The 203,395-nt window shown below is 43.9% G+C and overlaps 1 protein-coding gene and 1 long non-coding RNA gene across 2 annotated transcripts; both read right to left on the reverse strand.

Annotated features, from left to right (window-relative positions):
* Positions 1-24,221: 24,221 nt before the first annotated feature.
* cep120 (centrosomal protein 120) lies at positions 24,222-134,756 on the reverse strand. The gene is made up of 20 exons (XM_033017511.1): positions 134,588-134,756; positions 132,429-132,585; positions 122,807-122,921; positions 121,248-121,389; positions 116,119-116,279; positions 111,887-112,084; positions 107,840-108,064; positions 103,143-103,383; positions 99,678-99,846; positions 90,876-91,025; positions 86,033-86,215; positions 80,148-80,244; positions 76,631-76,792; positions 76,101-76,190; positions 72,994-73,086; positions 70,005-70,166; positions 59,772-59,894; positions 43,865-43,963; positions 27,306-27,451; positions 24,222-24,889 (listed from the first exon to the last, which is right to left on the reverse strand). The coding sequence occupies exons 1-20, from the start codon at positions 134,634-134,636 to the stop codon at positions 24,652-24,654; spliced, it is 3,000 nt and encodes a 999-aa protein (XP_032873402.1). The 5' UTR covers positions 134,637-134,756; the 3' UTR covers positions 24,222-24,651.
* On the reverse strand, positions 27,469-41,192 carry LOC116970885. Its single transcript, XR_004411343.1, has 3 exons — positions 41,180-41,192; positions 31,352-31,354; positions 27,469-27,867 (listed from the first exon to the last, which is right to left on the reverse strand). It is a non-coding gene; the product is annotated as an uncharacterized LOC116970885 (long non-coding RNA).
* Positions 134,757-203,395: the final 68,639 nt, after the last annotated feature.

A 203,395-nucleotide genomic window follows, 5' to 3' on the forward strand; every position in this document is an offset into this window, starting at 1 on the left:
CCCTCACGGTCCCTCAGATCCACATCAGCCGGTCTCCTCTCCATCCACAAGTCCAATCTCCGCAGTTTTGGGGACAGAGCCTTCTCCAGGGCAGCTCCCAGGCTCTGGAACTCCCTCCCCGAACTGATCCGCAATTCCGTGTCCCTCACCATCTTCCAGTCCCGCCTCAAGACCCATCTCTTCACCTCTGCCTATCCTTAGCCCCACGTCCTCCTCCCTTTTCATCTGTGCATTAATTGCCTCATATTGTGTTTTGTATTGAATTCTGTCTTTGTGTACTAGTCATGTCTTTATTATTTATTTCATTCCCCTTACATGTTTTTCCTCTACCTGCTAAATTTTTGTAAGGTGTCCTTGAGACTCTTGAAAGGCGCATATAAATAAAATTTATTATTATTATTATTAGAATGGAGGAGATTCTTGATTATAGATGATGCCTTCTTGAAGCAGTGATTCATGTAGATGATTTTGATAGTGGGGAGTGCTATGCCTGGGATGGACGGGATGGAGTCCAAGACTCTTTGCAGCCTCTTGCGTTGCTGTGCATTGGAATTGCTATGCCCTTCCATGATGCAACCAGTCAGGATACTTTCTACAGTACATCAGTCGCAGTTTGTAAGAGTATTCTGCAACATAATGAATCTCTTTCAACTTTAAGAAAACAGAGGAGCTGGTGCATCTTTTTCCTACTTACTTCTACGTACTGGACCCAGGACAGGTCATCCAAGATTTCAACCCCCAGGAATTTAAAGCTGATAACTCTCTCCACCATCTGGCACATTGTCTCCTCAGTTCCCCCACAGAAGTCAATAATTAGTTCCTATTTTTAGAAAATAGGAGATAGAACAATACAACGCAGGATAGACACACAAAGCTGGGGTAACTCAGCGGGACAGGCAGAATCTCTGGAGAGACGGAACGCCATGCAGGAGCTGCCCTTTGGTCCACAATGTCTGTGCCGAACATGCTGCTAAGACAAACACTTATCTGCCAACACGTGATCCACATTTCTCCATTCCCTGCATATCCCTGCACCTATCCAAGAGCCTCTTATACACCACTATCAAATATGTCTCCACCACCACCCATGGCAGTATGTTTCAGGCACCCACCGCACTCTAAGTAAAAAAAACGTACCCTGCTCATCTCTTTGCCCCTCTCACCTTAGAGCTATGTGTTCTCGTATTTGATATTTCCATCCTTGGAAAATGTTCTAATTGGCTATCTATTGCTCTCATCATTTCATGTACTTTTTATCAGGTCTCCCTTCAAACTTCAGCCCCCCATTAAGTCTATGCAAACTCTCCTCATAGCTAATACCCTCTAATCCAGGCATCGTTCTGGTAAACCTCTTCTGTATCCTTTCTAAGACCTCCACATCCTTTCTGCAATGGAATGACCGGAACTGCATGCAATTATCCAAATGTGGCCTAAACAAAGTATTTTAAAGCTACATGACTTCCTGACTCTTATCCTCCTTGACCATTGAAGGCAAGCATGCCATATGCTGCCTTTATCATTCTTTTTGTTGATGTTGAGCAAGAGGTTGGGGCATCACAGTGGCACAGTGGTAGAGTTGCCGCCTTACAGCGCCAGAGACCCGGCTTAACCCTGACTGGGGGTGCTGTCTGTCCGCAGTTTGGATGTTCTCCTTGTGATCACGTGGGTTTTCTCCGGGTGCTCAGATTTCCTCTCGCACTCCAAATACATACAGGTCTGTAGGTTAATTGGCTTAGGTAAAATTGTCCTTGGCGTGTGGGATGGTGTTAATGTACAGCACAGACTCGTTGGGCTGAAGGGCCTGTTTTCACGCGGTATAATGCTAAAGTCTAAAGGTTGTTGTTGTTGTTGTGGTGCTACCACTGAATCAGGTGTTCCAGCTCTTTCTGGTATTCTGGTTTATCATCATTCAGCAGATTCAACTCCTGTCACTGCACCTCCTTTCTCACCTCCATTCACGGACCCCAACAGCTCTTCCAAGTGAGACAGAGATTGACATGCAACTTCCCTAATCTCATATGTTGCATTCAGTGCTCTCAACGTGTCCTCCCCTATGTTGATGAGACTAAGCATAGACTTGGCAACTGCTTTACCGAAAGCTTGCGTTCGGTTTGCTGGGACCAATGGTGAGCTCCCATAAGTCTTTTTGACTTCCATTCCTACACCGATCTGTCTGACCTCAGCCTCCTTCACTGCCCTGGTAAGACCACTCACAAACTGGAAAAACAGTACCTCATTTCCCACTTGGGTGGCCTACAAACCGACGACACGGATATTGAATAGTCCAATTTCAATTGAGCCTCCCCTTTCTTGTCATCTAACCAGTTTCCCCCTCTTACGCACTCCTCTCTTTCCACTCCCCCCACCAGCTTTCTTTCTCCACCTCCACCTCTACCATTCACTAATCTCCCATCCCTTCCTACTCCAGGTCCCCCCTTTTTCTTCCCCCATTCCCTTCTTCCCACTATCCCTTCCTCTGGTTCTACATTTCACTCCCCACCATTTCTTCCTTTTCACATTACACATCTGCACCCTTTTGTCTTCTCCATCGTCGGTTACTATCTCCAACCTTCTTTCCGCCACTAGACTGATCTGCTAATTGTCCCCTCCTTACCTGGATCAACCTATCACTCGCTAGCTTGGCGTACAACTTTCCACCAGCAATCTCCTCTCCACTCCATCAATCTGAGGAAGGAACCCAACCTGAGGCATGATCTGCCAATTTCCCTCCGCAAGTGCTGCCTGACTAGCTGAGTTCCTCTAGCAATCTGTATTTTGCTTTTATAGCATATCCAGTAAATTAAGTTCCAATCTCATATGATGTCCAAACACACACATGTACACACATTTGAACTTAAAAACTGTAAATGTTTACAGTTACCTCACAATAAGATTCTTCATGCTGAAATAATCATAATTTTTAAATCATGGGTTTTTTAAATTATGCAAACTTGTCCATTTACTCTACATCATTGCTAGGAACCGTATTACCACATGTAGTATTGGTCGTTAACATAAAGCTCCATACTTACGCGCAGAAAAAGTGAAAATATTGTTACAACACCTTGGCACTCTTCTCAAACCAACAATTCCATGGTTGACACCAGCAGCAATGCTTCATGTATTGAATTTGCTCCTAAGAAATCAGAAAACTTTAAATGATTATCCATCACATGTTGAACTAAGATTAATGGAAGAGGGATTAAATAGTATGGAATATCTATGACCTGTCAATTGACACCAGAAGTTTTTCTGATCTTTTCTTGATGCGGAAATGGTGGAACAGATGGGCTCTCAAAATTAGATTATATTCATTCACCAAATGAGGAACAATATGCAGACCATTTGTGCTTCAATAAAGGGTTTTGCACAGAAACTGGTGAAGGAACACACACAGCGGCATTGACAACCTGAAGACCATGCTCCAGAAGCACTGAGAAACCCTGTATAAGCATCAGAAGGACACATCTTCTCACAGACTACCAGTGTCATCAACCATCTCCTGCCCCATTGATGGGAGAGTCTGTGGCTCCAACAATGCCTCATCAGTCACTTCAGATTCTAGAATATCAGAATGGAAGCAAGTCATCGCCAATCCATCACAACTGCCTCGTCAATAATCAGCATACTCTGATGGCATACATGTGTGTGTGCATCTTTAATGATGACAGCAGTGTGAAACATGAAAGAATGTCATGGTGCATGATTAAAAAACAGGGACATATTATGGAGGAAAAATATAATGGGCTTAAAGGAATTTTGAAAACTGTAGAATGGTGAAAATCTCCAACCCACTGCCTGCAAGGCTGATCTGGAAATCAAACACATTTCAAATAGGCTGTTACAAACTAATTAGTCAGTGATCTTTACAAAAAACTAGTGGACATGGTTTCAATTAGTTTTAGTTTTAGCAATACAGCGTATTTTTACACTGACCAACAATCACCCATATACTAGTTCTACCCTACACAGTAGGAATAATCTACAGAAGCCATTTAATCTGTAAACCTGCATGTTTTTGGAACATGGGAGGAAACCAGAGCACCCAGAGGAAACCCACTCGGTTACAAGGAGAACATATAAACTCCATACAGACAGCACCCGAGGTTAGGTCTATGGCGCTATAAGATTGCAACTCTACCACTGCGCCGCTGTGCCACCCAAAGCAATTGCCAAGATCACCATTTGGGTCCTGATTCAAAACGCCGCCTGTCCATTCTCTCCACAGATCCTGACCGACCATCTGAGTTCCTCCAGCACTGTGTGTTTTAGCCACCAAACGTAATAGATTGCAATAGTAGGATTAAGTTGGCATAGATGCTTAATCCCGAGTCTGATTCAAGGACTGTTAAACCACTCTAATTCGCAGCAACATATTCCTTCATCAGCAAATTATAGAATGTGATAGCACAGTCAGATGCCTCACTGAATCTCTGCCTTGTGCAACTCATGTGTTAAAGCAACAGTTGAATCTGCCTCAACTCCACCCTTGTCAAATCATATCCACTTGCTACAAAAAACAGTTTATCCTCAAATCACTTTGTTCTTTTGCCAATCACTTTCATTTTGTGTCATTCAATTCCTGACCCTCTGTCAATGGGAAGAGTTTCACTATCTGTCCATAACCCGCCTCGATTGTAAATATCTCTGGCATAACTAAACCTTGCAACTCTTCCTTTCTTATAATTTGTTTTTGGTCTCTTCCTTCGGGGGAATGCGACTTTTTCTTGTCGTATCCCCCTTCTCTGTCTCCGTCTGCGCTGAGGCCTAATGGCGGAGCTGGCGGCCTCCAACTGTGACCGACCTCGAGGCTCCGGAGGCAGAGTCTTACCAGATGGCCGGCTTCGGGCTGTGGTGGCATTCGGTGGCGGCGGGAGCTCGCAGGTCACAGGTTGGTGACCTGTTTTTCCGGAGCTCCCGCAACTACAGCTGCGTCCGCTGGACTGGAGAGCGGCAACTTCGGCAGCTTCGACCACCCCGGGCCACGGAGTTTGAACCGGCCCGTTCGCGGAGCACGGTTGAGCCGCGGGACTGACTTACCATCACCCAACGGAGGCCTGGATCGCCTCAGCGCAGAGGGAGAACAAGGAGGGAAGAGACAGAGACTTTAAGACTTTTGCCTCCATCACAGTGAGGAGGTGCCTGGTGAACTCACTGTGGTGGATGTTAATTTGTGTTTATTGTGTGTTTTTGTTATTTATTATTATATGTATGACTGCAAGGCACGAAATTTCGTTCAGACCGAAAGGTCTGAATGACAATAAAGGAAATCAATTTCAAATTCAAATTCAAATTTGGAAGTGTTACCACACTTCGAGTACACCAATGAATGATTGCAGATACTGGGGGGGGGAAACGTTCTGCTGGATTCAAAACTCATTAATTTAATCTGTCATATAAAATTCCTGCAAATCTGCTAAGAACCAAAATTGCCTATTCTTAAAATTAAGGTTAAGTGAGAACAAAAGCTTATTTGCCGCATGCAATAGATTTGCCAATAAAATATCACCAACCCAATAAATTCCATCCTTGTAAAAGAGTCTTCAGAATAATAAACAGTGCCTACATTTTATTTTCACTCTGAAAGCCAAGGTTCAGTCACTCCACTCACAGAGTCTTCATATCTTGTAAGCAAACATCTGTGAAAATATTTCCAAAGAAAATAGTTCAGATCTGGCCACACGGGGAAATTAAAGCTTTTTAATATAAATCCAAGACCAATCCTTCATTCCATACACAGTTATTGTACCACAAAAGTATTTCATCGGGTTAAACGAATGATAAATAAACCTATAAATTTAATTTCCTATCTACATGCCTGAAGGGAGGGTGAAAGAAAGAAACAGAACTGGAAGGCAGCAATTCCCTGTGGAGCATTGGTCCTAATATTTATTTATTTATGGTACCACATATCACAGACAAAATGAGAGGCCAGATGGTTGGCGATGTCAAAATTAAACTGCTATTTTTTGAGCATTTGCTTTATTTGTTGCATTTTATGTCATTGTTTTACATTTTCATGAACTAAAGTTTTTATGCATTTCATTTTATGCATTTCGGCATTTTATGCATTTCGGCACGGACTAGAAGGGCTGAGATGGCCTGTTTCCGTGCTGTAATTGTTATACGGTTATTTCAAATTGCAGAAGTGGCATAAAATAATTATAACCACTGTTGAGCCTTCCCGAGGAGTCCATGAAGGGAGGTGCCCACTTGATAACCCCAATGATATACTTGCATCTACGGGGCTGACTATTTTTTTTTAAAGAGCTAATTAATATGTTGGTAGCTGGGTTGTTTTGCATATGGATTCATTTATTGTAAGTTAGTGTGTTTAGTTAGATAATACTTTGGTTTTGGGCTTGATTTTCTTAGTTGAGTACTTATCCTGGAGTTATAGCACAAGTACTTTGTGTTTTAATTGTAATTTTTATTTTAGATATAATAAAATACATCTCATTGATACACAAAAAATAAGCTGGTGCACAGGTTTCACAGCTCAAAATGTTGTCTTGTTATATAAATAGCAGAGCAGCAAGAATATGCTACACCAACAAATGACAGAGAAATCAACAGATTTTAATACATGAGTGACTGTACAGATAATCAGAAATGCATGATATGTTTTTTAAAAGGCTTTGAAACACCAAATCCATTTTACTTGGAGGAAACAAAAATTATGCTTCTGCCAAGTTAGAATTATCCATTCTCATTAAAAGTACAAGAACCCACCAACAACATGCAACATTTCTAGACTAACCTACTCAGAATTCCTCTATAATTTCTGTTTGCCTCAGGTGGACTGTATTGCGATAATATTTAATAACAGTCTTTGTGAAACGTGGAAAGTGTTGGTGATGACAAGATGTGACTGGTGGTGCGATTATGCTGAAGGTGGCAGTAATGGCACAGAGGATATGTTGGACGCAGAGATCCTTATTCCATCCAGGGGAAAGCGGAATGAGAGCTGAACTACGTGATACAGAAAAGACACAAGTGAGGGATCCATCTACAACAGCAGGGAGGAAATCCATGTTATCGGAAGGAAGAGGATGTCCTAGAGTAGAAAGCCTCTTCTTCGGAGTGGATAAGATAGAGAAATTGAGATTGAGAATGACCATGAAGTAAAAAGTGTTTGCAAGAGGCAGGGTGGGAAGAGGTTTAGTCCAGATAACTGTGGGAATCAGTAGGTTAATAACAGATATCAGTAGATAGTCTGTCCCCTATGATGGAATCAGAGCGATCCAAAGATGAGGCTTTCCACTCTAGGACATCTGAGATGTCTCTCTCTGTAGTAAATGTGGTTTACCTCCCTGTGGTCGTGGATGGATCCCTTGCTCATGTCACCCCTGTATTCCATAGTTCAGCTCTCGCTACCCGTCATTTGTATCTGCCCGTCACTTGCCAGGCTTTGTCCAACCCCCTCCTCAAAATAATCCATTTGGACATGCTGAAACTTCTCAGATTTCTTGATCACTGCATCATTAACAATAACAATAATAACACGTTAGTGTGTGGGGACCAGATTACGTTTCTGATGATATGGATGGCGAGGAACTTGAAGCTGTCAAAAAGTGTACAGAAGTGTAAAGAAAAAATCACGAGAGGAATAGATCGTGTAAATTTTGCCCAGTGGTGGAATCGAGAACCAGGGGACATAGCATTATGTTGAGGGGGGAAAAGACCCAATGGGAACCTGAGGGGTAACTTTTTTTTTACTCAAAGCGTGGTGAATGTATGGAACAAGCTGCCAGAGGAGGTAGTTGAGGCAAGTACTATCACAATGTTTAAGAAACATTTAGACAGGTACGTGGATATGATAGGTTTAGAGGGATATGGGTCAAAAGCAGACAGGTGGGACTAGTGTATGTTGGGGCATGTTGGTCAGCATGGGCAGGTTGGGCCAAAGGGCCTGTTTGCATGCTCTATGACTATCATTTCAACAGCATCTTTGTTAATGTGGACAGGGTTCTGTTTAGCCGCCTTCACTCCCTTAAGCCTACAATCAACTCTTTTTACCTTACTGACTTTAAGGGCTGGGTTGTTGATCTGACACCATGACACAAGGTACCCAACCTCTTTCCTGTACTCTGCTTCATCATTATTGTTGATCTGTCTGACCTACAATATCATCAGCAAAATGGAAAACAAAGTTGGCGCTGTACTTGTCCACACAGTCATGGGTGTGCAGGTAGTAGAGCAGGAGACTGAGCACACCACCATGAGGACATCCACTGTTGAGGGTCAGAATGGATGAAATGGTCTGACCAGTTCTAACTGATTGAAATCCGCTGGTCAGGAATTCGAGAAGCCAGTTGCACATGGAGGCCCCAAAGACAAGGTCCGGGCATTAAGAGATGATATAATTTTGCTGTTGAAAGTGAAGTCAATGAATAGCATCCTGAAATAGGTGCTCTAGGGCTGTACATAGTGTAATGAAGATGGCGTCTTCTGTAGACCTTTTTTTTGCAAGAGGTCTGGATTGTCTGGAAGATTGGTGCAGTTGTCAGCCATTAATAATCTTTTGAAGCATATAGTGCAGCACAGTGGCACAGCGGAAGAGTTGCTACCTTACAGTGCCAGAGAGCTGGATTCAATCCTGTCTACAGGTACTGTATGTATGGAGTTTGTACGTTCTCCCTGTGACCGCGTGGCTTTTCTCCGGGTGCACCGGTTTCCTCCCACATTGCAAAGGCCGTGCAAGTTTGTAGGTTAATTGGCTTCTGTAAATTACCCCCTACTATGTAGAATATAGGGAGGTCACATTGCAGTTGTATAAATCGCTGGTGAGGCCGCGTTTAGAGTATTGTGTTCAGTTCTGGACACCATGGAAAGATGCTGTCAAGCTGGAAAGGGTAGAGAAGATTTACAAGGATGTTGCCAGGGCTAGCAGGTCTGTGCTGTAGGGAGAGGTTGAGTAGGCTGGGATTCTATTCCTTGGAGCGCAGAAGGATGAGGGGTGATCTTAATGAGTGTATAAAATAATGAGAGGAATCGATCAGGTAGATGCACAGAGACTCTTGCCCAGAGTAGGTGAATCGAGGACCAGAGGACATAGGTTTAAGGTGAAGGGGTAAAGATTTAATAGGAATCTGAGAGGTAATTATTTCACACAAAGGGTGGTGGATGTATGGAACAAACTGCCAGAGGAGGTAGTTGTGTAATTCTGCTCCTGTTCTCACCCCGTTAGTCCGGTTCAGTAAAACACTGAGTCAAGCACTGGATTCAACTAACTTTATTTCCAATCACAAAATACACTGCCCTATACGATACCTAATCAACACCGCGGGTCCGGTCCTTGCCTCTACTCGTCCAAGCCCTTCAGCCTTGTGAGAATAGACACCTCCAGCAGGTCAGCACGGTCCCAAGTGATCCCCAGAAGATCAACACAGACTCATGTGCTATCCCCTCTTATATACCATATCAGACCCGTGGTGCAAAATACAACCCCTACAAACCAAGCCTAATCTGAGGAAAGACATTCTTGCCATAGAGGGAGTACAGAGAAGGTTCACCAGACTGATTCCTGGGATGGCAGGACTTTCATATGAAGAAAGACTGGATAGACTCGGCTTGTACACGCTAGAATTTAGAAGATTGAGGGGGGATTTGTAGAAACTATCAAATTCTTAAGGGGTTGGACAGGGTAGATGCAGGAAGATTATTCCCGATGTTGAGGAAGTCCAGAACATGGGGTCACAGTTTAAGGATAAGAGGGAAGTCTTGTAGGACCGAGATGAGAAAATCATTTTTTACACAGAGAGTGGTGAATCTGTGGAATTCTCTGCCACAGAAGGTAGTTGAGGCCAGTTCATTGGCTAGATTTAAGAGGGAGTTAGATGTGGCCCTTGTGGCTAAAGGGATCGAAGGCAGGTATGGGATATTGGATTTGGATGATCAGCCATGGTCATATTGAATGGCGGTGCAGGCTCGAAGGGCCGAATGCCCTACTTCTGCACCTATTTTCTATGTTTCTATAAGCAAAGATCATACAATACATTAATTGACAGTTCCTTAACCCAATCACAAAATATCCAATTACATTGTTTCTACATAGTGTTCCTCATGGAAGACAGCTCCCCTAAGTAAAGAAACATTTTACCAGGTAATATAAACAATTCGGGCAAGGCCCCTTGCCTTGACCAATCATAAGATAACAGTGCAAAGACCATGCAACATAGTTAACAGTGGTATTATAGCATACCTTTCCCCAACCAACCCTGATCTTTCATTTGCAGCAGAGCTCAGCTCCTTCTGCAAAACCCTCATACATATTAACAATTGAGGGGACATCTGGACATCATCCTGTACTTAACTTCCTCCCAGGACCCAGACATTCTGGAGCCATGAACCTCATGGTCTTTGCAGCCTTTGCAAAAAGATGCCAAGCAGGTTTTGCAAAAGCAGAAATCCTCCATTTTGTCAGACACTAAAATGGCCAATATTATCAGTTGAGGTAGGTAATATCCGTACATTTAAGAAGCAGTTAGACAGGTACATGGATAGGACAGGTTTGGAGGGATTTGGACCGAATACGGGCAGGAGGGACGCTTTTGGCCAGTGTGGGCAAGCTGGGCCTAAGGGCCTGTTTCCACACTATCACTCTGACTCTCTACGACTATAATAACATAGAATTAGTGTAAAGCTCGGTGAGCCGAAGGGCCTGTTTCCATGCTGTATATCTAAACTAAGTTTCATCATGGTCCACGTTAGAGCAACTGGGTGATAGTCATTGAGAGAAGTTATTTTACTTTTCATGAGGACTAAAATGATGAAGATTTCCTTGATGTAGCTGAAAGGGGTAAATTAAAGGATGAAGAATGCTGAACATTTCCAGCATTTTCTGTTTTTATTGAGGAACAATTAAGTGCCCTCAGATATAGTCTTGGGGTTAAAACATCAATTTACAAAAGATGATGATGAAGGTAAATGTCCTGTTTATCAAACAACTTGGGTTCACTGCAGCTATAACCACTTTTGTTTGCAGAACATTCAGCAGTCAAATGAAAAACATTATGTGCAGATCTATTGTTCCAGGTTTCATCTGAATCATTCACAGCACCTCAACAATTGCGTTGCTCAGGTATTAAACATAGAAAATAGGTGCAGGAGGAGGCCATTTGGCTCTTCGAACCAGCACCGCCATTCATTGTGATCATGGCTGATCGTCCCCAATCAATAACCCGTGCCTGCCTTCTCCCCATATCCCTTGATTCCACTAGCCTCTAGAGCTCTATCTAACTCTCTCTTAAATCCATCCAGTGATTTGGCATCCACTGCCCTCTGTGGCAGGGAATTCCACAAATTCACAACTCTCTGGGTGGTAAAGTTTTTTCTCACCTCATTCTAGTGTGATGAAGACACAATGCATCAGCTTGCATCCAAGTTTCTAGCATTAGATAGACCCAACACCACGTTAACCTTACTTCACCTTTAATTAGATTTACTAATGAGACGCTTAAAGTTTATAAGGCTTGTAGCTTTAATAAGTGGAGAAATATCAGGAAATTAATCATAGCAAAGAGCGTGATACAATTCACCACTAACTATGCCATCATATTGTCAGCAAATATCCACACTACAGTGAGGCTCAATCCATATCTTAATCCTATGAAATGCTGATTCTAATTGTTGGCTTTCACCAATATGAAAATAAACTGATATAAAAGGGTCACATAACATCTTTCCTTGCACCCCAGAAGTTTTTTATGTATTTGGTAACATTCAGCTTTAAGTTACAAGCATCAAGAATCAGTGTTTTGTTAACACTCATTTCCGCATTCTAATTAAAATTTCCCATTTATACGTTTTCTCATTTTCTCCACCTTTCTAAGTGGGAGCTTTTGCACTAATTGTTGCAGTTTTTCTATGGATTTCGCTTTGATCTTTTTTTATTGAAATATTGCCACTTTTCCCCGCATGTTTAATGCGCGTTCAAATTGCACAGATGCAGCTCCGACAATTGTCAAAGTGCACAAACAAGACAAGGAACAAGGAAAGCCATTCAATTCATCTAGCTATCATTACAATAAATAAATAATCTCTAAATATATCCAAATCACTGAAGGGCGATGAGTAATCAAAGAAAAAAATAACTACAAGATATTTGGTTATTTACCAGAGAAAATACCATTTATTTTTCAAAGCCCTGCAAAAGGTTACCTCCAATTCACTGCAGTTTCACAGAAAGGACACAATTTAATTAAACAGTAGAGCCCACTGGAGGGACTGAACTGCCCATTCTTGTTGCTCAAAACAAATTATAACCACTGCAACCTTGCTTTTCAATTGCTAAAACACTGACACTAATTATAATAGAAAATAAATTATAAATGGTCAATTAATCCTTGCAATTTGAATTCCACAAGCATTCTCATGGCCCTTTGACTTCTCTGCACTAATTCAAATTCACCATTGAAAATACATTTCTCTAAAGTGCATAACATAAACACATGCTTCTGCAGGTCATTTAATCCATTCTAAAGTATTCAAGTAATGTTATAATAAATCAGTGTTGTTGACTAACTTGATTTTAGCTTCATCACGATGTCAATTAGGATTTGATTAAAGTGCAAATGAAGTTGTGTGTATTTAGGGTATAAGGCTTTTGATGATGTATCGTATTACAGACAAGAGCATATTTGAAGTCACTGGGACTAAAAGAGGTGACAACATGGATATAAAATTATTATTGAACAGTAAATGTTTGTCCAGTATGAAGTAAATGGCAACATTGTCCCAGAAATTGATGTCAGGAGCACACTATGACCTTGACTTGCATAACATAATAGATTTTCAAAATATGTAGATGACATTAAACTCAAATAGAGAAAACAAGGAAATAAATGACAGCACCAGACTGGGTAGAAATATCAAAATTAACATGGAAGTACGAAGCAATTCTTGTTGAGAAGTTGAATAGGTGTGACAATATAAACCAATTTTTGATGTAAGTGAAGGACATAAGAAACCTGAGAGATGTTTACAAATCTTTGAATGTGACAATGAATTGAATCTAAAGAGACATTTTACCTTTGATTTAATCAATAACAAAAAGCAAAGATGCAAAACAGATTTGTGATTTAAATGTAAATGCACAGATGTTTAAGCCAAAGGGTGGAAGATAATCGTCAGATTTTGAGAATAAAATACATGGTATGTTGGGATTGTATATTATTAATGGAAATGCGCAGATTGTGGACAGTTAACATGGTTCTTATACTTAAAAATAAAGATAGTACAAGTAATTTGGCGTTAGTGGTTGAAAAGATGGCATCCAAACTCAAAGATTAAATTTAAATGTTCTGAAATGTAAAAAATAACGAATATCAAAGATGCATTTCAAAATGGGAGAACATAATTACCAACCTCATTTAATTCTTTGAGGAAATAGAAAGATAAGAAAATTAAATTACTACATTTTGATTTCAAAAAGGCATAAGATGATAAAACATTATACAGAGTAAATGCTTACGGTCAAAGCAGGTGGAGTCAGCGATCATGAAGCAGAATGGAGAGCAGACCGACTGCAGAGGAGGAAGAAACGTTAAAAGTAGTAGGTACCCACCCCAACAAAAGCCAAGCATTGGTTTTAGAATCACAGAAAATGTACAATACAGATCATTCATCCATTGTTTCCATGCCAGTTGAGAAATAATTCACCAGCTAATCTCAAGTCCATCACCTGGTTCATGAGCACACCCAGGCATTGGATAAATGTGATGAGGGTTCTGCCTCTCCCACCTTCACAGGCAACATGTTCCACCATTGACATCCGCCATTTAATCCTTCCACCAAGAATTTATGCTTTTTGTTTTTTTTATCTCCTGCAAAAGCTAACAGGCCCCTCTAATTTTATTCACCAAAAGTTATCTCCCCTCAACCTTTTCCGTTCCACAAAAAAAAACTCTGCCTTATATAAACTTTTTTCATGTATACAACTTTCTCTGCTGGCAATATCCTCGAATCTCCTCTGCGTCTTCTCCAGTGCAATCACATCTCTCTCATAACTTGCTGTCTAAAATTTTGGAATTTAGAATCAAGCTGCATGTCGGAAGAATTGGTAACGGAATCACTGCTGCTCATGATTTAAACAGTTTGGACTCAAACACCAACTTTGCGTGGAGTAGATTGAGCTGATAAGATAGTTTCTGTCAAGTAAATTTTATGCAGGTAGTTATCATTAATAAGGTCAATTTCAAAATAAAAAATATGGCTGCTTGGATTATACAACTCATTCAGTGCATTCAGAAAGTATTCAGGCCACTTCACTTTTTCCACATTTTGTTACGTTATAGCCTTATTCTAAAATGGATCTAATTTTTTTTTAATCATCAATCTACACACAATACCCCATAATAAAAAAAGCAAAAACCGGTGTTTAGAAATGTTTGCAAAGTAATTAAAAATAAATAACTGAACCATCAGTTAGGTCGGTGGAGGCGCTGCAAGCCGGCAGCCCTGCCAGCAGCGTGGCAGTTGTTTGTTTTTTTAGTGTGTATGTTTGTTTTTAATGTATGTTTTTAATGTCTCTCTGTGTCTTGTGTGGGGGGGGGGGGGGGGTGGGGGAGTAAGGGGGAAACCGCTCCGGTCGCCTCCACCACAGAGTCCCATTTCCGTGGCCTAACATCGAGGATCGGTGCGGCCTTTCCAGGAGACGCGCCCGGGGCTTCAGCAGCTTCATCACACTGCTATATGCAAGTGATGAATAAAACTGATTGATTGATTGATCACATTTACATAAATATTCAGACCTTTTGCTATGACACTCAAAATTGAGCTTAGGTTCATCTTGTTTCAATTGATTATCCTTGAGATGTTTCTACAACTTGAATGGAGTCCACCAGAGGTAAATTAAATTGATTGGACATGATTTGGAAAGGCACACACCTTAGATAAGGTCCCACAGTTGACAGTGCATGTCAGAGCAAAAACCAAACCATGAAGACGAAGGAATTGTCCGTAGTCCTCCGAGACAGGATTGTGTTGAGACACAGATCTGGGGAAGGGTATAAAACAATTTCTGCAGCATTGCCGGTCCCGAAGAGCACAGTGGCCTCCGTCATTCTTAAACGGAAGAACTTTGGAACCACCAGGACTCTTCATAGAGTTGGCCACCCGGCCAAATTGAGCAATCGGGGGAGAAGGGCCTTGGTCAGGGAGGTGACCAAGAACCTGATGGTCGCTCTGACAAGAGCTCCAGAGTTCCTCTGTGGAGATGGGAGAACCTTCCAGAAGGACAACTATATCTGCAGCACTCCACCAATCAGGCCTTTTATGGTAGAGTGGCCATACAGAAGCCACTCCTCAGTAAAAGGCACATGACAGCCCGCTTGGAATTTGCCAAAAGGCATGAGAAACAAGATTCTCTGGTCTGATGAAACCAAGATTGAACTCTTTGGCCCGAATGCCAAGCGTCACGTCTGGAGGAAACCAGTCACCGCTCATCACCCGACCAATACCATACCTACGTTGAAGCATGGTGGTGGTAGCATCATGTTGTGGGGATGTTTTCAGTGGCAGGAACTGGGAGACTAGTCAGGATCAAGGGAAAGATGAACGGAGCAAAGTACGGAGAGATCCTTGATGAAAACCTGCTCCAGAGCATTCTGGACCTCAGACTGGGGCAGAGGTTCACCTTCCAACAGGACAACCACGCTAAGCACACAACCAAGACAGCGCGGGAGTGGCTTCGTGACAAGTCTGTGAATGTCCTTGAGTGGCCCAGCCAGAGCCCGGGCTTGAAACCGATCGAACATCCCTGGAGGGACCTGAGAGGATCTGCAGCGAAGAATGGGAGAAATTACCCAAATACAGGTGTGCCAAGCTTGTAGCATCATACCCAAGAAGACTTGAGGCTGTAATCGCTGCCAAAGGTGCTTCAACAAAGTACTGAGTACTGAGTACAAGTACATCACTCGTGGGTGGACTCGCACCGTGAGACAGGGGTTTAAGCTGGAAAGTGTGCAGAAAAGATTCACAAAGTTTATACCAGGACATAGAAACATAGAAACATAGAAATTAGGTGCAGGAGTAGGCCATTCGGCCCTTCGAGCCTGCACCGCCATTCAATATGATCATGGCTGATCATCCAACTCAGTATCCCGTACCTGCCTTCTCTCCATACCCTCTGATCCCCTTAGCCACAAGGGCCACATCTAACTCCCTCTTAAATATAGCCAATGAACTGGCCTCGACTACCCTCTGTGGCAGAGTTCCAGAGATTCACCACTCTGTTTGAAAAAAGTTCTTCTCATCTCGGTTTTAAAGGATTTCTGCCTTATCTTTAAGCTGTGACCCCTTGTCCTGGACTTCCCCAACATCGGGAGCAATCTTCCTGCATCTAGCCTGTCCAACCCCTTAAGAATTTTGTAAGTTTCTATAAGATCCCCTCTCAATCTCCTAAATTCTAGAGAGTATAAACCAAGTCTATCCAGTCTTTCTTCATAAGACAGTCCTGACATCCCAGGAATCAGTCTGGTGAACCTTCTCTGCACTCCCTCTATGGCAATAATGTCCTTTCTCAGATTTGGAGACCAAAACTGTACGCAATACTCCAGGTGTGGTCTCACCAAGATCCTGTACAACTGCAGTAGAACCTCCCTGCTCCTATACTCAAATCCTTTTGCTATGAAAGCTAACATACCATTCGCTTTCTTCACTGCCTGCTGCACCTGCATGCCTACTTTCAATGACTGGTGTACCATGACACCCAGGTCTCGCTGCATCTCCCCTTTTCCTAGTCGGCCACCATTTAGATAATAGTCTGCTTTCCTGTTTTTGCCACCAAAATGGATAACCTCACATTTATCCACATTATACTGCATCAGCCAAACATTTGCCCACTCACCCAGCCTATCCAAGTCACCTTGCAGTCTCCTAGCATCCTCCTCACAGCTAACCCTGCCCCCCCAGCTTAGTGTCATCCGCAAACTTGGAGATATTGCCTTCAATTCCCTCATCCAGATCATTAATATATATTGTAAATAGCTGGGGTCCCAGCACTGAGCCTTGCGGTACCCCACTAGTCACTGCCTGCCATTGTGAAAAGGACCCGTTTACTCCTACTCTTTGCTTCCTGTTTGCCAGCCAGTTCTCTATCCACATCAATACTGAACCTCCAATGCCGTGTGCTTTAAGTTTGTATACTAATCTCTTATTTGGGACCTTGTCGAAAGCCTTCTGGAAGTCCAGATACACCACATCCACTGGTTCTCCCCTATCCACGCTACTAGTTACATCCTCGAAGAATTCTATAAGATTCGTCAGACATGATTTACCTTTTGTAAATCCATGCTGACTTTGTCCAATGATTTCACCACTTTCCAAATGTGCTGCTATCCCATCTTTAATAACTGACTCTAGCAGTTTCCCCACTACCGATGTTAGACTAACTGGTCTGTAATTCCCCGTTTTCTCTCTCCCTCCCTTCTTAAAAAGTGTGGTTACGTTTGCTACCCGCCAATCCTCAGGAACTACTCCAGAATCTAAAGAGTTTTGAAAGATTATTACTAATGCATCCACTATTTCTGGAGCTACTTCCTTAAGTACTTTGGGATGCAGCCTATCTGGCCCTGGGGATTTATCGGCCTTTAATCCATTCAATTTACCCAACACCACTTCCCGGCTAACCTGGATTTCACTCAATTCCTCCAACTCCTTTGACCCACGGTCCCCTGCTATTTCCGGCAGATTATTTATGTCTTCCTTAGTGAAGACGGAACCAAAGTAGTTATTCAATTGGTCCGCCATATCCTTGTTCCCCATGATCAACTCACCTGTTTCTGACTGCAAGGGACCTACATTTGTTTTAACTAATCTCTTTCTTTTCACATATCTATAAAAACTTTTGCAGTCAGTTTTTATGTTCCCTGCCAGTTTTCTTTCATAATCTATTTTTCCTTTCCTAATTAAGCCCTTTGTCCTCCTCTGCTGGTCTCTGAATTTCTCCCAGTCCTCCGGTATGCTGCTTTTTCTGGCTAATTTGTATGCATCATCCTTCGCTTTGATACTATCCCTGATTTCCCTTGTTATCCACGGATGCACTACCTTCCCTGATTTATTCTTTTGCCAAACTGAATTTTGTACAAACTACAATTTTTGTAGTTCATCCATGCAGTCTTTAAATGTCTTCCATTGCATATCCACCGTCAACCCTTTTAGAATTAATTGCCAGTCAATCTTGGCCAATTCACGTCTCATACCCTCAGTTACCTTTCTTTAAGTTCAGAACCATTGTTTCTGAATTAACAATGTCACTCTCCATCCTAATGAAGAACTCAAACATATTATGGTCACTCTTGCCCAAGGGGTCACGTACAACAAGACTGCTAACTAACCCTTCTTCATTACTCAATACCCAGTCTAAAATAGCCTGCTCTCTCGTTGGTTCCTCTACATGTTGATTTAGATAACTATCCCGAATACATTCCAAGAAATCCTCTTCCTCAGCACCCCTGCCAATTTGATTCACCCAATCTATATGTAGATTGAAGTCACCCATTATAACTGTTTTGCCTTTGTCGCACGCATTTCTAATTTCCTGTTTGATACCATCTCCAACTGCACTACTACTGTTAGGTGGCCTGTACACAACACCCACCAGCGTTTTCTGCCCCTTAGTGTTTCGCAACTCTACCCATACCGATTCCACATCCTCCAAACTAATGTCCTTCCTTTCCATTGCGTTAATCTCTGCTCTAATCAGCAACGCTACCCCACCTCCTTTTCCTTTCTCTCTATCCCTCCTGAATATTGAATATCCCTGGATGTTCAGCTCCCAGCCTTGGTCACCCTGGAGCCATGTCTCCGTGATCCCAACTATATCATAGTCATTAATAGCTATCTGCACATTCAACTCATCCACCTTATTACGAATGCTCCTTGCATTGAGACACAAAGCCTTCAGGCTTGTTTTTACAACACTCTTACCCCTTATACAATTATGTTGAAAAGTGGCCCTTTTTGATTTTTGCCTTGGTTTTGTCTGCTTGCCACTTTTACTTTTCACCTTGCTACCTATTGCTTCTACCCTCATTTTACACCCCTCTGTCTCTACGCTTACACATTTAAGAAACCCTTTCCCTTTAACTCCATCCTCCACTATCCCATTCGACACCCCACCCCCCTTATTCAGTTTAAAACCACCCGTGTAGCAGTGGCAAACCTGCCTGCCAGAATGCTGGTCCCACACCTGTTAAGATGCAATCCGTCCCTTTTGTACAGTTCCCCCTTACCCCAAAACAGATCCCAGTGATCTAAGAATCTAAATCCCTGCCCCATGCACCAGTTCCTCAGCCACACGTTCAGGTCCCGTATCTCCCTGTTCCTGCTCTCGCCAGCACGAGGAACTGGAAGCAAACCGGAGATAACGACCCTGGAGGTCCTGCTTTTCAGCATTTTTCCGAGCTCTCTGAAGTCACGCTGCAGAATATTCATCCCCTTCTTTCCGACATCGTTTGTGCCGACATGCACTACCACTTCCGGATGTTCACCTTCGACCTTGAAGATTTTCTGCACTCTGTCCGTGACATCCTGGATCCTGGCACCAGGAAGGCAGCACACCATCCTCGCATCCCGTCTGTTGCCGCAGAAACCCCTGTCCGTACCTCTCACAATGGAGTCTCCCACTACAATGGCGTTGCCTGCCTTAGGCCTTTTTGGTTTTGGCTCAACAGCCCTATTCGCATCACAAGCCAGTCCGCCGCCCAGTGTAAACACCTCTTCTGTCCCGACAGCTTCTAAGTGGGTGAACCTGTTCACAAGAGGTACAACACCCGGGGACGTTGGCATTCCATGCTTCCCTCCCGTTCTCACTGTCTCCCACCTTCTCTCTTCCATTACCTTAGGTGTAACAATCGTACTGTAGGACTTGTCGAGGAACGACTCCGTTTCTCGGACGAACCGGAGGTCATCCACTTGCTTCTCCAGTTCCCCAACACGGCCCTTCAGGAGCTCTACCTGGATGCACTTCTCGCATTTGTAGCAGCCAGAGTCACTAGCGGTGTCCTTGACCTCCCACATACTGCAAGCATCGCACTGAATCAGCTTGCCTGACATCTCCTTCTTTCGTCTCTACCTCTCAAGCGTATTGCGTGGTCTCCTCTCCTCAGCCTCCCACTCACTGCCGCTCGCTAAGAGCCGTCTTGCTTAAATTGACTGATAAATTGCCTGATTTACCAATTTACAAACCAAATTCCTCAGTTTTCAACTGTTTTCCCGGCACTGACTCACTTCTCTCCTCCCACTTGGGCTAGAGCCAATCAGTCGTATCTCTTGCTAAGCTCCTGCTGCTGTTGCTCCCAAAACTACAGCAGTTCTGAGTCAAGTCTGCCTGTCCTTGGCCTCTACTTTAACTGTTTTCACTTCTCTCCTCCCACTTGGGCTAGAGCCAATCAGTCGTATCTCTTGCTAATCTCCTGCTGCTGTTGCTCCCAAAACTACAGCAGTTCTGAGTCAGGACTGAGACAGGACTGCTTGAGTTGTGGCATGGGACTTTTTCCTCCTGGAGCGTAGGTTGTTGAGGGGTATAGATAAGGTCAGTCGTTTTCTTAGGGTTGGGGAGTTCAAAACTAATGGGCATGATTTTAAAGTGGGAGGGGAAAGATTTAAAAGGGGAACCTGAAGGGCAGCTTTTTCCACACAGAACGAGCTGCCAGAGGAAGTGGTGGACGTTTGTACAATTACAACATTTACATTGGAATCACATTTAGACAGGCACATGAATATAAAAGGTTTGGACGAATTGACTGAATGACAAAAATCTTGAAACAACTAAATTTATTTAAACAGATCACATTTATAAAATATAAAAGCAAACATTAACAGAATTTAAACAAAACTTGCATTGAAAGTAAGCAAATTTTAAGTTTGTTCCATGTATGTTTAACGAGATCAACTTCCAAGTGGCAAACAAAATCAAGACTAAGGTGTAGTAACAAGACTGAAAGACAAAGTAGATTTTGAAGATGCAGCTCCCTCTGCTGTTTGGTAATGGAACTTAAAAATTTGAGATTTAAATAGGGGTTCATTTATTCTGCACTGACAACTGATGCACCCTGATTTTTATTAGACTCATTGTTTATTGCTCAAAATGCGAGTTGAAATTTTATAAGATTGTGCATGCAAAGTCATGAGGAAAATGAAAATGGTCATGAGAGAAAGTTCAAATGTTGTAAACCATTTCCTGATTTTCAGCCGTCAGGTATTTTTTCATTAAACTAGAATAAATTTACGTTTAAGTGATATGCCATTCTTCACAACATAAAATTCACATTGCAGTTTAGATTGTAAGGAATCAGCAAGCTGATATTATTCAGGGCCGTTCACTACTTTTTCCTTGGTTAACTTGTATTGAGGCAAGAAGTTTATTGAGAACAAATTTTCAATTCATCGTTTATCACAGAAAATAAATCCAAGTTTAAAGGGATAGGACGTGCACAGCAATTTTTGACATGGGTACACTGCCTACATTGTGCTTTTAAACAGGAAACACATGCTTTAAAATCCTGCAGGATCTGGGTTAATAGTATTGCTGTCAATAAATTTGTTATTTTTCAATATTGCAATTATTAGATTGAAATTAAAAATATAAAGTAACCTACTCACTGCAATACTCCAATCAAAACATTTCAATCAGGTGCAGCTGAACATAGTAACAATATATATATATATATATATATATATATATATATATTTAAGTGTGATCAACATTATGCTTAAGTTAAAATCATTCACCAAATGTCAACAACATGTTAAAATTGGATATTTTCATTGACCTTGAAGCAAAACTAAAATAATTTAATTAATTGAAATGTTCGATGCTTATGTTTGGTGCATCCTGTAAAACCGATCCTGAAATGTACCAATACTGATTTGGCATCTTGAGCAAAAAGCAGAGCTGGAGAAACCCAGCAGCATCTGTGGATGGAATGCACAGATCAAGTTGAGTCGGGACTCTTTCATACTGGTGAAGTAGGGTGAATAAAGCTGGAAGATAAGAAAGGCGAGATAAGTACACGGAGGAGGGGAGAGGAGCAGGGTAACTATGTTGGTGGAAGAAATGTGTGCGCACTGGGATAAGAGGCAGGGAAGGGGGTGCATTTCAAGCACCTCGCATTTTACACAGGGTTATGTGCCTGAAAAGCAGCTTGTAATTCAAAAACGCGTGTATTAAACATATATGTGACCATGATGTTGGCAAATTGGAACTCGTTATTCCAAAAATATCAGTGTGTAAATCAAGCTTTGGTATTAAAGGAACAAACGCGTTATTTTAAAAAGCACAAATCAAACATGTGTAAAACGCAAGTTGCCTGTATTTGGAATTGGAGAATTCAGTGCTCATGCTGTTGAGTTGTAAGATGTCCAAGCAAAATATGGAGGTGCTGTTCTTACACAAGGCCATTTATTTCTCTCCCCCCCCCAGTGTACACACATTTCTTCCACCACCACCCATCACCCTAATCCTTGCCTTTTCTTAAGCTAATTTCCTACTCGCCCATCTTTGAGTCCCTAATTTCCCTGTACTTTCCCCCACATTCCACACCCGTTCTCTTCCACCCATAAATTTCACTCCCGTTCTTTCCTTATCCAACACACTTTTGTCTCCTTTTCACCTCTAGCCTTCATCACTTCTCCATTCATCTGGCAATCACCAACCCCTTCATCGGTGTGCATGTCTCACTTGCCAAATTCTGCCTTTCTCTTTTCAAGCTTGCTCCTCCCCTACTCCAATCAATCTAAAGGGTCCCGACCCAAAACGGAACCAAAAGGCTCAGAAGGCTGTGGCCTCGCCTTTTTAAAAAGTTTGTGTTCACAAAATGAATTTTGGTTGTCGGGTGGCTGCAGCCCAATTGTTTGTCTCGCCTTTTTTAAAAGTTTGCGTTCACAAATTGAATTTTGGTTGTCAGGTGGCTGCAGCCCAATTGTTTGCCTCGCCTTTTTAACAAGTTTGTGTTCACAAACTGAATTTTGGTTGTCGGGTGGCTGCAGCCCAGTTGTTTGCCTCGCCTTTTTTAACAAGTTTGTGTTCACAAACTGAATTTTGGTTGTCGGGTGGCTGCAGCCCAGTTGTTTGCCTCGCCTTTTTTAACAAGTTTGTGTTCACAAAATGAATTTTGGTTGTCGGGTGGCTGCAACCCAGTTGCTTGCCTCGCCTTTTTAAAAGGTTTGTGTTCACAAAATGAATTTTGGTTGTCGGGTGGCTGCAGCCCAATTATTCACCTCGCGTTTTTAAAAGGTTTGTGTTCACAAAATGAATTTTGGTTGTCGGGTGGCTGCAGCCCAATTATTCACCTCGCGTTTTTAACAAGTTTGTGTTCACAAAATGAATTTTGGTTGTCGGGTGGCTGCAGCCCAGTTGTTTGCCTCGCCTTTTTAAAAGGTTTGTGTTCACAAAATGAATTTTGGTTGTCGGGTGGATGCAGCCCAATTGTTTTTCTTGGCTTGGCTTTTAAAATCGTTGCAACAGTTGGATGCCAGCCCAAGAATCTATTCGGCCCACAAAGTCTATACTAGCCCTCTGGAAAACAGTACCTTCGGCCCACAACACCCCTACTAGCGCAACAGACAGCTCCCCCACTGGCGAGCAATATTGGAATTGGTGGAGAGGTGGAATATTGCGTTGTTGACCAGCCCTCCCGTGTGATGCTGGGACCCAACGGGTCCCACTTAGTCTAGTATAGTCTAGTATTTTAATAAATTCCCTTAAATTGTCAGGACCTCTGAAATACGCCATTCATTGTAGCACATTAAACGACCATGAAGTCTCAAAGAAATAAAAATCTCAGATTTTTTGAAAAGGTACTCCTGCCACAGGGATAGAAAAAAATGTTAGATACACAAACAATATGTGATAAAAGACAGTTAGTCATATCAACAAGGCATGTTATGTTCCAGGGTACACAAAATTGCTGGGGAAACTCAGCGGGTGCAGCAGCATCTATGGAGCGAAGGAAATAGGCGACGTTTCGGGCCGAAACCCAGTTCCTTTTTGAACACATGTTATGTTCCAACTGAGGTTACCATAAAAAAAAGTGAAATTTGAGGGAACTCATCTAGTTCTGTTAAAGGGAGAATAAAAATACCAGTATCTCAATGTTGCAAAAGTTCACCGATTCGGAGTCCTTGGTTATGAATTTATTGCGGTTTACCCCAGAACAAATCTGCTCTGTAAATGATCTCCATACTTTCCGGTCCTGCTCTAAAATAAATGCTTTCGCTGGCTCAACTGTCGTCTTTATTATGAACAATGTTCTTCGTGACGTTATTTATCAACATTACATTGGTAGGATTTTATCAGCGAAGTGGTCCGTTGAAAGAAAAATACTCACAATTTATTAAGAAATTGAATACATTTTCCAAATATAGCTATTTACAGATAGATTAAAAAGCACTCTGTACAAAACCACTGTACATATAAAACAAACTTTCTAGCTCAGTAATATTACATGTTTTCAAAAACACAAAGTTCTATAAAAGTCAAAAAATAAACCAGTGATATCAGAAGATTGAAGTCTTCATAATAGGTATATTCATAACAATTTTATACCAAAGGGAAATAATTAGCAAACCACATTAAGGCAATTATAGGGATAAATGTGGGTACCCTAGGAATTGCTATCCGAAGATTTTACTGACACACCACCATCCTCAAGTATGACCACCTCTCTTCACCATAGTTTCACGTATTTGTCTGTCAAGTTCACGGATAATCCGATCGTCGTGAGTGTATACTCCTGTCCTCAGCAAAGTGTCTCTCTCTTCGATGAGCCGAGTGAGATAATTGTCCAAGGCCTCATCTGGACGTTGAACGTGATCTCCAGCCTCTTCCCCACTGACAGGATTTCGCTGCACTGAGGATTGTTTTTTATCATCTTGCAGTTTTAACCTGATGAATCAATGCAAACAATGAGCAAAGACTATTTTTCTGAAAAAACAGCAATCGGAATTTAATTCTGACTGGTATTCTCTGCGTGACTATGCTTAGATACCTTCAAGGCGAGGACGCAACGTCAAATAGAATCTTACCTTAAATAGAGTCTTACCCTAAACTCTTGATATTTTCTTTGATCTTTGACCAAAAACATGCTAACGTTCTTTTCAGGACTGCTGCTGTCAAAGGTCAGACATTTAGCACAGAAACAGGCCCTTTAATCAACAGAGTTCAAGCCGGCCAAAGAGCACCCATATACAATAATCCTACAATATATCATTCCAGTTTGAAGATTTGACAAAGATGATTGACGAGGGTTGGGCAATGGATGTGCCTACATGGACTTTAGCAACATAAGACTTGACAAGGTCTCTCATGGTAGGCTGCTCCAGAAGATTATGTTACATGGGATCCATGATGAATTAGTAAATAGGATCCAAAATGGCTTGGTCATAGAAGACAAAGAATAGTGGAGAGATGTGTTTTTCTGACTGGAGTCTGCGGCCAGGGCCAGTGGTGTTTCACAAGGATCAGTGTTGGGACCTCTGATGTTTGAAAAATACATTTGAAATGTTTAATGTATATCAATGATTTAATGAAATTGTAGATGATCTAATCAGTAAATTTGCAGATGATTAGCACAGTTGTTGACAGCGAGGAAGGTTGTCAAGAAAAAAGCAGGATATAGATCAGTTGTAAATTTGGGCAGATAAATGACAGATGGAAAAAATGCAAAATTATGCATTTTGGGAGGTCCATTGGAAAAGTAAAATATACAGTAAATGGAGACTTGGGAACATAAATGAACAGAGGGATCTTGGGGTACAAATACGTAGCTCCCTGAAAGCGGCAACACTAGTAGATAGGTGATAAGTAAAACAAATGGCATGTTTGGAGCATTTCTGGTCATTACACGACAGGAAGGAAGCAGAGACTTGAGATAGTGTAGAAATGGTTCGCTAGACTGTTGCCTGGATTGAATGTATTAACTGCAAGGATAGGTTGGACAAACTTGGATTGTCTTCTATGAAGCATTTTAAGCTGCAGAGCGATCAGAGTGAAGTATAAAAGATTATGACAAAGAAAGGGTAGCTATTCAGAAGTGGAAATGTTAAATAACAGAAGGCACAAGTTTAATGCGAGAGGGCCAAGGTTCAGAAGGAATTGCAAGGCAATTTTTGTTTTTGCAAAGAGTAATACCACCCCTACTTTGAACAATTTTCAATGTCTCTGACTTTAAATGTCACTTTAAATGAACTCCAATAATTAAAAAGATTAAAAATGTTGGTACTGGTTTATTACTGTCATGTGCACCGAGATAGTGAAGAAACACACACATGCATGCACAAGCAAACAAAAAATAGTACAACAACATACAAGAGAAACAACGTAACCTTTTATTCAAATGAAAGGGAGTGTACTTCTTGAGCTAAGCAGTTATGGCAAAAGGCTGTGATGCTGGATGACAAGTGTATCCAGCCTTTCCAAGTTGGAGTGTAACACCCTGGCAGGAATCAGGCATGCTGGTGTCTGACCTCATGTGCATTTCTAGCTCCCACATTTCAGGTAAGAGGCACAGAAGCTGGAAACAAGCTGAAGAACTGAAAAAAACTACTGAAGTCTGAACTGCTGGTTAAAGGCCATTATGACCAAATCGTCTGCCACCTTAACCAACTTGTACGAAAGGAAGTAATTGTAGCTAATGGATGCTAATGGGTTGTTCACCAGAATTCTATCGTACATATGGAATATTTCCTGCAATTTGGAAGATTACAAATGTAAGCCTCCCCTCCCCCATTCAATAAAAAAAATGGTTGGAGAGAGAACTACCGATCAGTTTAAATATAAAGGATGCCATACAAGGGGATGTTTGTGTTGTGGACTACTGTGTTCGGTGTTTTTGTGTTTTTTTAATTTTATTTTTTTGTATGACTGTAAGGGAAAAATAATTTTATTGTCTCTTAATTGAAGACAATGACAATAAATTAAATCAAATCAAATAAATTAAATCAAAAACTTGCAAAGATTTGAATGGAAAAACGATGTTATGGGGAGTGGAAATGTAAAAAAGACAGAAAAAGCAAATACAAGAAATCTGAGGTGAAACAGCTGATACTTCAGAAGAATTATCTTTCAGTTACAGAAAAAAGCAAGTTTGAATATGCAGGATGAAAATAAAGATTACCAAATAGAAAATAGACAACAGAAAGGTAAAAAGAAACGGACATTTCTTTGTAGTTAAAAATAGAACCTCTGGATATTGTATAATTTTTCTTTATATCATGCATGGTTAAAATTTTTACATTTTATATTATTAAACCAAAACTAAGATGTCTAATTAGACACTGCACATCTAATTTTTCTCTGGTACCTGTTCAATTCATTCCTAATCTCCTCCAATTCTTGCCGCTCTGTTTTAACCACTTCCTTTTCCTCTGCTGCAAGATATCGTAGCCTCATATGTTCTAGTTCTTGTTGTTGTTTCTTAAGTCTTGCCATGGCATTTTCTTGCTCACGCTAAGCCAAAGAAATTAAAATACAGACAATTAACTAATTGTTTTGCAGGTTCAAAAGTTGAATGGCTAACCAATTGAACCAGCTGAATTGCTCCCTTTGCATGGTAAAAAGATGAATTTTGAACTTTTAAAGAACTGGATTACACAAATGTACGGTAGAAAGCATATTGACTGCGTGCGTCACATCCTGATTTGGAACACAAATGCCCAGGAACAAAAGAGGCTGCAGAAGTAGTGGATATTGCCGGGCCCATCATGGTTAATGACCTCCAACCATTGAAGTGATCTGCGGGAAAAGCTGCTAATATCAAAGACCCACCTCACCTAATGCTCTCATCTCGCTGCTATGATCGGGATGAAGGTAGACAAGACGGAAATTCATGACTCCCAGGTTCAAGAACCGCTTCTTCCCAGCTACTAGTCTTGAACAATGTACAATTCTAATCACCTCACGTCAGCAACTCTGATCTACTATGGACTTTATTTTGGTTGTTTACAGACTTCGTTTTTTACACTACTCAGGTCTATTTATCTAGTATCAGTGATTAATTTATTTCATTAGTTATTGCTGTATATTTATGCATCATTGGATTAATGGATCTGTAAAGCTGCAGCAAGTAAGAATTTCAATGTTCAATTGCTGGTACATGTCATATCATTCATATTCAAATAATTATTAAAACTCTCTTTGTTAGTACGTTTGTTTGTTTGTCGGTCACATCTCCTCCAAAACACTGTGACAGTTTAATTTTTACATATTCCGGTAGAGATTTACCTCATGATTTCAAAAATCCCCTCATCTGGAAATTTAATTCATTACAGGTGCACAACCTTTTATCCGAAAGCCTTGGGACCAGACACTTTTCGTAATTCAGAATTTGTCGGTCTTCGGAATGGAAATTTTTTAGCGTAGATTTTAATGGCTGGCTCAGTGGTAGAGTGCTCGGCTCATATCCGCAAGGTCGCGAGTTTGCGCCTTGATCCTGACAGTTACTCGATCGCGAGTTTGAGTCTTCAATGTCGTTTTTTCTTGCAGAATAAATGTTTGTATGAAATACAGTGTAGGAGAAGTGTACTTACTGTGTGGGCAGAACTTTGGAAGTGATTGCCCACCAGTCTAAAAAGCCGCTGTGTCTCCCTGTCCCTGGGATAGCAGGGGGCGATCAAACAGCACAATACCCCCCTCCCCCTCCAACTCCAGAGGAATCCGCTCCCCGATGGGCCGCTACCAAAGATCATAGAGGAGCTCCTCTATGATCTTTGGCCGCTACAGCGACAAGTGGCAGTTCGCCCACAGCCCGAGCTGTGCCCCCTCATCCGCCACCCCAAGAACAAGACGTACCTTGCACACCATCAGCTTCTGCCCCTACGTGTTCCTCTGGAGTTGGAGCGGGGCTGGGCTGGAGTTGCTGCTGGCTGTGGGTCTCTGGGATCTCCGTGCTTGCAGTGGGCCTGGGGGTCGGTGGGCGGCGGTGGGAGCTGTGGACCTACGGAGCTACCTCCGTGGAGCTAGCCAGCTTCGGAGCGTGGAGAGCTGCGGTGGCGCGCTGCTGCGACCCGACTCCGGTGGATGGTGACACCGGGAGCTCGCGGGTCTCCGGTGGGAGACTGCTTTGCGGGGCACCGGCAGCGGCGACTTCTCCCGCCCGAATTACTGGGTTGAGAGCAAACATCATAGAGGTTGAGAGTGACCTGGAGGGGGGCCTTACAACGCCCGGAGCGGCTGTAAATTGCCGCGGACTTGCTAGCGCCCGCCGGGGGCTCCAACATCAAGACCGGGGCAGGGCCCTACATCTCCTGCCGTGGCTTTGAGTGGCCGCTCCCTGATGGGCCCCTACGACGCCCCGAGCTGCGCCCCGTCATCCGCAACCCAGGTTCCTCTGTAGTTGGAGTGGGGCTGGGCTGGGCTGCTGTTGGCTGTGGGTCTCTGGGATCTCCGTGCTTGCGGTGGGCCTGGTGGTCGGTGTCCAATTGGTCCTGACACGGTCCTGCTGCAATCGCCGACGTGAAGACAGTGCAAAGCCCCCGCGCCGGTGCAATGGGCGGGGAGCTGGAGAGGGGAGGGAAGGGGTCACACACATGGCCGGGAAGCAGAGGGGTGTAGGTGGGGTGATACTGAAGCGAGCGACAATCTGCTGCTGCCTGCCCGCTGAGTTAAAAAGTTCCCACGCAAGACTCACGAAACACTGTATATCGTGAGTCTACCGTGGGAACTTTTTAATTCAGCGGGCAGGCAGCAGCATATTGTCAATTATTAACCCTCCCGCGCAATATACCCTCACCTTCTCTTTTATGAATGGGGATTTAGTTCCCCTTTCTTCGAGGACCGACCGGAGGTTCCGCTGTCACCTCTGCGGGCCGCCCTCGGTGAACGTTTTCAAGGACCTTTCTTCAAGGACCGAAAAAATGGCCGCTATTCGGAGGTTTTCGTTATTTGGATCTTCGGATAAAAGGTTGTGCACCTGTATTTCCAGAGTTTTTTTTACTAAAATTGTTTTAAAATCTAACTGAATCTGAAGCAAACTGATTATGTCACAATGTCTTTGCTCCTCACAACCAGCTGCAGACTTTTTAATGCGCAGTCACGAGCTGCGAATTACATGACCCAGCTGCCCTCCCCCCCCACACGGGCTCTGGATTGAAGCCCATGAACACGTCATCAAGTCCGCTAGGCTTCTTGAAGTTCAACAACATGGCGGCGGCAGTCGTTATTGCAGTACGGCCGCGGACAAGCGCAGTTGAAAAGTCGCCGTCGCGCCCGTCACAAGAGACGACCGCCTCTCCGTCTCCCCCGCCCGTTTTTCTGTCACGCTGGTGAGTGTGCTGCCAGCCCCCCGCTGTTTCTTACAGTCCTCAAATCGCTACAGGCATCACTCTGGTCCATGACGGCCGGGGGTGGAGGGGGGGGGAGAGAGGGCGGGTGGAGGGAGAGATGGAAGGGGGGGAGGAGAGGGAGGGGTGGATGGAAAGGGGGGATGAGAAGGGGGGGGATGGAGAGGGGAGGGGTGGAAAGGGGAGGGGGGGAAAGGGGAGGGGGGGAAAGGGGAGGGGGGGGAAAGGGGAGAGGGGAAAGGGCCCGTCCTCTCTTCCCCCCTCCCTCTCTGCCGCCCCCCTCCCTCTCTAGGAAATCCCCACTCTCCCCCTTCTTCCCCCCTCCTCTCTCTCCCCTCCACCCCTCACCTATCCTCCCCCCATCCACATCCACCTCCCTCCCCCCTCTCCACCCCATCCCACCCCCCCTCCCCCCACCCCTCTCCCTCCACCGTACCCCCCCCCCCACTCTCCCCCTTGATTAGTACAGGTGTCAGAGGTTATGGGGAGAAGGCAGGAGAATGGGGTTAAGAGGGAGAGATAGATCAGCCATGATTAAATGGCGGAGTAATCATGATGGGCCGAATGGCCTAATTCTACGATTACTTATGACCATATGACTATTACCGGCCAGGCTTTGTCCCGCCTGTCCTCTTTCCAGATTTCTTCTCCCCCCCCCCCCCCCTCTACAATCAGTCCAAACAAGTTTCAACCCAAAATATCACCTATCCATGTTCTCCAGAGATGCTGCCTGATCTGCTGAGTTACTCCAGCACTTTGTGCCCTTTTATAGTATATTATTACTGTGGAGAGGTAATGACTAAAGTTTTTCTCCCTCAAATGTTTTCTTTTTGGCAATTTCCAAAGCAACTTTTTAAGTAGTTCGCTGGATCCCAATTGAAATGGTTATAACCAATTTGGTCCTTGGAATATAAATAGTATTCCCTGATTCATTAATTGTGCATAGCCAATTTGCATTATGAAAACACGTGCTATAAGCTGAACTGCCTGTCGTGGCAAAATTCTAATCAGAAGGATGTTGGCCTAAAAACCAGCCGATGTTTTTCCCCACACATTTACAAACAAAAACCCACTGTGAAAATGTTAATATTGGCTAAATTAAAGACATCACAAAATGGAGGATCCCTGCTTTTATCAGAATTGCTTAACCATTGTCAGCTGAACTTTATAGGCTTCAATTGGCGTCAGCTAGTCTAGGTTCAGACTGATACGCAGAATGGTAAATGGTCCAGGTGTTCTCCATGTTTCCCTTAAATTGACAACATATAATGATTTTGCAAACTGACATTAAATGCATCGTTTCTATTGGACCGCTGCAAAAGCATTGTAAAACAGTATATATATTGTTGCACGAAGGCCATCCTGTTAATTGATGATTGGTTGAACTGTTGAGCCTTGGAGAAGTTGTTGGGTTTCCAGGGCACGTTTCAATGTTTATTCTTGTTAGCTTCCTTTGTGAGCTTTCTGTTTAATACAATGTATGGAGCTGTTGTATCATTGGGTTAGGAAAATGTCTGTTATGTATGGGGTTAATCGATATTTGTAATTGGGTAACGGAAGTGGCGGCGCTGTGATACGGCTGCGGCTCGCCTGCAGTCTGTCTGTTTTTACTTTTTTGTGTTGTTTTTTTGTCTAGTTTAGTAAATCTTTTTGGTTATTAGGTGATGTTATGTGTGGGGGGGGGGTGAAACAGGGCTTTCTGTCTCTCCCTTCGGGGGAATGCGACTTTTTTGTCGCATCCCCTTTCTCTTCCCCCGTCTGCGCTGAGGCCTAATGGCGGAGCTGGCGGCCTCCAACCTGCGACCGACCTCGAGGGTCCGGAGGTAGATTCAGCCAGGACTCACCAACGCGAGGCTGGCCGTCTTCGAGCTGTGGCGACATCCGGGCAGCGGCACGACTCGGCGCTCCGGTGAGGGCGGACGGCGCGGGGCTGAGACACTCCCATGCGGGCGGCACGGCTACCGGCTGGAAGGCGCTCCCGTGTGAGCGGCCTGGATCCCGGCTGGAAGGCGCTCCCGTGGCCGTGTGGGTGGCCTGGCTACCGGCTGGAAGGCGCTCCGGTGAGGGCGGACCGGCTCCCGGCTGAAAGGCGCTCCCGTGGGGGCAGCCCGGTGCGGGGCGGAGACGGTGCTCCGGCGGCTGAGGCGGCGGCGACCTGAATCCGGGGCTCGGCCACGGGCCAGTGGACGACATAGTCGGGAGCTCGCAGGTCACAGGCTGGTGCCTGTTTTCCGGAGCTCCCGTTGCAACAGCTGCGTCCGCTGGACTGGAGGGCGGCAGCTTCGACCACCCCCGGGCCGCGGAGCTTGAACCGCGGGTCTGATACCATCGCCCGGTGGGGTATCGCCTCGGCGCAGAGGGAGAAGAGGAGGGAAGAGACAGTAACTCTAAGACTTTTGCCTCCATCACAGTGAGGAGGTGTTTGGTGAACTCACTGTGGTGGATGTTAATTTGTGTTTATTGTGTGTTGTTATTATTACATGTATGGCTGCAGGCAACAGCATTTCGTTCAGACCGAAAGGTCTGAATGACAATAAAGGAAATCTAATCTAATCTAATCTAAGAGATAACCCCCGTGTGGTTTGGCCCTCAGGTGTGCGGGACATATAAAAGGCCGTGATCACGAGGCTCAGGGTCGATCTTCTGGAAGAGCGCTCAGGACCGCGTACCCTTCTGGAGTGCCTCTGTCTGCGTGAGGCCTGGAGGGCTTGAACAGATAGACGCAGGGATCGAACCCGCGGTGGGATAGGTACAGTGTGTGATCTGTGACGCGCTTTTGCTAAAATAAAATTTTGTTAATTCGTGCTTGAGTCAGTGTTTTTACTGAAACTAGACAGGGGGGGAAGCTGAGAAACGAGCAATTATCAAAAATACACGCTATATTCAATTGTTCAAGTTCGCCACCACTGTAAGAACATCCAAGTTAGTCGAAAAGTTAAACTTAATTTTTTTATACAAGCAATTCTAGAGATAGTGATAATGCAACTAATACGAGAAGACACCTGTTTATAATTATAAACTAGTGAAATGTCCAAACCCTAAGCGCTGAAAAAAATTAATGCGTTAAAAGATTGTAAAGTATTAACACAAAGCACAGGACTCTCGGCCTTAAGTAACTCTCTCTTCCAGGTGCCATTCAGAGATCTCCATCACGTAAATAAACATCTTCACATGGGAGTGTCAACCATAAATCTGAAGAATTGTTAATATGCAGCTAGACGAAACGTGGTCAAACACTAGCCACTACATACTGATGCTGACATTAGCAATCACCCTGTCAAAAGCTGAAAAGCTCAAGTGCAGTTTTCTGAAAATAACCCTGAGTTGACAAGTGGGTTGGAAGACCTGGATGACATCAAGAATGAACCACAAAAGTGCCTTTTCCAGATATTTAAAGTCTTTGGCCAAAAATGTTGTCAAGAAATTCATTAGCTTAAATAGCCAGAGTGAAAAAAATGCAGGGTGATTTATAACAGTTTATGAGAAATTACAGTCAGGAAGGGATCCATCTCGCTGCTAAATCATTCTTTAAAAAGTTTTTTTTACATAGAAAATGGACTGCAGAAACAAAATTAAAACAATTTCATCAGCTCAAAGTGGTGGTCTGAATTCAAAGACGTGGTAATAACAAATCTGTATTCACATTGATCTTCTGGCAAACAATATAAAAAAAAACTTACACAGTGTAGGCAGCAGCTGGATACTGTCATGGACATTTTACAGGGAACTTTTGATACTTCCTCCTGCATATAATTGTTTATGGAAATGTTTGACAGAACACAAAGATTTGGGATTTACTGGCTGAGATTTCAGACCCACCACAATTCTGTAAAAATATTAAAGTTTGTTGGGGTCATGTTTTGACACTATTTTCCAAAAGAAAATTAAAGCAAGATTTATGAATCTCTTGAAACTAAATGAGATTTCTGTAGCTGACTACATGTTATACTTAAAATGTTGCAGCAAATGCAAGTTTCCAGTTCTTGATCCATAACATATTAAACAACTGCATAATACATAAGGTTGATGCTGCCTTGTCAGTTGAATGTATATATATTTAAAACACAAGAATGAGAGAATCTCGACAGACAAACACCTTGTGTGGAGAGAGAGAGACCTGCAGCTAGCATATCAAACTAAATTGTCAAATTCTTGTTAGGACGCCTCTGGGGAATGAGATTACTTACTTCCACTCCAGTATTGTTGATCTACATTGCACTCCTTCTGAACATAGAACAGTATAGCACAGCAATAGACTCTTCAGCCCACAATGTCTGTCGAACATGATGCCAAGACCATTGCTAATCTACCTACACATAACCTTTATCACTCCATTCTCTACATATAAAGTCTAATCCAGCACAAATTCCTGCGGAACTCCAATGGTTACGGACGTCCAGCCTGAATATCATCCTTCTACCACGACCTTCTGTCATCTATCAGTAAGACAGTTCTGAATCCATATGATCAGTCACTATTAATCCCATGCAGCACATTCTGGATCAGCCTACCATGGGGGACTTCATCAAATGCCTTACTAAAATTCATGCAAACAATATTAACAACCCTACCTCTCAGATCACCTTTGTCAGCTCCTTAAAAAACTTGATCAAGTTAGCAAGACACGATCTGCCGAGTACAAAGCTATGCTGATGATCCCTAATTAACCCATTCTCTTCAAAATGGGATTAAGTCCTATCGCAAAGAATCCTCCCCAATAGTTTCCCTACTGACATGAGGTTCACTAGCCTATAATTCCCAGGAATCTCTCCACTTCCTTTCTTAAATAAAGGAACAACATTAGCTACTCTCCAGTCCTCTGGGACCTCACCTGTGGCTAGAGAAGTTGTTCACAACGTTGGGGCGTTGGCCAGGGGAAGTACAGGGACATAGAAACATGGAAAATAGGTGCAGGCGGAGGCCATTTGGCCCTTCGAGCCAGCACCGCCATTCATTGTGATCATGGCTGATCGTCCCCAATCAATAACCTGTGCATTGGAGTGATTACACTTCCAGTGATTTTGGACAATTGTACAGAGATACATTTATATCATTCCAATGCATTGAGGTGCCTGGTCCAGATGACAAAAGCACAAGGGGAGAGATCCCTGCTTCTCAGCCCTGTTTGAGGTCTTAATCTCCCAACACTTCAGAAATACTACACAAAAACCGAGTTTGCATCAACCAGCGATCACCCCCCACCCCACCCCCCCCCCCACCGTACAGTTGCGCTTTCCTACATACAAAGGCAATTTGCTTTTTTTACCAAAGCCAATTAACCAACAAACCTGAACTTCTTTGGAATGTGGGAGGAAACCGGAGCACCCAGAGAAAACCCAAGCGGTCACGGGGAGAACGTACAAAATCTGTATGGACAGCACCCGCAGTCAAGATCGAACCTGGGTCTCTGGCACTTTAAGGCAGCAACTCGACTACTACGCTGACACTTGTCCGTAATCAAGCAAAATTGTGCTGTTACTGAACATGGTGAAATTCTTCATCAACATCTGCCCTGCTGGGAAACCAACCATGTTTTTCAGGATCCCATCCAGGTGGCACCATCGAGTGTGGCAGCCTCGCCAGCAGCTGTTCGTCCTTTCATCCTTTTAAAAAATTTTAGTCTGTTTAAAAGTTTTGTTTTGGAGGTCTTCTAGTCTTTTTTATGTGGGGGTTGGGGTGGGGAAGGGGGAAACTGTTTTTCTCAGTCACTACCTGATCGAGGATGCGTCTTTCCTCCGAGCCGAATCTTCGCCCCCTCCTCGCAGCCTACGATCTGGATTGGCGCGGCCTTTCCTGCCGGAGACCGGCCAGATCTTCAGCAGCGGCGCAGCACTGAATTACCATCACGGAGCGAGCGATGCCTTACCGGGATCGCTGTGTTGGAGCTCTGGGGGCCTGCCGACTTTAACACCGTGGAGCTGTAGTCTGTGGAGCATCCAGCCGCGGGCGGCGCTGACTTTAACATCGCGGAGCCTGGGATCCTTGCCGGGGTCGCCAGCGTTGAATCTCTGCCCAGCTCGGCTTCGGGAGCAGCGGTGTCCGGTAGGAAGCGGCCGATTCGGAAACTCCAAGTCACTGAGAGTGTTCTCCGTTCCGACGCTGGAGCTCCATCATCCTGGCGAGAGGGCCTGAAACATCACGCCGCCGTTACGGCAACTGCGGAGGCCTCAATAGGGTGAACGGGAGGAAGATAACTGGACTTTGTTGCCTTCCCTCACAGTGGGAAACATTGATTCTGCTGTGGGGGGATGTTTTTATGTTAAATTCTATAGTGTTGTGTGTATCTTATTTGTGTGCTGCGTGGTAACTCAAATTTCACTGCACCAATTGATGTATGTGACAATAAGTGTCCTTTGTCAAAAATCTTTACAATTGGGATGCACTGTTTCACAGTAGCAACAGAATGGAGAGGAATTTTTTTCTTGTTGATGTAAGTTTAATAATATTAAAATCTATTTGTCCATCAGTGCTCGGAAGGTCCCTGCCATTTACTCCTTGTCCTACCACAATTTGATCTCTTCTTCTTCTTTCGTGTGGAGTGCACAGCCTGAAGTTGTTGGACAACTTGTTCTATTTGATCTTCCGTTTGTGCACGTCGAGTTGATTGCATTAACCGAAACAGGGTGAAGGTTGCAATGTTCCACCCCAATTTGACCTCTAAAAATGCATTACTTTAACTGCCTGGTTTAAATTCCATCAGCCACCACTCTACCTAATTTTCCACCTGATGTTCTGCTGCATCCTTATGCCCCTGTCCCACTTAGGAAACCTGAACGGAACCTCCGGGAACCTCACGGAAACCTTGGGTGGGGCGCAAGGTCTCCAGAGGTTTCCGTTCAGGTTTCCAAAGTGGGACAGGGGCATTAGATAACTTTCTTCACAATCTACGACTCCACCAATTTGTGTCATCTGCAAACATACTAATCACACCACCTACATTCTTATTCAAGTCATTGAGATACATTGCAAATATAGGTCCCAGCACAAAACCCTGCAGTGCGCCACTTGTTGTAAATATCCAGTCAGAAAAACACACATCCACCACTGTCCTCTGCCTCTCATCATGAAGCCAATTTTGGTTCCAGTTTGCTAATATCCCTCAGCTCCTGTATCACTTAACCTTCTAAGCAGCCTACCATGCACACTTTGTTAAAAGCAATTCCAGAGTATTATCACTCCAGCTTCCTATGGGTCACTCCAGTATCCCTATACCTCTTCCCTCGACTCCATCCAAGTCCTTTCAGGTGAGGCAAAGGTTTACTTGCACCTCTTCCAAAGTCATCAGGTGCTTCAGGTGTGGACGCCTATATCGGCGAGACCAAGCGCAGGCTTGGCGATCGTTTCACTGAACACGTCGGCTCAGTCCGCTTTAGCCAACCTGATATCCCGGTTGCTAAACACTAGAACTCCCCCTCCCATTCCCATATTGACGTTTCTGTCCTAGGCCTCCTCCACTGTCAGAGCGAGGTCCAATGCAAATTAGAGGAACAGCACCTTGTATTTCGCTTACAACCCAGCAGCATGAATATTGATTTCTCTAACTTCAAGTTACTCTCTATCTCTGTTGAAATGATCAGACTCACTGTAGATTAACCCTTATTAATCCATGCCATTTATAATCTCCACTACACATATATGCATGCCACCCATTACATGGTATTACAGTACTACAAAGCTTTACACTAACAAGGTCAGCCGGCTCTCACAAGCCACACCGAGCTGGATATGAATGGCTGGCAGTTTAAATGTTCTGGATTACTTATGGAATAAAGATTGATCTTTCACTATGTGTGTTGTCATGGATCATTCACAAACATGGTGTCAGACCTGTTCTCCGTTATGGTGTAAAAGCAGTTCTCCGTTTCAACCGCTCAACAAGGGACAGGTTGTCCGCCTCGTAGTCATTCTGGGGTCAACCGCAGAGCCACGCTCGTACCTGGTTAGTATTGACAATGTCATCTATCGACGCACCCGCCAATACCTCCTCCCGGTTAATGAACCGGAATCTCCACATCCTTACCCGGACCAACCAGCCTGCCAGTCTTCCCTCACGCTCCACGAATGCCACTCCAGCGATTCCTCTACCGGTGCCAGCCCCATGCCTGCCTTCCCCGGATCCCCCATCTCCACCTATGTCTTCTCATCTGTGTTCACCCGATAAGGGACTTGCTCCCTCAGAGAAGGATGAGGTGCACAAGGGGTACTACTGTACACATGCAGGTCATGTCTGCAAGCCAAACCTGCTGATTGGAAAATTCACCGGTTATACTTGAACTGTGCATGACCCGTTTTGTTTTATGTGCTCACATATGCACAAGTATGTATAAGTAAAATAAGAAATGCACACACCTTATACTGGTGTTTTACAATATATACTCCAACCACTCTATATATGCTTTGCTTCTTTAAGAGGAAGGATGTAGATTAACCCTTATTAATCCTTGCCATTTATAATCTGCACTACAAATATATGTATTCCACCCATTACATGGTATTACGGTACTACACAGCTTTACACTACCAAGGTCAGCCGGCTCTCATAAGCCACGCCGAGCTGGATATGAATGGCTGGCAGTTTAAATGTTCTTGATTACTGATGGAATAAAGATTTATCTTTCACTATGTGTGTTGTCGTGGATCATTCATAAACACTCACACATAGTGATTAGAATCCAGTCTTTTATTAGCAACTCTGCGGAGGAAACACTAGGTGCTTTCGTCTCCATGCATTCAACTAGTCTAACTAGAGAGAGAGAGAGAATTCACTGGGGCGGATCAGCAGTATGAGTGACATAAGGAATGTGCAGCATGCATAATCTGTGTGATATATATATATATAGTACTAACACACTAATCTACATCCTCCCTCTTAAAGAATTAAATGCAAATGTAAAACTACTGATTATGCAGAGCACATATAGTATATGTCAATAAACTGAAGGAAGTTCAAACGTAGCCCGGGTACTTTACGGTGGGCTTACAAACACGACCTGCACACGTACGGTACAGTCCTGCATTGCCTTCATGTCACTGGGGACACGATCGGTGGAGAAGTAGGTGTTGGAGATTGAAACGGCATTCCCGGTGACGAAACAGGAGACTTTAGCACAGGTGGAGGCGGCATGGCCGTAGGCGAAGTAACCAGATCAGAAACAGGTTGTCGTGCTGGTGCAGTCGGGACGATAACGCTGGATGTGGATGGAAGTACGCTTGTGCGGTCAGGATAGTACGGAGGTGGTGCTGACTCATTCACAGGCAGGATACGTTACCTATAACGTCTGTAGGTGCCGCCATCGGCATTGACCAAGTATAAACGTGACTCGGAGGCAGTTCCAGAAATTACACCGAGGCGGTCGTGACCTTTATCGGTTTGCAGATGCACCACCTGTCCCTCGCCTAGCACCCGTTCTGAATGTTGCGCTTTTGTTGTAGTCTGGACTGGACTTCGGATGGTGGGAACACATGCGGTACCAATGCCTGTTTCGCCACAGGCAATGTGGCTCGGGTTGTGATCCAGGGAAATCTGCCAGAATGAACTCTTGGCATCTAGCACTGTGAATACATTTGCCTTGCGTAGCTATGCTGCAATTTCTTCCACCGTGCGCATGGGATAGTGTGGCCGTTTAATGGCAGTGTTAAAATCTTTAGGATTGATACAAATCCGTATTTCTTCCTTATTCTTTTTTGTTGCTAAGACCTCGGACGAGACCTATTCCAATGGGTCAGCGATGGGGGTAATCACACCCATAGTAACCATTCTGTCGAGTTCACCTTGCACATGGTGCCGCATAGCATGGGGAATACGGTATGCCGGACGAACAACTGGGAGTACCTCGGGGTCAGTCAAACAGACTTTTGTATTGTATCAGGATTTATTAAGTGAAGCCACATGTAGCAGACAATTGATAGACAGATGTACTGAAGGTGACCGGACCCAGGTTGTTACAAGCATCAATGCCTAGCAGAGAAGGCACTTTTTCTCGGACAATAACGAAGCCCAGGCTGCAGACACGTGAATCAAGATAGCATCGTAGCTCGACTTGACCGACAGGGAGCACTGTGCCACCTGCAAATGGAAGTAGTGTGGCGGCCATGTGATTGATTACCTCGTATTTTCTATTAAGTTCAGAAAAGCATAAAACGTTGCAACGAGCTCCAATCTTGAGTTTAACAATAACATTAATTCCGTTGTGAGAGTGGCCATGGGATCTTGATGTTTACGAAACAAATCCAACAAGGAATGTATGTTGATATCCAGTCTCTCGTTAGCAGGCAGTATGTCCTCATTAGTCAGAGAAGCTTAATGGGAGCCGCATGGGAAGGCTGTGGATCCAAGCCTTCATGTTGGAGCAGGTGGACAGATTGCTTTGTCTGTATTCTGTTTCCATGCAAATGGCAACAACGAATGAAGTGCTTTACAGAAGTGGCAACGTTTTCCATAAGCAGGGCAATGTTCACGAATGCCTGCATGCGAACCTCCACAGTTCACACAATTATTAATGAACAACACCAGATCTATCGGGCACCTGTGAAAACTGGCATTGGGCTTGATAAACCGTGCCGACAACATTAACATTATAGGCAGAATGGGGACACTGCCGCAAAGATATGGTGTGAGAATCTGTCACTTCTGAAATATTACGGCGATTTTCAGCACTCCAGAGTGAGATCAGCATCACATAGAAGTTCATCAATGAGAATTCCATAAGCCAGTCTGTCTCGTATCAGACTATCGCACAAATTGTCAAACTCGCATCGACTGGCGATGTGATTCAAAGAACTGATGTACGGTTCGACAGGTTCACCCTGCCTTTGGCTGTGCAAAAAAAAATTATGGCGCTCCATCACAAGATTAATGCAGAACTCACATAGTTGTCTGAACTTGTTAAGTAGGCACTCAGGGTCTTGAATAGATTCAGCCGGAACAATCTGGATGCCCGCAGCATTGAACTGTGCCGGGGCCTAATGAAATCTTCTAGCATATCGAGTGGCCTCTGTACCGGCCAGGTTGAGGAGTATAGAGGCATTAATATCTGGAGCCGCGGCAGCGTGCGCCGCATGAACATACACAGTGAAATCCTCTTCAAAGATGCGCCAACATTACGGCGAGGTCACCATCAAACACTAAAGGCTCAGGCTTGTGAAGAGAAGCAGCTATTGTAAAACCACAAACTGAACAAAAAAACAAACTAAAATAAACGTAAACCAACTAGGTGAGGAGAGGGTCCGAAATTTCTGACACCGATGAAATGATCAGACTCACACATAGTGATTAGAATCCAGTCTTTTATTAGCAACTCTGCGGAGGAAACACTAGGTGCTTTCGTCTCCATGCATTCAGCTAGTCTAACTAGAGAGAGAGAGTGAACTCACTATCAAGCCTGTGGGCGGATCAGCAGTGTGAGTGACATAAGGAATGTGCAGCATGCATAATCTGTGGTAACACACACACATTATATATATATATATATATCGTACTAACACACTAATATGGAATCTCCATTCCTCCCCCACCCTAGTTCTTTGACTAGCTTCATACTCCTCCTGATTCATTTTGTTGATTGTATACCTCATTGCCACCTTCACCATTGCTAACAATGGTCCAGTCTGCTTTGATCTGTCCTTTTCACACCTTATCCATCCACATATATCCAATCTCCCTTGCCCCTGACAGACTGAAAAAGGGTCTTGACCCGAACCGCCATCCATTCCTTCTCTCCAGAGATGCTGCCTGTCTAGCATTTTGTGTCTGTCTTTGGCGTAAAACAACATCTGCAGTTCCTTCCTACACAGTTCTGATGTTGTTCTATCCCCATGTGAACTTTGTTAGAGGCAACACACAAACTTAAAAGTAAAAACTAAACAAAAAATGCTTAAACCACTAATTACAGTGGTAAATGATGACTAATTGTGTCATTAATGATAAAAAATATTATCGGTGGACCAATTCTGTGCCCCCATCAGCCATTTCATATTTTGCGAGGCACATTACAGTAAAGCATCCCACTGCCTTTATGATGCCTGGTGGCAAATTAACGCTGAAATACAAAAACACATTCTCTATTTCCATCATTCATCCTTCAGCATTTCACGTGTCCTTTCTGCACACAAGAAACCTATCACTCAATAATAGAGAAAATAGGAGGGCTGTTAAATAGAAACATAGAGAGTAAGTGCACCAGCACCGCCATTCAATATGATCATGGCTGATCATCCAGAATCAGTACCCCGTTCCTGCTTTTTCCCCATATCCCTTGATACCGTTAGCCCTAAGAGCTATATCTAACTCTTGAATAAATCCAGTGAATCTGCCTCAGTGGAGAGTACATCCAGTGAATTTGCCTCTGCCTTCTGTGGCAGAAAATTCCACAGATTCACAACTCTCTAGGTGAAAATGTTTTTCCTCATCTCAATCCTAAATGGCCTACCCCTCAATCTTAAACGGTGACCCCTGGTCCTGGACTCCCCCAACATGGGGACCATTTTTCCTGCATCTAGCCTGACCAATACTTTAAGAATTTTATGTTTCTATAAGATCCCCTCTCATTCTTCTAAATTTCAGTGAATATAAGCCCAGTCGATCCATTCTTTGATCATATGTCAGTCTCGCCATCGTGGGAATTAACCTGGTGAACCTCCACTGCACTCCCTCAATAGCAAGAATGTCCTTCCTCAATTTAGGAGACCAAGACTGCACACAATACTTCAGGTGTGGTCTCACCAGGGCCTTGTTCAACTGCAGTAGGACCTCCTTGTTCCAATACTCAAATCCTCTTGCTATGAAGGCCAACATGCCATGTGCTTTCTTCACTGCCTGCTGAACCTTGGATGAGCCAATATGGTCAACCTTTGATCTCAATTTGCATTAAGAACCCACGAGCAGCATTAGGAGAGATAATGAAAGGATTTGTTTATTCACCATGGGTAAATATTGATGCTGTGTAGTATAGCCCCACTGACCCATTACTATACATTTTGCTTTACTTAGTAGAAACAAAACATATAAAACCATTACTAACATGTTTAAATGCACCCACCATATTTGATATCAATGTTATGGTGTCCTAAAAATAACCCTAAGTAACTCAATGAATGAAAGGCATAAAACTTTGGTCAAGAAATAAAAGCATTCAAACAAAATATTGTTTCCCTTAGATTTGCGAGACAAAAAAAATTATATTAAGGTTTATTTCCAGAAATTGTATTAGTGTACGCTTATTCTAAAGTGATTTAGCCTCTGCAAGATGTAAGCTGCCAGTCAGCATCAACAAAACTCCCTATTAAATGCTGAAGCCTGAAAATCACTATTATTAGTAATTTCTTATGGCAGCAGTTGAAAACTGAACTTAAAATTATTTCAGTATGAATTATTTTACAGTTTAATTTATGTGAAACCATAATATGAAGAGAAAAACAGATTCTGTTTAACAGAATAAAGAAGAGGTTAACTGTTCATCTTTAATGAATCCATAAGTTAACATACAAAGATGCAACTTTTCATATAAGGTGGTCATTTTGGTTTCAAGTATGGTACTCAAATGATCACGTTTATCACCATTGAAATAAATAATAGGCCTGTTACCTGTTTCAAGCGAGCCAACTCTTTCAAGGCACGTCCCCACTGTTGCTTATAATGCAGTTTGGATTTGGTGGCTGAATCCAATTTCCTTTCAAGTTCCACCTAATAAAAAATGGGGATGAATAAGAGATGTTGAAATATGATTACTAAAAATGTCTTCTTGATGAATAACTTAATACCCCTTGTAAAAAAGCATTAATCTGAAAAAAGACAATGTTGTTTTTCCCCCCAAAATAAGGACTTTTACTTAACATTCTCCAGATGAAATGTATTTCTTGTAATTTCAGACAGCTGAACACATAAAAGCAAATGGACTATAACCAGTTTAATTTATATTTGAGACTCCAAATGTTGACATTCCAAATTCATTTTGTTTATTTCAAGATTTTATAATGCTGGAAAACAAGCTGCTTAAATCTGTTAAAATTAGAACATTGCAGGAAGGGATTGAAATATTTAACCTCAAGTCTTGGCTTTCTAGATATAAACGGAATAGATCAGTGATAAATAAATAAAATAACATTGATAATTGAATGAGTTTTCATCTTTAGAGGTTTGGAAATTAATAATGGGCAAAAATTCGGAATGACTTTGGAAAAGCAGTGGCTCAAGAGTAATACAGACTTAGCCTGAACTAAAATTAAGCCTAAAGGAGACTGATTAAATCAAGACATTTACTAGTATTGCAACAGCATGAGTCACCACAATCCTATTTATGAAAGTCACTCAGATCATGGTTTACTGAACAGCATTATAGACAACTAGACCAAGTGGGACAAGTTGGGCCCCTGTCACACGGAAGGCCTGGTCCCCCAACGCAACCCGTTCCCCAACGCAATATTCCACCACTCACCCATAGCCCCCACGGGAGGCCTGTTCCCTCAACGAAACCCGTTCCCCAATGCAATATTCCACCACTCACCGATAGCCGACAACTGCGCTGGGACTCCGTCATTATTAAACTTTTTTAAAAAATGCATTTGCACTTGCTAGCTAGCAGAACTCAGTGTACTGTGACTTTAAAAAAAAATGTATTTGCACATGCTAGCCATCAGAACTCAGTGTACTGTGACTTTAAAAAAAAATGTATTTGCACTTGCTGGAGCGAGCAGAACTCAGAGTACTTAGATAGCAACAATGTTGCGAGCAGGCCTACAATCCCATTGTGACGTCACAGCTGTAAACACAGGGGAAAAGCAGTTATTTTTTCCAAGTTTCTGCACATTTGTGAACATTTTCATAAATAACTCGAGAAATAATGCAAGAAATTTTCAGGTGGTGATTTTTGACCACGGCATAAATCTCTATCGGTATATGTAAACATTTCACCATTAGTGCGTCGTGTTTTCGAAGAGATGGGAAACGCACACGAACATCATACACACACACACGTCCAAGATCAGAGTTTTATAAGTATAACTAGACCAAGTGCAGACCCGTTGGGTCTGTTTCCCCAACGGCGTTTTGCGGGGGGGGGGAGGGGGGGCTGCGACATCAAACTCACATTAACCACCCCCCAAACACACAGGTGGGGGGAGGGGGGATGTGAAGAGGGGAGGGAGGGGAGAGGAGGTGGAGGAAACGGGACAGATTTATGAGGGAAAGGAGAGCGGGGTAGGGGGTGAGAGAGGGGGATGGGGAGAGAGATGTGGGGGAGGGGGAGGTAGGGGAGGAGGGAGGGAGGGGGAGAGGGGTGGGGGAGAGAGGGGAAAGAGTGGGGAGGGAGAGTGGAGGGGGAAGGGGGAGAGGTGGAAGAGTGGGGAGGGAGGTGGAGAGGGGTAGGGGGAGTGATGGAAGAGGGACAGATGGGGTAGCAGGAAGGGGGCGGGTGGAGAGAGGGAAGAGGGTGGTGTAGAGAGGGAAGGGAGGTGGGGGAGAGAGGGATGGGTGGGAGAGGGAGAGGGGTAAGGAGAGGGAAACATAGAACCATTGAAATTTAAAAAAAGTGCAGGAGTAGGCCATTCGGCACTTCGAGCCTGCACCACCATTCAATATGATCGTGGCTGATCATCCAACTCAGTATCCTGTACCTGCCTTCTCTCCATACCCCCTGATCCCTTTAGCCACAAGGGCCACATCTAACTCCCTCTTAAATACAGCCAATGCACAGGCCTCAACTACCTTCTGTGCCAGTGAATTCCAGAGATTCACCACTCTCTGTGTGAAAAATGTTTTTCTCATCTCGGTCCTAAAAGATTTACCACTTATCCTTAAACTGTGACCCCTTGTTCTGGACTTCCCCAACATCTGGAACAATCTTCCTGCATCTAGCCTGTCCAACCCCTTAAGAATTTTGTACGTTTCTATAAGATACCCCCTCAATCTTATAAATTCTAGCATGTACAAGCCGAGTCTATCCAGTCTTTCGTCATATGAAAGTCCTGACATCCCAGAAATCAGTCTGGTGAACCTTGTCTGTACTCCCTCTATGGCAACAATGTATTTGAACATTGGGCATTGTGACATCACACAATGGAACGTTCACCAAGTGCTTGTGCTCCTGCAAAGGCATATGTAAATGAATCCATTCCGATTGGACATCTGTGAGCATCGGGCATTGTGACATCACACGATGGAACGTTCACCAGGGGCTGGGGCTGGTGCTGCTTCTATGGGTGAGAAGCCAGTTTATTTTTGAAATATTGGGGGGGGGGGAGAAGGATTTGATTAAAAACGTGCACTTAAACGCGACGAAATGTAATGAGGAGCGGATACTTTGAAAGAAAAGTGAAATCTCTACCGAAATGGAAAAGATGTCGGCGATTCTGCTTTCCCCCTTATCCTTAAACTTTGACCCCTTGTTCTGGTCTTCCCCAACATCAGGAACAATCTTTCTGCATCTAGCCCGTCCAACCCCTTAAGAATTTTATACGTTTCTATAAGATACCCCCTTAATCTTCTAAAATCTAGCGAGTACAAGGCGAGTCAATCCAGTCTTTCCTCATATGAAAATCCTGACATCCCAGGAATCAGTCTGGTGAACCTTCTCTGTACTCCCTCTCTATGGCAACGATGTCTTTGAGCATTGGGCATTGTGACATCACACGATGGAACGTTCACCATTGGCTGGGGCTCCTGCATAGGCATATGTAAATGAATCCATTCCGATTGGACATATGTGAACATTGGGCATTGTGACATCACACGATGGAACGTTCAGCAGGGGCTGGGGCTGGTGCTGATTCTATGGGTGAGAAGCCAGTTTAGTTTTGAAATATTGGGGGGGGGGGAAGGATTTGATTAAAAACGTGTACTTAAACACGATGGAATGTAATGACGTGCGGATACTTAGAAAGAAAAGTGAAATCTCTACCGAAATGGAAAAGATGTCGGCGATACTGCGTCTGGTTTCGGAGTTGCAGGGAATCAAAGGAAGAAATGCGGCCGGAAGCCGTACATGTAAATGGATCCATTCAGATTGGACGTCTGCGAGCGTCGGGCATTGCGATTGGACATCTGCGAGCATCGGGCATTGTGACATCGCACGGCGGGAACGAATCGAAAGGCAGCCGGACGGATGTCGGACGGATGGGGCGAGAGTTTCATATATTAACTAGACCAAGTGCAGACCCGTTGGGTCTGTTTCCCCAACGGCGTTTTGCAGGGGGGGGGGGGGGAGGGGGGGCTGCGGCATCAAACTCATATTAACCAACCCCCAAACACACAGGTGGGGGGAGGGAGGGGGGAGGTGAAGAGGGGAGGGAGGGGAGAGGAGGTGGATGAAATGGGACAGATTTGGGAGGGAAAGGAGAGCGGGGTAGGGGGTGAGAGAGGGGGATGGGGAGATAGATGTGGTGGAGGGGGAGGATGGGGAGGTAGGGAAGGAGGGAGGGAGGGGGAGAGGGGTGGGGGAGAGAGGGGAAAGAGTGGGGAGGGAGGTGGAGAGGGGTAGGGGGAGTGATGGAAGAGGGACAGAGGGGTAGGAGGAAGGGGGTGGCGTAGAGAGGGAAGGGGGGTGGGGGAGAGAGGGATGGGTGGGAGAGGGGTGCGGAGAGGGAAACATAGAACCATTGAAATTAAGTGCAGGAGTAGGCCATTCGGCCCTTCGAGCCTGCACCACCATTCAATATGATCGTGGCTGATCATCCAACTCAGTATCCTGTACCTGCCTTCTCTCCATACCCCCTGATCACTTTAGCCACAAGGACCACATCTAACTCCCTCTTAAATACAGCCAATGAACAGGCCTCAACTACCTTCTGTGCCAGTGAATTCCAGAGATTCACCACTCTCTGTGTGAAAAATGTTTTTCTCATCTCGGTCCTAAAAGATTTACCCCTTATCCTTAAACTGTGACCCCTTGTTCTGGACTTCCCCAACATCTGGAACAATCTTCCTGCATCTAGCCTGTCCAACCCCTTAAGAATTTTGTAAGTTTCTATAAGATACCCCCTCAATCTTATAAATTCTAGCATGTACAAGCCGAGTCTATCCAGTCTTTCGTCATATGAAAGTCCTGACATCCCAGGAATCAGCCTGGTGAACCTTCTCTGTACTCCCTCTATGGCAACGATGTATTTGAGCATTGGGCATTGTGACATCACACAATGGAACGTTCACCATGGGCTGGGGCTGGTGCTGCTTCTATGGGTGAGAAGCCAGTTTATTTTTGAAATATTGGGGGGGGGGTGTGGGTTAGGATGTGATTAAAAACGTGCACTTAAACACGACGACCAATGGCAAACCCGTTGGGTCTGATCCCCCAACGCAGCCGTTCCCTACCTGTAGCCCCCACTGGGGGGGGGGGGTGGGGGGCGGGCGCCTCACACACACTAACCACCCCCACACACAGAGTTGGAAAAGTGCATAAAGACCGTTCCCTACCTGTAGCCCCCAGGGGAGATTTGGTCGTCGAAGTCGGGTCCCTGCCGTCTTAAAATAGCGTATCTTGAAGTCGTCGAAGTCGGGTCCGTCTCGGCAACGCGTGGGGGGGGGTGGTGGGGGGGTTCGCGGTGCGGCATCACACACACGAAGCTTCGACACACACAGAGCCTTAAAAGTGTAAATGCCCGACCTCTTTTCCGTATTTCTCTAATTTAATTAAGATGTGCAGGTGGTGTTCTTATCGAGGTTCAGGGGTGAATGACGTAAATATTTTCACACAATATGGGAACATCTCATGTTGTCTTGAAGGCTCCTCGGCCCACATCTGACTCTCTGTACTGTCACTATGGCAACGATGTCTTTGAGCATTGGGCATTGTGACATCACACGATGGAACCTTCACCATTGGCTTGGGCTCCTGCATAGGCATATGTAAATGGATCCATTCCGATTGGACATATGTGAAGATTGGGCATTGTGACATCACACGATGGAACGTTCAGCAGGGGCTGGGGCTGGTGAAGGTTCTGTGGGTGTGAAGCCAGTTTAGTTTTGAAATATTGGGGGGGGGGGGGGGCCAAGGATTTGATTAAAAACGTGTACTTAAACACGACGGAATGTAATGAGGAGCGGATACTTAGAAAGAAAAGTGAAATCTCTACCGAAATGGAAAAGATGTCGGCGATTCTGCGTCCAGTTTCGGAGTTGCAGGGAATCAATGGAAGAAATGTGGCAGCCGGACGGAGTTCCGTTTCGGAATCTTGGGCGAGAGTTTTATATATTAACTAGACCAAGTGCAGACCCGTTGGGTCTGTTTCCCCAACGGCGTTTTGCAGGGGGGGGGGGGGAGGGGGGGCTGCGGCATCAAACTCATATTAACCAACCCCCAAACACACAGGTGGGGGGAGGGAGGGGGGATGTGAAGAGGGGAGGGAGGGGAGAGGAGGTGGAGGAAATGGGACAGATTTGGGAGGGAAAGGAGAGCGGGGTAGGGGGTGAGAGAGGGGGATGGGGAGATAGATGTGGTGGAGGGGGAGGATGGGGAGGTAGGGAAGGAGGGAGGGAGGGGGAGAGGGGTGGGGGAGAGAGGGGAAAGAGTGGAGAGGGAGGTGGAGAGGGGTAGGGGGAGTGATGGAAGAGGGACAGAGGGGTAGGAGGAAGGGGGGTGGCGTAGAGAGGGAAGGGGGGTGGGGGAGAGAGGGATGGGTGGGAGAGGGGTTTCGGAGAGGGAAACATAGAACCATTGAAATTAAGTGCAGGAGTAGGCCATTCGGCCCTTCGAGCCTGCACCACCATTCAATATGATCGTGGCTGATCATCCAACTCAGTATCCTGTACCTGCCTTCTCTCCATACCCCCTGATCCCTTTAGCCACAAGGACCACATCTAACTCCCTCTTAAATACAGCCAATGAACAGGCCTCAACTACCTTCTGTGCCAGTGAATTCCAGAGATTCACCACTCTCTGTGTTAAAAATGTTTTTCTCCTCTCGGTCCTAAAAGATTTACCCCTTATCCTTAAACTGTGACCCCTTGTTCTGGACTTCCCCAACATCTGGAACAATCTTCCTGCATCTAGCCTGTCCAACCCCTTAAGAATTTTGTAAGTTTCTATAAGATACCCCCTCAATCTTTTAAATTCTAGCATGTACAAGCCGAGTCTATCCAGTCTTTCGTCATATGAAAGTCCTGACATCCCAGGAATCAGTCTGGTGAACCTTCTCTGTACTCCCTCTATGGCAACGATGTATTTGAACATTGGGCATTGTGACATCACACGATGGAACGTTCACCAGGGGCTGGGGCTGGTGCTGCTTCTATGGGTGAGAAGCCAGTTTAGTTGTGAAATATTGGGGGGGGGGGGGTGGGTTAGGATTTGATTGAAAACGTGCACTTAAACACGACAACCAATGGCAAACCCGTTGGGTCTGATCCCCCAACGCAGCCGTTCCCTACCCGTAGCCCCCACTGGGGGGGGGGGGTGGGGGGCGGGCGCCTCACACACACTAACCACCCCCACACACAGAGTTGGAAAAGTGCATAAAGACCGTTCCCTACCTGTAGCCCCCAGGGGAGATTTGGTCGTCGAAGTCGGGTCCCTGCCGTCTTAAAATATCGTATCTTGAAGTCGTCGAAGTCGGGTCCGTCTCGGCAACGCGTGGGGGGGGTGGTGGGGGGGTTAGCGGTGCGGCATCACACACACGAAGCTTCGACACACACAGAGCCTTAAAAGTGTAAATGCCCGACCTCTTTTCCGTTTTTCTCTAATTTAATTAAGATGTTCAGGTGGTGTTCTTATCGAGGTTCAGGGGTGAATGACGTAAATATTTTCACACAATATGGGAACATCTCATGTTGTCTTGAAGGCTCCTCGGCCCACATCTGACTCTCTGTACTGTCACTATGGCAACGATGTCTATGAGCACTGGGCATTGTGACATCACACGATGGAACGTTCACCATTGGCTGGGGCTCCTGCATAGGCATATGTAAATGAATCCATTCCGATTGGACATATGTGAAGATTGGGCATTGTGACATCACACGATGGAACGTTCAGCAGGGGCTGGTGCTGGTGAAGGTTCTGTGGGTGTGAAGCCAGTTTAGTTTTGAAATATTGGGGGGGGGGGGGGGGGTTAGGATTTGATTAAAAACGTACACTTAAACACGTCGAAATGTAATGAGGAACGGATACTTAGAAAGAAAAGAGAAATCTCTACCAAAATGGAAAAGATGTCGGCGATTCAGCGTTCCCCCTTATCCTTAAACTTTGACCCCTTGTTCTGGTCTTCCCCAACATCCGGAACAATCTTCCTGCATCTAGCCTGTCCAACCCCTTAAGAATTTTAAACGTCTCTATAAGATACCCCCTCAATCTTCTAAAATCTAGCGATTACAAGGCGAGTCTATCCAGTCTTTCTTCATATGAAAGTTCTGACATAACAGGAATCAGCCTGGTGAACCTTCTCTGTACTCCCTCTCTATGGCAACGATGTCTTTGAGCATTGGGCATTGTGACATCACACGATGGAACGTTCACCATTGGCTTGGGCTCCTGCATAGGCATATGTAAATGGATCCATTCCGATTGGACATATGTGAAGATTGGGCATTGTGACATCACACGATGGAACGTTCAGCAGGGGCTGGGGCTGGTGAAGGTTCTGTGGGTGTGAAGCCAGTTTAGTTTTGAAATATTGGGGGGGGGGGGGGAAGGATTTGATTAAAAACGTGTACTTAAACACGACGGAATGTAATGAGGAGCGGATACTTAGAAAGAAAAGTGAAATCTCTACCGAAATGGAAAAGATGTCGGCGATTCTGCGTCCAGTTTCGGAGTTGCAGGGAATCAATGGAAGAAATGTGACAGCCGGACGGAGTTCCGTTTCGGAATTTTGGGCGAGAGTTTTATATATTAACTAGACCAAGTGCAGACCCGTTGGGTCTGTTTCCCCAACGGCGTTTTGCAGGGGGGGGGGGGGGGAGGGGGGGCTGCGGCATCAAACTCATATTAACCAACCCCCAAACACACAGGTGGGGGGAGGGAGGGGGGATGTGAAGAGGGGAGGGAGGGGAGAGGAGGTGGAGGAAATGGGACAGATTTGGGAGGGAAAGGAGAGCGGGGTAGGGGGTGAGAGAGGGGGATGGGGAGATAGATGTGGTGGAGGGGGAGGATGGGGAGGTAGGGAAGGAGGGAGGGAGGGGGAGAGGGGTGGGGGAGAGAGGGGAAAGAGTGGAGAGGGAGGTGGAGAGGGGTAGGGGGAGTGATGGAAGAGGGACAGAGGGGTAGGAGGAAGGGGGGTGGCGTAGAGAGGGAAGGGGGGTGGGGGAGAGAGGGATGGGTGGGAGAGGGGTTTCGGAGAGGGAAACATAGAACCATTGAAATTAAGTGCAGGAGTAGGCCATTCGGCCCTTCGAGCCTGCACCACCATTCAATATGATCGTGGCTGATCATCCAACTCAGTATCCTGTACCTGCCTTCTCTCCATACCCCCTGATCCCTTTAGCCACAAGGACCACATCTAACTCCCTCTTAAATACAGCCAATGAACAGGCCTCAACTACCTTCTGTGCCAGTGAATTCCAGAGATTCACCACTCTCTGTGTTAAAAATGTTTTTCTCATCTCGGTCCTAAAAGATTTACCCCTTATCCTTAAACTGTGACCCCTTGTTCTGGACTTCCCCAACATCTGGAACAATCTTCCTGCATCTAGCCTGTCCAACCCCTTAAGAATTTTGTAAGTTTCTATAAGATACCCCCTCAATCTTTTAAATTCTAGCATGTACAAGCCGAGTCTATCCAGTCTTTCGTCATATGAAAGTCCTGACATCCCAGGAATCAGTCTGGTGAACCTTCTCTGTACTCCCTCTATGGCAACGATGTATTTGAACATTGGGCATTGTGACATCACACGATGGAACGTTCACCAGGGGCTGGGGCTGGTGCTGCTTCTATGGGTGAGAAGCCAGTTTAGTTGTGAAATATTGGGGGGGGGGGGGGTGGGTTAGGATTTGATTAAAAACGTGCACTTAAACACGACGACCAATGGCAAACCCGTTGGGTCTGATCCCCCAACGCAGCCGTTCCCTACCCGTAGCCCCCACTGGGGGGGGGGGGTGGGGGGCGGGCGCCTCACACACACTAACCACCCCCACACACAGAGTTGGAAAAGTGCATAAAGACCGTTCCCTACCTGTAGCCCCCAGGGGAGATTTGGTCGTCGAAGTCGGGTCCCTGCCGTCTTAAAATATCGTATCTTGAAGTCGTCGAAGTCGGGTCCGTCTCGGCAACGCGTGGGGGGGGTGGTGGGGGGGTTAGCGGTGCGGCATCACACACACGAAGCTTCGACACACACAGAGCCTTAAAAGTGTAAATGCCCGACCTCTTTTCCGTTTTTCTCTAATTTAATTAAGATGTGCAGGTGGTGTTCTTATCGAGGTTCAGGGGTGAATGACGTAAATATTTTCACACAATATGGGAACATCTCATGTTGTCTTGAAGGCTCCTCGGCCCACATCTGACTCTCTGTACTGTCACTATGGCAACGATGTCTATGAGCACTGGGCATTGTGACATCACACGATGGAACGTTCACCATTGGCTTGGGCTCCTGCATAGGCATATGTAAATGAATCCATTCCGATTGGACATATGTGAAGATTGGGCATTGTGACATCACACGATGGAACGCTCAGCAGGGGCTGGTGCTGGTGAAGGTTCTGTGGGTGTGAAGCCAGTTTAGTTTTGAAATATTGGGGGGGGGGGGGGGGGTTAGGATTTGATTAAAAACGTACACTTAAACACGTCGAAATGTAATGAGGAACGGATACTTAGAAAGAAAAGAGAAATCTCTACCAAAATGGAAAAGATGTCGGCGATTCAGCGTTCCCCCTTATCCTTAAACTTTGACCCCTTGTTCTGGTCTTCCCCAACATCCGGAACAATCTTCCTGCATCTAGCCTGTCCAACCCCTTAAGAATTTTAAACGTCTCTATAAGATACCCCCTCAATCTTCTAAAATCTAGCGATTACAAGGCGAGTCTATCCAGTCTTTCTTCATATGAAAGTTCTGACATAACAGGAATCAGTCTGGTGAACCTTCTCTGTACTCCCTCTCTATGGCAACGATGTCTTTGAGCATTGGGCATTGTGACATCACACGATGGAACGTTCACCATTGGCTTGGGCTCCTGCATAGGCATATGTAAATGGATCCATTCCGATTGGACATATGTGAAGATTGGGCATTGTGACATCACACGATGGAACGTTCAGCAGGGGCTGGGGCTGGTGAAGGTTCTGTGGGTGTGAAGCCAGTTTAGTTTTGAAATATTGGGGGGGGGGGGGGAAGGATTTGATTAAAAACGTGTACTTAAACACGACGGAATGTAATGAGGAGCGGATACTTAGAAAGAAAAGTGAAATCTCTACCGAAATGGAAAAGATGTCGGCGATTCTGCGTCCAGTTTCGGAGTTGCAGGGAATCAATGGAAGAAATGTGACAGCCGGACGGAGTTCCGTTTCGGAATTTTGGGCGAGAGTTTTATATATTAATAGAAGATAGATAGATAGACAATAGGTGCAGGAGTAGGCCATTTGGCCCTTCGAGCCAGCAGCGCCATTCAATGTGATCATGGCTGATCATCCACAATCAGTACGCCGTTCCTGCCTTATTCCCATATCCCCTGACTCCACTATCTTCAAGAGCCCTATCTAGTTCTCTCTTGAAAGTATCCAGAGAACAAGCCTCCACCGTCCTCTGAGGCAGAGAATTCCACACTCACAACTCTCTGTGTGAAAAAGTGTTTCCTCATCTCCATTCTAAATGGCTTACCCCTTATTCTTAAATTGTGGCCCCTGGTTCTGGACTCCCCCAACATCGGGAACATGTTTCCTGCCTCTAGCGTGTCTAAACACTTAATAATCTTACATGTTTTAATAAGATTCCCTCTCATCCTTTTAAATTCCAGAGTATACAAGCCCAGCCGCTCCATTCTCTCAGCATATGACATTCCCACCATCCCAGGAATTAACCTTGTAAACCTACGCTGCACTCCCATAATAGCAAGAATGTCCTTCCTCAAATTTGGAGACCAAAACTGCACACAATACTCCAGGTGTGGTCTCACTAGGGTCCTGTACAACTGCAGAAAGACCTCTTTGCTCCTATACTCAACTCCTCTTGTTATGAAGGCCAACATGCCATTTGCTTTCTTCACTGCCTGCTGTACCTGCATGCTTACTTTCATTGACTGATGAACAAGGACCCCCAGATCCCGTTGTACTTCCCCTTTTCCCAACTTGACACCATTTAGATAATAATCTACCTTCCCGTTTTTGCTACCAAAGTGGATAACCTCATATTTATCCACATTAAACTGCATCTGCCAACTCACCCAACCTGTCCAAGTCACCCTGCATTCTCATAGCATCCTCCTCACAGTTCACACTGCCACCCAGCTTTGTGTTATCTGCAAATTTGCTAATGTTACTTTGAATCCCTTCATCTAAATCATTGATGTATATTGTAAATAGCTGCGGTCCCAGCACCGAGTCTTGCGGTACCCCGCTAGTCACTGCCTGCCATTTTGAAAGTGACCCGTTAATCCCTACTCTTTGTTTCCTGTCTGCCAACCAATTTTCTATCCATGTCAGCATACTACCCCCAATACCATGTGCCCTAATTTTGCCCACTAATCTCCTATGTGGGATCTTATCAAATGCTTTCTGAAAGTCCAGGTACATTACATCCACTGGCTCTCCCTGGTCCATTTTCCTAGTTACATCCTCAAATAATTCCAGAAGATTAGTCAAGCATGATTTCCCCTTTGTAAATCCATGCTAACTCGGACCGATCCTGTTACTGCTATCCAAACGTGCCGCTATTTCATTTTTAATGATTGACCCCAGCAGCTTCCCCACCACTGATGTCAGGCTAACTGGTCTATAATTCCCTGTTTTCTCTCTCCTGCCTTTCTTAAAAAGTGGGATAACATTAGCTACCCTCCAATCCACAGGAACTGATCCTGAATCTATAGAACATTGGAAAATGATCACCAATGCATCCACGATTTCTAGAGCCACTTTCTTAAGTACCCTGGGATGCAGACCATCAGGCCATGGGGATTTATCAGCCTTCAGTCCCAGCACTCTACCCAACACCATTTCCTGCCAAATGTGGATTTCCTTCAATTCCTCCGTCACCCCAGGTCCTCTGGCCACTGGTACATTCTGGAAGATTGTTTGTGTCCTCCTTAGTGAAGACGGATCCAAAGTACCTGTTCAATTCATTGCCAGTTCCCTATAATAAATAATAAATTCACCCTTTTCAGTCTTCAAGGGTCCAACTTTGGACTTAACTAATTTAAGACCAAATTGTGCAGTTTCGCAGCAAAATGTCAGAAAACTGTTTTCAATTATCTACGAGGCAATCAAAGGGAGGCAATCAGCAATCTCTGCAGCCATCATTTCAATGGTCATACCATGTGTTTAATTCTTAGTGTAAAATTGAAGAAAAATGTAACCAATTAATGTAACCAAATGTAACCAATATAACCAACCAATATTAATTGATGGATCTTCCTCCCAATTGCTTTGGTATTTCGGAAACTGCATTTTTTTTTTCACTTTTCAATTTTCTCAATGGCAACATTTCCAAATGGACATGGCAATAGCTAATGATAAACTAAACTGACCACTGTGCCAGAAGTGTTTTTTTTAAACTTAATATGTTTTTCAATCAAAATAACAGGTACATATTGTCTCAAATTTGAACAATTTGATCAATGTGTATCTGGAAAAGATATTAGGACCTGAAGAATTACTGTGCCCTACAATGCTGTCTGAATTCCTGTTCCTAGTCAGCATCTAACATCACAGATAGGTACTGCAAGTGCATGGCATACACAAATAACTGTTACAAAAAGATACACAAAGGAATAACTCAACAGCAGCTAAAGAAAAAGATCAAAATGCATAGTCAAGGCTGAAGCAGGAAACAGTGGAAGGATTAATCATAAAAGGCAGGGTCAGAAATAACATTTTTAAATGTGGAACTTTTGAGGGAATAAATATGCCATATCTTTCCATTACCTAGAATTCCACATTGTTTAAAAGCAAACATTTAACATGCTTCATTCTCCTTTGAACATGCAAGATCATTTTTTTAATATTCTAGACATTTCAAACAAGCATCAGATGCAAACTATTCACTAAAGTAAACGCTCAACACGTCTGAGACAGCAAGAAGATTCTGAAACACAATATTCTGAAACTTCCCTGCTTATCCAAATGGAAATTTTACAATTCCCAGAGTCATTATAAAATTGTAGCTGTTGAAAAGATAACAACATTGTCTGTTTAACCAACCTATTGTATAATTAATTCCAAGGAACATTTCAAAGGAAAACGATTTCACAATTATGTTTTATGCTGTGTTGGAAATAAAATAACTGAAATGAAGAAAAAGGAGGGGAAAGGGGGATGGGGCTTAGAAGTTAGTTCCTGAAAATTGGAGAATATAATGTTCAAAGCATTAGGTTCCAAGCTATCCAAGCAGAATGTTGGGTGCTGTCCCCACGTGGTCTCATGCTGGCAATAGCGGGAGGGAGGTAGTATAGTTCAGATAACAATGGGAGTCAGTGGATTTGTAATAGATGTTAGTTGATTGCCTGTCCCGTGATGGAGACAGAAAGACCAAGGAAGGTGAGAGAAGTGCCAGAGTCCGTGAATTTGAGGGCAGGGTGGAAATTGATGGTAAAGTTATTGAAATTAATGAGCCCTGCACTCAGCAGAGAGGCAGTCCCGACGCAGTTGTCAATGTAGCAGAGAAAGAGTTGGGGATGGAGCCAGCGTTCGTTTGGAACAAAGACTGTTCAACGTAACCAACAAAAAGCGGGCATAGCTGGGACCCATGTGAATTTACATGGTTACACCTTTCACTTGAAGAAAGTGGGAGAAATCAAGAGAAGTTGCACCAGGAATGCTAATAGAAGGGAACTGATCAGGTCTCTGTTCAAGGAAGAACTGGAGGGCCTCAAGACTTTCCTGGTGGGGGGTGGAGATGTAAAATGACTGGACATCCAGGTAACGATAAGGCAATAGAATCCTAGAAATTGAAAGTTATTGAAGAGTTGAAGGGTATGTGAGGTGTCTTGGATGTAGGTCAGAAAGGACTGCACAAGGGGGGATCGGATGGATTCAAGGTATTTGGAGAAGAGTTTTGGAGGTCAGGAGAAAGTAGTAGTGGGTCTGCCAGGGCAGGGGAACTATCAGGGTTGTGGAGGCGGGAAATCACCAGAGATGATGAGAGTGATAACAGCGTGGGAGATGATAGATGATGAGATTGATAACAGCGTGGGACATAATGGTCTGGTGTTCGTCTGTGGGGTCATGGACAAGGGGTACATTCGAGATGTCCGAGAGCTGGTACCTGACCTCAGCACAGTAGAGGTCAACTACAAGGCACCTGCCTTGTTGACGGGTTTACTAACAATGCTGGGATTGTTGCTGAGTGAGGGGAGGGTTGTGCGTACAAATGGGGCAAGATTGGAGTGGAGAAGTCAAAACAGTTTATGTCGCGCCGGCACTTGGAAATAAAAAGGTACAGAGAGGGTAGAAGGCTGGCAAGCGGTGTCCATGAGGAGGAGGAATGTCACAGCAACTATTTTTGAAAGGTCACTGTAGATTCCCCATCTTCAATCTAAAGAAGAATCACTATACTTACTTTCATTCCCACGAATATTATTGAAAATTAAGTTAATTTATACATTTCTAGGAACACAAAAATTATGCAGTATGCAAACATTCAAATATGTAATCACTTGCAGTTATTTTATCTAGTCCAGCTGACCAACAGGTGATATTCAGTGGATCAAGTTTATTTGATGGAACAGTCAAATTAAGCGTTCTAATGTTAAAAGATTGGATTGGTTTGTGATAACAGGCAGCTGGCAATTCCCAGACTTCATCCCACAATTAGTGGAATTGAACAGAGTGACGTACCATACCATTTGACTCTGACATTAGAGAAATTCATGGCTTACCCCCAAGCTGTACACAGGCCATTGCTGGTGTTTCTCACTTGAATGTGTTGGTGACTTTCATTAAAATGGTACGTGGTTTGGATTATGTATTCCTTTGCTGCTTAAAATGGTCTCCAATTAGAGAAAATGTAAAATGGTGAAAAAGACAATAAACAATAGGTGCAGGTGTAGGCCATTCGGCCCTTCAAGCCAGCACCACCATTCAATGTGATCATGGCTGGTCATACAAAGGTCTTTGTGCATGAGCTGTCATTTAGGACAACCTATGGACAAAACTTAAGTTTTCATTGATGATAGCTTAGTCACTGATCAACGTTGCTTTGTGCAAGGCACGGTGCATGGAGTTAGTTAGTTAACCGTAAAAGTTAGTTGCAATGTCAGGGTGAATGCAGAAAGTGAATCTCTGATGTGGACCATGCTCATTGAGATGCATTCCATCATCATACTTACAAAAAAGTACACAAATTTGGTTTTGTTATAAAATCATATGAAGTGAACGAAAATCTGAAAATATATTGTAGACATCAAATTTAATTCTACCTTTTCTAGAGTTAAAAGATTGATCTCTGATTGAAGTCGAATTTCAGGCTTGCTGCTCTGCTGCTCCTTGTACTGATGAAACTCTTTCTCAAGCAGTTTGTACTTCTGTTCTGCTTCATGGAGCTTTAGAGAGTTCATGGAAGTGAAAAAAAGACAAGAAACAAAGGAAGTCAGCTTATCCTTTAGATACTGAACAGATGCTCTAAAAATTCACATTCAAAATAAATGGACTTTTAACTCAACTAAAGTACATGCAGACAACAGCAAGAAATCTGAACACTGATCAAGCTCTGGTTTAAAAAAATGAGTGAATAATGTCATTGTTTACATCCTGCTGACAGAGCAGGCGGCGATACAAAGCAGCGACATATAACGGGCTAATCCTCCCGTAGCAGATCATTATTTATCCATCTATTCAGTTAACACTTCTCTGGTTGTTTATAAAGTACCACTTTAACATTTATATGGTCAGTATTTGATTGTTACTAAATCAAGCAGTCAAGCTAATAGACTGAAAACTTAACTTCCATATGTCATTTTTCCAGGAAAATTAAAAATTGTTTTTCAGCCACAAATGAAGTAATAACAATGTATTAAAAAAATATTGATTGATTGTATGGTCCTCAATGCCTCTGACCCAATAATCTACACAACAAATTCCAGAGAAAAAACCTGCTTTTGAACTCTTGGCAATAAAAAACAAAATTGAAATTAATGCAGATTAGAGATAAAGTTTCCAGAAAACTATTAACAATTGAATGCCTGAAATGTATCGGATTACAATCCAAGAGCAGTCTGAAAAATGCATCATGCTTAGCAGACAATCCCAACATGTAAAAACAGAACATTTTCAAAGAGTAATGCTGTTGGAAAGCAAACTCCTAATTATAGCAAGTTTATGTTATTGCATTTGCCAACCTCGAAATCCATATTTAGTTCCAATTAATTAGCAAGTTTAATGTTAAAAAAGTACTTGACGAACAGCTTGTAACTTTATAACTCAATGTCAAATTGCCATAATATATTGGCAGTCAAGCTAATAAAATGCAACAAAGATGAAGTGGCTTTTAATTTTAACTCAAGTGTGTCCTACGTGAGTAACAAAAACTTAATTAAGGGAACCTCATGACTAATTTCTAATTATTCAATCTATCAAATAAAACCTATGAAATAGCAAAATACACATGAAAATAAAAGGCATCTGATGTGGTTGATAAATAATTGTGCAAGGCTTAGATACAAAAAAAAATTAAGAGTAATTATTAGTTGATTAGAATTTTATTTATCATCCCATCTGTTCCTCTTTGCACAAAAAAAGTTTGCTTGACAATTAGAAAGGTACATTTATCACTTAGATTATTTTTTGTTGAGTATAAACAGCTATTACCTCAAACAAAAATTTCAGTTAATATGAATGAATAAGTTTATTGGCCAAGTATTCACATACAAGGAATTTTCCTTGGTGCTCTGCCCGCAAGTGGCAAAATGACATAGTGACAGTTAGGAATGATACATAAAACATTAAACATAAACATAAAATTAGAGCACATGGTATTGGGGGTAGGGTGTTGACATGGATAGAAAATTGGTTGGCAGACCGCAAACAAAGAGTAGGAGTGAACGGGTCCTTTTCAGAATGGCAGGCAGTGGCGAGTGGAATGCCGCAAGGCTCTGTGTTGGGGCCGCAACTGTTTACCATATATATTAATGATTTGGAAGAGGGAATTAGGAGCAACACTAGCAAGTTTGCGGATGACACAAAGCTGGGTGGCAGTGTGAACTGTGAAGAGGATGTTAGGAGGTTGCAGGGTGACCTCGACAGGTTGGGTGAGTGCGCAGATGCGTGGCAGATGCAGTATAATATAGATAAATGTGAGGTTATCCACTTTGGCGGCAAAAACAAGTGGGCAGATTATTATCTCAATGGGGTTAGGTTAGGTAAGGGGGAGGCGCAGCGAGACCTGGGCGTCCTTGTACACCGGTCACTGAAAGTTGGCTTACAGGTACAGCAGGCAGTGAAGAAAGCTAATGGAATGTTGGCCTTCATAACAAGAGGATTTCAGTATAGGAGTAAAGAGGTTCTTCTGCAGTTGTATAGGGCTCTGGTGAGACTACATCTAGAGTATTGTGTACAGTTTTCGTCTCCTAATTTGAGGAAGGACATCCTTGTGATTGAGGCAATGCAGCGTAGGTTCACGAGATTGATCCCTGGGATGGCGGGACTGTCATATGAGGAAAGATTGAAAAGACTAGGCTTGTATTTGCTGGAGTTTAGAAGGATGAGGGGGATCTTATAGAAACATATAAAATTATTAAAGGACTGGACAAGCTAGATGCAGGTTAAATGTTCCCAATGTTGGGCGAGTCCAGAACCAGGGCCCACAGTCTTAGAATAAAGGGGAGGTCATTTAAGACTGAGGTGAGAAAAAACTTTTTCACCCAGAGAGTTGTGAATTTATGGAATTCCCTGCCATAGAGGGCAGTGGAGGCCAAGTCACTGGATGGATTTAAGAGAGTGGTAGATAGAGCTCTAGGGGCTAGTGGAGTCAAGGAATATGGGGAGAAGGCAGGCACGGGTTATTGATAGGGGACGATCAGCCATGATCACAATGAATGGCGCTGGCTCGAAGGGCCAAATGGCCTCCTCCTGCACCTATTTTCTATGTTTCTATGATAAATATTATTTTCATCCCACCCTTAGGCATGAGAACCCTTTTGCTCTTCAAATTATTACATGGGATTTTAAACCAAGGAGCTTTGACAGAAAACGATTAGCGTAAAAGGCTGCTTGATGGTCAAAATTGACCTGATGACCCAATGAGCTTGTTTCCATGCTGTAATGCTCCATAATTCCCCCCAAACTGAGAATCAAGACAATTGAATACCACACTGAACTATCAATCTACACTATGGGCTTCAATCACGGGGTGGGACTGGAAGATCCTACTCTTCTGAGTGGCACGGATGATTTCTTTGTACAGGCTGAGGACCAATATAACTTAGGCGTTAGTCATTTGAGTGACTTAAATGACTTAGTCATTTAAGTAAACCCCAAGTTTGATTGGTGACTTCAGAGATTCAGGTTCTTGATTAGTACAGATGTCAGGGGTTATGGGGAGAAGGCAGGACAATGGGGTTGAGAGAGAAAGATAGGTCAGCCATGATTGAATGGTGGAGTAAACTTGATGGGCTGAATGGCTTAATTCTGTTCCTTGAACCTGAACTCAGTCAAGGACAAAATGATGAATGCTACTTTACATTTTAAGCAGTAAACATTTCCATGAATAGACACTGATGATGAGAAAACCTTAGGAATTATCTGACAATGGACACGTGAAAACAGACATTGACATCAAGCTGCAGGTCAAGTGAACAAAACCTTTGTGTTGGAATGACTTAGCTCACGTACAGTGATTAAGATCCAAAGACTTTTATTAGCAATACAGCATAGGTAACTTCACTTAACATACTACTCAAGACTATGGAAGAAAGGGAAAAGTGCTTACTATTAAACCAGTGGGCGGAGCCACAGTATAACTCATAGCATGAGTGACATTGATCTACATCCTCCCTCTTAAAGAATTAAATGTCAATAAAAAAAACCATTGACTAAGTAAGGCATAAATAGCAATTGATAAGAAGCTTGAGGAAAGTCAAACGTAGCCCGGGTACTTCACGGTGAGCTTGCAAACATGACCAGCACGTGTGCGACAAAAAACAATTCCGTTTTTCGCCACCAGGGACAGAGTCGGTGGTTGTAATTGGTGGTGGAGATTGAAACGGCATTCCCGGTGATGAGAGGGGACTTTGGCACAGGCCGAGGAAGCATCGCCATTGGCAGAGTAGTCGTTTTAGAAGTAGGTTGTTGTGCTGGTACAAGTGGACCGATGCCGCTGGGCGTGGACAGAAGTACACTTGTACGGTCCGGATAATACGGAGGTGGAGCCGGCTTATTCACAGGCAGGATATGTTGTCTGTTAGGTTTGTAGGTGCCACCATCAGCATTGACTAAATATGAGCGTGGCTCAGAGACAATTCCAGAAATTACACCGATACAGTCATGACCTTTGTCAGTTTGCAAACAAAATACCTTGGTTAATGGAGGCAGCGGTCTGCTTGTTTTGTCATACCACTGTTTTTGAATGTCACGCTTTTGTTGCAGCCTGAACTGGACTTCTGATGGTGGGACCACCTGCGGGATTAATGCCTGATCTGCAACAGGCACCGTGGCTCGGGACTGCCCTGACAATAAACGTTGAGCAGGTGAACCCAAGATGGGGTCGTGGGAGATGTTACGTGGGTTGAGCAGGTCCAGGTACACATCGGAATTAGCTCTGTGGGATCATTCCATTAGCTGTTTTTCACTCTTGACAGCTCGTTCAGCCAGTCCATTCGACTGAGGATATTCAGGGCTGCTGGTGATGAGGCAAAAACCCCAGCGTGCAGCAAACTCTTTGAAATGCTGGCTGGTAAATTGACTGCCGTTATCAGATAGCAGTATGCAAAGAGCTCCGTGGTGTGCAAAATGGCGAGCGAGTTTTAGAATCACCCCATGAGAAGTGGGGCTACTAAGAAGATCGATGTCAAACTAGCCGGAATACGAGTCGACAAGTACCAAGTACTGCTTGCCATGCCACTCAAATATATGTCAGTTGCCACTGTAGACCACAGGAGGGCATGAGCCGGGTGTGAGAGAGGTGGTTGCTTTTGTTGCTAAGTTGCTAAGCTGTTACACTGCAGAGGATGCCACATTCTCTAGAATGTATTCAGCCATACCAGGCCAGTAAAACATGTTTTTCGCTCATAGGACAGTTGCTTCAGCGTCTGGGTGCTCTGCATGGACAGCGTTAAAATACTTGCAGTATAGCGAAGCAGGGACTACAGCCTTCTGGCCTTTTACAATAATACCATCTTGTCGTACTAACTCATCACGGACGGCAACGAAAGGCCGAACTGGCAGCGGTACATTGTAATGCTTGTCTGGCCAGCCGCGCTTAATGACGGAGGTGAGCAATCGTAAGGTACTGTCAGCAGCAGTGTGTGCAACCAGGCCTTCCACAAAGGACGAGGGAATAAAAGACACAGTCATTATTATAAAGCCTGCATCGGCGAAGGCAGAACCTCGCAGGTCTTTCGGGGTGCATGCGAGAGAGTGTCAGTCAGGTGCATATCCTTACCACGTGTATAGGTCAGAACGATGTCATACTTTTGAAGTTGCAGCAACATCCGTTGAAGGCATCCTGGAGAGGCATGAATCGGCTTGTTAAAGATGCTGACCAGGGGTTGGTGGTCAGTTTCAATCGTGACCGTATGTCCGAAAATAAAGTAATTAAATTTCTTGCAGGCGAAAACGATTGCTAGCAGCTCCTTTTCAATTTGGGCGTAGCGTTGTTCTGTGTCAGTCATGGTCCGCGAGGCATAGGCGACAGGCTTGCTGCCGCTACCGTCATCTTGAAGACATGCTGCGCCTAGTCCGTGTTGTGAAGCGTCACGTCAGTGTGACCGGTCGTTTAGGATCAAAATAAGCGAGAGTAGGAGAACAAGACATTTGCTGCTTAAGAGTATCGAACGCCCTCTGCTGTTGCTCGCACCAGGCCCAAACAGTGTCTTTGTGGGTAAGCTGGCGCAGTGGGGCTGATATTTCACTGAAGTTCGGAATAAATTTACTCAGGTAGTTAACCATGCCAAGGAATCTGTGCAGTCTAAGCACATCATGGGTGCTGGTAGCTCGTTGATTGCACTGGTTTTCGTCGGGTCAGTTTTTAGGCCGTCTTTAGTGAACGATTGGCCCACGTAGTTCACCTCACTTACTCTGAATTTGCATTTTTGAGGGTTTAACTTGAGGTTGAAGGCGTTGGCGCGGTCCAGGACCTTTGTTAGATTAGCATCGTGTTCTTGGATAGTTTGTCCAGCAATGAGGATATCATCTACTACAATGGAGCATGGGTAACCTGCAAACAATTGTTCCATAGCTCGTTGAAATACTTCACTAGCAGAGCTTATGCTAAAAGGCATGCAAAGGAATCTGTATCGCCCGAATGGTGTGTTGAAGGTAGTTAATTTAGAGGAGTTGTGTTCCAGCGGAATCTGCCAGAATGAAATCTTGGCATCTAGTACTGTAAATACAGTTGCTTCAGCCAGCTGCGCTGCAATCTCATCCACGGTGCGCATGAGATAGTGTGGTCATATAATGGCTGTGTTTAAGTCCTTGGGATTGATGCAAATCCGTATTTCATCCTTATTTTTCTTTGTTGCCACAACCATGGTCGAGACCCATTCCAAGACACCGAGAGACACCATTCTGTTGAGTTCACTTTGAACACGGTCCCGCATAGAATGGGGGAATCCTGTGTGCTGGACGGACAACTGGGAGTACCTCAGAGTTAATCGTGATTGTGTACTTGACAGGCAACCTGCCCAGCTTGTCGTCAAACAAAGTTTTGTATGGTGTCAGGATTCGTTGAGTAAAGTCACAAGATGTAGTTAGATGACAAACAGAAGCACTGAAAGAGACCAGTCCCAGGTCGTGACAAGCTTTAACACGCAGCAGGGATGGCACATTTTCACGAACAACATAGAAAGTCAGGTTGTGGACACGTGAGTCAAGACAGCAGCGTAACTTGACTTAACCGATAGGGTGCACTGGACCTCCTGCAAATGTAAGAAGGGAGGCAGCCGTAGGATTGATAGTCTGTTTTTCGTATATTTTTCAATTCAGATGAACACATAACGTTACACCGAGCACCTATGTCGACATTCAGAAAAAAATTCTTCCATTCACGAGCAAAGCGATCTTGGGATCTTGATGTTTATTGAGGCAAGTCAGACAGGGAGTGTACATCCAAATCAAGATTCTCATTAGCAGATGCAAGTCCGTGAGAGCTGTTTGAGAGCGCTCCGAGAGCATGTTCTCATGGTCGAGTGAATTGACAGATTGTCTTGTATGAACTCTGTTTCTACGCGAGCGGCAGTATTTGAAAAAGTGGTTCCTTTTTTTATAGAAATGACAAATTTTCCCATAAGCTGGGCAAGGACCACGAGCTGCAACATGCAAACCCCCACAGCCAAAACAATTGTCTATGAGTTTAGTGACAGAACTGTCGGGCACTTGAAGAGATTGGCGAGAAGCTTGATAAGGTGTGCCGGCAACATGAATATCATGAGCAGAGTTGGGGCCATGTCCCAAAATGTTTGTATAAGCATCTGCCATTTCAGCAATGCTGCAGCGGTCTTCAGCAGTCTCTAGAGTAAGTTCAGTATCGCCTAGTAATTCGTCACGTAATTTATCATTGCGGGGCACCATAGACCAGACGGTCACGACCTAAGCTGTCGCATAAATCACCAAAGGCACACCAACTGGCAATGTGTTTCAAAGCACTAACATACATTTCAACAGGTTCGCCATGTCTCTGGCTTCGTGAAAAAATGTCTCTCCATGACTAAATTAGTACGTAACTCACATAACTGTCGGAATTTGCGTAGCAAGCAGTCGGGGTCCCAGATGGATTCAGCGGGGGAGCAATCTGGACACCAGCCAGGTCAAACCTAGCTGGTTCATAATAAAATCTTCTCTTGCACGCCGAGCAGCTTCTGTGCCTGCTAGGTTAAGGAGAATTGAGGCACGAACACCTGGAGCAGCAGCCGGGTGAGCGCGTCAATGTAAATGTTGAAATCGTCTTCAAATATGCGCCACCGTTCTGCGAGGTCTTTATCAAACACCAGAGTCTCTGGTTTTCTCAGAGCAGCAGCCATAGTAAAACATATGCAGGACAAAAAAAACTAACTAAAATAAAAGCAATAGAATTTAGCCAAGGAGTGAGTCCGGGTATTCTGACACCATGTTGGAATGACCTAACTCACGTACATTGATTAAGATCCAAAGACTTTTATTAGCAATACAGTATAGGTAACTTCATCTTAACATACTACTCAAGACTGGGGAAGAAAGGGAAAAGGGCTTTCTATTAAACCAGTGGGCAGAGCCACAGTACGACTCATAGCATGAGTGACACTGATCTACACTTTGTGATTTTGATAAATAACGTACATGTATGTAACATCTTTGCAAGTGCACAACTTCCTCAGCAAAATTTGATGTTGAGCCAAATACATTTAAAAAAAATAAATGTCCAATGGTAATACTTGATGAAATGCCAGTAGTAGAAAGTTAGGATGCAGAAGTGGAGGAGTGCAGCTACAGTGCCCTCCATATTGTTTAGGACAAAGACCCATCCTTTATTGATTTGCCTCTGTACTCCACAACTTGGGATTTCTAATAGAAAAAAATCTCATGTGATTAAAGTGCACATTGTCAGATTTTAATAAAGGCCATTTTTCTACATTTTGGTTTCACCATGTAGAAATTACAGTAGTGTTTATACATTGTCCCCCCATTTCCATAATGTTTGGGACACAGCAATGTCATGTAAATGAAAGTAGTCATATCTGGTAGTGTATTGCATATCCTTTGCATGCAATGACTGCTTGAAGTCTGCGATTCATGGACATCACCAGTTGCTGGGTGTCTTCTCTGGTGATGCTCTGACAGGCTTGTATTGCAGCCATCTTTAGCTTATGCTTGTTTTGGAGGGCTAGTCCCCTTCAGTTTTCTCTTCAGCATATAAAAGGCATGCTCAATTGGGTTCAGATCGGGTGATTGACTATGGCCACTCAAGAATTTATCATTTTTTAGCTTTGAAAAACTCCTTGTGCTTTAGCAGTGTGTTTGGGATCATTGTCTTGCTGTAGAATGAATCGCCAGCCAATGAGTTTTGAGGCATTTGTTTGAACTTGAGCAGAAATGATGTGTCTATGCACTTCAGAATTCATTATGCTACTGCCATCAGCAGTTGTATCATTAATGAAGATAAGTGAGGCAGTACCTTCAGCATGCCCATGCCATAACACCCCCACCACTGTGTTTCACAGATGAGGTGGTATGCTTTGGATCTTGGGCAGTTCCTTCTCTCCTCCATAATTTGCTCTTGCTATCACTCTGATATAAGTGAATCTTCCTCTCATCTGTCCACTTTCCAATTTTTGAGGCTAACCAGTGGTTTGCCTCTTGCAGTGTAGCCTCTGTATTTCTGTTCATTAAGTCTTCTGCGGACTGTGGCCATTGACAAATCCACATCTGACTCCTGAAGCGTATTTAGGATCTGTCAGACAGGTGTTTGTGGATTTTTATTCTTGTTTCTCAGTTTTATTCTTGTTCCTCAGTCTCATAATGGTTTCTTTGACTTTCATTGGTCCTCATGTTGATAAACTGCAATAAAAGTTTCCAAAGGTGATGGAAAGACAAGGTGCTGAGATCTCTCTTATACCTGCATTAAGGAGGCAATTAAATATACCTGAGAAATTACAAGCACCTGTGAAGCCATGTGTCCCAAATATTATGGTGCCCTGAAATGGGGGGACTATGTATAAACACAGCTGTAATTTCTGCATGGTGAAACCAATCTGTATAAAAATGGCCTTAATGACCGAGATGAGAAAAACATTTTTCACACAGAGAGTGGTGAATCTCTGGAATTCTCTGCCACAGAAGGTAGTTGAGGCCAGCTCATTGGCTATATTTAAGAGGGAGTTAGATGTGGCCATTGTGGCTAAAGGGATCAGGGGGTATGGAAAGAAGGCAGGTACAGGATACTGAGTTGGATGATCAGCCATGATCGTATTGAATGGCGGTGCAGGCTCGAAGGGCCGAATAGCCTACTCCTGAACCTATTTTCTACGTTTTTATCTATGTTTAATAAAATCTGACAATGTGGGTTTTAACCACATGTGATGTTTTCTATTACAAATCTCAAATTGTGGAGTACAGATGCAAATAAATAAATGATGGGCCTTTGTCCCAAATATTCTGGAGAGCACTGTAGCTCAGAAATTGTGGGATTATTGTCAAACAGCAGTCTTGGAGAACTTAAAGATCAGAAGTACAATGAAATGTGGTCAGTAAACTGCATTCTGGAAATCAGATGTAGAAGTGAAAAGGCATTTCAGATGTGGATCCCTGATGCTATGATCTGATAAATAACAAGACAAATTGAATGTAAACAAAATGAAAATTTCCAGAAATACTGTATCCTATGATTACTACTGTCAAAGACAGAGATAAGACAAAATTAAAATGTTGTGCTTAACAAGAAAGCTGGATGAACATAATAAAGAACCTTCACACCATTAGATCATTAAGACTTCATTTTGCCTTTGTTTATTACTTATTTTCCTTACTTGCTGCTGCAAACGCAACTTATCGTCTTGCAACTGATTGAACTTCAACCTTTCCAATTCCACCTGATGGGTAGCATCTGTAGTGGAGCGTCGTGTGGTGTCTTGCATTTCGCGCAACTTCCGATCGTGATCATCTTGTAATTCTTTCCGCAGTCTCTGCAGCTTTACACAGAATAATGTCAAGAGTTTACTTTGAAATGTCGCCCTGATAGAATAGTTATAATATGCAGTATGTTTACACATTCCCAAATAGATAAATAATCTTCAAAAACTGCAAATTCCAATCACAGATTCCAAACAAAGATTCCTATTCTTCTTCCCTCTCACAAAACAAACAAGAGGAAGCCTCAGGACAGCTTGAAATTCAACTCAAAACTGCATTTCCAGTTCAAATACTGAAATAAAAATACAAAAGGCTGGATATATTTAGGTCACGTTGCATCTGTAGAGAAACAAAAGTCTGTCATCAGAACAGTTTACTTGGGTTTTTCTTTCAGATTTCCAGCATCTGCAATATTTTGCTAGTTCTGTCATTGAATGCCAACAAAACAAATGTTTATGAAACCAAAAACCTTGAAAACTAAAAATATCCAAATGGTTTTCTTTATCAACTTGATCATCAAGAAATGGTTAATTAATTCTCATTGATTCTATAACTATTAATGGCGGAGTGAATTTACAAGTGGTCAGAATGACAGAAAAACAAAGATTTGGAGGGTTGTGAAACTGTACGAGTTGACAGTTTCAATAACTCCTAAGTAGAGACTCAGTGACAATTCCCAAACTGTTCATTGACAAGAGCACAGGGCAAAGTTTCAATGGATTCAAACGGCATCCTAGCTCAAACTGATTGCGGATATTGTTGGAGAGAGGTCTCAAGAAGGGTCTCGACCCGAAACATCACCCGTTTCTTCTCAACAGAGATGCTGCCTGCCCTGCTAAATTACTCCAGCTTATTGTGTTTTTGGATATTGTTGGGCCGCAGTTGACATTATTAATTCCTTCACAAGTTCTAATGGCCACTCTCCTACATTCTGCTCTGCACTGACAACATCTACAATTAATTTTAGGTGCAGGTCTTGTACCGAGAGGTTGAGGAGGCAGACAAGTGACCTAGCCCCAAACTCTTCAGGTTTGCTCTACCCATCTCTAATCAAAACCGAGAGGGACTATTACTCAATTATCTGGTAAGCCCAAGAAATGCAGCATTCAGAAATTCCAATATCCAGAAGGGAGCAGTTCATTTCATTAGTGCCCTTACATAAGCTTCAATCCCTTTCACGATACATTAGATTACAGCAACTCACTACTGGATTACAGCAGCAAATTCCACTATGTCGTTTTAAAATTACTTGAGTTCAAAAGCAGCAACACCACTGGAACAAAAGATTCATACGATGCATCTTGTTGACCTAGGCATATATTGCTCTTCCTTCATGCTAGGCAAATATACAGAAGACCCCCACCTACTATCAACAAGGCCTTTTTTATAGGAGAAAAGGAAATATAGAATAAATCTAATTTTAATGTCACTATAATTCCCTACAACAGTAACCTTCTTGCTCCCAAGATATCACATTTCAAAATAAAACTGCACATATAATTGGTCCACCATGATCATAATAGAGCTAGTGGAAGACAAGGACACATCGCCAGGCCGACCCCTGCAACTCTGACATGGTGCCGCCGTCAGGATAATGGACCTTGATGGACATTAAGACTAACACTATTTTTAAATTAGCGAACTTGAAGGGTACAAGATGGCGCCTAAATCATGGTTTTAGGCGCCTGCACCGTAATGCATACTGTAGGTATGTTGCAAAGCCTACCTGAAGCGTCTTTGAAAATCTGCCGCTGCGGGTGTGCGCGATTTTGGCGCCGTTTAGAGGGGGCGGGTTTAAAACGCGATTTTCTCTAGGCTGTTCAAATCGAAGATGTTCAGCCTAGTTAATTATTAACGAAAAATCGCTGGAAGACCCCGTCGCAAAAGCTATTATTAGGTTTAAAGGCCTTGAATAATAGTTATAGTAGTTTAAAAATCAATCTCTAAACCCGCGACCGCCAGCAACCGCAGGGTCTCATAAAGCAAACCACAGAAGGTAGGTTGTATATTTTTACATTAAAAAGGGCTTCTAAAGATCCCTTTATACAAAGTTTAATATTGCGAGTAGCTCATTTTGGGCCCATTATATCGCGCAGTATTTTTCTGGGCATTTGGGGCACAAATCTACCGCAATGTGAACGTTCTAAACCAGCGCGTTCCACAGAGACCCACTGGAAAGCTGATTTTAATGGGCATTTATTTACAGCAATTGAACACTGAATTCCTTCCATTTGGCCTATAAATTAATGTAAATGAGATTTAAAAATCATGTTTTATTGTGAATTATTTGTGAATATTATTTGGACATTTAGGCTATTTAAAAATGTTAATCATTTATTAAGAAATGGATAGATGTTTAGATCTAGTAATTGAAGTCTGAAATTAGCTACAATTAGGTAACTAACTAATTATATGCTTTAATTTCAGGTCATCCAAGTAAGATTATTTTATATTTGTTTCAGAATGCTTCAATCTATGATAACTGAAAATTTCATTCAGTTCTCTTAATTTTTAAGAAAGTTATGGGCTTTTGACTGTTCACGATCACAACTTTTTTGTTATGTCCATAGAAAATCAATAGGGAACAAGATGCTCATTTCCGAGTATGAAAATGGCCATAACTTTTTAAATACTTGAGATATGAAAGTGAATTAGGTGTCAAATTAAACTTATTTTTATGCTTTATCTGATGGGATAAATTACAGACTTGATTTTTTAAATCTCAAAATTTTGTAACATTGCTACATACTGTAGGATTGTCACTGAACTGTATGGAAAAATAAAGAATTTCACTACTTATGTACATCTGACAATAAAGCGGCATTTACTCATAGAAAGGCTTTTATCATGTTCAGTAGTGCAGAAAATAAATTTAAATACAATTACCTCTATTTCACCATTACCAAGGTGGCGCTCTCTTTCTTCCAAATCTGCCAAAGTTTTTTGTAGTTGTTCCTCCAGTGCAGCATATTCAACCACCTGTCATCATGAAGATATGCAGATGTAGAAATCCTTTCCAATAGCAAATACAATCCACAAAACACATTGCAATACGCCTTTCTAAAAAATGAATTTTATTAATGTAATTATTTTAATTATGAAATGTCCATGCTTGTCATTATTTATTTACAGAATGTGTTTCATACTGATAACATGTTTATTGACCATCTCTAATAGTCCTTATGTAGCAGTGATTTGCCTTCTGCAACCACACCATCCTGGTAATGTTATTCCCTGCTTTATGGTTACGGTGTTCCAAGATTTAGACCCAGCGTTGATGAAGTAACAGTGATAGATTTATACATTAGGATAGCTTTTAAACCTCATTAAAAAACTGTACCTGGCAGTGTTCCCATGTATCTACTGCCCTTGCATTCCATGGTGGTAACGTCATGGATTTGGAAGGTGTTCTCAGAGTAACCCAGGCAAGTAACTATAGAATATTTTGTAAATTGTGAATAATTAAGTCACAATCCATGTTTATGGCGGTGGATAGGATGTCAGGTCTGTGCGGATGGTGTCATGGTTCACAATTTCTAATGGAGCTGCATTTACCTGGGCAGCTGGCGAATAGTCCATCACATTCCTGGCTTGAACCTTGCACTTTGAGGAAATGCTTTAAAGATGGGAAGTTGCACACCAATCACTGTAAGATAACACTTATTGATCTGCTTTTGCAGTCACCACCTTTTTATGGCTAATCCAGATATGTCAAGAGTATGGAAACAGGCTTTTCATCCCACTAACTATAAACTCACTATCAAGCACTCCTTTGCACCAATTACATTCTATTCTTCACACATTCCCATTAACGTTCCCTGGATTCTAAAACTTACCATCATGCATATGTGGCAATTTATCGTAGACCATTAACCTACCAACATGTATTCTGAGACGAAACCAAAATAGCCTGAAGAAATCCACGCGCTCAGAGGAAAATATAAATATAACTGCGAGGTGGCAGCAAGGCTGAGCAAGTCTACTAGTTCTAATATCTTGAGCTGGACAAGTGAATATCTCCACTCAGATATTGATGTTGCAGTTCTTGACAATCAACGGCATTATCAATAACATGGCTACATGGTTAAGGTTTCCCTTTTGGACATTACCCTGATGAACTCATACAGCAATGTCTATACGACCACCCAGCATAGTCCCTAATTCATAATGCATTGAATACGTTTTATTCACCTGCTGCTGTTGAGAATACAGTGCCCTCCATAATGTTTGGGGCAAAGATCCGTCATTTATTTATTTGCACCTGTACTCCACAATTTAAAGTTGCACATTGTCAGATTTTATTATAGGCCATTTTTATACATTTTGGGTTCACCATGTTGAAATTACAGCTGTGTTTATACATAGTCCCCCCATTTCAGGGCACCATAATGTTCGGGGCACATGGCATCACAGGTGTTTGTAATTGCTCAGGTGTGTTTAATTGCCTCCTTAATGCAGGTATAAGAAAGCTCTCAGCACCTAGTCTTTCCTCCAGTCTTTCCATCACCTTTGGAAACTTTTATTACTGTTTATCAACATGAGGACCAAAGTTATCCCAATGAAAGTCAAATAAGCCATTATGAGACTGAGAAACAGGAATAAAACTGTTCGAGACATCAGCCAAACATTAGGCTTACCAAAATCAACTGTTTGGAACATCATCAAGGAGAAAGAGAGCACTGGTGAGCTTACTAATCGCAAAGGGACTGGCAGGCCAAGGAAGACCTCCACAGCTGATGACAGAAGAATTCTCTCTATAATAAAGAAAAATCTTCAAACACCTGTCCGACAGATCAGAAACACTCTTCAGGTCAGGTGTGGATTTGGTAATAACCTGTCAGCAGAAGACTTCATGAACAGAAATACAGAGGCTGCACTGCAAGATGCAAACCAATGGTTAGCCGCAAAAATAGGATGGCCGGGTTACAGTTTGCCAAGAAGTACTTAAAAGAGATCTTGTGGACAAATGAGACGAAGATTAACATATCAGAGTGATGACAAGAGCAATGTATGGAGGAGAGAAATAACTGCCCAAGATCCAAAGCATACAACCACATCTGTGAAACACAGTGGTGGGGATGTTATGGCCTGGGCATACATGACTGCTGAAGGTACTGGCTCACTTATCTTCATTGATGATACAACTGCTGATGGTAGCAGCATAGTTAATTCTGAAGTGTATAAACACATCCTATCTGCTCGGTCAAAACTCATTGGCCGGCGGTTCATTCTACAGCAAGACAATGATCCCAAACATACTGCTAAAGCAACAAAGGAGTTTTTAAAAGGTAGGAAATGGTCAATTCTTGAGTGGCCAAGCGAACCCAATTGACCATGCCTTTTATATGCTGAAGAGAAAACTGAAGGGGACTCGCCCCCAAAACAAGCATAAGCTAAAGATGGCTGCAATACAGGCCAGGCAGAGCATCACCAGAGAAGACACCCAGCAACTGGTGATGTCCATGAATCGCAGACTTCAAGCAGTCATTGCAAGCAAAGGATATGCAACAAAATACTAAACATGACTACTTTCATTTACATGACATTGCTGTGTCCTAAACATTATGGTGCCCTGAAATGGGGGGACTATGTATAAACACTGCTGTAATTTCTAAATGGTGAAACCAAAATGTATAAATCTGACAATGCACACTTTAATCACATGTGATGTTTTCTATTACAAATCTCAAATTGTGGATTACAGAGGCAAATAAATAAATGATGGGTCTTTGTCCCAAACATTATGGAGGGCACTGTAAGTGGAAAATGAATACCACACCTCCTCACAATTGCTACCTCCAGCATTCCTTTGCATAAGCCATTCAAGTTAGGTTGGGAAAGCAACTGTTTATAAAACACAGTATTCTTGTAATGTTGGTTAACATTGACAGTAAAATTGTACCAAACCTTTAAAACTATGAAAATGCAGATCAGTGCAAGGAACCAGAATAAAACGACTTTGCCACCACACAACTCTCTCCTCCCTTCCTTACCTTTTTCTTCACAAGAGCTTCCCTCTCTCTGTCTCTCCTCTTCCATTCATCACCAAGGGTCTGCATATGTGCCAGCTCTTTTTGTTTCAACTATGGGTTAAAAAAACAATACATCTCATTCACAAAAAATGTAGTATTTATACTATAACTATAAATAAAAAGATTGTATTTTGTTCAGAAAAACCGTTTAAGCAATTAATCACAAGGACTAAAAAGTAAAAGGATTCCAAAATATTTAACTTTTCTATATTGCAGACATATTTAATTAAAAAAAAAACATGAACTGAATTATATATATATATATATATATATATATATATATATATATATACACACACACACACATATATATATATATATATATATATATATATATATATATATATATATATATATATATATATATATATATATATATATATATATATATATTTTGATGCGATGAAATTATTTACAGAACAATTTAAGTATACTTTGAACAGAAAGCCAGTTGTCCTTTAATATTTGCTTTGATGCAGAAAAGCATTTACCTGGTTCTCAAACAAATTTTCTTGCATTTCTTTCCACATTTCCAACTCAAAGGCCGCTTTATATTCCATTGTCTCACGTGGCTCAGTATCAGCGACTAACTCCGAAGCCTGAACTGGCTTAGTTGGAAGATCAGATGGTTGTTGTAGTCCAATATTTGCGCTCTAATGTTAAACAGATATTCACCAAATTAACACAGAAAATTTCTGCTCTAAGCAGATCATGATTTACCCATAAGTAGGAGTAGGTCATTCTGAACTATGAGACTGTGCCACAATTCTATTCCAGTGTAGCCACTCTGCATCTCAATTTATTAAATCAGGCTTGTTCATTTATTGATTAAAAAAATCTCACCCTTGGAACCACAATTATTTTAGTATTTTTGAGAAATTACAAATTTCTGAAACATTTGAAATGGAAAAACATTCTTCCAGATTTCGATCTTAAATACACAATTCCTCAATTCAGATGCCTGGCCTGCCAAGTAGCCCCAGCCCTGTTTTTTTGTGTCAATATTCCATCATTTTGTTTTGAATTTTAGCAGTTGGAATCCACCTAAACCTGGTTATCTACCCAAACTATCCTTTTCAAAAAGCTTTGTAATCTGCTTAACACTGAACTGAAACAACACTGTTAATACAGCTTTGCATTAACTGATGCAATAAACATTGTTAAACAATGTAACATCAGTTTCTATTCATTGCCATAGATGTTCTTGCAAAACCTAAGAATATGCCATATGCCTATTAATAATTTTCTTCTACAGTGAAGTAATGATAAGTGAGACAGGCCCTATTTCTTAAATTTAAAAATAAACACCCTTATTCCAAAATGTGAATTACTCAAAAGGTAAGAAGAATCTTTAAACCAACTTTAGAATCTAGTGCATATTCAAAGTCTAAATTATATTGATGATAAGTCAATGGTCCTTATAATTCCTTTAAGATTTCCCTTTATTTACTTTGTGCCACATTTGACTCGAGTCATTGATTAAGACCTTCCTTCCCATTCAAATTTCCTTATCACATTTTTGTGTCAAAACTAATTTGGAACAGAGAGCACAAAACACCGATGGTGATGTTCCGTCGCAGTGATTTGATCCGTACCCCAAAGACAAACAACCCTCACATTTCAGAGGGGTTGCATTTCGAGAAAACTATTCTTCGCACAATTTTCTGTAATGCAGAATCCTTTTCCTACTTAATGCGAAGCAGATGTGTTTCTTTAGGATGTTTTTCTCTCATATTAGGTTTTTTCCACTCAGAGGATGGTAGATATATGAAATAAGCTACCAGAGAGGTGGTTGCTGCATGTAGCATAACAGCATTTACAGGACACTTGGACAGGTACATGGATAGGAAATGTTTGGAGAGATTTGGGCCAAACAGGCAAATGAGACTATCTTAGATGGGGCATCACCTACAAAGCCCTCCACCATCTGGCCCCCCCATATCTCACTGACCTCCTCTCCCCCTACCAACCCTCACGGTCCCTCAGATCCACATCAGCCGGTCTCCTCTCCATCCACAAGTTCAACCTCCACAGTTTTGGGGACAGAGCCTTCTCCAGGGCAGCTCCCAGGCTCTGGAACTCCCTCCCCAACTGATCCGCAATTCCGTGTCCCTCACCATCTTCCAGTCCCGCCTCAAGACCCATCTCTTCTCCTCTGCCTATCCTTAGCCCCACGTCCCCCTCCCTTTTCATCTGTGCATGAATTGCCTCATATTGTGTTTTGAATTGAATTCTGTCTTTAATTTGTGTACTAGTCATGTCTCTACTATTTATTTCATTCCCCTTACATGTTTTTCCTCTACCTGCTAAATTTTTGTAAGGTGTCCTTGAGACTCTTGAAAGGCACCCATAAATAACATTTATTATTATTATTATTATTATCTTGGCTGGCATGGACAATTTGGGTTGAAATGCTTGTATCGATGCTGTATGACTCTATGATTGTCATTTTAATAACAAAATGACCCACAACCATTATTTAACAGGTTAGGTGAAGTGAAATTAGAGGATGGACAAATGCCGACATATTGGAACAGCTGGTGGAGGTGCTGGTTCACAGCACCAAAGACCCATGTTTGATCATGCCTACGGGTGTTGTCAGTGCAGAATTTGTATGTTCTCCCTATGATTGCGCGATCAGGTGCTCTAGTTTCCTCCCACAGTCCAAAGTGTGCAGGTTTGTAGGTTAATTGGCTTTTGCAAATTGCCCCTAGTCTGTAGGATGCAAATGTGGGATAAAATAGAACTGATCTACGGGTGATCGATGGTCGGCATGGACTCAGTGGGCCGAAGGGCCCGTTTCCACACTGTATCTCTGAGCAAATCGTTGTGCTCTTCATTTCCGAGGCAGAAAAGGGCTTAGGAAGTGGCAATACCAGGGAAACTATGGGGTTTGAGGAGCAGCGTTCAGGAGAGGAAGGTGGTGTAGGAATTCAGGAATATTAAAATGTGATGATATGGGATTACTTTATGGAACCAGCTGGCCTTGTGAACGTAAGCTTCCCCAATGAAGTGCAGAGAATATACCTTGCAGACAAAGAGGACAGCAGTGCTGCACTCAGACACATATATGGACTGGCAAAGGAAGGACTCGGCTGCAACCACCAAACTGTCAACACAGTGATGTCATATTATTGTCCTGCAGTCTTGAATGATTAAAACTTAAAATTGATATCCCCTTCGTATTTTATATTTATTTATTTCCGCAGAACATTTCCAAAGAGTGAATATTATTGTGTTGGAGTTTGCATGCTCTCCCAGTACACATATGGTTCTCCACCAGTTGCTCTGGTTTTCTCACACATCTCAAAGGCATGCTGGTAGTTCATTGTCTACACAGTAGGCTGGCAGGAAAATCAAGGGTTTGGAGTCGGGCATGAAAGATAATGTAACATGGAAATTAATGAGAATGGGACAAGAGAATGGATAGAGCTGTCATACATCATACGCAAAATGATCTCCATCTATGAGAAAACTTGAAATAAAGTACATGAAAACTGAGAAAACACAGTGGCAGAATACTGCTCTCCCAAATGGATAGGTTTAGTGCAGACATATGGGCAGCAATTTATTCCAATTTGTTCTAAGTTTACAGACAATAGCAAATTCTCATTTTAGTGACAACCAGAGTCATTTAAAATTATAAGGAAAACATTTTTCACACAGAGAGTGGTGAATCTCTAGAATTCTCTGCCACAGAAGGTAGTTAAGGCCAGTTCATTGGCTATATTTAAGAGAGTTAGATGTGGCCCTTGTGGCTAAAGAGATCAGGGGGTATTGAGAGAAGGCAGGTACAGGATACTGAGTTGGATGATCAGCCATGATCATATTGAATGGCGGTGCAGGCTCGAAGGGCCGAATGGCCTACTCCTGCACCTATTTTCTATGTTTCTATGTGTGCTGAGCTGGCAACACAACAGTATTTAAGAAATGCAGATCAAAATGAATCTATCCAGTTCATAATCAAAATGTCAGGCTTGAAGTCGTGCAATGATAACATGTGCTTACCTGCGAAGAATCAGACACAGTGATATGTTGTGTTTTCACTAAACCATAATCTTCCAAAGTCATGGAGTAATACAGTTCGGCAATTTTGTTACTTGTCCTGTTAAAATAGTGGAACTGTGTCAGCAAAAAACCTTCCAAAAAAAGTTCTCAAGTATACAAATTCAAAAATACTCTACTCACAAAGATCACGTTAAATAATCGAGAACCAAATAAGCGCAATAACTTTACTATCCCAAACTTTGTAATATAATGGAGTGCACTGAAACCAATGTTTAGAGTTTACATTAGCAACAGCAACTCACACTTCATAGTGCAATAATTGCCTTTCAAACAGTGAATATTTTAAAATAGCAGTTTATGGTTTAACTCATCGTGCAAAATGACATTTATATTGTTGGGTACTTTCTTCCTATTAATAACAATCCTGTGCTAAAGAAACTGCTTTGAAAGAGTGTAGATTCCATCTGTCATCCCACCTACTCCCTCCCATGAATCGCTCCCCCCCTAACTATCTTCCTCAACAATAGACAAATGGAAATGTTTTACCATAGCCATCTCCTTCACACAAGATAAATAAATTGAGGCTTTTGACAAAAGAAAAAAATCACATGTGGTTAAAGTGCACATTGTCAGATTTGCTCAGGTGTGTTTAAATGCCTCCTTCATGCAGGTATAAGAGAGCTCTCAGCACCTAATCTTTCCTCCAGTCTTTCCATCACCCTTGGAAACTTTTATTGCTGTTTATCAACACGAGGACCAAAATTGTGCCAATGAAAGTCAAAGAAGCCATTATGAGACTGAGAAACAAGAATAAAACTGTTAGAGACATCAGCCAAAACTTTGGCGAACCAAAATCATCTGGTTGAAATCATTAAGAAGAAAGAGAGCACTGGTGAGTTATAATCAAGAGAAATCCCCAAACACCAGTCCGACAGATCAGAAATCACTCTTCAGGAGTCAGGTGTAGATTTGTTAATGACAACAACTGTCTGCAGAAGACTTCATGAACAGAAACTGCAAGATGCAAACCACTGCTTCACTGCAAAAATAGGATGGCCAGGTTACAGTTTGCCAAGAAGTACTTAGAAGAATTCAAGAAAAAGGTCTTGTGGGTAGATGAGACGAAGATTAACTTAAATCAGAGTGATGGCAAGAGCAAAGTATGGAGAGAAGAAACTGCCCAAGATCCAAAGCATACCACCTCATCTGTGAAACACGATGGTGGGGGTGTTATGGCCTGGCATGTATGGTTGCTGAAGGTACTGACTCACTTATCTTCATTGATGATACAACTGCTGTAGGTACTAGCATAATGAATTCTGAAGTGTATAGACATATCCTACCTGCTCAAGTTCAAACAAATGCCTCAAAACTCAATGGCCCGGCAGTTCAATAGCAGCACATTTGGAAAGTAGTGAAATCATTGGACAAAGTCAGCATGGATTTATGAAAGGTAAATCATGTCTGACGAATCTTATAGAATTTTTCGAGGATGTAACTAGTAGAGTGGATAAGGGAGAACTAGTGGATGTGTTATATCTGGACTTTCAGAAAGCTTTCGACAAGGTCCCACATAAGAGATTAGTATACAAACTTAAAGCACACGGTATTGGGGGTTCAGTATTGATGTGGATAGAGAACTGGCTGGCAGACAGGAAGCAAAGAGTAGGAGTACGCGGGTCCTTTTCACAATGGCAGGCAGTGACTAGTGGGATACCGCAAGGCTCAGTGCTGGGACCCCAGCTATTTACAATGTATATTAATGATTTGGACGAGGGAATTGAATGCAACATCTCCAAGTTTGCGGATGACACGAAGCTGGGGGACAGTGTTAGCTGTGAGGAGGATGCTAGGAGGCTGCAAGGTGACTTGGATAGGTTGGGTGAGTGGGCAAATGCATGGCAGCAGATGCAGTATAATGTGGATAAATGTGAGGTTATCCACTTTGGTGGCAAAAACAGGAAAGTAGACTATTATCTGAATGGTGGCCGATTAGGAAAAGGGGAGATGCAACGAGACCTGGGTGTCATGGTACACCAGTCCTTGAAAGTAGGCATGCAGGTGCAGCAGGCAGTGAAGAAAGCGAATGGTATGTTAGCATTCACAGCAAAAGGATTTGAGTATAGGAGCAGGGAGGTTCTACTGCAGTTGTACAGGGTCTTGGTGAGACCACACCTGGAGTATTGCGTACAGTTTTGGTCTCCTAATCTGAGGAAGGATATTCTTGCCATAGAGGAAGTAGAGAGAAGGTTCACCAGATTGATTCCTGGGATGTCAGGACTTTCATATGAAGAAAGACTGGATAGACTCGGCTTGTACTCGCTAGAATTTAGAAGATTGAGGGGGGATCTTATAGAAACTTACAACATTCTTAAGGGGTTGGACAGGCTAGATGCAGGAAGATTGTTCCCGATGTTGGGGAAGTCCAGAACAAGGGGTCACAGTTTAAGGATAAAGGGGAAATCTTTTAGGACTGAGATGAGAAAAACATATTTTACACAGAGAGTGGTGAATCTCTGGAATTCTCTGCCACAGAATGTAGTTGAGGCCAGTTCATTGGCTATATTTAAGAGGGAGTTAGATGTGGCCCTTGTGGCTAAAGAGATCAGGGGGTATGGAGAGAAGGCAGGTACAGGATACGGAGTTGGATGATCAGCGATGATCATATTGAATGGCGGTGCAGGCTCGAAGGGCCGAATGGCCTACTCCTGCACCTATTTTCTATGTTTCTATGTTTCATTCTACAGAAAGACAATGATCCCAAAAACACTGCTAAAGCAACAAAGGAATTTTTCAAAGCTACAAAATTGTCAATTCTTGAGTGGCCTGATCTTAGACATAGAAACATAGAAAATAAGCTAAAGATGGCTGCAGTACATGCCTGGCAGAGCATCACCAGGGAAGACACCCAGCAACTGGTGATGTCCATGAACCGCAGACTTCAAGCAGTCATTGCATGCAAAGGATATGCAACAAAATACTAAACATGACTACTTTCATTTACATTACATTGCTGTGTCCCAAACATTATGGTGCCCTAAAATGTGTGAACTATGTATAAACACTGCTGTAATTTCTACATGGTGAAATCAAAATGTATAAAATTGGCCTTTATTAAAATCTGACTATGTGCACTTTAACCACATGTGATTTTTTCTACTACAAATCACAAATTGTGGAGCACAAAATTCAAATAAATAAATGATGGGTCATTGTCCCAAGCATTATGGAGGGCACTGTATGCTATATAGTATATATATTTTATATACTGAAAGGTTTTATATACATATTTAATATACTGAAAGGTTTGTACTTCAGTTTACAAGTCAAGGGATCATAAACTTTGTCAGTAGATAAAACTAATCTTCTGGGCACGAATCATATTAATGGGCCATTCCAGTGAATTTTAAAAATCACCACTTGCATTCTTTTGCAAGAAGCTGATTCCTTTCCATTCCATCTTAAGTTATTTCTGGAATCCCAATATAAACATATAATCCTTAATATTTAAATAAAGAGATAAAACTTACATGTCACCCAACCTCAAAACATTACCATTCTCAAACCCGTTTTCAGAATGCAATAGTTCAAAGATTAGAGTCCAAGAAATTATTGTATTGCTTGGGTGAACAAAACAGAGACAACCAAGGTATATCGGACTACTTTCTATTTCGCAACAAACTCCTTGTTCATCTGCTATGACTAAAAGTGCTTTTAATTGTTGTGCTCAATCACCCATTCTGTCACCCAATATCACAAAAAAATACGAGTAGTCGAGATAAAAATTAAGTGATCAATAACTCCCTCTGATCATTTATTACTTCAGGACATTTTATGCAGTTTCTCCAATTAGCAAAAATGCATCTCACTTTTCCATATATTTGTCATAAGAATGCTCTGCCTTTCCCTCCCCACAAAATCGCCATCCTGTGTACATACATGGCATCCAGTAGTCAATTCATGATGGAATAGATTATTAGCTGATTGCAACATTTTGGGGAAAAAGTCACGAATAGGCTATATGACCCAGAGGCAAACCCTGTTCTACAGAGCTCCTTGATCCAGGGAACTTGGTTTCACTGTTACTATATTATTATTAATAGGGTTTATTGGTTAATTACCCTATTGTGGAGTGGGAAAGAGAGTTAACATTGAATTAGCGTGAATGGGTGATCACTGGTTGACGTGGACTCAGTGGGGTAAAGGACCCATTTCCATGCTCTCTCTAAACTAAACTATTCCCTACCAAGAATGTAAAGTCCTTTTTCTGCCTAACCATTCCAGATTTTAAATATGGTGTAAGAAGGAATTGCAGATACTGGTTTAAACCGAAGATAGACACACAAAGCTGGAGTCAGCGAGGACAGGCGGCATCTCTGGAGAGAAGGAATGGGTGACATTTCGGGTCGAGACCCTACCATATAAAATATGGTAACTTGGTAACTTTTTGGCAATAATATTAAGTGATTGCACAGGCTTTACACATCAGCTAATAAGACAATAAGTAACAATCAGCATTACGATCTGTAAATCATATCAGCAATATGACTGGAAAAGTTTGTGAGCACTGCCCTCTAGTGTAGATTGACTGAATATTCCCACACAAAGAGTGGCATGGAGATTATAGGATTATCCTAGATTGGTATCGTTTTGTTCGTTAATTGATTTTTACTAGCACAGATGTTGTGAAAACATACAAACTTAGCCAGTAACAGCTCACTGATCAGTGACAGTTCAAAATTTACAGAAAGCAAACAAAGTGAAATTAAATATAACATCCTTGAATTCTGTAGAAATCTATTATTTGTATTTGAATCTACAAATCCCATCCAAAAATCTAGGTTGGTCAACTCACGTTGAAGCACAAAATTTGAAGAAGTTTAATTTACTTATTCAATTAAAATACAGGTCATGCGCATCATGGCATTCACCAATTTTAATAATCCACAAAGAAATGAAAAGGAAAGGCACAAGAATTTTTTGGCATCCAAATTGACATTTCCTGAAGACTTTTCCATTTCATCGTTGTCACAATGCCCTTTTTTTAAGATTCAATAAGAGTTGTGGAGGAGTTAATATAAAGTCTAAGGAATACATTATTATGAATGCCAGAACATTTAGTTGCTTGAAGTTATAGCTTGGAAAACTAATGAAATTATAGAGAATTATTTTTGATTAATTTGATCAAATTAATTTGATCAAATTAAATTGAGAGAATAAGACATGAAAATTTCAAGAATTTACCTTAATGCAAATGTTATCATACTAAGACAAAGATAAAACCATAATGCTAAAAGTTGCAGAAAAAGATAAAACATGCAAGATGTTTTTGTAGACAATTTGCTCATTACCATTCATGGTCTCAAATTACCATAATATGGCCTCAAAGATTGCAGAAAAGACTATGAAATAAATCTACAGATTATGGGGCCGTCACGGTGGCACAGCCGTAGAGTTGCTGCCTTACAGCGAATGCAGCACTGGAGACCAGGGTTCGATCCCGACTAAGGGTGCTGTCTGTACGGAGTATGTACGTTCTCCACGTGACCTGCGTGGGTTTTCTCCGAGATCTTCGGTTTCCTCCCACACTCCAAAGACGTACAGGTTTGAAGGTTAATTGGTTTGGTAAATGTAAAAATTGGCCCTAGTGGGTGTAGGATAGTGTAATTGTGCGGGGATCGCGGAAAAGGGCCTGTTTCCGCGCTATGCAGAAAAACATCATGTGGCTGTAATTTATGCCACTTCCCATGAAAGACAAGGACGAGGAAAACAGTATTTACCAGTAAAAGATCTGTACTTGCTATGTTACATACATACAGGATTATGAATGAAACATTATAACTCTCGTTAATGATTTACTGTACCAATTTAACAATCATACTTGCCCTTGTGCTGCTACAACTGGAATCTTTTCACTGTATGTCTGACGCCAACACTGATCACCTGATAGACCCAAAAAACGGGTTTTATCCACTGTTAGAACGTGTGACAATTTCAGTCTTGCTATTCCCAACAACACGTCTTTAGTCATCTTATCCTTGTGCCACACTTCAATCAACAATGGTAACCTAAAGAAAAAGATTAAGAATTGTCATATGTGCCGGCAACAGAACACTTAAATGCTTATCTGTGGCAGCTTAACGCGTCTGTAAAAATAGCAAAATATATAATCATAATATAATACATTAATTAACTGCACTTTAGTTTATTATTGTAATGTGTATCGAGGTACACTAAAAATCTTATGTTGCATGTTATCCACTCAAAGACAACACATGATTACAATCAAGCTGTTCAGTGTGCAGATAAAGGATATAATGTTTAGGGCAAGATAAAGTCCAATTAAAGATAATTAAAAGTCTCCAATGAGGTGGACGAGATGTCAGGACCGCACTCTAGCAGGTCAGAGGACGGTTCAGTTGCCTGACAACAGCTGGGAAGAAAGTGTCCCTGAAACAGGAGATATGTATTTTCAAACTTTTGCCTAATGGGAGAGAGAAGATGCACCGACCGGGGTGAGATTGGTCCTTGATTATCAATTTAACAATTCAATGCTTTAAAATGTTTTCAAATGCAAAATCAAATTTAGACACCAGTGTCGTGGCCATTTGGCTTAATGTTATAAATTATGGCCATTTGCCTTTAAATTTTGTGTGCCTGTAATTATGTGGGTGGGATTTATTACGCATTACACAAGCAGATGTGCTAAGGTACATGTAGAAAGTTGTCTAAATAGGCCTGAAGGCCACGGCTATCGAGAGGCAATAAGGTTACATAAAGAAAGTTATGGTAACGAACAGAGGATTGCTAATGCATACATGAAGAAGGCCTATGCTTGGAAAGATATAAAGCCAGAAGATGTGGAGCCATTAAGTGAGTTTGCGATATTTCTTAGAGGTTGTTGTAGCTCGATGAAAAATCTCAACCACATGGAGGAGATGAATCTTGTTAGTAATACTAGAGCCATCATTCTAAAACTGCCCAGGTGACTTAGAGAAAAGTGGAGAGATAAACCCATAGATAAAACCAAGCAGGCTGAATAATGGAAAAGAAGAACTGAGTAGCCATGTTACCAGACATGGTGGATTTTTTGGAAAGGGAAGTACGGTTCATGTTAGATCCACACCACGGGAGTATTCAAGATTATAAACCAATTGCAACAGTCAAAGGTTCTACCTTTACTGAAACTAAAGGAAGATCAGGACCTAAGGGAGGCAGTTTTGCTACCTCTATATTACCTGTGGACACGACAGGTGGAATGAAAGGAGATGTATGTACTATCAAGCAAAAAGGATTTTGTCTGTTATGTGATGAAGTTGGTCACAGGTGGTGTCGAAGATTCAAGAAGAAGGAATATAAAGAAAAGATGGGCTTCTTAAAGGAGAAGGGAATCTGTTTTGGATGTTTGAAAAAAGGACACATGGTTAAAGACTGTGAGAGTCCTATAACTTGTGATAAGTGCAAGCAAAATCATCCTGAAGCACTTCACACTGTAAAGTAGAAGCCGGTGCAAATAGAACAGAAGGAGAAGCCAGCTACTAGTGATGCTGTCACCTCACCTCAGATAACTGCTCATATTGGGGCCGGGGTAGAAGCCTGTATCTTCTCTATCTTACCGGTACTTGTAACGAATACAGTGTTGCAAACATATGCACTTTTGGATCATGGAAGTGTGGCTACCTTTTGCACAGAAAGCTTTATGAGAAGGCTGGACATTACAGGAGAAAAGGTTAAGATTCTGTTGCGTATCATGAATGAAGAGAAGGAGTGCGTTAGTCATTACTAGAGCCAGGATTTTGCCATAAATGCCATGTGCCTTTTCATGCCTTTTTTGATGATTTCAGGAAGATAGTGCCTTTTTCATGATTGCGTGCCTAAATCAGCTTTTTTTGTCGTTTTAACGCAACTTACAAGAAAATTTACACCACCGGGGCGAAACCCGGCTGTAAGTGGGTGTTAAGTAATGATTGGAGAGGGTGCGTGGGAAAGGGTCCAGCCTTTGCAAACTGGAGTCATGCTTTAAGTCGGTGTGAAGTGGTGATTGGGGAGAAGTAGTTGGGGAAGGGTCCAGTCTTTTCAAACTGGAGTAGGTGTGAAGTGTTGGTTGGGGTTACCAGGGTTAAGTTTCTGTTTATCGAAACTGCTGTAGAACTCGTTCAGGTCGTTGGTCAGCTGACGATTGTCCAAGGAGCTTTTCCTCTTGTAGCTTGTGATTTCTTGCAAGCCCTTCCACACTGAACAAGAGTCACTTGCTGTGAACTTGCTCCTCAACTTCTCAGAATACCTTTCCTTGGCAGCTCTGATTCCTCTTCTTAGCTTGTTCTTGGCCTGCCTGTAGAGGTCTGCATCCCCGCGCCTGTAGGATCTACCCCGCAAAGCGTCAAAATGCCTAGTCAAGTCAACCCCTTGTAAAAAACTGAACGATTTGGTGAGAGTGTATGGGAGTGATATATTCTCTACAGACAACTGTGTGCTGTTTTGCAACGCATGTGAGAAAGCAGTGAATCATGAGACAAAAAGATTAATCTCCATGCATGTACAGACAGTTAAACACAAGTTGGCGGCAGAGCATGAGAAGGTAGGAAATACGCGAGCTTGTCTCCTCACAACATTTACTGCTGGCTCCAATCGCAAATCTGAGTTTTCGAGTGATTCATTGATGCTGGAATTACACTGTGGAAATTGGAAAACAAATCTCTCAGGTTTTTTAGGGAAATACACAGAGGAACATATACCAAGCGAGTCATCATTATGGAGAAATTATGTTGACAGCAACAACATTGTTGTGCAGAAAATTAGAGATGAAGTTGCATGCAACAAAATATGGATCTCAATAGACGAGATAACTGATGCTGTGGGGAGATTTGTTGCCAATGTGGTCATTGGTACACTGGAGGTAGGTCAACCATCAAAGGAGTATTTCTTGACATCGGAAGTAATGGAGAAGTCAAAGAGCTCAACCATTGCTCAGTTGTTTACATCTTCACTTGCTTTACTTTGTACTTAAAGTTCCTGGCGATGTAGGGGAAGACATACAAGGCAAATGTGAGAGGGTGATTTTAGCTAAGAAAGATCTTGAAGAAATACAAAATATAGCTAAAGTTCTCAAAGGTAGTTGTAATGCACAAGATATCGACATGAATGTAGAGTTTGTAGCTTGTTTCAGGTATGCATCAGTGACCCCAGCTGGGGTAGAAAGACGTTTTTCACAACTGTAGCATATTCTGTCTGACAGACGGCATAGTTTAACAGCAGATAATGTGAAGAAATGCTGGTAGTTATGTGCAACCAGGCAACTTTGGTCATTTAATGTAGTATACCTTTATAATTATAATTTTTAACCATATTTTGGTGGTGGAAATAAATGCCTTTTATGCCTTTTTTGTCAATAAATTCCTTTTTCGTCCTTTTTTGTAATTTTATTATGCCTTTTTGCCTGCCTATTTCAGAGATTTTTAGCACCTAAACATCCTGGCTCTAGTCATTACATTACAAGTATGGAAATATCTAGTCTGGATGAAGATAATTTTATACCAATATCTGAAGTGTTTACACATGCTTGTTGGTCATCAAAATATACCCAGACATGAGGACTTGAGACAATGGCCTTACTTGAAGGATGTCAAGATACCTAAAATAAATTCTGGTATTGACCTACTTATCGGAACGAATGCTTTGAAGGCATTGGAACCTATACAGACTGTGAGAAGCCAAGGTGATGGACCATTTGCTGGGAAAACCCTACTAGGATGGGTTATCTATGGCTCCTTGAGAAGGAACAACGAAAGCGGGAATCAGAATTACTTCCCTGCCGCTGCTGTTAATCAAATATTTACTGGTAAATTAGAAAAGCGATACAATCATGACTTCAATGAAAATACCAGTAAGGAATCTGAAGAAATGTCCAGGGAAGAGTTAAAGTTCATGGATATTATGAATGCGGATATATAATGCATGCTATTATTTGTTTTTGATATATGTTAAGCCTTCATAGCTACTTTTTTTGATGTCTATTAGTATTTGCCTTGTTATATACTCAGAACAATTAGGGGCCGGTATGAAGTGGCCATTTGGCTTAATGTTATAAATTATTGCCATTTGCCTTTATATTTTGTCTGCCTGTAATTATGTGGGTGGGATTTATTACGTAGTTCGGAGGCATGTTTGTTGCTGAGATTCTTGCGCAGAAGCTAGTTTGTTTTTAGTTTAGTCGAAGAAGCATGGGGGAATGGCATAGGTTTCGACCATGTCGGAACATTCTACCATTTCGGAGCAAAATGCCAAAGTTTGAGTACGAGTAAGATTAAAATGTACTTAAACAAGAAGAAGTTTGGATGAATATTTCACTGTTTTTAACTTCGACAATAAAGAAACTATTAATCAAGAGACTGTGTTTTGAAGATTTATCTTTGGACGGCTTTGAATGTCTCGTGGATAACTCCCATGCGTAACGGCACTATCTCTTTACCTCCTTTGTCTTCAACATAGTGGCTAGAGGAAGAAATTCCTTGAATGATATAATAATCTGCCACTATAACCAGTATTCACAGCATTTTACTCTTGGTTGGCCTAATTATTTCCCATCTGAATAATTCCCATCTGAATAACCCAAAGTCAAGAAAAATAAAGTTACTTCATGGTTCATGACTGGTATGGGGAGTACAACTTATGTCTATGTATTATTGTATGTGATAAGATAAAATACTAAATAAACATTGATGATTGTACCTGAAAAATGTATCTTGCAATTGATGAGGTGGTGCTGCAAAGTCAAATGCACAAAATGACTGAGGAAGGATCACTTCCATATTTTTCTTTACTTCTACTGGAGGATTTGTCATGATTGGAGCCGCAGTTCCAAAAAATGGGTAGGTATATCTAATCAGCAAATCAAAAGCAAAAAGAGTCTCAACATAATAAGTAAATATAGGCTGAGAACAACACCAACAACAGAAGCACTTTTTAAATTCCAATGTAACATCCCAGCACCTCCACCATGGGAACAAAGTACCCATTAAACAAATTTAATTGTGTGATTGCCACCCTGTTTTTTTTTTGCCAATAATCAAACATATTTAATGAGAATAAGGAGCCCAATGGCCTCATCTGGCTATTATTCCTTAAGCATTCAAGGATGGGGACATCATCTACATTTATTTAAAAACAAACAGTGGGTAAAATTTGTTTGTGCTGTAGCTGAACATGGAGAGACCTCCGTGGCCTTTTGCCAATTCTACCGAAAGAGCAACAACTGATATGAAATTAGGAGACCAAGATAAGGCAGCTAGCCGGTCGGTGTCAGGGATGTCACAAATAAATTTGACTTTGACTTTGTCTAAAACTACAGAATACAGGTTTTAGGTGAGAGGATAGTTTTAAAGGGGATCCATGAGGTAAACCTTTCACACAAAATAGCTAATATCCGGAATGAGCTGCCGGATATGGTGGTGGAGACTGTAATACTAACAACATTTAAGAGACAATTGGGTAGGTATCCAAATGAGGGCAGAGAGATTGTAAATTAATGCAGCCAAGTGGTTTAGTTTTAATTTTAGAGATACAGCGCGGAAAAACAGGCCCTTCGGCCCACCGTGTCTGCGCAGACCAGTGATCCCCGTATGTCTTTGGAATGGGATAAGCCTGGATGGGTGTGGTGGGCAGCACGAACACCATGGTCCGAAGAGCTTGTTTCTCTGTGCTGCACAACTCGATAACTGTGGAAAATAAACAAACAAGCTGAACTAATATATCACAGGTGGATGATTAATATAGGTAAATAAATCATACCGCCGGACTTAAAATTTAATGTTACTATTTCAAGTAACTTGATTTCTCCGTCTCTGTCAGTCACGCATCTGTGATATTAGCTTAACTGGTTTGTTCTTTTGTTTTCACCTTTCCTCCTTTCTTCCCCCTCTGGGACAGGAGGATCAGTCAGGCATGTCCTCCACTCGTGCCCAGCCAGACATACAGGCACTGATTTTACTAACATTTTTAGGTACCTCTGATCCACAAGATGCATCGTACACTTCAGGAAGCATTCTTTCTTTTCCTGCCCGCCTATCTATTTCTATCATTTCAGCACTGATTCTTGAACAACAAGCCTATTCTTCAGCAACAAAGAGAAGCAGGAGAAAGCAAGGATTGGCTCTAGCCCGAGTGGGAGGAGAGTCAGAATTGAGGCAGAGGGGGAAAAGTTAAAAACTGAGGAATTTGGTTTGTAAATTGGTAAATTAGGCAATTTAAGTTCAAGTTCAAGTTCAAGTTAGTTGATTGTCATGTGTCCCTGTATAGGACAATGAAATTCTTGCTTTGCTTAAGCACACAGAAAATAGTAGGCATTTACTAGCAATGTTACAAAATTTTGAGATTTAAAAAATCAAGTCTGTAATTTATCCCATCAGATAAAGCATAAAAATAAGTTTAATTTGACACCTAATTCACTTTCATATCTCAAGTATTTAAAAAGTTATGGCCATTTTCATACTCGGAAATGAGCATCTTGTTCCCTATTGATTTTCTATGGGCATAACAAAAAAGTTGTGATCGTGAACAGTCAAAAGCCCATAACTTTCTTAAAAATTAAGAGAACTGAATGAAATTTTCAGTTATCATAGATTGAAGCATTCTGAAACAAATATAAAATAATCTTACTTGGATGACCTGAAATTAAAGCATATAATTAGTTAGTTACCTAATTGTAGCTAATTTCAGACTTCAATTACTAGATCTAAACATCTATCCATTTCTTAATAAATGATTAACATTTTTAAATAGCCTAAATGTCCAAATAATATTCACAAATAATTCACAATAAAACATGATTTTTAAATCTCATTTACATTAATTTATAGACCAAATGGAAGGAATTTAGTGTTCAATTGCTGTAAATAAATGCCCATTTAAATCAGCTTTCCAGTGGGTCCCTGTGGAACGCGCTGGTTTAGAACGTTCACATTGCGGTAGATTTGTGCCCCAAATGCCGAGAAAAATACTGCGCGATATAATGGGCCCAAATTGAGCTACTCGCAATATTAAACTTAGTATAAAGGGATCTTTAGAAGCCCTTTTGAATGTAAAAATATACAGTCTAACTTCTGTGGTTTGCTTTATGAGACCCTGCGGTTGCTGTCGGGCGCGGGTTTAGAGATTGATTTTTAAACTACTATAACTATTATTCAAGGCCTTTAAACCTAATAATAGCTTTTGCGACGGGGTCTTCCAGCGATTTTTCGTTAATAATTAACTAGGCTGAACATTTTCGATTTGAACAGCCTAGAGAAAATCGCGTTTTAAACCCGCCCCCTCTAAACGGCGCCAAAATCGCGCACACCCGCACCGGAAGATTTTTCAAAGACGCTTCAGGTAGGCTTTGCAACATACCTACATTTACTACAAAACAGATAAATGTGTCCATATACCATGATATAAATATATACACACATGAATAAATAAACTGATAGTGCAAATAACAGAAAGTGGTTGGTAATAATCAGAGTTTTGTCCGAGCCAGGTTTAATAGCCTGATGGCTGAGGGGAAGTAACTATTCCTGAACCTGGTTGTTGCAGTCTTCAGGCTCCTGTACCTTCTACCTGAAGGTAGCAGGGAGATGAGTGTGTGGCCAGGATGGTGTGGGTCTTTCATGATACTGCCAGCCTTTTTGAGGCAGCGACTGCGATAGATCCCCTCGATGGAAGGAAGGTCAGAGCCGATGATGGACTGGGCAGTGTTTACTACTTTTTGTAGTCTTTTCCTTTCCAGGGCGCTCAAATTGCCGAACCAAGCCACGATGCAACCGGTCAGCATGCTCTCGACTGTGCACCTGTAGAAGTTAGAGAGAGTCTTCCTTGACAATCCGACTCTCCGTAATCTTCTCAGGAAGTAGAGGCGCTGATGTGCTTTTTTGATGATTGCATTAGTGTTCTCGGACCAGGAAAGATCTTCAGAGATGTGCACGCCCAGGAATTTGAAGCTCTTGACCCTTTCAACCATCGACCCGTTGATATAAATGGGGCTGTGGGTCCCCCTCCTACTCCTTCCAAAGTCCACAATCAGTTCCTTGGTTTTGCTGGTGTTGATCAGTCAATAGAAGCAGGACGGCTCTTAGGGAGCAGCCCTGTGAGAAAGGAGCAACTCTTTGGCTTTGGCTTGAGAGTCTTCGGAGAGGGGGCTATGCACTTCTCACATTTGTAGCAGCCAGAGGAGATGATTCAGTGTGATGCTTGCAGTATGTGGGAGGTCAAGGACACTGCTGGTGCATCTGGCTGCTACAAATGTGAGATGTGCATCCAGGTACAGATCCTGAAGGACCGTGTTGGGGAATTGGAGAAGCAAGTGGATGACCTCAGGTTCGTCCGAGAAACGGAGTCGTTCATCGACAAGTCCTACAGTAAGATTGTTACACCCAAGGTAGTGGAAGAGAGAAGGTGGGTGATGGTGAGAAAGGGAGGGAAACATGGAATGCAAAGGTCTGCGGGTGTTGTACCTCTTGTGAACCAGGTTCACCAACTTAGAAGCTGTCGGGACAGAAGACGTTATCACACTGAGCGGCGGACTGGCTTGCGAAGCAAAAAGGGCTGTTGAGCCAAAACCAAAGCGGCCAACGTCAGGCAACGCCATTGTAGTTGGAGACTCCATTGTGAGAGGTACGGACATGGGGTTTCTGCAGGAACAGACGGGATTCGAGGATGGTGTGCTGCCTTCCTGGTGCCAGGATCCAGGAAGTCACGGACAGAGTGCAGAAAATCCTCAAGGGCGAAGGTGAACAGCCGGAAGTGGTAGTGCATGTTGGCACAAACGATGTCGGAAAGAATATTCTGCAGCGTGACTTTAGAGAGCTCGGAAAAATGCTGAAAAGCAGGACCTCCAGGGTTGTTATCTGCAGTTTGCTTCCAGTTCCTCGTGCTGGCGAGAGCAGGAACAGGGAGATACAGGACCTGAATGTGTGGCTGAGGAACTGGTGCAGGGGGAAGGGATTTAGATTCTTAGATCGCTGGGATCTGTTTTGGAGTAAGGGGGAACTATACAAAAGGGACGGATTGCATCTTAACAGGTGGGGGACCAGCATTCTGGCAGGCAGGTTTGCCACTGCTACACGGGTGGTTTTAAACTGAATAAGGGGGGTGGGGTGTCAAATGGGATAGTCGAGGACGGAGTTAAAAGGAAAGAGAGTAAAGGGATGGTTAATGACCCCAGAATTAACGGGAAAGGAAGCTCACAAAGGGATAGGAGCGTATGGCCAAGTGTAATAGGGATTGATGTGAAAGGTGAGATGCGTAAGGAATTAAAAGTATTGTATATGAATGCGCAAAGTATAAGAAGTAAAGTAGATGAGCTTGAGGCTCAGTTAGAGGTTGGTAGATATGACATTGTGGGGATTACTGAGATGTGGCTGCAGGAGGATCGGGCCTGGGAACTTAATATTACGGGTTATACATCCTATAGGAAGACCAGGCAGGTGGGCCGAGGAGGGGGAGATAGCTCTGCTGGTGAGGGATGGAATTCAGTCCCTTGCGAGGGAAGACATAGGGACTGACGAGGAAGAATCACTGTGGATTGAGTTGAGGAATTGTAAAGGCAAGAAGACACTAATTGGTGTTATCTACAGACCCCCAAATGGTAGCCCGGATGTAGGGTGTAGGTTGCAGCAGGAGTTAAAACTGGCATGTAACAAAGGTAATGCCTCTGTGGTGATGGGGAATTTCAATATGCAGGTAGACTGGGTAAATCAGGATGGTTCAGGACCCTAAGAACGAGAGTTTGTAGAATGCCTCCGAGATGGATTCTTAGAGCAGCTTGTAATGGAGCCGACCAGAGAAAAGGCAATTCTGGATTTAGTGTTGTCCAATGAACCAGATGTGATAAGTGAACTCGAGGTAAAGGAACCGCTTGGAGGTAGTGATCATAATATGATTAGTTTTAATCTGCAATTTGAGAAGGAGAACGTTAAATCGAAAGTGGCAGTGATGCAGTTGAACAAAGGGGACAATGAAGGCATGAGCGGGGAGATGGCCAAGGTAGACTGGAAAGGGATCCTAGCAGGAATTACGGTGGAACAGCAATTGCAGGAATTTTTGGGCATAATCCGGAAGACGCAGGATCATTTCATTCCTAAAAGGAAGAAAGGTTCTAAGGGGAGTAGGAGGCAACCGTGGCTGACAAGACAAGTTAGGGATAGAATAAAACTAAAGGAAAAGATGTATAACACAGCAAAGAGTAGCCGGAAGCCAGAGGATTGGGAAACTTTCATAGGACAACAGAAGGAAACAAAACTGGCAATACGGGCTGAAAAGATGAAGTATGAAAGGAAGCTGGCCAGGAATATAAAAGACAGTAAAAGCTTCTTTAGATATGTTAAGGGAAAAAGAGTAGCAAAGTCAAATGAGGGCCCCTTGAAGGCAGACACGGGTGACAACAAGGAAATGGCAGAAGAGTTGAATAGGTACTTCGGATCTGTCTTCACTAAGGAAGACACAAACAATCTCCCAGATGTACTGGAGGCAGAGGATCTAAGGGGGTAGAGGAACTGAAAGAAATTTTCATTAGGCAAAAAATAGTATTGGGTAGGCTAATGGGACTGAAGGATGATAAATCCCCTGGGCCTGATGGTCTGCATCCCAGGGTCCTCAGGGAGGTGGCTCTAGAAATAGTGGATGCATTGGTGATTATTTTTATATGTTCAATAGATTCAGGATCAGTTCCTGTGGATTGGAGGATAACTAATGTTATCCCACTTTTCAAGAAAGGTTCGAGAGAGAAAACGGGGAATTACAGACCAGTTAGCCTGACTTCGGTGGTGGGAAAGATGCTGGAGTCAATTATTAAAGAGGTAATAATGGGGCATTTGGACAGCAGTAAAATAATTAGTCCAAGTCAACATGGTTTTATGAAAGGGAAACCATGCTTGACTAATCTTCTGGAATTTTATGAGGATGTGACAAGTAAAATGGATGAAGGGCTGCCAGTGGATGTAGTGTATCTAGACTTTCAGAAAGCCTTTGATAAGGTCCCGCATGGGAGACTGGTGACTAAAATTAGAGCACATGGTATTGGGGGTAGGGTGTTGACATGGATAGAAAATTGGTTGGCAAAGAGTAGGAGTGAACGTGTCCTTTTCAGAATGGCAGGCAGTGGCGAGTGGAGTGCTGCAAGGCTCTGTGTTGGGGCCGCAAATGTTTACCATATATATTTATGATTTGGAAGAGGGAATTAGGAGCAACACTAACAAGTTTGCGGATGACACAAAGCTGAGTGGCAGTGTGAACTGTGAAGAGGATGTTAGGAGGTTGAGGGTGACCTGGACAGGTTGAGTGAGTGGGCAGATGCCTGACAGATGCAGTATAATATAGATAAATGTGAGGTTATCCAATTATTATCTCAATGGGGTTAGGTTAGGTAAGGGGGAGGTGCAGCGAGACCTGGGCGTCCTTGTACACCGGTCACTGAAAGTTGGCTAACAGGTACAGCAGGCAGTGAAGAAAGCTAATGGAATGTTGGCCTTCATAACAAGAGGATTTCAGTATAGGAGTAAAGTGGTTCTTCTGCAGTTGTATAGGGCTCTGGTGAGACTACATCTAGAGTATTGTGTACAGTTTTTGTCTCCTAATTTGAGGAAGGACATCCTTGTGATTGAGGCAGTGCAGCGTAGGTTCACGAGATTGATCCCTGGGATGGTGGGACTGTCATATGAGGAAAGATTGAAAAGACTAGGCTTGTATTTGCTGGAGTTTAGAAGGATGAGGGGGTTCTTATAGAAACATATAAAATTATTAAAGGACTGGACAAGCTAGATGCAGGTTAAATGTTCCCAATGTTGGGCGAGTCCAGAACCAGGGGCCACAGTCTTAGAATAAAGGGGAGGTCATTTAAGACTGAGGTGAGAAAAAACGTTATGGAATTCCGTCACAGAGGGCAGTGGAGGCCAAGTCACTGGATGGATTTAAGAGAGTTAAGATAGAGCTCTAGGGGCTAGTGGAGTCAAGGGATATGGGGAGAAGGCAGGCATGGGTTATTGATAGGGGACGATCAGCCATGATCACAATGAATGGCGGTGCTGGCTCTAAGGGCCAAATGGCCTCCTCCTGCACCTATTTTGTATGCTTCTATGAACATTGAATAACAATACTCCACTGATGCTGAAAGAGTAATCCTTTTACCATGGATTAATTGCAAAAATTCATCTAAATATTCAGCAATTTGCAATAATTAGAAAACGGTGTGTATAAAATATTACCCAAAAAAACGAAACTAAATTTTTTGTGACTTCCACAACCTCTATTAACATCACCCACAATGTTATGCTGTCACTGAAATAATAAATCTTGTTATTTTCAAGAAAATAAACAAATGTGTTCAAAAATGTTTCTATAAAACTGAACATTTTTCGATGTGGTTCACTGATATATTTCAGCTGATATACACCCACGTTATTTGAATATAATTTAGTCATGGACTGTTCAAGCCTTCTGCATACCATTGCAGTTAACCAAATGATAAATTAGAATAACAATTTGGTATTGGAAAGAAAAATACAATTAAACAAAGGGGCATCCAAGCCAAAGGGAAAGTAGGATAGTTTATACTGGAGAACAGACATTGAAAGTCAACCTCAAAGTTTTCAAGATTCTATAGAGTAGACATAACCAGAAAATTAATAGATTGTTTGACACAATGGTACACTTTATTCCAAATATTTATCTACTCGACGTTACAATATACACACATTTGCTAATGATTAACTATTATAATATGATAATACATGTGCTTGGTTTTATTAATCTACCATTACACGATTTCATTAAAGAATCACTAAATAAATAACATTTTGCAAATATTTCTAAATTGGTAAGTGGAACAAGAGGATTATTAATCAGGAATTTGGGCATGTGAAAGTTTAATGCACATTAATTATAGGAGCAATGTAACTGAGTTTGCAGACACGAGTATTCTTAACAATTTAATCTACAATAGTAATCTGGCCAGACCTCAAGAACCGAAAGGCATTGCATTTGGTGTATTCATTTTAAAATCTGGCAAGTTATTTTTCTTGGCCGCACACAATACCATGTCATAGTTAAGGTGGCCAGGTAAATCACACCCAAACTCTATGCAACATTTTAGAATATACTAATATACTAATAATCAATTTATCCGTGCCTGTTAAACATGGTTCTTCACCTACCAACATTTCATCCACAAGAAAGAGAACATTCAGTTTCAGAAAGCAAACAAAGACTCCTCTAGTTCTGAGTGGTCATGGTGATAATTATACCCCATTTCCAAATCAATGTAACATTTGAATTTCTCATCTTTTACTCCAGGCATCACATATTCTTATATGTAGGATATATCATCTATTTTCATATACCCGCACTGATGTCCAAGATGGTCAGCAAATTGATAATATATGAAAATTGGATGCAAATGGGCAGTCAGATTGACATGTTAGTATTGTTATGCACATTGTCAAGACTAGAAATATTTTTGTATTTCATAGAATTAAATGTAATTCAATCTAACAAGTCTTTTACCTTACTATGCAGTTTATGGCAAAAGTTACATCCAACTGTGCAATACTTCTTATATCCAGAGCAAAGCAGAAATGGTGTGCTGATGCCGGAATGGAGATCTTTGGTGCTGACGTAGAATCAGATTCATTAGTAGCTGGAGCTGGACGAAACTGGGAGTCCAATGCAGGAGCTGCGATAAGATGTAGCAAATATAAATAAAATATAAAAAAACAATGTTATTCTATATTTGGATTTACTACACTGAATGTGTCTGTATTTGGTAACGTAATAAGGACATAGTTGTTGGCCAAAACATTTTTTTCTTCCTCTCGCATTCAACATGGTGAATTTGTCCTTGGTGCACTTCCCTGCACTGACCCCATCTCTTGTTATCCCTAATATCTACAAATATAAAATGTCTAAATATCTAAATCTAATAGCTAAACATATAGATGCCTTCTTTCACAAGTCAGAATTCTGTCATTCGGCCTTGGTTGAAAATTTTAAAGATTCACCAGTAGCTGAGCGAAAACAACTTGACAACCATTTATTTTGATAATGTGACCTCTCGCTTTAGACATAACAGCTGGTCATCAACAGCACATCCATTTGTCAAGTCCTGAAGGAATTTTGCATAATTCATTGAAATCTCTTATTTTTCAAGTTGTCCTATTTTATTCTCATACAAACTCACCATTGTGGAATTCAGTCAACCTTCACTCTTTATATTAATTAGGTAGGGAGATAACACCTGTACACAACATTACAGATGTGGTCTCAAAATAGCTCTAAATAATGAGCAAGCCACCTGCATTCAAATCAAAATTATATTGCAATAAACAGGTCCACATACCATTTTATTTCCTAACTGCTAGCTTCACCTGCATGTTATTCATGCAATTCATATTAATGACTCCCAGGTCGTTATAAACACCTTTAAATTATTTCACCATTTATTGCCTTTCTATATTTTCTACCAAAGTGAATGATTTTGCCACCTTTTATTCTATCTGCCTTATGCATTAATTTGACTTACCTATACCCCCCTCCACCCGATGTCACTCTGCAGACCACCCACTGCAATCTAGCTTTACAGATCAGCAGACTTAGGAGTAATGGACTTGAATCCTTCATCCAAACCCATACCAGGGTTATGAACAGCTGTCAGTCTAAATGGTCACTGCCTCCCAACTTCAAAGTTTCTCATTTGGAGTCCTCTCCTCATTTCTATCCATTACCCAAACTTCAATCCATGCTGATATATTATTCCCCTTTCACCTACAATAATTTAGTCCGACAGCTTGTTAGACATCCTGTCTAACTTGAGTGCATCATCCACTTTACTACAGGTCCACCACCGATTTTCCAGCAACTTGTGGTCCGGCACCGCCTTTAATCTGGACAAAAATACGAGAGTACATTTTAAACCCCCCTGAAAATGTGGCGTCGAGGCCGGATGAAGCAGCCGATCTCGATCTCATTTGGGAGTTCCACAGCAAATCTGTGGGAAGAATTTGCCCACTGCGGCAGGGGCTCTGAAACTCCAGCCCGGCCGGAGCCAGCAGGTCCGTTCCCGTAGCTGACTTCCACAGCCAATCGGCGTGTGTCAAATTTGCCACGAGCGGCAGGGGCTCTGGAACTCCAGCCGACTGGATCGTCCAAGTACCATTCGACTCCTCTCGAAGGCCTTGAACTCTGTTGGACCAGCAAAACTGATCATCCAGAAAGGCTCTGGAATCAAGGGTGCCAGAAAATAGAGTGGGCCTGTAACTTGATCTTTAAAATTCCAACGGATTTGCTTGGCTATATTTCTCTTTGATACAGAGAATCTGTATCCATAATGTTTGGGACAAAGACCCAACATTTATTGATTTGCCTCTGTAGTCCACAATTTTAGATTTGTAATAGAAAATATCAAATGTGGTTAAAGTGCACGTTGTCAGATTTTATTTAAGGGTATTTTTGTACATTTTGGTTTCACCATGTAGAAATTACAGCTGTGTTTATACTGTACTCGCTAGAATTTAGAAGATTGAGGGGGGATCTTATAGAAACTTACAAAATTCTTAAGGGGTTGGACAGGCTAGATGCAGGAAGATTGTTCCCGATGTTGGGGAAGTCCAGAACAAGGGGTCACACTTTAAGGATAAGGGGGAAATCTTTTAGGACCGAGATGAGAAAAACATTTTTCACAGTGGTGAATCTCTGGAATTCTCTGCCACAGAAGGTAGTTGAGGCCAGTTCATTGGCTATATTTAAGAGGGAGTTAGATGTAGCCCTTGTGGTTAAAAGGATCAGGGGGTATGGAGAGAGGCAGGTACAGGATACTGAGTTGGATGATCAGCCATGATCATATTGAATGGCGGTGCAGGCTCGAAGGGCCGAATGGCTTACTCCTGCACCTATTTTCTATGTACATAGTCCCCCCCATTTCAGGGCACCATAATGTTTTGGACACATGGCTTCACAGGCATTTGTAATTGTTCAGGTGTGCTTAATTGCCTCCTTAATGCAGGTATAAGAGAGATCTCGGCACTACTTAATTCCTCCAGTCTTTCCATCACCTTGGGAAACATTTATTGCTGTTTATCAACATGAGGATCAAAGATTTACCAATGAAAGTCAAATAAGCCATTATGAGACTGAGAAACAAGAATAAAACTGTTAGAGGCATCAGCCAAAGAGGTTGGCTAAAAACTAAGATGAGGTGAAATTCCTAGGACGATTACATAGATGATGGAGTCTTCAGAATTCTCAGCCTCAGAGCACTGTGGATGGTTAATCATTGAGTAAAACCGAGAGCAATAGATTTGTGAATGGCCAGTTGTAGGAAGATGCCAAGATAATTGATGCAAGATATAGGATCTGAAAAATACTCCAAGAGCACAAATGCACAAAAAAATGTCTTCATTTGAATTTGTATTCTGTTACCCATATCAAATTACATCATCAGGACTACATTGTTACAAAGCCTACAAAATTACTTCTTTAAAATTGTTTAAAGAATTAAAACTGAACAGAACTGAACCCGACCATGAGGAGATTTAACAGGTTGAGATGAGTTTGCCTTAGAATTCAATGTTAATCCAGTATTCTCTTCATGGTCTGAAGAAAGGTTTTGGCCCAAAACGTCGCCTATTTCCTTCGCTCCATAGATGCTGCTGCACCCGCTGAGTTTCTCCAGCATTTTTGTGTACCATTCTCTTCATGGTGTTGTTTTCCTAGATCCTCACCAGAATTGCACATTGTTGCATCAAAGAAAAATGATATTTAATATCAGTGCAAACATATGAATACTTGATATAATTTGCCACATACTAAAGAATATTCCCATGCGGAGTAATGAATCAGACCAAGTTCACAACCTATCAATACATCAGTACTCCAGTAAACAGCAGCCTTGGGACCATTAATAAATTATGTCTCCTGATAGTTTCCATTCGACCAGAGAAACAGTGCATTTTGGCACTACTGGTTTTTACTCACCATTGTGAGTCTTCTTGTTCGCCTCTTCTTGCAGACTATTTGCTTCATTTTCTGTTGCCTGATCTCTGCTGGGAGGAGAATCACTACGCTCAGGCGTCAAACTTCCAGCTTCAACGACCTTTGTCACCTGGTCAGCAGAGCAAGGCTTGCCTTGGTCAGGAGTCTTTGCATTTTGAGGAGACATAATTCTCTGCATAACTGGAGACTTGGGCTCAGGTTCCGTTTTAACTGGACTAGATGGCTTTAAGCAGAAAAAAATATCAACTACCATGCATACCCACAGTAAATGCACAAAAATCCCAAGAAATTAAATATTGAAGAATGAAAATTCAGCATCAAGAATGCCCATTTATCACAGACACTTAGGTAATATATATATATATATATATATTATATATAGGTATATATATATATTTTTTTTAAATCACAGGATTTTAATTATTAATTCCAATAACTCATATTATTTAAAACATAAAACGTAGAAAAGTATAGAACAGGAACAGGCCCTTCAGCCCACAATAACTACGCCCAACACAAGGTCAAGACGAACCAATCAGACCTGCCTGCCCCATTGATGCCGCTCCTAATTTTCTACACTTCTATCAGGTTTCCCCTCACTCAACCTCTGGCTTTCCAGAGAAAACTGTCCCAAGTTTAAGAGCAATTCTTATAATACAATGTATTTCTTGCTGAATGAAAAACCTAATTACATTTTTACAACCAATACATTTAGAAAATATTATTTCATTAATTCCAATTAAAATTAAACAATTTAACAGGCATTTTTTAGAAAAAAGGTACAAACCATTGCACATAGTACTTGATGCAGGAAGGCAGTTTGGAGGATCAAAGATAATTAGAACATTACAAACACGTAGGGGATCCTTGGTACGTCTAGCATTTTACCAGATGCTACTTGACGTTCTGAGTAGACAATAGGTGCAGGAGTAGGCCATTCGGCCCTTCGAGCCAGCACCGCCATTCAATGTGATCATCCCAAATCAGTACCCCATTCCTGCCTTCTCCCCATATCCCATGACTCCGCTATTTTAAGAGCCCTATCTAGCTCTCTTGAAAGCATCCAGAGAACCTTCCTCCACCGCCCTCTGAGGCAGAGAATTCCAGACTCACCACTCTCTGTGAGAAAAAGTGTTTCCTCGGCTCCGTTCTAAATGGCTTACTCCTTATTCTTAAACTGTGCCCCTGGTTCTGGACTCCCCCAACATCGGGAACATGTTTCCCGCCTCTAGCGTGTCCAAACCCTTAACAATCTTATATGTTTCAATGAGATCGCCTCTCATCCTTCTAAACTCCAGAGTGTACAAGCCCAGCTGCTCCATTCTCTCAGCATACGACAGTCCCGCCATCCTGGGAATTAACCTTGTAAACCAATGCTGCACTCCCTCAATAGCAAGAATGTCCTTCCTCAAATTAGGGGACCAAACCTGCACACAATACTCAGGGTGTGGTCTCACTAGGGCTCTGTACAACTGCAGAAGGACCTCTCTGCGCCTATATTCGATTCCTCTTGTTAAAAAGGCCAGCATGCCATTCGCTTTCTTCACTGCCTGCTGTACCTGCATGCTTACTTTCATAGACTGATGTACAAGGACCCCCAGATCCCGTTGTACTTCCCCTTTTCCCAACTTGATGGCATTTAGATAGTAATCTGCCTTCCTGTTTTCGTTACTAAAGTGGATAACCTCACATTTATCCGCATTGAACTTCATCTGCCATGCATCTGCCCACTCCCCCAACCTGTCCAAGTCACCCTGCATTCTCATAGCATCCTCCTCACAGTTCACACTGCCACACAGCTTTGTGTCATCTGCAAATTTGCTAATGTTACTTTGAATCCCTTCATCCAAATCATTGATGTATATTGTAAATAGCTGCGGTCCCAGCACCGAGCCTTGCGGTACCCCACTAGTCACTGCCTGCCATTCTGAAAGAGACCCGTTAATCCCTACTCTTTGTTTCCTATCTGCCAACCACTTCTCTATCCATGTCAGCACTCTACCCCCAATACCATGTGCCCTAATTTTGCCCACTAATCTCCTATGTGGGACCTTATCAAATGCTTTCTGAAAGTCCAGATACACTACATCCACTGGCTCACCCTTGTCCATTTTCCTAGTTACATCTTCAAAAAATTCCAGAAGATTAGTCAAGCATGATTTCCCCTTTGTAAATCCATGCTGACTCGGACCGATCCTGTTACTGCTATCCAAATGTTCGGCTCTCATCTTTTATAATTGACTCCAGCATCTTCCCCACCACCGAGTCAGGCTAACTGGTCTATAATTCCCTGTTTTCTCTCTCCCATCTTTCTTAAAAAGTGGGATAACATTAGCTACCCTCCAATCCACAGGAACTGATCCTGAGTATAGAACATTGGAAAATTATCACCAATGCATCCACGATTTCTACAGACATTTTTAACCAGTCGCTGCAAACCTGTACTGTCCCTGCCAGCTTCAAAGTCTCCACTATTGTCCCTGGACCCAAAAATGCAAGGATTATTGGTCTTAATGACTACAGGCCTGTCGCACTGATTTCTGTAGTCATGAAGACCCTTGAAAGGCTTGTGCTGGCCAAGCTGAAAAATATCGCAAACCCCCTGCTGGACCCTCTGCAGTTTGCATATCGGGCTAATAGATCTGAGGATGACACAGTCAACCTGGGCCTGCACTTCAGCCTCCAGCACCTAGGGGTCATATGCAAGGATTTTTGTTTGTTGATTTTAGCTCTGCATTCAACACCATTATGCCAGAGCTTCCATACTATGTCTCGCTAGAATTTAGGAGATTGAGGGGGGATCTTATAGAAACTTACAAAATTCTTAAAGGGTTGGACAGGCTAGATGCAGGAAGATTGTTCCCGATGTCGGGGAAGTCCAGGACAAGCGGTCACAGCTTAAGGATAGAGGGGAAATCCTTTAAGACCGAGATGAGAAAAACATTTTTCACACAGAGAGTGGTGAATCTCTGGAACTCTCTGCCACAGAAGGTAGTTGAGGCCAGTTCATTGGCCATATTTAAGAGGGAGTTATATGTGGCCCTTGTGGCTAAAGGGATCAGGGGGTATGGAGAGAAGGCAGGTACGGGATACTGAGTTGGATGATCAGCCATGATCATATTGAATGGCGGTGCAGGCTCGAAGGACCTACTCCTGCACCTATTTTCTATGTATCTATGTAAGATCATGTGACAGGAGTAGAATTAAGTCACTTGGCCCATCAAGTCTACTCCGCCATTCAATCATGACTGATCTATCTCTCCCTCCTAACCCCATTCTCCTGCCTTCTCCACATAACCTCTGACACCTGTACTAATCAAGAATTTATCTATCTCTGCTTTAAATATATCCACTGACTTTGTCTCCACAGCCTTTTGTGGCAAAGAATTACACAGATTCACCACCCTCTAAAAAAATTCCTCCTCATCTCCTTCTTAAAAGAACGTTCTTTAATTCTGAGGCTATGACTAGTACGAGATTCTCCCACGTGGAAACATCCTCTCCACATCCACTCTATCCAAACCTTTAGGCTTTCCAATCATGTTATCTCAAAAGCTGGCAGACTGCAATGACAAGTTGATATACCTAGACAATTCTATACTTAGGGTAAGATCCTGTACAATGAATTTAGATGCGGAGCTTTAAAATGATGAAGGTGACAGGAAAAGGTGCAGCTACAAATGTTTAATCTATAAACAGGGATGATATCAAATTGCTTCAAGTCTATGAACTATCAACCTTTAAAGCAAAACAAAGTAGTCAGAGGCAGGAGTAACAAACTGTCTGTAAAACTCTATAAAGTCTTTACGCTCCATGGCTAAGACAGTGCTTTGCATTATCACAACAGCCATCACCAAGGCTGCAGCTAGACATAAAAGCGCTAGAGTAACTCAGTGGATCAGGCAGCATTTCTGGAGAAAAGGGCCAAGTGACATTTCAGGTCAGGACCTTTCTTCAGACATTTATTACATCAAGTCCATGGCAATTGTCATTGTCTAAATGAACGCAGTGCCAACAACTTTCAAGCTCAAGACGATATATATGACACACACCAGTTGAGCGGCATCCATCCAACCAGTATAAACACCGATTTGCTCTACCATTGCAAGAGTAACTACCAATGATAGCCCCACTCAAAGCTGCAACCCCCACCACCAAGGACAAGGTTGACAGGCACATTGGAATCTAAGTTGCACACCATTCTGAATTTAAGGTATATCAATGGTCGATCCAATCCTGACAGCAGGACAGGAGTAAAACCACCTGAATGAACACGGCAGTTCACCACTAGGGTACAATAAATGGTATTCTTGCCACTGACATCCATTGCCCTCCCAAAGTCACTCTGCCAGGGCTTACTAATGTTTATCAGTCTCCCAGCCTAGAAAATTGCTATCAACCCCCCTGTGGTGCAGTCCAAAGCTGGTCCATGAACTGATCAATATTACAACAGACGCCACTGATTGCCCTTTTCACCAGTGAACTTTAACCAATCTTGCGTCAACAGGCCACTGACTCTGAGAAGGAAGAATTGTTACCTCAATTGTCATTTACATAATCGCAAGACCCTTCCTTATATAATTACAAAAGGTCCTAACAAACCAGTAATTATTATTCTGCAAATTTCATGACTGTACTATAATAATTGGAATGTTAGAAATAAAGCCAACAATAATTACCTGAGATATGATTCCTTCCTTTTTAAGAGCAACTGAAACTCCGACTGTAGGTGACAGATCAAGTGGCAGAGGAGGTAACTTCTGTTTTTTTTTCTCCGGTGGCACCAAAGTAAAGGCCCCTTCAACAGCTGCAGGATTCCTGAGTATTTCACTGTTTCCTTTTAATAATCCTGCTAATGATATCTCTGTGCTGCCCAGTGACCTGTCTCCACAGCACAAATGTATCTAAAGTTTTAAAAAGACAAATATCAATTAACTTACATTTTCATTCATCAATTGGAAACATTACTATAAAGTGAAAATAACATTTATTTTAATATTAATTCCTTAAAGTGTATGATTTCACTGGAGAGATGCAGGGACATAAATAGATGTTACTTCAAGTTAAATCTTGAGGTAATCAATGCAAGCTGGATGCAAGTAAGGCTAATAGGCCTTTCAAAAGAAACATTTTGATTCCGGAAGTGGCGGCGCTGTGAAACGGCTGCGGCTCGCCTGCAGTCTGTCTGTTTTTACTTTTTTTGTGTTGTTTTTTTTGTCTTGTTCAGTTAAACCTTTGGTTATTAGGTTGTGTTATGTGTGGGGGGGGGGGGGGGGCTGAAACAGGGCTTTCTGTCTCTCCCTTCGGGGGAATGCGACTTTCTTGTCGTATCCCCCTTCTCTTCCCCCCGTCTGAGCTGAGGCCTAATGGCGGAGCTGGCGGCCTCCAACCTGCGACCGACCTCGAGGCTCCAGAGGTAGAGCCAGCCAGGACTTACCAACGCGAGGCTGGCCGTCTTCGAGCTGCGGCAAAGTTCAGGCAGCGGCACGACTCGGCGCTCCGGTGAGGGCGGCCCGGTGCGGGGCTGAGACGCTCCCGTGTGGGCGGCCCGGCACCCGGCTGGAAGGCGCTCCCGTGTGGGCGGCCCGGCTCCCGGCTGGAAGGCGCTCCCGTGTGGGCGGCCCGGCTCCCGGCTGGAAGGCGCTCCCGTGGGGGCGGCCCGGTGCGGGGCTGAGACGCTCCCGTGTGGGCGGCCCGGTGCGGGGCTGAGACGCTCCCGTGTGGGCGGTCCGGTGCAGGGCGGAGACGGTGCTCCGGTGGCGGCGACCTGAATCCGGGGCTTGGCCGCGGGCCAGTGGACGACATCATCGGGAGCTCGCAGGTCACAGGCTGGTGCCTGTTTTCCGGAGCACCCGTGGCAACAGCTGCGTCCGCTGGACTGGAGGGCGGCAGCTTCGACCACCCCCGGGCCGCGGAGCTTGAACCGCGGGACCGACTTACCATCGCCCGGTGGGGTATCGCCTCAGCGCAGAGGGAGAAGAGGAGGGAAGAGACAGTAACCCTAAGACTTTTGCCTCCATCACAGTGAGGAGGTGCTTGGTGAACTCACTGTGGTGGATGTTAATTTGTGTTTATTGTGTGTTGTTTATTATTACATGTATGGCTGCAGGCAACGACATTTCGTTCAGACCGAAAGGTCTGAATGACAAATAAAGGATTCAATTCAATTCTTAAATAGAGATCGAAGCAGAATTTGCATTACCTTATGAGCACACCACATTATTTCAAAAAGAGATAGAGAGAGTGGATATAATGCACTGAATACTCTGTTTCAATGCATTACCACCAAATAGACACTATAAAAAGATACAGTGCCCTCCATAATGTTTGGGATGAAGACCCATCATTTATTTATTTGCCTTGGTACTCCACAGTTGAGATTTGTAATAGAAAAAAAAATCACATGTGGTTAAAGTGCATGTTGTCAGATTAATAATAATAATAATAATAATAAATTTTATTTTTGGGTGCCTTTCAGACATCTCAAGGGCACCTTACAGAGATTAACAGGAATAAAAAACATATAATCAGAATAAAATAAATAATAAAGACATCACAGAAACACAAATTAAAAACAGAATTCAGTCCAAAAACAAAAAATCAAAAACACAATATGAAGAGAGAGCAGCGGCAGCTAAAGCGCGCCAGCATCCACTCTCTCTTCACGGCAGCCATCTTGGACAAAGACTAACAGGATTACGTACAGACAAAAAATCATCCCCCCACAATGGATACCACTGTGGGGGAAGGCACAATGTCCAGTCCCCAACCCCAAGTTCACTCAAAGTCAGGCCTATTGAGGCCACCGCAGTTGCCTCTACGGAGGCCCGATGTTCCTGGCCGTTCTCACCGGGTGGTATTGCCCCGGCGTCGGGAGAGTCTACTCAGCGGTGGGCCACCTGGAACAGCCGCTTCCTAGCTGGGGACCGCGGCTTCCGAAGCCGACAAGGCCGCGCCGGGTTGGAGCTCCCAGGCTCCCGATTATGTTAAAGGGTACTTTTATACATTTTTGTTTCACCATGTAGAAATTACAGCTGTGTTTATACATAGTCCCCCCATTTCAGGGCACCATAATGTTTGGGACACATGACTTCACTGGTATTTGTAATTGCTCAGGTGTGTTTAATTGCCTCTTTAACACAGGTATAAGAGAGCTCTCAGCACCTAGTCTGGGGTGGGAGATGGCAACTGTCACGTGGTCTGCCCTGTTTCGATGAATGCAATCAACCTGGTGAGCACAATCAAATAAGATCAGATAGAATAGAACAAGTTGTCCTACAACTTTAGACTGTGCACGCCATACACAAGAAGCACCTAGTCTTTCCTCCAGTTTTTCCATCACCTTTGGAAACTTTTATTGCTATTTATCAATATGAGGACCAAAGTTGTGCCAATGAACGTCAAAGAAGCCATTATGAGACTGAGAAACAAGAATAAAACTGTTAGAGACATCAGCTACACCTTAGACTTACCAAAATCAACTGTGTGCAACATCATTAAGAAGAAAGAGAGCACTGGTGAGCTTACTAATCGCAAAGGGACTGGCAGACCAAGGAAGACCTCCACAGGTGATGACAGAAGAATTCTCTCAATAATAAAGAACAATCCCCAAACAGATAGGAAACACTCATCAGGATTTAGGTGTGGATTTGTCAATGACCAGTGTCTGCAGAAGACTTCATGAACAGAAATACAGAGGCGACACTGCAAGAGACAAACCACTCGTTCGCCGCAAAAATAGGATGGCCAGATTAGTTTGCCAAGAAGTACTTAAAAGAGCAACCACAGTTCTGGAAAAAGGTCTTGTGGACAGATGAGACGAAGATTAACTTATATCGGAGTGATGGCAAGAGCAAAGTATGGAGGAGAGAAGAAACTGCCGAAGATCCAAAGCATACCACCTCATCTGTGAAACACGGTGGTGGGTGTGTTATGACCTATGGCTGCTGAAGGTACTGGCTCACTTATCTTCATTGATGATACAACTGCTGATGGTAGTAGCATAATGAATTCTGAAGTGTAAAGACACATCATATCTGTTCAAGTTCAAACAAATGCCACAAAACTCATTGGCCAGCGATTCATTCTACAGCAAGACAATGATCACAAACATTCTGCTAAAGCAATAGAGTTTTTCAAAGATTTAAAAAATGTGTTAATTCTTGAGTGGCCAATCACCTGATCTGAACCCAAGTGAGCATGCCTTTTATATACCGAGGAGAAAACTGAAGGGGATTAGCCCCCAAAACAAGCAGAAGCTAAAGATGGCTGCAATGCAGGTCTGGCAGAGCATCACCAGAGAAGACACCCAGCAACTGGTGATGTTCATGAATCGCAGACTTCAAGCAGTCATTGCATGCAAAGGATATGCAACAAAATACTAAATGATGGAAAGGTATAAATGAAAAGTTGGTGTTAGGATTTCCTTTTCACAATAAAGCAGTCAGGGAGCAAAGATTTAGTGAGAAAATTCTAGTGCCTCCTTCAGTCTTGGATTCCCTTGAATGACATTACTGAACCAGAAGGGTTAATATAAACATCTGGTACATGTATTTTTGTCATTACCAATAGCTTTTGTTGCAACTCCAAATCAACCAAATTAAATGAATTTAAATCAGTACAATTTGAACTTGGGTCTCTAGATTGTACGTCTAGGTCTCCAAAAGGTTAGTCTAGTAACTTAATTACTATATCTGGCGAACTGAAACATAGAATATAAAATTTACCTGCAGATTTGATTGTGAAGCGAAGAATAAACGCAGAATTTCTGTTTGACTCCGAATCTTCACTGAAGCTCGTTCAGGAGCAAAATTTGGGTTTATTAGGTCAGTAAAAGGATCATTGGTGACATCATTTCCCAGCAAAGAATAATAAAAGAAAAATTCAGGTCGCTCATCTGGAAGCTTAATTGTACTTGGAATTAACTAGGAAAAGCACAAAGTATTATTTTTTTGTGACTAGATTTTTACATATTTTATACAGAAATACAGAAATTGAAAAAATTTTAGTTTGTTAATTAAAAACATAATTTATGTACTGTATTAAACCACCATGCTTACTTATCAAATACACGAAGAATCCATTAATTTTTCCATTAATTTTTCCACATTACAGAATTACACATTATACATTCCAGATTTAAATGAATACATTCCGTGGTGTATGGGTAATCCTCAATAAATCCTCAACATAATTTTATAAGGGGTAAGAGTGTTGTAAAAACAAGCCTGAAGGCTTTGTGTCTCAATGCAAGGAGCATTTGTAATAAGCTGGATGAGTTGAATGTGCAGATAGCTATTAATGACTATGATATAGTTGGGATCACGGAGACATGGCTCCAGGGTGACCAAGGCTGGGAGCTGAACATCCAGGGATATTCAATATTTAGGAGGGATAGACAGAAAGGAAAAGGAGGTGGGGTAGCGTTGCTGGTTAGAGAGGAGATTAAAGCAATAGAAAGGAAGGACATTAGCTTGGAGTATGTGGAATCGATATGGGTAGAGCTGCAAAACACTAAGGGGCAGAAAACGCTAGTGGGAGTTGTGTACAGGTCACCTAACAGTAGCAGTGGAGTTGGGGATGGCATCAAACAGGAAATTAGAAATGCGTGCAACAAAGGTAAAACAGTTATAAAGGGTGACTTCAATCTACATATAGATTGGGTGAATCAAATTGGCAGGGGTGCTGAGGAAGAGGATTTCTTGGAATGTATGCGGGATAGTTTTCTAAACCAACATGTAGAGGAACCAACGAGAGAGCAGGGTATTCTGGACTGGGTATTGAGTAATGAGGAAGGGTTAGTTAACAGTCTTGTTGTGCATGGCCCCTTGGGCAAGAGTGACCATAATATGGTTGAGTTCTTCATTAGGATGGAGAGTGACATTGTTAATTCAGAAACAAGGGTTCTGAACTTAAAGAAAGGTAACTTTGAGGGTATGAGACGTTAATTGGCCAAGATAGACTGGCAATTGATTCTTAAAGGGTTGACGGTGGATAGGCAATGGAAGGCATTTAAAGACTGCATGGATGAACTACAACAATTGTTCATCCCAGTTTGGCAAAAGAATAAATCAGGGAAGGTAGTGCATCCGTGGATAACAAGGGAAATCTGGGATAGTATCAAAACAAAAGATGAAGCGTATAAATTAGCCAGAAAAAGCAGCCTACCAGAGGACTGGGAGAAATCCAGAGTCCAGCAGAGGAGGACAAAGGGCTTAATTAGGAAAGGGAAAATAGATTATGAAAGAAAACTGGCAGGGAACATAAAAACTGACTGCAAAAGTTTTTATAGATATGTGAAGAGAAAAAGATTAGTTAAAACAAATGTAGGTCCCTAGCAGTCAGAAACAGGTGAATTGATCATGGGGAACAAGGACATGGCAGACCAATTGAATAACTACTTTGGTTCTGTCTTCACTAAGGAAGACATAAATAATCTGCCGGAAATACCAGGGGACCGGGGGTCAAATGAGATGGAGGTACTGAATGAAATCCAGGTTAGCCGTGAAGTGATGTTAGGTAAATTGAATGGATTAAAGGCCGATAAATCCCCAGGGCCAGATAGGCTGCATCCCAGAGTACTTAAGGAAGTAGCCCCAGAAATAGTGGATGGATTAGTGATAATTTTTCAAAACTCTTTAGATTCTGGAGTAGTTCCTGAGGATTGGAGGGTAGCTAATGTAACCCCACTTTTTAAAAAAGGGAGGGAGAGAGAAAACTGGGAATTACAGACCAGTTAGACTAACATTGGTAGTGGGGAAACTGCTAGAGTCAGTTATTAAAGATGGAATAGCAGCACATTTGGAAAGTGGTGAAATCATTGGACAAAGTCAGCATGGATTTATGAAAGGTAAATCATGTCTGACGAATCTTATAGAATTTTTCGAGGATGTAACTAGTAGAGTGGATAAGGGAGAACTAGTGGATGTGTTATATCTGGACTTTCAGAAGGCTTTCGACAAGGTCCCACATAAGAGATTAGTATACAAACTTAAAGCACACTGTATTGGGGGTTCAGTATTGATGTGGATAGAGAACTGGCTGGCAGATAGGAAGCAAAGAGTAGGAGTAAACGGGTCCTTTTTACAATGGCAGGCAGTGACTAGTGGGGTACCGCGAGATCTCTAAGTTTGCGGATGACACGAAGCTGGGGGGCAGTGTTAGCTGTGAGGATGCTAGGAGGCTGCAAAGTGACTTGGATAGGCTGGGTGAGTGGGCAAATGCATGGTAGATGCAGTATAATGTGGATAAATGTGAGGTTATCCACTTTGGTGGCAAAAACAGGAAAGTAGACTATTATCTGAATGGTGGCCGATTAGGAAAAGGGGAGATGCAACGAGACCTGGGTGTCATGGTACACCAGTCATTGAAAGTAGGCATGCAGGTGCAGCAGGCAGTGAAGAAAGCGAATGGTATGTTAGCATTCACAGCAAAAGGATTTGAGTATAGGAGCAGGGAGGTTCTACTGCAGTTGTACAGGGTCTTGGTGAGACCACACCTGGAGTATTGCGTACAGTTTTGGTCTCCTAATCTGAGGAAAGACATTCTTGCCATAGAGGGAGTACAGAGAAGGTTCACCAGACAGATTCCTGGGATGTCAGGACTTTCATAGGAAGAAAGACTGGATAGACTTGGCTTGTACTCGCTAGAATTTAGAAGATTGAGGAGGAATCTTATAGAAACGTACAAAATTCTTAAGGGGTTGGACAGGCTAGATGCAGGAAGATTGTTCCTGATGTTGGGGAAGTCCAGAACATGGGGTCACAGTTTAAGGATAAGGGAGAAATCTTTTAGGACCGAGATGAGAAAAACATTTTTCTGGAATTCTCTGCCACAGAAGGTAGTTGAGACCAGTTCATTGGCTATATTTAAGAGGGAGTTAGGTGTGGCCCTTGTGGCTAAAGGGATCAGGGGGTATGGAGAGAAGATACCGAGTTGGATGATCAGCCATGATCATATTGAATGGCGGTGCAGGCTCGAAGGGACCTATTTTCTATGTTTCTATGACTGAGTGCTAAATTAATGAATGTTTGCTGTCATGATATTCAGAACCACTAAAGATTAATACCTTGAATCTTTAGTGGTTCACGTATCCATCCCTATCCTGACTATGCTCAATGAGTCTGCCTACACAGGTCTCCGTAACTGAAAATGCCAAGGAGCTACAACCCTCAGGAAATATTCCTTATTTTATTGAGTTTAGTTTAGTTTATTGTCACGTGCATCGAGCTTCAGAGAAAAGCTTTTGTTGCGTTTAAACAGGAAACCCTTTTTATGAAACTGCGAACACCCCCTATATCTATATACCCTTCCAAATATAGTCTGTTTGTATGTCGGCACTGGGCCTGTACTTGCTGGAGTTTAGAAAAATGAGGGGGGGGGGACCTAATTGAAACATACAGAAAAGTGAAAGATTGATTGAATAGCGGAGTAAAATTGATGAGCCGAATTAACTAATTCTATTCCTATTCCTTATGACTGTATGAAATAGAAATATATTTAGATTCCTACCAGTCAATCTTTTGTGTAAGCAAGGATAGTTCTTATTATTTATGGCACCTATTTATTGTCAATCCATAAATGGCCATTAATTCTATTTTCTGATAGTTAATCATAAATCCATGGCAATGTATTACATTGAAGAAATGACAAGTTACTCAGCTCTGATACTCCTTTCACCTGCTTTCACTTTCAGATATTCAAAGAGCTTTTTGAAGAGTTTGTTTTTTCTAAGATTACTGAACTTCAGAATGCAATCAAAACAAAAATAACAGGAAGCACTTTTACTGTTTCTACTTAACAAAACTTCCCCCAGGAATTCAACCTTTTCACCAGTCCAATACCTGCACATTATTACCAAGAATTTATTTAACATTTCTAAGCACAATGTAACATTCTTCAGCAATAATAACTTTATTAATATTGCACTTTCATGTTCCAGTCTGAAGCTTTCACCAACCTGCTCTAGTTGTGTGGCAAATGCAATTGTCACAGAAAGCACAAATAAATCAGTGCAGTACTCTCCAGGACCAATCTGATAGTAGCTTTCTTCTTCATTTAGAATAGCTGTTAGAGATTTGGGGTCCACATCCAGCAAGGAACATGGCAATGTTTCTATTACTATGAAATATGAAAATAGGGTAGAAAGGGGTTTTATTATTATTTTTTCAACATTGTGACTTTAAATCTACAGTATTTGAACAAAAGAACAAATCTGTACCCAGGCTGGTTGTACTCACTCCCCCCCCCCCGCCACCTTATAATCATAACAAAACCATCGGCTGAGGCACTTAGACCGTGTGGGGCGGCCGATCACAACCTCATCAGAACTTCTGGACCAATTGGTGGATCGAATGTGCCCCCTGTGGCCGGGGCTCTGGAAATCCAGCCCAAGCGGTGCTGGCAGATCTGTTCCCATAGCCGACTTACGCGGCTGACTTTGCAGGACGGTTTCTAAACTCCTATTTTCTCCATCCTGTCACTGAACAATCAGTTGCTTTTACACAAGTTCAGAGGTATGGTGCACAATAAACCATGTTTCTCTCAGCAGCATTTACAATTGACAAGAGCGAAAATGTTAAAAAGAAACACTATGAAAATATTAAACCTGGGTGAAACTGGAATGAAAACAGAATATTTAGTTTTCTTATAGAATGGAATTAAACATCACATTTATTAGACTGCAGTCTCACAAATTAAATCTATATTATACTAAAGTAACAAGTAGTTTTTAATTCTATATTGCCTATCCAGACCCTACAAGGCGTGACAATAACAGTTCAATCTGATCTAAATCTTCCTTTGTGTTTCTTGCTTATATATTAAAATCATGATACTTGCAGCTTCTGTGGAAACACTGCTCTCACTGGCGGAGAGAAACCATTGAAGGTTTGCTAACATTTCTTCGTCAGTCCCTCAACATTGAGAATGACTGTTCACGTGCCATTCTGAAATGTGACAGATTCTTGGGCAGCTATTCCTTGGGCAGCTATCACCCACACCAAATCCTGGCATCACATCACTCCAGTCCTCAAAAAACTTCACTGGCTTCCCATCTCCCACCGGATCACCTACAAAATCCTGGTCCTCACCTACAAAGCCCTCCACCATCTGGCCCCCCCATATCTCACTGACCTCCTCTCCCCCTACCAACCCTCACGGTCCCTCAGATCCACATCAGCCGGTCTCCTCTCCATCCACAAGTCCAACCTCCGCAGTTTTGGGGACAGAGCATTCTCCAGGGCAGCTCCCAGGCTCTGGAACTCCCTCCCCCAACTGATCCGCAATTCCGTGTCCCTCACCATCTTCCAGTCCCGCCTCAAGACCCATCTCTTCACCTCTGCCTATCCTTAGCCCCACGTCCCCGTCCCTTTTCATCTGTGCATTAATTGCCTCATACTGTGTTTTGTATTGAATTCTGTCTTTACTTTGTGTACTAGTCATGTCTCTACTATTTATTTCATTCCCCTTACATGTTTTTCCTCTACATGCTCAATTTTTGTAAGGTGTCCTTGAGACTCTTGAAAGGCACCGATAAATAAAATGTATTATTATTATTCCACACCATCTACCACTTGACCTTGACAATGCAATGTCTTGACACAAAGGCAAAGAGGTCCTAATATATGCACAGAGATCCACATATATACATAAAATTGTGCCCACAACCTTTACCTCTGCCCATCTTTCACTTCCTCCCCAACGTTTATCGCTTGCAATCTATTCTTATTCCTTAAGCAACAAACCCCCCCCCCCCCCACCAATCTTGCCCACCCTCTTCGAGCCCTCGCTAAATCCAGACGGCCATACAATCTCCAGCAGCTGGCCATTTGCTAGTCAGGAATGAAGCCACCAGCCTCTTCAAAGCCACTACCTAACAGCCAGGCAAACATTGATAGATCATGGTCTTGCTGTACTCTGTGGACAGGTTGGTGGATCCAGTCTGTGGAAATGATAGCATCTCACTCTGCTGCAATCATCATAGCTGATACAACAAATCTGAATGGATAAGATCTTAAGTGATTGTAGTAGAATTGGGCCATTCGGCCCATCACATCTACTCCGCCATTCAATTATGGCTGATATCTCTCCCTCCAAACCCCATTCTCCTGCCATCTCCCCATAACCTCGGACACCTGCACTAATCAAGAAGTGCAAAGTTTCGTTCCTATCGGTTGAATGTCGTAAAAGTTAGCGAGGTTTAAAAATCTTAAAAACCCCACGTGCGCAGATCGATCTCTTCTCCTGCCCAAAGATCTTATAGCAGAGCAAGATAGGCTACTCCTGCGAAATGCAATGGTCTGACGTGTAGTACGCTATGGAGGGGATCATGGGCATTTTTCCCCGCCCATTTTAGTAACCTGAGCCTACCCGATCCGACCCGACTCGCAGTGTAATCAATGTTGCGGGGCAACAGTTTGTGTGGGTTAGATTCATAAATCTGTCAGTTCATACTTCTTGTCAAGAATAAAATTTGATTCTGGTAATTGTCTTTTTTAATGTTTTTTAAATCATTTCTTTTTAAATGGCTCACAAGCAGTGTTTGAGTTGATTTTGTAGTAACCGGAACCGACCCAACTCGCAGGGTGATTGACATTGCGGAACTTTTTGTGCGTGATATAGGGTTAGATTCATAATTCTGTTAGTTCATAATTCTGTTAATTCTTGTTAAAGAATAAAATGTTTATAAACACACATACATGAAAATTATATAAATGTATATAATCATATAACACACACAATTATATTTCTTCTGATCCAATAATGAACTTTATTTCAGACTAGACAAGGGACATTAAACAAGAAACATTGTAAACCTCCCCGCAACTTCACACACATCTCCCCTCCCCCCCCCCCCCCCCCCCCCCCCGGCACTCCCTCGCCTGCCCCCTCACTTGAATGTCTCCCCCCCTCCTATGCCTCTCCCCGCACTCCCTCTCCTCGCTGCCCCGGACCGCGCACTCTCCCTCCTCGCTGCCCCGCACTCCCTCTCCTCGCTGCCCCGCACTCGCTCTCCTCGCTGCCCCGCACTCCCTCTCCCCGCTTCCCCGGACCCCCTCTCCCCGCACTCCCTCTCGCCGCTTCCCCGCACTCCCTCTCCTCGCTGCCCCGGACCCCGCACTCCCTCTCCTCGCTGCCCCGCACTCCCTCTCCTCGCTGCCCCGCACTCCCTCTCCTCGCTGCCCCGCACTCCCTCTCCCCGCTTCCCCGCACTCCCTCTCCTCGCTGCCCTGCACTCCCTCTCCCCGCACTCCCTCTCCTCGCTGCCCCGGACCCCGCACTCCCTCTCCTCGCTGCCCCGGACCCCGCACTCCCTCTCCCCGCTTCCCCGGACCCCGCACTCTCTCCTCGCTGCCCCGGACCCTGCACTCTCTCTCCTCGCTGCCCCGGGCCGCGCACTCCCTCTGCTCGCTGCCCCGGGCCGCGCACTCCCTCTCCTTGCTGCCCCGGGCCGCGCACTACCTCTCCTCGCTGCCCCGGGCCGCGCACTCCCTCTCCTCGCTGCCCCGGAACCCGCACTCCCTCTCCCCGCTTCCCCGGACCCCGCACTCTCTCTCCTCGCTGCCCCGGACTCTCTCTCCTCGCTGCCCCGGGCCGCGCACTCCCTCTCCTCGCTGTCCCGGGCCGCGCACTCCCTCTCCTCGCTGCCCCGGATCCCGCACTCCCTCTCCTCGCTGCCCCGCACTCCCCGCTTCCCCCGCACTCTCTCCTCGCTGCCCCGGACCCTGCACTCTCTCTCCTCGCTGCCCCGGGCCGCGCACTCCCTCTCCTCGCTGCCCCGGGCCGCGCACTCCCTCTCCTCGCTGCCCCGGGCCGCGCACTCCCTCTCCTCGCTGTCCCGGGTCGCGCACTCCCTCTCCTCGCTGCCCCGCACTCCCTCTCCTCGCTGCCCCGGGCCGCGCACTCCTTCTCCCCGCTGCGGATCCAATCTTGGGCCGGAAGCAAGAGGGCGGAGCAAAATGGCGGAACAAGATGGCGGAACAAGATGGCGGGGGCAGGTTGCTAAAATGAGTCATAAAATCGCCCATGAGCGTACTACACGTTTGCGTGAGAGTAACCCATCTTGCTCTGCTATAAGATCTTTGCTCCTGCCAGTCGGTGCCACGCGGATTAGTCCCTTCCCGTCACTCCCCGGGACAGTCCGCCCTTTCCTGCGCCATCGCGTCTTTACTGGTGCTGAGGGTGGCCGGCGGAGGTTTCCAACCGGACTTGGAGGGACCCGAAGCAGCCCAGCCCCGCCCCAAGCAGCAGCCCAGCGTCGGAGAACTGACCCAACCCAGCGTGGGAGACCCAGCCCAGCACGGAGTCGGAGATGTCGCCAAACGGAAAGCAGACTCTGATCCCGGTGGAGAACGACCAGTGCCCACTGTGAATCCCCATCTCACTGCCAATTCCAGCCACTACCCCTCTGGTCCCCCTCGCTGGCTCCTCCCCTCTCCGTCGTGATGCCCCCTCTCCCCCATGGCTCTTCCATCTTTTCTCCGAGCTCACCCCCCCACCCCTCTCCACCACAACTCCCCCCGCTCACACACCCCTACCCCCACCCACCCCCATTCACACCGTCCCCAAACCCCCTTCCTCTCCCACACAACCTCCCCCCTGCCCCCACAACACACACCCTACCCCACGCATCCCTCCTCCCCTTCCCACACCGCTCCTGCCCACATACACACCTCCCCCCCCACCCCACCTCCCCCACACAACACCCTCTCCCACCCCCCCCCTACACCTCCCCACCCACACACCCCTCCTCCCCTCCCACCCCACTTCCCTCCCACACATGAAGTGGAGGGGGAGGGAGTGCTCGGGGATGAGGGGAAATGAGCCTCGCCTGCGCTGTAAGGGGCAATGGGTGATTGGTAGAATATTGGGTTGGGGGAACGGGTTGCGTTGGGGGAACGGGTGAGTGGTGGAATATTGCGTTGGGGAATGGATTGCGTTGGGGGACCAGGCCTGTGTGACTGGGACCCAACGGGTCCCACTTAGTCTAATATCAACATAATAACATGGACAGACCGAGTAAATCTGTTTCCTAACTGTGTCTTCATTTCGATGAGAACACTATGAACTACAAACAAATACACCTACCTTTTCCTTCCCTTGGTGGTGCCTCTCTAGCTTTAAAGGCTTCCACATGTGGTTTAGCATCAGTCTCCAAGACAATGCCAATCTTGATTTCGGGCTTACTTTTTGTGTACTTGCTACTGAGCAAGGAATACCATTTAAGAGCCTAAAATAAATGTTTCAAATTATGAAATTCGCAGTGGGAACAGATGCAGCATTTAAGATTTTACAGAAAGCATCTTGATAGATATACATTAACATAGCAGCTTTTTAATAAAAAATACTAATACAGCAAATAAAATAACTTTATACTTTACAAAAATAATTAAGTTTATCTTATTTTCACAATTCGGTGCTGTGATTACCTCACACGTCCCCAAGATGTGCGAGTTGGTAGATTATTTGGCCACTAAAATGTCTCTCATGAGTGGTAGAATCTGGAAGGAATTCATGAGAATGTGGGGAGAATAAAAAATGGAGCTAATGTAGCATTAGCACCAAGTTCAGGCACAGCTATTTTCCGAGAACCATCAAGTTCTTGTACTGACCTACACAACCCTGATCTTACCTTAGCAGGGGAACACCAAAGATCACTTCTAGCACCGCTATGGACTTGTCTTCCAATTGTGTTTTGCTGAAATGTATTTTTGTTTGAGGTCTTTTTCTGTCCACAGTCCTTTAGAATTTGTGTGATTTAAGTATAATTTGTCTTTGCGTGCTGTTTGACTCCATGTCTGTGCTACTGTCGCCAGCACCTACACTGCATCATACTTGAGTATATACAATGAATGACTTGACTTTACAGCTAGCTTGTGCAATTCAACAGATCATTTTAATCAATTTTAATGCCATTAAAAAAATTGAAGCCAAGCTTTTTTCAAGAGAAGAAATTACATGCTGTTTCAATCTTACTGTATGTAATTTCAGTTTTGTACACATGATCAAGTAGAGTTTGTCACATGTACAGTCTGGTGAAGTACAGGTGCCATGATAAATCTTGCTTGCAGCAGCATCACAGGCACATAGATTCAGACAAATACACAAAAACAAATTATACATATATGACACAAAATTTCTACGACTGCAAAATAACAAGACATCAGTGCAATATCATATTCAGCAACTATTAAATTTCTTGCTAACCTCATCTGTTCCAAGGAAAAACTGAACTTTTCCAATTGACTTCTTCAAATATCTGTAATAAACCACATTTGTTGAGTATTTTATGTAATTAAATCAGTAACTACAATGAATCACTGTTAAATAGGATAAATATTAATTCAGAGTTGGATATTTAATTAGGAATAAGGCTTGGCTACAATATTTAGAACTACACCGGGTTCAAGTGTTCGGCACCTTACCCGGAGAAATTTCCATTGGACAATTTCCAACTGAACTGCGCAGAACGAGTTGGTTATATTCAAAGTTCCTAACTGATTGAACCTATCATAAAGTGCAGTTTTTTTGGGGGAAAAAATCATCACTATTAATGTAAAAATACCAGATGACTAATCAACCCAAGATGTGTAAACACATATTGAAATTTCCTTGTACCTTAAATTTAAAAAAGAAACGTAACATACCTGCTTACCCTCTTGAACAGACCTCAGATCCAAAATTATGTAACCTACCGACTCCTTCGCTGATGAAAAAGAATCAATTGCATAACAATACACCTTGATGGGTGTTCGTTGTAACCTACAAGAGAGACATACATCAATTAAAATACATAGATTTCCAGCAATGCATACGGATGAAACACCACCAACTGAACACCAGTTTGGTTATTCAGAGATGGTTCCGAGATTTTCCTCAGTCATGGCATCATAGGTACACATGATGAAGGTGACAAGATGTTACGTTGCAGTTGTGCAAGACGTTGTTGTGGCTGCACTTGAGTATTGTGTTCAGGTGACCCTGTTATAGGAAAGCTGCCGTTCAGATGGAAGCAAGGCAGTAAAGATCTACGAGGATGTTGCTAGGACATGTGAGAGTAAGTTTTATGGAGAGGTTGGGCAGGCTGACTATATTCCACGGTGTGTAGGAGACCAAGGGTGATTTTATAGAGGTTAAAAATTACAAGTGTGATAGATGGGGTCAATGCACACAATCCTTTTCCCAAGGTTGGGCAAATAAAGAACTAGAATCCATAGGGTCATGGTTAGAGGGGAAACATTTAATAGGAACTAAGTGGGACCTGTTGGGTCCCAGCATCACCCGGGAGGGCTGGTCCCCCAACGCAATATTCCACCTCTCTACCAATTCCAATATTGGTGGCCAGTGGGGGGGGGGGGGGGGGGCTTTCTGGAGAGCTAGTATTGGTGTTGTGTGCTGAGGGGACTGGTTTCCAGAGGGCTAGTGTGGACATTGTGGGCCGAATGGATTCTTGGGCTGGTGGCGCAGTCACTCATGCCTGTTGTGCTGGCAGCTCACTCACTCACTCACGGCTGGTGGGCTCCCAGTTGACTCACGGCTATTCCTTGAAATTCCATTTCAAGCAGGGTGCAAGGCCACCAAATTCAAGTGGTTTCAAACCACTTCAGGCAGGGTGCAAAGCCACCAAATTCAAGTGCAGATTCATACCATTTGAAGCAGGGTGCAAGGCCACTAAAGACAGCGAGACGTGACATCTCCCTCCCCATCTTGCAGACTGAGCCACGTCCACACTTCTGGGTTTTATAGTCCCTCTCCCCGCCCCGCCCACCAGAAGGGGCGTGGCCTTCATGGCGTGATTGACAGGAGAGAGAATCTCAACATTTTTTAAACACTAATAACTCTTTTAGTTTTCATCGATGGGAAAAATCCTCGGCACCTGATGAGCAGAGGGGGACTCTGAGTAAGATGGGTAAAAATGACAGCCATACGTTGCAGCGTTTGTTCTAAAATCAATATAAAGCGCAAACAGGAAATCGTCAAGATTGGACTTTAATTATATAGAAGGCAAGGAAACTTTAATTAGGCGAGGCAACTTTAATTAGGCGAGGCAACTTTAATTAGGCGAGGCAGCTTTAATTAGGCGAGGCAGCTTTAATTAGGCGAGGCAACTTTAATTAGGCGAGGCAACTTTAATTAGGCGAGGCAGCTTTAATTAGGCGAGGCAGCTTTAATTAGGCGAGGCAGCTTTAATTAGGCGAGGCAGCTTTAACACTTTCAAACCAAAGGCAAGGCAGCTTTAGCACTTTCAAACCAAAGGCAAGGCAGCTTTAGCACTTTCAAACCAAAGGCAAGGCAGCTTTAGCACTTTCAAACCAAAGGCAAGGAAGCTTTAGCACTTTCAAACCAAAGGCAAGGCAGGTTTAGCACTTTCAAACCAAAGGCAAGGCAGGTTTAGCACTTTCAAACCAAAGGCAACGCAGCTTTAGCACTATCAAACCAAAGGCAACGCAGCTTTAGCACTTTCAAACCAAAGGCAACGCAGCTTTACCACTTTCAAACTGTAGATTGGCTATAGCATGTTAGCCAATTAGAATAATAACCCCGCCTAATTATAACATTCATAGTGTAAGATCCTACCCACTGTCTACCAGTTAGAGTAGCAGTGTGAACGTGTGATGACCTACTTTGTAGTTGATGACCTGAACAATAAAGATGCTTGTGTTTCAACCCGTGTGAGTTTGTACTCTTTACATGGTGTCAGATTATCGGATTAAGCTCTGTTTACCGCAATTTATTTTGTTTATCAGTTTTTTTTAAATTTGGGGATATGGCTAACTCTTGTCGAAAGCCTAGCCCGCTTGTGTTTGATTCTGATATCACCGAGCGATGGCAAATGTTTGAGAAGGACTACTCTCATTATATCCGCTCGTTCACCGCTACGATCCCGATGATTTGAAGGCTTCGGAGGCTCCGTGCTGACTCGTTCGAATTTGCACCTGCTCAACTGGATGTGAATGGACAGGTATTGGTGCCAGCAGAATCCTAGTGGCGGCGCGGCTCTGGCTGCAGCGGCTCTCCGGCAGTCCTGTTTGTTTTGTTTTTTTGGGTTATTTATTTTTGTTTTGGTTAGTCTAGTTTTGGTTTTTAGTTTCTGTTTTGGGGGGGGGGGGGGGTTGAAACGGGGCTTGCTGTCTCTCCCTGCGGGGGAATGCGACTTTTTTGTCGTATTCCCCTTCTCTGCCTCCGTCTGCGCTGAGGCCTAATGGCGGAGCTGGCGACCTCGAGGCTCAGGAGGCAGAGCCCGCCAGGACTCGCACTGAGCTCGCTCCCGTGAGGACGGCCCGGCTCGGGGCTGGAACAGTGCTTCCGTGAGGGGCTGTGACGCTCCCGTGAGGACGGCCGGCCCGAGGAAGGAACGGTGCTCCCGTCGGAGTGGCCGAGCTCGGGGAGGTACGGCGTTCCCAGCCCGAGGGAGGAGCGGCGCCCAGTTGGGGTGGCCCAGCCCGAGGGAGGAGCGGCGCCCAGTCGGGGCGGCCCAGCCCGAGGGAGGAGCGGCGCCCAGTCGGGGCGGCCCAGCCCGAGGGAGGAGCGGCGCCCATGCCGGGGCGGCCCAGCCCGAGGGAGGAGCGGCGCCCAGTCGGGGTGGCCCAGCCAGGTAGAGCGCACCCCAGGTCGGGTGGCCAAGCCGAGGGGAGCCCGCAAGAGGGAGGGGGGAGCCCAGAGAGGGAGGAGCGGGCGGAGACACCAGGGGAGGAAGCACAGACGGAGGAGCGCGCGGGCGGGGAGGCAAAAAGAAGGGAGAGCGTCGCCCGGTCGGGGCGGCAAGCGGGGAGGAGTGGAGCGCCGGTCGGGGCGGCCCAGCCCGAGGGAGAAGCGGTGCCCAGTCGGGGTGGCCCAGCCCGAGGGAGGAGGGCGCCAGTCGGGGCGGCCCAGACGAGGAGGAGCGGCGCCCATCGGGCGGGCCTGGGCGCGAGGCTGAGACGGTGGCGGTACTCACGTGAGGGCGATCCGGCTCGGGGCTCGAACGATGCTCCGGTGGCTGGGACGGTGTTCTGGCGGCGGTGGCCTGAGTCCGGGGTTCGGCCGCGGGCCAGCGGCTGCGTCAGCAGGACTGGTGGGCGGCAGCTTCGACCACCCCGGGCCGCTGTGTTTGAGCCGCGGGACAGTTGTAACATCGCCCGGGGGGTATCGCCTCAGCGCAGAGGGAGAAGAGGAGGGAAGAGACTGGAGACCTAAGACTTTTGCCTCCATCACAGTGAGGAGATGTTGGGTGGACTCGCTGTGGTGGATGTTAATATGTGTTTATTGTTGTTTTTTTATTGTATTGTATGTATGACTGCTTCAATTTCGTTCAGACTTCGGTCTGAATGACAATAAAGGTTATCTAATCTAATCTAATCTATAGACAACTCCATGGTGTTGCTGAGAAAGTTTAGAGAACTGTGCGACCTGTCTTCTAACAGAATCCTTGAGAATACAAGATTTTTTGCACAAGTGCAACAGGCTGATGAGCCTGTGGAACGATTCATCAGTGACCTGAGACACATCAGCTTTCGATGCAGATTTGGTGACCTAACAAATGAGCTAGTTCGAGATAAAATTGTGGGAGGAATGAGCGACCGAAAGCTGCGAGCTGAACTGCTATGGAATGCAAAATTGACTTTAGAGCAGGCTATTCATGCTTTTCGGATGGCTGAGACTGTTGCACCACTGGCTGATTTTGATAGCGCGAATCCTAATCAACAGTTAAATGTGAATTTGGCTAGTTACTCTCTGCAAAGATTTCTCAATGTGTCCAGCAAAGTTCAGAACATGCCTAACACGAGGTGCACAAACTCTAACTATTTCCACCCCAGGGGGCGCCAATTTTACGTGGCCCATGGGAAAGTATGTCATAATTGCAAAAAACTAAACCACTTTGCAAATTGTTGTCGATCTAGTGGTACAGCTCCAAGCACGAAGCTGCACCCGATTCAACGACCCATCAGATTCAGATTCCCATGAACACGACGAATCTTCCCACGGGAACGACTCTGATAACACAGACACTGAGTCGACCGTACTTTCCCTAAACCTGCGCACCCCAGGCAAAGTCACTGATCCTGCTGTGACCATGATAATCAATAACAAACCTCTGATCGTCAAAGTCGATACCGGCGTCCGCGTGAACGTCATGTCACTCAAAGTGTTCAACAAGATAAGAACCATTGAGCTCATGAAAAAAGACTCCTCCACTTTACATGCTTACGGAGGGGAAATTCTTCACCCGGTCGTGTTCTAAAAACCTGTGCGGACCAACTGGCTGGAGTTTTTACAGACATTTTCAATCTCTCACTTCTGAGGTTCCCACCTGCTTTAAAAGGGCATCAATTATACCGGTGCCCAAGAAGAGCAAGGTGACGTGCCTCAATGACTATCGACCAGCGGCACTAACATCGGTGGTGATGAAGTGCTTTGAGAGGTTGATCATGGCACAAATCAACTCCTACCTCGACAAAGACCTGGACTCACTGCAGTTCGCCTACCGCGATGGATGCGATCTCGCTGGCTCTCCACTCGTCTCAGGACCAGTTGGACAACAAAAACTCATATGTCAGGCTGTTAATCATTGATTACAGCTCGGCATTTAATACAATCATCCCCTCCAAGCAGGTTGCCAAACTCGCAGAACTAGGTCTCTGCGCATCCCTCTGCAATTGGATCCTCGACTTCCTCATTCACAGACTGTTCGAATTGGTGGAAAGGTGTCAGTCTCGATAACAATCAGCATGGGGGCACCCCAGGCTGCATGCTCAGCCCCCTGCTGCACTCACTCTATACTCATGAATGCGTAGCTGGTCATAGTGCTAACTCCATCATCAAGTTCGCTGACGACACCACTGTTGTGGGACAAGTCAGAGTATAGAAGAGAGATCGACCGACTGACCAAATGGTGCCAGCACAATAACCTGGCCCTCAACACCAGCAAAACCAAGGAACTGATTGTGGACTTTGGAAGAGGTGGGATGGGGACCCACAGTCCCCTTATATCAACGGATCGATGGTGGAAAGGGTTAAGAGCTTCAAATTCCTGGACGTGCACATCTCTGAAGATCTCTCCTGGTCCGAGATACCTGATGCAATTATAAAGAAAGCACATCAGCGCCTATACTTCCTGAGAAGATTACGGAGAGTCGATATGTCAAGGAGGACTATCTCTAACTTCTACAGGTGCACAGTAGAGAGCATGCTGACCAGTTGCATCATGGCTTGGTTCAGCAACTTGAGCACCCAGGAGCGGAAAAGACTACAAAGAGTAGTAAACACTGCCCAGTCCATCATCGGCTCCGACCTCCCTACCATCGAGGGGATCTATCGCAGTCGCTGCCTCAAAAAGGCTGGCAGCATCATCAAGGACCCACACCATCCTGGCCACACACTCATCTCCCCGCTACCTTCAAGTAGTAGGTATAGGAACCTGAAGACTGCAACGTCCAGATTCAGGAATAGCTACTTCCCCACAGCCATCAGGCTATTAAACTCAACTCAAACAAAACTCTGAACATTAATAGCCCATTATCTGTTTTATTTATTCATGTGAGTCTATATTTATATAATGGTATATGGACACACTGATCTGTTCTGTATTCATGCCTACTATATTCTGTTGTGCTGAAGCAAAGCAAGAATTTCATTGTCCTATCTGGGACACATGACAATAAACTCTCTTGAATCTTGAATGAACTGAAACATATGGTCTCCATTGGAGTCCTCGCCAAAGTCACCAAGCCCTCCGATTGGGTTTCCACCATGATTGTCACCACAAAGAAAGACAAGGAGTTATGCATCTGCATCAATCCTAAAGATTTGAATCCAGCAATTAAACGGCAACACTACCCCATGAGGACCATCGAAGACGTCGCAGCACAAATCGGTAACGCAACGGTCTTCTCAGTCTTGTATACCAAAAACTCTGGCAAATCCCGTTAGACCGTGCCTCATCGGCATTAACAACATTCGCCACCCCGTTCGGGCGTTACCGTTTCCTAAGAATGCCCTTTGGCATCAACTCTGCCAGCGAAGTTTTCCAGCGTGCAATGGAACAACTGTTTGCAGAATTCCCGTGCCATCATAGTTGACGACATCCTAGTTTATGGCCGCGATGCCACTGAGCACGATGCAAACCTACGTAAAGTACTGGATCGTGCCAGAGACATTAATTTAAAACTGAACCCACTGAAGTCCATGTCTACAAAGCCCTCAATGGGCTTGCCCCCACCTACATAAAAAGTCTTCTCACCCACCACTCCACCTCCAGGCCCCTCAGATCAGCCGACTTGGGGTTGCTGAATATCCCACGGTCTAGGCTTAAGCTCAGGGGCGACCGCGCCTTTGCGGTTGCAGCCCCTAGGCTGTGGAACAGCATCCCCTTTCCCATCAGAACTGCCCCCTCCATCGACTCTTTTAAGTCAAGACTAAAGATCCGCTGAAGACTGCAGCAATCAACGAGCTGCCGGTACCAACTGACGTCACCAGCCTGCAACGATTTCTAGGCATGGCCAACTACCTAGAAAAGTTTATCCACAATCTCAGCGAATTGTCAGCACCCCTGCGTTAACTAACCCACAAGGACAACACCTGGTCCTGGTACCCAAACCACCAGCAAGCTTTTGCGACTTTAAAACTACAGCTCGCCAGTGCACCCACTCTGTCCTACTTTAATCTCAACCTGCCAGTTACCATCATCTGCGACGCACCCCAGTATGGACTAGGCACTGCATGTTGCAGACCCCTTTCAACCGCGATGTCATGCCAGTATCCTACGCTTCAAGAACACTAACGGATACCGAACAGCGCTATGCCGATAGAGAAAGAACTGCTTGCCGTGGTTTTTGCCGCTTCCAAATTTATAAACTTCATTTTCGGCAAAACTTTCACGGTAGAAACTGATCACCAACCGTTGGTCACAATCCTGAGCAAACCGATCCATGCAAACCCAGCAAGACTTCAAGGCATGATGATGCAGCTAAAACGGTTCGACTTCCGCATTGTCGACAAAAAAGGTAAAGACATGCACATCGCAGACACCCCTCCCTACCTTGGTCGTCCGTGGCTTCTGATATCTTCGACTGGCACGGGAAGAAATACCTCGTGTTAGTAGACTCGTACTCGAGTTGGTTCGAAAATGATTTTCTACCAACCATCTCCTCTGAAATAGTTATCTAGAAACTCCGGCAGCACTTCTCCGTACATGGCATTCCAGCCCGCCTTCAGACCGACAATGGGACTCAATTTACCAGCCAGAAGTTCAAAGACGTTGCTAAGCGCTAGAACTTTAAACATGTCACCAGCAGCCCAGAGTACCCACAGTTCAATGGACTTGCCGAACGCGCTGTTTGCAGCGCTAAACAACTGATAAAACGCTCCTTCCTGGCAAAATCTGACGTCTACCTAGACCTGTTGAACCCGAGGAACATTGCCGGGGACAGTGCTTTAGGCTCTCCAGGCCAACGACTGATGTCCCGGCTAACAAGACCTCCTCTGCCCGTGACACAGGATCACTTAAAGCCTACATTTTTGTGCCCCACTGTAATTCAAACGTGCGTACAATCCAATTGAGACGCGCAGAAACGTGCCTACGACAAGACCAGCAAACCACTTAAGCCACCGATCCAAGGCCAAGTGGTTCGTTTGCAGACGGACAAAGGACGTACCAAACTGGGGTTTGTCCATGGCCCTGCGAAGGAGCCACGCTCCTACCTTGTCGATGTCGGCAGCACCATCTAGTCGCAACCGTCAACACCTCCTTGCAGTGAAGGAATGACGTCCGGCGCTCCAGGGTCCTGACACCCCTCCACTGAACCTTAAAGTGATCGCCGTTCCAGTGTCTGCAGCTGCTGTCCCGCACCACTCAACACGTCGATCTGCACCCCCTTCCCCCTTTGTAACCGGTTCACCGGTACCCCCGCGACGGCCTTCCTCTGCGGTGTCTCTCCAGAGCCTTATTGGCTCGCCCAAACGCGCCCTAAACTTTTCGGAAGAAAAGGTTGATGAGGCAGTTCCCTACCGTACGAGGACCGGGCGGGTTAGTAAGCCGCCTGTTAGATATGGCGACTACGTTTAACTTCATTATTATTAGATGTGGCATTTTGCATTTAACAATTTATTTACTCAACGTATTGATAACGCTTGATCTACTTTTCATTTATAGAAGAGATGTAGATTGGCTATAGCATGTTAGTCAATTAGAATGCTTAGTAATTATAACCCCGCCTAATTATAACATTCATAGTGCAAGATCCTACCCGCTGTCTACCAGTAGCAGTGTGAACGTGTGATGACCTGCTGTGTAGTTGATGACCTGAACAATAACGATGCTTGTGTTTCAACCCGTGTGAGTTTGAGCTCTTTACACAGACCTAAGGCAACGCAGCTTTAGCACTTTCAAACCAAAGGCAACGCAGCTTTCGCACTTTCAAACCAAAGGCAACACAGCTTTAGCACTTTCAAACCAAAGGCAACACAGCTTTAGCACTTTTACACCAAAGGCAACACAGCTTTAGCACTTTCAAACCAAAGGCAACACAGCTTTGGCACTTTTAAACCAAAGGCAACACAGCTTTAGCACTTTCAAACCAAAGGCAACACAGCTTTAGCACTTTCAAACCAAAACACACTTTTGCATTTTCAAATTACATTAAGGGCACTGACAGGTCAGTAAAACCACTCATAGTTTAATGGACATGTGTTCAGTGTTATTCACAGCTCAGACTGAGAATTGCGACCTCTCGCTCCCCAATCTTGCAGAGAACTGAGGCGCCTCCACAATTCCGGGTTTTATAGTCCCTCCGGAAGGGGCGTGGCCTTAAGGAGAGAGAATCTCAACATTTTTTAAACACAAATAACTTTTTTATTTTTCAACGATGGGAAAAATCCTCTTGTCCTGCGCAGCGGAGGGGGACTGAGTAAGATGGCCAAAAATCAAAGCCGTAAGTGGCAGCGTTTTTACTAAAATCAACATACAGTGCACCAGGAAGTGGTCAAGATGAGACTTTTAGCAATATAGATAATGGCATTGTTTCCACAATGGATAGCACAGGTCCACCTCCGAATTCCTGACGTCTCCTTTAATCAGGACAGAATTACGAGAGCGCAGTTGAAACCCCCCTCAAAAGGATGGGTCAAACATAGGTAAATGAGACTAAGATGGACATTTTGTTCATCATGGACGAGTTGGGCTGAAAGGGGATGTTTCCACGCTATATGATTGTGAGTTTTTACCTCCTGCACAATGCACATGTCAGTCGGCATAAGTGAGAAATAATTTCCCCTTTTATTTATTCTATGTACCTGTGCTGATACAATGATCTTCTGTCAAGTTCCCAGGCAAGTTCCGTAACAAAGTCAGGCTGACTTTTATGGTCAACCGGGTCTGTGGCCAGTAACTCTCCATCAAACCGGGCTTCAACAACAATTTTGTGTCGATGACGTTTTGGAAAATACCGTCCTAATACAAAAAATCAATAGGAACAAAGTTACAAGATTACTCGATTTGTATTTCCTAAATAATACAAACATTTGGAGCTTGTGGATCAAATTTTAATTTGCAGCTTGGCTATATTTGATTGGATCTCCTTGGAAACCAGCAACATTGTTAAACAAATTAGAAGCAAATAAAAGCCTTTTGATCACTGAAAAAAATGTGAATACAACTAGAAATTGAATTAGACTGTTCAAATTGATTTCACAATAAATCTTTACAAATAGTAAGGTAGGAGTTGCATCAATACAGCAACTTAAACACAGGACAAATAAAAAGTTGTCTAAGTTACAGAAATATCCAGTCCTGCCACAATGAAAAGATATGATATTTAAGTAGAGGCAGTCCAAGTGCACGGCATCTTATCCGGAGAAATTTCCATTGGACAATTTCTCTCAAAACGTCAGAAAAGTCCCAGATCATAAATGAAAAGCAAAGTTATGGAGTAACTCAGCAGGTCAGGCAGGATTGGTGGAAGGAATGGACAGGCAACACTTCAAGTCAGGATTATCCTTCATCTGAAGTAGGGTCCCAACCCAAAATGTCATCAGTCCATTCCGTATTGATGCTGCCTGACTCGCTGAGTTACTCAAGCACTTTGTGTTTTACTCAATATTCTAACATCTGCAGTTCCTTACACCTCCTAAACCCCTCCACATGCTTTTATCATAATTTATTTAATTGAAGTCATAATTAAACCAATGTAATACTGTTTCTAGTTATTAACAACATACCAAATATTGGTGTGGGGTGCGAGGGGTCGGTGTGGGGTGCGAGGGGTCGGTGTGGGGGGCGAGGGGTCGGTGTGGGGGGCGAGGGGTCGGTGTGGGGGGCGAGGGGTCGGTGTGGGGGGCGAGGTGTCGGTGTGGGGGGCGAGGTGTCGGTGTGGGGGGCGAGGTGTCGGTGTGGGGGGCGAGGGGTGGGTGTGGGGGGCGAGGGGTGTGTGTGGGGGGCGAGGGGTCAGTGTGGTGGGGCAGGAGGGGTCAGTGTGGGGGGCGAGGGGGTGGGTGGTGGGGGGCGAGGTGTCAGTGTGGGGGGCGAGGGGTCCCCCCCATTGTGGGGGGGAGAGGGGCAGTGGTGGGGGGGCGGAGGGGTGAGTGTGGGGGGCGAGGGGTGGCGTGGGTTTGAGTGTGGGGGGCGAGGTGTCAGTGTGGGGAGCGAGGGGCCAGTGTGGGGGGCGAGGTGTCAGCTGGTGGGGGGGAGAGGGTCGGTGTGTGGGGCGCAGGGGACCGGTGTGGGGGGAGAGGGGTCGGGGACTGTGGGGAGCGAGGGGTGAGGTCGTGGGGGGCGAGGGTGCCGGTCGGGGGGAGGGGCGAGAGGGCACATGTGGGGGGCGAGGTCCGGTGCTGGGGGGCGAGGGGCGGGGTAGGGGGCGAGGTGGCCGGTGTGATGTGGGGCGAGGGGTCTGTGTGGGGTGGCCGAGGGGTCAGTTGGGGGGGCTAGGGGGCGGTGTTGGGGGGCGAGGGGTCAGTGTGGGGGGCGAGGGGACGGGTGTGGGGGGCGATGGGGTCAGTGTGGGGGGCGAGGGGTCGGTGTGGGGGGCGGAGGGGCGGGTTTAGGGGGGCGATGGGGTCGATGTGGGGGGCGAGGGGGACGGTGTGGGGGCGGAGGGCGAGTGTGGGGGGCGAGGGGTCAGTGTGGGGGGCGAGGGGTCAGGTGGGGGATGGGCGAGGGGTCGGTGTGGGGGGCGAGGTGTCGGTGTGGGGGGCCCGAGTGGGGTCGGTGTGGGGGGCGAGGGGCCGGTGTTGGGGGGGGGGGGGGGGGGCGGAGGGGTCAGGTGTGGGGGGCGAGGGGGCGGTGTGGGGGGCGAGGGGTTCGGTGTGGGGGCGAGGGGCAGTGTGGGGGGCGAGGGGCCAGTGTGGGGGGCGAGGGGCCGGTGTGGGGGGCGAGGGGCCGGTGTGGGGGGCGAGGGGCGAGTGTGGGGGGAATATCAGACTTGTTGCTGTGTCCCTATCTCTCTATCTCTCACCTTCCAGGATGGAGACGACGATGAGCAGCTGCTCCGACCTGGAGCCCATGTCGCCGGGCGCAGTGAGTGCGGGAGTGTGGGCGGTGCCGGGCTCGAGCTCCGGACTCTGGCCCCTCCCACTCGCCGCCTCCCCGCCGCCGCGACCTCCTTTGCCGCCTCTCCGTTCAAACGCATCAACTTCCGGCCCTAACGGCGGCCGCACGCGCACGCGCACGGCCGGAAGCTGCGTCACACGGCCCGCGGCGCCTCCTACCGGACCGTCAGCGCAGCGCAGCGGCACCTCCCGGAGGTGGAGGAGGGAACTGCAGATCAAAGATTATAGAGGTATCTTTGCTGCAGATGCTGGTTCACACCAAAAGATCCTGGTTCACACCGCACATAGACACAACATGCTGGAGTAACTTTACTCAGCGATGATGAAATTTTTTGCAAAGAAGTAAATCCGATGGATCAAGGCAATGTGGAGCCCACAATGGTCTATTGTTGGCTGTGGGGTAGTCACGAGTTATGCAGACAGTTAAACTCACCAGGGCGACAATGAAATTCATACACAAAAATGCTGGATGCCGAAACGTTGCCTATTTCCTTCGCTCCATAGATGCTGCTGCACCCGCTGAGTTTCTCCAGCATTTTTGTGTACCTTCGATTTTCCAGCATCTGCAGTTCCTTCTTAAACACAGTGAAATTAGTACGACGGTTCGGGAGGACGAGGGACAGGGACAGGGACAGAGACAGAGAGAGGGGATGCAAGGGTTACTTGAAGTTAGATAAATCAATATTCATACCACTGGCTTGTAAGCTGCCCAAAGCAAAATATGAGGTGCTGTTCCTCCAAATTTGCATTTCCCTTTCCCCTGACTCAGTCTGAAAAAAGGTCTCAACACGAAACATCACCTTGTAGCGGCACCTGGTGATGACTCTGGTTAGACAAACCCTATTCTGGATAGACTCGGATAGACTCGGCTTGTACTCGCTAGAATTTAGAAGACTGAGGTCTTATAGAAACGTACAAAATTCTTAATGGGTTGGACAGGCTAGATGCAGGAAGATTGTTCCCAATGTTGGGGAAGTCCAGAACAAGGGGTCACAGTTTAAGGATAAGGGGGAAATCTTTTAGGACCGAGATGAGAAAAACATTTTTCACACAGAGAGTGGTGAATCTCTGGAATTCTCTGCCACAGAAGGTAGTTGAGGCCAGTTCATTGGCTATATTTAAGATTGAGTTAAATGTGGCCCTTGTGGCTAAAGGGATCAGGGGGTATGGAGAGAAGGCAGGTACAGGATACTGAGTTGGATGATCAGCCATGATCATATTGAATGGCGGTGCAGGCACGAAGGGCCGAATGGCCTACTCCTGCACCTAATTTCTATGTTTCTATTCCTTTTACCCAAAGATGCTCGGCAACAACATCTGGGGCAAAGAATTGTGGAAGCTGAAGCTGCCACGGTTTAGCTCGACAAAAGTGTATATAGGGGGGTTGCACGTAAGGTCACTGGGTCACAGGGCTTGACGCACGGAGCCGCTCAATCCATCTGGAGGACATCCGTAACTTCCGGTATATGTTATTAATGCAAGAAACGTGTACTTTCCTACCTGTTTAAATCCACCAAAATGTTGAATTTTTGCGCTGTAAAAAATTGTGGAAGTCGTGGTAAGTGTGAGAGACATGTACCCAACTCCAGAATTCCAAAAGTGAAGCGAAATGAAGGTAAAGAGAAGCTGAAGGGACAACAACAGCTAAAGTGCTTGGCGAACATTGGCCGTGCAGATATCGGAATTGAAAATATTGGGAATTATCGCGTTTGCTCACTGCATTTCATCAAGTAAGGCATTACTTGCGGTTTTTCTTGATTCCTTTGGTATCTAAAAAGTCTCCGAAGTGATAAATCTGGCTGTAAATTTTGCTTCAGAGACATTTTCTTTTTGTATGTAAAAACCCACTTGAGAACCATGGGCGATTTTAAAATTTTACAGCCAGATTTATCACTTCTGAAACTTTTAAGATGCCAAAGGAATCAAGAAAAACCACAAATAATGCCTTAGTTGATGAAATGCAGTGAGCAAACGGCCAATGGCCAAACAAGCACTTTGGCTGTTGTTGTCCCCTCAGCTCTCGCTTCTATCTACTGTCATTTCCCCTCACTTTTGGAATTCTGAAGTAGGCTAAATGTCTCTCATGCTTATCCTGATTTCCATAATTATTTACAGCGCAAAATTGACAATTTCAGCGGGTTTTAATGGGCCCACTACGCTGGAAACAATGGTCAGTGCCTACCTGCAGTTCATCGCGTGTACTCCACTTGGAGTAGCGTAGCAACAGTACGGGTCATGGGTCATGACCCGACTGCCGTGAAACCTCCCTTTAGAGAGACGCAAGCAACTGCAGATGCTGGAATCATTGGAGAGGGGAGGACAACTTAGAGATGCTGCCTGACCGACTGAGTTACTTTGTGTCTATCTTTGGTATAACCAGCATCTGCAGTTCTTTGTTTCTCCAAAGAGCTGGAGCTGCCATGGTTTAGCTTGGTAAATTAGGGTCTAAATGTTACGAAAAAACTATAGAGAGACACAAGGAACTGCAGATGCTGAAATCATTGGAAAGAGGAGGAGAACTCTGTATGCTGCCCGACCTGCTGAGTTACTCCAGCACGTTGTGTCTATCTTTAATATAAACCAGCATCTGCAGTTTCTTGTTCCTTATTCAAAGTGGTTTTCTTCTGACAACATTTTGCAATGGAGCAGTAAAATGGAACTGGGAACTGCAGATGTTGGAAGGGTCATTCCAGTCAGTGGATGGGTCCCGACCCAAAACACCGCCTGTCCATTCCCTCCATAGATGCTGTCTGACCCGCTGAGTTATTCCAGCACCTTTTGTTTTGCAGAAAATTATAGATGATCATAGACCTGTTCTACATTCAGGCAGATCTTCCGCTTGGCCTGACCTCTTCTCTGCCAGTTGCCCATAGCCCTCATTTTTCTGATCTTTCAAAGATTTATCTACTTTCCCTTTAAATAAACCCCATTGATCTTGCCTCCTTAAACCTCAGAGTGAATTCTAAAGATTCACCAACTTCTACAAAATCTGGCCCTGATATTTAGGGCTCACGCAGTCAAAGGGGAACGTGCTCTCTTTCACAGGTCCAGCTATGTAATCAGAATGTCTCTTTGGAAATAAGGTGCTTCTGTCAACAGGAATGCCCACAGAGCAGACAGGCACATGGATATGGAGGGACATGGATCTTGTGCAGGCAGAGCAGATTAGTTTAACTTTGCAGCATGTTTGGCATGGACCTTGTTGGTGAAAGGGCCTGTTCCTGTGCTGTTTTCTTCTATGTTTTACACAGTCTATCTTCTACGTTCTATAATAAAACTATGATGATCCACTTTCCCAAAGGCTCACCAGGTAAAGTTTGTCGGGACTTCACTTCCTCCTCTTCAGGGCCCAGTTTTCTGTACTCAATTTCCACTCACTAATGTCCCAGTTTCCACACTCCATTTCCATTCACAGGAGTCCTGGTTCACTCACTCCCTTTCCATTTGCCTGGGCACCATTGGACCTTTTCCACTCACTGGAACTCCAGTTTCCGCACACCACTTGAACTTGCCTCATTGCAAAGTATTTATTATCAACTGGGTATTAATGGAAATGACTTGTGCAACCGCTTAGGCAGCTAACCATTCAGCAGTGTGAACATTGAATTCTTTCATTTTAAGTAACTTCATCTCATACTGACCCTCCCCTTGCCCCCTTCTCCTTAGTCGTTTTACCAGTTCCACAGTCACCCACATTGTTTCTCTTGAGATCACAACATCCGTAGCCAACAATGGACCTACTAGGCAATGCCTTGCCTGAGGTCATTTGTGGTTGGCCCTGATGGGTTCTGGACTTTTCTTACCTCCAGGTCTTCACCTCTCCACACCCCCACCCCCTACTGTCAGCCTGAAAACAGTTCCCGACTCGAAACATCACCCATCCTTTTTCTCCAGAGATGCTGCCTGACTCTCTGAGTTACTCCAGCACTCTTGTGTCTATCCAGCACTCCGTGTCTATCTATCAACAGGTAGTCTTACAACCTACTCTTGACATTCAAAGACATTACTATTGTCAACTACCTCACTCAACAACCGAGGAGGTATCCACAGATCAGAAAGTCAATTGGCCAGCCACATCACCACAGTGGCTACAGAGCAGGTTTGAGGCTGCATTGAGAAATGGATCTGCAGATGCTGGAATCTTGAACAAAACACGTGGAGTGTATCTGAGGAGGGAATGGACAGACGACAGTTCAAGTCAGGACCTTCCAGACTGAAAAAAGGTCGTGACGTGAAACATTCGCTGTCCACTCCCTTCACAGATGCCGCCTGATCCACTGAGTTTCTCCAGCACATTGTAGTTTGCTGCAGTGAGAAACTCCTTTTCGCCATTCACAAGCATAAGTCGAGTGTGATAGTATTGAAACTAGGAACTGCGGGCACTGGTTTACAAACAAAGACACAAAGTAATGCTTTGAAATGTACTTCATCAATTAACGGGTCCCTTTCAGAGTGGCAGGCAGTGACTAGTGGGGCACCGCAAGACTCGGTTCTGGGACCGCAGCTATTTACAATATATATTAATGATTTAGATAAAGGGATTAAAAGTAACATGAGCATAAAAATAATAACTAGGCTAGAGGAGAATGTTAAGATAACTAAGGCCATAACTTCCAAGGGTGCTGAGGATATAACAGATATACAAGTCTCTCTGGGATTTTAACCATGCCATCTTTCTTTATGACATCAAATTTTGTTCCTGCATGTAAAGTAAACAAAATGCTGCAACGTTGTAATTTTAAATATTACTAGACCAAGTGGGACCCGTTGGGTCCTGTCCCCTCCTCAATGCACGTTTGTGGGGGGAGGGGTGGCCAGCGGCACCACACACACACACACTAACCAACCCCTCACACACACACACACTAACCACCCCCATTGATATTATGTTAATATTATTCATTCACTCCATTTACCCCATCCCCCGACCTATCCACTCAGACAGAGCCCCCAACTCGCAGGCGCGGTTAGAGAGGGAGGGGGTGGAGAGAGAGGGACACAGAGGAACAGAGAGGGACACAGAGGCACACAGAAGGACACAGAGGCACAGAGAGGAACAGAGGCACAGAGAGGGACAGAGGCATAGTGATGGGCACAGAGAGGGACACAGAGAAGGACACAGAGGCAAAGAAAGGGGTACAGAGAGGGACCCAGAGGCAAAGAAAGGAGTACAGAGAGGGACACAGAGGCACAGAGTGGGACACAGAGAGGGACATAGAGGCATAGATAGGAACACAGAGGCACAGAAAGGGACACAGAGGCACAGAGAGGGAAGCAGTGTCACAGAGAGGGAGGGTGGCAGGGAGGGCGGGGAGAGAGGGGGGGGGGGCGAGAAGGAGGGGGTAGAGTTTGAGGGGTGTGGGGGGTGCATCATCACAGGGGAGGGCTGGTTCCCGAACTTAATACTACCTCGCTCCCTCGCTCCCAGCTGCAAAACGCACCCGTCCCCACCCGTCAAATGTGGGTCCCTTGAAGGCAGACACGGGTGAAATTATTATGGGCAACAAGGAAATGGCAGAAGAGTTGAATAGGTACTTCGGATCTGTCTTCACTAAGGAAGACACAAACAATCTCCCAGATGTACTGGAGAACAGAGGATCTAAGGGGGTAGAGGAACTGAAAGACATTTTCATTAGGCGAGAAATAGGGTAGGCTAATGGGACTGAAGGATGATAAATCCCCTGGACCTGATGGTCTGCATCCCAGGGTCCTCAGGGAGGTGGCTCTAGAAATAGTGGACGCATTGGTGATAATTTTCCAATGTTCAAAGATTCAGGATTAGTTCCTGTGGATTGGAGGATAGCTAATGTTATCCCACTTTTCAAGAAAGGAGCGAGAGAGAAAACGGGGAATTACAGACCAGTTAGCCTGACTTCGGTGGTGGGAAAGATGCTGGAGTCAATTATTAAAGAGGTAATAATGGGGCATTTGGATAGCAGTAAAAGGATTAGTCCAAGTCAACATGGATTTATGAAAGGGAAATTACGCTTGACTAATCGTCTGGAATTTTTTGAGGATGTGACAAGTAAAATGGATGAAGGGGTGCCAGTGGATGTAGTGTATCTAGACTTTCAGAAAGCCTTTGATAAGGTCCCGCACGGGAGACTGGTGACTAAAATTAGAGCACATGGTATTGGGGGTAGGGTGTTGACATGGATAGAAAATTGGTTGGCAGATCGGAATCAAAGAGTAGGAGTGAACGGGTCCTTTTCAGAATGGCAGGCAATGGCGAGTGGAGTGCCGTAAGGCTCGGTGTTGGGGCCACAACTGTTTACCATATATATTAATGATTTGGAAGAGGGAATTAGGAGCAACACTAGCAAGTTTGCGGATGACACAAAGCTGGGTGAACTGTGAAGAGGATGTTAGGAGGTTGCAGGGTGACCTGGACAGGTTGAGTGAGTGGGCAGATGCGTGGCAGATGCAGTATAATATCGATAAATGTGAGGTTATCCACTTTGGCGGCATAAACAAGGGGGCAGATTATTATCTCAATGGGGTTAGGTTGGGTAAGGGGGAGGTGCAGCGAGACCTGGGAGTCCTTATACACCGGTCACTGAAATTTGGCTTACAGGTACAGCAGGCAGTGAAGAAAGCTAATGGAATGTTGGCCTTCATAACAAGAGGATTTCAGTATAGGAGTAAAGAGGTTCTCTGCAGTTGTATAGGGGTCTGGTGAGACCACATTTGGAGTATTGTGTACAGTTTTGGTCTCTTAATTTGAGGAAGGACATCCTTGTGATTGAGGCAGTGCAGTGTAGGTTCATGAGATTGATCCCTGGGATGGCGGGACTGTCATATGAGGAAAGATTGAAAAGACTAGGCTTGTATTCATTGGTGTTCAGAAGGATGAGGGTGGATCTTATAGAAACATATAGAATTATAAAAGGACTGGACAAGCTAGATGCAGGAAAAATGTTCCCAGTGTTGGGTGAGACCAGAACCAGGGACCACAGTCTTGGAATAAAGGGGAGGCCATTTAAGACTGAGGTGAGAAAAAACGTTTTCACCCAGGGAGTTGTGAATTTGTGGAATTCCCTGCCAGAGAGGGCAGTGGAGGCCAAATCACTGGATGGATTTAAGTGAGAGTTAGATAGAGCTCTAGGGGTTAGTAGAATCAAGGGTTATTGATTGGCGACGATCAGCCATGATCACAATGAATGGCGGTGCTGGCTCGAAAGGCCGAATGCCCCCTCTCCTGCACCTATTTTCTATGTTTCTAATAGGAACCAGACCGTTGTGAATTGCTCCTATAAGAAATATTATTTTATCCAGGAAGACAGTGAGACTCGGTCCATGAGAAATATGCATTTGAATTGCATCTTCCAGTGTCAAAAGACAAAGGATTATTTCCTAGTGCAATAGAGTAGCAGGGTTCTGAGAAGAAAGAGCAAATTATGTCATGAGCTGTATTCAAAGTATAATGGAAGCCCATTCATTTTTATGAATTCAGTATATTTGTATTTGAATATACATCTAATGGGCAGCATATTTCCTCATCTATTCTACACTACTTTAATACTTTCATTATCTACATCATTATATCTCAATTCCAACATTTAGTTTCAATACTTTAGAATCAGGCTACAGGGCATATAAGCTACAACCTTTCACAATTTGGGAATTAATCTGAGGACAAAAAACAAACCATTTATATTAAGTTTGATAATGTTTTATTTCAATCTGGGTTGGAGAGAGATCGAAAATAATTAAGGAGCCATGGTCTGAAATTACTTTATATATGTGATAATAATAGAGGATAAAATACATTATACTTCCTTCTCATAACATAAAATTAGAGGTTGTACATAGAATGGATTACGGTATGACATAGTTGGCACCTAAAATTAGGTGCCACTGTATTGTTTTGTATTGTATTAACTTCTAATAAAATAAACAAATTAAAAAAATTAAAAAAAAAAAAAAAAAAATACATTATACTTTAATGACTATAGGTATTCCAGGCCAGGATACAAACTACACTATCGTGTATAAAATTATGAGATGGATAAATCGGGTAGATGCATAGAATCTCTTGTCCAGAGCGGTGGAATCGAGGACCTGAGGACATAGGTTCAAAGTGAAGGGGAAAAGATTTATTAGGAATCTGAGGCATAACTTTTTCACACAAAGGGCGGTGGGTGTATGGAACAAGCTGCCAGAGGAGGTACAGTAGTTGAGGCTTGGAGTATCCCAACGTTTAAGAAACAGTTGGACAGGTACATGGATATATGGACCAAACACAGCCAGGTGGTAGTAGTGTAGCTGGGACATGTTGGCTGGTATGAGCAAGTTGGGCTGAAGGACCTATTTCCACACTGTGTCACTCCATGATTCTATGATTCTGCTCTTTGAATGCAAAACAAAATTATGTGGTTTTGTATGTATATTGTGAATTAATTTGGAATATTAAATTGTAATTGAGGCAGTGCAGCGTAGGTTCATGAGATTGATCCCTGAGATGGTGGGACTGTCATATGAGGAAAGATTGAAAAGACTAGTCTTGTATTCACTGGAGTTTAGAAGGATGAGGGGGATCTTATAAAAACATATAAAATTATAAAAGGACTGGTCAAGCTAGAAGCAGGAAAAATGTTTCCAATGTTGGGCGAGTCCAGAACCAGGGGCCACAGTCTTGGAATAAAGGGGAGGTAATTTAAGACTGAGGTGAGAAAAAAGTTTTCACCCAGAGAGCTGTGAATCTATGGAATTCCCTGCCACTGAGGGTTACTTGAAGTTAGATAAATCATTATTCATACCACTGGACTGTAAGCTGCCCAAAGCAAAATATGAGGTGCTGTTCCTCCAAATTTGCATTTCCCTTTCCCCTGACTCCGTCTGAAAAAAGGTCTCAACACGAAACATCACCTTGTAGCGGCACCTGGTGATGGCTCTGGTTAGACAACCCCTATTCTGGATAGACTCGGATAGACTAGGCTTGTACTCGCTAGAATTTAGAAGACTGAGGGGGGATCTTATAGAAACTTACAAAATTCTTAATGTGTTGGACAGGCTAGATGCAGGAAGATTGTTCCCAATGTTGGGGAAGTCCAGAACAAGGGGTCACAGTTTAAGGATAAGGGGGAAATCTTTTAGGACCGAGATGAGAAAAACATTTTTCACACAGAGAGTGGTGAATCTCTGGAATTCTCTGCCACAGAAGGTAGTTGAGACCAGTTCATTGGCTATATTTAAGATTGAATTAGATGTGGCCCTTGTGGCTAAAGGGATCAGGGGGTATGGAGAGAAGGCAGGTACAGGATACTGTTGGATGATCAGCTATGATCATATTGAATGGCGGTGCAGGCACGAAGGGCCGAATGGCCTACTCCTGCACCTAAATTCTATGTTTCTATGTTTCTATTCCTTTTCCCCAAAGATGCTGCCTGTCCCGCTAAGCTCGGCAACAACATCTGGGGCAAAGAATTGTGGAAGATCAAAATGCTGAAGCTGCCAGGGTTTAGCTCGACAAAAGTTTATATAGGGGGGTTGCACGTAAGGTCACTGGGTCATAGGGCTTGACGCACGGAGCCGCTCAATCCATCTGGAGGACATCCGTAACTTCCGGTATATGTTATTAATGCAAGAAACGCGTACTTTCCTACCTGTTAAAAACCACCAAAATGTTGAATTTTTGCGCTGTAAAAAATTGTGGAAGTCGTGGTAAGTGTGAGAGACATGTACCCAACTTCAGAATTCCAAAAGTGAAGCGAAATGAAGGTAAAGAGAAGCGAGAGCTGAAGGGACAACAACAGCAAAGTGCTTGGCAAACATTGGCCGTGCAGATATCGGAATTGAAAATATTGGGAATTATTGCGTTTGCTCACTGCATTTCATCAAGTAAGGCATTATTTGCGTTTTTTCTTGATTCCAATGGCCAAACAAGCACTTTGGCTGTTGTTGTCCCCTCAGTTCTCGTTTCTATCTACTGTCATTTCCCCTCACTTTTGGAATTCTGAAGTAGGCTAAATGTCTCTCATGCTTATCCTGATTTCCATAATTATTTACAGCGCAAAATTGACAATTTCGGCGGGTTTTAATGGGCCCGCTACGCTGGAAACTGGTCAGTGCCTACCTGCAGTTCATCGCGTGTACTCCACTTGGAGTAGCGTAGCAACAGTACGGGCATGGGTCGTGACCCGACTGTCGTGAAACCTCCCCATAGAGAGACGCGAGCAACTGCAGATGCTGGAATCATTGGAGAGTGGAGGACAACTTAGAGATGCTGCCTGACCGACTGAGTAACTTTGTGTTTATCTTTGGTATAACCAGCATCTGCAGTTCTTTGTTTCTCCAAAGAGCTGGAGCTGCCACGGTTTAGCTTGATAAATTAGGGTCTAAATGATACGAAAAAACTATAGAGAGACACAAGGAACTGCAGATGCTGAAATCATTGGAAAAAGGAGGAGGACTCTGTATGCTGCCCGACCTGCTGAGTTACTCCAGCACTTTGTGTCTATCTTTAATATAAACCAGCATCTGCAGTTTCTTGTTCCTACTTATTCAAAGTGGTTTTCTTCTGACAACATTTTGCACTGGAGCAGTAAAATGGAACTGGGAACTGAAGATGTTGGAAGGGTCATTCCAGTCGGTGGATGGGTCCCGACCCAAAACACCGCCTGTCCATTCCCTCCACAGATGCTGTCTGACCCGCTGAGTTATTCCAGCACCTTTTGTTTTGCAGAAAATTATAGATGATCATAGACCTGTTGTACATTCAGGCAGATCTTTCGCTAGGCCTGACCTCTTCTCTGCCAGTTGCCCATAGCCCTCACTTTTCTGATCTTTCAAAGATTTATCTACTTTCCCTTTAAATAAACCCCATTGATCTTGCCTCCATAAACCTCAGAGTGAATTCTAAAGATTCACCAACTTCTACGAAACTTGTGCTCTCTTTCACAGGTCTAGCTATGTAATCAGAATGTCTCTTTGGAAATAAGGTGCTTCTGTCAACAGGAATGCCCTCAGAGCAGACAGGCACATGGATATGGAGGGACATGGATCTTGTGCAGGCAGCAGATTAATTTAACTTTGCAGCATGTTTGGCATGGACATTGTTGGTGAAAGGGCCTGTTCCTGTGCTGTTTTCTTCTATGTTTTATACAGCCTATCTTCTACGTTCTATAATAAAACTATGATGATCCACTTTCCCAAAGGCTCACCAGGTAAAGTTTGCCCCACGCACACATGCCAGGACTTCACTTCCTCCTCTTCAGGGCACCTGGACAGGTTGAGTGAGTGGGCAGATGCGTGGCAGATGCAGTATAATAATATAGATAAATGTGAGGTTATCCACTTTGGCGGCAAAAACAAGGGGGCAGATTATTATCTCAATGGGGTTAGGTTGGGTAAGGGGGAGGTGCAGCGAGACCTGGGCGTCCTTGTACACCGGTCACTGAAAGTTGGTTTACAGGTACAGCAGGCAGTGAAGAAAGCTAATGGAATGTTGGCCTTCATAACAAGAGGATTTCAGTATAGGAGTAAATAGGTTCTCTGCAGTTGTATTGGGGTCTGGTGGGACCACATCTGGAGTATTGTGTACAGTTTTGGTCTCCGAATTTGAGGAAGGACATCCTTGAGATTGAGGCAGTGCAGCGTAGGTTCATGAGATTGATCCCTGGGATGGCGGGACAGTCATATGAGGAAAGATTGAAAAGACTAGGCTTGTATTCACTGGAGTTCAGAAGGATGAGGATGGATCTTTTCGTAACATATAAAATTATAAAAGGACTGGACAAGCTAGATGCAGGAAAAATGTTCCCAGTGTTGGGTGAGACCAGAACCAGGGACCACAGTCTTGGAATAATGGGGAGGCCATTTAAGACTGAGGTGAGAAAAAATATTTTCACCCAGGGAGTTGTGAATTTGTGGAATTCCCTGCCAGAGAGGGCAGTGGAGGCCAAATCACTGGATGGATTTAAGTGAGAGTTAGATAGAGCTCTAGGGGTTAGTGGAATCAAGGGTTATTGATTGGCGACGATCAGCCATGATCACAATGAATGGCGGTGCTGGCTCGAAAGGCCGAATGCCCCCTCTCCTGCACCTATTTTCTATGTTTCTAATAGGAACCAGACCATTGTGAATTGCTCCTATAAGAAATATTATTTTATCCAGGAAGACAGTGAGACTCGGTCCATGAGAAATATGCATTTGAATTGCATCTTCCAGTGTCAAAAGACAAAGGATTATTTCCTAGTGCAATAGAGTAGCAGGGTTCTGAGAAGAAAGAGCAAATTATGTCATGAGCTGTATTCAAAGTATAACGGAAGCCCATTCATTTTTATGAATTCAGTATATTTTTATTTGAATATACATCTAATGGGCAGCATATTTCCTCATCTATTCTACACTACTTTAATACTTTCATTATCTACATCATTATATCTCAATTCCAACATTTAGTTTCAATACTTTAGAATCAGGCTACAGGGCATATAAGCTACAACCTTTCACAATTTGGGAATTAATCTGAGGACAAAAATCAAACCATTTATATTAAGTTTGATAATGTTTTATTTCAATCTGGGTTGGAGAGAGATCGAAAATAATTAAGGAGCCTTGGTCTGAAATTACTTTATATATATGATAATAATAGAGGATAAAATACATTATACTTTAATGACTATAGGTATTCCAGGCCAGGATACAAACTACACTATCGTGCATAAAATTATGAGATGGATAAATCGGGTAGATGCACAGAATCTCTTGTCCAGAGCGGTGGAATCGAGGACCAGAAGACATAGGTTCAAAGTGAAGGGGAAAAGATTTATTAGGAATCTGAGGCATAACTTTTTCACACAAAGGGCGGTGGGTGTATGGAACAAGCTGCCAGAGGAGGTACAGTAGTTGAGGCTTGGAGTATCCCAACGTTTAAGAAACAATTAGACAGGTACATGGATATATGAACCAAACACAGCCAGGTGGTAGTAGTGTAGCTGGGACATGTTGGCTGGTATGAGCAAGTTGGGCTGAAGGACCTATTTCCACACTGTGTCACTCTATGATTCTATGATTCTGCTCTTTGAATGCAAAACAAAATTATGTGGTTTTGTATGTATATTGTGAATTAATTTGGAATATTAAATTGTAATTGAGGCAGTGCAGCGTAGGTTCATGAGATTGATCCCTGGGATGGCAGGACTGTCATATGAGGAAAGATTGAAAAGACTAGGCTTGTATTCACTGGAGTTTAGAAGGATGAGGGGGCAGGATCTTATAGAAACATATAAAATTATAAAAGGACTGGACAAGCTAGATGCAGGAAAAATGTTCCCAATGTTGGGCGAGTCCAGAACCAGGGGCCACAGTCTTGGAATAAAGGGGAGGTAATTTAAGACTGAGATGAGGAAAAACGTTTTCACCCAGAGAGCTGTGAATTTATGGAATTCCCTGCCACAGAGGGCAGTGGAGGCCAAATCACTGGATGGATTTAAGAGAGTTAGATAGAGCTCTAGGGGCTAGTGGTGTCAAGGGATATGGGGAGAAGGCAGGCACGGGTTATTGATAGGGGACGATCAGCCATGATCACAATGAATGGCGGTGCAGGCTTGAAATGCCGAATGGCCTCCTCCTGCACCTATTTTCTATGTTTCTATGTTTCTATGTAAATTCAGTCTATAGACAATAGACAATAGGTGCAGGAGTAGGCCATTCGGCCCTTCGAGTCAGCACAGCCATTCAATGCGATCATGGCTGATTATCCCCAATCAGTACCCCGTTCCTGCCTTCTCCCCATATCCCCTGACTCCGCTATTTTTAAGAGTCCTATCTAGCTCTCTCTTGAAAGCATCCAGAGAACCTGAGGCAGAGAATTCCACAGACTCACCACTCTCTGTGAGAAAAAGTGTTTCCTCATCTCCGTTTTAAATGGCTTACTCCTTATTCTTAAACTGTGGCCCCTGGTTCTGGACTCCCCCAACCAGGGCCGGATTTACATATAAGCTGGACAAGCTTAAGCTTAAGGCCTCAAGATCTAGAGGTGCCTCGCAGAGCCAGATTCACCAGTAGGCTTCATAAGCTGAAGCCTAGGGCCTCGAAATCTAGGGGGCCTCCGGCCAAGGCGAACCTGTCGTTCAACTCTGGGCAGGCCCCCCTCTCTATCTCTCTCTCTCTCTCCGTCTCCGCCTGCCATCCGTATCCGGGCCGCCGGGCTCCGCTCTCCGCTCACTCCTCATCCGCCAGCTCGGCAGGCCGCCTTGCACATGCACATTGCTAGGGCAAGCACGTCCTCCCCCTGCACATGCGCACAACCACGGCCCGCACATCATCGTCCGCCCTGCGCATGCGCACTGCCACGGCAACTGGTCGGCGCTGAGCACTTTCTCCATCGCTTTGAATTGTGGGAGATTTGGCCGCCGTTGCTGTCTCGCCGCAACCGCTGAAAACCAACGCAGAATCACTCCCTGACCCTGGATCAGGAGTAACTCCGTGGAGTAACTCTTGCTTCTGGTTTCCTGGTCCTCCATAAATATTCTAAATAGAATTTAAACTGGAGGTGGTAGAGGGCTGAACAATAACAGCCTATTGTATTTTATCTGTTTATTTATTGTGTATAGATATGGTCTATGGTATATAAACACACTGAACTTTTATCTCCTGTTCTGTATTATGTTCATATATTCTGTTGTGCTGCAGCAAGCAAGAATTTCATTGTCCTATCTGGGATACATGACAATAAAACTCCCTTGACTCTTGACTTGGACTTAAGCAAAAAAGGGTTCTTGGGAAAAAAAGAGGTACCTTAAATTTAGTTGCGTCTGGTTGGGTAACTATGGTAGGGTGAAGACTATTCCATGCTTTAATTGTGTGGTGGAACTGCATGGAGCAGCCAGCAACTCAGGATAGAAGAAAGTGGGTGACGTTTCGGGTAGAGACCCTTCTTTAGACTCCCTCTGGTTGTAGTGTCTTTAGTTTAATTTAAAGATACAGTATGGAAACAGGCCCTTCGGCCCACCGAGTCCACGCCGACCACTGATCACCCGTACACTAGTTCTTTCCCACACATTAGCGGAGTAAGTCAAGAGTCAAGAGTGTTTTATTCTCTCACGTCCCAGTTAGAACAATAAAATCCTTACTTGCAGCAGCACAACAGAATATGTAAACATAGTACTCTGTAAACAATGTTATAAACGAGAAAACAAAATGGTGTATATTTTTATATGAATATATAACTATATAAATATATATGTGTGTGTGTGTATAATATATATATATATACACACACACACACACACACACACACACACACACACACAATTTCCCTCCTGGGATTAATAAAGTTCTATCGTATAGTATCGTGTGTGTAGGAAGGAACTGCAGATGCTGGTTTAAAATGAAGATAGACACAAAAAGCTGGAGTAACTCAACAGGTCAGACAGAATCTCTGGGCAAAAGGAAAATATTACGTTTTGGGTTGGGTCTGAAATAGGTTCCTGCACACCTTTGGAATGTGGAAGGAAACAAGAGCACCCGGAGAAAACCCATGCGATCAAAGGGGAAAGGAGCAAACTCCATACAGACAGCACCCATATTCAGGATCAATTCTGGGTCTCTGGCACTTTTAGGCAGCAACTTTATGGCCAATGTACTTGAACTTAATTAAAACGACAAGTGTAGCATTTCCTGCGGTTGCGAGGTAAAGTGCCAGGAGAGGGGGTGGTTTGGGTGGGAAGGGACAAATTGGCCAGGGAGTTACGGAGGGAGCGATCTCTGCAGAAAGCCAACAGGGGAGGAGATGGGAAGATATGGCCAGTGGTGGGATCCCATTGGTAGACAAAAAAGCTGGAGAAAATCAGCGGGTAAGGCAGCATCTGTGGAGCGAAGGAATAGACAACGTTTCGGGTCGAGACCCTTCTTCAGTTGATGTCGGGGGGGGGGGTGACATGAAAAGGAAAGGAAGAGGCGGAGACAGTAGGCTGTGGGTGAGCTGGGAATGGGAGGGGAAGGAGGGAGAAAGCAAGGACTACCTGATATTAGAGAAGCCAATGTTCATACCGCTGGGGTGTAAACTACCCAAGCAAATATGAGGTGCTGCTCCTCCAATATGTGGTGGGCCTCACTCTGGCCATGGAGGAGGCCCAGGACAGAAAGGTCAGATTCGGAATGGAAAGGGGAAGTGTTGAGCCACCGGGAGATCAGGTTGGTTATTGCGAACTGAGTGGAGGTGTTGTGCGAAGCGATCGCTAAGCCTGCGCTTGGTCTCACCGAGGTTGATCATACGCTGAATAATCCAACCACATTTTTGTTTGGAAGTGGAAAGAAATAATAGAAATTGCATTCATTGCAACATGTAAAAAGAGTTGAGATACTGTATTATAATTTTGTTGCATGTCATTGTGGTATATATCATGTCTTGATTGGTGAATATGTTTAGTTTGTGGCTTTATTTGAAGCAGAAATAATATGTGAATGCTTCATTGAGCATAATTCCGACTGGTAACTACGCACTTCGTCCAAGCACGCGTCATGCAAGCCATCTTAAATAACCACCTAAACTGTCATTTGGCAACTTAAAAAGCTGCCAAGGTTGCCCGGCTGACAACAGAGAAACAAAATTAAGTGAGAGCCCTGCAAGATGTATAATATTTTTGACACTGTCATAGGCCTTTCTTACATATGCTGTCACAACGCACTGTAGTCTCTAAACAACCTTTCAGTAATTTTCCTTGCCCTGCATTTCAGAATAATAGTGTTTTAAACCAATAACCTGACACTAGCACTGGCAATAAATATATAAATAAATAAAGCGCAGCTTTCCAGCCCCTTATCTCATTGGCCACGCTCGGCTGCAAATCGGTGTCAATCTGGTGGACCATCTTCCTCTAGTCATTGGGGTGGGGGATTGGGGGTGGGGGGGTGCTCACAAGTGGAACAGCTTAGGGCCTCCCTTCATCTAAATCCGGCCCTGCCCCCAACATCGGGAACATGTTTCCTGCCTCTAGCGTGTCCAAGCCCTTAACAATCTTATATGTCTAAACTTAACTATAGAAGCAATTCAATCCTCAAGTTCTGAATAAAACTATAATTAATGTTATGATTTAAGACAATGCACATTACATGTTGAATTTGTACATTTTAAGATGATATAGAGAGGTATCAGTTTCATAGTGCAGCAGTTTCATCTTTTGTAGATGCAATGATGCTAATTTTAATGAACCTTTATAATTTTTCATTAATTGTTGGAGCACCAGGATGCCAAATTTTCTCTGAAGCAAATTAAAGTGTTGATTCAATATGGAGTCCTTACTCTCATCCGTATTTCCAAGGGTACAATTTTAAAAGTCACAATATGCACGAGTTTGGATGTATGAATTCATCCTCTGCCCGCTCAAGGTTATATTGGCATCACCTGTTAGAAGGCACAATCATCAGCTTCAGCAGACATTTCCATTTGATTCCTATTTGGGGATCTGAGTTAATGCAAATGCTGTTTTCTTTACTGATAATTTTGCATCAATGGAGGTTGGAAGGTACGGAAGAGGCATAGGATAAAAACAAACAGACTTTGCAGGTCTTTGGTGAGCTTATGCCAGGAGCATCTGTTGAATTTTGTTTACTTTATTTGGGAAGGAATATAGTTTGCTATCAGGAATGAAGGGATTAGAAAGGGTTGAATAATTTGGGGCTTTATTCATTGAAGTTGAGAAGAATGAGGGAAGTTACCAGGCAGAGGTTCAGAATAGCAGCATCATGCATTTTGGGCATAAAGTAGGAACCTTTGCTCACAGAAGGGTGTGGATCCTTGGAATCTTCTACCCCAAAGATTTATGGAAGTTGAGTAATTGAATATATTCAAGGCTTTGATGGATTTTTGGTTTATAACAGAGTCATATTTTATGAGGAACAGTATAATCCATAGGCCTGAGATCGAGGTCAGATCAGCTCTGATCTCTTGAAAGGTGGAGCATGCTCAAGTAGACATTTGGCTTATACTTGCTTCCATCGTGTTCCATATGTTGGAGAATTCTCCATCAACCTTCCAGAATTGATAAATTAATGTGATATTCTTGCCCCCTACCTGGTATCCCTCCAGATTTCTCTGTGGCCACCACCTTTATTGGTACTACCCCGGACATCCGTGTTGAAGAATAGGTTCAAAAAGAGGTTCAGAAAACGGTAAATTATCAAATTGAAGAAAAAGGCTTTGGCCTTCTTGGAAACCTGGAGATCTTCCACAATAGATTTTCTGCTGGCATTGCAAAGTTCCCAAATGTAGCATAAAATAAGTTTTCTTACTGACAATTATGAGGTCCTGAAGAAGAAATCCACCGAGAACTATGATGTATATTTCAAGAATTCAGCAAATCATCTAAATGTGGGTCTGCTTAACAAAGAGCAGATCTCCCCATTTGTAGATCAATGTCACTCATACAATGTCATGCTGTGGCTCCGCCCACAGGTTTAATAGAAAGCTCTTTTCCCTTTCTCTCTCAGTCTTGAGCTGCATGTTGAAATGAAGTTACCTATACTGAATTGCTAATAAAAGACTTTGGATCCTATTCACTTTGTGTGAGTTATATCAATTCAACATGGTGTCAGAAAACCGGACTCACTGCTTGCCTAATTGTTTTGCATTTATTTTAGGTTTTTTTTTGTCCAGTATATGTTTTATCATGGCCTCTGCTCTCAGAAAACCAGAGCCTTTGGTGTTTTATGAAGACCTTGCCGAGCGGTGGCGCATCTTTGAAGAAGATTTCATTATGAGCCAGCTAGATTTGATCTGGCTGGTGTCCAGATTTCTCCCAATGAGTCCATCAGAGACCCCGACTGCCTGCTAAACAAATGTCGACAGTTATGTGAGTTACGCACTAATCTTGTAATGGAGTGACATAGATTTTTTTCGCGAAGCCCGAGACGTGGTGAACCTGTTGAAACTTATGTTAGTGCTTTGAAACACATTGTCAGTAGATGTGCTTTTGGAGAATTATGTGACAGTCTGGTGCGTGACCGAATGGTCTATGGAATTCTCAATAATAAAGTATGTGATTAACTATTCCGCGATACTGAACTCACTCTAGAGACTGCTGAAAACCGCTGTCGCATTGCTGAAATGGCTGATGCTCATGCTAAAATTTGGGATGTGGCCCCACTCTGCTTATGATGTCAATGTTGCTGTCACAGTTTATCAAGCTTCTCACCAATCTTCTCAAGTGCCCGACCGGTCTGCTGTCTGCTCATTAACAATTGTGTTAATTGTGGAGGTTTGCATGTTGCTATTCGTGAACGTTGTCTAGCTTATGGAAAGCTTTGTCACTTCTGTAAAAGACGCAACCATTTTTTTCGATGCTGCCGCTCGCGTGGTAACGGAGTTCAAACAAAGCAGTCTGTCAATTCACTCGACTATGGGAACATGGACTCTGAGCATTCTCAAATGGCTCCCACACACATGTTGTCCACTAATGAGGATTTTGATATGGATGTACACTCCCTGTCTGACTTGTCTCATAAACACCAAGATCCCAATGTCGTTTTGCTAGTTAATGGCAAAAGTGTTTTTCGGAAAATCGACACAGGTGTATGCTGCAATGTTCTCCCCTTATCTGAATTGAAGAGAATTCGAAAAACAGAGACTATCAATCCTACGGCTGCCACCCTTCTTCCATTTGCAGGAGGTCCAGTGCACCCTCGCGGTTAAGTCAAGTTACGCTGCTGTCTTGACTCACGTGTTCACAGCCTGACTTTCTATGTTGTTCGTGAAAATGTGCCATCCCTGCTGCGTGTTAAAGCTTGTCACGACCTGGGACTGGTCTCTTTCAGTGCTTCCGTTTGTCACCTGACTACATCTTGAGACAATACATCTTGACACAATACAAAACTTTGTTTGACGACAAGTTGGGCAGGTTGCCTGTCAAATACACAATTACAATTAACCCAGAGGTACTTCCAGTTGTCCATCCGGCACACAGGATCCCCCATGCTATGCGGGACCATGTTCAACGTGAACTGGACAGAATGGTGTCTCTGGGTGTGATTGCCCCCATCGTTGACCCCTCAGATTGGGTCTCGACCATGGTCATAGCAACAAAGAAGAATAAGAATGAAATACGGATTTGCATCAATCCTAAGGACTTAAACACAGTCATTAAGCGACCACACTATCCCTTGCGCACAGTGGACGAGATTGCAGCGCAGCTGGCTGAAGCAACTGTATTTACAGTACTAGATGCCAAGAGTTCATTCTGGCAGATTCCTCTGGAACACAACTCCTCCAAGTTAACTACCTTCAACACACCATTCGAGCGATACAAATTCCTTCACATGCCTTTTGGCATAAGCTCTGCTAGTGAAGTATTTCAACGGGCTATAGAACAATTGTTTGCAGGTTACCCATGCTCCATTGTAGAAGATGATATCCTGATTGCTGGACGAACTATCCAGGAACACGACGCAAATTTAAAAAAGGTCCTGGACCACGCCAATGTAATCAACCTCAAGTTAAACCTTTAAAAGTAACAAATTCAGAGTGTGAAATGACCTATGTAGGCCATGTGTTCACTAAAGATGGCCTAAAAACTGATTCGGCAAAAACCTTTGCTATCAACAAGTTGCCAGCACCCACAGACGTGCTTAGTCTGCAGAGATTCCTTGGCATGGTAAACAATCTGGGCAAATTTATCCGAACTTCAGTGAAATATCAGCCCCACTGCACCAGCCTACCCACAAAGACACTGTTTGGGCTTGGCATGAGCAACAGCAGAGGGTGTTTGACACTCTTAAGCAGCAAATGTCTTGTGCCCCTACTCTCGCTGATTTTAATCCTAAACTAATGGTCACACTGACGTGACGCTTCACAACACGGACTAGGCGCAGCATGTCTTCAAAATGATAGTAGCGGCAATAAGCCTATGTTTCACACACCATGACTGACATGGAACAACGCTACGCCAAAATCGAAAAGGAGTTGCTTGCTGTCGTTTTCGCACGCAAGAAGTTTAATGACTTTATTTTTAGACATACGGTCACGATTGAAACTGACCACCAACCCCTGGTCAGCATCTTTAACAAACTGGTACATGCTCTCCAGGATACCTTCAACGGATGATGCTTGAACTTCAAAAGTATGAGGACTTTGTGGAGGACCTGGTTGTCCATACTGCTGCTGCCAATACCTTACGATTGCTCACCTCCGTCATTAAGCACGCTGGTCTGACAAGCATTACAATGTACTACTTCCAGTTCGGCCCTTCTTTGCCGTTCGTGATGAACTAGTACTACAAGATGGTATTATCGTAAAAGGCCATAAGACTGTAGTCCCTGCTTCTTTACACAGCAAGTATTTTGTCACTGTCCATGCAGGGCACAAAGGTGCTGAAGCAACAGTCCTGCGAGCAAAAATCATCTTTTACTGGCCTGGTATAACTGGCCTGAATACATTCTCGAGAATGTGGCATCCTGTGCAGTGTGTAACAGTTTGGCCTCATCAACCAAAGCAACCACTTCTCTCCCATGGTCTACGGTGGCAACTGACATATTTGAGTGGCATGGCAAGCAGTACCTGGTTCTTGTCGACTCGTATTCCGGCTGGTTTGACATCAATCTTCTTAGTAGCCCCACTTCTCATGGGGTAGTTCTAAAACTCGCTCGCCATTTCGCAGACCACGGAGCTCCTTGTCAACTGCTATCTGATAATGGCAGTCAATTTACCAGCCAGCACTGCAAAGAATTTGCTGCACACTGGGGTTTATGAACTGGCTGAACAGGCTGTCAGGAGTGCCAAACAATTAATGGAACGATCCTGCAGAGCTAATTCCGATGTGCACCTGGACCTGCTCAACCTGCGCAACATCTCCCCGGACCCCATCTTGGGTTCACCTGCTCAGCGTTTATTGTCAAGGCAGTCCCGAGCCACAGTGCCTGTAGCGGATCAGGCATTAATCCCGCAGGTGGTTCCACCATCAGAAGTCCAGCCCAGGCTGCAACAAAAGCGTGACATTCAAAAACAGTGGTATGACAAAACAAGCAGACGGCTGCCACCATTAACCGAAGGGCTGGTAGTTTCTTTGCAAACTGACAAAGGTCATGACCATATCAGTGTAAATTCTGGAACTGCCTCTGAGCCACGCTCATATTTGGTCAATGCTGATGGTGGCACCTACAGACGTAATAGGCAACACATCCTGCCTGTGAATGAGCCAACTCCACCACCGTATTATCCTCACCGCACAAGTGTACTTCCATCCACGTCCAGCGGCATCGGCCCGCCTGTACCAGCACGACAACCTGTTTCCGAAGGCTACTTTGCCAATGGCGACGCCAGCTCTGCCTGTACCAAAGTCTACTGTTTCGTCACCGGGAATGCCTTCAATCTCCGACACCAATTATACCACCGATTGTGTCCCCGGTGGCAAAGAATGGAAATGGTTTATATCGCACACGTGCTGGTCGTGTTTGTAAGCCCACCATAAAGTACCCGGGCTTTGTTTGATTTTCCTCCAGCTTATTATCATTTACTATGTGTGCTTTATTTACTCAGTAGTTTTGTAATTGCATTTAATTCTTTAAGAGAGAGGATGTAGATCAGTGTCACTCATACTATGTCATACTGTGGCTCTGCCCACAGGTTTAATAGAAAGCTCTTTTCCCTTTCTTTCTCAGTCTTGAGCTGCATGTTGAAATGAGGTTACCTATGCTGAATTGCTAATAAAAGACTTTGGATCCTATTCACTTTGTGTGAGTTATGTCAATCCAACACCATTCTAGCTCAGATACAATAGAACCAGAAAGGTAGAATGTGTAAGAAGGATCTGCAGATGCTGGTTTAAACCGAAGATAGACACAAAAAGTTGGATTAACTCAGCGGGAGAGGCAGCATCTCTGGAGAGAAGGAATGGGTGACGTTTCGGGTCGAGACCCTTCTTCAGACTGGTTAGGGGTAAGGGAAACGAAAGATATAGACGATGATGGGGAGAGATAAAGAACAATGAATGAAAGATATACAAAAAAGTAATGATGATAAAGGAAACAGGCCATTGTAAGCTGTTTGTGGGGTGAAAATGAGAAGCTAGTGTAACTTGCGTGGGGGAGGGATAGAGAGAGAGGGAATGCCAGGGCTACCTGAAAGATAAATCAATATTCATACCACTGGGCTGCAAGGTAGAATGCTAGAAATAGGGAAAGCAAAATCTGGAAATTATAGATACATAGATACATAGAAAATAGGTGCAGGAGTAGGCCATTCGGCCCTTCGAGCCTGCACCGCCATTCAATATGATCATGGCTGATCATCCAACTCAGTATCCTGCCTTCTCTCCAAATCCCCTGATCCCTTTAGCCACGAGGGCCACATCTAACTCCCTCTTAAATATAGCCAATGAACTGGCCTCAACTACCCTCTGTGGCAGAGAGTTCCAGAGATTCACCACTCTCTGTGTGAAAAATGTTTTTCTCATCTTGGTCTTAAAGGATTTCCCCCTTATCCTTAAGCTGTGACCCCTTGTCCTGGACTTCCCCAACATCGGGAACAATCTTCCTGCATCTAGCCTGTCCAACCCCTTAAGAATTTTGTAAGTTTCTATAAGATCCCCCCTCAATCTCCTAAATTCTAGTGCGTATAACCCGAGTCTATCCAATCTTTCTTCATATGAAAGTCCTGACATCCCAGGTCTTATGATTTTCTGAAAAATACAATGAACTAAATTATATTTATCTGGAAGTGTGAATTTTAATATGTTCAACAAATATAAATCTCACTGCAAAAAATATTCAATAAGATGCCTATGAGCCTATATTAATTATTTAAGATCCATAAACTACAATTGCTAACTATATTCTAATTTGCAAACGTAGAATACAGAAAACTGCGCTGCTTTGCCTGTTTCATTTGCGTAAAAGATGTGAATGTTGTAAAAAAATCTATATCAATGGACTTTGAAGGAAACTGATATTGCATTTACTGGAACAAAGGGTCACTGAGAGTAATCAGAGTGAGTGACTCCACTAAGGAGGGTGAAAGAATTCTCAGAATGAGATCATGGGTTGCTGAAAAAGTGAAACAATAGAATCAGAGTATTGAATTTAGATTTCACAATATCTTCCTGTATTATGGTCACCATAGAACCAGAAAAAAACAATGATTGCCAGTAACTTCCCATGGGTGTGGAATTAATTTTCAGATCCAATGAGAAACTATTCGGCCTACAGCAACCATACTCCAGCAACCTCAAGCTACAACATATAGACAATCATATGCATCTGTGCATATTCAGGGGCTAACGTCCAACCTACATCAGTGCTTTCACTGAAGCATGTGACATAATGTATCTTAAACTCAACATCTGCAGACAAACTTTCTCTTCCAACTTGCCCCAAAGTTTTAAATTTACCACTTTTCTTATCTTAGGATACACCAATCCATGGAGGCAAACAATGATCACAAAATTCACTATCTTCAACATGCTAACAGCAACTTTGGTAAATTGAGGAAAAAGGATAAGTTGAGATGAAGACCTCACACCTGGCACAAAATTGAAGGGCTCCTGAGCAGCAATGATCTCTATCTGTCTATATGATCTGAGACATTAACGACCTACACCTGGCATTTCAAGTCATTGGAAAAATACCACCAACACAGTCTCCACAAAAACTTCCAGATTCACTGGAAGGACAGGTGACCCGGTGTAACTGTCCTCTCCCAGACCAACACCCCCAGCTTTGAGTTCCGAGTTACTTGCAGTCAGGACATCTACTTCTTCTTCTTTCGTGTGGCGTGCACAGCCTAAAGTTGTTGGACAACTTGTTCTATTTGATCTTCCATTTGTGCACGTCGAGTTGATTGCATTAATTAAAACAGGGCGGACCACGTGAAGGTTGCAATCTTCTACCCCCAGTCAGGACATGTTGCTCGCAGGCTCAACATCAGAGTCCCAAAACAAACACTTTGTCCCCACTTTGTCATGGTAAGAGATTAACAGGTGAGAAAAGGAAAAGACTCAAGCATGTGCTCAAAGCCTCCTTGAAAAATTGCAAGAAACCCACCAAGTCCTGGGAATCTCTGGCTCACAAATACTCAAAGTGAAGAACGATCATTTGGAAGGACAAGTAAGAACCGTGAATCCTGAAGCACAACGATGCCCTGCGCTAGAGGCAGAAGGAGTCCCTCTGAGGACGAGAGGTGATCTTATAGAGGTGTACAAAATCATGAGAGGAATAGATCGGGTAGATGCACAGAGTCTCTTGCGCAGAGTACGGGAATCGAGGACCAGAGGACATAGGTTCAAGGTGAAGGGGAAAAGATTTAATAGGAATCTGAGGGGTAACTTCTTCACACAAAGGATTGTAGGTGTATGAAACAAGTTGCCAGAGGAGGTTGTTGAGGCTGGAACTATCCCAACTTTTAAGAAACAGTTAGACAGGTACATGGATAGGATAGATTTGGAGGGATATGGACCAAGTGCAGGTAGGTGGGACTAGTGTAGCTGGGACATGTTGGCCGGTGTTGGCAAGTTGGGCCGAAGGGCCTGTTTCCACACTATCACTCCATGGGTCTATGAATCTATGACCACCCACATGCCTCATCATCCAACCCCTCTGCCATCTGTGGGAATGTCTAAGCTTCCCTTATTAGTCCCCTCCAAGCCGACAAGACTAAACGTGTAAGTCATCCATTATCCCAAGTGCCGGCAATGAAAGAAAAAAGATGACTAATAAAAAGTTAATATCTCAATGGATAATAGTTTCCTCTTTTTTTTCTGTCAGCCAAGTTCTTTAGGTATAGAATGATTTCACATCTATATCAATTTGGTGGTTCAATTTAAATGTGGGTCTTTCCATCTATTTTCAGGAATCATATTGTACAAATCCCTTCACACAATATCAAATAGAAGTTATTTAGAAAAGAAATTAAAATAATTTACGCTAATTTAACTGTAAATGCTACCTGACAAGAAAACAAAATTGATTATTTCAAAAGTAACAATTCAGTTGAGAGTGAGATATTAAATAATGAAAGGAATTCTAATCCTTTTAAAATATGTAACCTTGTCACGTAAATTCAATCTTATAGTCCAGATAATGGCTTTAATAATATAGGACAGAGATGCGCTTGATTTGTTTCTGTAGGTCACAGTATTAATGAAGAGATGCAGTGGGAATTGAAAAAGAGGGCATGTGATTGGGAAGGGGGAATCTCATTTAACCCTGGACACTCAGCAATGCTCAATTCATCCACGCAGCAGTTTATTGAAGCCAGATTACTTCTGGGTTTGGCTTTGATTGTCCAGGAGTGGATATGATGTTGGTGTGATCTGATCTCGCATGACATAATCTCAATTCCATCATTGAAAGGACTCCATTTTTTTTTTTTTTAAAGGGCACCAGATTATTCTTAATTTTGAAATTATTATAGCAAATATCAATCAAAGATCTGGCTGCAGAATGAGATTTGTGTTGTGCTGATAATCTGTGTGCTTCTTCTTCTTGCATATGGCATGCACAGCCTAAGGTTGTAGGAATCTGTGTGCTTGCCTCTACATCAGACTGAAGTCCTCAGTCCTCACAACTTCAAATATTTTAACATTTGTCATTAATTTTGCTACATGATTTTAATCTATATGAATGGAACATTTGTCTGGTACAATTACCACCTGTTGAGTGGATTTTGCATCTAGTGTACCTCCTTGCCTTAGGAATGTACCAATGAAAACAGGGACAAAGTCTATAGAAAGTTTAAAGGAATGCAGCAGGTCAGTGTCACGAGGTGGATTAAAACCCCAAAAGAGAAACATTATCCCATGAATGTTGCTCTTTTATACAAGAAACTGAGCACATTACCTGCATTTGGGAATGACCTGACCATTGCATTCTCCACTTTCTCCCATCCACCAGGACCCTGGGTGCTGGTGGTACAATGATCCTGCCACAAATTGTCAGATGTGGGGACAAGCACACAGATTATCACACAAGGCAAATCACACTGCAGCCAAATCTTTGATGGATATTCACTATAGGCATCTCAAAATTGATAAAAATCTGATGCCCTTTAGAAATTTAAATTATTTGAGTAATAAATAAATGATTATAGACTTGATGTAATGTAAAATAAAAAAAATAATCAAGTCTGTGAAGATTATTTTCTCATATTATATTTTAAGATCACATCCTCAGTTTGCTGTGACAAGAAATGACAGACAACTTATTTCTGTTGTGCAATTTTTCACAATATATGTTCGTGTTGATTTTTGCAGCCATGTTTTCAAACTATCAGTGAATTTTTCTCATTCCTGCAGTCAGGGCATATTTATATAAATTTCTCTGCACAATTTCACGAAAATAGTAGAAAAATTATGAAGTGTTGCAATTTAAGTTCATCAGATCACACATTTATTTTCTCAAATGAAGTGATCCTTTCTTGATGGAAGGAATCAAATTTCCTTACAGGATTCAAATTGGCCGTGGTATCCGCTTCACCTGCCCGATCAGATTCCATGGTTAGACCACATCTGTCAGGCAGCCAGAGCAAATTATGTTAATTATACGCAGCTCACCCTTTCAGAGGCTAGAACATCTGGTGAGAAAATAAATCATTCTCAGCAACACCTCTAAATGGAGAAATAAGCAGAGCTGCACCTTCCAATAGTTGGGAAGTTTCTGAAAAACAAGGAATGTGATGAAAAAGCAGAAATGCTTTGAGGTCCAAAGCACAGAAGAAACTGCAGGGGGAAAAATGACTCTTGGAGCTCCCTCCATATGCGATGCACCTTATTCCAATTTGCTTCTTACTTCTCCGTTTGGTTTCAAAAACATAGAACATAGAACAATACCTTCTCAATTTTAATTGTGAGCCAAATATTCACAGTTCAGTTAAATGTTTAAATCCCTCAGCTCCAGGCCTTTCCTTGATAATACAATCTTTTAAAATAATAACACCTTCCTTTAAGATTGTTTCCTTTTCCCCTTTCACATCTTGAGATAGGCAGAATTTGTGCAAATAAGTCCTGCAGCTATTCTTAAATTCTCACGTGGCTCAGGATAAGAAGAATATCAACTGAGTTGAAAGGACTCACACAGTAACAATGAATGCAAAAATAATAATAAACATGTTTTTGACAAATTTCCCTGCACATCTCAGTACATAATTTTCAAACATGTGGTTTTAGACATCAACAAGGGTTTGTGCTACGGACAATTTAGATCCATATTTCCTGCATGTAAATTATTTCCAACCAACAATTTCAATGACTTCATTAAATCTCCCTTATACAACTTCACCTTTATAAAGTGGACAAATAATCATTAAACAGGACTGGCCTGCATGGATATGTCTGGAAAGATAATTTGGTGTTTGCTAAATGAATTGTGCTTGGTTTTGGTGGAAGAAATCACTGGGGAGAAGTATGTTTGTCATGGCTAATCCAAAATGTGCAATAAAGTAAAGCTGGAAGTTGTAATCTGCTTCCAAAATTCACCTCCGCTGGTGTTAGTGGAACTGAATTTCAGTAAAGGACCCCACAGGGCAGCAGCTACCGACGAACAACCAATGTTTTTCCAGACATTCTGCCTGTGACCACATGGGTTTTATCCAGTTTGCTTACATTCCAAAAAACATGCAGGTTGATGAGTTAATTGACCAGTGTAAATTAATGAGTAGCAGGTTGTGGAGTTTAGGGAGCAATTGCTGGGAATGTGGGAGAATAAAATTAGTTAAGGTTGGATTAGTGGAAATGGGTGCTTAATGTTTGGCATGGACCTCGTGGGCTGAAGGGGCTGTTTCTGACTGCATTTCTTTAAGATTTATGAAAAATATTCTGGGGTTATTGCCCTCGCTGTCTTGCAAGATAGCCATAAAAATGTTTATTTGAAAGAGGGACAGTCATCATGACTTTGAATGCGGCACATCACGTCTTACAAACTTGATTGAGTATTTTGAGGAAGTGAGGAAAGTGATCGATGAGGGTAGGGTGGTGGATGTTATCTACTTGGATTTTAGTAAGGCATTTGGGAAAATCCCCCAAGGGAGGTTGATTCAAAAGATTAAGATGCACGGAATTTACAATGACTTGGTTGCATGGATTACTGATGGAAGACAGCAAGAATAATATTCAGGCGAGAGGTCCATGACCAGAGATGTTTCGCAGGGATTTGTGCTGGGATCTCTGTTTTATATATATATTTGTTTTATTTATATATATATGTGTGTAAATGGGGATAGGCTGGTTAATACTTTTGTAGATGACACCAGGTTTGCTGGAGTCGCAGGCTGTGAGAGGATACAACAGGATAATGGACCAATGGTTCAATGGTTCTTTATTGTCACGTATGCACTGTACAGTGAAATTCTGTTTGCATAGCTCACACATGCTAATAGGCGGAGAAATGGGAGATGGAGTTTAATCCAAGCAAGTGTGAGGTGTTGTACTTTGGAAGATCGAATGTATGGGAAAAATATACATTATTGACTAGACCCTTAACAGCATTGATGTACAGAGGGATCTTGGGCTCCAAGTTTAACGGGTAAACAAAGAGGAAGATGACTGAACTTTATTGCCTTCCCTCACAGTGAGAAACGTTGATTCCGCTGTGGGGGATGTTTATGTTAAACTCTATCGTGTATTGTGTTCTTTTTATTCGTATGGCTGTATGGTAACTCAAATCTCACTGTACCAATTGGTGCATGTGACAATAAATGTAACTTGAACTTGAAGTCCATAACTTCCTGAAAGAGGCAACATAAGTGGATAGAGTAGTAAAGAAGGCACATGGTGTGCTTGCATTCATTGGTTGAGGCATTGAGCATAAGAGTCAGGTAGTCATGATACAGCTTTAAAGGACATTGGTTCAGCCTAATTTGGTGTATTGTGTACAGTTCTTCTTCTGCTTCTTCTGCTTGCTACTACACAAACGCCAACAGCTGGGCTATTTCGTGCAGGTTACGCTCGCATGGGCACTGGATGCAAAAGGGTCATTTTGATTTTTATGTGGGCAAGTTTGGTGAGATGATCCATGTCCAAGTTGTCAAGCTGTGACTTGAAGAGTGACAAGGTTGGTGCCCACCTGGTGGTGTCAGGAAGGATGTTCCACTCTGGGATAGTCCATGGATATAGTGACTATTTTTGTTCGCTCTAATTCTAGTATAAATAAAGTGACCTGAGGACTGTCTTCTAAATTTCTGGGTATTGGATTGAATGAGGTGAGATATGTTACTGGGAATGATGCCATGAGTCTCCTTGTAGACAGTACATAAGCGGGCTTTGGTGCTTTTTGACTCCAGCAATTCCCTGCCAAGGCGATTTAACATATCGGAAACACTTGACTGTCTTGAGTAGTGGTTATCGACAAACCGGGCTGCACGCCTCTGAACCTTGTCAAGGGTGTCAATGTAATTTTTCTGGCGAGGGTCCCATATTGTCTGGCAATATTCCAACAGTGGGCGGACAAGTGCTTTGTACGCTACCTCCTTAGTTGGTTTATTACAACCGGAGACGTTTTTCCGGAGAAGGCCCAAAGTTCTGTTTGCTTTTGTGGCAATCCGGTTTATGTGTCTGTTCCAGGCTAGGCCAGATGTAAGTTCAACTCCCAGGTATGGGTGGTGATCAACTTCGTTAAGCAGGCTGTCTCCCACTTGTACCGGTTCATGATCGGCTTGGGTTTATGAGTAACTCTCATGGAAAAGCATTTGGTGTGATTGAAACCCATTTCCCAAATGGTTTCCCAATTACAAAGATGGTTTATGTTCTGGTTATCCCGTTACAGGGGGGATGTGGAGGTTCTGGAAAGAGTGCAGAAGAGATTTACCAGAATGATGCTGGATTAGAGGGCATTAGAGGGCAAATGTGGGAAAAAAGAACAGGAAATGCTAATATTCTCAGCAGAGAGGAACAAAGTTAATATTTTGATTCAGTGATCTTTTATTCCACATAGTATGCTGCACAGCCTAAGTCACATACACAGAGTACATTTTCTCATGGAACATAGAACAGTGCAACATAGGAACATAACCTTCAGCCTACAATGTTTGTGCCAAATATGATGCCGCCGGCAAACTCTAATCTGCCTGCACATAATCCATATCCCACCACTCATTGCATATCCAAGTGCCTATCCAAAAGCTTTTCAGATGCCATTATCATATCTGCCTCAACCTCCACTCCAGGCAGCATGTTCCAGGTACCCATCATACACTGTGTCAGAAACTTGCCCTGCACAGCTCCTTTAAACTTTGCCCCTCTTGCCTTAAAGCCCTCTAGTTTTTGATATTTCTATCCTGGGAAAATGATTCTGACTGTCTACCCTATCTATGCCTCTCATAATATTATATATCTATTATGTCTCCCCTCAACCTCCAGTGTTCCAGTGAAAACAATCTAAATCTGTCCAACCTCTGTGGAGACCAAGGCATTGGGTATTTTTAAGGCAGAGATTGACAGATCATTGAGTAGTAAGTGTTACAATAGAGAGAATACAGGGAGAATGGGGTTGAGAGGGAATGATAGATCAGCCATGGTTGAATGGCGCAGTAGACCAAATGGTCTAATTCTGCTCCTTTGACTTATGAACTTATGAATTTGACAAATTAATCATAAAAGCTTAGGAGTTTTAGTAAATTCCAAATGTTGTAAGTGGGTGCTCCTTTAAGAAGTTTAATTCATTTTTTGTGGTAAATCCATCAGGTTTAACCGAATAGATTGCTCCAGGGTTCCAGTGACGAAATTGAATCCCATTTTTATTTATACAGTAGATGTGACTGCTGGAACTTTGCACAGAGGATTATAAGTGTTATTTCTGGTTTACTGGTGGGAATAGGGAAGGAAATAAATTTTCCGAGGTAACTATTCATTTGCCAAGTAAATATCTGTCCAGATTTAGGCACTTTCCCGAACAAACATCAACTTTATCCAAGGCTGAAGGACAAATTAAGCTGCTCTGGCATGTGTCTCCATTGTTCTTAAGACCAAGACAATACTATGAGGTTGCAGCAGCACCAGGTACATATGTGAGAGTTGGCACTGTGGTGCAATCGTTCATGCTGCTGCCACACAGCTCCAGGACTGAGGTTTGCTGACTTTATGGAGTTTTCACAGTCTTTCCATGACCCCGTGGACTTCTGCTAGATGCTCTGATTTCCTCCTGCACCCCATGTACCGGTAAATTAACAGGTTACTGTAAACCACCCCTTAATTAAATAACTGAGAAAAGAATCAAAGGGCCTGGGTGAGAGAGTATGTTGCAGGGCTTTAAGGAAAATAAAGGTAGGGCAAATTTGATTGAGACTATTCTGCTGGAAATCCGCATGGGCCGAATTGTTCCCTTTTGTGACATAACCTCTCAAGTGATACATCTAAAATAAGTTATATTACGAAGTTGAAATTTAGATCCCTGGACAGATCTTAGAACACTACTGTTCAACCATGCCAGGTCTTAAGATTGTTGTAGTTAGCAGTGCCTGTGGCCCATGAAACAAGGAACCACTTGAGAAACAATGTGCGGAAAAAAACTGCAGATGCTGATTTATACCAAAGTAGGCACAAAGTGCTGTGTACGGGGGGGGGGGGGGAGTGTGTGTGGAGGAGGGTGGGTGTGTGGGGGGGATGGGGGGATGGGTGTGTGTGTGGGAAGGGTGGGTGTGTGGGGGTGGTGGATGTGTGTGGGTGTGTGTAGGGGGATGGGTGTGTGTAGCAGGGTTGGTTGTGTGTGGAGGAGGGTGGGTGTGTGGGGGGAGAGGGGTGTGTGGTCGGGGTGAGTTGTGGTTGTGGGGGGGGTGTGTGTGAGTGGGGGGTGGGTGTTTGTGGGCGGTGGTGTGTGTGTGTGGACAGAGGGGGCTTGTGGGGGGGAGGGATGTGTGGGGGGGGGGTGGTAGTGAGCTCGGAGAAAAGAAAGGGAAGAGCCATAGTGAGAGGGGGCATCACGGGGGAAGGGGGAGGAGCCAGCGCGGGGGACCAGAGGGGTGGTGGCTGGAATTGGCGGTGCGTTGGGGCACCGTCAGGATCAGAGTCTCCGCTTTCCGTTTGGCGACATCGGCGACATCTCCGACTCTGGGCTGGGCTGGGTCTCCCACACTGGGCTGGGTCTGGTCTCCGACGCTGGGCTGCTTGGGGCTGGGCTGCTGCTTGGGGCAGGGCTGGGCTGGGTGGGGCTGGGTAGCTTGGGGCGGGGTGGGGCTGGGCTGCTTCGGGTCCCTTCAAAGTCCGGTTGGAAACCTCCGCCGGCCTCAGCTCCAGTAAAGACGCGATGGCGCAGGAAGGGGCAGACCGTCTCGGGGTGAGACAGGGGAAGAGAGTAATCCACGTGGCGCTGACTGGCAGGAGAAGAGATCGAGCTGTTTGCGGTTTTTAAGATTTTTAAACCTCGCTAACTTTTACAACATTCAACCGATCGGAACAAAACTTGGTGCAATCGCAGCATAGGAGAACGGTGGGTGAACTGGCGAAAAATCGTAGCACTATCGCAAGCCGCTTTTACGCAAAAAGACAGATAGATAGATAGATAGATAGATAGATAGATAGATAGATAGATAGATAGATAGATAGAAGATTGCAGTGAATGGAAATGCTTTTGATGGTTCGTATCAATTGATAATAATAAGATAGACACAAAATGCTTGAGTAACAGCGGGATATACAGTATCTATGGAGAAGGAATGGGTGACATTTTGGTTCGAGACCCTTCTTCAGACTGAAGAAGGGTTATCTTATAATAATCTTATTACTATCAATTGAAATGAACCATCAAAACCATTTTCACTCACTGCAATAATGTACCTAATAATGCATGGATAATTCTCACTGGTGAACTATTACTACACCATTAGGTATATCATTGGCATTATTGCTATTCTGCAATGCCTCTCTTGGAAATATTGCTCACACTATGCCTGGCATGGGAATGCGCTTAAACTAAACGTTGATTGCACACACCAAACTGAATAGTATTTTCTCCCTGTAAAAGATAGATAGATAGATAGATAGGTAGATAGATATAAGATAGATAGATAGATATAAATATAATTTAGATAGATATAATTTATTGCCACACAACCAGGGTCGGTGGAAATTTGGGTTGTCAGCAGCAGTACAATAATAAAGAACACACAATAAAACTGTAACACAAACATCCACCACAGCATTCATCACTGTGGTGGAAGGCACAAAAATTTGGCCAGTCCTCCTCCATTTCCCCCCCGTGTACAGGACCAGAGTCCAGAGTCAGTCCAGGATCGGCTCTTCCTCACCAGAGACCGCGGCTTTAAGATGGTGTAGGCCGCAGGCCGGCGGTCGAGATTTAAAGTTCCCGCCGCAGCCAGAAGCACCGTAAACTGCAGGGCTGGCAGTCGAAGCTCCCCTCCCGGGGTGATGGTAAGTCCATGCCGGGCCCGCGGTAGAAGTTGGCCGCGGGCCGGCAGTGATGGCTTCTTCTTCCCCCGGGTCCCCCGCGAGGGATCCCGGGCTGTAGACGCCACACCAGCTGGAGCTCTGCAGACCGCGGCTTCAGGCTGCGACTTCAGGCTGCCGGCTGCCCCGGGCCAGCGAAACGGAGCGCTCCCCTCCAGCGAGCCCCAACGAGGGCTAACCCGCTCCACGACGAGAGTCTACGCTGCGCCCGCCGCTGAAGCCCCGGGCGCGTCTCCGGGAAAGGCCGCGTCGATCCTTGATGTTAGGCCACGGGGGAGGCGACCTGGAAAAAGTCGCCTCTCCATGGAGGAGGCGACCGAAGCGGTTTCCCCCTTACCCCCCCACACCACCCCCCACACAAAACACACAAAGGAACATTAAATGCATACTTTAAAACATACGAAAAAAATAAAAAAAGGTTGAAAAAACTGACGCGCTGCTGACATGGCTGCTGCACAGAGCAGCGCCCCCTACTATGCAACATAGCACTGTTGCAGCAGATCACATGACAGTGAAATATTTAAGAATAAATATCACACAGGCCATGTTGTCTTGTGATTGAATGTATCTGATATCCGATGCAAGTTTAATTATTAACTCACAATTAATTTTTCGCTATGCTTTGCTCTTACAATGTTCCTCACTGCCATTTATGTAGGAGGGAATCGCGTGAGATGGAGATAAATTTGAGGGAGACTGCATACTTGATCCATGTTTCTCACAAAGATTGACACAAAATGCTGAAGTAACTCAGTGGGACGGGCAGCATCTCTGGGTAATGTTTCGGGTCAAGATCCTTCTCACTCTCTAGGACATGTCCCCTTTCCCAAGGCCTTGGTTTAATGAGAAATGTTGGCTTGCTCAGGAAAACATTGTGTTGCATTGATCAGAATCAAAGGAATAAATACTGGGAAAACTCATCCAACCAAATAGCATCTGTGGTAAGAGAAATCAGTTAATGTTTTAGGTTAATGACCCTTCCTCGGGGGTGGGGGGGAGGGGGGGGGCTTGTACTGAAACATGGATTGGGTGCCTTTTCAGGGATGTTGTTTTACTTACTGGCATGGATTACTGAGTTCTTGCAGCATTTCGGCTTTTGTTTCATTTGTTTTCCATTTGTCTGCCAATCCGAACACTTTGTTGTAAGCTGATTGAAAAGTGGTCTACCTACTGCTGTTATTTCATCAGTTGTGTTCCATGGTGTCCCTTAGAATGGTCAATTTGTGCGATGGCTAAAAGTACATCTCATATGGAGCCTCAGAGGTGATTTATCATTGCTGAATCATGATGTGTTTCATTGCCTTGAATTGTTAGCCCCTCAAAACATCTTACTTCTTTAAATGGCAATCCTATAATTTTTTGTTTAGGGCATTGATCTGTTCTGCTCTGACAATAATGCTGAATAGCCCACCAATGTTGAGTAGCTCCCAAAAGTGTTCAAAATCATGACCAACATTTAGACTTGCAGAGCAGAGTTGATCCATCAAAACAATACGTTGTTCAAAACTTTTTAAGCAATGTGTTAGTTTCAGGAAATACCGATCATTGGACTCAAAACAATAATGTTTATGTTGTTTATGGTCAATGGAATATTCTACATAATGCAGTGGTCTTGTTCAGCAAGATGACAGAAATTATTATGTGTGATTGGACGCATTACATTTGCTGGTGGTAAAATTCAGGTGTCGGAAGAGTCCTTTGTCTGATTTGAAGTCGATGATTTTGCAGGCTGCCTTGGGAAAAGTGTGTTTCCATCAGGGAGTCTGTAGTTGTCAAGTATCATACCCAGTTCCTGTCATCCCCAGATTAAGTCATAGAGCATCATAGAGTAATACAGTGTGGAAACAGGCCCTTCGGCCCAACTTGTGCACACCGGCCAACAATGCCCCAGCTACAATAGTCCCACTTGCCTGCGCTTGGTCCATTTCACTCCAAACCTGTCCTATCCATGTACCTGTCCAACTGTCTCTTAAACAATGGAATAGACCCAGCCTCAACTACCTCCTCTGGCAGCTTGTTCCATACACCTACCACCCTTTGTGTGAAAAAGTTACCCCTCTATTCCTATTAAACCTTTTCCCCTTCACCTTGAATCTATTTCCTCTGGTCCTCGATTCCCCTACTCCGGGCATGAGACTGTGCATCCACCCGATCTATTCCTCTCGTGATTTTGTACACCTCTATATAAGATGCCCCTTCATCCTCCTACGCTCCATGGAATAGAGACCCAGCCTACTCAACCTCTCCCAATAGCTCACACGCTCTAATCCTGGCAATATCCTCGTAAATCTTTTCTGAAACCTTTCAAGCTTGAAAATATATTTCCTGTAACATGGTGCCCAGAACTGAACATAATATTCTAAACGCGGTCACACCAACTTCTTGTACAACTGCAACATGACCTCCCAACCCCTATACTCAACACTCTGACTGATGAAGGAAAAAATGCCAAAAGATACATACCCAGAGCGTTATTCTGAGGAACGTCGGAGTTCAGTCACACTTTTCTTTAAAGTAAACATTTGCTCATGAAAGTGTAAAAAATGAGTGGATGGAAATGTTGAATGATTAGAATGTACAGCACTATGGCAAACAAATAGCATTATTTCTAAACACATCACAGATTATCTTTTACTTGTAATTCAAGCTGAGTGGTCCATAAATATTACATATGTTCTTGGCTCCTTGGAGGTTAGTGAGTAGCTCTCAATGTGAGGGCAGACCAGAGTAACTGGGCTCATCAGAAGAGAAATTAGGTCTCCTACCTTTTATCCTGAATATTTTTGCTTTGAATTCCTCCCCAGGACATGAATGTACAATGCAGATTAATATTTCAGTACTTGAAGCCCTGCTGGTCTGATGGGTCAGAGTTTCAAAGTGTAGTTCTGATGTTCAAAGCTGTCAATTTATCTTCCAACAATGTCAAAGGAACATCTCAACACATACTGTAAACAAAGCCTTTCGCAGAATAAGACAAGAGAACACAGCTGCAGTGTCAGCACTATGTGGCATATATTAACTTCTTGCTTTCTGCCTCTTCAGTAGCCATTGCGTTTGCCTTGATTTCACCATCAAATTCCAGTCAGTCCAGGAAACCCATGAGCCCACTGTTCAATTGGCCAATCCATATAAACAACATTGCCTCTGACCAATTTATGACTCAACTCTCACTGGCAGCCGGTGACACTCACATCCATTGTAATGAGATGCTTTGACGGGTTAGTCATGACGCATATTATCTCCCATCTTAGTGAGGATCTGGACCCAATTCATCTATCGACACATGACAAAGCGATCTTGCTAGCTCTCCGCTCTGCACTTGACCACTTAGATAATAGGAACACATGCATCAGGCTGTTGTCTATTGACTATAGCTCAGCGTTCAAAACCATCATCCCCTTATCATCAAACTCAGAGAACTGGCTCTATACTTGTTCCTCTGCAATTGGGTCCTCAACTTCCTCATCGGAGGATCTCAGTCAGTATGAATTCACAACAACATTACAGGTTGAATTCCTGAGTGTGATGGAATACACTATTGTGATGGACAGATTTGGTGTTAACATGCCTTAATAAGTTCGAGAGCCACCCAGGACAAGGCAATCTGATTGGTGTCCTATGCAGGAAAGAACTGCAGATGCTGGTTTAAACCGAAGATAGACACAAAATTCTGAAGTAACTCAGTGGGACAGGCAGCCTCTCTGGAGAAAAGGAATGGGTGACATTTTGGGTTAAGGTAGTGATTGGTGTCCTATCGAATACCTCAATAGTGCATTCCTTCTACCACCAGCTTATAGTGGCTGCAGTGTGTAGCATGTTTCAGACCAACAGTCTCTACCATCTACAAAACCAAAGGCTGCAGACACATGTGAATGTCACATCCAGGTTACATGCCCCTGTCCCACTTAGGAAACCTGAACGGAAACCTCTGGAGACTTTGCGCCCCACCCAAGGTTTCCGTGCGGTTCCTGGAGGTTGCAGGTGGTTGCCGGAGGTTGCAGATAGTGGAAGCAGGTAGGGAGACTGACAAAAACCTCCGGGAACGATCAAAGAATACTAGATAGCCAAGGTTAAATAAAAATATCATGCTTATGTGTAGGGTAGTTCAGCCTCATGGATGTGGTCATGGATGAGATTAGAATTTGCAATGGGTGAACATAACCTGTGACAGAGGTTCAGGAGAACAACTTTACTTTTTCTGTTGTTTAAATGGTGCTGATTTTTAATTTGTTCATTTAATGCTAGATTTTGGATTAGATGTGTTGTAGGATTGAGAAAGGTGTTGGATGATGTCAGCAAACATATGAAATCTAAAGGGGCTGTCCCACTTGGGCGACCTAATCCGCGAGTTCTGGCGAGTTTGCCCTCGACTCATACTCGCAGCATGGTCGACACGAGGTCGTAGGAGGTCTTCGTAACTCTCCTTCATGCTCGAGAGTGGTCTCCGCGTACTCGAGGCCTCAGCTAGATCGTGGTGTTTTTTTCAATGTGTTAAAAAATGCCAGTGAGTAAAAAAAGGTCGCCATTGAAAAAATCAATACTTTTTTTACTCGTAGGTTTAGTCATAGGTCAGCATGTTAGTCGTAGGTAATCAAGGGTAGTCGAAGGTAGTCGAAGGTAGTGGTAGATAGTCTTCATCATAGTCGAAGGGAGGTCGAAGAAGATCGAAGGAGGTTGTCTTCACTCTCCACTATTCGGTGTCCAATTTTCCAGAAGTTAGTCGTAGCTGGTCTTCAACATAGTCAAAGGAGGTGGAAGGAGGTCTTCTACATAGTCGAAGGAGGTCTTCAACATGTAATTTTTTCAAACTTTTCTAAACTCGCCAATTAGGTCACCCAAGTGGGACAGCCCCTTAATGCTATGTTTTGGAAACACCACATAGAAACATAGAAACATAGAAATTAGGTGCAGGAGTAGGCCATTCGGCCCTTCGAGCCTGCACCGCCATTCAATATGATCATGGCTGATCATCCAACTCAGTATCCCGTACCTGCCTTCTCTCCATACCCTCTGATCCCCTTAGCCACAAGGGCCACATCTAACTCCCTCTTAAATATAGCCAATGAACTGGCCTCGACTACCCTCTGTGGCAGGGAGTTCCAGAGATTCACCACTCTCTGTGTGAAAAAAGTTCTTCTCATCTCGGTTTTAAAGGATTTCCCCCTTATCCTTAAGCTGTGACCCCTTGTCCTGGACTTCCCCAACATCGGGAGCAATCTTCCTGCATCTAGCCTGTCCAACCCCTTAAGAATTTTGTAAGTTTCTATAAGATCCCCTCTCAATCTCCTAAATTCTAGAGAGTATAAACCAAGTCTATCCAGTCATTCTTCATAAGACAGTCCTGACATCCCAGGAATCAGTCTGGTGAACCTTCTCTGCACTCCCTCTATGGCAATAATGTCCTTCCTCAGATTTGGAGACCAAAACTGTACGCAATACTCCAGGTGTGGTCTCACCAAGACCCTGTACAACTGCAGTAGAACCTCCCTGCTCCTATACTCAAATCCTTTTGCTATGAAAGCTAACATACCATTCGCTTTCTTCACTGCCTGCTGCACCTGCATGCCCACTTTCAATGACTGGTGTACCATGACACCCAGGTCTCGCTGCATCTCCCCTTTTCCTAGTCGGCCACCATTTAGATAATAGTCTGCTTTCCTGTTTTTGCCACCAAAATGGATAACCTCACATTTATCCACATTATACTGCATCTGCCAAACATTTGCCCACTCACCCAGCCTATCCAAGTCACCTTGCAGTCTCCTAGCATCCTCCTCACAGCTAACACTGCCCCCCAGCTTAGTGTCATCCGCAAACTTGGAGATATTGCCTTCAATTCCCTCATCCAGATCATTAATATATATTGTAAATAGCTGGGGTCCCAGCACTGAGCCTTGCGGTACCCCACTAGTCACTGCCTGCCATTGTGAAAAGGACCCGTTTACTCCTACTCTTTGCTTCCTGTTTGCCAGCCAGTTCTCTATCCACATCAATACTGAACCTCGAATGCCGTGTGCTTTAAGTTTGTAAACTAATCTCTTATGTGGGACCTTGTCGAAAGCCTTCTGGAAGTCCAGATACACCACATCCACTGGTTCTCCCCTATCCACGCTACTAGTTACATCCTCGAAAAATTCTATAAGATTCGTCAGACATGATTTACCTTTTGTAAATCCATGCTGACTTTGTCCAATGATTTCACCACTTTCCAAATGTGCTGCTATCCCATCTTTAATAACTAGCAGTTTCCCCACTACCGATGTTAGACTAACTGGTCTGTAATTCCCCGTTTTCTCTCTTCCTCCCTTCTTAAAAAGTGGGGTTACGTTTGCTACCCGCCAATCCTCAGGAACTACTCCAGAATCTAAAGAGTTTTGAAAGATTATTACTAATGCATCCACTATTTCTGGAGCTATTTCCTTAAGTACTCTGGGATGCAGCCTAACTGGCCCTGGGGATTTATCGGCCTTTAATCCATTTAATTTACCCAACACCACTTCCCGGCTAACCTGGATTTCACACCAAGGAGCATCATGGAAATAAGAAACAGGAGGAGGCTAAGGAGGATAATATCAGGCAGAGTTATCATGGTTGGTGACTCTTTAGTTAGGGGCACAGACAGGAGATTCTGTGGCAGCAATCAAGACTCCAGGATGGGAATTAGAAGAGCAAATATGCCAGGAGATTGCAGGCAGCTGCATGATGATTAAGGTTGTCATAGTATGGGGATTTTAATATACACTGGGACTGTAATAGCCTGCCAAACCAAAGATTTAATAGGAATCTGAGGGGCATCTTTTCCAGACTGAGGGTGGTGAGTATATAGAATGAGCTACCCGAGGAGGTAGTTGAGGCAGAAATGGAAACAACATCACAGGTACATGAATAGGAAAGGTTTAGAGGGATATGCCAGATTCAAGCAGATGGGACGTATAGATGGGGCACCTTGGTTAGCACCGGCATGTTGAGCCGAAGGGCCTATTTCCATACTATACTAGACTAAGTGGGACCCGTTGGGTCCCAGCATCACACAGGAGGGCTGATCATCCAATGCAATATTCCACCTCTCCACCAATTCTAATATTGGTGGCCAGTTGGGGGGGGGGGGGAGGGGGGGGGGCTTTCTGGAGCGCTAGTATGGGTGTTGTGGGCTGAAGGGACTGGATTCCAGAGGGCTAGTATGCAAATTGTGCGCCAAATGGCTTCTTGGGCTGGCGTCTCAGTCAATCAAGCCTGTTGTGCTGGCAACTCACTCACTCACGGCTGGTGGGCTGGTAGTTGACTCACGGCTAATCCTTGAAATTCTGTTTCAAGCAGGGTATAAGGCCACCAAATTCAAGTGCAGTTTCTTACCACTTCTAGCAGGGTGCAAGGCCACCAAATTCAAGTGCAGCTTCATACCATTTGAAGTAGGGTGCAAAGCCACTAAAGACAGGGAGTCGTGACCTCTCCCTCCTCCATCTTGCAGAAACTGAGCCACACCCACATTTCCGGGTTTTATAACCCCTCCCGCCCCCCCCCCCCCACCGGAAAAGGTGTGGCTTTCATGGAGTGATTGACAGGAGAGAGATTCTCAACATTTTTTTAAAAACTAATAACACTTTTATTTTTCATTGATGGGAAGAATTCTCTGCATCTGCTCAGCGGAGGGGGACTGAGTAAGATGGCCAAAAATCACACCCGTAAGTGGTAGCGTTTTATCTAAAATCAATATACAGTACAAACAGGAAGTAAGTGCATTTACAGTGGTGCCTTTTAACTTCAAGTCAAAGCTCCCAAGCCTCCATTTGCAGTAAGTAATGCCTTTCAACTTCAAGTCAAAGCTCCCAAGCCACCATTTGCAGTAAGTAGTGCCTTTCAACTTCATGCCACCATTTGCAGTAAGTGGTGTCTTTCAACTTCAAGCCACACCCAAGCCACACCCAAGCCACCATGTGCAGCAAGTAGTGCCTTTCAACTTCATGCCACCATTTTCAGTAAGTAATGCCTTTCAACTTCAAGCCATTGCACACAAGCCACCATTTGCAGTAAGTACTGCCTTTCAACTGCAAGCCAAGGCACCCAAGCCACCATGTGCAGCAAGTAGTGCCTTTCAACTTCATGCCACCATTTGCAGTAAGTAGTGCCTTTCAACTTCATGCCACCATTTGCAGTAAGTGGTGTCTTTCAACTTCAAGCCACACCCAAGCCACCATTTGCAGTAAGTAGTGCCTTTCAACTTCAAGCCAAAGCAACCAAGCCACCATTTGCAGTAAGAAGTGCCTTTCAACTTCAAGCCAAAGCAACCAAGCCACCATTTGCAGTAATAGTGTCTTTCAACTTCAAGCCAAAGCTCCCAAGCCACCAGTAAGTAGTGCCTTTCAACTTCATGCCACCATTTGCAGTAAGTAGTGCCTTTCAATTTCAAGACACACCCAAGCCAAGCCAACCAGGGGAGGGGGGGCACTTTCTGGAGCACTGGTATGAACCATTTTAGAACCAATAGACATTTTTTTGCAAGCTTTAGAACCAATAGAGACACTTTTTGCAAGCTTTAGAACCAATAAACATTTTTTGCAAGCTTTTGAACCAATAGACATTTTTTTGCAAGCTTGAGAACCAATAGACATTTTTTTTGCAAGCTTGAGAACCAATAGACATTTTTTTGCAAGCTTTAGAACCAATAGTCATTTTTTTGCAAGCTTTAGAACCAATAGACATTTTTTTGCAAGCTTTAGAACCAATAGACATTTTTTTGCAAGCTTTAGAACCAATAGACATTTTTTTGCAAGCTTTAGAACCAATAGAAGGTACACAAAAATGCTGGAGAAACTCAGCGGGTGCAGCAGCATCTATGGAGCGAAGGAAATAGGCGATGTTTCGGGCCGAAACCCTTCTTCAGACTGAAGGGGGGTGGCGGGGAGAAGGAAGGAAAAAGGGGCTCGGCACACATGCGGCGGAGGGGGGCTCTGAGCAAGGTGGCCAAAAACGACAGCCGTAGGTGGCGGCGTTCTCTCGGAAATCGCAGCACAGATGGCCAAATCCGGTCAAGAACAAACTTTTAGTAATATAGATAGATTACAGTATGACCCTTTGACTATGACCTCATCCCTATTTGGAAATATAAAGCCGGCCCTAAGTTAACTGTCTTTTGTCTCTTTGATAATTGACGAGGGATTTGACCCTGTCGGCCACATTATGAAGTTTATTTCCATGTAACATTTCAAGGAAGCATTGGCAGTGATTTTGTGCTGAACTGGCAGTCCCCTAGCAATTTATATTCCTGGTTGTCAAGGGTTATAGTTACATTGTTATGCAGAATTTTGCCCCTGAAATCCATTATATACTATCAGAAGATGTACTGTAACTTTTCACACCCATTGACATTAATAAAAGATCTTCAAATGACACTGGAATCCCAGTTGAATGAACCCAGCCCATGAGATTTTTCCTCTTTGTGATTGATAAAAATACGTCTATTGATGCTCCTGAACACATCATCAGTGATGTAACCTGGGGTCATTGGGTGTTTTGGGTTTTTCAACATCAGACACCCTCACCCAGCCGTGGTTGATCAGACCACGACTTGTGTTCAGGTGGCATTCGCTCCTCCCCATGGACCTCCTCTCCTGATCCAGAGCCATCTCGACGCCTTCTCCGCTGCCTCTGTGGTGTTCTTGATGGCTCTTCTCCTCGCCACTCCGTTGATGCCCAGTGCACTTAAGGCTTTGTAGAGCGATTGCCCTGCAAAACCTCTGCAGCCAACCTCGATGGGCATACACCTTGCCTTCCAGCCCTGCTTGCGGCAGTCTATGACCAGCTCTTCGTACTTGGCCATCTTCCTCTCGTGGGCCTCCTCCAGACGGTCCTCCCACAGCACTGTCAGTTCCAACAAGACGATGTTTTTGGTCGCCTCTGAGACCAGGAGGATGTCTGGCCTCAGGGTGGTCGTGGCAATGTGCTGTGGGAACTTCAGCTGTTTCACCAGGTCTACGGTAAGCTACCAGTCCTGCGCAGTCGCCAGGATTCCTGACGGATTCCTGGCTGCTGTGGTTCTTGGCAGCTGCACTCCGGCCTTCACGAAGGTGATCATCTGGGTGGTGGGGCGTTCTCGTCTACAGCCGCTGATTCCCATGCTGATGGCTTCTGCAATGGGTTTAAGAACCTGTTTGTGACGCTAGGTGTACCGGCCCTGCCCAAGAGCCTTTGGGCAGCAGCTCAGGATGTGTTCCAACGTCCCCTTGCCTGAGCATTGCGGGCAATCTGGAGATTCCGCTTTGCCACAGATGAAGAGGTTCGATGGGCTGGGCAGGACATCATACACTGCCTGGACCAGGAACTTGATGCCCTGTGGTTCAGCCTGTCAGAGCTCAGTCCATGTGACTTTTCGGTCCATGGTCTGCTCCCACCTTGTCCAGGCTCCCTGCTGCCTCAATCCAACTGCTCTGGTACACCTCTCCTCCTCCACCACTGCCCTCACTTCCTCCTGGACCAGCCTGCGCCTCTCCTTCCCCTTGGCCTTGTCAAACGGGGGAGTTGGGAAGATTCCCAGACCAGCTCTTCCCCGAGTCACTGCTCCCACCAGGACTCTGTGGCGTATCCGGGACTCTGCTTGCAGCACGGCTTCGCCGGCTCTCCACTTCCTTCCAGTTTTCACCTCCGCCCCTGCTTGAGCCACCTTGGGGTCACTGGAGTCCCTGTACAGTATCACCTCTCTGGCCCAAGTCACCTTAAACGCCTCCTCTAGCGACTTCAGGGGCAGCTGGAGCTTGGTGTTATTTCCGTAAAGGGCGATGCTGCTAAGGCTCCTGGGCAGTCCCAGCCACCTTCTGAGAAAGCTGCTGACTTTGCTCTCCAATCTCTCTACGATGGATATTGGGACTCCGTAGACAAGCAGTGGCCAGAGTATCCTTGGCAGGATACCATGCTGGTAAATCCATGCCTTGAACTTGCCGGGAAGCCCCGACCGGTCCACTGCTCTCAACCAACTCTCCTGCTCCTGACAGGTTGCCTGGACAGATGCTGTATCCTTCAGGCTGCTGTTAAACACTTTGCCAAGACTCTTCACTGGCGTTTCGGAGAAAGTTGGGATTGGTGTCCCTTCGATGCTGAAGCGGAACCTGTCCATGAATTTGCCCTTCTTCAGCACCAGTGACCTTGATTTTCCTGGCTTAAATCTCATCCTTGCCCATCCAATCAGTTTCTCCAACCCCTGCAGGATCCACCTGCCTCCTGACATTGACTCAATGGTGACAGTCAGGTCGTCCATGAAGGCTCTGATTGGTGGTTGGCGCACTCCTGACTTGATCCGAGGGCCCCGGCACTCTGGCTCAGCAGACTTGACGATCATGTTCATCGCCAAGGCAAAAAGGATCACAGAGATGGTACAGCCTGTGATGATCCCAACCTCCAGTCTGTGCCACTCTGATGTTACTGACCCTGCTGAGACTCTCATGCTGAACTGGTTGTAATAGTCCAGGGTGAGATCTGCCACTTGGCCCGGCACATGTTGCTTGGCCATGACTGTCTGGATCAGCTTGTGTGGATGGAGCCATAGGCATTGGCCAGGTCAAGCCAGAGCACTGTCAGGTTTCCCTTGTTCTCCCTGGCTTCTCTGATGAGCTGGGTCACCACTCCCGTGTGCTCTAGACACCCCGGCACTCCAGACAAGCCTCCCTTTTGCACTGAGTTGTCGATGTAGCCATTGCTGGAGAGGAAGTTGGTCAGCCGCCTCGCCACTATGCTGAAGAAGATCTTTCCTTCAACACTTAGCAAGGAGATGATCCTGAACTGATCGATCTTCTTGGAATATTCTTCCTTTGGGATCCAGACTCCTTCAGTGAATCGCCACTGCTGCGCCACTTTCCCTCTGCTCCAGATTACTTTCAGGATCTTCCACAACCGTTTCAGTAACAAGGGGCAGTTCTTGTAGACCCTGCAGGGGACTCTGCTCGGGCCAGGGGCTGAGCCAGCTCTTGCTCTCTTCACAACGTCCTGGACCTCTTTCAGGAGTGGCTCTCTACTATCAAACTCCTTGATGGGTGGAGGTGGTTTTATCAGGATGTTGCACTGGCCCAGCTCCTGCTGCCTGACGGGGTCACTGTAGGTCGTCTGGATGTGCCGGTCGATCTCCTCCTTAGAACAAGTTAAACTCCCACTGCGCTTCTGCCCGAGCAGTTGTTTGGTGAAGCCGAAGGGGTTGGTTATGAAAGATGTGGATCTTTGCTGCTCTTTGGTTCATGGTGGAAGGTGTTCTGGCCGGCTTCTTCTACACTGCTCCAAACCTTTCCACAGCTAGGCTGATGATGATTGTCGCCATCGCCTGTAGCCTTCGATCCACGCCTCCTGTCGCTGACGCACCTCAACGACGTTCTCATCGAACTGATGCCAGACTGCCATCTTGCAGGTCCGTGGCCATATGACTTGAACCTTCTCCGGAGGTCTATTCTGAGGGACTAGTTGCGGCACTTGGATGATTTATGATGGGAGGGTAATCTACAGAGGTGTATAAAATCATAAGAGGAATAGATCAGGTAGATGCACAGAGTCTCTTGCCCAGAGTGGGCGAATCAAGGACGAGAGGACATAGGTTAAAGATGAAGGGGAAAAGATTTAATAGGAATCTAAGGGGTAACTTTTCAACGTTTTCACACAAAGGATGGTGGCTATATGGAACAAGCTGCCAAAGGATGTAGTTGAGGCTGGGACTATCCCAACATTTAAGAAGCAGTTAGACAGGTAAATGGATAGGACAGGTTTGGAGAGATATGAGCCAAACACAGGCAGGTGGGCCTAGTGTAGCTGGGACATGTTGGCCGGTGTGGGCAAGTTGGGCCGAAGGGTCTGTTTTCACATTGTATCACTCTATGACTCTATGACTTGATGACAAGGCTTGAGTAACATTTGAGGTTCAGAACATTCCATTCTAACCTGATGAGATGGGAGTCACTATCTCCTATCTGAGATAATAAACAGGAATCCTGGCAGATTTTGCACTGTCCAGAGGTTTTGTCAGCTCTATTATATTCACTGCTGCCCTGGTTAAATTTTCACACTCTGAGGAATTAACTCAGGTACTTTACTTTATGAATAGTCAGCACAGAAGCAATCAGAGAAGGTGGAAAATATTTCTAATTTCTCTTTAGTAGATTAGGTAAACACACTTGCACTTCAGAGAGAGATAAGAGACAACAATCTTCCTATATGAATAATTTATGTTCTTGTGTTTTGGCATTCACTGCATATTTTTTAATACTGAGAGAAGAAAAACATGAGTGGAAGGAAAATCATTTCACAGATGCACAAACAGTATATTTAAATCTGGATAAGTCATGCTCCAAGCACATTCACCTGTCTGTTTACATAACAGCTATGTGTTTTATTTAGTAAAAATATAATAATTTTGAAGGATTCACAATCTATAAATGACAACAGCTTTCACACAAGATTAATCAGACTTTAGTTCTATTTGTTCTGAAATAATATTAAACTGCAGGGCATTTCTTCCATTTTACAGTCTTCGCTCCATAGATGCTGCTGCACCCGGTGAGTTTCTCCAGCATTTTTGTGTACCTTCAATTTCCCAGCATCTGCAGTTCCTTCTTAAGCACATTACAGTGTAGTTCTCTGATTTCAATGTAAACAGGAAGCCCAAATTCTTCTGTGGCATCACAGATTTGCATTTGAATAAAGAACTACATTTTTCTTCAGTCATATGACACGTGCATATTTTCTGGAATGATTGAGTTTTCCCAATCACTGTCATGACTGGGAACTAAACACAGTCATTTGTTTGTTGCGTGTCTCTGAATAAGATTTCCCACAAATCTCAGTCACACCGCATACACAATTTCCTGGATCTCGCCGAGTTGGAAGAAAGTGGGCAGTATGACTAAAGGTCAACTCCCAACCATTAAGCAATGCTTATGTTACAAGCTTCTGTCCGCCTCAAAAAATAACAAAACACCGTAACAAACTTTACAATCATACGCCAGCGTTCAATTTTTGAGGCATAAATTGAGGCACAAGCATAACATGCAGAAGCAGAGGCAAATCCATCACAAGCAGAATTTGAGAGCAAGGTAAAGTCACCAAGGAGACTTGAGGGAGCATTCCCAATACGAGCCATTAATCCTCTAATTTTGGAATCAGTGAGGAGGAAGCATAAGGAACAAAGTGAAGTGTGATGGTTACTGTACCACAACAAGAATAAAGATTCTTGAATAAAGATTGCATAGGCGATCAAATTAAGTCAGCAGGCCAAGATGTTGAAATCCTCATGAGGCCCCTGCCTGTTTGCTGCAAGCAGCCCGAACAATGCCTCAAACCCAAGCGATGAAGTGGTGACTTGCAAATACACAGGTATGCAGGGGAAAGGGCAGGATACTGTGAGTCTCCTCTCACCAGTTTCCTTCAACAGGCTTGGTCAAAATCAGGTCTATATCATTATCTGAAACCAAAGACTTAGAAGGGTGGAAGAAGAGTACAAGGACATAAATATCATCCAATGGGAAATTGCATCTTCAATTAAAAAAACATATCTAGGCAAAGGAATGAACAAACATTGTGTATATGCACTATGCTTTTGTAAAGACCTAAATAAGTGGAGTGAATTATTTATGCAATGGTTGGGTGAGTGGAGGTGTCTTGCTGTGAACAATAGGAACTGCTGTTTGCTGAAACTGTATTGCTGCAAAGGTGTTACAAGCTCATACCAAGATCTTAATGTCACTGAACAATGCAATTTTAGTTATTTGAGTAACACATTGATTATTGTGTGTTTTTTGGTGAAAAGATCATCTGCATAAAGTAGATAGGATCATGTAACCATCGGTGGAAGAATACATTGGGGAAGCCATGAGCAATGTATACGTTCGGTCTCCCCACAGGAATTTCCATGGCCAAAGCCAATTAAATTGGAATCAGAGTGTCGAAGGATCTTAAACACCCACCTTGCCTCAGTGAGTCATCCAAAAAAATCCTCATGCAACTTGGGTAATAATTTCACATATATTTTAAAATATGCTCCCGCTATGCTCACCCACTGTTTGTGCGGAAGGAACAGTCAACAAAATGTCAACAAAAGTGAGAACGCAAACATAAAAACTTTGCTCTCAATACACACGTAAACAATGAAGTTCTGGATTTGACTTGAACAGCCATGTCAATGCAAAAGTTTGTTCCATTGCAGGTACAAGTTGGGTTTAATTCAGCAAAAAGCTGTTATCAAGTTTTTATTGTGAATACTTATGTGCTAACCATTACATCTCCCACATCTCAGTCTGTTAGATGTCTCATTTGAGAGGACATCTCTTCCAAAAGTAGTTGTTAATGCTTTTCCAAGCACCAGCGCATAAATTCACACGTCAAATGATAAAGTCACTGGAAACATGATCATGGCTTTTCCATGTCAGCCATGGAATACCAAAGTTGATGGAAGGTCAGTGGAAATCCCAGATACTACTTTCATTAGATCTTTGGCAACAATCAAGAGAATTACAAGGAAACTCCCAATGAATGGGTTGATTCACACAACAATAATGGTCATGGAGTGGTGCAGGTAGATACGCCGGCTTGCCACCATCAACCATGAAGAATATAGTTATGTCAACAAAAGCATCCAGATATAATATCATTACGAGTCACGCTGGAACCCGCGCTCTGGACACAACCTTTCTCTTCGCCTTGGACAGGTTGAGGTACTTACTAGAAAAGGTTTACAACCTGATTTTTACATTAGAGATCCTGGAATCTAAAACAAATATAGAAGTTCTGGGAACGATTAGTAGATCAAGTAGCATCTGTTAAAAGCAAAACAGAGTTTTGTCAGTGCCTTCATCAGACTGGTAAAGTAAGGAAACAAGTTAGCTTGAAGATGCAGGGAGGGTAGGGGAGGGATACATGAGAACTTAGTAAAAGCAATTAGAGAGGGAGAAGACAAGCAAAGGGACCAGTAAAAGCTGTGATATTCAGCTGCATTGTAACAGAGTGAAATTTCATATTTGAAGGCAGCGGAGTTTAAAGGTCCATTGCACAGTGGTTGCAGTTCGTGACATCGTCGCCATAGGGTTGTCCTATAATTTGTGTGGAATCTTACCAGCTTGGTGTTGGCACAGTACTGTAATTCGATGAAGAGAAATATGAGTCTGTTATATCACATCAGCTTCTTAATGCAAGTGTAAACTGAAGATGAATATGAAGTCTGAAGAAGGGTTTCGGCCCGAAACGTTGCCTATCCCCTTTGCTCCATAGATGCTGCTGCACCCGCTGAGTTTCTCCAGCATTTTTGTGTACCTTTGATTTTCCAGCATCTGCAGTTCCTTCTTAAACACATGAATATTACTGACTGGAAAGAATCTAAAGCAGAGCACTGCAGGATTGCTGCAATTTGTCCTGTGTCAGCAATGCTGTGTAACCAGTTGTATGACTTGTTGAAACAGTCAACATAACTCTGGCATACATTATCTGGGAAGTGTAATGCATTACTGCAGTATTCTTGGGGACCTGCTGTTTTCTATGTCATCTCTGCATGTCTTTGTCACAAAGTGTTGTTAATGTTTTAGTTGCAAACTTCACTAAATATTCTGGGGTGATGATTGAAAATATTCTGGACTGAAGGAATTAATGTGCTGGTCACTTGATGGATTCATGACCCGGCTCAAGGTATCTTTTGTTTTGTTATCCATGAATCCAAATAATTTATTTTGCAAAAGGTATCATCTAGTTTAGCTAGAGAAGAAAGTCCCTTCCTGCTTCTTCATGCACCTATGGAGTGCAGATGTAGGAAATCAACCAAAAATATGACCCGCTCAGACCTTCTTTGAATATCAATTGTAACAAAAGGGTTAATCTTCATACTGCAGTAATAATGACAGCTTGGTTTCATTGTGTCAAGTGAGCTTCCGTCAGAAGAATAAAAATGTAACCAATTTTGACGGTAAAATCTATTTAAAAGCTCAAACAGTTGCTGAGCGTCATCTGAGAAAACCAGAAAAGATCCCACTGTTGGAACATAAGAACTTATGAAACAAGAGCCGGAGTATATGGCTCCACAAGCCTGCTCTATCACAGTCAGATCATGACTAATCTGGTCTTGACCACAACAGTACTTACCACCCTAATCAAAAGCTTTGATTATCCCGTTATTCTAATATCTGTCAAGCTCTGCCTTGAACACACTCCATGACTGACCTCCATAACCCTTTGTGTTAGAGAATTCCCAAAGAGTCACAGACCTCTGAGAGAAGGAATTTCTCCTCCTCATAAATGTTTGGACGTTGGTTAGGCCACATTCGCAGCATTGTGCGCGGTTTTCCTCATTACAGGAATAATGTGAAGGCTTTGGAGAGGGTGTAGCAGAGGTTTACCAAATTACCTCCTGAATTAGCAGGTATCGGATTTAAGGAGGGGTTGGACAAACTTGGATTGTTTTTTCTGGAGTGTCGGAGGTTAAGGGGAGACCTGATAGAAGTTTATAAATTTAAGAGAGGCATAGATAGGGTAGACACTCAGAACCTTTCTCCCAGGATTAAAGATTAAACTGGGGGATAAGGGGGCATAGATATAAAGTGAGAGGGTCAATATTTGAAGAAGGTGAGCAGGGCAAGTGGTGGGTGCCTGGAATGCACTGCCCGGGCAGTGGTGGGGGCCTGGAATGCACTGCCCGGGCAGTGGTGGGGGCAGGTACGATAGTGGCATTAAATAGGCTTTTGGATAGACACATGGGTATGTAGGGAATGGAGGGATATTGATCACATGCAGGCAAAGGCAATTAGTTTAACGACATCATGTTCGGCGCGAACATTGTGGGCCAAGTGTACTGTTCCCAGGGCTGTACTACTCTATGTCCCTCTCCTAATATGCCATTCCTTGCTTTGAAACTATGTCCCATGTTCTAAATTCCTCCACAAAGATAATTATTTCCTCAGCTTTTACCCTGTCAAGCCACCTTAAAACCTTAGATATTTCAATAAAATCACCTCTCCTCCTAGACTCTAACAAAAACACGTCTAACCTTCTCAACCGTTATTCAACAATCATTAGATAACTCCTTTATCCAAGACAAAAATCAAACTGCTGGAGGAGATTAGCAGGTCACCAGTTTGGTTTTTTTCCCCTCAAAATTCCATCACTTGTATTTTGTTGTGTTTCACTTTGTTCCAGGAAACAGCTTGGAGAACCTTCCCCAATCTACCTCCAAAGTCAGAATATCCTACTGTAAAATGGATCCAATGTGTATTCTTGGTGTGGTTTCACTGGCATCCTGTGCAATTGTAGCAAGACATCTCATTGTTATCCTTTGTTCTTTTACAATGGTCCAACATTTCCTTTGCCTTCCTAATTACTTGTAATGCGTGCATGCTAATGTTATTTTATTTAGAACACTCAGATCCCTCTGTAGAGCAACATTCTGTAAATTCTCTACACTTAAACAATATTCAAATTTTCCACCAAAGTTCCCTTTCACATTTCCCCACTGCTTCTTATTCTACGGTGATAATGATTGCATTAAGTTCTTCCTTCAAGTTAAACCTGGATTTCCCCACTATTATTGGGTCACTTTTAGTGGCTCTACCACAAGGACAGACATAACATAATAGTTCAATGTCTCTGCCATTTCCTCACTTGCAAAGGAATCCTATCATCTCATTCTCTAAAGAGACTAATACACATGTTAGCTTCAATGTTCCTCAAGGATAGGCTAACTGAGAAAGACCACATATCTAGCAAATTAGAGCGTGTGTAAGTCAAGTTTTAGTGCAGGGTCTGTGGCCCCAAGGACAAAGATAACCTGTGGAAATTATAAATTGTACACATTCCAAGCCTGACAGCAGATCTCAAGAAGGGTCCCGACCCGAAACGTCACTTATCCATCTTCTCCAGAGAGGCTGCCTGGCCCGCTGGGTTACGCCAGCACTTTGTGTTTTTTATTGTCAACCAGCATCTGCAGTTTTTTGCTGCTACAGCAGTATTCCTCTGTTCATATTCATATTCTTTGAGCCATTGAAAAATGGTGTGAGAGCAAAGTCATCCTCTGAGGTCACATTGTTTAGCTGCTTGTGCATGTCACAGACATTACAGCAGCATGTAAGGAACTTCAAATTGATACATGCCATGTTAATGCAATTTCTGCTTTCTTTTTCAAGGGGGAAAGACCAGCAAGAGTTGATGATTGTCGAAGAAATTAATTTAGAGGGAAATTAAAGGAAAAACGAAAAGTTACAGACTTCGCAGGTTTGCTTCAAGAGACTTTATTGCATGATATCACGGAGAGATGGCTGCAGCAAACTACTCACCAGTTTTCTGACTTCCAAGCAGAATTAGCCATCAGTTATACTGTGAAGTAAATAACTTTAGTTTTACGTTTACTTTTGTTAGATCCTATTCTACAAAAACATTCTATTACCACATGGGTTCCAACTATTTCATGTCATAACATACTGTTCACATGTTAATCTTATCCAACAATAGATGGTTAATACAAATCAAAGGCAAAAAAGGGAGCATCTTGACATTATTCTATCTCATCTTTCAAGCGCCCCCGTCACCATCCCCATTTCGAGCCAATCATAAAGGGCCTGTCCCACTGCGGCGACCTAATCTGCGAGTTTAGGAGAGTTTGCCCTCGACTCAAACTCGCAGCATGGCCAACACGTGGTCCTAGGAGGTCCAATTAAGGCACTGGAACTCTCCTTCATGCTCGAGGGAAGTTCCCGCATACTCGCGGCCTCACTAAGATGGCGGCGTGCAGCAGTGCAGCGGCTTCTCAGCTCCCGACAAGTGTATCTCTAACCCCTTTCGGAAAGCGTGTGGTGAAATACAGTTCAGCTGAACTTTTACATCTAAGCGGTCCAACCATAGTGATCCAACAGGAGCTCAAAAGCAATAGGAGCGAGTTGGAGTAGGACAATACACCGGCTGAGAGGAAGGAGGAGGAGGCGGTGTTCACGGAGGCAGAAGAGGGGTAAGCGAGCCGGCCTGCTAGCCAGGCTAAGGGCTAACAACAGACCCGCTTTTCCATCACTTTTCCTGGCTAATGTTCGCTCGCTGGACAACAAGATGGACCTGATGCGGTTTCGAATGAGCAGCTACAGGGACATGGAAAACTGCTGTGTATTTCTCCTGACGGAAACATGGCTAAATACTAACATGCCGGACTCAGCGTATAAGATTGACGGACTTCTCTTGTTCAGAGCAGACGGCAACATGCTGTCGGGGAAAACTTGCGGAGGTGGACTCTGTGTTTACATCAACAGAGGGTGGTGCACAAACTGGTTAGCAGCCATGGTTCTGAAGCAGTTGAACATCTAACACTGAAATGCCGGCCATACTATTTGCCCCGGGAGTTTACAGTGGTGCTTATTGTGGGTGTTTACATACTGCCGAGTGCTAACGCTAGCGAAGCTCTCAGGGAGCTCCATGACCACATCTGTGCGCTCCAGAACAAGCACCCAGAAGCTTTCTTCGTGGTTGCAGGAGACTTTAGTCGGACACTCTGCCACGGTTCTGCCAGCACGTCTCCATAGCAACCAGGGGGAACAACACACTGGATCATGTGTATACAAACAGACGGGGAACATACAGAGCAGTGCCCCGCCCCCGCCTTGGTTTCTCAGATCACATCTCAATTATGCTGCTTCCTGCTCACCATCCTGTGCTGAAAGCCAGCAAGCCCACACAAAAAACCATCACTGTGTGACCCAGTGATGCAGCCTCCATGCTTCAAGACTGTTTTGGCCGCACAGATTGGCAGATCTTCAGTGAAGCAGCGACAAACAGTGGTAGTGTGGACCTGGAAGAAAATGCCTCATCTGTCACCAATTATATCAGCAAGTGTATTGATGATGTTACCACCACCAGGAAAATCACCACCCACCCCAACCAAAAACCCTGGCTGAAGGGAGAAGTACGATCTCTTCTGAAGGCACGGGACTCAGCGTTTAGGCTGGGAGATGCATCGGCGCTGAGAGCAGCGTGGAGGAAGCTGGACGCTGGAATTAAGAGAACAAAAGCCAACTATGCTCTCAAATCCCAAGGTCATTTCTCCACCAATGACCCCCAGAGCATGTGGAAGGGCATCAAGGCCATCACAGAGCACAACAAAAGAGATGCTGCATGCCCTAGGGACCCATCTCTTCCTGATGCCCTGAACACTTTTTATGCTCGCTTTGAGCCTTCCAACACTCCCACCAGGTGAGCTGCCTCTCAGGGTGACTGCTGAGGATGTGAGGAGGTCCCTGATGAGAGTCAACCCCCGCAAAGCAGCAGGCCCGGATAACACCCCGGGACGGGCTCTGAGAGACTGCGCTCACGAACTCACTGGGGTACTGACTGACATCTCCCAAGCTGTGGTGCCGACATGTCTCAAGACCGCCATCATCACCCCTGTGCCAGTGGTGTCAGGCTTGAGTGATTACCGTCCGGTGGCTCTCACCCCGATAATTACAAAATGCTTCGAAAGGCTGGTTATGGTCCACATAAAAGACAGCGTTAACATCAATGTGGACCATCATCAGTACGCCTACAGGAAGAATCGGTCTACATCCCATAAATCTCATCCGTCATTCATTCAGCCCTCACTCATCTGGAGAACAGAAGTTCATGTGTCAGATTGCTCTTCTTGGACTTTAGTTCTGCCTTCAGTACAATCATTCCGCAGACTTTAGTCAACAAACTGCTGCTGCTTGGACTTTAAACCATCCATGTGCAACTGGGTACTAGACTTCCTGACCAACAGTCTGTTAACATTTACGGTGTCATCCCCCCCCCCCCCCCCCCCATTACCCTCAACACCGGCTCCCCACAGGGATGTGTCCTGAGCCCCCTGCTGTACACTCTTCTCACTTATGACTGTTCAGCCAAACACCCAAACAGTCATATTGTGAAATTTGCAGATGACACGGCTGTGGTGGGATTATTCTCCCACAATGACGAGTTGGGCTACAGACAAGAGGTGGGAGAACTTGAAGTCTGGTGTAAAGCAAACAACCTCTACATCAACGTGGGGAAGACAAAGGAGGTGATTGTGGACGTCAGAAAAGGCGGCTCCACCCCCCCCCTCCCCTCTACATCAGAGGAGAAGCTGTGGAGATGGTGTCCAGTTTTAAATATCTGGGGGTGCACATTTATGACGACCTCACCTGGACCTGCAATACGTCTAGCATCATTAAAAAAGCCCACCAACGCCTTTACTTCTTGAGGAAGCTGAAGCGTGCTGGCTTCAGCACCCCAGTCCTGACATCATTTTACAGGTGTGTGGTGGAGAACGTCCTCACATGGTGTATCACAGTGTGGTACAGAAACTGCTCTGCTGCTGACAGGAAGGCGTTGCAGAGGCTGGTCAAATTTGCCCCAAAAAAATCACAAATAGCTGCCATTGAGGACATTTACATCAGCAGGTGTAAGAGCAGCCTCAAACATCATGAAGGACTCCACCCACCCGGCAAATTGACTCTTTCCCCCCCTCCCCTCAGGGAGAAGGCTGCACAACATAAAGGCCAGGACAACAAGGCTTAAAGCCAAAAGGTACACAAAATTGCTGGGGAAACTCAGCGGGTGCAGCAGCATCTAGTGAGCGAAGGAAATAGGCGACGTTTCGGGCCGAAACCCTTCTTCAGACTGATGGGGGTGGGGGGGGGAGAAGGAAGGAAAAGGGGAGGAGGAGGAGGAGCCCGAGGGTGGGCGGATGGGAGGGTGGGAGGAGACAGCTAGAGGGTTAAGGAAGGGGAGGAGACAGCAAGGGCTAGCAAAATTGGGAGAATTCAATGTTAATGCCATCCGGACGCAAGGTCCCCAGACGTAATATGAGGTGCTGTTCCTCCAATTTCCGCTGTTGCTCACTCTGGCAATGGAGGAGACCCAGGACAGAGAGGTCGGATTGGGAATGGGAGGGGGAGTTGAAGTGCTGAGCCACCAGGAGTTCAGGTAGGTTATTGTGGACTGAGCAGTGGTGTTCGGCGAAACGATCGCCCAACCTACGCTTAGTCTCCCCGACTAAGGAGAGCTTAAAGCTTAAAGCCAGCTTCTTTCCCGAGGCCGTGAGACTTTTAAACTCCCTACCTCACTGACTGAACCCTCACTACCTCAGTGAACTGTCTGCTGCTGCTGCTACTGCTGCTGCTATGGACATTATTATGCTGCTGTCTTTTAACCATGCTGCTTTTTTACTTTTTACTATGTATTCATAGGCTCATTATTATTCTGATTTTATTGTGGAAGGTTTTTATATGTTTGAATTTATTGATGTCTTTACTGCACTTTATTGACGTCTTACTGCACTATTACGCTGCTCGCACCTGAGTACAAATTTTGTTCATGATTCATGTGGAAGCATGTTTTTATCGAATGACAATAAATAAAATGAAATGAAACGAGCTAGGTCACGGAAATTTTTTCAGCATGTTGATAGATTTTCCGCGAGTAAAAATTGGTCGGCATAGCTCTATTTAACTCGTAGTGCAGTGGCGTGGGGTTGCGATGTAGTTACAGGCAGTCGAGGGCAGCCGTAGGCAATCTCCTTCGCTGACCGGGCATTTTAATTGGCTCATTGGAGTTTCCAGGACCAAGGATAACCGACCGGTAGGTAAAATGCCCGCTTAACTTTATTAAACGTTGTCTGACTTCTTAAAAGTGTCTCCATTCCTTCTCCCTCCCTTCTCCCCCCTTCTCTCTCCTTCTTTCCCCCTCTCTCCCCTTCTCTCCCCCCCCCCCCCCGCGCTCTCTAAAGGACTTACCGTACACTGTGCAGCCGTCATTTACCTTCCTCTTCATCGCGGGTATGAATTTCAAACAGCGCTCCCCCGCTTTCCCTGGCCCCCGCCTTTGCGATGTGTTTGTGTGTGTGTGTACGTGTGTGCGATCGGTCGATCCAGCTCGCGATTTCATCGCTGACGGTCGATCCAGCTCGAGGTTTTCCAGGCGAGTGCCCTCGAGCTTGAAGGTCGAAGACACTCTTCTGAACTTGCGGAGTAGGTCGCCGCAGTGGGACAGCTCCTTAAGGCAAGGCTCCCATTGACTGCAATGTATCTACGTTACTAGCGGAGGGCGTGGGTGATCCACTGTAACTTCTCAGAAATGTAAACAAACCTTGTTATCTGCTCCCATTTCATGTTTACATTCACCATCCACCATTTGTCACATTCCCAGACTGTAGGTAATATGACTAACCTTCCTTTGCCGATTCCCACAAACTTCTTCTGCTACTGGTCAAGCGAGAGCTGCCAATTGTCACATCCAAAACACCCTTTCGTTACCTTGTTCAATTTCAATTAAATAAAGAAGGATATTAATTTTTCTTCCACAGTTCCCTCCTTGTTGATCTTTATGATCAACACATAAAAAGAAAGGATAATAATATTTTCTCCCATTAATCAGTTGCAAAAATTGAGCCATATGTCCAATTATAAATTTTGGTTGGAATCCGTCTTTGAGCAAGCAAAGGAATATAGACACAAACCCAAAATTCTAATCAGATAAGGAAGCTTGTTTACTTAGAGCAGCAAATTCACTATTTTCTGTGTGAAAGTTGTTCGTTAATTTCATACTCCAACTTCACCCTCATCCTCTCTGATCCCACACAACATTAGTATATTCAAACGTTTTTAATACTACAAAAATAGTTAATAAGGAATATGTCTACATTTTAATACTCTTTATTTATCATTATAAACTTTTATGATTCTTGTGTTTCCTTCTTTTGAAGATTCCTTCTGAGTGATAGCATATACCCAATCGGGTTTTTCTTTTCTTTTTACTGCTGTTCGTGTTGTTCGTCACCCCAAATATGGCCCCTTCCATCTAGGAGAGAAATAATCTTTATTCATAGCTCACACATGGCTTGAGTATATCTTAAGTATTTTTTATCATTCCAAATAATGGCTACCTTCTTTCTCAGGCCATACATCACTATGGGCATGGCGTCTGGTCACAGCAACCTATTTTGCTGGCATACTTTGCCCAAAGTAGCTTTTATCTCTCCATTTACTCTTTCTACCATCCCTGAGGACTGTGGTTGATTTCGAGCCTTCGTCAAGTTCTGAACTAATTTACTGGTGAAATGAGTTCCTCTGTCACTGTTTATTCCCATGGGTATCCCGAATCTAGGTATTATTTCTTTCATTAAAATATTGACAACTGTCCTTGCATCATCCCTCCTAGTGGGGTGTGCTTCCACTCATCTGGAGAACATATCAACCGTGACCAGAATGTACTTAAAACCTTTTGCTGCTGGCATATGTACAAAATCAATTTGGAAATTCTCAAAAGGCATTTCAGGTTGTGGTAGGTGATCAAATTTTGCAGGCGTCTTCCCTCTATCATTTTGTTGACACACCAAACATATTCTTGCAACCTTATCAATTATGACTGTCATACCTGGTGCATACCATTGTTGGGACAATGCATGTGCCATTCCCCCTTTCCATGTGAGCCTGTCCATAAGCTAGGCGGGACAGGGGCAAAAGTAGGCTCCTGGGGCAAACTACCTGACCATCATGGTGGACCCAGCCAATGGGGTCTTGATAGCCCCCTGCTTTACTCCAGGAATTCCTTACCTGGAGTGATGCTAGGCTCTGGGCATGCTGTAACTGGGTTACATCAATGCTATTTAAGAACTTACCTTGCGCTGCAGACTTAATTTTAACCGCTTGTAATTGCGAGGTTTGCCTCAGGGCAGTCTGTTTGGCTACATAATAAACTGATCTGTTTCCCCTTGATACATCATCATCCGATGATGTATGAGCTTCACATTAAATAACTGCAATTTGCCGTGGCAATTGAATAGCATCCAATAAATTTAAGACCAGTTTATCATGCTAAATATTCTTTTCTGTTGATGTGATGATTCCTCCATTTTTTCATAATTGCCCAAAGTCATGTACAGCCCAAACGCATAGCGAGAATCGGTGAAGATATTAGCACTTTTATCTTTTGCCAATATGCAGGCACGAGTCAGGGCATGCAGCTCAGCTGCCCGAATGGATGTTCCAGATGGTAAAGCATATGCCTCCAGCACTTGGTGTGGTGTGACCACCGCATGTCAATCTATCATCACCGGGTCGGTGTGAAGAGCCATCAGTAAATAGGACCAGATCAGGATTATCAATTGGATGACTCTGTAAGTCCAGCCGCGGAGTAGCAACGGCTTCTACAAGCAATAGACAATCATGGTCACAACCTTCTTCTGGCAGTGGTACAAAGGTAGCTGGTTTCATTACAGGTGATCGCTGATAAGTATAGTTCGGATGTGATAAAAGGATCTTTAGATTACTAAACGCCTGGTCTCTTTCTACAGTCCATACTACCCTGGAGGGTTCTTCAGTCTGCAAAGTGGCTGAACGCAATGCTGCATCTAGTTCCTTGCAGTCATGGATCCACTGTCTGCAGTAACCCACCATGCCTAAGAAGGAGATAATGTCCTTTATCTTCAGGACCGGGATGTTCTCTATTGGTTTTACTCTGTCTCCTTCCAAATCTGCTTCTGCCTTCCTGCAGCTGGAATCCCAGATACTGTACACTAGGCTGGCAGAACTGTAATTTCCCCCCGGGATACTTTATGCCCTCATCCTGCCAAATGTTGCAGCAATTTAATTGAGTACAATCGGGGTCTGTCACTGAGGCTACTAAAAGGTCATCGATCAAAGTAGACCTCCCTGATAATTGACATTGAAAAAGGCCAAGCATAGGTCAATTACTGTAAAGGTGTCAGCTTCTGCCGGCATAGAAGACAGAATAATATTGGTGTCAGGTACAAAAGGAGCAATAGGAATCACTATTTTTTTTTTTTAAATAGCTCTCAGGTCTTGGACGAAACGCCATTCATCACGTCTTCCCACTTTTGGGATTGGCAGAATAGGAGTATTACATGGACTTTGCATTTTCACTAATACTCCTTGTCGTAATAAAGATACTATGACCATAGCTATCCCTTCTTTAGCCTCCAGGGCCAGTCAATATTGTTTTAAACATGGCAAGGCAACACTTTAACACCACTTTATGTTCAGGGGCTGAATGCACTTGTCCCTCATGATTCTTATGCTTTGCCCATAGTTCAGAAGGTACTTGGACCAAAGCCATTGGTAACCTTGGCAGTTCCTCAGTACGCGGCTGTTGTCTTTCAAAAATAGTGTCCCATTCCTTTCTGACCCATGCGATCTTTCCTTCTGTGTCATTGGCAACTTTAAAACATGAACTGACTGTATGTCTTTCAGCCTTTTAAAAAAAATATTTATCTTATTTCCTTCGCTGTTGCTGGAGGTCTAGTAGCTACAGTCAAGTGTGAATCAGAGGTGTCTCCCATTTTAAATTGATCCCTTTGGTTTTGTGAGAGGTGGACCATCATTCCTAATCCCGGGACCCCAAAAATTAAATAAGGGCTCACTGTTAATTGTTCGAGTTTATTCAACCAGGGGGAGGAAACTCTTTCCTGGTATCTGGGATTAGGGAGGCACGTATATAATTCAGTGCAATGCGTTCGCTTCTTGGCTGGTTTCAACAAGGTACTGTAAATACTGGCCTTTTGAATCCTGCACTCTTTACAGAGCACAATGGATTTGATTAACCAATTGACTGTACGGATTGCTACTTAATTGGCAACAATATAAAATGGGCATCTTTTGCCCTTGTTCTTCCTCCTTAGTTAAATTTAACAATTGATGTGTCTGCATTTGAGGGAGTTCCATAAACATACCGTCTGCAGTACAGTGTAAGGGTACGGGTGCCAGGAGTTATGGAAAAGGCAGGAGAATGGGGTTGAGAGCAAGCGATTTCTCAGCCATGATTGAATGGCAGAGTAGACTTGATGGGCCGAATAGCCTAATTCTGCTCTTATCACTTATGAATTGAAGAACTTATGAATTCCATCCCATTAAGTTTCCATCTCCTTGCTCTTTTTAAAGTCTGCTTAAAAGTTAGCAAGTGTTTTGTTTGGGTATATTTTCTCCTGCAATATTTTTCTGATACACATTTGAAGAAAGACATTTTGTGACAGATATGCTGAGGCCAATCTGTGCTTCCATGAAAGTCTTCACTGATACCATATTGGCTTATCTTTTTGTGTTGCAGATGGCTGTTGTTTTTGCCTTTGCCAGGCTGGTAACAAATTCAAAAGCAAAAAAACTGTAGATGCTGGAAATATTCAGCAGATCTTGAGGTGTCTGTAGGGAGAGAAACAGATCAAATGTTTTAGGCTAATGGCCATTCATCAATGTGAATCAAGTTCAAAATCAAACATGTTTAAGTTGTTGAGAGCCAAAGAGAATGTTTGCAATGTGCTTGGAGATCAAGAGAGACCAAATGGCACAAGTGCCAGCTGAGTGAGAGTGGTTAAGTCCTGGGGGACCTTTAAGGAGATGGAGATGGATGAAGTAGAAGAGGGAAGAGGAAAAAACAATGAGAAAAATATATATCTTTAATAAATCAATACATCATAGAGCAATACAATGTAGATGCAGGAAATTCAAGGTAAAAGAAAATACTGCGAGAAATACTCAGCTGGTCATGCTGCATCTGGGGAAAGAAAAAAATGATGGGGACTTGTCATGTCTGATAAAACTGGAAAGGCTGGTTATCTGAAATTGTTCATTTTATTTTTGACTCATGATGGTTGGATGTGCCACGTTCAAAGACTACATTGGGCCTCACTAGTGTAAAAAAGCAAAGACACAAGAGATTAGAGTGGGTTGGAAAATTAAAGCTACAGGCAACTAGCAGCTCAAGGTTGTGGACTGGTCGTGACTCTATCCCAAAGGCCTTTGGAGGTTGAGTCCCTGAATATATATTTAGGCAGGAGACTGAATGATCTGTCACCCTATCTGCATTGGATTTTTACAGTGTAGAGGGAAGAGAATTTGAGCACTAAATGCAGTTTGTTGATTTGGATAAGCTACAAATGAAACACTGCTTCAAAAATTCACCGCTATTTGTGGCCTATATGTGTATTTGCTGCTAAGCAACGCGCCACTTTAAGGTTGTGGGTTGCTTCTATCTTAAGAGGCTGTGTCATATGGTTATACCTCTTAACGTTGTTTTTGCCATGTTTGTTCAGGATGTCTGATTGCCACAAATAAAGATTGTGTTTCCTTGAAGCTCCGCATCTAAATGAGTGACTGAGTAACAGTGATATTCAACTCCGGAGAACTGTACAGACAAAAGCTCAAATCCAAGTTGCAACCAACCATGCGAACAGCATAACTGATGTCACTGTTATAATTAGGTATGACCAGATGAGGGAAGAAGAGCATCTAACAAACAATAATCAACATTATCTCCTACCATATTGAGTCTATATTGTTTTATTCCTGTAAAGCAGAAATACTGTAACACACTCCTGTTTGCATGCTTTTGACCTAAACTACTTTTGTCATTCATTGTGGCCTTGATCATTTTTTACTGCAGTTTGGATCAGCTATGTAATAATCATAATTATAATAATAATCATCATAATCATACTTTGTTAGCCAAGTATGTTTTGCAACATATGAGGAATTTGATTTGCCATACAGTCACACCAATAAAAAACAACAGAACACACAAGATACATTTTAACATAAACATCCATCACAGTGACTCCTCCACATTCCTCACTGTGATGGACACTAAACACACTAAAAATAACAAAACAAAGACGTAAAGGACAGACAGACTGTAGGCGAGGCTGCCATCGAAGCGCCACCCGGTGGAATATGTTAACATTTAGGGACTGTGTATCTGAGGGGGTGGGAAAAAAAGCCTTCCACTGGAAATCACGAGAACAAAAATCTTCATGTTGATGTGTTTTACTGCTATTATGATCCCCAGAATGTTTTAGAGATATCAGTTCCTCGTTTGTTCTGCATCTAATTTGAAGGATAAATTATTCTGTCGGGATTTATAGAAACATAGAAACATAGAAAATAGGTGCAGGAGTAGGCCATTCGGCCCTTCGAGCCTGCACCGCCATTCAATATGATCATGGCTGATCATCCAACTCAGTATCCTGTACCTGCCTTCTCTCCATACCCCCTGATCCCTTTAGCCACAAGGGCCACATTTACATGGACCTGCTCAGTGAAACATTGGGAGTCCACTCCATATCCACACTATATCTTTAAACTAAACTAAACTCCGACCCTCCAGAGAAAAAAACAATCCAAGTTTGGCCTAACTGTCTTTTTAACTAACATCCTGGATGGGATGGGATACTGAGTTGGATGATCAGCCATGATCATATCGAATGGCGGTGCAGGCTCGAAGGGCCGAATGGCCTACTCCTGCACCTATTTTCTATGTTTCTATGTTTCTATCCTCGTAGCATCATCCCGGTAGATCTCTTCTGTACCCTCTCCAAAGTTTCCACAACCTTCCTGTATTGCTGCGAGAAGAACTGCACACAGTACTCCAAATGCAGCCTAATCAAAATTTATAAGGCTGCAACATGACTTTTTGACTTATACTCAATGCCCTGACTGAAGTGGCGTCTTGACCCCAAAACGTCACCTATTCCTTTTCTCCAGAAATGCTGTCTGACCGGCTGAGTTACTCCAGCTTTTTGTGTCTATCTTCGCCCTGACTGATGAAGGCAAGTTTCTGCCTTCATTATCACTCTACAGTACATGTACAGGGGGCCATGGCCTGGATTCCAAGATCCCTCTGTACATCAATGGTGTTAAGTTTCCTTCATTAACTGGATATTTTCCCGTTACTTCTGTAACTGTGATTGGAAGAGACTGAATAAAAACATTCATAAATATTTTCAGTCATATGTCCTGAGTACATAATAATTCTCAGGGTTTTCATCAGATCCTTACTATCATTAACTCTCGTCTACTGTTGATATTACTTTTCTATGTGATGTCAGGAAATGGCAAAATTCACTGGATAGTTGTATCCAATTGTAACTGGTTACAACAAAGATGATGGACTCAACAACACTCTGGCTGCAGTGTTGATGATGCCATCCTGATGCCTTCTGAGCTTGCGCCGAACTGAGAGGCAGCAGGTCCTTGTAGCTCCGAGTCTAGTTTAGTGTTTTCGTGTGTTTTGTGCGTTGGTTGTTGTTGCTATCTAGTATTTTACACAGTATGTGTAGAGTTGCGTATAGGAGGGATGACCTCCTTATGCAGCAACGGACAGCTTACGGAATAAAACACCCTATTCCGTCTGAGCTGAAGAAGCTGTTCCGTGGTTGCCGTGCCGGTGCCAGGCTAAGGGCTTGGAGGTGGAGATACAAGCCGTTTCTGCCATCGATCCTTATGGGGAACATCAACTCATTACCTAACAAGTGTGAGGAGTTGGAGGCCCTCATGAAGAACCAGCGGGTCTACCGTGAGTACAGTCTCATGTGTTTTACCGAGACGTGGCTGACGGACAACAGCCTGTGTGGATCTATCCGGCTTCACTACGGTACGAGCGGATAGAGACCCAAAGGCGAGTGGGAAGATCAAAGGTCTTGCTCTGCTGGTGAACAATAGATGGTGTAATCCAGGTCACATAACTGTGAAAGATAAGGCCTGTTGTTGGGATATTGAGCTCCTGGTGGTTGGATTGAGACCATATTATGTACCGAGGGAGTTCTCCCACATCGTCGCCATTATTGTTTATATTCTTCCTCGAGCGGAGCCTGTGACATCATCCAAGAGACTGTCGCGAGATTACAGACCCAACACCCGGACGTATTCATTGCCATATCAGGGGACTTCAATCATGTGAACATCAGCCTCCACTTGTCGGGCTTCTCTCCGTATGTTGACTGTCCCACAAGGCACAATAAGACACTGGACTTGTGGTACGTCAATGTCAAGGAGGCCTATAGTGTTTTAGCCTTTCCACCTCTTGGCAAATCAGACCACATCCTGGTTTACCCAAGGCCTTCTTACAAACCCTGTGTACTGAGACAGCCTACAACCACCCGGTCTTTTAGAAAGTGGACACCAGAGGCCAGTGAATCACTGAGGGACTGCTTTCAATGCACAGACTGGGACGTACTGATGGAGCCACAGGAATTCAACAGCAGTATGGACATCGACAGGATGGCTGGATGCATAACGGACTACATCAACTTCTGCAAGGATGTTGTCGTGCCAGTAAGAACTGTTTGTTGCTTTCCCAACAACAAACCTTGGATTACAAGCAACATCAAGAGCCTCCTAAACGAGAAAAAGGAGGCTTTCAAGGTTGGTGATCGGGAAAAGATCAAGAGGGTACAGCATGACCTGAAAAGGAGTACGAAGCAGGCAAAAGGGGACTATAAAAGGCAGCTGGAGAGGAAACTGCGGTACAACAACATCAAATAGGTGTGGAGAGGAATGAAGACCATCACTGGCTTCAAGGAGAAGAGAAGCCAGCCGTCAGGAGACGTGGACAAGGCCAACCTGTTCTATTACAGGTTTGACCTGGTATCCCCTCCCACCTCTGCAGGTGCAGCCTCTCTCCCACCATCACCTACACGAGGCAGCCCCCCCAACACCACAGCTGCAGCACCTCCTATGCCGGCATCTCCTCAACTGTTCTTCACGGCAGACGAGGTGAGAGCTGAGCTGAGGAGGCTGCGTGTGCCCTGGTAAAGCAGCTGGCCCTGATGGTGTATGTCCCAGGCTACTGAAAGACTGTGCGGCTCAACTGGCGGAGTCTCTGCAGACCATTTTCAACCTGAGTCTCCAGTCAGGTCTGTGGAAAACATCATGTCTCGTGCCGGTTCCCAAAGTAGGGCGGCCGACCGAGATCAACAACTACAGACTGGTGGCCCTCACATCCCATATCATGAAGACAATGGAGCGGCTACTTATTCGTCTCCTGAGACCACAAGTCCAGCATGCACTCGACCCACTACAGTTTGCATACCAGGAGAACATTGGTATGGATGACGCAGTCCTCTACATGCTGCACCGGATTTACTCCTTTTTGGATGAACCAGGTGGCTACGTGAGGATTATGTTCTTCGAATTTTCAAGTGCGTTCAACACCATCCAACCCTTGATTTTGAAAGGCAAGCTTGAGAAGATGGGGGTGGATTCCACCTTTATCTCCTGGATATACAACTACCTGGTCGACCACAGTTTGTTAAGCTGGGGGACTGTGTTTCCGGGACAGTGGTGTGCAATGTTGGAGCCCCACAGGGAACGGTTCTGTCCCCGTTCCTCTTCACCCTGTATACTGCAGACTTCAAATATAAGTCTGACACATGCCACATACAGAAATATTCTGACGACACAGCGATTGTGGCAATGTGTAAGGAACGGGCATGAGGAGGAATACAGGGACTTGACCAGTGCTTTCTGTGTCTGGAGTAAAGAGAACTGCCTCATCGTGAATACAACCAAGACCAAAGAGATGGTTGTTAACTTTGGCAGGTCCAAGCTCCCTCTTCAGCCGGTTAACACTGCAGGGGTGGACATTGAGGTGGTGCAGACATATAAATATCTGGGAGTGTACCTTGATAACAAACTGGACTGGTCTGTCAACACCGATGCCCTCTACAAAAAAGGACAGAGCAGACTATTTTTCCTCAGAAGGCTCAGATCCTTCAATGTGCACAATGAAATGCTGTACTTGTTTTACTATACTGTGGTTGCAAATGTCATTTTCTACGCTGTTGTCTGCTGGGGCAACAACATCACTGCTAAAAACAGCAAGAAGTTGGACAAGCTGGTAAAACGAGCTAGCTCAGTACTGGGGGGTAGAGTGGACTCTGTGATGGATGTGCTTGAGAGGTGTATGAGGAGCAAGGTGCAGGTCATCCTCGACAACTCCGGGCACCCACTCCATGAAATCCTGGAGGGTCAAAGGAGCACACGGAACAACAACCGACTCCTCTCCCTGCGCTGTAGAACGGAGCGATTCAGGAGATCCTTCACCCCTGCAGCCATTAGATTTTATAATACGGACCGCTAGGCTGCATGAGGAAGCTTTACATTTTTAATAGTTAATTATTGGGTCTTTTTAAGTATTTATTGCTTTCATGTAATGTCCATATTGTATTTTATGTATTTTTTGTCTGCTTTCGTTCTGAATGTGTGGGTTTTTAGTTAAAACATAGAAACATAGAAACATAGAAAGTAGGTGCGAGAGTAGACCACCAGGTCCGTCGAGCCCGCACCACCATTCGCTCATGGCTGAACACTAAACAGACACACTTACCCACAAACAGTAGACACAAGACACAGAACACAAGACACTACCCTCCCCTTTATACCACTATCACCCCTCTCCACCCCAAAAACCTCGTGATCTCCTGGGGGAGGCAAAAAACCGGATAAAAACCCAGGTCTAATTCGGGAAAAAAATCCGGGAAATTCCTCTCCGACCCCAATCCAGGCGATCGACACTTGTCCAGGAGATCATTCAGGTCTTACTATACTAACCATACCTAGGTCCATATCCCTGCCCTCTCCCCGTAGCCCCTTATCCCCTTGGCAGCTAAAAAACCATCTATTTTAGTCT

The sequence above is a fragment of the Amblyraja radiata genome, chromosome 3 (assembly GCF_010909765.2).
Source record: "Amblyraja radiata isolate CabotCenter1 chromosome 3, sAmbRad1.1.pri, whole genome shotgun sequence".
NCBI classification, from domain to species: domain Eukaryota; kingdom Metazoa; phylum Chordata; class Chondrichthyes; order Rajiformes; family Rajidae; genus Amblyraja; species Amblyraja radiata.

Bases quoted from the DNA above. Each gene is read 5' to 3' on its own strand.
- cep120 (XM_033017511.1), bottom strand. From the start codon at position 134,636: ATGGGCTCCAGGTCGGAGCAGCTGCTCATCGTCGTCTCCATCCTGGAA. The intron at 76,191-76,630 runs GTAAATGCTTTT...TTTAACCCATAG, and splicing joins AAAATTTGTTTGAGAACCAG to TTGAAACAAAAAGAGCTGGC. The intron at 73,087-76,100 runs GTAAGGAAGGGA...TCATGATGACAG, and splicing joins AAGCTCTTGTGAAGAAAAAG to GTGGTTGAATATGCTGCACT.